The sequence below is a fragment of the Cibotium barometz genome, chromosome 10 (assembly GCF_041138505.1).
Source record: "Cibotium barometz isolate CiBa-2024 chromosome 10, ASM4113850v1, whole genome shotgun sequence".
In the NCBI taxonomy this organism is placed as follows: Eukaryota; Viridiplantae; Streptophyta; class Polypodiopsida; order Cyatheales; family Cibotiaceae; genus Cibotium; species Cibotium barometz.
In genome coordinates, this window is record NC_141055.1 from 28,795,522 (window position 1) to 29,047,296 (window position 251,775).

Genomic DNA, 251,775 nt, shown 5'->3' on the forward strand with positions numbered 1-251,775 from the left:
ATCCTTTGTGCGAAGGATGGGTGGCAAAACCACCTTACCATAAACAATCTCAAAGGATCCCTTTCCCGTAGGTGCATGCACCGTGTTGTTGCAACACGGCTGACTTTGCAGCCTCACTTTGCCCATCCGTTTGAGGGTGATAAGCTGATGACATGTCTAATTTGGTGCCCATATTATCAAATAAGGCCCGCCAAAAGAGACTAGTTGTCTTGGGATCTCTATCCCCCACAATGGACTTCAGCATTCCATGATGCTTGAACACTCGTGCAAGATATATTTTAACCATATGCTCAGCTTTGATGTCTTTTTGACAGGCAAGAAATGAGCTTGCTTGCAAAGCCTGTCCACAATTTTCCAAATTGCATCATTACCCTGTTGGGTCCGTGGTAAGTCCATAATGAAATCGATTGTAATACTTTCCCATGGCTGCGTGGGAATAGGCAATGGCTGAAGCAAACCTGGTGCCTTTTGCCTATCAAATTTCACCTTTCGACAAGTGATACATGCACGTACATGTGCCTCTATGTCCTTCCGCATACTTAGCCAAAAGAAATACCGCTCAATCATGTGCGTAGTAGGCATTATGCCTCTATGACAAGCATATGGAGAAGCATGGCACTCATCCAAAACCTTTTGCCTCAAGTCAAATACCACACATAGGTAATTATCTCTCATGAGATAACCCTCTTGGATCACATATGAGGCATGTGCATGACCGGCCATCAAATCAGCCCAAATAGTGGCAAAATCAACATCCGTATGATACATATCACGCATGGCAGACCAGTCCCCATGAGAGGCAACCGAGATAGCTGCTACATACCGCTTTTGTGACAATGCATCTGCTACTACATTCTTCTTTCCTGGGGTGTGCAAGATCTGAAAATGAAACATAGAGAGGAAATTGGCCATCCTCATATGCTTCTCTGACGACTTAGTCTGTATTAGAAAATACCTCAAACTCTAGTCATCTGTTTTCACAGTGAAATCAGCCCCAAGAAGGTAATGTTTCCATATAGTAAGTGCATGAATTACAACCAAGAGCTCTTTCTCATAAATGCCAAGAGATAGCTCTGCATCGTGCAATCTACGGCTCTCATAAGCCACGTCTTGATTTAGGACAGCTCCTATGCAATTTCCAGATGCATCACATTCCACACTAAAAGGCTTTTGCAAATCCGGAATGATCAACACTGGACCATCAGTAGTTACATCTTTCAATTTGAGGAATGCATCCCTCTCTACATTAGTCCATTTGAATGCGGCCTTCTTCTTTGTCAAATCATGCAAAGAAGAAGCAGTCTATGCAAAGTGCCGAATGAACCTGCGGTAGTAAGAGCATAATCCAAGAAAACTACGAAAATCATGCACCGAACTCAATTCGGGCCAATTCCGAATTGCTTCAATCTTTGCAATATCCATATGCACTCCATCTTTGGACACAATATGCCCAAGATAATGTATCTCTGACAAGAAGAATTCACTCTTCTTTGCATTTATAAAGAGTTTATGCTTACGGAGTTCTTAAAAAACAATGGCCAAATGAGCTCTATGCTCTTCTTCGGTCTTCGAGAAGACTAGGATGTCATCAAAGAAGACACCTGTAAATTTCATGTATCCACGGAATATGCGATCCATCATTCTATTGAATGTAGCTGGGGCATTTGTAAGACCAAAAGGCATAACAAGATACTCATAAAGTTGCCTTGAAATGAGGGTTTAGCCTTATTGGATCGACTCAATTTGAGTTCCAATTGCTCCGTGGGCAGTGACGGCTGTGATTAATTGGTGTAAGGTATGACTAGGATACATTTGTAGTCCCGCTTTATACACGGGTTGCAATCCCGATTGAAACCTTCTCTTCCTTTCCGGCTCGGTGACATGCATAAATGGAGATACCTCCAAAAGCACTTCCCAAAACTTTTGTACATATGCATTTACCGATTCCCCCTCATTTTGCTTTACCCAATCCCACTTCATTGTTATCTCATTCAATGCATTGGGAGGCAAGAATTGAGCATAGAACCTCTCCTTGAACTCTTTCCATGACCTAACAGGATTCGGTGAGAGCTTCTCCGTGAGCCACCAATGGGCAGCAGTGCCTTTCATGAACCTCTCCTTGAACTCTTTCCATGATCTAACAGGATTCGGTGAGAGCTTCTCCGTGAGCCACCAATGGGCAGCAGTGCCTTTCATGAACATGCTTACATGCCGGATCATGGATTTCTGAGTGAAATCGTCATCACTTAAAGCAAAATTAAACTAGGCAATAAAAGCAAGTGCCTTTGATGCATCATATTCCCCATGATATGCATCAAACTTCACAGATTTGTCTCCGTCTTTGAAGTCACGAGACTTTGATGCATGTGCCTGCATCTCAACATGTTTTGACCCATGTTTGTCCATTGGGACAGCCCCTGTGATTGGCATCATTTTAGGACCAAAAGAAGATGCATAAGGCATAGATACATGTTCCCTGTAAGCATGAGGCATGGCTGGCTCCTCAACATGCATTGGTGCATTTTCAGCCATAGCTTCTCCCTCACAAGCACACTCGAAGGCATGAGTGGCATGAGAGAGATGCAGAATACCTGCACCAACAAAAAATTGCAGCCCATATTGCATGTGTTGTGCATTCACATTTTTAGCGGGCAATGGCATTTGACATACATTTTGACCACTACCATAAACATTGGATCCTTCACGGCTACATAAGGTATTCCTGCATGGCGTGAAGTCACTGGTTGTTCCTCTCTCATAGCATGGAGATTCATCCTCTTAGACATAAGTCCTTGTTCGGGCACCTGTGGGGATTCCTACCAATGGATCCTCGCGGCGGTAGAGATTCAATTCTTCTTGTTGTGCATGGAGAAGAGCCTGCATACGAGTAAGTTCAGCCCTCAAACTATGGACTTTTCTTCCTGCATCTTCTCTTTGCCACAAGACGGCTGTCCCACATATTCATGTTCCCTATTGTGCACCACATGAGTTTGCTCATCCTGTAAAGCATTGGAGGCATGCATTTCATTGTCTCTACCTCTTCTATTAGCATCTCCAACATTCACTGTATGGCTGTCCATAATGTTCTAAGTGTAGAGATAGGTAGTGTTCACGCTGATCGTGTCTCACGATAGAAGTGGAAGAGAACCTAGCTTTGATACCAACGTGATTTGGTTGAACACAATGCTAATCAATACACTTAAATACACTAAAGATGTGATGGACACATGCTCAATACAAGAAGAAATTTACTAAATTGACAAGAGACACAATGAGCCGGAACGGCCAGCCTCTCCCTCAAATAGAGTTTATTGATCTTGGGAGAATCAATACATAGTGGCATGGGCATTTCTAACCAGATTTCCATACCAATGCATATGAATACAGTATTGCAAACAAGTGGTTGTCGATGTAGACTTACAACTCACACTACCTTCTCAAGTGCCCATGTTCCTACCATCTGCTCTCTATTGTTCCACCAACACATGGTAGCAACAATTTGCAACAGAGCACGTAGGACAAGAGAACACTACACACGGTATGCGATCTTGTAATACGGTTCCTACCTCCTGCTACTTGCTTCCATATTTAAGCATAAAAGCTTACCAATTGCAAGTAGAGTCCATGACAGCGGAAGTCTTCACGATGGAAGTCCTTGGAGTGATGAGATCTTCGATTTGTCGCATTTCTTCACGACAAAAGTCTTAAAGAGGATGAAGGGAACCTTGGGAAGCTTCCCCTATGGTTCAACTTGAGAAAGGAGAGCTGAAATTAGGGTTTTCAGCAAAAAGACCAGAAATTACAGCAATAAAGAGAGCTGTTTTACTGAATTTCAGTCATTGGGAGTGTGTAGGAGAGTGATTAGCACCTGGAAACACTCTTGGAAGCTTGGGAAACACCTTAGCGAGCTTGGATATGGAGTGAGGAAGGAGAAAGTGCAAAAATTACAACCCAAATGCCCTCATGAAGGAGGCACCAATCTCTAGAGAGAGTAGGAGTGAGGTGGTGAGTTGTCCAGTGTAGGTGGCAGGCAGGTGCTTTGTGGAGCAAGCTACAGTGGACACATGGCTGGTTACACCCTTTGTACAAAGGGGATAAGGTCTAGGCGGTGGACATTGGGTTTTGTCCACCTCGAGACATAAGTGTGTATGAACACCGGGCTGGTCATAATTTATAAGTGAGTTTTGGTCGCCCAAAACTTAATGAAGTGTGTACACACTCACTTATAAATTAGTACTAACTCCTAAGGCTAGGTTTATGACCAATACTTACCACCTGTCACATGCCACATAACCATGTCAGCAGACAGTTTCACACGCACGGTTCGCAGGCAAGCGTCCCCTTACCCGGAACTACACATTGGTCAAGCAAGCATGAAAACAGCATGCAATTTCAATTGCAAGCAAGCACATAAAGATGCTATGCAATACAGCATTGGTATGGACAATCCCCTTTCATGAGACTATACCAAAATAGACATGCTCCACGCAAGTATACGAGGTACCAGACCCAATGGAACACCAATCCACCAGGCATTTCCGGGCACGTACACAAAGGCACAAGTCCCAACGGAAAGCCAAGTCCACAGTATCACATGAGTGGCATGAATCCCCGGCATATACAATTGCCATGGACACCAGTCCAATGTACATACATGATGAGAAAGCACGGGTGGACCAATTGGGTGGCCAAATGGTGACATTGTACCATGGGTTATACCAGCTTCATAGGTTTGACAAGAGAAAGCATGGTGCTCATGCGGTTACCACTCTAACACCTGCCATGCAAGAGGCATAATTGTGGCATGCCAAGTTTGGGCATGTGAATTATGGCAGTCTGATGCTATTGCAAAGGCATCAAATGGTGAAGATGTCTAACTCCATCCAGCGCCATAAGAGGGATATAAGATATCATACATCGCCGATGCTGAGGCTGTGAATGGCGTGAACATGTCCCCAGAGTCTGAATGAAAGCGAGCTAGCCTCTCCTGTGTCTCCATCTGGTGTCTCATCCGGATAGCTGCTATCTCTCGGTGATGGAGTCGGGGTGCTCTATGTCCAGTCTGTCTAGGTCTCCTCCTGGCTCTCAATTCCTCTGCTCTCTGTGCGGTCACCCCACGTGGTACATCAGCTGGCACTGGCATAGCTCTCTGGAAGAAATCTCTGAGCTGGGACTCTCCCACCCCTAGTGGGAGCGGGTGTCTGGAGGAGTCTCTCTCGAGAACTATGAAGCTCTAGTAGTAGTCTGCCAAGCTGTCGTTGGTCCGAGGCCTCCATCAACTGATGTAGTGAAGAGTGCTCCTCAAACAATCCTGCATATCTATCTCTGACCCCCTAGTGGGCTCTACATCTACATACAAAGTGATCCTCAGTCTCCACCTCCTCGCGGCACAATCTGCATATCTGCTCGGCTCTGGGAACCCCTGCCGCTCTCCTAGCCTCTATCTCTAGCTGATGTGATGAGACTCGTAGCTGTCCAATAGCAACGCGAGAGCTGTGTGGCATGTATACATCCATATACCGCGGTCGCCGTATAAACCCATCCCCTGAGATGCTCATAAAGTGGTCTCTGTAATACAGCATCTTCGGTGGTAGTGGGCTCTCTCGTGCTGTCCATGTCTCCTGTATGTAGCGCTGCCATATGTCCTGTCTCATCACTCTGTTCCTCTCATTGAGAGAGAGGTAACCCCGTGGAGCAAACTGATCATACTGAAAAGGTGGCAACCGCTCAAATTACCCACTGAAGAGTGTAGAAAATATGAAAGCAAGAGCAAAACTAGAAATGAAACAAGAACAAATGAAAGACAAAGAGTTACCTTGAGATGAGTGTAGACAAGACACAAGATTGATACATTCATTGATGTGACACCTACAATTTATAGGTGAGAAGTACAAGATTGAGTAGACTCACTTATGGGATAAATGTAGAGGTGCCACATGGCACTAGACTCAAGACACAAAGACTGAAACTAGACTAGAGAAATAGTACACCTAGTGTGCACTTATTTCCAACAAAGAGCCCCCTATCCCGTTACCGGAATAGTATTTGCTTTATTACTTTGAAGAGACTAACTTTGGACTGACGATAAGCCAAATGCAAGATCTCTCAGGACCAAGAGTCAGGCTGAACTGTACACGGCTGTAGAAACACCAATGATGACCAATCTCGAGCCTATGCACTCTTCCCAATGGAATGAGGGAAGGCTGCAAATCTGAGGCTGAGGTAGGGACTGTTTGGGACTGTTCTAGGCTATGTATGAATGTCGAAAATGACTATGAATGCTGAGTTTTACCTTCACCAAAGTGGCTGAAGCAAAACGATGAGTTGTATGCGGGCCGAATGCTGTTAGATGAAGAAAACACAATGAAGATGATGCACAGATGCTGGGCGGCTGCTGTGTATGCTGAAAACGCAAGGCTGATGGAGCTCTAGGGCTGGCCGGCTGCAAGAAATGTTGCGTTTTGCTGAATGAAGGCTGAAACTGTCAAGCAATGATGCTCTAGGGCTGAGGACTGCAACGCTTGAGCTTTGATGGATGAATTATGATATCTATGGCTGAATGTCCAATCGCTTATGCTCCTTGTGCTGAAGGCTCACACGCTTGACGATAGATGAATGGAGTGATGCAATTGCAAGGCTATTTATACGCTCATGGGCTGGTCAGTTGGCTCCCTAGGGCAACACAACTGGATCTTATGGCTAATAAATGATATTGATGGTATTTAAATGCTATAATAATGCTGGAAAATATGGAAAAAATGCCTAATAAATACTAATAAATACTACATGTTATTTGAAGGCTTCTGCAATGGTCTATATGCAATGGATGAATGATATGCAATATGCACAGTGCTTTCTAATGCAAACCCTAAGCTATCTGTCTGCTATAAGCTTCCTGTGCTTTGGTCAAGCGGTCCTTAATTGACTCAATGATTTCGGAAAATGCTTCCGTCGTTTTATTAGCCTCCAATCTCGTCAAAAGAGAAGAGAAACGGCAACCTATATAGAACCCATTATCTCGCAAAAGTTGCAAAACTTTCTCCACATCTTTCTCATGCTGCTCCGCTGTGGCTGAGAATACAAGTATGTCATCAAGAAAGATGAAGACACACTTACCAATGAGGACTGAGAAAATCCTGGACATCATTCTATTGAAAGTTGCGGGTGCATTTGTAAGCCCGAAAGGCATGACTAGTGACCACGCTCTGTCCGAAAAGCTGTTTTTGGAATTGCAGCTTTGAAAATGCGGACTTGATGGTAACCAGTCTTGAGGTCGATCTTAGTGAAAAATTTTGCACCGTCTAAACGCTCCAAAATGTACTCAATCCTTGGCATAGGAAACTTATTCTTAATGGTGAGTTTATTCAATGCCCTGCAGTCTACACAAAGGCATGCAGACTTGTCCTTCTTTTGGACAAATAGGATGGGTGCAGCAAATGGTGAGGAAGAAGGTCGAACGAGTCCGGCTCGGAGGAGCTCATATAACTGTCTTTCTAGCTCGCCCTCTAAAGTCTTGGACAGACGATAGGGAAACCTGCTAGGAGGTTCTGATCCAGGGACCAAATCGATATGATGGTCCTCAGGACGTGCTAGAGGGAGATTGGGCGGAGAAGATCGTCCCTAAGCATAATGTCCTGATGTCTGGACAGGAGGTGTGCTAATTGTGGGACTGAAGATGAGATAGGTGCTACCGATGAGGTAGAGGCTGTCTGATCACGAACATAAAGTAGTGCCCCTTCCACTCTCTTGCGGATAGCTCATTGGGCCTGGAGGTGCGAAATCAATGGGATGCCAAGAATGCTTCTATCCCCACGAATCATGACAGGCTCAAGAAAACCTTTACAGATAGTAAAAGTGTCATGTCCCCAGTCTACAGATAGTAAAAGTGTCATGTCCCCAGTCGGAAATAGGCTCATATTGACGAAACCACTGGATTCCTAAGATCATGTCACACCCCAGAAGAGGCGAGACAATGAAATCTCGTTGGAATGAGGCCTTTTGAACTTGAAAGGCAAACTGTTGTGCCTTCTAAGATATGTGGGTGCAGAGTATTTGCAGGCTTCAGGAGTTCTACTATGATGGCTGAGTACCCAGCCTTATTGTAATCAAAGCTCTTATAATCAATTAAAGAAATACCGCAAGGGGCGCCACTGCGTTTTGGGGCCAATCGATGTCCGTGTACTGTTTGCAGGAGCACTCTAGCTCCCCCTGTTTGTTTTCCTTTTCTAGGTCCTCAATGGCGTTGAAGTGTTTTATGTGCGAGTGTTTGTTTCACCGCCCGTCAAATTTCTGAAGGCCGGTTTCAAGGTTCCGTTTGCCGGGACACATCGTCGACTTTCTCAAGGAGGCGAGCCCGTGGTTGTCACATCAAAAGCTTCAACATGAGGAAAGTGAAAAGGAAGTGTTTGAGACAGTGCAGGATTGTGTGTCTTTGCCTATATGAGGTGAAGAGCAAAAGCTGAAGATGAAGCTCAGGAGAAAAGACACCAAGGACAAGAAGTAGTCGGCCAGGAACAAGGAGTTGAAGTGTTATGGTGCAAAACATGGGTTGACGGCTATAGCTTTCGACAGTTTGTCACCGGTCGTATCTTCGTAGAGGCTTCATGGGTTCGGAAGACAGTTTCTTTCTATGTTTAGTAGTGGTGATCTACTATGCTTCATTGAGGACTTGTGCTTACCACTTAGGTGGAGTGCAAGCAGGTTTTGGGTGCCTGAGGATGTATCAGATGAGGCTCAGCCGGAAGTTGAGGAACTTGATGAGGTTCTTATTCCAGAGCAGATACTGGCACATAAGGAAAGAAAGGTACAAGGTAAAGTTTCCCGTCGCTATCTTGTGAAGTTCAAGAACTGTTCACTGATGGATGCGAAGGGGATGGAGGAGAGTGACTTAGCAGATTCACCTCAGGATTTGCAGCTTTATCTTGATGCCTTTGAGTTGGAGTCGACTCTTGTTACGGCTCATTCAGGTTCAGCAGAGCATAGGTCTTGAGCATTGCCTGATGCTCAAGAGGGGGGTAGCACCTCCGCTCCCTTGTTACAGACAGGCTCAGTTGTTATCTAGGAGTCGCTTGGTGACATCTTTTATTCACCCGAAGGTACCGAGGCTGGCAGTACATCTGCTTATGGGACTTCTATGATATTGTGTACTAGTCACATGAGATGGTAAAGTTGGGTATGGTTCACAGTCACGCGCACCTTGAACTATAGATGCAACTATGGATAACTCTATGGAGGGCATAAGTCTTGCGAGCAGTCCCAGAGTTGGTTTGGTTCATATATGGATTGAACTCTATTTGTGCATGTATGCATACACTTTTTGTGGTATTATTGTATTCTGGTGCCATTGGATCCTGGTACAATTGAGAATACATTGGGTAATACTCTGGATTGTGTCGTGTGCTGCATGTGTATTGGTATGATACATCAAGTGCTTTATTATGTTCATGGATGCACCACTGGGTGTGACTCCTGCGGGATGGCCATGAGACATATGTGGGAAGTACTTAGTGGACGTAGTGTTTGGATGCATTGAGTGCTTTCATATGCTCATGTTGTACAATCAGTCGTGGGTCCTACGGGATACCCATGGGCGTAAGGCTTGCGACTAGCCCTTAGACAGTTACATTAGAGTAGGTAGAGCAACTTGAGGAGCATATTGTTTGCGAATGCATATATGTGTGTCATGCATATGTGTGCCATATGTAGAATGATGCATGGTTTTGTTTTTGGCTAACACAATTAACATGTTTCCATTTGGTTTTAGACTTTTGTTGTAGGTTCTGAAGGAACAAGCAAGAGTGGTTTGTCACTTTGATGTGATAGTGTGGCCTATTGTGCAAGATGATTGTTTTATCACCCAGATGCATTGGAGGGCCATTGTTTTTGCCATATGGAGCGTCTTTGCTCATAAGATGCCTTACTATGCCATTGAGTGCGCTTGCTATTTTTCAAGAGAGGGGTATGTCACGACCCTGTGTTTTTCTCTGGACAGTATGCAGGTGTGCACGGGGACATGGTGGACAGTGTGAATGGCATCAGATTAGAGTTAAAAAGGAAGCCCATGTGTGGACAACCCCAAGTGTGAAGGGGGCAAAGAGACTTTAATTAAAAAGGTTTTATAACCTTTGGTGGCCCAAAAAAGGCTAATTTGGGGAGGCTACTCTACTCTTGGAGGATGCGCCTTTTTCTCTTTCTTGCTTTTTGGAAAAGGCTGCTGGCGGGCTGCGCTGGAACACATGCAGGCGCCTATTTTCTGAAAAAGCTGTGCTTCAAGGTGTGCTTCAGGACTGCAGCAGAGGAGGTTGTGCGCTTTTCTCTCTTTGGAAAGAGGGTGCGCTGCAGTACATACAGGGCCGACTGAATCTCTCTCTCTCTCTCTCTCTCTCTCTCTCTCTCTCTCTCTGTGGTGGCGACCGTCAGCTTGGATTGCACGTGGCTGGACTGCACGTGGACTGAACAGAGAGTCGAACATCAGGTTGTCGGGCTGTTTGCAGGTGAGGCACAGAAACTGAACTGCACGTGGGGTTTCTCCCTTACTTGCTACTAGTTGGGCTGAGTGCTGAAGGGGCACACGTGCTTATGGAGGGGCTGGCGGCCTATTTTTGGGCGCTTTTCTGTGTGCGCAAAAGTTGAGGGCTGAATAGTAGGAGGGGGAGCTGAAGCTGCGGCACATGCTCTTTTCTCTCTCTCTCGCTTGGTGCACAGGAGGGCTGGACTGCAGGCGCTCAGGGCTGCATGCTTTTCTCCTAGGTGGCCAAGGGCTGGTTTCTCTGGACATAAAGGCGGACAGGGGCTGGTTTTTCATGAACATAGACATCATGTCGATGGCGTTCAACTGATGGAACTTTCAGCTTCTCTTTGCTTTGGTTCGGGACTGTTATGGAAAGGGTTTATGGACTGTTTCGTAGCAGTGCATGTGGCTATGAACATGAGCAATGCTCGGGATTGTTTTGAGATCAGTTTGAGGACTGTTTATGGGCTGTTTTTGTTTGGCTGCAAATTCAGCTATGTACTTGGGTTTCCGGCTGCAAGTACAGGTCACTTGAATGTGTTTCTTGGCATGGGAGTGAAGCAAGCTCGCATGGCTGCATGCTCATGGAGCAGATTGTTTTCTTCTTGCTAGAAAGGAGCAGAGGGATCTACAGTTATGGGCATCTCTATGTTGCCAGATGTTTCATAAGGGAACAGGTAACTAGATGACCCTGACACATCCAGTGCTTCTGCATCACAACACATACTCCCAAACTGTCTCTCAAAAGAGAACTCGTATCACAGCACAACATACCATACAATCGACACACCTGTACCAACCCTCTCTACCTTCCAAGGGTACTATCCATCTCTGTCATGGATTCCCTGTCCCCTGCCCAATCAGTAGCAAGGCTGTACCAAACATGTGTCCATTCCTGTACCTTCTGCCTGCATGTGACCTATCTCCTGGAGAAACCCAAAAACATGTTTCCTCGAGAAACCTACGACCTGTTTCCACATGAAACCCTTAAGACTGTTTCCCTTTGAAACTTCTGTCCTGTTTCCATACAGAACCATTCATGGCACCATTCAACAACAGTGCCAACAACAACATAGTGATGCTGTTCATAGGGTGAGAGGCTATGGATGGTTGTGGCAGCCCTAATCATGGGAGAAAGCTTCTGTATGCAGGACTCAATGTGTGAGAGTCTTTTGAGGTGAACAATGGCTGGACTTGTTTGTGGATGCCGAGTGGATATGAAGCCATGATGCAGGGTATTTGCAGGCTTCACGAGTTCTACTATGACGGCTGAGTACCCAGCCTTATTGTAATCAAAGCTCTTATAATCAATTAAAGAAATACCGCAAGGGGCGCCACTGCGTTTTGGGGCCAATCGGTGTCCGTGTACTGTTTGCAGGAGCACTCGAGCTCCCCCTGTTTGTTTTCCTTTTCTAGGTTCTCAATGGCGTTGAAGTGTTTTATGTGCGAGTGTTTGTTTCACCGCCCGTCAGATTTCTGAAGGCCGGTTTCAACAACTGTGTTTGGGTGACTACTAGTCTACCGCACTTTGGTTTCTACCAGAGGCCGGTTTCAGGTGGAAATGGCTAGATGTATGGTCAAAGGCAAAGGCTTGCCTCAAATTCTGGACGGAGGCAATCATGTGTGCTACACATGTTTTGAATAGATGCCCTACCAAAGCATTGAAAACCACAATGCCATATGAGGCCTCGCACGAGAGAAAACCTAAAGTTTAACACTTTAGAGTTTTCGGATGTATTGCTTATGCACATGTACCTCATCAATTGTGAGGTAAGCTTGCTGACAAAGCTACTAAGTGCATATTTCTGGGTTATAGCAGTGGCAGTAAAGGATACTGTCTCTATAACCCTTCCACACAAAGGATTTTGGACAGCAGAGACAACGTGTTTCTGAAAATTCAAACCAGCCATTGGCTGAATTTTATGGACAGCCACCTACAGGCCCACATAACATGTTTGAAGGGCTTCTCCCATTGGGAATTGATGGCACAACAAATCAGCCATCAACTTTGCCTAATGGACACCATCTGAGTGCTCAAAATCAGCCCATAATTGAGCTCATTACACCTCAAAACATAGTGGAAGAAATGGAGGAAGAGCAGACAGCAACGGAAGAGGCTAAAGTTGTGCCTCATTGGCTTCTCCGTACCTTATAGGAGAGCAAGCTTTCAGCTCTACTTGGTAGCAGGACATGGGCTGGTTCACATAATGCAAGAGAACATGCAAATGTTGCTTGCATGAGTACTCTTTGTGCTCCAAATGAGCCAGATTGGATGATCATTGGATGCAAGCCATGCAAAATGAGATCGATTCTATCCAAATGAGCCAGATTGGCTGCCCATCATGGATGGAAAGCGTATCAGTTGGACATTAAATCAGCTTTTCTCAATGGGGATTTGCAAGAAGTGGTTTATGTAAATTAGCAAATTGGTTTTGAGATGCCTAGTCAAGAAAACAAGGTATGCAAGCTTCGAAAAGTACTTTATGGTCTCAAACAAGCTCCCCGAGCTTGGTATGAGAAGATATATACTAATTTGACTAGCCAAGGATTTCAAAATAGTCCAACAAAGAGCGCCCTCTATGTGAAAGAGGACATGGTACTTTAATCATGCTCATTCTATATGTGGATGTCATGTTGCTAACTGGGAACGATGAAGAACAAATTTCAACCTTCAAAAACCTCATTTGAGATGACAGATTTCGGGATGTTGCATTACTATTTGGGCATACAATTTGTGCAGACAGATGTTGGGATATATGTGCAACAATCAAACTACATTTAGAAGCTGTTGCACAAGTTTGGGTTTCAGGATTGTAAGCCCATCTTTACTCCAATGGAACTAGGGTTCAAGTTGAGTATGTATGATGTTGGAGAGCCTTTTGATATGAATGTTTACAGCCAAGCAGTAGGTTGCTTAATATACTTTCTTTCTTTTTTCGAATGGCCAGATCCTCCTGTAGTTACTGATTTTTCACCGCCTGTAGCACCTACCCCTAGGCAATACCACCGAGAAAGCACCGAGAGGGGTTTTGTGTTAGCAATCACAGGTTCAACCATGGAGCTATGGAAGATGAAATCTCTCCATGGTTGAGGAGAAAGAAGAAGAGAGAGCAAGAGAGAGCAAGAGAGGGCAAGTTGGGCACAACACAAGGTCATTGTATTATGAATGAATGAGAATGAGATGAATGAACCACCGAGTACAATACCCTTGTATAGGCATTAAACGCTATCTTTTGACTCTAACTAAGAGGTTGCTTACACCTAGAGTGTTCACACCAAGTTGGCTATAAGCCTAAAGACCGGATGCCCGTATTCCAATGTCACATGGTATTTTGGTGTATTTCTAACACCCTCCCTCAACAAAATATCCATGGCTACTATGATGTCAATGCTAGCTCTAGTTACTGTTTACAATGCTAGTTATGATGACCATCCAAGTGCCCGTAGGTCTTACTCATGGTAGCTTACAATGCCGGTCAATGATAACAGATGCTAGACATCTAGTTATGATTACATTTCACTTAGGATAGAGGAGTGACCACAAGTGGGCTGGCCTTGGCTGGTTTAGGAAGCCACGTCTGCCTTTTATAACATCAAGGCTATATAACAAATCCAAAAAGTCCAAAAGATTCAGATTTTGGGGAACGACCCGGGCAGAGAGCCCTTGACTCAACATAAAATAGGAATTAGAAATAAAGGGAGAGTCCCTCCTTGACGACCAATATGCCGACTTGATGTAGCTCGTAATGTCGATGTAGCTCGTAATGTCGATGTAGCTCTTGATCTTCTTTATGTGTCGATGTAGATCTTGATGTTGATGTAGCCCTTGGTCTTCGTTATCCTTAATTTCATTGTGTATTGAAATCCATGTAGGCAAAGATGGATCATATTCTCAATGTGCTCACAAAGCCTGACATGATAATGATGCATGTCCCTTTTAGATGATAATGCGTTGAATCTGCATAAGAGAGTCTTAGCCTTATCGATGGCCAATGTCTTGCCCTTATACAACTGATTTATGAGCATGATAGATAAGGTACATGAAGCATATAAGCTCAGAAATCCCATTGTCCCAAACAATGCTGATACACATTTATACCCATTTTTGGATTAACAAATTGACCACTCAAATCAAGGGGCATATCTGATTTGATGATTTACAGAGGTTTAGCAACAATTGAATGTGAGATATGAACCATTAATGGCCCAAAAAACCTCAGAAGATTAGCACTAATCAAGGTAATAGTGAATGTAATATTCTGTTAATTGATCAAAAAATACCCTCATTCAGAGTGTACCGTCGGAGGGACAAATCAAGGGGCTTTCTCAATATGAACCTTTGGCAAGCTGTAGCAAGTCCCAAATGGTATGACTAAACCCTCAATGGTCCAAGAAAATGAGGATTAGTGCCGATTAATCACTGATGCAATTTACTGTTTGTAGTGCAAAAGAAGGGGTGATTTGGAGTGTAAAATTGAAGCCCTTTCACAAATATTCTTCAAAAAACCTTCAAGAGAAACTTAGCACTAGTAGCAACATGTCTAGTTAAGATTGAAGCCCATAATCATGAGATTAACCAAAATATTCATACCTAAATCTCTCCTTGTGGAGCACAGAGTGTTGTACCGGTTGCATCAAGCGTTTTTTTTGCAAATCCGATGCTACAGGAAGATTCACCACCATCAAAAACGCTGCATTTTGTTAATCAGCTGCACCAGCGTTAGCGTGCACGATTCTACTCGATTGAAGTGGCTGCCGTGTGCGTCCTTGTGTTGGGAAGAGCCTCCAATCAACGGTTTGCTCAATGGTTGAGGCTTTTAGGAGCAATCAAGACTCCAATGGAAGGGGTAGAAGAGGGAGATGACTAAACATGAGAATAAAGGGTGAGAAATGATAAAATGGATACTTACTCACTAATCATGATTAGTGTTTGATGATGAGCAAGGATTAAGCATGAATGACTGGGAAGCATGGCTTTGATACCATGTTAGCAAGTTGGCTATAAACCTAAAGACCGGTGTATTTCTAACCTAGGACCTCTTGGTCCTAGGCAAACACCTTCACCACTTGAGCTATCACCTCATTGGCGCGGCCTCATATACTTATGCAACACACACCCGGATATTCAGTTTTGGTGTTTCCCATTGTAGCAAATTTATGCACCGCGCAGGTACAAAGTATTGGCAAGCAGTGAAGTGGATCTTCCACTATCTTCAGGGCACCTTGGATCTTGCTTTGGTATATCCCAGAGGGGGGAGCTTGCAGTTACATGCTTGCAGTGATTCAAACTGGACTAGTGACTATGATACACGGCAATCCACTAGTGGGAATTGTTTCTTTTTGGGACATTCATGCATATCATGGTTGAACAAAAAGCAACTCATTATTGCCACATCTACTTGTGAGGCTGAGTACAGGGCAGCCTTTACAGCCACATAGATTGTGTATAGCTAAGGAGACTGATAGAAGCTGATCTTCGTGAGTGTCAACAAACACCCACTACCATCCTCACTGACAGTCAGAGTGCTATAGCCGTGGCACAAAACCCAATGTTTCATGCACGTACTAAGCACATCGAGATTCATTCTCATTATGTCAAGGAGAGGATACATGCAAGGGAGATCACATTATCTTACTACTCTACACAGGGCAATGTTGCAGATATGTCCACGAAGGCATTGCCTCAAGAGAAGCTTGAAGCTTTCCGCAAAGCTTTGGGCTTGCTCTCCTGCAAAGAGTGATCTACTACCGACCTTTTACACGTTCACATTACCACTACAAGGGAAATTTATTGCCATATATGATATGAGCAATACCACATGTGAACATGGGCTAACCAAGGGCACTTTGTTTTTCCCCTTGGAGATCTGGTGTGAAAGGACACCATTCACTTTATTTGTATTATAATTTATGATATTATGGAGTTAGACCTACATGCTCACACATTCCAATGCAATCTACACATTTGCATCTCCATCTCTCACTATCTCCTTGATCTATGCGCTGTGTACTTATCTGTGCTGCTGTGCAGCTGCCCTCCTTGGCCAACACATACACATATACATACATGGTGCACACAATGCGCACACACACACACACACACACACATATGAATATGTGTATGTACATACATACATGTGTGTGTGTGTGTGTGTGTGTGTGTGTGTGTGCGTGCGTCATTGGGTGCCGTAATTAAGACGACAACAAGGGACAAGCACTATTTTTGAGTTTCAGAAAGCTACAAGCAGTAGAGGCATCCCCTAAATTATCCTTTGTGGGAAAGGCATTCAAAGATATTTATAAAGAATGCAAGCCTAAATAGAAAACTTCAAACTTATTGCTTCCCCGTAAACTCAGTAAAAGCATAATTGTGGAGAGAAAAACTCACAGTATCTGCAGGGAATCCTGAAGACTGCATCTCATTAAATAGACTCCTTGATTTTTCCACTTGACCACCATAAGAATATGCCTTGATCAGTGAATTGAATATATGCTGTACATAATTAAGAAAAATTTGGCTCAGCTGTAGGACTTCAATCATCAACGCATTTGCAGAGCTATTCTAGCATTGTTGTGATCAGCTTCTAGAAAAAGAATTGAGTTGAGAGAGAAAATTTAACAGTAAATTAGTGGTATGCTTATCTTAAGAGGAGATTAGGAAATGGAAAACAGGATACTAGGGAAACAACATGTCCGCCTTTTTGGCTAGAAAATAGCCACTTCCTGTTACTATGCTCCATCTGCAGATCTAAAGTAACTAGTGCTAAGTGGTGACTGTAAGCAGCACATTGAAGAGACCTGAGTTAATGGCAATCCTTCTTCTTTCAGCTGTTGTAACACTGTCTCTGCTTCATCGGGCTTTCCTTTTACTGCATAAATGTCCAGCAGTGATGAATAATGCAAACTATTTGGAGAGATATTGTCTATCTTCATCTTCTCAAAGTAAGATTTTGCTTCATCTTCCAATGCGAGACTTGCACATATCTTAAGGAGTGACTCATAGACAAGAGAATCCGGCTTCAGACCCTGTGTTGAAAATTCTTCCATTAAACCCTCTGCTTTTGAAAATGCACTCGGGTGCTTCGCACAGCCTGCAATCAGCTTTCACACAGCACAAGCAACAATCACATCTCAGATAAAGAACTAAAAAACTTACTAGTATCGTTCACAAACAACAAAAGAATTCTGTCATCTTACTGTAGTAAATGCATACAAGTCTGGAGTATACAAATCTTACTATATTAAATGTATATAAGTCTGGAGTAAAGCTATCCACTTTGACCTCATCAAACAAAGCAAATGCCTTGTCCACATGCCCAGATTCTATAAGTGTTTTGAACAGTGCATTGCAAACAAACTTGTTTTGCCTTATCTCCAAATCTGTGAGCCCTCTGTAAGCACGCAATGCTTTCTCCGAAAGTCCTGCTTTCCCCATCATCGATATAAAACTTGCCACACTTGGTGCTCTAAGCTTCTTATTGACCTTCATCCAATCAAAGACCTGAAATCCCAAAATGCTTCAGAGCTCTCTCTCTCTCTCTCTCTCTCTCTCTCTCTCTCTCAGCTCTAGTTGGATTTTCTAATGGTCTCTACAAGATTCAATCACTTCTTGGACCTATTGTAACACTTTTGGTCTTATAGACCCTTGGGTCTTTTCTACACATTAATAGAACTCGCTCTCTGTTTATGAGCCTGGACACATGTGGTTCTTCTGCTGCCTACTTTATTGTACATGCAGGATCTATGTAGTACGTTGACCCTGTCTATCCTTTCCGCAGCTAGTCTTTTACTTTTTTCATGTTGTCTTGACATCCAGCGTACTCGTAACAACTTTTGGTCTCATAGACCCTTCGGGATTTTCATGATGTTAATAACAAGCGGACAGAGATCATCAAAAAACAGAAGCCACCAGCAGCCAATACCCAAGAGATAATGAATGCCACCTTGGATGAGGAACAAAGGAGGGAGGCTAGAGCATTACATATCAGGGTAGTAGGGGTCCCGGAGGGCACATCAGATAAGGATGCTGGTCTGGTGGTATGCAAACATCTCAAGATCAAGGGGAAGTCCTTCAAAGACGTATGGAGAGTAGGGAAAGAGAGGAATAGGGAATGTCCACTAATTCTAAAATTCCAAGAGGTGGCAATCAGGAAGCTTTTCTGAGGAAGAGACCTCTTCTGCAAGGAACAAATATCTATATAGGAGATGACTTAACCCCCCTACAAGTAGCACATAGGAACCAGCACATGGCTGAGGTCCAAAAATCACAAGCTTAAGGTGTCATGTGCACAGTGTGTATGTACCGTGTGCTACACGCACACAAGACTAGCTTCGAGGTTTGGGGAAGCTTGGAGCTAGGCAGGTTGATTGACGAGCTGAGTTAGGGATAGACTAACGAGCGGGCACCCAAGTATGGACGGGCGGGCGCCCAAGTGTGGACGCCCGATGACCGGCTAAGAGCCTATAAAAGGGTGGCCAAGGTTAGTCATTGGTCATATAGAGTCTCGCGTGATTTGTGAGAACTCTATGGTCTCGAGCCTGGATCTAGTGCAGACGTGCACCTGCTTTATGCAACCGAGGCCGACAGCAGTCTCGAGGCCCACGAGGGTAGCTTCGTGGCGGTATGGGACGTCGCGAGGTCGAGATTGGTCGGTACGTCAACCTAGTTAGCTCAGCTCGTGGCTCGGTGGGGACAGCCAAGTCTGTGGGCTTGCCCACGGCTGTCGTGGTTGGGAGGTGAGTCAGGCCTGCATCCCCTTCTTGTTTATTTATTTGTTTGTTTGCAGGTTTCGAGTCTCGAACCAGGAGCGTTCTACAAGGAGATCCTTTGGGGATTTGACAGTGGTATCAGAGCGTGCCTCGTGAACGAGCAAGTCAGTAGGTAGAGAAGATGAGGTCGAAGAAAGGTATGTGTTCAAGAAGCTTGCTGTTTTGTTTATGCATGCTGCTGTTTTTTTCAGATAGTATGTGCTTTTAAATCAAAGAACCCGTGATGAGGGTGTAGGTGGTTTGGTAGGGTTGTTTTGCTTTGCAAGAAGAAGGCTGAAGATGTTTGTGCAGTCGCATGAACAAGTCGTGAGAGAAAACAGAAAAAAGTATGTTCGCTTTTGGTTGAACAAGAGAGAGAGAGAGAGCGCGAGATGGGGAACATTGGCGGTGCTGGTCGAGTATTGCTGGCCGGGTACAGTTGTACTGCCGGCTGTTGGAGGCACACGCATGAAGTCGGCCAAGCCTACGTAGGCAATCGGCCAAGCCTACGCAAGCAGGCGCCCAGGCCTATGTAGGCAGGCACCTAGGCCAGGCTAGCAGGCGCCCAGGCCTACGCCGGCTTGTGGCTAGGCCTACGCAGGGCCACGTTCAGAGCCGGGAAGCTCATACGGACACCCAGAGAGGAGAGGATGAGGTTTCACTGTCTATTTCGTGAGGGATTCGGTCCACTCTCCAGGATCATTGACTTCCAGGACCAGCGTTGCCTAGGTCTCTTCCTACTTGAGCTCCGCAAACACAGGGATACCTTCTTGAGACACAGGCCCCAGCCACCCCGCCCCCTCCCTCGGCAACCATCACCAGTTTCTTCCGGACCCACGAGGTGGAGGACACCGACATAGTGGATCTTGTGGACCCTCCACGAGCTGCTCTGGACCTACCTCGCCCGAGAGGAGTTACCTCGGACCGAGCCTCTGCACTCCCCCCAGCATGCCGGACGCCCTCAACCCCCACGCCGGCCACGGCTCCAGGACATGCTCCACCGCCATTGAGCTACCTTTCCACGTGACATAGCTGAGGGAGACCTCTCGGCCATACTCGTCAGCCCCATGCTTGACATTTTGGAGAGTGGTATACCATCTACTCGGAGCTGATGTTGCTCCCATGTTTTTATGTTCTTAGTATTCCATGATGAGTTTCCACATGGACATTATTGTATCACTTTGGTCTCATAGGCCCATTGGGTCTTTAGTAGACACTCTCTCTCTCTCTCTCTCTCTCTCTCTCTCTCCACATGATTCCAGCGGAGTTTGCAACGCACCAGCTCCACACATGCAATCCCTTGGATGTATGGGTTGTGACAAATGAATTTGAGGTTGACGTCAGTGAAGCTCTATGCGAATATGGCCCTGACCCTTCTCCCACCACCGGATATGTGTCATTGGCACTGATGATTGAGATAGTTGATGTTAATGAATCTTCATGCAATTTGTACTGGAAGCTCAAGCGAATATGGCCCTGACCCTTCTCCCACCACTGGATATGTAATTTGTACTGAAAGCTGAGCTTCCAGTAACACCTACGAAAGCGGCCTCTCTTCATGACATTAATACGTGGTGGGTTTGAAGCTTCAAAAGCTAAATGTTGCTGAGATTGGAGTTTTTATGAGTACCAAGCTATTGAAAATAAAAGGCAGGCTTGCAGGAGAGCGTACCAGGCTTGCTTGTTGCCACTTTTGCAGCTCTCCAAAACGTCTAAGGATGGCATAGAAGTCGGAATGGCTGAGCTTGAACCGGACTCTGTGTTAAAAGCCCTGAAATCAGATAAAACTTCTACGTGGGGTTAACTGGCCTTAGTTGCAGACCAGCGAGATTTTATAAGACGCTTGGACGTGTGTGTGTGCGCGCGCATGTGTGTGTGTGTGTGTGTGTGTGTGCGGGGGGGGGAGAGACGGTTGTACCTGTCAAGGGCAGGGAGCAAACTATTGGAGGCCACTACAGAGTCCACGGCATCTTGACGCTCCTGCGGGTTGAGCAGAGATTTCTCTCTTCTACGGGGTTCTGGCCGGAGGAATCGAGAAAGTGCACCGTCCAGCTGCTGGACAGAAACGGGGCTTTTCTCCAAAAAACCTTTCCTCCTGCTGCAAGAAACCGACCTGAAGGAGGTTGAAGCCCTTTGACCACTGATGCTGTGGTTGATGGTATTGCTGGCGATTTGTAGAGAATATGGACCCTGCGGGAGGACGCAGCACCTGTGGTGTGAGAGCAACGGCACATGTGGACGATTGCTGCATGAGTGCATGAGCAAGGTAGAGCTGGCCATAGCCAACCCCTTAGACTTTTCCTCTACTGTTTTCTGTATTCCTAGCAGCAATGGTAGGGTGGAAGACGGGGAGCCAACGCTAGCCGGCGACACCCTTTTCCAGAAAGGTCGAGCTTTTCCTCTACTGTTTTCTGTATTCCTAGCAGCAATGGTAGGGTGGAAGACGGGGGAGCCAACGCTAGCCGACGACACCCTTTTCCAGAAAGGTCGAGCGATGGCCTTTCTCGGTCGTCATGGCCGCCGGGAGAAGAGGTAGCGGCAAGCGATGGACACGTGAGCAGTCAGAAAGAACAATAGCGAAAATCTAGCTTTTCATGCACCTACGTCAGCATTTTCTTCCCAAGGCTTAAGTGGCATCATCTCGTCCTCCTGATTGTATGGCTAAGATTCACCCTCTACTGACCGGTGGCCATGACGTGCCTAAATGGTAAGGGAGGTCTTTCACATGTGAAAATGGGTTCAAATTTCCAACTAATTTGAAAATGGGATTCAAACCCTTTACCTCCATTTTAGAGGGCTAGGCTCTAACCATTACACCGACATACCCATGCTGCTTAACCTTTTGGGAAAATTAGTAAACTAGGGAAGTCTTTCACATGTGGAAATGGGATTCAAACATCTGACCTCCATTTCAAAGAGCTAGGCTCTAACCATTACACCAAACATACCCATGCTGCTAAACCTCTTTTTGTTGTTTTACAAATCCTAAACGCCTTTTTATTCCTAGTTTACGAATCCTCTACTCCTAGTTTATTGGAACGCCAGCACTTGAGTTTACCCCCTTCCCTAGTTTACCACCAGGCACCCTTTTTACCCATTTCCCTAATTTACATTGAAATCCTAGCACCATAGTTCACTCCTTTCCTTAGTTTAAAACTTTCCCAAGTTAACTAATTTTCTTAGTTTACTTTTGCATCTCCAATGGCACAAAAAAGGCAACCCACCACGTTAGATTATGGACCGTAGATCCCACATCGAGGGGGTCTTTAATGATCCCGTGTTACTTAGTGCCAAGTACAGCCAACTCAACAAAAGACCATTCACACTCACCACAATGACATTAACAAATTTCCTACACCCAGTGTATTACCCACCCATGGTGTGATCTCAAAATAAGCCTATATTTTGTTCCATTTTCAAAAAAGGCTTCTTGATTGATGGGAGAAGGACAAATACCTCCTTAAAATTCATTAAAGTGTGACGAAAATGCTTGTTACAACAATTACCTCTTCAATCCATGGGAGAGGAGTGATGTAAGGCTTTGTAAAAATAATTTCTTGAACACTGGGTCTAATTTAAATGGAGAAGGATGGTTAGCATAGGAAAAAGAAGTTAGCCAATCAAGGAGACTAGTTTCGAATTGATATCAAGCCTTGATGACACCTTTGGTTGGACCTATATAATATGTGGAAAGGGACAAGGAAATTTAAGATCTATAGATTCCCAAAAATGATGTAGGTTGATCGGTAGCATGGATAGTGTTTCCTTCAACCCTAAACCTTGATGAGGCCTTATTATGCACACCATTAATTTTCATTTGAAAATGCCCTTGATCAACCATTGAAATAAAGGGGTTTTCTTGACCGATTAATGATGCCAAAATTGTTAATAAATGGCAAACTACATTCCGTCAAGTCACGATAACCTATTATTTGCATGTGTATGCGCACAAGCGTGTGTGTGTGTGTGTGTGTGTGTGTGTGTGTGTGTGTGTGTGTGTGTGATATATATATATATATATATATATATCTATCTATAGATATAGATACATATATATATATATATATATATATATATATATATATATATATATATATCTATATCTATATATATATATATATATATATATATATATCTATATCTATATATATATATCTATATATATATATATATATATATATATATATATATCTATATATATATATAGATATAGATAGATATATATATATATAGATATATATATATATATATATCTATATATATATATATATATATATAAATGTATATATATATATATACATTTATATAGATATATATATATATATATATCTATATATATATATATATATATAAATGTATATATATATATATACATTTATATATATATATATATATATATATATATATATATAGATATAGATATAGATATAGATATCTATATATCTATATAGATATAGATATCTATATATCTATATAGATATTTATATATCTATATATATAGATATATATATCTATATATATATCTATATATATATATATAGAGAGAGAGAGAGAGAGAGAGAGGTGATACACTCTCTCTCTCTCTCTCTCTCTCTATATATATATATATATATATAGAGAGAGAGAGAGAGAGAGAGAGAGAGGTGATACAATAAAAGGGGAAAGATAAAACACAAGCATGAGAATGAGATACAAAGAATAAAAGAAAGAAAGTTAAACGTCCCTAAAGACCCAATGGCTCTATGAAACAAAAGTGATACAATGATATCCATGGTATTTCTCATCATGGAAACTCAAGTAGGGCCAAAGCTGCATATCCGTGTGTCACTCTAGTGTGCGGTGCTATGGTTATGGTAAAGAAGGGGCTGCTAAAGTAGCTATGAGGTACACATATGATGGAACAATCTTCATCGAGGCTCCCCTATACGTGAAACACAATCTTGGTTAACCTTCGTTTTACCAAGATTAATTGTGAGATCTTGTTGTGTGCAAAAAAGTTGTAGAGCATCTAGGTGTCTTTGAAGCCCCTTGATTGAATATGATATAAGCACCATAATGTCATCTATATGGAGTAGGAGGGGGATGAGTATGCCGACAAGTGGAGTGCTTGGCCCACCTAATTTGTCAAATGAAACTTGAGATTTCATCAATGTAAAGGCCAAAGAGAGTGGGTGATAAAGAGCAGCCTTGGTTCACCCCAATAGTACAAATCACCTGTGGCATCCCTCTTGGGGCTCTTCCCCATTGTGTGACCAACTCAAAAAGAGTGATGATGCTCCAAATCATGTCGGATGGAACCCCGATGTCCTGTAGGCATTAGAGTAGCCAAACCTGGGGAATATTGTGAAAGTCCACAGAATAGCAATCTAATGGTGTGCTTTGCCCTCCTCGGTGGTGGTTTGAAGGGTGAAGATACGGTGCGCCTCAGGAAGCCTGCATGTCTTGGGACCCTACATCCATGTCTCTTTGAAAAGGAATTGAGCTCTATCTCTAGCATCAATCCAAATAGCTTGGCCAATATGTGGTCACAATATCATCCCAATAGTAATTGGGGTCAAGTGGATCTCTAGTTTTGAGGATGGGGGTGATGTTGCTAGTGGACCAAGAAGGTGGGAATCCCTCGCAAATGGCTCTATTGAACATGTAGCCTAGTAAGGATGCAAGTGTGTCATCAACATGGGAGATGTACTCGATAATGAATCCCTTATAATCCGGTGCTCGCCCATTACGTAGTCTACGAATGGCTGTGAGAGTACCATGCCCAATGTGAAGAAAGTGGAGATGGTAGGGTGGGGGAGGGGGGAGAGGTGGTTGGTCAGGGATGTGATAGAGAGAGTGTACATATAAGAACCAAGTGTCTAGGCATGCGATGGGTGTGGGGTGGTGGTGCTCACGGAGTTCTCTCCAAGTGTCCTTGCAGTTAGGCCCCAAGAAGAGTCGATATAATTCATCCTCTTTCCTAGTGTAGAACTCTCATTTCTTACGTTTGGTAATGCGTCTCGCAAAATCTGTTGCACTAAAGCGCCTCGAGATTTCCCCAGCACATGCCTCATGAGACAGGAGCGGGTGGCCCGGCATTCATGGTAGATGTGTGAAGGATGGTGGTGAGCTGGGATGTGAGGGTGGTAAGGGGGGCAAGAGGGTCAACATGCTCGAGGTGGCGATAAATGTGTTATCAGTAAACACCATCAATTTGGGTGTGGTGAGAGTTGGGGGGGGGGGAATAGTGTGCACATGAGGGTGAAGTGGAGATAGGTGTGGTCGGCATCGACAGGGGTAATGGGGTGGAGAAGTCAGGGATGAGGCATGCTAAAGTCGAAGATCCTAGTAGGTAATCCATGGTGCTGGAGCCTCCTCGTTGTGGAAAGTAGGTGACGATGCTTGAGGAGGGCCAGCACGGGGGGGCATCTCGTTAGGTTATAACAAACAAGACTGTGTGCAGCTCCAAGATCGAGGAGGTATCTTCAAGATGTTATCACCTTCCTGTCCTGTGATGATCTCATGTGGCCCGTCACTCATGTCCATCTCTTACAGTTTGATGGGGTCATCTAAATCAAGTAGAGGAACCTGGGAGTTCTGGTCTTGGTGTTGAAGTCTCCCAATAGGTGACGATGCTTGAGGAGGGCCAATGGGGCATCCGGTTATAACTAACGAGACTATGTGGAGCTCCAAGATCGAGGAGGTATCTTCGAGATGCTAGCACACCTTCATGTCGTGTGATGATCTCATGTGGCCTGTGTCACTAATGTTCACCTCTTACAGTTTGATGGGGCCATCCAAATCAAATAGAGGAAACTGGTGGCTTTCGGTCTTGGCGTTGAAGAGAGAGAGAGAGAGAGAGAGAGAGAGAGAGAGAGAGAGAGAGAGAGAGAGAGAGAGAGAGAGAGAGAGAGAGAGAGAGAGAGAGAGAGAGAGAAAGATTTTATTAATGTCTTCCAAAAGACCGAACTTGGCCTATGAGACAAATCAATGTACCTGTGGGGGTATCCTCTGTCATCCCAACAAAATGAAAAAGTATTGAACTAAAAAGCTAAATCTGGGTGTGTGTAATAAGTACAATGAGTGGGGGAGGGGATGGAGCTCTACTACTAGGAGAATGCAAAGCTATATGCATGGCTATATGCATGGAGTATACAATCATGATATGCAACCTAGCTAGCTCCATCCTGTACCATACCGGGGGTATAAAATGGTATACATCAATGAAGGGGGTGTCCACGGCTCCCTGAAGAACATGCCTGGGTCTGCTCTTAAGCGAGCCAATCGCTCCGCACCCTCTCTGTGAAATTGAGCTCTGATCTTTGTCATCTCTCTCTGGTGTAGGCATGGTGTCCGAAAGCTAGGTGTCCTCTGACTCCTGCGGGCTCTGAGTGTCTCTGCTCTCTAGAGAGTAATTCCCTGTTGTGTGTAGGGGCTGGGAGTGGGATGGATCTCTGAAAAAATGTAGTGATCTGTGTCTGTCGTCCCCCCTTCTGGAGCTATCTGAGCCTGTAACGATGTCTCTCTGTGACGCTGTATGTCTAGAATGAATCTCCCTAGTATGCGTTGGTCTGCTGCCTCAAAGATTTGGCGTAGGGAATGTGGCTCTTTGAATAAAATGGGATATCTCTCTCTCTCTCTGATGGTTGTATATGCTCTGCATCTACATACATAATGCTCCTCACTCTCCACCTCCTCTCTGCACAATCTGCATACCCTCCTCTCCTCTCGGGGGATCCATGCTGCTCTGCCAGTCTCGATCTCCAATCGATGTGATGAGACTCTAAGCTGACATAGCTACTCGGGAGCCGTGTGGTAAAAAGCCCTCCATGTATCTAGGCCTCTCCATGTATCCATCATCAATGATACTCACATGAAGTGATCTCTGTAGTATATCATCTTCGATGGAAGAGGCTGTGTAGGCGATATCCATGTCTCTCGTGTGTAGAGCTACCATAGGTCCTATCTCAATACTCTGTTCCTCTCACTATGAGAGAGATGGATATGTGGTGCATCCCTGTCATACTGGAATGGTGGTAGATGGATGATCTATGTCTAGGCCATGCTGTGAGAACCAATGTGTGACCTGTCCATACCATGATCCTCTGTCTCCTACCTTAGCCAGCTATCTAGATGCCTCAAAAGCTTTGTATAACAATCTGTCCCGTGGCATCTCTCTGAATCTATCTAGCAAGCATATAGTCTAGAATATGGCCTCTACCATCATAGGAGGCGGCGCAACAAACTCTGCTTGGATAATGTCACGAGGTACCGACGGTTTGCTGCGTATCATGCGTGCCATCATGAGGGCCTGTGGTCTCTCTATCTGTGTGTCCACCGATGGGTAGCAAGGCCTGGCGCCCATACCGCTGCTCCATACATCAATGCCGGTGTGACTAATGTGTCAAATAGCCACCCCTTCGTCCGGGGCTTCTGAAAATGCGCCTGGTGGCACTGTCTCTCTAGCATAGCCAATGCTACATATCCCCGTGTCAATCTAGCTCTGGCTGCTGAACCCATGATGAAGCACGTGGCCCCTAGGTACACGTATGATGTCACCACATCCACCTGGCATCCTACGAGAGTGAATGTCAGCTGACTCCTGCCCTATCTCGATGTATGAAAGACCATAACGTTGGTTTTCCCAAGGTTCACAGTAAGACCCCTCTATGTGCAGAAATCATCGAGTGCCTGTAGATGCTGCTGTAGACCTCCTGGAGACTCAAACACTAATAAAATATCATCAGCATAAAGCATAACATTATGTACTGAGGTACCTGCTGCTAGATCAACTCCATCTCCGCCTCCCTGTGTAATGAAGTCAGCCACCTCATCAATGTATAACCCAAATAGCGTGGGGGAAAGTGGGCATCCTTGCTTCACACCAATGGTGCTAGCAATAGTCTTGGACATACCTCCTCGGCATCTCTGACCTGCCCCAAAAACCTGCTCATATAATGCATAGATGCCCCATGTCATATCTGCTGGTATGCCAAGAGACTGCAGGCGCTGAAAGAGCCTCTCTCGTGGTACTGTGTCAAATGCCTTGTGGAAATCCACAAAGCAGCAATAGAGCTTTCTCTTCCTCACACTCTGGGGCCTGATCAATCATACATCTCAAAGTGAATACATGGTCAATGGTAGAGAAAGCTCTCCTGAAGCATGCTACCTGCCCTGATGAGCGTAAACCTGCTCGCTCAGCATATAAGCTAAGCTCTTGCTCCAACACTGCACCATAGAGTTTGGCCAACACGTGGCCAACCATAACCATCCTGTAGTTGCTCGGATCGAGCATATCCCCTGTTTTGTGGATCGGCACAATGGTGTGCATCGTCCACTCCGCAAACCCTTTGCTAGTGCCTTGTTAAACAGGTGTGCAAGAAACGGAGCCAAAGAATTAACTGCATATATGAGATGCTCACCTTGTAGGCCCATATGGTCGGCGGCCCGTCCATGCTGTATAGGCGGCAAATAGCTTCCTTTACCATATCAAGTGGGTAAAGAAACTAGTTGTGGTAGGTTGAGGCTCCTATGGGGCTGAGGTATAGGTGGCTGATGTGGGGTGTGGTATAGGCCCTCTGCATATGTGTGCCATGTGTCTGTGGGTCTGCAATGGGTGTCGGTGTCCGGGCCCCTTTGAAGTGCCGCCATAAGATAGGGCTATCTCTACTCATGAAGAAATGGAAGATCTCTAGCTCCTGTATCTCTGCGAAGGCCCGCCTTTTGCGGCGAGTAAGTCTCCTCATCTCTCTCCTGAACTCCTGCTCTATGATGGCTCCCAAGGCTCTCTGTATGTAGAGCCGTGAGTATAGGGCTCTGCACTCATCATACCATCTGTTATGGGGCATAGTCCCAGATCTCGCAGGGTCTCCTGAGTGGACACGATGTGGGAAGCTCTGTAATACAGCCGTGTGTAGGAGTGATGCTAGCTGGGTTGTAATGGTATCCATAGGTGCCATGGGATCCATGAGTAGGAGCCCATCCTGTACTCTGCCACCAGTGTATATATCTGCCATGTCATGTGTGAAGTAAATGGTAGTGTGTGGCGTCGGTATGTGGGGGGCTGGTGATACTGGTGATCCGACTAGTGAAAATGCCAAGTATGTATGATCTACCCCAATAGGACGAGGTGGGATGGAGAATGAGGTGACAAGCTGTGATGCCTCCAAAGACCCCATAATGTAGTCTACCACCGTGCCTCTGTGGTCCGTGTTGTATGACCCCCATGTGGGAAGCATGTCAGCCCTCCTGATCCCGGCTCCACTGTAGCATCCCGTTATAAATAACGAGACGATGCCTGGCTCCCAACTCTAGTAAGTGGTCCCCATAATGTCCTCTGTCTGGTCCAGTGTCCTCTGATGCCCGACTAGCCCCTATCTCCTCTGGATCCACAGGGTGGAGTATCTCCATGTCATCATAGTCATACACCTCACACTGTCTGATGTGTGTGGGCATTGAAGTCACTCGTAAGAAATACTTCCCCTAGTGTAGAATAATGCATAATCTCCTCTGAGGACAGACAAGTGTATGGCAAGGCTCATGTCTGCTCCTCCTCTGACATGTCCTCTGTAATGACATAGGAGGATCCTTATGGAGGAAAGTAACATAAGGCTATGTATATAACCTTGTCCTGTGAGAGCTGTAAGCTGATCCACATGTATCTGGCCTCTGGATCTTGTGCTACCACTCTCAGTCTCCCCTATAGCTCTCGTCTGAATAGAACTGCTACTCCCCTCGACCCTCTCGAGGTACCCTGGCATGTGGTCTTCTTGTATGCTGACTCCCACTGGAATCCCTCTACTCGAGGTAGCCCTCTCTCTGGGCTCTGATGTGTCTTTGTCAAAAGTATGATGTCTCTCCCCACCATAACATGCTCCAGTCGTCCAGGCTGCACCCATAGTGAACCATTACAGTTCCATAGGACTAGCAAGGTCAATCAACCAGATCCATGCCCGAATTCAGAAAACAACTCTTACTCCTTGTTCCAATATCTTCCTCGACGCACTTGTGGGTATCGTCGGTGACCCAGAGCCCAAGCACCATATGGTGGTTAGCACCCTCTAGGATCCTTTCGTCGCAGGTGACCTAGCGCTTCACTCATAGGCCACTTCCTTGTTCCCTCATCCACCATACCGGAAGCTCACCATTTTAATTGAACCGAGGCTGGTCAAGACCTCGGCCGACCTTGCTACGTGAGACGTCCTCCATTGACTCTCCGTCAGCTGTTGCAACTTTATCAGATTAGGTCTCCACGACCTCATTCACAAGACGATCAAAATGCTTCTCCAGCATTCTTGACATAAAACAGTCATTTAAAAACAATTCAAAAATACAGTTTCTATAACGAATTGCCATGTCTATCTCTGTCAGTGGCCTGGTCTATGTCCCGTAGGCCCCAAACCGCTAATTCATGGGCCAGCCATCAAGCATGACCCGACCATCTCGATATAAAAGGCCTTCTTGCCTTCTCTCCTAGCGTGTAAGACTCGTGGCATGCAAGCCCTCCTATGCTCTAGTTGCATCCTCGTGAGATCATCATCCAAGAAAATAGGAGCTCCCTCTAAGCCTCGTACTATGACCCGTCCAGACCACCTAATTGGCTTTGGAGGAGACGTGACTCTAATGCAATTGTGCCCAATGCGATAAGCTAATGCTAATGTGCTACACTGTCGTTCTACCTAGGCTAAGGGAGTCAATCATGCAGCACAGAGGTCAGTTCTTGTATCTGATAGGCATCTTGACGTGGCTCCTCATCCTATTTTGAGATAGGAGTCATGTCTAGATATGAGTGACTCTGGATACAAACCCTAGTGAGAAGACATATCCAGACGACAAGAAAGTGCTTAACACAGACTAAGAATCAAATAGACTTTTTATACAGTATAGAAAATGGAGAATTGCACAGAGAAATCACTTGTATCACTAGAGCAAAGGCTTAGCCCAAAGTACAATGCCGTATCACACCCAATTGTCATCTCTCCTTCGATAGTTCCCCTTTTCCCCTTTACATCTGCCCGGGTACTACCTGTTTGGCAAGATTCAATTACAAGGTTGTTATAAGAAAGAAGATTCATGTCCCAAGAGTTTGTTGCCCAATGGATATACTAGGCAGTGAAGCTAGCGGCAAGGATGGGTGGCGACCGACAGCGGTTGGATGGCCCCCACAACACCTGGCAATTGCAGTGGACGCTACGCCAGCAGCATAGCCCACTTGATTCATTGTCGTTGCTGTCTAGTACCACCTCAGTTCTGAAAAAATCAAAACAAAAATTTTTATCTTTGGAATCTAGGTCTGAACTTTAAGGCCTATTCTAGCCCCCTTCATCCGGTCCTCCCTCCATGGGCAATGCCTTTTGGGACAAACTTTATGGGCTTGTCATGGGCATACGTGGGCTTGTAAGCCCTCTTCCTACTACTCACCCCTGCATGCCCAACTCCAATCCTTTCATGAGCCCGTTGGAACTACATGTCAATGGGCTTGGCATACGGGTACTTTTTCCTAGCCCTTTTTATTACATCAATGGCCATCCCTCCATGTGGCTCTGCCTGCTCTAGGATGATGGCAGCATTTTTGAACATGGTCTGCTTGGTCTCTCTTGGTCTCTTCCTTCCCCCTTGACTCCACTTCTACCCATATGGTGGTCTTCCTATTGGTTCTGATCTAGAGTGTGGCTTCTCTTCTTCTGCCAGGTAATTCTGTTGACGAGGGGCACTGGCCATCCTGCCTTGTGCATGGGATATGGTCTCCTCACTCGGTCCTTGCGTCATAAGATCCGGTCACTTCCTCGCATTGCTTGCGATCCGAATGAGGAGATTTTTCCTAGTGCTGACTCTACTACCTTGGAGCTACTTTGCCCTTGTTTTATTGTTAGTTACATCTAACCGGTTCATAAATTTAGCAATCTCATCCCAGTTAGACGGTTGCACAGCTCCTGCCTACTTAGCAGCCTGAATCAAGCTCCTTATGTGAGCATGGCTTCTCTCTTTCTAGACAGTTGTGTTCCCATGTGCCCTCTCTTCTTAGATCCTGCAGGGCTTTGTTTTCCTTCTTCTCCCTTTTGGCCCACCCTTGGAAATCTTCAACCATCTTGTCTTTACTTTGCATTTTAGCAGCATGGGATTTCCTCATGGTCTCCACTTGCTCTTGTCTTTTACTAAGTTTAGCTCTGGATGCCTTTAGCTCTTCTGCATGCATTTTCCTTGTGGCATCCACCAGTTGATCCTATATGTTCTTAAGATCGACATGGGCTATTGTTAGAGTGATGTTTAGCTCATTGACCATCATTTTACCTCCTCTTCCTCTTCTATTCTTTGCAGGGTTGTGGATCCTACTTCCTTCTTGAGGGCTTTTATTGTCAACCCGTCCTGCCGTTGTTGTTCCTTGAACTCCTCCACCAGGCCCTCTAGTTCTTCAATTTGGGCCCTTAGTGCGGCCTCATCGCTTGCCCTCTCTCTTCCAACTTCTTTGTGGCCGCCCAAGCATGCTCTTGAAGCTCATCATCGGGGATTATATCCATTGATGATCCTTGGTATAATACCAGATCCTTCCCCTCAGGCCGCTCTTGCACCTTCTTCCCATCACTTTGAGCAGGGTGAATCTTTTCTTCCATGTCTCTAGTTCCATTCTCAGCTGCTCATTTTGAACTTGCAGCTCCTTTTCTTTATTGGCACCTGCTTTGTTGGGTCCTGCGTCCTTGCCCCCTTGGCTATGTTCTGCAATTCTCAGGGCTTGTATAGGATTGGATCCTATTAATTTCTCTATGTCTGGATTTTCGGATCCTTCATCCGGATTCCTATCTCGATCATGGAAGGGAACCATCTGGCTATAGGTAGGTGTAGGGCCTTGCATTGCTGCTGTCAGCTTCTTTAGATACTCACCCCACACCTCCTTTAAGTCTTCCACTATGTGGCTTTCCCATTGTTCCATAAATTTTGCTTCCAGTTCGTACACCTTCGGGAACTCCTTAGTGTCCAAAACTACCCGTCTTGTTTCTTCCTTGACTAGCTCCACTTTGTCTTTGTCTGCTTTGGCCTGCACCTCTCTTATAATTTTGATTAAGATGATCTGACCCTCAACCCTTGCTTGGCTTCCTTGGCCCTGTCCATTTCTTCTTTTAGTTGTTGTTTGCTTGCCTCCTTATTCCTAGCCAGAGCCCATTTTATCATTACCATTTCTCTTTTTGTCTCTTCATTCTCCTTCTGAAGTCCTAGCAAGCTGGCTTTGCATCTCCTCCATAATGTTTGTTTGCCTCCTCATTCTTGGCAAGAGCCCCTTTTATCACTACCATTTCTCTTTTTGTCTCTTCATTCATATCTTATGCAGTCCCAGCAAGCTGGCTTTGCATCTCCTCCATCTTGCTTGCTTCCCTCCTTCTTCTGCCCAACTCCTCCTCTAGGGGGTTCCTACTGGCTCCTCCTCTAGGGGGTTCCTACTGGCTCCTCATGGCCTTGATGATGCCATCTTGTTCTCTGACCACAGCCTATAGGTTAGTTATCTCCTTTAGCCCATCTTCCATACACCTTTGTAAATAATTGAGGCATCCTTGAACCTAGGCTATGTCAAAGGAGTCTGGAAAATTTGCAGGACAGGGTGCAGGGAGCTCAGCTTATGCTTCTAGTTGTTTCAGGGGTTTAGTGACCATGATTTCCTATTGTGTCTGCCCCCCCAAGTGCAGGCATTCTATGTTTTGCGGCCTCTTGCTGTGCTTGTTCAAGATGTAGGCATTTTGAGGTTGGTGTGTCCTGCTCTGTTGCTCTTCTAGCTTTTGTGTAAGAATTGACTTGTTGATATCAGCAAAGTCCTCCTTTAACTTCTTGTTGCTTTTCTCTTCTATTGTCTTTCCTTTCTTTCCCTTCTTCTTTTCCTTGAACTCAAAAATTCTCTTCCTTCCCGGACATCGACTATCCGAAACTCCCTTCCTGCTAGGGTTTTGCCTCTGTCTCCTCCGTGCGCCCCGCATCCTCTTTGTTTCTTACTTCCTCCTTCTGGCTCTCCTCCTCTTTTTTAGCTCTTGATTGTGTTGTTAGGTAGTAGGGACCGACCTTTGTCTTGGTGTTTGGGCGGGTGACCTTCCCAATCTGGTCTTTAAGGTTGTTGTAGAGTAACTTCGCCCAAGCCACCTTTGTCCCTGCCTTCATTAGACCAAAGGCTCTTCTTGACATGTAGTATGGCTTGTGGGTGAGATTGATCATCTCAACCACAAAGCGCATACACTTCTATGTATTCTCGTCCGAAGTTCTCGTGATTTTAATTTCTTTGGCCTTTCCTTCCAAAGGGTCTAACTCCTTGATCAAATCTTCGTCAGTTGGTTTGACTTCTCCTTCCCCTTCAGCTCTGGTAGCTTGAAGACCTCAACCACATAGAGGGGGTTGAACACCCTCTTCTTGCCCGACAAAAGCGTGATTGTGTTGGACTTTTGTAGCTGCTCCAGGTATTCCGCCTCTTTGTAATTTTGTTGTAGCTCCTCTGAGGGCAGCTCAGTAAACTCTTTTAGCCCCATCCTCTCCAACCATTTGGAATGCTTGTCCACCTCCTTGTATACAGTGGAGGATAGAGGCTCGAATTCTAGAACCATGGTTCTTGTTTTGGGTATGCAAGTGCTGAGCGTGAGAAGGCAAGGAAAGCAGAGTTTAGTAGAGAGGGAATCAAGCGCGTGCAGAGACTTTTTGAAAGGCGACTTGGAAACTAGGATTTCGATGGAGAAGCATTCAGTTGTTGTCTGCAACTTCCCCAAGGGCGGCCATAACTGTTTCATATTTTTATGATTTCCCTAGATCCTTGCTATTAGACCATTAAAGCTATGCACACTATTTACACGTCTCATTAATGGTCCCGCATATGCCATGCTGGTTGCCACTTGGCTCCTCGGCATCTGTACATGCCATTATCATATTTACACATCGGGAGTCTAATTTTGGGCTATTTTCTTAACCATTTTTAAATTTTTAGGAGTCTAGTCCTTCTTCTTGCTCCTGGTGGCTAGACTCAGATTCTGGTTCTTGAATCATCTCCAGATTAGGATTTTGTTACCCTTATGGGCACACTTTTCCTTTATCTGGCATCTTTCTATAATAGGGCTTCATCTTGTACCCATTTACCAACTTCTTGAGTTTTTCACTTTCCAAACTCTCTAGCTCAAAAGTTCATGTCCCTAGTTTCTTGACAATCATGTATAGGCATGTCCATCTCATTTCAAATTTACCCAGGTGGGGTCCCATTCTTGATGTGAACAACATGACATCATCTCCTTCCTCAAAGATCTTGAACTTTGCGTTCTTGTCCACTTGCAGCTTTCTTCTCCTCTTTACACAATTTTCAGGTGTTTTGTAGTCTCTTTTCATCTAGCTTCAGGAGTTGTTCGATCCTATGTAACTCTAATTCTTTCGGAGAGAGCCTTTTAGCCCCATTGCTATCCTGAGACTTTGTGTCAGGAACTTCATGGGCACTACTGCTTCCAGTCCATACACCATGCTAAAGGGTGTAAGTCTTGTTGCATTCTTATGAGCCATTCGTAGAATGCCCATAATGCTGAATGCAGCTTCGTTTCCTAGTTGTTCCTATTCTCATTTATTGTCTTGATTATGATTCCCTTGAGGATCTTATTGGTGGGCTCTGCTTGCCCACCATTGGCTTCTGGGTAGTAGACTGCTGACTTCTTGTGTATTATCATATGTTGCTTCGTCGGTTTCTTGATCTCTTCATTGACAAAGTGGCTGACTGTCTCTATAGGGCATCCAAATCTTGTCATTTTGGTTTTATAAAGAAACTTTGCTACTACGGAAGGGCCTTGGCCTCTACTCATTTTGTGCAATAATCAATGGCCACCAAGATGTATTGGTTTTCTATCCTTTGAGCAGCTGGTTTGAATGGGTTGCAGACCCCCCACTTTTAGAATGGCTTGAGTGGCACGACTAGGTTATGAGGCATTTTTTCGCATCACTTGGTTGCCCCAGCCTCTGGCACATGTTGTACTCATTTGCAGGCTCGTGTACATCTTTTAATGCAGTTGGCCACCATAGACTTGCTTGGAACACCTTTTGCCCTGTGACCTCTCTGGAAAAATGCCCACTACTTCTACCTTGATGCGCTTCTACTAGCATAGCCTGTTGCTCGTACTCGGGGACACATCTCCTCAGAATCTGGCCGATGTCCATCTTGTAGAGCTGCCTAGCCACCACCATGAATGATTTGCTTCGGAGAGTTAGCTTCTTTCTCTGATCTCTGGACATGTACTCCGGAAAGTGTATGACAAGAATTGCAGCATTTCGTCATACCAGTTGGGTCTCTCTCCTTCTATGAGGAAAAGTTGTGTATATGGGAAATTGTCTTCCACCCCCTCTGGTTCTTCTCCTGTTTCCAGTCTTGGCAAGAAGTTTGCCCACTGCATGCTTGTTCCTGGGGGGTGTGCCTTATGTTGAACTCAAATTCTTGTAACAAGAGCATCCATCTGGCCAACTTTCTTGCCAGGTATGGTTTGTTTATTAGGTACAGGAGAGCTTTGTGATCTACATGAAATTCAAACATCTTACCGAACAAGTAGTGCTTGAACTTCTTGATGGAGTAGATCATTCCCATTGACTCCTTCTCTATGGTGGAGTAGTTCTTTTCCAGCTTGGACAACCTTCTACTTGCATTGTAGACTGGTTTGTACCACCCCTCTTGTGCTTTCTACATTAGAGTGCTACCAATAGCTACATGAGAGGCATCGACAAATACATGGAATACCATGTCATAATTGGGCTGCTGGAGGGATCCACTAGTTATAGTGAAACCACATTTGGTTGGATTTAGGCTCAATCTGACCCTTCTGAACTTTTCTAGGCACATTGTGAGGTGTGTAATGTGTTCTTCTTTCTTCTCAAACACACTAACATCATCCCATAAACACCCTTATGAAGGTGGTCAGATATTCATAGAAGATTTCATGAACCATCCTTTGGAACAACATTTGTTTAGCCTGAATGTCATCACATCGGAGGTAAATGCGCCCTATTGTGTCACAAAAGTAGTCTTTTCTTTATCTTCTTGGGCCATTCACACTTGATTGTACCCACTCATTCCATCCAAAAGAGAGTATGTTTCATGTCCAGCTACTGCATCCAGTAAGGAATCAATGAAGGCAATGGGAATGGGTCGAATATAGTGGAAGCATTCAACTTGCGGGTCTATACACACCCTCAGCTTCCCGTTCTTTTTTGGAACAATGATGACAACAATTCCACCCTATCCATAGGATAGATGAACCGTACCTTTAGTAATTTGTCAATCTCTTCCTTCACCTGTTTGGCATAGTTTGGGTTCATTATGTATTTGCTCTGGGCCTGATTGGGGTTGCATCCTCTTTAAGGTTAATTTTATGCTAGTAGAAACTGGGATCAATTCCCTTCATGTTAGAATAGTTCCAGCCAAATACATCCTTGTAGGAATTAAACAATTCCAGGAGTCTCCCTCTGAATTCCTAATTCATCTTGGCACTAATTCTGATTGTCTTGGACTGTTGATCATCCCCTAGATTCACCTCTTCGAGCTCATCTTCTTGGACTTTGATATTCCTTTTCGTGAGCTTGGCTTCCTCCTGCTTTAGGGCCACCATGGCTTTTTCCTATTCTGCTTGCAATTCTTCCATATTATCCTGAGTGTCCCCTTCCTCTTTATGAGTGCTTTCTTCATTCAATATCACTTAAGCATGAGCTACCAGAACCTCTAGATCATGCTTTTGCACAATTCTCTCTATGTCCACTTCAAACAGTGATAGGAGATTCGGATTCTCCTTCAAGATCTGCTCTTCTTCGTCATCTTCTACCCCTCCTCGGTAGTTTAGGCCCTCTGCGTGCATTGGTTAGCTTGCCGGGTTTAGCTTGTCTTTTCCTGCAACTGAAATATAGACTTTCTTTTTTCCTCTCCTAATTGTGATGTTGTCCATCTCCCGATTGTGCTTTATCCTTCTGCTCCTGAGCCATGGCCTTCCTAGGAGCATGGGATATGCACCTGCTATTTTAGTCATCTTGAGAACAATGAACACAACGATGAAGATACATCCTGCTGCTTCTATCTGTTCTCCTCTTATTATCTCGATAGGTTGGACCCTTCTCTGGTCTGCCGCCATGCAAATCTGGAACGGAGCAGGTTGCATGTCAGTAACCCCTAGCTTTTTAGCCAGGCTATTTGATATTATATTTACCCCTGACCCTCCATCCAGAGTGACTCTTGTCACTATCTTACCTCTGATCCTGATGGTTACTTTTGGAACATACGTATCACAGTCCTGGACTATCTCCACATTTCTACATTCAGTTGCATGGTGTTCTATATCCTGCAATGACATCTATATTAGATTCTCATTTGGCACTATAGCTTGAAGCAATTTTTTCCTATAACTGGGAACTAAATTTAGCATTTGATCTAATGTGATGTTCAATTTCATCTTACTAAGATCCTCCCACAAGTCATATTCCTTGTTGCTTTTATTCTCATAATAAGCACCTGGCATGCCTTGACTTCTATACATCCTTCTTTCTTTCTCTTTCCCATTTCTGACTTTCTCTTGTTAGTATTCCTATTTGGATTCCCTCCACATTTCCTTTCTTTATCTTCACATAAGCACCTGGCATGCCTTGACTTCTATACATCCTTCTTTCTTTCTCTTTCCCATTTTTGACTTTCTCTTATTAGTATTCCTATTTGGATTCCCTTCGCATTTCCTTTCTTTTCTTCTCTCAGGACGCTTCTGCTGCTCTAGGTTGTACTTGGCCCCAGTTTTGGCGGTTCAGCATTGGCTTCTTTCATGCACCAATCTCTTCTTTTTTCTTGATCAAGTTTTTCTTGTTGGAGTTTTTGCAAGATACTCTCCCATGGGCGGGCTTTCCTGCATTGTCCTCACCATTCCTTGTGCACTCTGCACTAACTTGGCGATTTGTTCTCGGACCTTTTTCTACCCTGCTCAACATTCCTGCTTGTCTGCATTTTGACAAGTCCTTGAGATCTTGTTAGGGCCATAAATTTTGATGGATCCTCTTGTTATTTCCTTGCCTCATGGTCCACTTTTACCATATTGACAGCCGCATCATTTCTTGCTGGGTTTTCCTCCCTTTTGTGGCCTTGCCTATTGTAGTTCCTGGGCTGCTAACAGTGCTGAAATATGGGGCAATCATTCTGACTGTGCCCTAGACCATTGCAGTAGAAGAAAGCTCCCCTTGGACCAAATCTTCCACCTCCTCTTCCATATGGTTTGTTGATTTGTGGTCCTATGGTGACCTGGTTGATAGCTGGGGCTTGCTGCTGTGTTGCCTTTTCACCACCCTTGGGTTGCGGTTCCAAGTGTTAAAGTAACATATGTAACTAGAGAGTGATTTTCCCTTCCACAGATAGTGCATACTTGTTGTGTGACTCTTAACTTACATTACTCTTTTGTGTGTCCTTGATTGTTACACCTTGTGCACCAAACATTTGGTTTGAGTCCGGATCCTACATGGCCTTCGATAATCTTAAGTAGGGTGGCCCTTAGTTCTTCCTGAAATTTCTCTGCCTGCTTCCTCCTTTATTTTTCTAGGGCTTTCGCTCTTCGGAATTTGAATCTTGATTGGATTCTAACTTTGAGGTATCTTCTCCAGATTGTGATTCTCAGGTTTCTTCCTCTTGTCCTTCTTCTTCTTCTTGGAGTCTTTGTTTGTTTGCTTCAGGACTCCTTCAGCTCTGGCAGCTCCTACCACCACTTATTCAAATGTCAGGGCTTCCAAGTCATATGAAGCTACTGTCGTGGAGCTTTTCCCTCAGTCATCTCACAAACCATAGGCTCAATGTGGCTGGAGTGGGACGGTTGGGCTGGTCTAGGCACATTAGCATTGCTTTCAATTCAGCTATGTAGTCTTCTATTGGCCTCTTTTTCTATGTCATCCTTTGTAACTTTTCCAACACCTTCATTATGGTCTTGTCTTTCCTGAATCTTTTCAAGAAAGCTTTCTTCAGCTCTTCAAATGTCTAAAAGTGCTCCAGACCATATTGGGCGTACCAGTTGGTGGCTTTGCCACCCAACGTTATCGCAAAGTATTATGTCTTTTGCGGCAATGGGGCTCTGGTGGGCCAGGAAGGTGGTTTCAAAGGCAAAGATGTGTGCGTTTGGATCCTCCTCACTCTTACCTTGGAATTTTGGGTACTTGAGGGACATCCTACCTATAGCTACTAGTTCTTCTCCTTCCTGAGCTTCTTGCTTCCAATTTGGTGGTTCCTGGTAATCTTCTTCCTGATTCCTTATTCCTTCGTGGTTTTGGAATCTGTCCTTCCAACTATCGTGGAATCCCATCTACTAATCTTCTTGGATGGTGCAGTGGTGCTTCTTGTTCTACAGCTTCAACCTGTCTCTACTATGGTGGTACCGCTTTGCCCTATTTGAGCTCCTTTTATTCTCCATGCCTGCTCTATTGTGCTCTTATGACTCTCTAGCTAGCATTCCTGACACTAGTTAGTGTGTGCTTTCTTTCTGGGCTTCTTTTGACTAGCTTACACTAATGACGGTGCAGGACTTAACCTAGAACTGGCCTCTATCTCTCTACTCCCTCACCTGGCGTACCAATCCCTAGCAGGATTGCTAAAAGTATCGGTGTCTGGTTGAGACCCAGCACTTGCGTGGTTCCACACTACCTAGTCGTCTCTGAAGGTGAAGGAGACATGACTAATGCAACTATGCCTAATGCGATAAGTTAATGCTAATGCACTGCGCTATTGATCCGCCTAGACTAAGGGAGTCAATCATGCTATCACAGAGGTCATTTCCTGCATTCGACAGGATTCCTAACATGGCTCTTGATCCTATTTCTAGATAGGAGTCACGTCTATATATGAATGACTCTAAAAATACAGACCCCAGTGGTGGTGGGAAGACATATCCAGACAAGAAAGCGCTTAACACATACTAGGAATTAAATAGACTTATATAATATAGAAAATGGAGAATTGCACAAAGAAATCACTTGTATCACTAGAGTAAAGGCTTAGCTCAAAGTACAATGCTGTACCACAACCAATTGTCCTCTCTACTCCTTTATTTTATGTCTCTCATCTTTTGATAGTTACCCTTTTCCCCTTTACATCTGCCCGGGTACTACCTGTTGGAAAGATTCAGTTACAAGGTTATTACAAGAAAGAAGATTCATGTCCCAAGAGTTTGTTACTGGGGGCGACGAGGCTAGGCGATGGCCCCTAAAATACTCTCTCTCTTTCTCTCTCTCTCTCTCTCTCTCTCTCTCTCTCTCCCCCCCAACCTTGCCCCCATCTCACTCACTCACTCTCTCTTTCTCTCTCTGTCTCTCTCTGTCTCTCTCTCTCTGTCTCTCTCTCTCTCTCACACACACACACACACACACACACACACACACACACACACACACATGCATTGATGCAAATGCACACTCTTTCCCCCCACGTACTCTCTGACATATAGAAATTCTCTCTCTTTGTCCCTCCCCCCTCTCTCTCTTTGTCCCTCCCCCCCTCTCTCTCTTTGTCCCTCCCCCCTCTCTCTCTCTCTCTCTCTCTCTCTCTCTCTCTCTCTCTCACACACACACACACACACACACACACACATACACACACATACCCTCTCTCTTCTCACATACACTCTCCCACACATTGGAAACTCTCTCTATCTTTCTCTCTTACACATGCGCGTATACACACACACACACTCTCTCTCTCTCTGTATGTTTGTTTGTCTGTCTGTCTGTCTCTCTGTTCACACACACACACACACACTCTGTCGCTGTTATGAAAATGGAAATCATTACAATTATTGAAATGGTATTTTTGTGATGTATTTCATTTATCATGGATATTTATTTTTGATTATTTTCTCTGCATGGTTAGTGACTTACCGCAATGTGCTAGTCGCACCATGTTAGGTAGATAGTCACTGGATATAATATTTGCCATGTGTTTTTGCAGATTAGTGGCAAGGCTAGTGTAGGTGACTTGATGAGGGTTGCACATGTATGCACATTTTTGGTGACATTATATTTATGTGAGATTATACTTTTGTATATAGCAGATTTTGGATTTATGGTCATCATTATTTGTAACCAAATGGTGACCAAGTACATTTGGATATATGGCCATAAATTTTGTAACCAAATGGTGACCAAGTACATTTGGATTTATGGCCATCATTATTTTGTAACCAAATGGTTGACTAAGTAAATTTGTTCATATGGTTATAGTAGGTTCATGGACCAATTTATTTAAAGTTATAGCAAGGTTCATGCATAAAAGTTTAGACCTTTCTATTTTTAAGAGCAAGGCCTAAAGTGGAGTGTAAAAACTATTTTTGGCTCACAAGTAATGTAAAAAGCTTAGACTTTTCTATTTTTAAGAGCAAGGCCCAAAGTGGAGTGTAGAAGCTATTTTTGGCTCACAAGTAATGCAAAAAGATATCGAAATACACTTGCTTGAAAGCATGAGGCACTAAGCAAGTAGGGGAGATTCGACTCATTTTGGTGTCATGCATGTTCTTCTTCTTTATGTATTCTAGCAAGTTGGATATATTTATTATGCTGTGGTTTTGAATAAGTAATTAGAGAGAGAGAGAGAGAGAGAGAGAGAGAGAGAGAGAGAGAGAGAGAGAGAGAGAGAGAGATGAAATGTTATATTAATGTCTTCAAAAGGCCAAAGTGACCTATGAGACCAAAGTTACAACCGTGTGACATCTGATACACTTTCTAGAAAAGAAAAGAAAGAACTGAAGGTAAGTATCTAGCCCTACAATACATCAGTAGGGAGCATTCGAAAGCAGTAACTAGGGAGAGTGGGTATCAGAGCCAAGGACAAGTCCAAATCTTGAAGCAATGAAGGATTGGTGTAAGAGGACCATCATCAAATTTTTTAATCAAGCCTTGAAAGCTACATGTTATTTTATACATTAGTTATTGTCCAAAGGTCCATAGGAGGTGGAAAACCATTTATGGTTTTACAAATCCACTCAAAAATCCAAAACCATCTTTCTCTACAATAATCATCTTCTTAATGGGCACCATAGATGTGTTTTACAAGCATAGGAGGCTTCAAATCCGCTCAAACATGATCAAAAGCTTCAATTTCACTCTCTCCAACAATCACTGGGCTGTATGCGACTAGAGGTTTAATCTTGAAGACTGTAAACCTGTGGCTACACCTATGGAGATAGGTACTCGACTTAGTCTTCAAGATGTAGGAGACTATTTTGATGCTTGTTTGTATCAGCAAAAGCTGTTGGATCCCTTCTTTATGTGTGCAACATGAGGCCAGATATACAGTATGCGGTCTCACAGTTGAGCAATTTATGCATAGCCCAGGTACAAAGCATTGGCAGGCTATTCAGCTGGTTTTTTGCTATTTACAGGGCACTGAGTATTTTGGATTATTTTATCCAAAGGGAGGTGAGTCACAGTTGCATGCTTTCCAGTGATTCAGATTGGGCTGGATGTTATGACACACGAGTGTCCACTAGTGCGTTTTGTTTTCACCTTGGTGATTCATGTATATCATGGCTCATCAAGAAGCAGCCTACAATGGCCACTTCCAGTTATGAAGCTGAGTACATGGTAGCTTTTACAGCTACAGTTGAGTGTGTATGGCTTAGATGTCTTATGACTAATTTAGGTGTTGGACAGTCATCTAGCACTAGGATTTTCACTGACAACAAGAGTGCATTAGCAGTTGCAAGGAACCCAGTGTTTCATGCTCGCACATGCACATTAAGGTGCATTACCACTATGTCAGGGAAATATTTTCTGCAGTAGAGATCAGCTTGGTCTATATGCCTACACATGACATGGCAGATTTATTCACAAAGGCTCTTCCTCATCGTAAAAATTTTGAAGCTTTTCGTAAAGCTTTGGGCTTACTACCTTTTCAGGATTGATCAGCCATACCTTGTACATGTTCACAACATCATCACTCCAGGGGGGATTTGTAGCATTATATGGTAGTGATATGTGTGAACATACTTAGGATTGCCAGGGCACTTTTTCCCTCACTAGGAGGTTTTTTCCCCCGTACGTATGTGCACCCTCTTATCTACTCATTTTGGGGTGTGTACTTATCTTTTATATCTGGCACGCATTTGTTTATTCTAATATAGTGAGTTTATGTGCTCTTAAGCTTCTCTATCTTGTGTGTGTGTATTGTTGCAACCCTAACCCTAATTCCAACAACTTCCATGGTGTCATTATTCACATCCTACCAAACCATTTGATGAATACATAGTTACTAGATGCTCCATTATGTGCAAAGTGCAAAAAGAGTAGTCGGTACTTGGATGTGCTAGGGATTATTTTGGGTAAGAGGGGTGTGATTTGGGATTGAGATGGGGGTGGTATTGGGAGTGGGATTTGGTGCTTAAGGGCTACTTTGGCTACTTTGGGATGTGCCTATGGGGGGTTTTATTGAGATTATAGGATATTGGGTTTCCTTAAGAGGGGTAAGAGGGGAGGTATTTATAGTTCCATGGAGCCATGGGGTAGGGCTTGGGTTTAGCTCCTAATGATGGTTGGGGGGGTTATGAAGAGGGCCATAGAAGTGGACTTTAGGATGAGTACAAGTGCCCCCACCAAAGCCCTCATGATAGAGCTAAGGGTGGTGAAGAAGAAGCTAGAGAGAAGGAGTGAAATGTTTTTTACAAAGGTGATGCCATAGGCATATAATTGGCTAGACATGAAATTTATACAGGTGGATTTGCAAGGCTCTCAAGAGGGGAAAAGTTGATGCTAGGATACCATGCCATCTTCTGCTACCAAGAGCTCCTATATGGAAGAGACTCTTAGTTTGTCATTGTGATGCTACTTCACTTTCTTTTGCTATTGGAGAGTATTTATTCACCAACCATGACCTTACCGTGCACTAGAGCACATTATCATTTTATGCATGGGTGGATGGATGACGACTCAAATGCATAGGAGTAGTATACATCATAGATTATATAAACAACTATGGATTGTATGAGAACAATGTTACTCTTAGCATAGTTAACACTTAACATCATATGCACATGCTATAGAATTGGTGGCCATGCATACATGGGTATTCATCTTTTTCCAACATCCCTCAATATTTTTTTTCATCCATATTATAGAAGATGGTTACTTTATATACATAAATGCATTCATGTAAAATATATATACATATATGTTTTTTTTTTTTTGGTGGGAGTTTGCTTCACGTTGGCCATGGGAGAGAAGATTTGTTGTCTCGCCGAGAATGATAGAGGAGTGGTGGGAGGTGGGTAGTAGCATGGTGGCCCTCTCTCTATGCACCAAGGCCATAGGGTGGCCCTCGCCTCTAGATGGGGAGGGGGCACGAGGTAGGTAGCCTCTTCTATACACCATGGCCCACTGTTGTCAAGAGAAGAGGGGATTTAAGGCACCGTAAAAAAGTAGAGGTGATGGGGGTCGCTTTAGAGTCGGTCAGCGAGGAGGGGATGAGAGGTGCCTTATTGCTGTCGAGAGGAGATGTGGAGAGGTTGATCGTCGAGAGGAGGAGAATGACTAGGGGGCGCCTTAGAGGAGCGTTAGTAGAGAGGAGGAGAATGACTAGGGGGCGCCTTAGAGGAGCGTTAGTAGAGAGGAGGTCACTATGAAGCAGCTGAGAGGAGGTCACCACCATGAAGCAACTGAGAGGAGGTGGGGGTGGTGATTTAACAAATTTTTACATGTTTCAAAGCATTTTGGGTGTGTTTCGAGGTTCATTCACATGCTAAGAAGGTTTTTGTAGGAAACCTGGGGGGGAGTGTGAGTTTAAACTATTTTTGTTTGATTTTGGGTTTTCTAAAGTTTGTTGTGTGGACAGGGCATCGAGTTCATCTTCAACAACTTCAATAACATCATCAATATTATCATTGATTTTTACATTCCTTCTAAGTATCATTTCCACACTCTATACTTTATAATTTTTCATATACTTTGTAGGTTTCCATTGTCATAGTGATCTATTGGCATCCATTTTGGTCGCATTCTCATTGGGCATTACTAGTACTTGTTGTAGGTAGTTGGGATATTTTCATTCTATGTAAAAGATTAGTTATTTGTAGGAAGAATGGCAAGCCGTGATGTACTTAGGATGCTTTTGGTTGAGGATAAGCTTGATAGGACCAACTATCCATTGTGGTCCTATATGATGTGCCTGAAGAGAAGAATCTATCAGATGTGCTCTATGTACCTCAAATAAAGAGAAACGTGCTGGTCAATTGGTTGTGCAGATCATGGCCTTGTATTATACTTAAAGAAAACTGAAGTAGAAATTTTAGATGCTATTGGAAAGTTAGTCGACAAAGGAGTAAGGTGCAACAATCTGTATGAGCTATGTCCTTAAAGTGAGACTATAAATAAGAGTACAAACATACTTTGATATGACTGATTTGGTCACATCGAATTTGCAGTGCTAAAGGAGATGTAGAAAAAGGGAATAGTAGCTAATTTAACTCCATTTTTAGAATTACAAGAACCATTTGAGGCTTGCATGATGGGCAAGCAACGGTGCAAGGTATTTCTAAGGCATTTCCACCACAGGAGAGCAGCACAATAGGACAATGACTCCTCTAGAGCTAGTACATGTTGATTCTATGGTAAGATGTCTATTTATAGCATTAGGGAAAACTTCTTACTTTATTCTATTAGTCAATTATAGTAGGAAGATGTGGGTTTAGTTCCTCTGGGATAAGGCTGAAGCTTTTTGCAAGTTTAAATATAGTGGCATCAGCTTTTGGAGAATGAGACATGAGGCAAAAAAGTTCCATATAGATCGAGGAGGAGATTCCTTTCAATGGAATTTGATAGCTACTACTACAAGGATAATGGCATCAAGAACCAACTCCCAACACCTCAACAAAATGGTGTTGTAGAATGTCGTAATTAGTTTATCATGAAGATGGCTCAATGCAAGCTTAAAGGGAAAGGGTTACTAGAAACTTTCTGCTGGGCTGAAGCAATAAGCATAACAATTTACATCCACAATCGGAGCTACACAAAGGTGTCCAAGGGTATCGCACCACAAGAGCCCTACTCTGGTAAGAAACCTTCAATGTCTCATTTCATACATTTGGCTGTGAATGTTCTATGCATATACCAAATGCATCCAGGAAGAAGGTAGTTGTCGCCAAAAGCAAGAAGTGTATCTTTCTTGGATATAATTAAGAGTCAAAGGTTTATCAAATCTATGATCTAGAGGTGAAGAAATTAGTCACCAATAGTAGCTGAGATGTGGTGTTTATTGTGTGGAGAAGCCACACTTAATGGTGGAGGAGACAAGTCCATCCACTCTATCATCAGCAGGCTGGAGAAATAACCCACCGTGAACCTAACCCAAACCACTAGAAAAATTTCATATTAAGGAGGAGGATTTTTGAGAGGACAAAGGCTCTCACACACCACACCAGCTTACTCTGTTGCACCACACACAAAAGCCACTTCCAAAGTGGGCACATCAACTCTTTGATGATTGCAACTCTTTGATGATCACAACCTAGTACCTGAGATGCCAAAATCTTCAGGGAATGGACCTCTCAGATCAAGGAGAATAGAGTAGCAAAGAGAAGATTATCTGATCTCATGCTGTCAACATGGCCCTGATGGCTAAGAGAATGGAAACAGTGAAGGAGCCAACCACCTTGGACAAAGCCTTAGCACATCCAAAGTGGAAAGCCGTGATGCAATCTGAGTATGACAACATCATAAAGAACAACACCTGTTGGGAGCTAGTTGACTAACCACACCAAAAAGAAAAATAATTGGTACCAAATGGGTTTGGAAAGCTAAGGTTGATGGCTCACTTGAAAAATACAAAGCTAGGTCAGTTGTATAGGGATTTTCACCTGTTAGTTTTTCACATGGATGTCAAATCAACATTTTTGAATGGACATCTCAAGGAGGAGGTATATGTAGCTCAACCACCAGGTTTTGAGATGCCTAGATCAGAAAACAAAATTTACAAGTTGAAGAAGGCATTATACAAGTTGAAATAGGCCCCCAAGCGTATGGTATCACATGATAGACCAATTTTTCAAAAAGATTAGGTTTACTAGAAGTACTTATGATGCTAGCTTATATGTTCCAAAAAGGTATGGCAAGATTGCTTTAGTTGTCCTAGTATGTATATGACTTAAACATCACACGTAACCATGAAGAAATGATCCAATTGGTAATGGATATGCTGAGTCGTGAGTTCGAGATGACAGACTTTCCTAAATGCTATAAGAATCTCAAGAATACTTCTGTTGCTGCGATATGAAGATCTTACGTGACTTTTGCCAGACCTCAATTCCCAAATAGAAATGCATACGACCCTAAGTTACTCATTTCTTGAAATCACCCCCTTTTATATGAGGTTAGTACATGTTGGCTTTGTTAGCTCCTTTGGGATTACTCTTGCTTGCTCATGTGGCTGTTTGCTAGATGCTTATCACTTCTACTCACTCCCTAACTTCCTTGTGTCTCAGTTCAAATCTCTCTCTCCCTCTTTATCTCTAGTGTGCTAAGGAGCTCTCTCTCTTACATTCCTATCTCATGTTTGCTTACACATCTAGGTCCGTTCTTGCATGGATGTTAACACACACACTCTCTCTCTCTCTTTCTCTCTATGTCTATTTGTTCTCTTTCGCTTTTTGTCTTTCTCGTTTGTTTGCCCTACATACATGTTTGCTACTCTTAAATGTTGTTTCTCTTAACAAATCATATTTTTCCATGAGAAATATGATTTTGTCTCTGTTTGTTTATCTTAGCAATGAGATAATGATTTTTTATTGTCTTCTTTAGGATTAAGATGGCCTCACCAATACGTGATGCTCGAACTTGCAAATAAGGGTTATGCATTTAAAACAATTAAAAAATATGAGTCCATTTAAACACCCCCCCTTACAAAAGTCTCTTTACACTAATTAAGGTTTTTGGAAGTAGCACCTTATCTCAAGTTTGGATGGCTCCACGTGCTTTTAGTGTTGGAAGGCGGCAGGCTACTTTCATCTCTCATGAGCACTAAACCAAGTAGCTATGTGGTGCTACAATGATTGAAGATATTATCTCTTCTTCCTTCTCTCTTTGCTTTGTTTGATTTTAAACTTGCAATATTGATGCTTGTTAGATGCTTGGAATAATGAAGCTCATGGTGTAGCCACTCACAGAGGTTTACACATACTACGGTGTCATTTCTACTCCAAGTGGTGATGGATAATAAGCAAGTTGTCGGGCTATATTGGTAGCTCCAAGTGGTGGTGGATAGTAAGAACGTTGTCGAGCTATAGAAGTAGCACCATGTGGGACATATGCATCATGCCCTGGCAACCATTGGGGTTGTCCATTCCAAGGTTCCTCCAAGCTGCTCATTTGAGGTTGTGTGCTTTCTTGAATTTTCTTGGATTATTTTCCTTAAAACCACGTGGAACCTAGGTCTATGGGCACATCTTGAAAATGAGCCAACTCTTGATTATAGCACAGCCAACCATTTTCTATGCTTGTACAATGTCGGCAAAGCTCCTTGCATGCCTTAGTCATGACACTAGTCCCTCTGCAAAGCAATCAAGGACTAGTTCCACCTCCATTGTGAAAGTACCACAAGGAGACACCTGCCAAAATGAAGAAAAACTTAAGATCAATATATGATTGTATTGAATCATTACCAACAACAAAAAAGGGTGTACTTTTTATTCTATACCTTGCAGGCTCAACGGGTCGCTCAGCTGCACCCTGTAGGGATGATTATCTATCTCCCTAATATGAATGGCACAGTTTCCTTTTAGGTGGAGTGACTCACTCAAAAGGTTAGTGAAGTGTGAAAACTCACAATTTGTAGCTAATGCATCATTACCGTTCGCTCTCACATATGTTGGGACATCGGATGCTTGGTGGGTGCCGGACAAACACCCCAACAATCAATATTATTACTTGCACACTCATGAAATATACCTTGTTTGTTTAAAAAATGATGTAGCGTTTTCTTTTAATTTCATAAATATTGGAAGAAAATAAAGTGGTGATTCATACTTCTTCAAAATCTATCTCATCAAAGGTGCGGTAACTCTCTTGCAACTCAAGATATAAAGTGCATAGCTGTCTCCACCACTACGTCACCAAAATGATCTCTGATGCAAGTGGTTACAAAGGTTCCATCCTCTCTTAAGAACTCATTTACAAGCATACATGCAGCCTCAACAAGCTCTTTCTTCCAAATGTTCCAGTGAGGGACTAGTGGAGTGTCCTTATCTATAGGCAACCCTGTTGGAAAATTTACCCACACCATTGAACATCCTCCTAAAGATGAGGATTGACTTTCTATATTTCTGGGCTTGTTCAAGCCCCCAACAAACTTTGCCAACCTAGTGGGAGCCAAGTTAATATTAGAACCTTGTTGGAATTAGATATATTTATGTTCAAAATACAAGTTGGGGTTTTCATGCACTTAATATGAGATGTATCTCCCAACTATATTGTCAGCTATATCAATGATGGTTCCCAAAATAGCCATGTGCTTTGGTGATATATTTTGAAACACTTGTATATAAAAACAAAACATGGTTATACAAAAAACAAAACATGGTTACACAATTAAACACGTGCTTTAAAGGAAACAATTACAACAACTATAAAAGAGGATTGTCAGTAAAAACCATTACTAGTTGGAGGATTGTCTGAACTAGCTGTGTCATTATCTTCATCCTCCTCCACCTCCACATCTTCCTTGTCATCATCCTCCTCATCTTCACTTATAACCTTTCTTTTTTTGGTGACTTTCTTCCTTTTTGGGGGACCAATTCTCTCCATAGTTGACTTGCCACCTTTTTTTTCGTGTGCCAAGATGTTAAAATCCCATAGATCTCTCTAGGTAATCACTTTGCATAAACATGCATAATCCATGCATGGACTCATCCACCCAACCACCCCCAAGCCCAAGGGTGCACACATGAAAATAATGAAGAACCACATATGTGACCTTGGTGTCCCATACCACCAAGAGGTATGCCTACAATCTAGCATCATGTAGCTTTAGTGTGAAATGGCAAGAGAGTAGATACCATGCTCTACACAAGAGAACCCCCCTTGAGAGTGTCCCATGCCCCTATTATATAGGAGAGCACTCAAGTGACTCTTGACCTTCCATTTCTAGAGTGGCTCTTGACCTTCCGTTTCCAGAGTGACTCTTGGCCTTCCATTTCCATGTGTGACCCTTGGTTGCATGACCCTAACCTTAACCCAAGGTTAGGCCTAATCCTTGTCCCACTAAAGCATGTTTCTAGGGTGGGTTAGCCTCCTAGTATATGCACATAATATGATGTGCACATAACATACTTCCCGGCTCTCAAAACATTGCACTCTTGCAATGAAAAGAAGAAAACCTGCGCTGAATGTTCTCAACTGACTCCCAAGTCAAATCCTCGATTTCCCTATCTTTCCACCTAATTTTAATCTTAGGGATTAAGCGATTAGTACGAAGTTTCCGTTTCTTGAATTCAAGTACCTTTTCAGGTTCATGTGGAACATAGGATAAATCCCCGATTTCAACGAGTTCGCAGAGTAATTGTGTTATCCTCACCTCTCCCAGCTTCTCTTTCAGTTTACTAACATGAAAGAATGGATGAACTCTGACATGTGGAGGTAGTTTTAGCTCATACACAATCGTGCCAATCAGACGTATAACTCGGAATGGACCATAATATCTAGGGGATAATTTTGAGCACTTTCCTGTTGACAAAGTCTGAGAATCTTTAGGACATTCAAATAAACCAAAACTCCTGGATTAAAAGACCGAGGTGAGTGTTTCCTATCAGCATACAATCGTGCTCTATCCTGAGCACTCTTGATAGAATCCTGAGCTTAGGTCAACATTTTCTACATATCACACAAGAAATCCCTCGATGCATCAAGCTCAATGTCCTTAAATCTGATATCAACAGGTGCCCTGGCCTGATACCCATACATAAGCATGAATGGACTATAACCAGTAGCCATATGCTTAGAACTGTTATAGGCAAATTCCATCATTGGAAGATACTTTTTCAAACTCGATGGTTTTCGAGAGATATATGCAAGAAGCATATCCTCTAAAATCTGATTTACATGCTCTGTGTTTGCCCATCAGACACTGCAGGTGATCAGAGGAACTCATACTCAAAGTAGTTTTCAATTTCTTGAAAACTTTTTATAAACCATTCGGAATAAAGTAGGAAGACATGGCATTATAACCGTAAGAACCAGGGATCCATCATCGGCCCAACGTATCCACATCTACACAGGGAATTATCAACGTCCTGAGTTACCTATATCAACGTAGGGAATTTTCAATGTCTCGATGAGTCACATATGTACATTCGTAAACCATCAAGTGAACTATATAAATCACCTAAAGAAAGAAATGCCAACAAAGGAAGACTCCAAAATTTCTTAATCTGAACACAACAATATAAACTCGTTGAACTCTAAAGAAAGATATTTCAATAAGTGAAAATTTTGATGAGAATACACCCATCAAAATATGCAGGCTATAGATAAAGAAGTTTATCTAGAGAACGCCTACACTACAACTTCAAGTGAAGTCAAAAAATGAGATTATCTTTGAATGTTGGGGTCAACATGCCAAGTGATGTAAGAAAGGCAACAATTATGAGCCCAAATTATCCGATAAGATAATATATGTGAGGGATCACTAGCATCCCCATACCACCATGATACCACCCATACATACCTTACCAATTTGGAACTCCTTAGTATGCCGTCTCAGAAATATGAATAAAATCCTGCATAAAAAGAATGAGATGGTCTTATCCTAAACTTTCACATACTAAAACTTGTCTCGATATACTTGAGATCACATCAAGGAATAACTCTTTCCGAGTACATCATTGGAAATTTTTTTGACTTACTAGCGCCTTTCTAATGATAACTACCCAATAAACACAATAAAGCTAGGGTAGAAAAATAACAATACACCTAGATACATAAGCAACTAGGTATCTAAGTTGGAATACATATAGAGTATAAGGAACATACTCCAAAATTACGTGCAAAAACGAAGGCAAACTCTACCTTCAAAGCACATGATATTATCCAAAAGATCAAAAGATCCTCAAAAAACCATGGATAGAAGTACAGGAGCACCTCGAATCCATGAAAACCATAGTTGATTATAAAAATCAATGCATGCCATCTAATAGTCATTGATCATGCCAAAAGAAGCATTAAAACCGCTGACTAACTCATCGATCTAGAGTATATGAACGTGGTGTCATTCAAGCAGAACTCCCAAGTAAGCAAGTGAAACACATGTGTGTAGCACTCATTAAAAACCCCCAAATGCAAGTAATCTAGGCAGAAGAAGCTGATGAGTCCATATAAAACTTAGAAACCATCCAATAAAATCCACCAAAACAACTAGGTCAACTAACCCATGATATAATTTGTCTTAAAGGCTTAGGAGACTCACACTTAAACAAGTGCAAAATAAACTATCATGGACAAGTGTCAAAGGTGAGACACACTTAGAACGCAGATTCCAACCATCATCAAAGAAAGCAAGGAACATGTCCAATAAGAAAGAATTCCACACGAGATAAACTTGAAAAAAAATCATGGAAAAATGGAATCAAACAAAGGTTGAACCATAACACCATCCCATTCACCAACCGTGAATGCGTGTGCCAAAATAAAATTTGTGTACAAAGACACACATATATGTGGCACAAAAACAATTTAACTTTGCTACCAAGGAGCCTTAAAACCACTCGCCAACGCAATGCTTGAAAAATCAAATAATAAATCCTTTCCCGATAATAAATAATGACACCATAAACAAAGTCCTTCTTATGCATTGAAATGCATAATAAACTTCAAAATTGCCCGCATGGATAGACCATCATTAATGTGCCCAAAAAAAATGGACACAAGGTGGAACAACCACCTCTGCCTATAGCAAGGTCTGGCCAAAGATGGTTAATAATGTGCGTTTATGCCATCAAAATATTTCAACATGCCCACCTTTCAAGAAGATAAGAATAATCTTGACTTCATGTGCAAATACATCTCTACATGTAAAACATATAGTGGACACTTAATCACCATTGCCTTGGTAGAATGACGAAGGTGAGAAACACCTCAAACTATCCACCAAAGAAGGCTGTGTCATTCAGAAAAATAAAGGTGGTCTCTTTTGGCAAAATATAAGCAAAGTAAAATGTTGTTTTAAAACGGTTGGCCTTTTAGCAAAGTAAGATGGTTTGTGAGAGCCGTTATTTTACTTCCAGAGGATCACTCAGCACAAAATGTAGCAGACAAATCATGGTTAAATGAGGAGCGTTACGGGCTACTCACCACGTCGACATACTCAAGGAAGTGGAAGCGCTGAAACAGCGCTAGCAAAAGCTACATGTGGAATGTCTCTTTGAGGCTGCGACTCCAGCTACGAGACAACAACGTGCTCTTGGAGGGCCGTATAAATCACCTCCCGGCACTGCCAAGAAGATAGAGATGCGGGTGGTGCATGGCTACACGACGAGGTGAGCAGAGGCAGCAGGATGGGTGACAAAACGAAGGCTTCGCAGCCAGTGGGAGGGCCGGCGGCGCGGTCCTGAGAGTTGGCCGGCCCTACAACAATCGACATAGACGTCCACCAAGGCCTTCTGTCTGGGGTGGTGCTTCACCGCACTCCAGGTGCTAGCTATGGAACCTTTCGACAGCACTGCTGAGGAGGAGTAGGAGCGGCTGGCAGGTGCATAGGCGCATAGCAAAGAGGTTGACCGAAGCTTAGCAGAGGTGAAAGTCGGGTTGACCCCTCCTAACGGCTAGAGGAGGCTTGGATGGCCTGCACAGGGTGCCCTCTTCCGGCAGCGCTTTTTTCACTCCGTAAAAAACAGAGAAAAAGCCCCCCTCTCTCTCTCTCTCTTTACCACACTGCAGTATTCCACCCCTTTGCTGCTTGCTGCATTACCCTTCCCTCCCTCTCTACACACCTTCTTGACTAGGTGTTCCCCTCGTGTTGCACAGATACTCATCGGTGATTGATGCAAGTTGTTTAACAAGTCAACACGCATGCAGGATTTCGCAAAAACAAAAAAAAGTTAAAAAAAACATATAAATTACTAATTCTATGGTCAAAGAATGTCAAAAATTTAAGGAAAAAATTCCTTAATTTTCATGAGATGTAAGGGGAACCTTTCTACCAAAATTATCCACAATATCATGTGCAAAACTCTGATAAAAAAAAATATACAAAATGCTTATTTTACCCATGAAAAAGAGAAAAAAAAAGCATTTATATTCATGAAATTCCCTCGCATCGTCGATATGTCCATCCAAGTCAAGAAGCACGTTCCCAACACGTTAGACACCAAAATAAACCAAAACATCACATTTTTTGCTTAGTTAATGCTAAAAATTTGGTATAATGAGAGAATTAACAAGAGAAAAAACATCCAAAATTAACTAGAGACCACTTTGGTACCACTATTAAAATCCCATAGATCTCTCACATTTATACTCACGAAATTCTCTCGCATCGTCAATACGTCCATCCAAGTCAAGAAGCATGTTCCCAACACGTTAGACACCAAAATAAACCAAAAAAGCACATTTTTTGCTTAGTAAATGCTAAAAATTTGGTATAATGAGAGAATTAACAAGAGAAAAAACATCCAAAATTAACTAAAGACCACTCTGATACCACTATTAAAATCTCATAGATCTCTCTAGCTAATCACTATGCATAAACATGCATAATCCAGGCATATACTCATCCACCCGACCACCCCCAAGCCTAAGGGTGCACACATAAAAATAATGAAGTTCACCACATACCTAACCTTGGTGTCACATACCACCAAGAGGTATGCCTTCAATCTAGCAGCACGTAGCTCTAATGTGAAATGGCAAGAGAGTAGATACCAGATACCATGCTATACACAAGAGAACCCCCCTCAAGAGTGCTAGAGCACTCAAGTGACTCTTGACCTTCCATTTCCATGTGTGACCCTTGGTTCCCTGACCCTAACCGTAACCCAAGGTTAGGCCTAACCCTTGACCCACTAGAGCATGTTCCCATGCTCCCATGCTCACATGCCTAAGGTGGGTTAGCCTCCTAGTATATGCACATAATACAATGTGTATATAACATAAGATTTGTTGCACCTTTGCCTTGTCCACTTGCTTCTTTTGTGACATTTGTAGGCAATGCTTCTCTCCACAGTTGACTTGCCACCTTTTTTTTTTGTGCCAAGATTTGTTGCACCTTTGTCTTGCCCACCTACTTCTTTTGTGACATTGGTAGGCAATGCTTTCCCATTTCCTACCCTTGTTACACCTTTCTTGCCACATCATGTAGGTTGTTTTAATCCCTTAACTCCATACTGCTTAGGGGGTGATGTAGATCTTCTTCACAAAATTACGTCAAACAAATGGATAACATGGAGCAAGGCATGGGACTATACCTTTCCACAAAATTACGTCAAACAAATGGATAACATGGAGCAAGGCATGGGACTATACCTTTCCACAAGGCCTCTTCATTAGGGGGGTATGTCCCATTGGCATAATCTAACCACCATGGGAACAAACTCCAAACCTCTTTTCCACTAAGTTCTTCTATCTATATTTCTAGATATATGTCATATCCTCAACCTCACTCAACACCCACTCATCTGTATGGAATGACCAAGCTCAAGGAAAGAAACTATGTCTTTCATCAAAACCCACCACCTGGTAATAAATATGACAATTTAGAAGTAGTCTTTTAGGCATACCTATACCTGGTGCACAAGCTCATGGAATGAAGTATTTTGTTCTAAGCATACCTATATATGGTGCGTCTTGCTGTACACATGAGGTGTGGCTGAGCCGATGCTGCGATCAAAGACTGCATTACTTTTTGCTAAGATGACACAAATGCGATGTTGAAGTGCTTTGCTTTGCAATCGCTCAAATAATCTTTTAAGGACATTATTCCCTTTGATTCTCCTTCCTGGTGAACCTCCCGCAACAAGATTGGCTTCTCTTCTTCCATTTTGCACTTCATATCAAGTGATGTGGTTATTAAGTGATGCCAATATACGTGCTTGTTGTGAAGAACACACGGAATCCAAGTTCTCTGCATTGTACACGTGTAGCCTTCATGGCATTCTCTCCTTTAGTGATTATGTGAGCTAACTTGCTCTTTCTACACAAATAGAGTAGCCATACGTTACACTCTTACATTATTTGAACCAACTTGCTGTTTTTACACCGCAAACTCGACTTACTCATTTAGAGGCAAGCTAGAGTAGGCTATGAGTTGTAGCTTCTCTATTGTGAATTGTTGTTGCTTCTCATGCTAATCTTGGTACTTAAATACAACATCAAAGAAATCCTTTCCATTTGTAGGATTTGCGATGGCTATGAATGTGTACCCCTTTTCGTTGAAAATCAACTTTGTTTCCTTCGAGTAATTCTGGTACACTTCCTTCTCATCTTCTGTGCATTCTCCTTCCTTAGGAAATCCTCTTGTTTTCATTTGAATTATCTTCTTGAAGTCATCCTGTAATTACAAATCAAGATGGAAAATTTTAAGAAAATTGGGGCTACATAAGTAATGTTATTGACACAAATATTAGAGTTATGCACAAATATTACTTGAAAAATAAATTGGGACAATAGTGCCATTGGGACACTAAACCAACTTGGTTTGCCCACTTTTTTATTATGCGAGCAACTATTGTGGTCGCCCACTTCCGTTCATTCTCTGTTAGCTTCTGTAGCAGAATATTTGGATTTGCAAGACCAAAACATTGCATAAGAAAAATATCATGGCTTGGTGTGCATGGAACATGCACCCGAGTCACCTTGTGATGAAAAAAAAACAATTAACAGCTTACATACAAGACATTGAACCTCTTGTCTAACTTGTGAAATATTTGTATACTTATTGAGGTTTGCAAGGTTCATTAATAACTCTACCTCTTCTTCCTTTGTGAAGGAAATGGTGCGACACCGAATGTGAGGATACATATCCTTCGAATGTAACCATTCTATGTATCTAAGAAAATAAAGAAAATTATATTGGAGCTTTCAAACAAATTATATTGGAGCTTTCAAGAAAAATAGAAAACATTTCAAAGAAAGAAGTGTGGATTTAACTTGTTTGCATGCATTGAAGCCATGACACAAGTCTAGAAACTCTAAACATAAAACAAAAAGCTGATGTAGAAACTAGAGGATTGGAAAAAGAAGTTCACAAATTTGCAAGTAGAAGGAAAGAAGGTGGTGACACAATGTGAACCAATAAAGTATGGAAAAGAAATAGTGATATGGACCAGCATAACCATGGAAAACATACCACTAAACGAGCTCATGGAGCACATATTCGCTCTACCACCAAGTAGCTTGATAAAACAAAAAGTGAATCTGCACTCAAGGTGCAAGTAGGAGCTGGAAGGCCAACTTTTAAGAGTTCAAAGAATAGCAAAAGATAAAAAGAATGAAAATATACACTCTAGCTGTAAGTAGAGGAGCTAGAAGTGCTAGTTTTGAGAGTTCAAAGAACAACACGAGAGCAAGATAGAAAAACAATACAAGCATTGAAGAAGAAGCTGTAAGAAAGCATGACTTCAAGGAAGACACAAAAGGGCTCACAAATGGTGACAATGGAAGAGCTAGATATGGCATTGAGACCATTGCCCAAGTGGAACTAACAAAGAGAAATGAAGTCTTTCAATATGTCGAGAAATCACATAAAATAGTGAAGACATGGCACAAGGACAAAATGAATGAAGGCTTCTAGAATTGGGCCAAGTGGGATGGCAAGGAGTCAAAGAAGAACTACAAGAAAAAAAGAAGTAAACTTTAGAAAGCTCAATGGAATCACCCTGGCCTAAGAAGTCAAAAAAATCAGGAAAGAGCTAGCCAGTGTATAGAGTGCAACAACACACAAAAAAAGGCTTGCTAAGGCAAGCACAATAGTACCTACAACACATAGCCACCCATGTAATGCGTGCAAGATACTCACAACCATCAAGCTGGGTGGATATAAAGAGGTTCATGATGGAACATGCAGAGGAGCAATCCCCCAAACCTAGGAGTATGAATTGGCCGAAGTAGGACTAGTAGAGAGTCCTTAGTAGACCTACTAGTAGGTACCAACCACAACTAGACCCACCCATGTCTCTTGGTGGAAGCCGCACCACCCAATCCAAAGCCATGCAGAGGTAGAAAATCATGCACATGGAGACAATGCCAATGCTCCTCACCAAAACAACCGACTAGGCTAGTAGAGAGCCACCCCAATAGGAGGAATTCGGATGCCATTTCTCCAAAATTTACGTTGCTGTCAAGATGGACGTCTCCACCATGAACAGGGCAAGGCTGAATATTTCAAATGCCAAAGTGATTCAAGTAGAGCACAACAGACCAGGAGAGAAGAAAGAGGGAGCTCTAGTCTCAGCAGGCATCGAAGAGAGTAGGAGCCCAGAAGATAGCTCATAAATAAAGATTGAATTTGTATTTGGTGGGGTAACTGAGACCCGAGTGAGAAAGGATAGAACTAAACATAGTTATAATTTTTGTTGAAGTCTTAAAAATCAAGAGAATGGTTCGATTGCTAGTGTGGTGTCCACACTGAGCATGCCACGTGTTAGCATCAGGTGAATAGTTCCGTGGTTCACTACTGATGGACTTGTAGTTATCTCACCTATAAGAATCACATCATGAGCCAATAGTATTTCATGGATGGTAATGACCTTTTGTAATGGGTAGTACCCAAATGAGCAGAGATGAACAACATGGTAGTGTGTAGGATAGAAGAGGAGAGAGGTAGGAAAGAGAGAACTATATTGAGTAGTGTTGCATGTTTCCATGTTATTAATGATAAGTCAAGTCTTGGAAAGAGGATGTCTTATATTAGGTCAATAACTGGTCACTGCTGCTAATGAAGCTAAGAGCCTGATGTTGCTTAAGTAGAGAAGAGGAAGCTAGATTGTATATCATCTTGGAATTGACTATTGTCTTTTACTTAATGGATTATGTCTTTTTTATGTATCGTATTTTATCTGTGATGTCTAAAGTACCAGCCAATAGTGCTTTATGATAATGACCTTTCATAATGGGTTGTACCTAGATGGTAGAGATGGATACCATGGTAGTGCATAGGATAGAAGAGGAGAGGGGTAGAAAGAGAGAGCATTATATTGAGTAGTGTTTCATATTGCCATGTTATTAATGATAAGTCAAGTCTTGTAAAGAGGATGTCTTCTAGTGATGAAGCCAAGAACCTTATGTTACTTACGTGGAGAAGAGGAAGCTAGATTGTATGAGGATTATAGATTTGAGATTTCCAATCCAATTTCCGTTTTGGTTGGAGCTGACTGTTATCTTTTACTTAATGTATTTTGTCTATTTTCTGCATTGTATTTTATCTACGATGTCTAAAGTCTCACTATGCATATCATGACGTACAAATGTGATTTACTTTAGTGTTGTAATCATTCATTTTGAAATATTACAAGCATGTAGATGAGTCCTCTAGTTCACACAATAATCGTCCCCTAGGCTCATTTCATACAATAGTCTAACTCATATGAACTAATTTTTTGCCCCCTTAGGGTGTTGGGCACAACCATACCGCTCAGCTAAGGAGAGCTAGCTCGGTGGTTTGAAACCACTAAAGTGTTGGGTCTTGACTAGACACTTTAGTGGTTTCAAACCACCTAGGTATTAGCAGTGACAAGCTCCATAGTTTACCACCAATGGACTTGTATAGTTGTCTTTGTAAGTAGAGCTAGCTAGGTGGTTTGAAACCACTAAAGTGTTGGGTCTTGACCAAACACTATAGTGGTTTCGTACCACCTAGGTATTAGCAGTGAGAAGCATAGTTTACCACCAATGAGCTAGTAGCCTTTCATGGTAATGGCCTTTTGTAATGGGTAGTATCTAGATGAGTGGTGGAGATGGACAACAAAGTACTGTATAGGATAGAAGAGGAGAGAGGAATCAGGGGGAGAGAGAGGATTGTATTGAGCAATGTTGCATGTTGCCATCTTATTAATGTCTTGGGCCTTGTAAGGAGGATGTCTTGTCTTATGGAAATAACTAGTCATTGGTGATGAATCTAAGAGTTTAATGTTGCTTAAGTGAGAAGAGAAAGCTAGACAATGTGTATCTTGGAAGAGGAGTGGGCTATTGTGTAATGTAGGAAATTATGTGCTTAGATGTATTGCACACACACATGGAATGAGGTCGCAGAAACATGATTTAGGACATAAGACTTGGACTTACGTGTAGCCCATGTGTGAATAGTCCTAGGAGTAACCGACTATATAAGCCACTTTTGGGATAGCTTTTGTACCTTCTGACATCTTTTGATATACAATCTTCTCGTGAAGCTTATTGCTCAAGGATCCAAGGTGGTTTGTCTACCCTAGTGTGCATTCTATGTAATGAGTACTAGGATGTATGTACTCTATCCCTATTGAGTGTAATCCCCTTTCTTACATTGGTATTAGGGCTATTAGCTTCGATCCTAGTAAATTTGAGTATTTTTTAGATTGTCTCTCAAGCTCTTGCACATCTCGGACAAGTTGGTCTAACACCAACAACTAATCTTCCATTGGCTGGTGGCAAGACCACCACGTAGAGAACACCAAATAAAAGATGGGAACAAAGCAATGATAGACTGTCTCTAAAGCTCTTGCACATATTACACAAGCTAGGCTAGCACCAACGACTAATCTGCACTGGAAGACCACCATGTAGAGAAAGCCAAATAAAAGAGGAAATCTTTGTTTCCTTGTACAACCTCCTCCACCAAAAAACTCTCTAAATGTCAAGGGTGATCCTTTAAGCCTCCCAACCAAGTCTAAGAGTATGGACTCTCTGGATATGGCTCACAACCAAATATATGCTAGCAGTCTGCACAATGTAGCTAAAGAAGGACATGCTTTTCATGGGTTTGCTATCTTTTCAAGCCTAGGAACATTCTAGAATTCATGCACAAAGTAAACATGGGCCAAATTACAAGGAGTGGGAAGAGTTGCATAATGAGATATTTTTAGACTCGCCAAGGCTATCCAACATTGCTCATGCCATCATGGGCTGCAAGAAGAAGAGTGTAAAGAGTTATTTAGTGAGCTTTCTCACTACATGGCAAAAATATCTTCAAATAGAGTCTAGAGCACACATCCCAATACATGATGCACTGCACCGTTGGCTCTATGTCATGCTTGGCGCAATGGCGGAGAAGCTAAACCAAGAGTACACAGGCAAGGTGATTGGACTCATCATCAAATTTCTGATACAATCTTCCAATCAGTGGAAGATGCAATGGTCCGAGTTAACAACTCCCTTGATGTGGTGGGGGATCTAAGGGTTTTACTAGAAACCTAGCCAACATTGGAGAATGGTTAAAGCTCTTACAGGAATAGAGTATCTTTTAGATAATAGTTATGATAATGGAGGCTATGTACAGGCTGCTACTTGTGTCCAGGTGTAAGGATCTATTTTTCTTATGTATTATTCATGCCCTTTTCTTCTTAGTGACATTGAACCTTGTGCCTTGGGTAGATTCAGTTGGATAAATCCTCCTGCAATAACTTGGCTTGGGTACTCTACCTCACCTTTGGTGAAAATTAGTTATAAAGATGTTACTTTAAAAAATAATATAAAATAGTGGTTGCCTTTCTTTAAATAGCGTGCTAGTAAAGACAATTCATACTAAACTCTTAGAAAAGATGAAAATTTTGGAAGTCATTACTCAATACTTACTTTGATACTGATTGATTCACATATCAATCTTACAGAGCAAAACATGAGACAAAAAATATTCAAAAGGTTTTCAAAAACCTTCTCACTCTTGTTGTGATTATTTACATTGTGGTCCTCGGGTACATAAAATTGGACTTCACAATCACTCTAAAAGACCTTTCCTTTTCGGTAAAAAGAGCTTCTCCTATCAGCCATTTGTAAGGCAGCCTCGTTGCTCGACATAATTGGTAGATGTGATGTGCACAGACCACCGAGAACACTAATGAATACTGTCAATGCAATTTGGTCAGGAAATATATGCACACCCTTTGAGGGAGTCGGGGAAGGATCAAGGGTGGTCTGCAACTCCCACATGAGTGTCAAATGCCTTCTCGTCATGCATTGGCACTAAAGTCCACAAGCATGAAAGGTCAGATCACTTCTTCTGTAGTGGCCTCCTGCATGGGCAAGTCGACAGGTCACATGTTAACCCTTTGACACATCACAACATAACTCTAGTTGTGACACAATCTAACACTTTAATAAGGTATTAATATACCTTAGAGTGACTATGGTGCATTACATTCCATGGATGAGACGTGATTTGCAACAACTAAATTAAGCATGTTCATATGCTGTTGGTGTAACTTTCTAGTCCTCCGAATCAAGCTTCTTCCCAAGACATGTGCTACTTCTTTGTAACCTCCATTCCATATGATCTGCAAAATGATTAAAGCAATAGAGCTGAATATCACACAAACTCAAGAGCATGGAAAATCATCAATCGAATTCTTTTCTGTATAGGCTGAGGAGCAATGTAAAATTTCAGGTGCATTTTCCGAATGTTCAAACTAAGCCAGCGACCATGTATAGAGCACCCTTTTTGGGTGGTTGACCTCACACCACTAGATTGGTATCTCCTTAAGATGCCTCAACCCAACCCCTGATTAACTTATGTGCATGACGTAATCCTATTAACGAACCTCGAGCTTGAGATGTAACAATGATCCTTTGCCTACATTCCTTGAAATGGGTAGGTGTGTTGCACCATGTTGGGCTATTTATCAATGAGAAACCTCATCTTCTTGTCAAGTCAATGTGATCCAACTCTTACTTAATCCAAGTGAGTTGTATGCCATCCATACTTTGCACTACCTACGCAGACGAGTTGAGAGTTGGTCTGAATTCAGGTCCTATGTTGTTATATCCTGAACTAAGTTGAGGCCAGTATTACGCAAGGGTTGATGACCTAGGGTTAAGGAGATGAGCTAAACCAGGATTAAGGTCAGGGCTTAGCTGGGCTTAGGGGGTTGAGGCCAGTATTAACCATGGGTTGATGACCTAGGGTTAAGGGATAAGCTAAACCAAGATTAAGGTTAGCGCTTAGCCGGGATGATTGGACCTACCTAAGAGGCTAGGGCTAGCAATGAGGGGGTCAGGGCTGGCCTTAGGTCGCATTAAAGGCACACTAGTGACTAAAAATGGCAAAAAGCCTGATTTGGGAGCTAAGTGTTAAAAATAGCCAGGGTTGGTCTATAGAGGTGTACCTTGGGCTCAGTTGTGGGGATTATGGATGAACAGCAGCGTGGACCTCTGTGCAAGGAGTAGCTCCAAGCACGCGTACATCTTGGAAGTTGGTGCTATGGGATGCCAATGCTTACTGTCTAGGCGGGGCTGGCTCACAACAATTTAAACCTCAAGCTCGAGGATGGTGTTTGGAAGAAACCTACGGCTGTGAGGTGAGTCACTAGCCAGATTCTATCATGGTCATGAACATTAAATGCAATGCATATTATCTTAGCCCTTAGCGGCTTCCAGGTTCGGCTGAGTGCTTTCAAAGCACGGTTGCTGCCAGGGGAAGTGCTTTTGCTAGCATGTGCTTTCTACCAACGTTGCAGGATCATGTCCAGGAGCTTCAACAGGAGCTGAATCTGCATATGTGAAGATTCAGGGGGAACGGAGGAGATCATAACTAGGAGAGGAAACCAGAAGGCTTTTTTTTTCAGAAAAACGGGCTGTTTTTGTAAAAGCCGGTGCTCCCAGACAAAACATGTGCTGTACATGGCAGCACGACCTCTGTCTGTACAGGTTGTACAACTCTATGGACATGTACGCTGTCCATGCAATTGTGGGGACATCCATACAGGTGGCCATTCGGACACCCGTACAAGTGGCCATTAATGAATAGGTGGCATTTCAGGGGCTGAATGGGCGTTGGGGCATAGATTGAGCATGGGAGGCTGTTCAAAAAGCGGTTGAAATACGGCAAGCCTGTTTTGTGGGAAAATTTTGCCATTTTTGGGCAACATATGCACAAATAGTGTGCATATTTCTTTGCAAGAATACAGTGTGTGAATTCTTTTTTGGCTAAGTACACTGTAAATGTTCAAGAAAACTTTGAGCAATGGTTGACCAGGGGTGTGTACACATGTAGCCAAGCAAAAAGAAAGAGGCACCTCTAAACTTGAAAACTCGAGTACCCAAATCTGCTTCCACCAGCTTTCCTCCATGTGCCTAAACTCAAACCTTCCAAAAGCCTTGTGAGGATCTGAATCCTATTTGTTGGGTGGATCTTCGTGGCTTAAGGGCTTATTTTTAGTTGATTCTACATGCCCCATCTCCCTCACATTTGTTATTCATGTAAACTGTTTGGGTTCCCGCCTGCAGCATCTATGGCATCACGGTATTTCAAGCCATGGCTTGCCATTTTTCCAAATGGAATGGTCCTACCAATGACTAGCTAATCCTGTGCTTCAAGTTAGACACATCTGGATTTTGCTGTCCTTTGCCAACTTGTTACTGAAGAATAAGTTGTTAATCAACTTTCTCCTAAATAATTAGTATTCTTCCAAGCTGTATTCTGGCCCAAAGGTCAGACTCCCCAAGTTTTCGTGCATCCACAGATTAATCCATACTGAAGGCTATTAGCTCTTCTAGATTCTACTCTCTTCTCTTGCAAGGCATACTATCCAAAACTAGGTTTTACAACACACACAAAGGGATCATACTCCTCACGGCGGGTACCTTTTATAAAAAGACCTAAGGGTAGGGTACATCACAAGGTGTGCATGACCAATGGCTACCAAGTATTGTCCACTAGATCATCATCTCACAGTGACAAGGTACTTGATTGGTTCTCTGTATGAAAAAACTTTTATGCACCAATCCATAACTGTGGAAGTTACTAATTCAATTAAAGGATTACCTTCAAAAGTCAAAACCATTTTGTTTACTGGAACTAAAAGCAGTTCACCAGCTTTACCAACTCTGGTTACTAGAATTGTTGGTCTTCACCAACTAAAACCTTGTAACTAGTGGCTCCTCAATAGCCGAAAAACCTAAGTGTTGTACCACAAAGACAACTCCCCAATTGAAACCAACTATCGCAGTCAATTGGTTTAGTTACTTTCCTTCATCAAATCAGGTCTTTCCTTGTTGCGGTAAGCTTCTTATAATTACATGAGTCAAACTTAGCTTCTCGTATGTCAATGTTTACTGGTATCTCAACAAGACATGGAGATTTCCAAAGACAAAACAGGTTCCTCGAACACAAGCCATTGATTAGAGAGGTCGTATCAATTAGTTTCATCACCGTCCCAAAGGATGCAACAATTGATTGAAACTCTCTATTCAACTTATTTCATGCACAAAGGATTTCCTGATATAGGTCCTAAAGTTCAAGCAAGTTCATGACTTTAGCCAACTATGTATTAGCTTGGCTATCAGTCTGATCCTAGTGCCAAGTGATGCGATTAACACCCAGAGTGTTGTGTATCTAGCGCCATTGTCCTCTTACGTCACTGAGGACCTAAGTACACAACCTCCACATCAGGTTACTTCCACTCAAGTGGGAAGTTAATACCTCACCTATTCCCTGTCCATGGTGTGCATTCCATAAGATATAGGTGGAATCCCCTTTGGTTTACCAAAATCAGGGACTCAAATGTCTTCATGGAACCTTTTCCACACTGGAACGGATGTTGCCTATGATGGAAGTTTCTGTCTTGGGCTAGTTCCTGGTTAAAGGAATCTCTTCAAAATCATCTACTAAACGAACCAATAATACAACTCTTCAACTTTGAGAAAGTAGGAACAGTTTTCTGGGTGGCTAGTAGTCGTCTTGCTTTTTAGATGGAAGTCAACGTGTTGTAGCATTATATTGTAGTGATGTGTGTGAACACACTTAGGACCGCCGGGGCACTTTTTCCCTCACTAGGAGTTTTTTTCCCCCGTGCGTATGTACACCCTCTTATCTACTCATTTTGGGGTGTGTACTTATCTTTTGTATCTGGCACACATTTGTTCATTCTAATCTAGTGAGTTTGTGTGCTCTCAAGCTTCTCTATCTTGTGTGTGTGAATTGTTGCAACCCTAACCCTAATTCCAACACGTGTTGTCCTCATTAAATTGGTGGCCAGAAATTTTAGAGCCAATGAAGCCACCTGGATACCTTGGACTCAACTCCACCTTTTTGTTTGTGGGAGGGCAATCGCAAAAGCATTATCCAAAATCCCAAGGGATTGGACATGGGTGGACCGCTTTCTATGCAGTTGCCGAGATTTTCAAGAAATCACACGTTCCTAGGGCAATAGTTGTTTTTCTTGAGGATTTATGGTGAGCCATGCAGTTTACTCAAAAACAAGCCACATAGCAAGCCAATTTTGACTCTTGCAAGGCACTGGGAAGATTTTTACGCAAGTTAAGGCGATGGTGGATTGGAGGGGCCAAGCAATGATGGCTGCAAGCATTAGCTCGTGGATAAAAAGCATGAATTGGCCAAAAATCTACAAGCGTATGAGAGCATCCCTGTGGTCATCCCTATAAAGCATGTACACCTTAAACTTAGCCTACATTCCTTCTTACAAAAAAAATTGGGTTACCCTTCCTTTTTCTCAGTCCAACTTAGCATCACATGCCAGGCCCAAGCCCAACAGTCTTGCCAACCCCCATATGGTCACCTGTATATCTGTCAGTACACTGTACGGACTGTATGACCAGACATTGGACTCCTTGCTATGCTGATCAGTACAGCCCGGAGGCATCTGGAGATGCCATGAAAAGCAATCAACTGTTCTTTCATGACGTTATCTGCTTCGACTGAACATACTAGCCTCTCATGACCTCTTTAAGAAAATATGGGCTGTCCAATTACGTGGAGCTAAACCGGGGGCTGATGTACTTACTCACCCCCTTGCATTCTATAACCCATGGAATGTGGGTATCCAGTAAGATTTTATATGATAGCAAAGCTCTCTAGCATACATGTCTGTAAGGAGAGGAGGACGTCTCGCCTAGGAGTAGCTCCAGACGGCCGCATGTCTTGGTGGTGTGGGGTGCCAAGGGGGAAATTTCGACCTCTGGCTCAAGGATGCTTCTGGAAGGGAACCTATGGCTAGGTGGTGAGTAGCTAGCCAGATAGTATCGTGGTCATCTGTGCCAGATGCTATGTGGGTTATCTTAGTCCTTAGAGGCTTCCAGGTATGTGTGATCCTAACATATATCCTCTCGAGTTAGGTAATTGTTTGAAATGTTGCATTACCTCTTGTAAACAGGCAGCAAATGCTGTCGAATTCAGGTGATGTACTACTGCATGGCTTGCTTCTGATAAGAACATCATAAATTTGTAACCACTATTATCATGCCCCAAAATTTCCCCATTCAGTGTGTCATCTGCACCTGGGGATCATGAAAGCATACCTCAAAGAACCTTTAACTTTGTAAGGCAGGTGTGACGTTTATTAAGTCCCCTATTTGCACCCCCAATCTTCGCTGTGGTTACAATCTAAGCAATATTATGATAATGATGACTAATATGATTTTAAAAAGCACGCATGATAATAATTAAGCCACAAATATGGAGCTTTAATCTTAAAAGTGGAAAAAACAGATGAGTTGCAGATAACACACCGCATGATGAAGATCCCATCTGCGAGCTTTCCATAATAGCTTTTGCTGTGGCATCACCTTTAAGCCATTGTGGTTAGCTAGAGAAGATTTATAGCTAGTGTTATGTGCTGGCTTCTCCACCGCAACTTGTTTTGTGACAAGGTTCTCAAAATAAGTAATACCTAGAAATATAACATGCAAACAACATATGCAGACACAAACACATTTAGAACAAGCCCAACTGATGAGCCAGGATCTCTCTGCTTCTGCTAGTTTTAATTTGTAAATGATGCCAGAGTGATCTGACAGCACCTTTTGTGATATGTCCCTTTCCTTTCTTTAAAACATATAAATATCTCTATCCCAGGAAAGAAAAAACATTTAGAAAGAGCCCTTGCCAAGCCTCTGATTTCCAACCACCCATGCATGTGAGCTGCAGACGTGAGCACACTACTAGCACCTCAAATTGATGCAAAACGGGAGTATTATGAAAAAACGATGCAAGTACTGAGCAAGCATGTAGCAAGCGATTTCATGATATTAAAGAACAGTAAGAGGCACGTACCAGTTTCCTTGTGAACCTGCTTTACCCAGCTTTCCAACAAAAAGCACTCTATTTCAAAATCAAGCTTTTCCAGATCATCCCTATCACATGCAAAAAGGAGGAAAATTTATGACTAGGTAAATTTGCACTTGCATGAATGAACAACACTACTCATCCCAGGCCATATGCATTATTGATTAAGCATCGAGCTGGAGCTCCCCCTGCGCACGCTCGTCCCCCTACCCCCCCCTCCCCTTATCCCCCCCTCTCCCTGCACGTTTCTGCACCAGTCCCCCTGTCTCCCTCTCGCACCCCTCTGCCCTGCGCGTAGCCTTAACTCCGCCTCTGCCCTGTCTTCATTTGCGCCGCCACCCTGCTTTCCTCCGCCTGCCGCCCTCTGAGCCCACCTCCCTCCTCCCTCGATTCTTCGCCGCCCTCTGTTCTCTGGCTCACCGAAGCCTGCTGCCCCTGCTCCTGTGAGCCCTAACCACCTCTTCATCCAGCTTGCCCTGCTCTGCAGCCATTCCTCACCGCCTTCTCCCGCTTCAGAGTCGCCTCCCTCTCCCTCCTGTGAGCACCCACCCCCTTCTTTTTTAACCCTTGCCTCCTCTGCACGCCTCTGCCCCGCTTCCCCCTTTCAGCATTTTTCACATCAGGTTTTAGCATTTGGACTGCTTTATTTTGGCAGTTGAGCCCCGTTGCGATACGCACGGCCCAGGCGTTCTTCGCACGTTTGTAGCCTGCCTCCAACCCTCTGGCTGGAGTAATTGGATTCCCACTCACAGTCTGTTCTCCAAGCCTCAAGGAGTTCTCCCCATCATTGGGGAAATGATAGGGCAAGTGTTGGAATCGCCCAGGGCAGCTGCCTTGATGCTGGTGCCGATGGCTGGGATTCCTTCATTCTGCCTCAGCATTTCCTCTCTGGAGACGGTTCCACATGTCATCTTTCTTGATGCCTCCAGGGGGACCCCATTCTTCAGCGGAGTACTCAGGCCTTCTTGTCGGTGCTTCATTTGTCGTCAGATGGGTCACCTCGCCAAAGCTTGCCCTTGTCACCAGGCTAGGCGAGCTCCACACACTGGTCCAGGCCCCCCCAAGCCCCCACAGAGTGGTGAGAGCGGACTGAGCAGTGAGTGCCTCAGCGCCACCTCCTCCCTCTGGTGAGACAGAGCCCCAGCACCCTACCCCTGACGAACCGCAAACAACTAGGTGGAGGCAGCATAGACGCCTAATCAGAGAAGCGTGACGTCGCCCGCCAGGCGAGTTAGCCCAAAGGGGCCCAGGTAGAAACGGCGGTTCAGAGAACCGTTTCCAGCATATATCACAGGAACATCTGTCTGGAGCGAAAGCCCCACCACCCTCGAGTGTCGGGTACCATCTGGAGACTCCTCCCACGGAGTAGTTCAATGCCAATCTCCCCCCCACCCCCTTGTATCCTCTCCTAAGCACTCCCGCCGACCGCCAAAAGCCCTGACCCTCAGAGGAGCCACCAGGCAGGCTCCGTCACTAGACTGATTCATCACTTCTCGGAGCCTGTAGCAATGACGGTCGCTGCTTCCCCAGTGAGAGCCCTCCCCCCAGAGTCTCCATGTGGCCTTCCTCGAGTCAGCCCGTTGACTACGTTTTCTTCAAATGTCTTCCAGTGGATGCCAGCGCTTTTGCAAACTTCGGCTCCTCTCCAAGTCTCTCATTTTTCACCAATCCTGACCGGCCACTCTGAGCAGCAGAGCATGAGTGGAATCCGGAGTCTGTCTCCTCCACTATTCATGGATAGGTGATGGAGCTCTCTCACCACCTGGGAGACCTGCACCTCACAAACATTGTCTCCCACTTTTGGCCGTTGACCCGCATGGAGCTCGGAGGATCAAGCCAGAGCAACCAGGATGGTGAGCTCATGAGCTCGAGCTGAAGGTGATCCTCTTCATCTACCTTCATGTATCACTAGCGGTCCCCCTTCCACGTCCTACAAATACCTTTACTGTGATAGCTGGGGCCTAGTTTATGCATACAGTTGAGCCAGAGCATAATGGGCCTACATGGAGCTTAGGATCGGGGAACACTTTGGTGGTCTGCCCACCAGGATAAACTGTGACTTCTTGCCATCCAACCCTCCCCCAAGTCTCACAAGGTGGAGGGCAGCACAGAGAGATCTCACCCCACTAGACCCATATGATGTGGATATCTATTGTTGGGTATTTCGGAGCTTATGTCTCTGTTCATCTTGTGTGCGTAACCATTCTATGTGTGTAATCTTATTCATATGTATGTGTGTGTGTGTGAATACCCCTTATATGTGGACAGCAAGGTGGTTCCAAATGTAGTGAACGATACATTTAGTACGTTTGGAAAGCGTGCTGAAAAGATTCCAAACATAGTGAACGCTACCCCCAATTTATATATAAAAAATTTATAGTTTACTTATAAAATTTTGAAATATGAAGTTTGAAGATTCATCAATGAACATTAAAGCACTTACTAATACTATCAACCTTTAGTTTCAATTTTGCGGGACGGAGAGAAATGAAATGAAATGTTATATTAACGTCTTCAAAAGGCCAAAGTGACCTATGAAATGGGCGAGAGAGAGAGAGAGAGAGAGAGAGAGAGAGAGTTGAGCGCCACACAGACGCCGCATAGAGGTTGCTACATGCACGTACGGAAAAGCGGGAAAAAAAAAAGACGTTGACTTGCGTCCATTTTTTTAATCTATAGAATCAAAAGTGCACGTTCACTACGTTTCCAAACGTTAGTGAACGTTCCAAACGTTTGGAACATTTGGACGTAGTTTGGATGCAACTATGGTGGATAGCATAAGTGCCACATGTCATTAGTGTGTGTGTGTGTGTGCTGACATGTGTCCTGTGAATGTGTCGAAAGGTCCTACTCTAAAGCCTACAAAAAGCATTGTACTTGGTGAAATTCAAAAGCATATCAATAGAACCATCATTGAGTCGTGCATATACTCTCTCTCTCAGTATTATCTTTCTCTCTCCCTGCACACACACACACACACACACACACCATGGAGCGATTTCATCCACCTTAGCTCCAAACTTTAGCTTCAGCTTGAGATCCTGTAGCTCTAATATCTTTAATTGGTATCAGAGCGAGTCCCACTCGCCACCTCGGCTGCTCACCACTGCCACTGCCGACTTGCTGATCTGAGCGTTGCTCCACGCCTACCACACAAGCACGAGTGTCTCTACTCTTCTGAGCCGCCAAATATCAAATTACCCCCCCCCAAGTACACCATCACACTAACCCTTGTTCACACTCTTAAGAGGCAATTTCTTCATACTAGCCCAAATTCTCATTCGCCCCAAAAGCAAATACCCCACATACTTGTCTTGCCTTTGTTCATGTGCAAAAAACTCCGCCATAGGTTTATGGTCACATACAAAGCGAGGCAACTACATCCCAATACCCATACCTCAATATCACATACTCAAGATCCATGGTGTGTGCTAGCACAAAATCAACACCCATACCAAGTAATATACATGTTACCCTTTGAGACTATCAAGTACTCTCCCAATAACAAAGCCTGAGACCATTAAGTGCCTCTTCCATTGTCAGTTGTGAACACCTCTAAGCCATTGTTGCTGCCAAGACCTTGTATTAGGATATGCAAGCCACATCAAGAAAATCCTGGAAGAACTGTCATCATGGCCTGAGCTCAAATACACATACCACTCATGCAAGCAGACAATGCTATAAGGATACAAATTGTAACGATGTAAAACCAAAACACACCCAGCACACCTACTCTAGATACAAGCCAACTGTCATTGTGTGGAACAAAAACACCAAGACACTACACATATATACATGTTTTTTTGGTTTGATTTCTCAGCCTCATACACTTTGCCCTCCCCCCAAACTGCTGGAGCATTCATGCTCAACAGCAGCGAATAAAACACATATGCCAAAGTTCTCTTCTTCTTCTTGTCGTAAGATCTTCATTTGCAAGTTGTGCCCAATACATTTCATCTTTCATTATGGTCATGAGATGGGCTACGTATTTCTTCAATCTAAAACCATTCACTCTCTTTTTGTGCCACTTCCCATGTACATCCTAAAGCTGATACGTTCCATTTTGAATCTCTCCATCACATAAAATGGTTCTTCCTGCTTGATCTGAAACTTTGGTTGAAAAGCGTTATCGAGCCTGTTGTTGTTTCTGAGTACAAGATCACCTCTCCCAATGCCCTTGTCTTTGACTTCCTTGTTGAACCTCTCCTGGTTCTTTAGCAAAACTTGAGCATAATGCTCAGAGGCTTGTATCCTGGCAAGTCGTAATTCCTGCAAATACAAAAGTCTTTGTTGTAAAGCAGTAGCACAATTTTCTTCATGCTTCATTAGTACTTTCACAGCTGGTATCTCAACTTCTATAGGTAGCAAAGCTTCCTTCCCAAATACCAAATGGAAAGGACTTTAATAGCAACCCTGTAAGTCCATAAGGCACCACGCAACTCTAAATTCCAAGTTTTGTCACATCCTTCCATCATCTTGGTCAACATCTTAATAAGCTCACCATTGAATATTTCATTCATTCCATTACACTGAGAATAGGAGGGGGTAGTGTACTTATGTTGAATTTTCAGCTTAGCACACATGAGATCTCCTCTAAACTCTGGTTCATTATCTGACAGAAGCTCCAAAGGTACACCAAACTTACAGCAGATGTCTTTATACACAAACTTAGCTACATCTTTGGCTTCAATCTGCTTCACAACTCGAGCTTACGCCCACTTTGAAAGATAATCCACAGTGGTAAGAACATAACACTGTCCTCTAGATGTCATGGGCAAAGGCCCCACTGCATCAATACCCCACCTTTCAAAAACATCATAAGACAAAAATGTATGCCTAAGCTCATATTTCAACACTCTCTTGCCTAGCTGTTAACATTGTATGCAAGACCTACACCAATGTGATATATCTTTCTAAATGCTAGGCCAAGGAAAGCCTTCCAAAAATACTTTATGCAAGGTTATTTTCATAGCATAATGACCACCACATGCTCCCTCATGGTTGGTTTCAAGGATCTTGTAAATTTCCTCTCTCCATGGTACCCTTCTAAGTACCAAATTCGCACCTTTCATATATAAGACATCATTAATCAAGATGAATTTTATTGCTTTCTTGACAAAAGTATACCTCTTGGATTTCTCCAAGCCCTCTGGAAAATGACCTGTCAACAAAAAATGTTTCTCATGTTCTAAGCTTTCTCTTCCTAAATACGAAGGAGAATTAGCTTTTACAATAAACACTTTTGAAATACTTTGCTGAGCTACCGCATGAGCTTCCTCATTCTTTTTCCTCTCAACATGCCTTAGAGACCATTCTTCAAACTTGTTTAATAGTCTTTTTATTTGTTGACACATCTTTTTCAAAGCTATATTTTTACTTTGCCACACATCTAAGACTTGTTTACAGCAAGTAAAGCATCACCTTTGATCTTCAACCTATTAATTTCCATATCAAGTGCAAGGAGCAAACCCTTTTCTAAAGTTGCATATTCAGCTTCATTATGACTTGTTACCTACAACTTCACAGTTAATTGTTTCACTTTGTTGCCTCCAAGATCATACATAACAATCCCTCCTAAAACTTCATTGTGAGCTTTCCTATAAGAACCATAAAAAAACATGGTAAAAGTACCTTCCATCTTTGCATCTTCAACTTCTTCTATTTTTGGTTGTACCTGTTTACAATAAATAGGGCCCTCCTTATAAGTGAGTATATCTGCAAGGGTAGCTCTAGTTGACTCCTCAACTAGAAAAGAGTATTGGAATTCTTGCAACTTTATCATTTTTTTTGACAAAATTACATTGTTTATAAGCTGAGGAAGTAAAGCATAGCTAGTCAAGAACACAAAAGGCTTTGGAAGGAGATACTGTCGAAATCTCCTACAAGCAAAGATAACACTAACCATCACCTACTCTGCTTCATTGTAGTTTTCTTTCCACCTCAGCTTTCACCCTGCTCGCATAGTAGATGGACCTCATGTAGAGACTCCCCTTTCCTTGTTGAAGCAAAATTGCACCTACGTCATCAGTACCTATTGAAGAGTTTACATAAAATTCTTTGTCCCAATCAGGAGCTTGCACAGATGAAAGACTACAAAGCACTTCCTTAACTTTGTTGAAGACCTCTTCACAATCATGGGTCCACATAAGAGGATCATGCTTGACAACTTGTTGGAGAGGATACAAGACTTGAGAAGCCAGAGGAATATAACCTACCCATATATTTGACCTTGTGAATAAAAATCATTAATTGCTTTGTGTCCTTGGGAGGAGGTAAAAGCACCAAAGCTTTTATCTTGTCATCATCTGCTTCAATACCATTCTCTGAAAGACTACAAAGCACTTCCTAAACTTTGTTGAAGACCTCTTCACAATCATGGGTCCACAAAAGAGGATCATGCTTGACAACTTGTTGGAGAGGATACAAGACTTGAGAAGCCAGAGGAATATAACCTACCCATATATTTGACCTTGTGAATAAAAATCATTAATTGCTTTGTGTCCTTGGGAGTAGGTAAAAGCACCAAAGCTTTTACCTTGTCATCATCTGCTTCAATACCATTCTATGAAATGACATGTCCAAGCAATTTGACTTTACATTGAGTAAGGAAACACTTTTTCGGGTTAAGTTGACCACCACTCCTATCTAATCTTACAACTGCAAGCTTTAATCTTTCACAATGCAAAAAGTCTACTACTATAAATGCAGATGTCATCAATGAAGACCTTAATGAACTTTCCAAGATAAGATGCAAACACAATATTAATCCTCCTTTGAAAAGAAGAAGACCCATCGGTCAAGCCGAAAGGTAAGACTTTGTAGCAAAAGTAACCCCAAGGTAGTGTAATTGTCTTTTCTCAATCTTGAATTACACCCACTAACCTAAGCCATGGCCTTCCTAAAATCAAAGGAAAAGCACCCAACCTTGTAGGCATAATGTGACAATTCACTTTTACATTAACACCAAATACTTTTACATCAAGATCCTTGAGAATACCTAAGCACCCTAATTTAGCATGATTTGCAAGTCGAATCCTAAAGCTTGAAACCCCACTGGTCTCTAACCCAAGCCTCTTCACACAAGATTGTATAATAACACATATTTATGCACCCCCATCAATGTATGCTTCTCCCATACCTTGATCTTTGTGCCAAGCGTCAATAACTCGACATATATCAGGCACATAGTTACCAAGAGTTTTAGAAATGCCTAATTTAAAACGGGTTTCGAAAAGGTTTCAGAAGTTTCATATTTTTTTGAAACATCCAAAAAAAGTTTCATACAAAAAATACAAATATATATATATTTTTCAATATAGAATATACATGAAAATATGTATTTAGGCCATGACCAAGGCTCAAGCGTCCTTGTTGAGATGGTCAACTAGTCACTACCAAGCAAAAAAGGAATGTCAAAAAAAAGTTTCATTAAAAAATGCAAAAAATTTAAGTTTAGAATATACGTGAAAATGTGTGTTTAGACCATGACCAAGGCTGAAGCGTCCTTCTCAAGATGGTCGACCAGTCATCGGCAGGCAGGAAAGGATGTGCACGTGTAAGTCGAGTAGCAAGCAACAAGAAAAAATGCGCTTCGGAAATGCATATATATGAAACTGGCATATAAGGTTTTTGGGCCTCAAAAATCTTAGGTGAATAAAAAACGAGTTTCATATTCTGAAACGTTTCGTAAAAGTTTTGGTTGGTTTCATATGATTTGAAACGGGTTTCGTTGCTACTATGATCAGGAAGCTCCTCTACACCACAATTAAAACAGTTGTGGGATTCAAATCTCCTTCTAAGCATTCTCCTACCTCTACCTCCACCATTTCATTCACTGCGACCTTCACTATATGCTTCATACCTTAGACTAGGCAGCTTATATCCTCTACCTTTTCCTCTTCCACCCGCTAACAAGTTCAAACTAAGGTTCTTGAAGAGGCTGACTTCTTCATGGATTTCCTTTTTCGATTTATCATCATTTTGATTCTTTACTAACAATTGGGATGAGGTTTACACTAAATTCTTCACTTCTTCTTTGACCCCTTCTATTTGGTCTCCACACCATGGCTTACTTCCTTCCCAAGCCACCCCAACCTAATCATCTTCCATACTTTCTCCCTAGCTAACTCCACAACTTCTCAAAAGTTTGAATACTTTTTAATTCCACTTTCAATCTTAAATTCCCTCTTATACTAGCAACAAATCTATCTTTTTTTAACATGGCAGGAGGGGTTTCACTTCCTAAACCAACACACCACCTATCCCATAATTTTGTGAAGTGTTGCACATAGATATCCACTCTGTGTTTCTGAGTTAACCCCAAAATTTCATGCCACACCCGATTAGGATCTTCAGTCTTCTGATAATGTTGCAGGAACTCTTGCTTTGTAGCTTCATAGGTGAGCTCTTGTGGAGGATCTCTTGATTGTAGAGAAGCTCATAGCCCTTCAACCATTGTCAGGTCTCATTCTGTAAGTAGTAACAAAAAATCCGTAGCATAAAGATAGGCTCTTGTTTGTTTTTGATCAAGCAAGTGATCTCCAACTGCTCCACGAATTTTTTGGCATCTTCATGCGGCAACCCATGGAAAAGTGGGAAATCTTGAGTCATATCAATACGATTGGCAAAACCAAAGGTGCCTAAAATGGGCTCCTCGGTGGGGTCACCAAAAGGATGTGAGGTGACGAGCAGCAATCAATCGTTGCCTCTATAGCTATCCTCTGTCAAACTCCCAGTCCTTAAAATATATTCGAGAAGCACTCAACGACTCTTTGCTAAACTCCAATCACAATCATGACAATCCTAGGCTGAACAACCATACACTCCCGAAGAATCTTCCAAAGCATAAAGCTCTTGTAGTATCATAATATGCACAACGTGTAGGCAACTGCACCAAAGGTACTTGAACACCTGTCCTCGGTGGCAGCACCAAAACATGGGAAGATCAAACAGAATCTGCCTCTATAGCATCTAAATCACTGAAAACACCCAGCTCAAGGCACCCAGCAGCCCTGCAGCTATCCTCTGACTCTCCGCTGATACAGTGATGAGAAACCTGAACCCTCTCAGTTTGAATCAGGTAACCCACAAAAGTATCCGCCTAGGTCAATCCCGACTATGAGCAACCCTGATCTTCAGCCCTAACAGCTTAACTCACCTCCTCTGATATGCTGTTGCTGACCTTATCCGATCCCAGCTGACTCAAGTGATTCCTATCTGATTCAACTGACTGCTCCTAACCTCACCAAACTTTCCAACAACTTCTTGTCCTCTAGACTCAGATTTTCCTCTAGAACCAACAACCCTCACACCCCTTGCTCTAGAATCTTATTGATCTGGTTATCTCCCCTCCACTGACTCAGTCCTGACTCAAGTGACTGCTACCCGAGTCAGCTGACTCTCAAGTGACTGCTACTGACCTTTGTCTGTTTCTCAACAGATGATGTCTGATTCAACTCTGACTCAGCAGTAACTCAGACATCCCTCACAATTGATCTTCTCAAGAATCTCAATAAAAACAACACAGCCAAAACACCATAGCACAAAAACTCAACCATCCATTCACAACATGTTCAAACCCAAGCTCTCTGTTTTCTACATATAGATAAAATTAAAACCAGTCTCAACAACCCTAAGATCTTGGGCTCAAACAAGAGAAAAAAACATAAAAAATGAGAGATCCTCCACAGCTTCAAACCTCTTTGATGGATTCTGTAGCCACCGTCTGCAGTTCTTCTTCAAACACAAACTCTCTCTGTCTTCTTCTTCAAACACCAATTGCAGTTGAGCATGTCCTGGGTAGCACCAAGTTCAAACATAGGTCCACTTAGGGATCTTGGGCTTGCCTCTACAACCTTCAGCTGATCCTCTGACTCACACAGACTCTCTCTGCTCTGGTCCAACCCTCATCTACTCGCACTGCTTCTTTCTCTCTGCGTCCCTCTCTCTCTCACCGAAAAGCCTCTGCTCTCTCATGTCCTTCCTCTCTAATGGGATCTCCCAAAGCCTCCTAAATCCTACAACCCCCCATGTCCTTAAATAGAGATCAGTCTTCAATTCCCTCAGAGATGACCGATTCCACTTCTCACGTCAGTCCATGTGGTTCCTATTCGACGCCCGCTTGCAACAATCGAGACCCTTCTGAGGCAGCTGTGACCTCTTGCTATTCTCATCGTCGGCTGCCCTAGCCTCCACATGCCCATGCCATGCTGTCCTTTTCCTATCTCTGGCTCACTGTCACCCTCTGCCCATGTGATTTTTTATTTGATACCTTCTGGCCGCTTCCCAACAGTTGAGACCTCTCTCCGAAATGACTGCGTCCAGTGCTCACGTCAGTCCACCCTTTCACACCATGCCGTTCTGATCCTCCACCTTCACTATGAGCTACCTTAGTCTCTTTATTTTAAAAAAATCAAATTACCCCCCAAGCACACCATCACACTAACCTTTGGTCACACTCTTAAGAGGCAATTTCTCCATACTAGCCCAAATTCTCATTCGCCCCAAAAGAAAATACCCCACATACTTGTCTTGCCTTTGTTCATGTGCAAAAAACTCCAGCATAGGTTTATGGTCACATGCAAAGCGGGGCAACAACATCCCAATACCCATACCTCAACATCACATACTCAAGATCCATGGTGTGTGCTAGCACAAAATCAACACCCATACCAAGTAGTATACATGTTACCCTTTGAGACTACCGAGTACTCTCCCAACAACAATGCCTGAGACCATCAAGTGCCTCTTCCATTGTCAGTTGTGAACACCTCCAAGCCATTGCTGCTACCAAGGCCTTGTATTAGGATATATAGGCCACATAAGGAAGCTCCTGGAAGAACTGTCATCATGGCCTGAGGTGAAACACACGTACCACTCATGCAAGCAGACAATGCTATAAGGATACAAATGTAATGATGCAAAACCAAAACACACCCAACACACTGACAAAGGAAACATGCTATAACACCTACTCTAGATAAAAGCCAACTGTAATTGCTTGGAACAAAAACACAGGACACTACACATGTAAAACCAAAACACACACCAACACACTAACAAAGGAAACATGCCATAACACCTACTCTAGATACAAGCCAACTGTCATTGCTTGGAACAAAAACACCAGGACACTACATGCTTTTTTGGTTCGATTTCTCAACCTCACAGCGTGTTGGGTCTCACCTCCATCGCTCCGAAGGGGGTTTTGTTGGGTATTTCCGACCTTCATGTCTATGTCCATCTTGTGTGTGTAACCATTCTATGTGTGTAACCTTATTCATCTGTATGTGTGAACACCCCCTTATATGTGGCTAGGATAAGTGTGACACGTGTCATTAGTGTGTGTGTGTGTGTGTGTGTGTGTTGACATGTGTCCTATGTATGTGTCAAAAGATAAGGCTACTCTAAAGCCTACAAAAAGCATTGTACTTAGTGAAATTCAAAACATACCAATAGAATCATCATTCAGTCGTGCATATACTCTCTCTTTGAGTATTGTCTTTCTCTCTCTTTCTCTCTCTCTCTCTCTCTCCCCCTGCACACGCACACCATGGAGCGATTTCATCCGCTTTAGCTCCAGCCTGTGAACCTGTAGCACTAACACCTTTATCTCTGTTAGTACTGAGTAGCTTCTTTTGGCGGTGGTGGATTCCGGCACCATAGCTCCAAGGAGGGCACAGTGGGTGATTATCAGACTTGGGGAGGACCAGATGGGCCTCCTCAACATTTACGCCCCTAACTCCATGGCAGGTCGAGCAGACTTCTGGAGCACACTTAGGCAGGGCCTCCCTCACGCTGACTTCTGGTGTATGAGGGGAGACTTCAATATGCTCGACACCATGGAGGAAAAACTCGGTGGTAGGCACGATACCGTCTCTGGGGCAGGACTTGCAGCTTGGGAGAAGCTTGTCTTCACCATCACAGGACAGGACCCCTTGCATCTTCCAGGGTTTGGGCGTAGTCAGGGGAGTCTGAGATTCTCCAGATCCAATAGGCAGAGCACAGGCCACAACCTCTCCCCATTAAACCATTCCTGCATTGGACGGGGCGGTTCGGTTGGCATTGTGGTCAGCACTACCTTTTCTGATCATTCGCCCATCATCCTCTCTCAAGAGGACTGCTGGCGACAAGATGGTCAGCAGAGCCTCCGCATACCCTAGAGCTTGATACAGGACCCAGAGATTTGTGGAAGGATTGACAAGCTATGGGAGAGCTTCACCTTTCATGAGGGCACAGCAGGTGACTTTGGATATGGGCTCAATGAGATCAGTGCCATTCTCCAGAATGGTAGCTCAGTCCCAGTTAGCAGAGTTTAGAGAGCATGAAAGGAGTCTCTGCCGGAGCCTTGCCTCGCTCAAGCGCCTGCAGGAGCTCACCCCGGACAGCCCGTGGATTAAGATCGCCACCGCCCGCACTGAGATCAGCTTCCTAAAGGAGAGGAGAGTGGAGTAAAGATTCCATGCCTACGCGTCTTTGTGGGCTCAGGTTGCACAGGGGACTTATTCAAGCGGACAAGGCCTCACCACCGGAGTGATGGCATCAGAGGCTGAGAGGATCGGACAAGAAAATTGTTTCCGAACTGCCCCAGGTTCGAGCCGTAGCCCCACTGCCTTCTTTAATTCCCTCCTCACTGCAAGCCCCACTCCCTGTTGGTACACGATGCGAGAGAGAGGGTCTGGTAGCACACGTGGGAGGTGGTCCCATTGACTCACGCCCTTCTCCTCTGAGGAGATTGCAGAGGCTTTGCAGGTGCTCCCTAGGGGCAAGTGCCTAGGTGAGGATGGTTCCCTTGTTTCTTCGTCGCTGGGAGCTCATGGAGGGCGGCTTCCATGCAGCCTTGAGTGAGATTATCAGCTCCGGATCTATGCCAGAGAGACTAGCGGAGGATTTGATTCACTTGATCCCCAAGGAGGGAGGTGACAGATTGGAGATTCGCCAGTGGAGACCTATTACCCTCTTGGGGACAGCCTACAAAATCCTAGCCAAAACCATCAGTCGTCAACTGCAGCCCCACCTAGATTTTATCCAAAGCACCCATGCACGTTTTATCCAAGATAGGAGCATCCTGGACAACATCTTCACCATTTGGGAGGCGTCCGCCCACCCCCGTCTACAACAGTAGAACTTGGCCATTCTTTTGGTTGTATTTCAAGAAAGCCAAAAACACAGTGGATTGGGGATTTCTGGAGGGGACTATGGCCAGGATAGGTTTCCCCACCACCTGGATCCGGGTGTCTCCGCCCTCTACTCGGCCTCTCACAGCCAGGTCCTAATCCAGGGCACTCGGGGCAACAGGTTTCCACTTTCTAGGTCCTCTACTCTGCTCTCTGCTTGGCCTCTCCTCTACTTCGCCCTCTACTCGACCTCTCACAGCCATGTCTTGATCTAGGGTGCTCCGGTTGACACGTTTCCAGTTTCTCATTTAGTTCGCCAAGGATGTCCGCTTGCGCACTTCCTCTTCCTTTTTGTGGTGCAGGCAATGAAGCAGTTTTTTAGCCTCCCAAGAAACCAGACTACAGGGCCTAAGGCCACCTATCCGATCTCAAGAAGAGCTCCTCGATTCAGAGTTTCCACAGGACCACATGACACAGAAACCTACCTCTCTGGAGATGTGGAGAACCTCCAGAGGTTTGCGGATGTAGCTAAGTTCTTTTGTCCGGCATCCGGAGATCAGATCAACTGGCACAAGTCATGTGGATTTTGGGTTAGCTCATCCCCTACATTGGCTCGGCGCTCAGTTGAGTCCTTCCAGTGGATTCTGCAGGGTACCCTAGTGTGTTACCTTGGCTTCCATGTCGAGATCCACATCACCTCAGAGCAGCAATTAGGCCCCCTCCTTTTGAGCATTCGGAAGAAGCTCTATATTGGAGTACTACTAGGCTCTCTGTTGCCGGTAGGTAGTGGTAGCGAACCAGGTCCTCCTCGCAACCATGTGGTACATCACCTCCTGTTGGGCCTTTTCCAGAGCGTGTATTGGGCAGGCCACGATGGCATGCCGGTATGGGCCAAGGCTGCTTGGAGAGTCATCATTCGAGCAACTGAGGCACTCGAGCATTATTGATCCTTCTATGCAGAGTAAATCCTTGGTGAGCCCTGGAAGGACTTTCTCATGGCCCATATCCCAGTTCTTTCCAGTCCCTAGCCCCCGAGCCCGAGATGGATCTTCACAAAGATGAGGACCCGCGGCCTAAGACCAGCCTTTAAGGATTGCTTTGTGGTCAACCTCTTTCGAGCCTAGGACTACATTCGTTTTGCTCTTCACTAGTCTCCTCTAGCCCTGGATGAGGAGAGACTTCGTCAGCCACCACTCGTCTAAAACCCCTTGATTACCCTCCCTAGTGGCCACATGCTAGGCTCTCGTGTTTCTCGGGGGACATTGAGCAGGGGACCGGCCCGGTCTCTTGGAGTGTGGTTCACCTTCACGCAGCTCCCACCAGAGGGCTCAAGCGGAGCCTCACTAGGATCCGAGGTAGATACAGGCTCACACTGGACATCAACTCTTCCATCCCTTTGGAGTGGCTCGCATCGGTCCACGACCCACCTCCCGTTGAGTGGAGGTAGGGGCTTTTACCAAACATGATATCCCGATAGCAGTCCATGGTGCATATGGAGGAACCCTCATGACTTTTTCTATTGGGCCATAGGGTAGATTTAGCCGTTCCCCCCCTCGGCAGAGGACCTTAGCAACACTTTATAGAGAGTGAGAGTGATCGGGTTTCATGACCACAGATGGCACGTAGACCCCACCCCGGTCAAAGTGACCAAAGGGAGATTGTGGAGATTATGGATATGGGAGGGCCAACCTCTGAATCCTGATGATGCAACTGGAGTGGGATCCAAGCAAGTGGCAATAGCACGATCCTTCGCCCTGGGGATGCCCCTGACATCCCCTTTTTTGAGTAAACAGTCCATCTTGACCACAGGATTCAGCTACTAGGGGTTGTACACCAGTGGTGACAGCAGAACATTGGCAAACTCGGGACATCCTTGCGTGTTTCCTCTATGATTTTTGGAAACGGTTGTGGGATAGCTTCCAACCACAAAATATTACTTTTTTCTTTTGGCAAATAGCTCACAGGAGCTTGGTAGTTCCTGGTTGGCGATTGGAGGTCAGCTGCCCTCTATCCTAGGTGTGGCCAACCACAAGAGTCACAGCATCATTGCCTTTGGGCTTGTCCCAAGGCACAGCAGGCGGATCCTGCATATCTTCACCATGGACCAAGCATCTACCCACACCATTAACTGGGAGGCGGTAGCCTGTGCCTCTAAGTCAGCACCGGCCCTAGCATATGAGGAGACAGGACAGGACCTCGCTCTTCTCCTCTCTCACCACAGCATCATGACAGCCCCATTCTTCAGAAGCCCCAGAAGGGAGGAGTACCACGGAGGCGGGAGATTATTGGTAGTATTGCAGCATGGCACATTTGGCATGCTTGCTGCGAGGCTACCACACCACCCACCCAGTCCATCCAAAGCATATGGATGGACATCATACACACCCTCAGTGGCCAGTGGGAAAAGTTGCGAGGTGGCTCTGAGCGTATGCGGAAACGCAGAGAGGTTTTTTTGCGTATCTAGAGCAGCGGTCCTTTCCTCAAGGTCAAAGATAGCAACGTTACTTGGTTTTACATGCCACCAGTTTGGTTGTTCTCCCCCCCCCCCCCCCCCCCCCCCCCCCCCCCCAAATTGTATGAGATAGCGTTCCTCTGAGAGCAGCCAACCAATGAGGAAAAGACCCTCTCTATCCCCTATTGTTTTCCTTGTCTCCCATAATTGAGACTAGGTAATATACTTAACCGATTCGGCAGCAATTTTGGTAACTAATGGAAGGATCTTTTCTTCTTCTTCTTCTTCTTTTTTTTGTTTTCTTTTTTTTGGGGGGGGGAGGACAATACTACTCATGCTTTTGAAATAGCAAGCTGGAAGAAGATATTACACCGAGATTCAATGTAGTTTGCATGGCATCACACATTATACATAGTGGAACTTTCCTCTGGATTGTCCTTCCACTTAACTAGAAATTAATGTGTTTGCACGGATCCCTTTAGCCCCTTGTCTCTTCTTTTGGCACTCCGAAGCTCCTAGTTCCCTTATTATGAACTCAAGCCCCATACTGTAGCAATAATGAAAACCCTAATCAGCTTGCTAATCAGCGATTTAGGTAATTGGATATTAATCTTCGGTAGAGGGCTTTCTTCTCTATTTTCCACCTATCACATGCTAGGCCACATCCTCTTGCCCAGCACTTTCCATGTAGCCAATAAATCCTCTTAAGGCTTAAACCCTTTTTGGGTCTTTGACCTTAACTCTTCAAACAATGCCTTTTAGCACTTTCCATGTAGCCAATAAATCCTCTTAAGTCTTAAACCCCTTTTGGGTCTTTGACCTTCCCTCTTCACATTGGCCACCTCAGTTGCAAGTTTAGCCCTCTAGACTCCCTAATTAGTTGGCCCTAAAACAGGCCGCACAGCATTGGAACACCTCCCAGTTATAGTAGGGCAGACATCTGGAGTGGCACAAATCATAAAAGAGACAGAAACCAATACCAACAGCTAAGTTGAGTAGAGTGCAAGATGCATAATCAAGGAGTATTTTCAGAATTTGGCATGTGCAAGAGGAGAGAAGGGGACGTCAATGTTCCCGTGCATGCCCATGCCTGTTGCACATGGATTTACGGTTTTACCACTTGTCAGCTAACTAATGAGAGCTGCCCACACACTCACACACAGAAAAATATTGGGATACGCCATCACTTCAGTAATGTAGGTACACCCAATTTATAAGTTGTCTACCCTTTGATTAATTGTCCTCGGGTTTCAATGATGTGTGAACCAATACCATTCACATTAGTTATAAAAATTTAACAGGCGTTATGGAAAAATCCACAAAACCATCCATTGTAATCATGGTTGTCATGGTACGAACATACGATACCCTACGGGAATTTTTGGTACGATATGAAATTTTCGGATACCGTACGATAAAATACGGTTTTTATTTTTTACACTTACAACCTATGGAGCTTCAAGCTTGAATGTGAGGGAAGGTTGGGAGGGGAGGAGTCTACAGTGCTTGAGGAACCAGAACATGGATATGTGTCTCTCCCGGTTGGATCTCCCGATTGTCTCCAAAAAAGAACCTGGATGGGTAATGCAATACCAAAGGTCACCCAGAAGGCTATGGAGTCTTTAGTGTCAACAAGGAGAAGCTGCCAAGGAGATTTGTGAAGGTATTCTTGGTGATTGTGCCTCTAATTTGGTATTTGAGCATGGAAGAATGTTCATGTTTGTGAAGGGCTGCTATGTATGGGATTTGTGTATCCCATGAATCTTGTGTGGAGGTGCGTGCTTGTCAAATGGTGGCAAGCAAAATGTGAACTCAAGGGGAAGTTCATGTGTGTGAGTTGAGAAGAAGATGTGCATGCTCATGGAAGATGGGCATGTTTGGGTGGAAGCCTTGAGATCTTTCACACATATTTATGACTAAGGGACCGTCCTTGCACAAATATGAGGAGTGCATCTAGGGTGATAAGTTTAGGGACTCCTCTCTAGATCAAAATGGCCATGTCCAAATCTTCTCCCTCGTACATAACTTGAGAATCTAATTGTCTAGCCTACCTATACCATGTTGGGGTAAAGGCATTATGCCCACCCTTGTAGTGTGTACAAGCCCATAAGTTATAGTACATAGTACACTTAGTACTTTTAATGTACTAAGTGCACTATGTGTACTAGTGCAATATACATGTGTGATAGGGGAGTCACACACTCATCTCATGAGTTGACTTATCCCCACATATGTCTCTCTCTCTCTCTCTCTCCCTTCTTCTCTGTGTATGTCTCCCACATGAAACCCTAATTCTCACATTCAACTAGTATCAGAGCCCTGGTTTTAGGGTTTTGTTCTCAAGTGTGCAGAGCTGGAAATCAACTGGTTGTAGGCAACGTGAGCAGTGGTGGCAGCAAGGTGTTGGGCACTGCAAGACAGTGGAAGTCGCCTGTGTGCGTTGGTGGCCACAAGGCGTTAGGCAGCGTGAGCAGTTGCAGCAAAGCATTGGTGGCCACAAGGCGTAACCCCACACCGGCAGTGATGAAACAAACAGGCTGGCGGAGCTTCTCTCGAACTGCTTGTGAATAGGCGAAGTCGGCGCAACATTAAGCGACGACGGCGATCTCTCCGTCGCACACGTGGGAGATCGTAGGCCTTTTTCATCAGCGCGCGCAGCTGGAGGAGTCAGGCGCCGTGCAGCCGAGGAGTCGGGCGTCCATACTCAGGCGAACACACCTATGAGCGAGCTCCTAAAGCCGCCAGCTTCGGTGAGAGCAGGCTCCCCTGGCGCCGGGTGGTGGTCCGCGTGAGTAGGCGAGGTGGAGAAAGACAACATACGCATTCTCTGCAGGCCTGCGCTTCGACGCCTCTTACGTGTTCATGCGCTGCTGAGCGTCCCTCGATAGCTGAGTCGTGGACAGAACCAACCTGGACAGCGGCCTTTAGGCCCATGGAGTGAGCGAAGCCTCCAGTGGGCAGAATCGAATCCAGCAGCAGCAACATCAATACAGCAGCATCAGATTTCTGCAGCAGCACCTCATCAGAGCAAATTCGACGCCTCCCCTTTTCCTGCAATCAGAAATTACGAGGTATTTGCTTCAATTTCTTTTGGGATTTGCAATTGAGCAGGTACAATCATCAATTGAGTAGGTACAGGTGCCAAATTGCTCAGATTTTGAGCAAAATTGGCAAAATTGGGTGACATTGGTCACAATCAGAGTTAATTTGCAGGAAATTGGATGTCGAAATTTGGGGCTTTTGATGTAATTGTGCAATTAAGCATTCACACATGCTGTATGATGTGAGAAATTTCACATTCGGGCAAAATTGCAGGAAATTGCAGTGCAGATCAAAGGGCTTTTGTGCCGATTGGGTTGATTTGCATGCAAGCACTCGCATTTGATGCTTTGGGCAATGTATTGATGCCTGTCAAGCACTCAATGTGCCTGTAAATCAAGGGGCTTTTATGTATTGGATGTATATGTGGCCAGGGGGAAGCACTGTGAAGACTCTGGATGCCTTCATGTGCGTTAATGTACCATGCATGATCAGAAATTGATCTTAAATCAAGGGGCTTTTCAAGATTTTATGCTTGTTGAGCTTGGCAAAGCAGCAGGCAAGACTTTTATGCCTTGAATCCTCAGAAATCCACTTGCAGTCAAGGGACTTTTGCCCAATTTCTGTTCGGGACTGTTGTATGCAGTGGTGGGGACTGTAAAAGTCTGATTTTCACTCATTTGGACAGCCAGGAGAGCATTTATTGCTGCTGTACTTGCTGGTATAGATTTGGTACAACTTTGTACAAGTTTTGGCATGGCTGTACATTGATTTGAGTGAGGAAAAGGCTCATTTTCAGCTGCTGTACTTGCCGGTACAGGTTTGCATACTTTGGGAGAACAACTGTGAGCACTTTGTGTGCTTTTGGTGCAGTGTTTGCACATTTTGCAGGGAGTCAGGCATTGACAGGTTGCATATTGCTATGGCAACCACAGGTGAGAGCTCTTCATTGCTTCACATCAAGAAGCTTGAAGGCTCACATAACTATGACATTTGGCAAACCCAGTGCTATAATGTGTTGCTCCAGAAGAAGCAGCACAAGCCCATCAAAAAAAGGGATGTAATGCCCGCTTCTCTTACTGCTGAAGAGTGGGAAGATATGGATGAGCTGGCAAGATCTACTATCATGTTGTCTGTGTCAGACTCTTTACTTTTCAGCATTCGTGAAGAGAAGACAGCTTGGGGAATGTGGCAGAGATTGCAGGACTTGTATGCCCAGCAAAGTGCCTCAAGCAAAGTGTATTGGTTGAAGAAACTCATAGGTCTTCAGATGAAGGAAGGGGCGTCTATGGCAGCCCATCTAAATGAGTTTAATGGTATTGTCAGCCAGGTAATCAATCAAAAGTTGGCAATGGACGATGAGTTCAAAGCCACCTTTCTCTTATGCACTTTGCCAGAGAGTTGGGACACATTCAGGACAGCCACTAGCAATTCAAATGCTATGCTGTCATATGCAGACGTTGAGGGTGCTCTTCTTCAAGAAGAGATGAACAGGAAGAACAATTCTGTTGGAAAGTCCAATGCAATGAATGCACGTGGGAGATCCCAGCAAAGGGGTAAAAGCCAAGAACGGGGAAGGAGCAAGTCCCGCTCCAAAAAGGACTTGGAATGCCATTATTGTGGCAAGAAGGGACATATCAAAAAGCAATGCTACAAATGGAAAAATGATCAAAAGGAGAAGGGCAAAGGAAAAGACAAAGACAAAGATGAAGCCAAAGATGTAAAGTCAAAGGGCAAAAGTGGAGTCAAGATTGAAGAAGTCAATGTGTCACATGCAGGTGACAGTGAGGATGAGGTCCTATTCACGTCTTCACTTGATGCCCATTCACTTCTTGCAGGAGATGGTCATGGTATGCACTCATGGATCATTGATTCAGGTGCCTCCTTTCATGTCACAGGTTGCAGAGACTTGTTTGTCAGGTATACTGCTAGCAATGAAGGAGTAGTTTATTTGGGTGATAACCATGCATGCAAGATTCTTGGCAGAGGTGATGTGAGGCTTGTGTTTTCAGATGGCTCACAGCTTATGCTCCATGATGTCAGGCATGTGCCTGAGATCAAGAAGAACCTGCTTTCTACTGGACAGCTTGATGATGCTGATTATGTTACCACATTTGGTCGTGGAAAGTGGAAGATTAGTAAGGGCTCACTGGTTGTTACCAGAGGCTCTAAGGTGGACACTCTTTACTTCATGCATGCAGGTGTTTGTCACCATGCTAATGTAAATGCAACCGAGTTGCCGGAAATCTCTATGTGGCATAGCCGGTTGGGACACAGGAGTGTCAAAGGAATGGAGCAATTGTCTCATTTTGGTTACTTGCCTTCTCTAAAGTTCTCAAGTTTTCAGTTTGTGAGCATTGTATATATGGCAGGCAACTCCAGTGCCCCCACAAGAAAGCTCTTGGACAGAAAGATGCTCAGTTAGAGCTTGTGCATACAGATGTATGTGAGATGACTCAGCTTTCTTTGGGAGGGGCAAAATATTTTGTGTCTTTTATTGATGATGCCACACGCAAGGTGTGGGTTTATCCTCTTCGTTTGAAGAGTGATACATTCTCAGTGTTTCAGAAGTTTGTTGCTCATGTTGAGAATCAAACTGGCAAAACACTGAAGGCTTTGCGTTCCGACAATGGTGGAGAGTATATGTCCAAACAGTTTCAGGACTTTTGTGATGCTAAAGGCATCAAGAGGGAGCTCTCTACTCCTTATGATCCTCCACAAAACGGGACAGCAGAGAGGATGAACAGGACCATTCAGGAGAAGGTCCGTTCTATGTTGTCACATGCTGCGTTACCTCATGGTTTTTGGGCTGAAGCTGTTATGACAGCCGTTCATCTTATAAACAGGTCACCTAACACGAGGCTTGGTGGGAAAGTGCCAGAGGAAGTATGGACAGGGAAGCCTCCGTCATACAAGCACTTGAGAGTGTTTGGTTGCGTTGCGTACGTGCACATACGCAGGGAAATGCGCACCAAACTTGATCCTAAGTCTCACAAATGCATATTCCTAGGATATGGTGACAGAGGTGAAATGGGGTATAGACTTTGGGATCCAGTCAATAGAAAGATTATACGCAGCAATGATGTCATTTTTGATAAAACATGCATGTATAAGGAGCCTGCAAGGCAACAGGAGCCTGACAGAGTCATCTTTGATGATGATGGACATCATGGACAACAACCAAGGGCTGTAAATCAGCCATTACAGCAACAAAACTAGCCCTTAAATGGTGCTGAAAATGGTCCAAATGGACAGCTAGAGATGGCAGAAGATATCCCTATGGATATCCCACAGTTAGAGGAGATACCGGGCATGATATTTCAGCCTTATGGCATGGAACAGGAGCCACCAATAGGTGATATGCAGGCTGGACAGCAACCTGCAAATGATGGTCATTGGGTACGGAGGTCCACAAGACCCTCCAGAGCCCCTGACAGGTCTGTTCCAGGGGTTGACTACTTGATGCTTACTGACTGTGGGGAGCCCTCATGTTATAAGGAGGCTTTACAAAGGGAAGACAAGGCTCTTTGGGAGCGTGCCATGAAGTCAGAGATGGATTCTCTGCACAAGAATGGAACATGGAAGTTGGTGCATTTGCCTACAGGCAAGAAGGTTTTGCCTTGCAAGTGGGTTTACAAGCTCAAAGTTGCACCAGATGCAAAGCCAAGATACAAAGCCAGGTTAGTGGCTAAGGGCTTCAAGCAAGAATATGGTGTGGACTTTGATGAGATCTTCTCTCCAGTGGTCAAAATGACCACACTTAGAGCTGTATTAGCTTTGGTTGCTCATGATGATCTGCATTTGATTCAGATGGATGTGAAGACTGCTTTTCTTCACGGTAATCTCCATGAGGAGATATATATGCAACAGCCAGAGGGTTATGCAGTGAATGGAAAGGAGAAGCTTGTATGCAAGCTGAAAAAGAGTCTTTATGGGCTCAAACAGGCACCAAGGGAATGGTATCATAAATTTGATACATTCATGAAATCCCAGGATTTCAGGAGAAGTGACATAGATCATTGCTTATACACCAAGAAAGCTTTGGATGGCAGTCTATTGATCCTCATCTTGTATGTTGATGATATGTTGATTGCCGGGAAATCTCGTAAAGAGATGGATGCCTTGAAAAAGAGGCTGTATCAAACCTTTGATATGAAGGATTTGGGTGATGCAAATCACATTTTGGATATGTGGATACTTCGGGACAAAAATCAGCATGTGTTGTATTTGTCTCAGAAGGAATACATTGGCAAAGTTTTGCAGAGGTTCAATATGGACGGGGGGAAGAAGACTAGTACTCCTTTGCCTCCATATGTGAAACTCAGTGCTATGGACAGCCCACAGTCGGATAGTGACAGGGCTCATATGGCCAAGATTCTGTATGCTTCAGCTTGTGGCAGTCTCATGTATGCCATGGTTGCTACTAGGCCGGACATTGCATTTGCAGTGGGAGTGGTTTCTAGATACATGGCCAACCCTGGCAAGAAGCATTGGGAAGCAGTGAAAGGTGTCATGAGATACCTCAAGGGCACACAGGATATGTGCATATGCTTTGGCAAACAGGATGCATTAGTGCATGGTTACACGGATTTGGATTATGCCGGTCATCCAGATAACCGGAAGTCTACTACCGGTTATGTATTTACATTCACAGGAGGTGCTGTGTCATGGATATCCAGGATGCAGAAGTGCACTGCCTTATCTACTACAGAGGCCGAGTATATTGCAGCCACAGAGGCTTGCAAGGAGGCATTATGGCTATCTCGGTTAGTGGTTGATTTGGGTTATACAGGGGATATTCCATTGTTGCATTGTGACAGTCAGAGTGCCATCCAGTTGGCAAAGAACCCTGTCTTTCATGCAAAGACGAAGCATGTGGATGTGAAGTATCACTTCATTAGAGAGGTGATAGAGAACAAGCAAATTCAACTTGTTAAGATTCATACGGATGACAACCCGGCTGATCTGTTGACAAAGAGTTTGCCTCCGGAGCAGTTTGCTCATTGCAGACACTTGATGGGCATTGGATGAGGCCAGTTTCAGCCTTGATATGGCCTTGTATATTATCATGTACATGCTGATTTTTTTTTTTTTCCTTTACTTAAGGGCACATTGCCTTTAAGTGGGAGGTTGTTGGGGTAAAGGCATTATGCCCACCCTTGTAGTGTGTACAAGCCCATAAGTTATAGTACATAGTACACTTAGTACTTTTAATGTACTAAGTGCACTATGTGTACTAGTGCAATATACATGTGTTATAGGGGAGTCACACACTCATCTCATGAGTTGACTTATCCCCACATATGTCTCTCTCTCTCTCTCTCTCCCTTCTTCTCTGTGTATGTCTCCCACATGAAACCCTAATTCTCACATTCATACCACGGATCCCCAAGTGATGTAGCAAGATTCTCTCATCCTACCAATCAAGTGTACACTACCAGTCTACCTCGCCAGATTTTTTAGGTCTCTCAACAACCCCATATAGAATACTGAGTGGACACAAAAGTTGCGAAGTATTGCGAGCATTTGGGATCTTCGTAAAGCAGGGTTTCTATATTTTTTTTAAGCATTTGGAAAATTGTTTTTCAAGGAAAAATGATTTTTTGGAAAATAAAAATTAAAAAAAAATAATTAAAAAAATCGTACCGTATGATATCGTACGGTATCGTACCATACGAACCGTACCGTACGAACCCATTCGTACCAGTACGAGAAACACAACAAAAATTGCAGCTACGTAAGGTCTATTGGATAATGTATCACCTACTACATTCTTCTTTTTAGGGGTGTGTAGAATCTTAAAAGAAAACGTTGGGAGAAAATTTGTCCATCACATGTTTCTCAAATAGCTTTGTTGCATGAGAAAGTACGAAAAGCTTTGATGATTGGTTTTAGATATAAATTCAACTTCGAGATGGATCGGTGTGGTTCCTCCATGCCTGAGACACCAGAACATCAACCCGTGAACGAGGAGTAGCATAGAACGGGGAAGAATTGTTCTTACGAGGCTATGGACATTTCCAAGTATGAAAGGGGTTTGGTGGACTCCAGGACATCTGAAGTATACTGGCTGTTGGGGACTGTTTTGGAGGCTTCCATCGCTAAGAAATATTGAAGGCAAGGTTATTTAATCATTTTATTATGATTTCTAGCCATTATGCTTGTTGTACCAACCATTGTACCTGCTGTACCAACCATTGTACCTGCTGTTCCAGCCCTTGTACTTGCTATGCCTGCTGAATGGAGAGCTGAACATGTTGTACCAGCTCTATTGCATGAAGGCCCGTGGTTTTTTGGGGAAGAATCAGTACCCACACGGAGGTATATGGATTATATTGTTGGCTCGGCATTTCTACAACCTGTGTACTGGCTGAGTTTTATGGTTGCCTCGTGTTGAGCTGCGTTATGGCATTTGTATATGGATAATCCGGCATCTCTCGTGGGGAGAGAAAGGCCCTCAAATTATTTTCTCTTTGGGTAATAAAATACTCCAAGGGGGGGGGGGGGGGTGTTGGCCTATTCCGGCCTCTATGTGGTGTCAGGTGTGCACACATCTCTTTTACAGTTTTGTGTATTAAGTGGCATATGTTTAAGGTTGTGGCCCATTTAAGTCTTTAATTGCATTAATGGTCAATTGTTTTGCAAAACCCCTACGCGCCGCGCCCATGTAGTTACAGGCTACAACTCCAGTCCAGAAGGCACACCAAAGGGAAAGGTGCACCTTCTAGGTAGAGAACAATCCCCTAGCCCGCTTCTCTGTGTCACCATTTGGTCCTTTCACCAGTCTTGACCACTTCTCACACACTAAGCGGATCCACGGTGTGAACGAGGATTTTCCGCAGAAGAAAGCTGAAGCCTTTACTGGCAAAGTTTGGCCTGAAAGATGGCTATAGAGCATGAGCAAGATGGGATTTTCATCATTAAAGTGACTTATAAGGTTTATAAGTCAGTGTGTTCACACGTTTTCTTAGATTCTCAGATCGGTTTCAAGGATGATGCTATCAGACAATAGAATAATAGGTGGCATTGCCTGATCAGGTTCTGCAAAAACAAAGTTCAAACCTTGCTGTTAGGATACATAAAGAAACCTATCGTCTTTCCTCATTAATAAATGATTCAAACTCAAAGTTATTCAGATGTAGCATACAATAGCGGAGCCTGGAAACCAATGTGTATTCGAGTGAGGGACCGGTAACCGTAGATATGCGGATATGGGTCACTATTATAGTCGTCATTAAGGAAGCGGTACCCAATATGTCTTTGAAAAGATCAGAAGTGGTTAGAGTAGTGGCAACGTGCACCCGTAAAGAGAAGAAACAAGGGAAAGAAAGAAAGAAAGTTGTACTAACGTATTCTGCAAAAGGCTAAAATGACCTATGAGACCACAAGGTTACATCATGTCCATGAAATACATCATCATAGGTACTAAAACTAAAAATCAAAGAAAGTAATAAGAGCTAAAATGTTAGATCTGATCCCAAAACAAAAAGTGTCCAACTCTCATATCACCCTAAAATATTCCACATAGGACGCTGCAACATGGCACCCAATGTAGTAAAGTTGGGTCAACGGGAGAAAGTCCTGTGTGGTGGTGGGAGACGATGGCAGACATTAGATGATGTCTGCCATCATCTCCCACCACCACAGGACTATTGCGGTGGCCTCATCCATCTCAAGGTCGTCCTCCTTGGGCAGAAAAAATTGGTGATCATAGACTGAGATGGGTGCCGTGATCGAGGATCTCTGAATAGTAACTTTGTGTCGTCAAATCTCCAACAGGAAGAGTCCGAGACAACGCTGATTTGGATACTCCATAACTTGAGATAATGGCCCAAACCGCCCAAACCTCTCTCTGAATAGGCAGTGGATCTCCCCCTGGTCTCATAATACACCGGGCACTCACAAATATAATGCCTCTTACTCTGTACTCCATGGCACAATCTACAGAGTCTACTCTCTCTAGGGATCCCTCCTGCTCTGCCAACCTCAATCTCGAGCCTATGAGATGAGACTCTAAGCTCATCAAGTGCTTTCCTCATGGCATGTGACATGAAAACATCCAGGTACCCTGGCCTCTATATGAATCCATCCTCTGTAAGCCTTAGAAAATGGTCACTATAGTACTGCATCTTGGGTGGTACGGGCTCCCCTAGGGTAATCCATGTATCTGGAATGTGTAACTGTAGCAAGTCATTGAATTACCCAGCTCCTATCCACATGTGCGAGCCTCGTGTAGGGGGAGTTGGGTCATATTGAAATGGGGGTAGTCGGCTCATCTGTAGCCCGTGTGTGGTGAACCACGTATCACCCGAGAAGGCTGTAGTGCCAGGTATGGTAACCATGATGAATCCATCGCGAGTATCCTCTATATGTATGTGACAGTTTGGAATAAAGCCTCTACCACTATAGGTGCTACAGCAAACTCTACTCGAATGATATGGTGAGGTATAGATGGTTTGCCTACGTATCAATCTGGATAGCATCAAAATCTATGGACGCTCTATGCGCTGCCAATCTGCTGTTGATAAGCCTTGTGCCCAGAATGGGGATGCATGACTCAATGATTACTTGATTGATTGATGTGTTAAGTACAATGCTTTTCTAGGCATATAGCCTTATCTTTTGACCCAGAAAAATCACACACACACACACATTGGATGAGTGCACACACACACACACACACACTAATAGGGAGTGTTCACATGCATAAGGCTCCGAATTGCAACAAACCCCCCTTCAGAGCAAACGTGGAGATGCTTGACAAAACCTTCAATAGTCATAATTGTTTGGACTCTAGACTGCACCATGTGCTCAAAGGAGACACAATGGCACCAACACCTAAACTCTCATGTCAGGACTCGTATAAGAGCTCAACCATCTAATGACAGCCTACATCCGCTTTCTACGCCCCCATCCCCCCCCACCCCCGTGGTTCTAAGGAGGGATATGAAATAGGAATGAAGCCTTTAATAACATTAAGGCATTACAAAATGAAAGATTATTTAATTCAGTTTTTGGGAGACTTCTCGGACAGAGAACCCTTGACTCACACACACAGGCTTTTACAAAACCCAATCATAATCTTCCGCGTTAAGAGAAAGAATTTCCACAGCTATAAATGCTTGCTCTGTGGCTGTGGATATCTCAACTTCGGGGACATCTTCTTCTTCAGCTTCTTGTACAAGGTTGTCATGCATCTTCTCCTGCTCTTTGGCCAGCATTTTCCCTCCTTGTGTCCAAGCTTTTTGCTGTAGTTGCATCGAATGTCCTTGTTCCCCTTCTTCTACTTGGTTACCATAGCTCTCTCAGAACTGGCCCCTTTCTCAAATTGACTTCTGAGATGAAGGTCTTCCTCAATCACAATTGTATGACATCTCTCGAGCTATCCTCAGAAATGTTAGAATCCCTGGGTTTGCGTCTATGAATGATCAGCCCTCTACTTCAAAGTATTCTTTTCAACCATTAAAAACCAAAAGCATTACGGTGGAAGAGCAAGCAAATGCAAATCCATTGCTTTATGGAAAATAAAGTGCAGCACAAGTCAAATGGGAAAAATCTCAATGGAAGAATTGTACATGTGAGACAAACATACCAAAAGCCATTTGGACGACGAGTTGATTTCAAACCTAATGCATGGGCTACGTACAAGAAACCCCCTGCAGCCTGAAAAAGCACAAAATAACAACCATTTGGACAAAAATATATATTTTAGAATGAGTAGTAGTACCATAGTTCCATATTAGAAAGAAAGAACCCCAAATTTCCCTGGTATACACGTGGACACCCTTTTTCATAAAGAAGCCTTGTGCATCATTTTTTTAGTAGCTTTTCTGGGCAACCCCCTGTGTGTTCTATGCATTTCTAAGGAAGTATCTTTTAGTTCTTAGCACTGCCATCTTATGCTTGTTGACTAGCATTTGCATTATATGTCTACAATATTGAACCAAAAGCACTTTGAGATCTTATAATTTTCTCCTAGAGGCAGTGCTTGAGACCAACCAATGAGTTACATGCATATCGATTGTATCCACAAGGCCTTTGAGCAACAAAGACACAGAAGCGACAAGTATCCAGTACATTCTGTAGAAAAATATGACATCTTGTGGGCATGATTGAAAAGAAGGTAATAATCAGCAATGAGAATAAAAATCTTGAAGGTAGTGGCTGTAGATCTGATTCATAAGTAGTTTTGTAGAGACGTAATTGTGTTCTTCGTGAAGGTTAATAATCCCAGCTATCCTCATGGGCAGCTTGGGGCAACTTTGTAAGCCATTGCATTCACTTGGCATAGCTAAGATGAATTGAGATATCACAGTCAATGGCAGTCCAGCTTCTGAATCCTTTTTGAGATCTAAACCCTAGTGCTTAGTAACAGGAATGACTGTTTCATGCATTAGAAACACAAAAAAACTCTGGTTCTGCCATGCAAGGTTGGAGAAACAGTTGGAGACGCCTAGAAACTGGTCATGTGGTAAAACAGCAAGGAAAGAGCAATGGCTGTTGCATGTTGCAATGCACTTTTGAAACGGCACCCTATTCTATCACACGTTAATTCACTTTCTACACATGCTGCCCGAATATACACATTTTCATCCTTTACATTTGTGCATCCAAAATTTGAACATGAACTAGATTACAAAAGCAAACTCACATCTAATGTTTCTCAAAATTAGAATAATAATAGCAACTTCATTATGCCAGAAATTAGGAAGGCCAACACTTGGTTTAAGAATGTTGTAAGGTGTTTCAATGGAGAGGGCATGTAAAACTATACCTATATTACAATGTCTTCAGGTTTAAATTTTACAATATGTGTTGTTGCTAACATGCCAAATTTCTTATATTATTTTGCCTTCACATTTCCGATTCCCAAGTAGCGACTGTTTCCATCCCCTTAAACTATGCCCTTGTGGCATGAAAATGCATTGTTAAGGTTTCAACAAAACCATGTGCACACACTCACATCTCAAAGTTTCCTTTGCGATGTTGCTCATTACAAAGCCTTTTGGAATGATGAACAGTACCAAAAAAAGGCCTTCAACTTTCCTAGTTTTCTTCCGTTTCCTTTTCCCAAAGACCGACCGTACCCATCTCATTCAACTATGCCCTTGTATCATGAAAATGCAATGTGAAGGTTTCAACAAAGCCTTGTGCACACAGTCACACCTCGAAGTTTCATTTATGATGTTGTTCATTAGATTACAGAGCTTTTGAATGATGAACAGTATAAAGAAATGCCTTGAGCTTAAGCACTTAACATATAAGAAACTCACCCTAATACGGCGCACCAGATCTGATCTTCCGACTGCTAGTAACTGGTCACGTGTGGGCATATACAGATGCACAATTTCTTGCAAGTCTATACTACCATTGTGTCGTATCTTCTTGTTTCCTGGAGCCAAAAAAAGAAAAGAACAAAGCTGTTGATTGCATCACACTTGTCTCAAAACATAAGCCCTTAAGGACTACCCTAAATACATACATGTACTCACAGATTGGGCGTAGTTTAACACATCATAAACTTGTTAGTTTAAAAGTTGATGATGACTCAACACTCCACGGTTTGATGTTGAACCAAATTTACAAAGCAAAAACATTCCTTTTAACTGGCTCTAGGGAACATTGTTTGCTGTTTCTATGGATAAAAGAGTTTTCATGTTACAATCTGGGCATCTCCCATTGTATATCAACGATTTGTTTTTGAGAAGTCTGCATCTAATCAAGCAAGCAATCATATAAGAAACAATTGTACTGAAATACACAGGCCGAAGCATCCAATCTCACCAGAAAACCTCTCTTGCAAGAAACTAGCATATCGACGGCAGAATAGTTGTATTTCCGGGTGCAGTCTCTTGATGGCTTCGGGCCTTGTAGCAAGCTCAAGAAGCCCAGCAGGAGGCTAAAATACAAAAATGCATTAGAAATCTCTCTCTCTCTCTCTCTCTCTCTCTCTCTCTCTCTCTCTCTCTCTCTCTATTTTGGAGAGTGGTATACCATCTACTCGGAGCTGATGCTGCTCTCATGTTTCTATGTTCTTAGTATTTCCATGATGAGTTTCCATGGACAGTTTTGTAACACCCAAGTGAGATAGCTATGTTTATGCTTTCTTTCTGTTTTATTTTCCATTCCATGATGAGATATGCCATGGACATTATTGTATCACTTGGTCTCATATGCCCATTGGGTCTTTAGTAGACGCTTAATATATCTTTCTTTCTTTCTTTCTTTTCTCACACACATGCACGCACGCCATCTAAAACCCAAGAAATCATCACCAAGATGAGAGATGAGATGAAGGTAGACTTCCAAGAGACGGTCACTAGTGGTCAAGGACAATTTGAAAGAACACAGTCAAAAGTCACAAACATTTGCCTTAAGACCTTCATGGTCTTTGTATTGTGTATTTGGTCTCATAGTCCATTTTGGCCTTCCGTAGACGTTTTTTTTTTCCCCGGAAAAAAGATCCTTCAATTAGTTAAAGAGAAAACAGCCACAAAGGGCTAAGTACAACCCCGAAGGGCTAAATACAAACTCGCCTTATATAAGGGCGGGAAACAAGTGTTTATACGGGGGAGAGATGCTTCTCTTCCGGCTGGCTGCTCTATGAGGAGAAGGCTTTCTCATACACAGGGGGGGGGGGGGGGGGGGGGGGGGGGAACAACCATACAAGTGGTCTGTAGTGCCAAATGGGGTCACCGCCTCTATCTGTGAGGAAAGGGCCAAACCTCCAAAGTCTCAAGAAGGCTTCTCGCCGTTGCTTCCGCATGCGGTTAGAACCTCCCTGCAACTTCCCCCACTGACCATGGAGGGTGTGAATGATGTCGAGCCATATGCTCCTAATGGTCTCAGCCGGCAGAGTGTGGGTACCCTCGATGGCCTTGCTACATCTAGCATGCCAGATGTGCCAGGCTGCTATGCTACTGCAAATCTCCCAGCGCTCTGGCATGAGCCTGGTCGCCAGACACCTATTGGTGGAGTTGTGACTGGTACTATTGCAATACGAAGGTAGGAGACCTGAAGGGCATGGCCTCCCCCATCCTCCTCGTAAGTCCTGACCACTCTAGCCTTGATGGCCCAAGCGACAGTACCCCAAGCGATAATCATGGTCGATGCCCTGTCCATAGCAAAGATGCGGAGAATCCACTGCCGAATCTGTTGAGCCTTCGGGCAATCCCAAAGGCAATGTCGCTGAGACTCCTGGGGGTGGCCGCACCTCGAGCAAGCTGCTGACCGACCTCTGACTGCCAGCCAAGTACCCACTACCAGACTCCTGTGTGCCGTCAACCAGAGGAAGAGAGTGATCTTCCTCGGCCGAAAGTTGTCCCAAAACCTCTTCTAGAAATCTGAAAGGAAGCACTGTGATAGACCCTGAGACTGCTAGTGTGCTGTTGTTGCCGGTGTGCCATCTATCTCCGACATCTGGATCCTACGGCCGAGCTGCGCTGTATATGCAAAGAAAGGGGCATCCAGAGTCTCCACTCGATTGTGGGATCATGCCACGTCCACTCTCCAAGGTCCCACTGCAACCGCGTGAAAAGTCAGCACTCCCAAATCCATAACCGCTAAAATCTCTCACTGGCCACCTTGGCCGGTGCTGGATCTATGTGCCATGCACGTGCCCAAAAACCAATGACCCTGCAGCCTCTAAAATCCTCCAAGGGGTGCTCTGATCTCTCTAATCTGCCATGTAATCCAATAGAAAAAGTGAGCAGACCACTGTCCTCATCTGCTCCATAGACCTCCACGAGGATATCGTGTCTGGTGAACACGCCTAGCCACATTGGGGGGATCGGGTCTGGAATAGGAGTCTGCCACTCCGAAGGAATAGCTGAGTCAATGTCGATGTTGAGCCTGGCTTTACCCCGGATGCCTGTAAAGATTGCCTGAGAAGCCGGCTCTAAGCCACAAAAAACACATAAGAACAAATTGCTTTCCTCTAGCTGGGTGCAAGACCTGTGAAACTAGTTTGCACGTTAAGGGATGGAGAATTGCCTCGACCTACCACTCAGTGAAATGCAGTTAGTTCCTGTGCAATAGAAGCAGCCTTCATCATAAGTGGAAAACAGGAGAAAAGCGCTCTAAGTTTGAATATTATTGCACACACAAACTCGAGATATTGGCTTGTGTATGCTCAACCACAAGCAAAGGCTCAGCCTCACATCAATTTTCCTGCCAAGAAATGCCAGGAGAGCCATTACTTTATTACGCACTAGATGCCACCCCCTCGACATTGAGGTAAGTGCATGGACAGGTCACTCCACAGAAAGTCGACTATGTAGACAATGTTCCATGCATGCCATTGAGACGGAGGAACATTTCACGTTGAAGTGCCCAGCTTATTCACAATTAGAGAGAACTTCAAGCAGCTTCTAGATGGATGTGAAGATACACAACAGCTTTTGCGGGCAAGTTTCTTTTCTCCCACCATGCTAGGCACATTTCTCAACCAACTTTTGGATCATAGCCAACACCTTGTAAGTAGTCAAGCTGACACCTCCTAAAACCCTTTCGTTTGAAGGAGAATTATCTATGCTTTGTAACGAAATTCGGTCCCATGGGTCATATATGGCCCCCAGTGGACGGTAATACCTAATCTAATCTCACAATTTTGATAGTGATAGCACAGTTTTAATTTAGCTCTTGTTTCACTTTCAGTTTGTTATTCTATGATTCAGTTAGTCATGGATTCATTGTAACTTTGGGTCTCATAGACCCTTGTGGTCTTTTGCAAACACTAATATATCTTTCTTTCTCTCTCTCTCCCCCCCATGCTAGATATCCTGGATGGGCTGCTCCCAGTACCACAAGAGTGAGTTATTCAGCTAATGTGAAGACAGGCTCATGGATATTGATACATTGATGCTTTAAATCAGGATGGATATACATGCTAGCGTCTCTGGGCATCTTTTTTTTGGGGTTGTGTTTTCTTTCTCTTTTTCCCTATGATGATGAGATTCCATGGACATTATTCTACACTTTTTGGTCTCATAGACCCTTTGGGTCTTTCATAGACAATTTTTATAACTCTCTCTCTCTCTCTCTCTCTCTCTCTCTCAAGCAAACAATCTTTAACTTACCTTTATTAGCAAACGTCTTCTTTTGGCATCAACGTGTTGCATAAACTCATCAACAATGGGTAAAAGTATCTTTACTCCACACGATGCCTCATAGATGTCAGTGCTTGCAAATTGTTCAAACACAGTGGCCATGCTTGCTTCACTTGAAACGTCGAATTTATTCTTGCTAGATGGTGGTTGAACTACCTTCAAAATGTACTCATACGGCGTGTCTATGCCAACTTCAGCACCTGCTCTTCCAATGTGTACAATCTCACTTACTTTGCCCACTTCACCTTTCCCGTCAACTTCCACACTCCATCCAAAAACATCAATCAATCCCAAGGCAACGTCTCTGGCTGTGTAAACTCTGTCACCCATGTATCTCGCCCCTTCTCCTGCATATACAAACAGTTATGCATAAAATATGGAGAGAGAGAGAGAGAGAGAGAGAGAGAGAGATGCCGACTTACATACAAATAGAAAGATATATAAATACACACATATATATACATACATACATATATATATATATATATACATATACCTTTTTACATGTGTGTGTGTGTGTGTGTGTAGAGAGAGAGAGAGAGAGAGAGAGAGAGAGATGCCCCCATATATCTTTTTACATGTGTGTGTGTGTAGAGAGAGAGAGAGAGAGAGAGAGAGATGCCCCCATATACAGAAAACGCCAGATAGATTCATTTGTCTTTTTATTTATATTTAGTTTTAGTTTTGATTTTCAGCATGGATGGGGCAAAGTTAACATGCTGAGTTGACATGCATAAGCAGACCATTTGCGAAAACTTAGCATCAGTTTCGTGGAAGAAGAAGGCAGGACTTACTGATTGCATGTGTGGCCCTCGCTGAGAACTCCTGAGTGACGAGGGTCGAAGGATTCTTGTCTATTGCTGGAACAGCTGGGGAAATAACAGGTGGCGAGTATGACACCGACTTGTGATCAAATGAAGCAGAGCCCTGAGACTCGGGATTTAGATGTTCATTATTCCCCCCTCATATGCCCACTTGAATATAACGTCTTGGAAAGCTCTTTATTGAGGCACAAATGCTCATAGTAGCCGTTTGATTTAGAGACTCCATTCCAGGCTTGTGCAATGGAGAAGAGGGGTGTATGTGCACCTTTGATTTAGGTATAACTGTATGTAGCTTGTGAAATCTCTCATACGAATGAATCTAAAGGAATACGGGTCCATACAAAAGCGAGAAGTATGAGCACAAGCTCAACCCCACCCCTTAAGCCTAAACTAAGGAAGTGCAAGTGTGAAAAAAGCGAAGATGCGATTAGACCAAGAGATGGTGGTGGTGGTGGGTGCCAAGCCAACACTATAATCCATATACCTCCGTGTGGGTGCTGATTCTTCCCCAAAAACCACGGGTCTTCATGCAATAGAGTTGGTCCAGTAGGTATAGTGGATGATACAGCAAGTACAAGGGCTGGTACAGCACGTACAGTGGCTGGTACGGCAAGTACAAGCGTTGGTATAGCAAGTACAGTGGCTGGAAATCATAACACAATGATTAAATACCCTTGCCTTCGGTATTTCTTCGCAATAGAGGCCTTCAAAACAATCCCCAACAGCCGGTATACTTCATGGGCAGCCTTCAGGACAGAGAAAAAGAATGTCACCATTTGGCTCCCTAAACAACAAGCCATCCTTAAATAGATGCAAAGATAGATTCTCACTGGATTTTCCTATGCATTTGGAAACCAGTTTGACTAGTGAATCACCCTTGGATGTCCAATGTTTGGGCTTTGCTGATATGATCAGTAGTCCTATGACATGGACTGGTATTTCTAGAGGGATGGGAGCTTTGCTGGTATGATCAAATGGCACTTCTGTGTAGGCATATGCTCACTTATGGTAGTGCTATGTGTGAACAGGGCTTAACCAAGGGCACTTTTTCCCATGTGGTTTTTCCCCTTGGATATCAAGTGTCAAAGGACACTCTACATATAATATTTTGTACTTCTATATTATATGGATGTGGCACACATGCAAGGGTTGACTTGCATTTTGTGGCTACCACACTTTTGGCTCTCTCTCTCCCTCCCTCTCATTTTCTGTGTGAGCTTCTCTTTCCTGCACCTAACCCTAATGTGCAGGTTTGTGTGTGTGAGAGTGTGTGAGTCCAACACCAACAATTGGTATCACAGCTTCAGTCCAGGGCTTGCAGCTGACTGTGGAATTCCGTCCAAAACTCAGGTTTCGTCCGTTTCCTGGCTTTCGCCGCCGCCGTTGCTCAGCTTGGCCGGCTTCGTTAGTGGCCAGCTCTCCACCGCCGGCGGCTCCGCCCAGCTCTCCCGGCGGCGCAAGTGCGCAGCCAGACACCTCCGCCCAGGTCTCTCGGCAACGCGAGTGCGCAGTCAGCCACCACCGCCCAGCTCCGCCGGCGGCGCGAGTGCGCAGCCAACCGCCTCCGCCTAGCTTGTCGGCTCTGTGCACCGCCGCCTGCCCCTCCGTCGTCTCTGTGCTACAGCTCCGGCAGCTCCCTGCCACGACAAACGCCTGGTTGCTGGTACTCAAACGCCTCTGCACGACTATGCCATTCTTCTCCACGTCTATGTGCTCCCCGATTGACGCCTGCAATACAAGCCTATGCCATCCGTACTGCACTGCAGGTACTTTTCATCTGAGAAAAAAAAATGCATTAAAAGATACAAATTTTGCAGACACTTCTGTGCAGACACTTCTGTGCAGGCCAGATTCAAAGAAAAATTGCAGGTGGTACAGGGTTCAAGCAATTTGGGGGATTTCTCAATTTGAGGCCAAATTGAAATATTGGACATGTTGCTTTGCTTGCAATTTGGGGGTTTTCCAAATTGAGGTCAAAATCAGCAAATTGAGCCTCTTTCAGTTGCAAAAATTTGGGGCTTTTGTGAAAATTGGCCAATTAAATGCACATTGAAGCGATTGAAGTGCATAAAAATTGGGGCTTTTCATATTGGAGCATGTAATTGGGCATTACAGCTGTGATTTGTCGCGTATGTATACACATTGTGTGTAATTGGACAATTTGGTGCAGGTTTACACTTGCTTCAGTTTGCAGCCAAACATTTGCACAGGACATTTGGTTGCCTGGCAGTGCACATTGGTGCTTGGTTTGCTTGCAGGTATATTTTGTTGGCATGGCTCAAAATGCTACAGATGTATTTGGTGTGCTCACCCAGGAGGACAAGTTGGATGGATCTAACTACTCCCTCTAGAGTTTCATGATCCGTAATTTGCTGGTAGCCAAAGGGCTTTGGGGCATCGTGTGTGGTGATGACACACGCCCACTTACCATACAGCCAACCACGCCTCAAAGGGAAGGTACTCAAAGAGCTCCTGATGTAGAACCTGCTCCCACACAAGAGCAGAAGAGATGGGACTCTAGAGATGCACAGGCCATGTTATTGATGGCCCTTTCAGTGAAAAGGACTATTATTCTGCACATTCGTTCTTGCAAGACATCGAAGCTTGCATGGAACACACATTGGAAGCAATGTATCAGGTACGCAACGAGGCAAGAGTTACCTACTTGAAGAGGCAATTGGATCTTCTTTCTATGGATGAGGGTGACTCCATGGCAGATCATCTCACCAAAGTGAAAGATTTGCAGGAACAATTGCTCAACATTGATGAGGTTATCCCAGACAGACAGATGGTCACCAATTCTCTTCATTCTTTACCACCTTCCTACTTGGGCTTTCACACCTCTCTCAACCTCTCAATGAGAGGAGGTAGTGATCCCGTCACTTTTGAAGAGCTAGTGGGTTTACTCTTGCAGGAAGAGCAAACAAGAGCAAACTTATCGAGCAACCGTGGTGGAGACAAGGCATTTACAGCCAAGGATAAGGGTAAAGCAAAGAGCTTTAAGCATGGAGGACAACAGTCTAGCAAGGCTGGTCATGGACAGCCCTCTTCTGGTGGTGAAAAGTTTGACAAAGGGGATGCAAACAAGCCCAAAAAGAAGGGCAAATGTCACTACTGCCATAAGCCTGGACACTACATCAGTGAATGTAGGAAGCAGATTGCAAAAGAGAAAAGGAAAGAAGCAGGCAATGCAACAGCAAACTCTTCTGATGACAAAGCACAGCAATCAGCTAATGTAATCCAGGAAGAGTACACTTTTTTGGTCACATGCACTAGTGGCACACCAAGTGCTTCCAGACAGTGATATGTCTTGCATTGCATCTGACAGACAAAATGTATCATGGTATTTTGATAGTGGTGCTTTGAGCCACATCACTTCATGCAAAGATGTATTTCAGCACTTGGTTTATGCTTCAAATGGCCGCACTGTATCATGTGCAGATCATACCACATATCCAGTAAAGGGAATTGGCAATGTCGTACTTATTGCAGCCAATGGTGCCAATATATGTATGAAAAATGTATTGTATGTTCCAGGGATAAAGAAAAATCGCCTCTCCATCTCAGCCATAAACGACCAAGGTTTAAAGGTTGAATTTGAAGATGGGAAGTGTTTGGTAAAAGACCCATCAAAGGGTTATGAAATAGTCACTTCTAGAACACGATACAAAGACTTGTATAAGCTGGACAGCTATGACAAGCGTACTTATGATGCAAATACAGTGGCTGCCCAGAGTAGATTATGGAGGATGAGCCCAAGGAGCAGACACTACCAAGCTTGGAGGTAATCCAAAAAGATGGAGAACAACCCATCCCAGAGTCCGTTCCCATTTCCGAGGACAAAGAGGAGTCAATAAGTGAACTTTAGATTTTTCTCTCCAAATCCTTTGAGGAGGATGAGCTGAGGGATTCCACAGTGGTCTCTACCATGGTAGTTGAGCAGCCACAAGCAAGGAGCTAGTTCCAATGTCCACAGTTCCCGAGGAGGCAGTGGCGGAAACATCATTAGAGTGAGTAGGTCTAGCAGCCATGCTATTGAGTTCAGACCCGCGTGTGGAGCAGAGCGCGGCTCACCAGAAGATCCATACTGAGGTGGAGCATCAGTTGCACCCGCGTTCCAAGTTAAGCAAAAGGGGATGTCACCTCACACTCGGGAGAGTGTGACGTGGACATGCTTCTACCCATTGGCCAGCTCAGAGGTCGAGTACGAGACTAGATTTGTGTGTTTGTAAGGGCTATTGTGCCCAATGAGCACTCCAGTGTGGACAGAGTTATTGGGTTATCGTGTGACCACACCTAGTTGAACATTATTATTAGGGTTGGTAGAGTTGGTAGCCAGCTCACCAACATCAAACACTATAAATAGGAGTCTAGGGCCTAGGCTTTAGCCATAGTCATTCATTGATCATCATTGAGTCATTGAGAACTCATGCGTAGTGCTACCATTGAGTATCTCTATTCAACATTGTATACATTTCATGTTAGTGATACATGGTAGATTAGCTCATCTCTCTCTACTGTGTATGGAGCATGAAGATGCAACAGTTTGAACATGGGTTCCTCTTTTTCCTTCTTCTCCATCTTATGTCCTCTTTTTCTTCTTCATCTCTCTTCTTCTATTCCTTCTTCTCCTATAGCTTTATCTCTAGGCATCAAGATACACTAGAAAGCATCATTATCGATACTGTAGAGATGAGGGTAGAGTAGAAGGGATAGCGTTGATCACGATGACTCGGGCTTGTTATTCATTGAAGATCAGTCAAGTTACTAGCATTAGGTTTAAGCTGTGGAACAAGGCCATGTTGCTCACAAAATGTCCCCAAAAAAATTCTCCAATATCTCCAAAACATGTTTAACATTAATAACATGTGAACTAAGGTCTCCTCTAACATTTCTATCAATAAAAAACTCAAGGACCGTGAAGAAAAAATGAGGCATCAAAGAGGGGGAGAAATAGAAGGAGAAGACGATTCTTCTTTTTCTAAACTTCTTCTTCTTCCTCTACATTCTTCTTCTACTAGAACCTTTAGGTTTAAAATAATAAGAAGAAGAAGAAGAAGAATAAGTAAGGAGATTAATGCCAGTATTTAATATATTGTCCATATTTATTGTTTGTTGCAACATCACTGGTTTGACCTCTCTACTCTCTATACTCACTGGTTTGACATCTCTACTCTGTATACTCACTAATTGATGCAATCCTCACTCGTGGTAAAAGTCTTGCTGCAGCATGCATTTTCTACAAACCCGCACACAGATCCCCTCCTAGAGTGCTGAATAGTTATCTTGTAGTGTTTAAGAAGCTATTCTATGAAACACGAATGATGAACATGTTGGGTATTTCGGAGTTAGTATGCAGTCTAGTCAAGTGTCCTTAGTGGTGTGAACACCCTCTTATTTAGGGTCAAAAGATAAGGCCTCGGTGCCTATAAAAGCATCTTGGGTCCTTCATTCACACATTATGAGTACCATTCAAGTTGTGCAATCTCTCTCTCATACTTGAGCTCTACTCTTCTCTTTCTTTCTCTCTTACTCCACACACTCCACCATGATGATGATATTTCATCCTCCATAGCTCCATGAGTGATCTCTTGTGATATCCAATATGGTATTAGAGCTTGGGTCGCCATCGCCATCATCATCTTGCATATTTTCTACATGTGAAGGTTGCCATTGCCATCGCCATCATCAGCCTTGCGTTATTCAAGCTGCTGCATTTTTATCTTCAGATCGTTCTTCTCCCAAAGCCCTTGCTGTGATCTCTTCCAAAGTGGCCTACTGCTCCACGACCAGCAGCATCATGCAGCGCTTCTATCTCTGCGTTTTCTCTGCATCTATGTGATTGTTGCGACTGCTTTCCTGGTTGCACAACCATTCGCCCATAGGCTTCCTCTCCTACCAGCATTTTTGGGCTTGTGGTTTGTGAACTTCCCTTGCGCATGCTACGCCCGCCTGGCTGCTCTGCACCTTGCTACTGCCTGCCTGCCTCAGCCGACGTCCACTTCACATTCACTCTCCTCCAGCTATACCGCCCTCCACAAACAGCCTTGGCTGTGTTTTGAGGCGCTTCTCCTCAGCTGGCTCTCCTCTGCCTGCTGTTCTCCAACGGCCGCTCCAACCTTCTAACCGTGTACTGGGCTACACCTTCTAGCCTCGCCATCCTCGTTATGTTTTCTCTTGCCATCCACAGCTCAAACCTTATGACTCTAAGGCTTCAAAACTTGCTAGTCTTCTTAGGTTTCAAACCTTCATGTTTAAGCAATACAAGGAGCATCAAATTCATGTTATATACATTGAGACCTCTCTGTTATGCTCCTCTGCTCCACCGGCTTCTGCAACAGTCAGCGCATGTGCCACAAGGTAAACATTAATCATATCCTTTATCCTGTGGAATAAAGTATCATGGAGGAGGTCAACCTTTTCCTCGGGGCCTCAGCCTTGGCAACCATCATGCCAAAAAGGTTTTTAAGCATCTGTACTACAACTGTCATCATGATGCTTCTACTCCTTACAAGTACTCGTCCCACACTTGCCCATAAGTGTCGAAATCTTGGAAACGACACCGAAGAAGGAACTTCATCAGCATCAAGGAGGGAATCTTCCTCAATTTAAAGTTTCTATTTTATGTTGAGTCTTGGGTTCTGTTACACAGAAAAATAGCAACTCTCCTAAATTTTAGGAGTGTGATCCTTTGTATACGAGGACTCCCCCATTCCCAAAGCTTGTACTTTCCAAATATTTAGACGTCCTAGAGTCCACCATACCCCTTTCGTATTGGGAAATGTCCAGGCTGGTGACACAAGCTCTCTCTCTCAACTTTCGAGCTCCCATGGCGATTGGCATGGTATCATCTACCATGAGATGTGCACCACCGTGCTTGATGACGAGAGGCAAAGGATCAACGACAAACTCACACCCGTGCGTGAGCATATACTTCTTACGCGCCGTGGATACCGGAAAGGCAAGGCAAAGAACATCGGGTAACTTTATCTATCGTCATATCCGGCAAGCCATCATAGAGGTGAAATTTGAATGACGAGTCTATGTGCATTGTGATCTAAGTTTTAACTCTCGATTCTCTAGTATCTATGTTCAAGCTTCTAAAGAATGTCATGACTCATTGCATTTGCCATTGTGTTACATGTAGATCGGCCACGAAAACATCATTCAAGTCATCATGGAATTGCCGCAAAATGGGACGCTTAGTAGAGGCAGAGTTCCCATCCATTGTATGGACTCCTTGTGCCTCCCATTGTCTAGACCTACTCGTGGAGGACGTGGTGAAGCTAGAGTGGGTGAAGAGGGTGGTCACACAAGGCATATCAATTGTGAATTTCTTCACAAAGAAGGTGAAGGTGCTCGCTATGTTTCGCGAGCAAAGCAACTTGGAGCTTAAGAAGCCCTCTTCCACGTGGTTTGCCTACATGTGGCTTCTCTTGGAGCGGCTATATGATGTGCAGCCGAAGCTCCAGATGACCATGGACTCCCCAAATTTCGTCACATGGCTAAGAGAAGAGATGGGGACTAGTGCGAACAAGTCCCAAGCTGTTCAACAGCTATGCATGATAGGGTCCTTTTGGCGCGATGTGTGTGTCATTGTCATTGCGGTGACTCCCTTGTATAGGGTTTTGCGCATGGCCGACGTGTAGGTCCCCACATTGGGACTACTCGCCCACTTCATGCGCAAGGCCCTAGCCGTGCGACCATCATGCTTAATGAGAACCCTGACATTCCTATGGAGGGGATTACGTAAACCCAGGTCCTATGGACCATCTTGATTCTAATTCTTGCTCTTTCTTTTTTCCTATTTTCAAATCTCTTTCTTTTTTCCTTAATACTTATTAACCTTAAAGTGGCCTTTTTGCATTCTAGGAATCCCACCAATCCTCCATCCACAACGCAATTACCTTGTGGTGCTTGTGGAGAGGTGGCGGCGGTAGATGCATAGACCTATCCATGGTCTTACGGCCTTGTTGCATCCCACCTACAAAGTACCAAGACTCTTTGCCAATGAGAAGCTACTTTCCGATCCGGAAGCCTACTCGCCAAAGATACTTCCTGTCCACAAGCAAAGAGAGTTCCTCCAAGAGCTCATTCGGTACAATGATCAAAGAGGAGCGACTTTCACGAACCCACTTTCCTCGAGTAGGAAGTCGATGGTCCGCCGACCACTTTTTTAGTGGGAGTCATTTGGTTATCAAATGGCTCACGTACAAAAAGTGGCTTTGAGAATCTTGTCACACGTGACTATTCAATATTCAAGAGTCAACTTTCAAGACTTTTAACTTTATACTTTAGAGTAGTAACTAGTTCTTACATTCTAACTCTCTTATTTTCTCATGGGATTACTCTTGGGGGGCATGTGAGAAGAAATGGAGTTCCTACTCACTCATACACACAAAGATACACAATCGTCCAAGCACCCTACAGTTAAAGTGGCTTGTATATTGCCGCACTACTATGCACATGGTGGAGAAGATGCATGACATAGAGATCTCCACAGATCAAAGTTCGATTCATGATTCATAGCATGTCATGAGTGATGAGTCGGACTAATAATTTATAAAGGTTTACTTTCAAGCGAATGTCAACAAGTTCAAGTTGACAATGGACACTCTTAAGAGTGTCCACAAGGAGCAAGATCCAGATGAGGAGGCTATATCTGAGCACTATGGTTTAGATTTCTCAATTCATCCTAGGCTTTAGCTATGCAAAGTGAATGTAATGGCTTACAAACCCCAAGCTGCCCAGGAGGATAGCTGGGATTATTAGCCTTCACAGAAAACATAATTACGTCTCTACATAACTTGTTGTGAATCAGATCTACAGCCACTACCTTCAAGATTATTATTCTCATGGCTGATTATTATCTTCTTTTTAATCAAGCCCACAAGATGTTAGATTTTGCTACAGAATGTACTAGATACTTGTCGCTTCTGTGTCTTTGATGCTCAAAGGCCTTGTGGATGCAATTGATATGCACGTAACTCGTTGGTTAGCCTCACGCACTGCCTCTATGAGAAAATCATAAGATCTTAAAGTGCTTTTGGTTCACTACTATAGACTTATAATGCATGTGGTACAAATGCTAGTCAACACGCATGGACAAGATTCAAAGATGATGACTCAAAGAAGGTGGTGCTAAAAACTAAAAGATAGTTCCTTAAAAATGCACATAACACATGGTAGTTGCCCAGAAAAGCTACTAAAAAATGTTGCACAAGGCTTCTTTATGAAAAAGGGTGTCCACACATATACCAGCGAAATTAGGGGTGCTTTCTTTCTAATATGGAATTATGGTACATTTGCCCTATCAACTACTTATTTGTTGTATTAATTCTTTCTATTTGCTACTTCCCTTAGTGCTAAGCTTCATTATGGCCGAGTCTGCCTTGCATCTCCAAAGGTTTGACAAAAACTCATTACGAAGGCCTGTGTGAATATATGCTCTTATGTGTGTGTGTGTGTGTGTGTGTGTGGAGTGCGTGTGTGAGAGCATATCTTGATACATAGTTCTACACCCACTATTGGGCACTGATGACGTTAGTGGGAATGTCGTAGTATCTAGTCCATACTATGCATAATGGAGTTGATAGTTATATAGTCTTGTGGGTTGACATGCACGTTCCTAAAAGGTGAATTTGGACATGTTCTTGGATTCATCTAGGCATATATATATATATATATATGTATGTATGTATGTATGTATGTATATGTATGTATATGTATGTATATATATATATATATGTATGTATATGTATGTATGTATATATATGTATATATATATATATGTATATATATATGTATATATATGTATATATATACATATATATATGTGGTACTTAACCTAAATTCCTCCTTACAACAAATTTGGAATCATGAAGAACCTCTTTACCCTTGCTTTTCCTCACTAAAACTTAGCACCACACGACAAGCCTAAGCCCACCAGTCTCGTCAACCCCCATATGATCACCTGTATATCTGTCGCTACACTGTACGGACTATATGACCAGACATTGGACTATATATATATATATATATATATATATATATATATATATATATATATATATGTGTGTGTGTGTGTGTGTGTGTGTGTATATATACATGTATATATATATATAATACATATATATATACATGTATATATATATATAATACATATATATATACATGTATATATATACATGTATATATATATATAATACATATATATATATATATATACATATATACATATATATATACATATATACATATATATATACATATATATATACATATATATATATATATGTATATATATACATATATACATACATACATATATATACATATATATATATATATGTATATATATACATATATACATACATATATATATATATATATATATATATATATGTGCTTCCCTCTGATAAGCAAGACCATTCAGCAGGACAGCCTTGAGCATACATCTGGCATATCTCATGCACATGATTCCACAACTCAGCACAAACATACATTCACTGTCCAATCTCTGTTTCCACCCTTTTCAATCTGCCATACCCCTCCTCTCACAAGGGGCCAGATAGTACAAATCTGCAGCAGACATAAGCCAATGGAAAGAAAGACAGATGAACAAGTTCAGAGCTTACCAAGTCAGTGCGTGGTTCTGCACCCATGGAACAGTTCGTACCAGTCTGCACTTGACAACGACTGTCTGTACTCTTTCCCCTGCAACCACTTGACTATTGCACCAACCAAGCTCTGGAAAAGCTCTGCCTGCAACTGGAAGTGCTGTACCTGTCTGTACAGACCAGAAATTCAGCATTGTACCTGTCCGTACAGCCTGTACCAGCAGTCCACGTGGCACTATACCTGCCTGCGCTGCCTGAAACCAGCCTCTGTACCCGACTGTACCAGATGGTACAGTTCTGTACTTGCAGCACAGCCGCCAGAACTTGCAGCACAGCCGCCTGTCAGCAGTCGTACAGAAACTTGTACCTGCTGTCCGTACGATTGTACCTGCAGTACAGCCTCTGTCAGATCCCACAGCTCCGCCTGTACCTGCTCAGCCTGTCAGCGCCGCCTGTATCAGTAGATGAACCTGCAGAGCAGAGAAAACAGCCGCCTGACCTGTAGCAATAGTACACGGTACCTGCTGTCCGTACAGAGCTGTACGGCTGGACTGTACGGCCTGTTTTGCACAGAAAACTCCAACAAAAACACAGCAGCCAGCAGTCCCACGTTTCTTCTCCTCTCCTCCACGCTTGAGCTTGCACGATTCCCAAGAGGCAAAGAGAGAGAGAGAAGTGACAGAGGCATGCAACTCCAAAAGTGGAGTGGCCTCTCTCCAAACTTATCCTAGGGCCCCAACTTTAATAATCATTAAAGTTCCCTAGAGGCCACTAAGGCCTAGGGGCAACCATCAATAAAACATTAAAAACATTAATGTCTTGGTCCCCCCTTTCACATCTGAAGTGTCCACACATCCTTTCATTTGTCCAGGCACCCCAAATGTGAATCTTTTAATATTTTTGCTCAGCAACCACCATGCCCACACTTGTGCTGTTCCATTTTCACAGGGCCATGACAGCTAGCTTTCGGACACCACGCCTATACCAGAGAGAGATGACAGAGATCAGAGCTCAGTTCCACAGGGAGGGTGCGGAGCGACTGGCTTGCTTCAGAGCACGCCCAGGCATGTTCTTCAGGGAGCTGTGGACACCCCCTTCATTGATGTATACCATTTTATACCCCCAGTATGGTACAGGATGGAGCTAGCTAGGTTGCATATCATGATTGTATACTCCATGCATATAGCTTTGCATTCTCCTAGTAGTAGAGCTCCATCCCCTCCCCCACTCATTGTACTTATTGCACACCCAGATTCAGCTTTTTTAGTTCAGTACTTTTTCATTTTGTTGGGATGACAGAGGATACCCCATACACGTACACCGATTTGTCTCATAGGCCGAGTTCGGTCTTTTGGAAGACGTTAATAAAATCTTTCTTTCTTTCTTTCTTTCTCTCTCTCTCTCTCGGCAGGAGTCAGCTGACATTCACTCTCGCACGACGCCAGGTGGAGGTGGTGACATCATACGTGTACCTAGGGGTTACCTTCTCTGTAGCAGCCACGCGCTTCACCATGGGTTCAGCAGCCAGAGCTAGATTGACACGGGGATATGCAGCATTGGCTATGCTAGAGAGACAGTGCCACCAGGCGCATTTTCACGAGCCCCGGACGAAGGGGTGGCTATTTGACACATTAGTCACACCGGCACTGATGTATGGAGTAGCGGTATGGATGCCAAGCCTTGCTACCCATTGGTGGACACAAATAGAGAGACCACACGCCCTCATGATGGCACACATGATACGCAGCAAACCGTCAGTACCTCATGCCATTATCCGAGCAGAGTTTGCTGCGCCTCCTATGATGGTAGAGGCCATATTCCAGACCATATTTGTTGCGCCTCCTATGATGGTAGAGGCCAGATTCAGAGAGATGCCACAGGACAGATTGTCATACATAGCTTTTGAGGCATCTAGATAGCTGGCTAAGGCAGGAGACAGAGGATCATGGTATGCACAGGTCACACATTGGTTCTCACAGCATGGCCTAGACATGGATCATCTACCACCATTCCAGTATGACAAGGATGCACCACATATCCGTCTCTCATAGTGAGAGGAACAGAGTATTGAGACAAGACCTATGGCAGCTCTATACACGAGAGACATGGATATCGCCTACACAGCCTCTTCCACCGAAGATGCTATACTACAGAGATCACTTCCTGAGTATAACTGATGATGGATTTATACATGGAGGGCTTTTTACCACACGGCTTCCGAGTAGCTATTGGTCAGCTTAGAGTCTCATCACATCGATTGGAGATCGAGACTGGCAGAGCAGCATGGATCCCCCGAGAGGAGAGAGTATGCAGATTGTGCAGAGAGGAGGTGGAGAGTGAGAAGCATTATGTATGCAGATGCAGAGCATATACAGCCATCAGAGAGAGATATCCCATTTTATTCAAAGAGCCACATTCCCTACGCCAGATCTTTGAGGCAGCAAACCAGCGCATACTGGGGAGATTCATTCTAGACATACAGCGTCACAGAGAGACATCATTACAGGCTCAAACAACTCTAGAGGGGGGACGACAAACACAGATTACTACATTTTTTCAGAGATCCATCCCACTCCCAACCCCTACACAACAGGGAATTACTCTCCAAAGAGCAGAGACACTCAGAGCCCGCAGGAGACAAAGGACACCTGGCTTTCGGACACCACGCCTATACCAAAGAGAGATGACAGAGATCAAAGCTCACTTTCATAAAGAGGGTGCGGAGTGACTGGCTCGCTTCAGAGCAGACCCAGGCATGTTCTTCAGGGAGCTGTGGACACCTCCTTCATTGATGTATACCATTTTATACCCCCAGTATGGTACAGGATGGAGCTAGCTAGGTTGCATATCATGATTGTATACTCCATGCATATAGCTTTGCATTCTCCTAGTGATAGAGCTCCATCACCTCCCCCACTCACTGTACTTATTGCACACCCAGATTCAACTTTCTTAGTTCAGTACTTTTTCATTTGGTTGGGATGACAGAGGATACCCCACACAGGTACACTGATTTGTCTCATAGGCCGAGTTCGGTCTTTTGGAAGACGTTAATAAAATCTCTCTCTCTCTCTCTCTCTCTCTCTCTCTCTCTCTCTCTCTCTCTCTCTCTCTCTCTCTCTCTCTCTCTCTCTCTCTCTCTCTCTCTCTCTCTCTCTCTCTCTCTCTCTCTCTCTCTCTCTCTCTCTCTCTCTCTCTCTCTCTCTCTCTCTCTCTCTCTCTCTCTCTCTCTCTCTCTCTCAGGAGGTATTGCAGTGCTTTTCAGACAAGGGTTACATGAGCATGTTGGAGTCGTAGCACGAGACTCGAAGGCGAGATACATGTGGATTAGCTTACGCCTCTCGGAGACCAGATGGATTTATATCGCCCTTTGCTACTTTCCTCCAAAGGGGTCGCGGTTTGCCACCACCGAGGAGCCGGGTGGAGGAGAGGCTAGTGAGTCTCCATACTCTGTCTTATCTGAGGAGATCTTACACTATTCGACACTGGGAGAAGTCTTCTTGATGGGGGACTTCAATGCACGGACTCAGAGCAGACAGTGCAAGATCTATGACTTTGAGGATCCCTTGAGACTAGAGCCGCTAGCTACAGAGGATACAGGAACCACTCGGATCTCCGCTGACGGAGGAGCTGACAGCACTGGATATGGGCAACATTTGCTGGAGCTTGGGGCCCAACACCATCGCGTTATTTATAACGGGATGACTCAGTGGCCAGATTCAAGTGGGTTGACTTGCTTTCCAGTGGGGGGCGGCAGCAGTACAGTGGACTATGTGATGGGATCCCGGGAGGTAGCAGATATGGTGTCTCACTTTACCGTACCACCATGCCCGATTGGGGTGGATCATACATATCTATCCCTCACTTTCAGGAGCTTACTGGAGACCCACCCACCCATCATACAGCCACCACGCACTATTTTCCACTTCACTCAGGACCTAGCCGATGTGTATGACTATCATGTTCATGATCAGCTATTTGCCTTAGACCCATCGGCACCCATGGTTATGCTCACCTCCCAACTCTCACATGTACTGCACTCCGCAGCCGCGAGGAGTTTCCCATACCACATACAGACAGGACAGCCACCTACATCTAGGAGCATGCCCCAGAACCGATGGTATGATGATGAGTGCAGAAACCTTTACCGCAGTCTCCGAGTGCAGAGGGCTCGCGGGGAGATCACCCAGAGACAGGCAGGCAGGAGGATGCATACTCTCACCCGCCGTAAGCGGCGAGCTTATGAGGAGGCTCAGTACTGGGACACATATCACATGCTCATGAGCAGAGATGTTGCTGCTGCTTGGAGGAGACTCACAGAGCCCCGTCCTCCCACACCTATTACCGATCCTCAGACCTGGCAGACATATGCAGAGAGACTCTATGATGTGCCTCCACAGCCCCCTATACCACAGCCCATAGAGCCATGCTCCACAGTCTCCACCTTCTTCACCCCACCTATGGTTAGGAGGGCCATATGCCGACTCCAACATGAACGGGCGACAGATCATACAAGATTACAGGGAGAGCATCTCATATATGCTATTGATACATTGGCACCATTTCTTGCTCATCTCTTCAACAGAGCTCTGTCAGAGGGGTTTCCGGCTGAGTGGACGATGCACACTATTGTGCCGATCCATAAGGCGGGAGATGTACTAGACCCCAGGAACTACAGGACCATCATGATTGGCCATATATTGGCCAAACTATACGGGGTAGTTTTGGATGCAGAGCTGAGCACTCATGCACAGGATGGGGGATTGAGGGCAGCAGGCCAGGCAGGCTTCCGACGAGCCTTCTCGACCATCGACCACATTTTTACATTGAGGTGCCTGATTGATCGGGCCAAGGCACGGAGGCAACGGCTCTATTGTTGCTTTGTGGATTTCCGCAAGTCATTTGATATTGTGCCTAGAGAGCGCCTCTTTCGGCGACTACAGACACTAGGCATACCCTCAGACATGATGCGGGGCATATACAGGCTATATGAGCAGGTCTTTGGGAGAGTCCGATGCCCAGGAGGCTTATCCGACACAGTTGCTAGCACCATTGGTGTGAAGCAGGGGTGCCCACTCTCCCCACGCTCTTTGGGCTCTATATTGATGAGGTGATCGATTACATCACACAGCGAGGAGGCTCTGGGTTGAGCTATCAGGTATTACTGTCCATGTTATGCTTTATGCTGATGACATCGTCTTGGTATTCGACACGCTGTTGGGCTTCAAAGACACCTTGTGGCTCTTGATGACTTCTGCACACAGCAGGGTCTCACAGTGAACCTTGGGAAAACAAAGGTTATGATCTTCCACACCTCACCCGCAGTCAGGAGCCACACTACTCTCACATTAGTAGGAGGGCGGGTCGAGGTGGTGAGCTCTTATGTGGGGGTATGCAGCTCTTGCTGGCCTTGAGCGTCAGTGTCATCAGGCACATTTTCAGGAACCCCGCACGAAGGGGTGGCTCTTTGATACATTAGTGACACCAGCCTTGATGTATGCAGCAGCGGTTGGGGCACCAGGGCTTGCAACCTCCACATGGGTACAGCTGGAGAGACCACAGATCTTGATGCTCTCGAGGATGATACGCAGCAAACCATCCGTCCCGCACGACATTGTTCGAGCTGAGTTTGCTGCACCACCTATGGCGGTGGAGGCATTGTTCCAGACGATCTCCTTTATATACAGGATGCGGGGGATGCCCACGGAGAGATTATCCCGCCGAGCTTTTGAGGCATCCAGACAGTTGGCCGAGGCTGGACCCACGGGATCTTGGTATGCACAGATGCTACAGTGGTTCTCACATCATGGGATAGACATTGAGCGGTTGCCACCTTTTCAGTATGATCAGTCTGCTCCACGGGGTTACCTCTCTCTCAATGAGAGGAACAAAGTGATGAGACAGGACATATGGCAACGCTACATACAGGAGACATGGACAGCACCAGAGAGCCCACTACCACCGAAGATGCTGTATTACAGAGACCACTTTATGAGCATCTCAGGGGATGGGTTTATACAGCGACCGTGGTATATGGATGTATACATGCCACACAGCTCTCGCGTTGCTACTGGACAGCTACGAGTCTCATCACATCAGCTAGAGATAGAGGCTGGGAGAGCGGCACGGGTTCCCAGAGCCGAGCGGATATGCAGATTGTGCGGCGAGGAGGTGGAGACTGAGGATCACTTTGTATGTAGATGTAGAGCCCACCAGGGGGTCAGAGATAGTTATGCAGGATTGTTTGAGGAGCACTCTTCACTACATCAGTTGATGGAGGCCTCGGACCAGCGACAGCTTAGCAGACTACTACTAGAGCTTCATAGTTCTCGAGAGAGACTCCTCCAGACACCCGCTCCCACTAGGGGTGGGAGACAGTCCCAGCTCAGATTTCTTCTAGAGAGCTATGCCAATGCCAGCTGATGTACCACGTGGGGTGACCGCACAGAGAGCAGAGGAATTCAGAGCCAGGAGGAGACCTAGACAGACTGGACACAGAGCACCCCGACTCCGTCACCGAGAGATAGCAGCTATCCGGATGAGACACCAGATGGAGACACAGGAGAGGCTAGCTCGCTTTCATTCAGACTCAGGGTACATGTTCACGCCACTCGCAGCCTCACCATCGGCGATAGAGTTAGACATAGATCTGCATAGCATGCTTGTACTACCCCTTCAGCATATAGAGATGCATCTTGCCTTAGCACTCCATCCACATCGCCACCCCCCTTTATATTGTTTGTCTATGGGCTCCACCGATCCATGATGATTCACAGTTGTATCCAGACACGTGCACACTTTTTCTTTTCTTTCCTTTCCTTTTCTTCCGATGACCAGAAGAACACAGTTGTATTATTTTTTGTCTCATAGGCCGACTTTGGCCTTTCGTAGAAGTTAATATATCTTTCTTTCTTTCTTTCTTTCTCCGGGATGTCCCGATGGCCCTCCTCCAACGCCCTCACCTCCTTCCCTCGCTAAGGAGGCGCTAAGGAGGTACTGGCACTGTAGATCTCCGGCTTTGGCACACCTTATCCCTGTCTCCATTCCGCCACCCCCTTTTGAAGCTGACCATGCCTACCTCTCTTTCACCTCTTACCGCATACCACCCGTCCCTCCACCACCTCCCCCCATCTCACATTACACTCAGGTCCTCTTTGATCACGAGCTTGACCTTGTGTACTCCAACCACATTTCCCGCCAATTCCAGGATGTGGAACCTACTGTCCCCCTATCAACCCTCACAACACAACTCACCACCATACTCCACACATCCGCCACAACTTCTTTTATGTGCATGCGGCGGTCTACGGCCAAGCCACCTTGCGGTTCCATGCCCCAGAACTGTTGGTATGATGACGAATGTCGGGCCACACGCTCCTGTCTTAAGCATTAGGTACGGATTGGGCAAATCACGAAGAGCCAAGTGCAACGGATTTCTCAATGCCTCACCCGACGCAAGAAACGGAAGTTCTATGCTCGGAAAGAGGATGAGTTATACTGACTTTTCTTAGGGCCGAACTGCAAAGAGGCATGGAAGAAACTCCGAGAACATCGCCCTCCCACACCTATCCCCTGCCCAGACACATGGCACTCCTATGCACGCTCCCTCTATCATATCCCCCATCAGCCACCACTATCCCCACCACCAAACCCCCACCCCACCACCTCCACCTTCTTCACAAAGGGCATGGTCTTCATTCGTAGACTACGCAATGGGCGAGCCCGAGATCATGAGGGACTCACTGCTGAGTACATCTCGCATGCCCATGATACCCTAGCGCCCCTACCAGCCTACATGTTCAATACAGCCCTTTGTGAAGGATTTCCACCCTCTTGGTCCACCAACACCATCACCCCCATCCTCAAAGCCGAACATCCACTTGATTCTAATAACTACAGGACGATCATGATTGGCCACACATTGGCCAAGCTCTATGGGTCAGTGCTAGAGGCGGAGCTCAGTTCATTTGCAGAGAGCCAGTGATTCAGAGCCTCAGGACAGGCTGGCTTTCGGAGGTGCTACTCTACCCTTGACAACATCTTCACCCTCCGTGCCACATCGAGGAGGGTAGAGCACGACACCAGAGGGTTTACTGCTGCTTTGTGGATTTCCGCAAAGCTTTTGATACTGTACCCCGAGCCCGCCTCTTACACCGTCTACAGGAGATCGGAGTCCCATCTGACACGGTTTGGAGCATCATCGCCCTCTATAAGTCCGTCACCGGACGAGTGAGAGCCCCAGGAGGTACATCACAGGAGCTTTCCCACACCATTGGGGTGAAACAGGTCTGCCCTCTATCACCCACTCTTTTCGGCCTCTACATTGACGAGATCTCGAGCTTCATTGATGGATTAGGCAGGGCTGGTCCCACACTAGTAGGCATATTGATCCCCATACTACTTTATGCAGATGACATCATCCTCCTCTCAAACTCGGCTGAAGGGATAAAGAGACAGTTGGATGCCTTACATGACTTTTGCACTCAGCGGGACCTCTCTGTTAACCTTGGTAAAACCAAGGTAATGGTCTTCAATACCTCCCGCCCCGTCACATCCAGATTTAGCTTCACATATAGAGGGGATCCTGTGGAGATTCTCTCATCCTATGTCTACCTTGGTGTCACTTTCAGTGGCCCACACTTTACCATGCCCCCGCAGCACATGCTAGAGTGACGCAGGGATATGCAGCCTTGAGCTTACTTGAGCGGCAGTGCTTTGAGGCACATTTCCAGGAGCCCAGGACGAAGGGCTGGCTTTTTGACACCCTCGTGACACTAGCCTTGATGTATGGAGCAGCTTTCTGGGGGCCAGATTTATCCGATGAGGATTGGCAGCGAATTGAGAGGCCCCAGGTCATGACGTTCTCCCATATGATCCGCAGCAAACCATCAGTCCCACACCAAATTATCCAGGCAGAGTTTGCTATAGCCCCGATGGTAGTGGAGGCACTCTTCCAGATAGTCACGTACCTTCATCGCATCAGTCACATGGATCCCCACAGGTACCCGAGGCTTGCCCTGGAGTCCTCTAGACAGCTAGCACTTGAGGGGCACTCTGGAGTATGGTATGCACTGGTTTCCACTTGGTTCTCAGTATACGGGCTCTGCATGGACCGCCTACCCCCCCTTAAGTACAGTTTGGACTCCCCTCTTTTCGGCTGTCTCACGAGGATACCAACCGGGTTATCCGGTCAGATCTTCTTAGCCTCTACACACATTGCACATGGATCACACCCCCGGAGCTCCCCACGAAGATGCACTTTTACAGAGACCACTTCCTCACACTCACTGAGGATGGATTCATCCAACAGCTGGGCTACTTGAGTGTTCACATGTCCCATGCCATGCGGATTGCGATTGGCCAGATACGGGTTTCTTCCCACCGCCTCAGAGTGGAGACAAGTAGAGCTGAGCGCATCTTCAAAGCCGGGAAGCTCGTACGGACACCCAGAGAGGAGAGGATCTGCCGACTATAACACACAAAGGTTGAGACGGAGGAGCATTACATATTCCGCTGCCCAGTATACTATGAGATCCGCGGGAGGTTTCACTGTCTATTTCGTGAGGGATTCGGTCCACTCTCCAGGATCATTGACTTCCAGGACCAGCGTTGCATGGGCCTCTTCCTGCTTGAGCTCCGCAGACGCAGGGACACCTTCTTGAGACACAGGCCCCAACCACCCCGCCCCCCTCCCTCGGCAGCCAACCATCACTAGTTTCTTTCGGACCCAGGAGGTGGAGGAAACCGATAGTGGATCTTGTCGACCCTCCACGAGCTACTCTAGACCTAGTACCTACCACCTCCCCCGAGAAGAGGAGACTCAGACCGAGCCTCTGCACTCCAGCGTGCCATATGCCCTCGACCCCCCCATCGGCCACGATCACCTACACAGCAGGGAATTACTCTCCAAAGAGCAGAGACACTCAGAGCCCGCAGGAGACAGAGGACACCTGGCTTTCGGACACCACGCCTATACCAGAGAGAGATGACAGAGATCAGAGCTCAGTTTCACAAAGAGGGTGCGGAGCGACTGGCTCGCTTCAGAGCAGACCCAGGCATGTTCTTCAGGGAGCTGTGGACACCCCCTTCATTGATGTATACCATTTTATAGCCCCAATATGGTACAGGATGGAGCTAGCTAGGTTGCATATCATGATTGTATACTCCATGCATATAGCTTTGCATTCTCCTAGTAGTAGACCTCCATCCCCTCCCCCACTCATTGTACTTATTGCACATCCAGATTCAGCTTTTTAGTTCAGTACTTTTTCATTTTGTTGGGATGACAGAGGATACCCCGCACAGGTACACTGATTTGTCTCATAGGCCGAGTTCGGTCTTTTGGAAGACGTTAATAAAAGCAGATGAAGGAATGGAAGGCGGAGATGGAGGGATGGTGGAAGGAGAAAGCCAACTTTCTCCAAATGGTATTCAATGAGGGTAAGCGGTGGAAAGAGGAGGAGGAGGACCTCATAGCAGAAGTCAAAGATCTTCACGGGGAAGTCAACACGCTCAAAGGCGTAATTTCAGCTCTTCAGAGGGAGCTTGCAGAGGCTAAGGCAAATGGTGGACTTGAAGAAGGTGAAATTCAGCCATCCATGATAGAAGAGCTCAAGGTTATCAAGGAACAAGTACGGGCAATTAAGGAAGAAGAGAAGCAACACGAAGCAAAGACTTCCTCATGGGTGGAAGTCATCACCAAGACTCAAAGAAAGATGGATGAAGCGGAGAAGTGGATAGAGGTCGCCAAGAAGTGTACAGGTAAGGAGATAACAACCCCTACACCTACAATCATTAACATGACTTTGGAAGAGAAAACAACGAAGACGTACACATGCTTTGCATGTCAGGATTACCGGCCTTAAAGACAGGGATAAAGTTGAAGAGGAGGTGAAAGAGCTTATGGTGTTGATGGGGATTGACAATCCGGCACACGCAAAAGCCTGGAGAGTGGGCAAAAAAAGCGGAGGCAACGGGGAAACATCAAAGGAAAGAGCTCTCATACTTCGCTTCCCCTCTATTGAGGCGAAGAAGGAGTTCTTGAAGAGGCGACCCACTTTAAAGAATACAGGCATTTTTCTTGGTGACGATCTTACTCTTTCACAGCTTGCACATATGAAGGAAGTCATGCCAGAGATTAGGGCGGCAAGAGAAAAGGGAAAGATAGCATTTTATAGAGAAGGGAGGGTGGTCATCGTGGAGCGACGCTCTACATGACGGTGCGAGACCTATGGCACCAAATTAAAGCTGGCAGCCTGGAACTGCAATGGATCCCTCAGACTTGATGTAGGTGCCTTTGAGGACAGCTTTAGAGATAGAGATATAGTCTTCTACTCGGAGACTCACCAGGCCCCTGGTCAAATGATGCCACAGGTGACAGGATACAGATGGGAGACAGCTTGCAGAGTAGGGACGAGATCGGTACACAGTAGTAGAGGATCAGGGGGGTGGCAGTTCTTTTCAGGGAGGAGCTGCAACCGCTTCTACACATCGTTCGGAGAGATGATCAGGCCAGATATATGTGGGTGAGACTGAGGGCCGACACAGGCAGATTCCTGTGTATTGCCATATGCTATTTTGCTCCTAGTACATCGACATATGCAGCACCTAGAGGGCAGTCTCCTTTCTCTGTGCTAGATGATGATATATGGGAGTTCTCTAGGGATGGAGACATCATCCTGTTAGGGGACTTTAATGCCCGGACGGGCAACCGCCAGACGGCCTTTTATGATACCTCAAAGGAGATGCTGAGAGAGCTGGACACTCTGGATATGGGATTAGACAGATGCTCACAGGATGTGGAGTGCACAGAGTATGGGAGATATTTGGTAGATATGGGGACTGCACATGGGTTGGCCATACTTAATGGCTTGCAGAGGTTTCCGTCAGCAGTTGGATTTACTTGCTTTCCACATAGACATGGTGCTAGCACAGTGGATTATGTTATGGCTATGCCGAGCTTTGTTTCATGCATTGAGGACTTCACAGTTGGATCTCGGCCCATTGGGGTAGTAGTGGATCATGCATTGTTGACATTGACCATCTCTTTTCACTTTACCACAGCTCAGAGGACACAAGGGGCAGATCACACTCGATATACTTTTACTTCAGAGACTGATGATGTCTACACAGATGGGATTTATAGACGTCTGTACACAGAGGAGCCAGGGAGACCTTTGGAGGAGCTGACCCATATACTGACAGAGACTTTACAGGATGCAGCGAGAGAGGCATATCCACATACTCAGCCTGGACAGAGACAATGTTCTGGGTGTATGTCCCTGAACAGCTGGTATGATGAGGAGTGCAGAGAGACGAGAGCCCGACTGCAGCAGGAGGTTGCTTTGGGAGTCACTACTCACCGACAGTCATGTATTGCCTTCCGATGCCTTGTGCGAAGGAAGAAGCGGGCCTTCCTTGCTCAGCTAGAGCAGGAATTATACCAGCTGTTCTTGAGCCAGGATTCGAGGGAGGCTTGGCATTTGTTTCATGAGTCCTCCCCTGCTTTGGCCATCACTTCTATAGAGGTATGGGGTAGTTATTCAGCATCTCTATATACAGTTCCTGGACAGACACCTTTTCCGGACCCGCCAGTACCATGCCCACAGACATGTACTTTCTTTACCGCAGAGATGGTAAGGAAGGCCATTGATAGGATGAAGACTGGGAGAGCATATGATCATGATGGATTGGCCGCTGAGCACTTTATTCATGCGAGGGACATGCTGGCAGAGCTTCTAGCAGTGATGTTCAATCGTGCTATGTGTGAAGGCTTACCCGAGACTTGGAGTATGTCCACCATCGTGCCTATCTTCAAGTCAGGGGACCCCATGGAGCCAGGGAATTATCGCACTATTATGATTGGTCACACACTAGCACGATTGTATGCATCCATTCTTGAGCAGCAGTTTAGTAGATGGGCAGAGAGAGAGGGCATTCGAGCAGAGGGACAGGCAGGGTTCAGGAGAGGTTTCTCTACTCTTGACCACATCTTGACTCTGCGGGCCATTATTGAGGAGGGCAGGTCGCATGGGCGACGGATTTATTGTAGCTTTGTGGACTTCCGCAAAGCATTTGATACAGTGCCCAGAGCCAGATTGATGAGGCGATTACAGGAGATGGGGGTACCCACAAAGCTCATATGGGGGATTATGGCTTTATATAGATCAGTTGTTGCAGGACAGGTACGCACCCCAGAGGGGGTCTCTACTTTGGTTCACTCCACTATAGGAGTGAAGCAAGGTTGCCCGTTATCTCCTTCATTGTTTGGTATGTATGTGCATGAGGCTTCTGACTACATTGAGAGATTGGGGGACATAGGAGCCCAGCTAGCAGGTACATGGATCCCACTATTGTTATATGCTGATGATATTGTGTTGATCTCTGACTCCCCTGAGGGTATGCAGCGTCATCTGGATGCTTTACATGAGTTTGCACATGATAGTGGATTGTCTGTCAACCTTGGCAAAACCAAGGTTATGGTGTTTAACACCACGCCACAGTGGGTTAGGCGATCAGCTCCCACATTTACATATGGGCAGGAGATTGTGGAGTATACAGATGCATATACATATCTTGGGGTAGTATTCAGTGGGCCAGTGTTTTCGATGAGGAGAGCAGCAGAGACTAGATTGACTAGAGCACATGCAACACTGGGTGGTTTGGAGAGGATGTGTTCGCAGGTTCAGTTTCAGGAACCTCAAATGAAACTTTGGCTTTTTGACACTCTAGTGACATCAGCTATGCTTTATGGAGTGCAGATATGGGGACCTTGAGTGGGCCATCACAGCGCAGGCGGGTGGAGAGGTATGGAGAGGCCTTTGGTATCTATGATTGCTAGGATTATTAGAGCCAAGGCCGTGATACCTCATGAGATTATTCGAGCAAAGCTGGCGGCTGCCCCTCTGGTGATTGAGGCTCTTGCGAGATCAGTCTCCTACATACATGGCTTGTGGGATCTCCCCCGAGACAGATATGCACGCCTCGCCCTTGAGTCCTCCCGACAGTTAGCTTTACAGGGAGACACGGCTTGTTGGTATGGACAGATGACATCTTGGTTCCAGGCACATGGTTTTAACATGGACAGATTGCCTCCCTTACAGTATTCTCTAGAGGCACCCTCTCTCACTCTCACACGGACAGAGATTACCAGACTCATTCGTCAGGATTTAGTTCAGCTGGACATTAGAAGGACATGGATACAGCCGACTGAGGAGCTGGGCACGAAGATGGCTTTCTACAGAGAGCATTTTCTTCAGCTCACAGCAGATGGTTTTGTGATCAGGCCCAGTTACATGGATGTACACTTGTCTCATGCAGTACGATGTGCTATTGGTCAGATTCGCACATCCTCACACCAGCTTGAGATTGAGATTGGCCGATATAGAGGTATACCAGCTGAGGCCAGGATATGCCGAGTATGCCATGGGGAGCCAGAGACAGAGCTGCATTATATATGCCATTGTACTGCATACTATGAGATACATGGTCGTTTCCACTGTTTATTCAGAGAGGGTGTTGGACCACTTTCCAAAGTCATGGGGTACCAGGACCAGAGGTGTTTGGGATTGTTCTTGCTTGAGCTGCGGAGATATAGAGATAGCCTGCTTAGGCGCACAGAGAGCCAGACTCAGAGGCACATTACAGACTTCTTTAGTCCAGCCATCACTGCGCCAGATGGACCACAGCAGCAGCAGGACATGGATACCGCCCACACCAGCGGTACACTGATTGATCGTGCGATTGAGCTTGGGTGGTCCAGACGCCCACAACTATGGAGGAGGGCATCCCAGCATAGACGGAGGTTGCAGCGGCGGATTCGGATTATTCTTGCGAGACATGCGGGACACCCAGTCAGGGTGCTGACCACAGAGGATATTGAGGAGATCCGCCAGCGTCCGATGCGGCACATATTATGTGTCATGTAGGTTGTAATGCCTGTGACCGACGGCAGACCGGATGGCCATGTCCGGGGTTCAGTGGGAGAGGACGCCCATGCGGAGTCATGGGCGGCCAGGCTAGTGTGGACGGCAGGCCACACACTATATAGCCTGGGGGGTGAGGGGCAATCCTCACCCCCCAGGTCAATAAACATGAACGTCTTAAGGTTGGAGGACTACTCCATCCGCTCGATATTCCTCAAGGGGAATGGGAAAGCATTTCCATGGATTTCATTACCGATTTACCCAAGACGAGTCGAGGGAATGACTCGGTGTGGGTGGTAGTGGACAGGTTAACTAAAATGGCAAAGTTTATCGCCACGAAGAAAACTGTAAAAACGCCAGAGTTAGCAAAACTCTTTATTGAACATCTCTACAAGCTATATGGCTTGCCCGCAGATATAGTGTCGGATAGAGATAGAAAGTTCAACAGTCATTTTTGGAGGGAAATCTTCAAAAAGTTGGATACTACTCTGAGTATGAGTACGGCAGATCATCCGGAGTCTGATGGTCAAACTGAAAGAGTTAACCAAATTCTAGAGGATATGTTGCATTCTTATGTTAGTAAGAAGCAATCTAATTGGGAAGAGTACTTGCCCTTATTGGAGTTTGCCTATAACAGCTCCAAACACTCAGCGACTGGATTTACACCATTCATGTTAATGTATGGATTCCAGCCGAGATCTCCGATGGCTGTAGGCCTAGAAAAGGAGAAGATTCAATCTGTCAAGGATTTCCTTGAAGATATGAATGATATGCTCAGAGCCGCACGTGAGAGCATTCGTAGCGCTCAGGATCGCGCTAAAACTTATGCGGATAAAGGACGAAGAAAGGTGACCTTTGCAGAAGGTGACTTTGTATTCCTCAAGGTTCCTGCGCAGTCAGAAACCATGAAAACGGGAAAGTGTAATAAACTTTCTCCGAGATATTGTGGTCCTTTTAAAATCCTTAAGAAGATTGGGGACGTAGCATATAAACTTGAGTTACCAGAGAGTTCTCAAGTCCATCCTGTCTTCCATGTCAGTAAACTGAAGAAATCAGTTCACGGGTTAGAGAACGCAGTTTCTCCAGAGATTTTGGTGGACTTGATAGAGCCACCAAAGATACCACATGAACCTGAAAAGATTCTACAGTATCGTGATAGACAAACCCGACATAAAGTGTACCAGGCGGTACTTGTTAAATGGACAGATAGGGATGAGGAGGTAGCAACCTGGGAAATTTCCAAAAGGTTTCCCCAGTTTGTTTTCGCGGACGAAAACTCTTCTTAAGGGGGGGGGGTAATGTCATGTAGGCTGTAATGCCTGTGAGTGACGGCAGACCGGATGGCCATATCCGGGGTTCAGTGGGAGAGGACGCCCGTGGGGAGTCATGGGCGGCCAGGCTAGTGTGGACGGCAGGCCACACACTATATAGCCTGGGGGATGAGGGGCAATCCTCATTCTTCCTCTATGGCTGGGTGGTGAGCCAGAGGCCGTCCCCTTTCGTGGTAACGCCCGTAGTGGCGTTACGGATATCTAACATTATGAGATGGAGGCACCTCCATAGTGTACCCCCCCGTCCCACAGTTTCATTTTCTAGGTGCCAGTAGTATCATCTTTATTTTTCTTTTTCATTTTCTGGTTTTTTATCCAGACATTGTATCAGATCCACCATGATGTAAACTTTTTGGTCTCATAGGTCATTATGGCCTTTTGAAGACGTTAATATAACATTTCATTTCTCTCTCTCTCCTTCTCTCTCTCTCTCTCTCTCTCTCTCTCTCGATGGTAGAGAGAGCTATCCGCCGATTACAGCATGGGAGATCGGCTGACCACACAGGTATACAGAGTGAGCATCTTATTTGTGCAGCTGACACACTGGGACCCCTTTGTTGCTCACCTCTTTAATAGGGCACTAGTGGAGGACCTACCAGCAGAGTGAACTATGCACACCATCGTGCCTCTCCACAAAGCCGGAGACATGCTAGACCCCAACAACTACAAGACTATCATGATTGGTCATACATTGGCCAAACTTTATGGTGTAGTGCTCGAGGCAGAGTTGAGCTCATATGCAGAGAAGGAGGGACTGCGAGCACCAGGGCAAGCTGGATTCCGACGAGCTTTCTCCACTATTGACCATATATTCACGCTGAGATGTCTGATTGACCAGGCTAGGGCGCGGGAGAAGAGATTATACTGCTGCTTTGTGGATTTCCGCAAAGCATTTGACACGATGCCACGAGAGAGACTCTTCCAGCGCCTACAATCACTGGGGATCCCATCAGAGATGGTTTGGGGCATCTATGCTTTATATGAGCAGGTCCTCGGGCGCATACGATGCCCTGGGAGGCTATCTGATGTTATTGCTAGCACCATAGGTGTGAAGCAAGGATGCCCACTCTCTCCTACACTATTTGGGCTATACATCGATGAGGTGGCTGACTTCATTGGTCACGGTGGTGGGGACGGGGTAGACATCTCAGGTACCACAGTCCACATTATGCTATATGCAGATGATATTATTATGGTCTCTCAGTCGCGGATGGGACTACACCATCTCCATGCACTCGATGACTTCTGCACATAGAGGGGGCTTACAGTGAACCTTGGGAAAACCAAGGCCATGATTTTCCATTTACGACTCCGCCAAGAAGATTTACTATGGCACAGGCAGCCAGGGATAGACTCACACGAGGGTATGCAGCTCTGGCTATGCTAGAGAGACAGTGTCACTAGGCACACTTCCAGGAGCCCCGCACGAAGGGGTGGTTGTTTGACACACTAGTCACCCCTGCTTTGATGTATGCCGCAGCAGTATGGGCACCTGGGCTCGCCACCTCCACATGGTCTCAGATAGAGAGGCCTCAGATTCTCATGCTCTCACGGATGATCCACAACAAACCCTCCGTCCCACATGACATTGTCCGGACGGAGTTTGCTGCACCTCCTATGCTAGTAGAGGCCCTCTTCCAAACGAACTGCTTCATACAGAGGATCAGAGATATGCCATGAGATCGACTCTCACATAGAGCTTTTGAGGCGTCCAAGCAGCTCGCAGAGAGTGGAGATAGGAGATCATGGTATTCACAGATGATACAGTGGCTCACTCAGCATGGTCTCGACATAGATCACCTACCACCTTTCCAGTATGATATACATGCACCACACATCCAGCTCTCTCACAGTGAGAGGAACATAGTCCTTCGGCAGGATGTATGGCAGTGATATACTCAAGAGACTTGGATTACACCCAGCCAGCCTGTACCGCCGAAGATGCTATACTACAGAGATCAGTTTATGCGTATCTCAACGATTCATATAGAGACCTGGATACATGGATGTGTACATGCCTCATAGTGCCCGAGTGGCGATTGGCCAGCTCAAAGTGTCATCACACCAGCTTGAGATTGAGGCAAGTAGGGCAGCATGGATCCCCAGAGCAGAGAGGATATGCAGACTATGCCAGGAGGAGGTTGAGAGTGAGGAACATTATGTATGCAGATGCAGAGCATATAGTGTCATTAGAGAGAAATACACCACCATCTTCAGTGGACATCCCTCACTCCGCCAGATCATGGAGTCTGCAGACCAGCGCAGATTTGGCCAGTTCTTGCTAGAGACATAGCGCCATAGAGAGACATGGATATGGACTCATACCACAGGGAGAGGTGGGCGACAGCTCCAGCTCACTGATTTCTTCCAGAGATCTATCCCAGTGCCTACCCTGACACAGGAGGGGGTTACACTTCAGCGCGCTGCGGACCTCCAAGCCAGACAAAGACCGAGAGCACCAGGCTACCAGAGTCCCAGACTACATCAAGGGGAGATCACAGAGATACGGGCTCGACATCAGCACGATATCCAAGAGCGGCTAGCTCACTTACACTCACACACAGAGATCATGCTCCAAGGTATTTTTGCCTCGCCATCGCCTATGTATCACATATTACACCCCCATTATGGTACTGGTTCGAGCTAGACAGATCTGCATTGCATTCTTGTATACCCTACACATATAGGTTGCATACTGAGCCTCTAGCAGTAGTGCTCCATCCATCACACCCCCCCACTAGCTCAGTACTTTCATAGTTTATTTCATGTTCATTTTGTCCTTTTTTTTCTCGACATCCAGAAGACATTGACAGTTGTACATTGATTTGTCTCATAGGTTGAGTTCGGCCTCTAGTAGACGTTAATATAGATTTCTTTCTTTCTTTCTTCTCTCTCTCTGCCTCTCTCTCTCTCTCTCTACTTACTACTTAGTACTTACTACTTAGAATTTAGTACCTGTAGACTCTCTCTCTCTCATGAATCATGAATGATCATTGGTGACACACAGACTCTATTGTCAGCCTATTTTCAGCCCTCTATTAATTTTGTATTTTTTCCAATCATTCCCTCTATTTTCAGAAATTCAGCCCCTTGAACAATCCCTTTTTAATGTATTATTTCCAATCTTCATTCCCGAATTCCTCTATTTTCAGAAATTCAGCCACTAATGTGGCTTCTAATGTTGATTTTTTTAAATTGCAGCTTCTCCAAGATGCCAAAGGCACCAAATCCTTACTTGGCTGCACACACCATCATACTTAATAGCACATCATCAGCACGTTCAGGCACTCATCATTGGAAGTGCCGTTATTGTAACTTGCAGCAGTCTAGCTCGATCACGCGGGTCATTCACCACATGTCAAAGTTGGGGGGCAAGGGAATTGGTGGGTGCCCAAGTATTGCACAGGAGATGGCTGATGCTATTATAAGGGAGTATCCCAAGAAGTTTCCACATGGCAGAGAGATTCGTAGCACTATCGTTGATGACGATGTGTTGTTGAATCCTTTGCCAACAGCTGCAGCACCTAGCAAAAAGAGGGCTAGGATTTCTGAGGATGAGGAAGTGCCTGCTTCTTCTGCACCTATTGGGCAGCCTTCTACGCAACGCAACATTAATTCCTCCTTGCACTCCATGTCATGTATCAAGGAGAGACAACATAGGGCTAAGATTTAGATAGAGCGCACTCTCATTGAGTGTAATATCTCGTTCAATGTGCTACGCACAAACCAATGGAAAAGGATGATTGCCGTTGTTGCAACTGTAGGCAATGTGGATGGGTGGACAAGTTTAGAGTACAATAAGATGAGAACCACCATGTTGGAGGAAGAGAAGGAGAGGATTGAGACTTCTCTCTAACCTATCAAAGAAGGTTGGAAGAAGTTTGGTTGCACCATCATTTCAAATCGTTGGAGTGACACGAGGCGGCGCCACATAATAAATATCTTGGTCTCTTCATGTCTTGACACCTACTTTTTGCGTGCAGTTGATGGAGGCAAGGCAGGGGAGCGGATCACAGCTGATTATTGATAAATTATTCAGCTTTGGAGTCTTTAAGGACCCAGGCTTTAAGATTTGTTATAACTAAGACTCAAATCTTCGTGGATTTAAGGATTGTTCCTCTAAAGCCTGTGAGAGGAACTGGAGTTCTTACTCTCTTATTCACACGAAGATCCGAAACCGCTTGAGCACAGCTCAACTAGAGAGGTTGGTGTTTTGCAGAGCCAACCTTTGACTAATTTGGAATCTTCGAAAGATGGATAGACCAAAACAGGTATGTGATTTACGACATACTAATGCACTTCAAAGTTCATAGTAAGCTTAAAGTGATTAGTCACTAATAACTACTAGTGAATACATGCTCCATAGGTTGATGTTGAGGAGTTCAAGTGCCGCAGCCAGCAACATGCCGAGGAGAGCGACATAGTACATGATAAGCAGGATAAGATATATAGACAGCTTCACAGAGAGCTCGAGACTATTGATAGACGAGTCACTCGAGCTCTCACTACCAGCTCCCTTACTTCTTCAGCTCAGCAGAGTCGTCCTTCCACCTCTAGAGGCACCAGGGTGTAAACTCGTGGTGCACATGCCAGAGGGAGAGCAACCAGAGCGATCAGTAGAGGTGGTCCAGAGCACCAAATGCAGACTCTTCCAGAGGAGATACCTGGTGATGTGGGGGAGCGGAAGCCACTATATGATTCTCATGGGAATCTCCTCACAAATGGAGACTACTCATCATCCTCATCTTCAGGCTTGGATGATGATGAGTGAGGGCCGGCCATATGGCTATTGGCGTTTGTACTTTGTAGTATGTAGTATGTAGTATGTACTAGGATTTCAGCTTCAACAGGACAATCCTTCATGTTGTATGCACTGCAGCTCATTTGACAGCTCATTGACATTTATATAGCATACATGTTTGCACTTTAATTGTTTTTTGTGCATCTTCGTGTACCAATGTTGCTAAATTATGATGATTTATAGTATGTGTTTTTTTTTATATACACATTTTTTTATAAAAAGTGAACGTAAAAAGTACTCATCCCGATGTGTACTTTGCGTACTCATACGCATACCGTACCGTACCACACCGTACCTAAAGTACTCAACCACTATGCAAAGGTCTGTGTACTGAGTTTCTGTCAGCTCCGGAGATACAAGGCAGACTCGGCCATAATGAAGCCTAGCACTAAGGATTATAACAAATAGAAAGAATTATTACAACAAAAAGGTAATTGATAGGGCATATGCACCACTAAAGATAGAAAGAATTACCACAATATCAATTGGGCTCCTTGCTATGCTAATCAATATGGCCCTTAGCCTATACAGACAGCCATGGGACATTTGGAGACACCATGAAAAGCAATCAACTGTTCTTTCGTATAGTGATCTGCTTCGGCCCAAAAGTAATGAAAATACTAGCCTCTCATGGCCTGTTTGAGCAAATATGGGCTGTACAATTACTTGGGGCAGGGAGCTGATTTACTGGCTCACCCCCTTGCATTCTATAACCCATGGAATGTGGGTATCCAGATTCCCAAGGAATCTCCCGTTCGTGTGGTTGCAACTACCAATTTCCATGGGAATTCAAGGCGAACAGCACGAACATCCATGAAATAGAATCACAAGGCTCTTGGATGATTTATGAATTTAAAAAAAGGAGTTTAGGCACATGGAGGAAACTGCTGGAAGCAGATTTGGGTACTCAAGTTTGCAAGTTTAGAGGTGCCTGTTGGTTTTTGCTTGGCTACATATGTACACACACCTGGTCAACTATTGCTCCACGTTTTCTTGAACATTTGCAGAGTACTTAGCCAAAAAGGCATGCACACACCGTATTCTTGCAAAAAAGCAATGCACAGTTCTTTCTTTTTACGATTCGTAGTTACTGATTTTTTAACGCCCCATAGGTGCCTGCCCGTAGGCGCTTAATTATCCACCGAGGAAGCACCAAGGGGGTTTTGGAACCCAGGCTTGGTCCTAGGTTCACCACTTGAGCTATCACCTCATTGGCAGAAATGCACACTATTTGTGCATTTGTTGCACAAAAAAGGCAAATTTTCCCCGCAAAACAGGGCACCCATGGCTTCCCTATTTCAACCACTTTTTTCTCAGCTTAAAACAACCTCCCATGCTCCATCTATCATAGTCACAAGGGAACGGGAACGTTTTGGGGAACGGATGACTGTTTGGAACGGGAACGAAAAGCTTGAATAAAAGGGAACGGAGTCGGGAACGCCACATCATTGCATAAATGTGTTTATAAATTTACTTTATATATCTGTAAATGCTTTGGAAAGAGGCATAGTAAAGAAAGAACCTCAAACCATCTCAGTAGTGGCCATGATAATACATAGATGTGTTCTACATGATACATAGTTCACTTATATTTCTTACATGGTCTGCGGTGCCATTTTGGAACGGGAACAGGAACGGCTATCTCTATGGAACGCGTTCCCCCGTTCCAAGAGCTTGGAACGACGTTCCCTTGTGACTATGCCATCTATGACCCAATGCCCGTCCAGCCCCTGAAATGCCACCTATGCATGAATGGCCACTTGTACAGTTGTTCGAATGGCCACCTGTATGGATGTCCATATAATCGCATGGAAACCATACATTAGTTGTGCAACCTGTACAGAAAGAGGTCATGCTGCCATGTACAGCACATGTTTTGTCTGGGAGCACCGGATTTTGCAAAAAAAAAAACCATTTTTCTGAAAAAAACAACCATCTGCTTTCCTCTCCTAGTCACGATCTCCTCCCTTTCCCCTGAATCTACACATATGCAGATCCAGCTCCTGTTGAGGCTCCTGGACATGATCCTCCAACGTCAATAGAAAGCACATCATAGTAAAAGCACTACCCTTGGCAGCAACCGTGCATCGAAAGCACTCAGCGAAACAGCCTGACTGTGATACCACTGTAAGGATAACACATATCTGGAAGCCGCTAAGGGCAAAGATAACCCACATTGCATTTAACGTTGATGACCATGATAGAATCTGACTAGTGACTCATCTGGCTAAGATAACCCGCATTGCAGTTACCCTTGATGACCATGATAGAATCTGGCTGGTGACTCACCACACAGCGGGTCCTATCATCCTGGCAAAGCCCTGACCTTAATCTTGGTTTAGCTCATCCCCTTGACCCTAGGTCATCAGCCCCTGGTTAATACTGGCCTCAACCCCCTAAGCCCGGCTAAGCCCTGACCTTAATCCTAGGTTAGCGCATCTCCTTTACCCTAGGTCATCAACCCTTGCTTAATACTGGCCTCAACCTAGTTCAGGATGTAAGAATGTAGGACCTGAATTCAAACCAATTCTCAACTGGTCTGTGTAGCTAGCTTGGTGCAAGGTATGGATGGCATACAAGAACTCGTAAGGTGTGTAAGTATCACTAGGGTTCATTGACTTGACAAGGAGATAGAGATTTCTCATTGATAAATAGTCAAACATGCAACAACACACCTACCCATTTCAAGGAATGTAGGCAAAGGATCATTGTTATGTCTCAAGCTAGAGGTTGGTTAAGAGGATTACCTCACGCGCGTAAGTTACTCAGGGATTGGATTGAGGCAACTTAAGGAAATTCCAATCTAGTGGTGTCAGGTAAACCGCCCAAAAAGGTGCTCACCCTGCTCAACTCAGTCTGCCTCTCCCATCGCTAGCACAGTCACCGGGGGGTATATGACGGGCAAGCGGGGGTGAGGGTGTGGGGGGGAGTTAGTGAAGGCAGTCGGGCATGACTCCACGGGATGGACGTATGACGGCACGAAGCCAGGTTCGGGGCCGCGGGGGGGGGGGGGGGGGGGGGGGGTGGTGGGGGTTGTGGGGGGGGGGATCGCTTCAACACTTCATTGGGCCCCAGCACTTGTGACTCACAAATGTTCACATCAAAAAGATCTTTCATCATCTCTCTTCCTTGATGCACAAAAGCCTTAAGACTTTGTGGCTGCTCCTCTTCAACTTCAACGATCTTCCAACAAAACTAATTTTGTATAATTATTCACCTCTCTAGCTTTTAACCCAAAAAGCACTACAGCTTTCTCTACCAAAAAAAAAAAAGCTTGATTATAATAGTTTTGTATTATCCTTAGGGACAACCAATGAACCCTATACAGAATTCTCTTCTTCACAAACAAACTCAACTCCACTGATTGTCCGAAAGCTACAGATCGCCCGTGCCCTTGTCTATCCCATGAGATCAAGACGCAAGTGTCAAGCAATAAAATATGACAAAAATCTCCAAAAGAACAGTATCATATGCAGACCTACAGTCAAACCTTGGCAATTTAGCCTTGTTGTTTCTTAGGCGTGATACATCTTCAAATATCTTGAAGGTTCTAGTCACAGGCATATCTTTGAGACACCAATTATCAAACATTGCATGCGTTATGCATCAAAATCCTCATAAAGGCCTACTTCAAGAAATTGTTTACATTCGCTTAGTTCACTAAACAGATAAACAATACACAAGCTCAAATAAAATCACTTACTTGTCATTTTATCTGACTTTTTAGAATCGTCCTTGGATCCTGCATTATTCTTTTTCCTCAACAAAGCATCTGCGTGCGCTGTTTTGACACGCTCGATCTCCCTTAAGAGCTTGTCTTCCCATAAAGTATTATAGATCTTCCCATGACCAAAAACCACAGGCTTATTGTGTAACTCCTCTGTAGAAACACTATCCTTATCATCAAAATCATCTGTTTGGAGAACTTGACCACACTTTTTGCTAGAGACAGCATGCAATGTGGTAAGACCTCTACCTGCAAAAAAAACATTCCACATGAGCCAAATTATCCACAAGGATAAGTTGAGTATTTTCTTTCTTTACAAAACACAAATTAAAACCGTTGCATGCCTAATGCATTTGTCACCATTTCAAACCCTTTTTTCCCAAGAAAAGATCCATTACTTAGAAAAGAAGAAATCCATTCATAAGCAAATCACAACCCTTCCAAAAGGTAGAACGTGCCAAAAAGAGCCACACAAGGGACCTACAGTGCCAAACTCTTACCATTTTCACCCCTAGAAAGAAAGGGCCCCAGATTCTAAGTGCAGAGGAAAGCTGTGCAATGCTCCTACATAATCTAATCGTCCTATGGGCATTCCCATTGGCCCCGGAGTGTGTGAGTGATAACTTTCAAAATAAAGCAGATAGTCTCCACAGAGGGGGTGACTCTGCCCTCTATAGTCTCACTCTAGCACACTCATCATATATGCCAAGCAGCTATGTTGCTGAGAACTGGGGCAGTTGGATCTCAGCAGCAACTGCTGGCAGTTATCCAGGAGTGTGAAAGTCTCATCACATGGCCCATGAACCTATTTAATAAGTATATGGTATAAATCAAGGTTAGATCATTAGGGGAAACTTTAACCTCTCCAAGAGAAGCATTGACCCAACCTCCATGGGACAGACCATGGTGCCCCAAGTAACAAAGCCCCTCTGTCCATGGTGAAAAGGCAAAGAAACCACTGCCAAGCCTACTATGCCTTTGGGCAGTCCCAGAGACAATGTTGTTGGAACCCTTGGAGGGCCACAGGATGCGAGGGGGTCAGCTATTTGCAAGCCAGTTTCCCACTGCAAAGAACCATGAGACTCCCGTGGGCAACCACCCAAAAAAAATGATCATCCCCAATGTTATGTTGAGTCAAAGGGACTTTTGGGGGTTAAGTGGACCTATGAGCTCACCAAGGGTTGAATCACAAAGACACCTTTGGAGTCATGTGCACTTACGTGAAAGTTTATCTCTAGAACAGTTGTTTAAAGCACAGGACCTCCTAAAACGAGCTGGAGCAACCACCCCCCCCCCCCCCCCCTACGCACCTGCCCTCCCTCGCCATCCCCCTCCCCCAAGTTATGTATACCTTGGTGTCACTTTCAGTGGCCCACGCTTTACCATGCTTCCTGCAGCACATGCCAGTGTGACGCGGGGATATGCAGCCTTGAGCTTACTTGAGTGGCAGTGCTTCCAAGCACATTTCCAGGAGCCCAGGACGAAGGGCTGGCTTTTTGACACCCTCGTCACACCAGCCTTGATGTATGGAGCAGCTTTATGGGGGCCAGATTTATCCGATGAGGATTGGCAGCGAGTTGAGAGGCCCCAAGTCATGATGTTCTCCCGTATGATCCGCAGCAAACCATCAGTCCCACACCAGATTATCCAGGCAGAGTTTTGCTGTAGCCCCGATGGTAGTGGAGGCACTCTTCCAGACAGTCACGTACCTTCATCGCATCAGTCACATGGATCCCCACAGGTACCCGAGGCTTGCCCTGGAGTCCTCCAGACAACTAGCACTTGAGGGGCACTCTAGAGTATGGTATGCACTAGTTTCCACTTGGTTCTCAGTATACGGGCTCTGCATGGACCTCCTACCCCCCCTTCAGTACAGTTTGGACTCCCCTTTTTTCCAGCTGTCTCGCGAGGATACCAACCGAGTTATCCGATCAGATCTTCTTAGCCTCTACACATTGCACATGGATCACACCCCTGGAGCTCCCCACGAAGATGCACTTTTACAGAGACCACTTCCGCACAGTGGTATCAGAGCATACCTTGTGAACGAGCAAGTCGGTAGGTGGAGAAGATGAGGTCGAAGAAAGGTATGTGTTAAAAAAACTTGCTGTTTTTTCTGTGCATACTGCTGTTTTGAGAATAGCATGTGTTTTTTCTTCATCAAAGAAACCCACGTTGATGGGAGATGGTAGGTTTAGAAGGGTCGCTTGCTTTGCAAGGAAGAGGAGTCTTGTTTGTGCAGTCGCATGAACTGCAGGGGGAGAAATAGAAAAAGCACGTTTGCTTTTCATGAACAATAGAGAGAGGAGCGAGAGACGTGCTGATCGCCTATTCACTGGCAGGTTGTGCGCTGGCGGGTGATCCTTGTTGACGTGTCGTAGGCGACACTGCAGGAGGCGGCCAAGCCTGCCAAGCCAGGCGGCTTGCGCAGCCAGCCCAGGCAGCGCAGGAGCGCCTACGCCAGGCATGCGGCTAGGCCTGCGTAGCCAGCCAGGCAGCGCCCAGGCCATGCAGCGTAGCCAACCAGGCAGCGCCCAGGCCAGTCCTGCATAGCCAGCCCAGGCCACGTGGCCCTGTGGCCAGGCGTACTCGAGGGTGGCGCAGCCTACCTATGCGCACTCAGGCGCCGGCAGGAAGGGCAGCGCAGGTTGACGTCAGCGCCAGCAGCACACGCCAAAATGGACCAAAATAACTATCAGTCTTGCAAAGCCCTCTCAATGACTGAAATAAGTCAATAGAAATCTCGGTGAACGACAAAGTATTCATCTCTCGAATTTGACGACGCGCATCTGCAATACTATTCAGGGACCCTTTCCGATAACGGATCTCAAAATCAAAATCTTGCATTAACTCTGCCCAACGAGCTTTCCTGCCTCTCAAATCATCCGCATCATACACATACTTGATTAACTGATGATCAGTCAATACCACAAACTTGGAGCCATATAAATAATGTCTCCAAACCTTGAGAGCATGAATCACAGCATAAAGCTCCTTCTCAAGGGTTGGCCAACGAGATTGAGTGTCGTCTAGCTTTTTACTTTCAAAAGCAACCGGTCTACCATCTTGAAATAAAGCAGCCCCAATAGCATAGTCACTGGCATCAGTTTCAAGAACATAAGGCCGACTAGGATCGGGTAATGCTAAGATAGGTGCTTCCTTGACTTTATCTTTCAAAAGTCTGAAGGTCATATCCAAATCGTTATTCCAAGTGATAGGCTGATTTGACTTACGTCCACCACCTTTCAATAAGTCGGTCATTGTCGGTAGTGTGAGCTGAGAGTACTCTCGTACAGATTTCCGAAGAAAAACAACAAAACCGAGAAAAGAACGAAGTTGTTTCACTGTTCGTGGTATAGGCCAGTCCAAAACCTTCTGAACTCGGTCATAGTCAATGCTCAATCCATCTCTAGTGATCTTGTGTCCCAAGTAAATGATGCCAGTCATAAAGAACTCACATGTACTTAACTTAGCATATAGTCGATTCTATCTTAAAATAGATAAGACAATCGTGAGGTGTCTGACATGATCCTCAAGAGTACGACTATAAATCAAAATATCATCCAGGAACACCACCACAAATTTTCCCAAATGTTCACGAAAAAGATCGTTCATCATTTGCTGGAAAGTGGCTGGAGCATTGGTTAACCCAAAAGGTAATACGAGAAACTCGTAATGGCCATACCTAGTCCGAAAGGCGGTTCTTTCGACATGCCTATCATGAATACGTATCTGGTGATAGCCAGTACGTAAATCTATCTTCGTGAAATATTTCGCTCCTGCTAACCGGTCAATCAGGTCATCTGATCTAGGGAGAGGATAACGGTTCTTAATGGTCAGCTTGTTCAATCTCTTGTAATCTATACACATTCTCCAGGTATTGTCCTTCTTTCTCCTAAGCAACAAAGGTGCACCCCAAGGTGATTTACTCGGACGGATCTGGCCCATCCTCAAATAATCTTCGAGTTGTTTAGCCAACTCATCTTCCTCGGCTTGGCTCATCCTATAAGGTGGAATACTCACAGGATGAGCACCAGGGATCAAGTCAATACGATGATCTACTACCCGTTCAGGTGGTAAACCCGATGGCAGTTCCTTAGGAAATACATCTTGAAACGAATCAAGTATCTTCTGTAATTCTTTGCTTTCAAACACACTTAATTCATTTACATCCATGGAAGGGATGAGAAAAGAAGAAAGTGGAATCAATACACAATGGAAAGCGGTATACAAAGAAGAATCCATTATATTTCCAAAATCAATTGTATTTACAAGAGGTCCCTGAGAGGGATGAATACAATCACCTAAAATACTATACTGGATGTCCCTATGCTGAAAAGAAAAAATATGACTAGACCAATCTATCTGGACTTGAAGAGTCTTAAACCACTTAATCCCTAATAACAAGTCTACATTTTCCAGATGCATTACATAGCATTCCAGAGTGTCTTTGTAGTCCTGAATCTGGATTGGAAGCATCTCGACCTTGCGATCCCAAACTTGCCTTCCCGCAGGTAGACGTACCTCATAGGTATGGTCGCTAAGTGTTGTATCAAGACTCAAATTCTGCACAAGTTTGTAGTTAACAAAGTTATGCGAACTGCCAGGGTCTAAAAGAATGTGAATCTTATGGCCATTCACTTCTCCATAAACTCGGAGAAGATCATGCAAGCCAAATACTTTAGAATTGAACAGACAATCAAAACAAGTACTAGAGCGAGAAAGTACAGTAATTGACGTACCTGTCAAAGACAACTGGTTAGCTGCCTTTGGCTTGGGTCCTGCGTTTGTCTTGGTACCCTTTTGCTTTGGGCACTCGTTACGCATGTGTCCTTTTTCTTGGCAAATAAAACGTCGTCCTTCCTTCTAAGCCCTAAGGAGTCGTTTCTTCTTCGCTGGTGTCGAACTTGAATTCTTCGAAGGTTGGTCCGAAGACTTTCCTTCTGTCGTGTTAGCCATAGGTGCGGAGAACTTTCTTTTATGCTTGTTCCCCTGCTCGGTAAACGGGTTTCGACTTGGAAGAGACCATCGTATCATCATAGATACGAGCTGAATGAATGGCCTCGTCCAAAGTTTTACATTTGTTATTTTTTACCTGTAAACGGTACGAGTCTGGTAAACCAGCTACGAAAAACCCCAAAAGAGTAGTGGGATCTATCTTTGTAGCTTTCATCTGCAAGTCATGAACTTCTGGAGGTAGACCTCATAAGTGAGGTGCTGCGAGGTCATGGTCAAAGCTGAAAACCGGGCAACAACATCATAGTCATCCTCTTTCTTGAGGAATTCTTTCTTGAAGACGTCTTCGAATTGTGCCCAAGTCATTGGCTTAGGGTTGAGTTCCTTCCACCAAAGCAAAGCTTTGCCGGACAGGAAACCTGCTGCTAACTGGATCCTCTTTCCGTCATCATATGGATGAAACTGAAAGTGAACTTGCCACTTGTGTAGCCACGTGTCCACGATCTCCTTGGTGCGCTGCTTTTGCTCGCCCCCAAACGGTTCCGGAGTAATATTGGGGCCTAAAGCTGAAGCCAAGGTATCCATACCCGAGAAAGTAGAGAGGGTAGTGGTCAACAGAGCGATGGAGTTCTGCAAAGCTTGCATCTGGGCTGCGATTTGTGCCTGACGTTCCGTCGAAGAAGCTTCGAGAGCTACTTTGAACTCTTGGAAATCTGATTTTGACACAAAATCGTCAAAAAGATCAACATTGGTACCTTTCGTAGCCGGCAAGCCTTCGCGTTCCACAAGGGGCTCCAACTCCGATTCTTGGGTCGACATCGTAAAGAGGGTACGTGGAGAGAAAATTCGATCTTTGCACAACAAAAGTGCGAGGGAACTTGAGAGCTTGAGAGCTTGAAACTTAAGAGAGGTGTGGCAAGAAGCCCACTAGAGGGGGTTTATAAAGGTTTCCCAAAAGCTAAAAATCTCCAAAAGCTAGGCTCAGCTTTTGCTTTGCTTTTGTGTTTGTTTGTTTGTTTTTTTTTCTTGAATAAATAAATAAATATATATATATATATGGATATATATATTCTATACTCTTAAAAAAAAAATAAACACTTTGAAACCTTGGAGGAGGGGTCTTTTAAAACTTTTTAAAAAAAAATTTAAACTAAAAAAAAACGAAAGCTCTAAAAAAACGTGGCTTTCCTTGTTTTTTTTTTCTCCTCCTGGATTAAAGAGGCCAGTGGATGATTCGGAATGGTTTACTATTCCGTAATGACAAAATTTGTGTACCACAGATCCCGGACATTAGGTCCAAGATTCTTAAGGAGTGTCACGACTCCCCTTCTGCTGGACACCCTGGGGTACACAGGACGCTATCTTTAGTGAGACACACTTTTTATTGGCCCAAGATGAAAGGGTATGTAGAAGATTATGTTCTCAAGTGTCAGATTTGTCAGGCAAATAAAGCTGAACGCTTTAGACAGGCTGGGTTGTTGCATCCTTTGCAAATCCCAGGTAATAAATGGGAAAGTATTTCCATGGATTTTATTACCAGATTGCCAAGAACACATCAAGGCCACGATTCTATTTGGGTGTGGTAGATCGCTTGACAAAAATGGCTAGATTTTTACCGACCCGGAAGACTATTACAGCTACGCAATTAGCACGGCAGTTTATCGAGCAATCGTTTAGACTGTACGGGTTACCGCAAGACATAGTCAGTGAAAGGGACTCTAAGTTTACGAGTGATTTTTGAAAACTTGTTTTTGAAAAGTTGGAAACAACTTTGAATTTGAGTTCCTGAGATCATCCTCAATCTAATGGCCAGACTGAAAGAGTGAATCAGATTTTGGAGGATATGCTTCGAGCATATGTATCCAAAAGACAGAGTTCATGGGAGGATTATCTTCCTATGTTAGAATTTGCATATAACAATACTAAGCATACGAGTACAGGGTTTAGTCCTTTCATGCTTATGTATGGTTTTCAACCTAGATCACCTGTTACAGTAGGATTCTCAGGACTTCAGCATGATGCAGCACGTAATTTTTTTGCAAGATATGCAAGAAATGTTACAAGTTGCAAAGGAATCTATTAGAAGCGCTCAAGACCGAGACAGGTTTTATTCTAATAGACATCGTTCACCCAGAGAGTTCTCTGAAGGAACGATGGTGTATTTGTGAGTTCCGAAAGATTCCGAGACTTCACGGACAGGTTGATCTCCGAAATTATCCCCTAGATACTGTGGACCATTTCGTGTTACACGACGGATTGGTTCAGTTGCATATGAATTGGATTTGCCTTCTCATGTGAAAGTTCATCCTGTATTTCATGTCAGTAGACTTAAGGAAGTACTGGGTGCAGCAGATCAGTTAGTTACTCCTCAAGAAATTATAGATGTCGAGGACATGACATTTGTTCCGCACGAACTTAAAAAGATTCTTGGATTTCGTGAACGAAGATTGCGTAATACGCTTATCACGGAATACAAGATCAAGTGGAAGGATCGTGTTGAGGAGGACGCTACATGGGAGACATTGACTACTCTTCAGAGAGATTACCCTGGCTTTTTAGTGAGCTCAGGAGTGAGCTCTTAGAGGAAGGGGAGTATGTCATGTACACAGTGTGTATCTACCGTGTGCTACACGCACGCAAGACTAGTTTCGAGGCTTGGGGAAGCTTGGAACTAGGCAGGCTGATTGACGAGCTGAGTTAGGGAAATACTAACGGGCGGGCACCCAAGTATGGACGGGCGGGTGCCCAAGTGTGGACGCCCGACGACCGGCCAAGAGCCTATAAAAGGGTAGCCAAGGTTAGTTATTGGGATATAGAGAGTCTCGCGAGTTTGTGAGAGCTCTATGGTCTTGGAGCCTGGATCTAGTGCAAACGTGCACCTGCTTTACGCAGCCGAGACCGGCAGCAGTCTCAAGGCCCGCGAGGGCAGCTTCATGGCAGTATGGGACGTCGCGAGGAGAAGATTGGTCGGTACGTCATCCTAGTTAGCTCAGCTCGTGGCTCCGTGGGGACAGCCAAGATTGTGGGCTTGCCCACGGCTGTCATGGTTGGGTGGTGAGTCAGGCCTGCACCCCCTTGCTTGTTTGTTTGTTCGTTTGTTTGCAGGTTTCGAGTCTCGAACCAAGATCGATCACGAGGGGATCCGTGGGGATTTGACAAGGTGAGCTCACTCCGAGAGCAATTTGCAAAGGAAGAAGGCGAAATCCGCGAAGTAGAGAAGAAAAACATCAAAGAGGAGATAACCAAAGAGGTTACATAATCCCTTGAGGCACACATAGAGGCGGCCAAAGACGGATGGGTTGAGGTGGCAAAGAAAAGCATCAAGGAGGAGGTCAAGGAGAAGCCCATCTGAGTACATGCCACACTTGAAGAAGAGAAGATGAGACACGCCCGCCGGCTTAATGTATGAGTATCCGGCCTACCTGCATCCAAAGATACACCCGAGCGAGAAGGTAAAGCTCTATGTACCACACTCGGGTATTCCGAAGACACTCCATTGCCCTTCACAAAGACTTGGAGAGTGGGGAAAGAGGAGAAGAGGAGGGTTCTTGTCCTCCAATTTCACAATGAAGAGGACAAGATAACATTCATGAAGAATAGGATCATCTTGAGGAGTCTACCGGGCAGCCCCATATATATTGATGAGGATCTCACGAAGATGCAAGTGGAGCACCGCAAAGCTTGCCTACCCAAGGTGATTCAAGCAAGAAAGGAGGGGAAGAAGGCCTTTTACAGAGATGGCCGGGTCTTCATTGATGGCCGGCCGATTGCATAGGGACTCGCGGCCTATGAGACATCGACGGAGGACATCACTTGGAGGATACAGATTACCATATGGAATTGTGACGGTTCCTTGTGGACACACCCAAGGAGATTGGAGGAGGTGATGGAGGGCCGAGACATCATCATGATCACAGAGACGCATCAGAGCCTGGAGAGGGGACTACCACAAGTACAGGGCTATCAATGGGAGTCTGCATACAGGAGGACTAGACGACAGGGTACTTCCAGGGGGTCTGGAGGAGTAGCAGTACTTGTGAGGAGTGGCTTACAGCACTTGGTGAGGGTGGAGCAGGTGGATGAGGAGGCTAGATACATGTGGATACGGATACAGCTCTCAGATACGAGGGCGGCTTTCTTCACATTATGCTATTTTCCACCCAAGGGGTCCACATACACACCTGCCAGACAGAGGAGGACTCAGAGACAGGCTGAGGAGGACACAGATGATGCTGGTGAGATGGGGGAGGAGTTGGACAGCAGATATGAGGAGGTGGTGGAGGAGAGTTCCTTGACGGAGCAGTCACCCTACTCAATCTTATCTGAGGACATCATTCATTTCTCACAGCAAGGTAAAGTCTCCCTTGTGGGGGACTTCAATGCCCGAACCCAGAGCCGGCAGTGTGAGATTTTTGACTTTGCAGATCCTATACTACTAGATGCTCTTGATATGGATGCAGTCAGGTTGGGGAGAGTATCATCTGACCGAGGTGCTGACAACACAAGTTATGGATCACACCTACTGGCCGTGGGTGCAGCACACCAGCTCCTTATCTATAATGGTATGATGCGCTGGTCGGACTCTGGAGGGTTACATGCTTCCAGAAGGGAGGAGCGGGTGGAGGCAGCACAGTCGATTATGTCATGGGGTCCATAGGAGGCATGGATCTTGTTCAGGACTTTACTATCCCCCCATGCCCTATTGGAGCTGACCACTCACATCTTGTGCTATCACTAGCAACCAGCCACACACCATTAGAACCACCCTCACGACCCACCTCGCACCATCATCCATTTTTCACTAAAGAGTTGGAGGATATATACACAAACCATGTCTATGAGGGGATACTACATCTAGATCCATCAGCACCTCTATCGGCACTCACGGATGGACTTACGTCAGTATTGCATTCAGCAGCCATGGAGAGCAACCGTTCTAGGACTATGCCCCGGAACTGCTGGTATGATGATGAGTGCCGCCAGTTACCCAGACAGCCGAGAGTACAGAGAGAGCTGGGCCAGATTACACTACGCCACGCTGGACGACAGATGTCCGCCCTTACTAGACGTAAGAGACGGGCATATGAGGAGGCACAGTATTGGGACATCCACCACTTGCTGATGAGCCGGGATGCAGATGTGGCCTGGCGCCAGCTCAGGGAGCCTTCCCCACCCACACCGATAGAGGACCCTGCTACATGGCATGCTTACGCGGAGAGACTATACCAGATCCCAGCCCAGCCACCTATCCCTCAGCCATCAGAGCAGTGCCCCACAGCCCCTACTTTCTTCACCAGCAAGATGGTCACTAGAGCTATACGGAGATTACAACATGGGAGAGCCGCGGATCACACAGGCCTCCAGGGAGAGCACCTTATATATGCAGCAGACTCTGTCACCTTCATTGCCTGGCTCTTTAATAGAGCTCTAGCAGAGGGTTTGCCTGAGACATGGACTATGCATACTGTAGTGCCTTTACATAAGGCTGGGGACCGTATACAGGACTATCATGGTTGGTCATACATTGGCCAAATTATATGGGGCAGTATTGGAGGCAGAGCTTAGTCACTATGCACAGGCCCACAGTCTCCGAGCCCCTGGACAGGTAGGTTTTCGGCGAGGCTTCTCCACCATTGACCATGTCTTCACTATTAGGATACTGATTGAGCAGGCCAGGAGCTGGGGCAGGTGCTTACATTGCTGCTTTGTGGATTTCCGCAAAGCGTTCGATACGGTTCCTCGAGAGCGGCTCTTTCAGAGACTCGTGACACTGGGAGTACCTGCAGAGATGATGTGGGGAATTTATGCTCTTTATGAGCATGTGGCAGCCAGGGTCAGATGCCCAGGAGGTATGTCTGCAGACTTTGCTAGCACCATTGGTGTGAAGCAAGGATGCCCACTATCTCCCACCCTCTTCGGGCTATACATTGACGAGGTAGCAGACTATATTCAGTGAGGAGGTGGAGTCGGCGGGCAGATCTCGGACACACAGGTACATATTATGCTATATGCTGATGACATTATTCTGATTTCAGAGACACAGGAGGGACTACAGCAGCATCTAGAGGCTCTAGAGCTTTTCTGCAGAGACAGAGGCCTCACAGTGAACCTTGGGAAAACCAAGGTTATGATCTTCCATACATCGCCAGCAATGAGGAGGAGATTTGTTTTTGTGTTTGAGGGCAGCCAAGTAGAGGTCTCTACATCTTATGTATATTTGGGGATTACATTCACCAGCAAAGCCGGGCTATTCTCTATGACGCAGGCAGCCCATGATCGACTCACCCGAGCCTATGCAGCCTTGGCTATACTAGAGAGACAGAGCCATCAAGCACATTCCCACGAGCCCCGTACAAAAGGGTGGCTTTTTGACACTTTAGTCGCCCCATCCCTGATGTATGCAGCCCCAGCTTGGACAACAGGCTTGGCAGCCTCCACATGCAGCCAGATAGAGCGCCCACAGGTCATACTGCTATCCCGGATGGTTCGTAGCAAGCCATCCGTTCCCCATGACATTGTGAGAGCAGAGTTTGCTGCACCACCGATGCTAGTGGAGGCACTCTTTCAGATAGTATGTTTCTTGCACAAACTTAGTGACATGCCGGTGGACCGACTCCCGCGCATTGCTTTTGAGGCATCCAGGCAGCTTGCAGAGTCAGGGGACAGTCGCTCATGGTATACACAGGTAGTCAAGTGGCTCTAGAGTTTTGGGTATGATATGGACCGAAGGTAATGATGGAATCTGTTTTCGAGTCTTACGACCTTGCTGATTTCATTGTTGTTGGGGTTCCACGGCCGGAGTTAGAGGAAGGGAAGTTACCCTCGATTCGGAAGGAACACGAGGCACAAGCACAGTTGTGGGATCGTGTCAACGCCAGGGTCCGTTCTTTCATTTTCCTCAATTGCACACCGCAGGTAATCAATCATATCAAGCATATGACGCTGGCCAGAGGTATATGGCAGCATTTGGCTTCTCTCTATAACAGGGTATCGCCCATGAAGAGGATCTCCTTGGAAGTACAGATGCGGGTGATGAATCCTGCAAAGTCGTCGGCGATGCGGGAGCACATCAACAAGCTGCAGCTGGGAAAGAGATATCATCAGAGGATATGGCCATCACGTTGCTGTCGCATTTACCCTCTCAGTACTCAGCATTTTACTCTTCTTTGATTACCAGTGGTGGCAGGCTCAGCACCATCACATGGAAGGAGCTTGTGCCCATGGTCTTGGACCAAGAGGAAAGATTCACGAACCCTCCACAGGGCGGAGGTTCGGAGGCCTTAATTGGCCAACGGTCAAAAGGCCGTAACAAGGGCAAAGGAAAGGCTTCCTCGGAAAAGTCTTCTGAGAAGATGTCCGACTCAGACCGCGAGAAACTCAAGGCAGAGAGGACCTATAATGATTGTGGCGAGAAAAGCCACTATTGGAGGCAATGTCCCAAGCGGAGCACTGAGAAGGGTGCCGAATCCTCAGCAGCAACCGTGAAGACTCCAGCTTTTGTGCACATGGAGGTTATGGACACCGGTGTTTCATTTTCTTCGTGTGCAGGGAGGAGGTTGGAGGACTCTCCGCTACGGATACGTTTGGGAAGGCGGAGTGGAGAATGGAGTTTACAAACTTTCAGCACTCTCTCTCCCAGGTCCTCAGTTTTGTGATGAGTGGCAGTCTGGTAATGGCCACTTAAGTGTGGATACGATATAGGTGCAGGCTTCCCGGGACCAGATGGTAGATAGCTTGCCAGATGATGGCAGCAGTTGGCAGGAACTTTCCAGTACATATGTTGGTAGTTCTTGTGTTCGTCAGTCAGAGGAAACTTTACGGGTAACCTATGCTCTGATGTCTCGCAGCATTCGGGACAAAGAAACTCCTATAGATGAGGAAGTTCTTTCCACGGGAACCTATTGGAAGGCCAGGCAGGTGGCAGTTAATTACTTGCAAGTGGAGGTGGATGTTGCACATTCTCTAGGCTTTGTGGTTCCGGATTCAGAGGGGCTTGGTTACAGGTTTCCGAAGGCCTTGAGTGATCTTCAACAGGTTTCTAGGACTTGGCATCCCACCGTAATAGGTGTTGATCCTTGTGAGCAATATGATGCCTCTTTGACTCAAAAGCAGAATGGTTCATTGATCTGGTTGCTGGATACCAGATTAGACGGGAGCTTTCTGATGAGGCTCTTGAGCTCATGTTTGCAGAGGACTCTTTGGGAGGAAAGATTGCGTATCTTGTGGTTTCTGCATCATGTGAAGGATCTTGGACTCTTTTACACAAGAGAGGGATTGATGGATGGAGTCAGACTCCACGGTCGGAGTTACTCAGATTGGGGAGGAGAGCCAGACATGAGGACCTTGACATCACGCTACAGTTTTTCCGCAGTTTTATGGAGCAGTAAAAGGCAACCATCTATTGCCTTGTCGACGACAGAGGTAGAGTACTGGGCTGCTTGTGGTGCTGCTTGCGAGGTGGTGAGGTTGCAGAGGTTACTTGGCAGGATTGGGTTTCCATTGGAGGAACCCATGGTCATCCAGAGGCATTTTGTTCGTGAAAAGATCGTTGCTGATGACATCTTGCTAGAGTTTTGTTCAACGGAGGACAGTGTGGTGGACCTCTTCACGAAGTCTCTATCTCAGGCTTTGCTCCGGCGGCACTCCAGCTCACTGGGGTTGGTTCCACATCCAAGAGCTGAGAGGGGGTGTTAGCAGTCATCTACTGTCTGTATGTTTACACCAGGGCCTCTGTTGTGGGTGTGCCCGTCCGATTTAGGTGTTTTCTCATTTTTCCCCACTCTCCATATTTTTTCCCTATTTTTACCAGGTGTGGGAGGCTGTCCTGTGGTTCTGGGATTGATCTAGGTGATGGCCAACTACTCTTGCTGCTCCCCGTCTCTCTCTGTATAGCTGGCCAACTGCACACGTGTGCTGGCCGACTGACACGAGCTGGCCGACTGGGATTTCTGCAGGTCGGGTGTCTTTTGATGCTGTCGGCTGTCCTTGCTACTGGCCGACTGGATCATAGGGGCCATATATGGCCCCTTGCCCCCACACATGTTGTCAGTTTCCGGGATTTTCTTGTGTAAATATAGCAGAGTTACACGCCTCTCTCTCTCCTTCTCTATTGCTGTGTTTTTCTGCAGTGCACTTGCTCTTGAGTTTTCAGATTTTGTCATCATCTCCGCTGCATATTCTGACAATTATGGCAATATAAAATGTGATCCTCCGACTCAATGAGGCCCTGGACGATTACCCATTTAGTGGGGAGAGGTAATCCCGCGACCAACGACAAATCCATGACAAAGGCCTGAATACAGCGAGACATCGATCACAACAGGATGGCCAAAACTGTTGGCAGATATCCAACACAGTAAGATTCACATATTTATCAAACAAACAAATACACAAGTCAATTATCATCATCATACAATGAACAAGACAATGAACAGAAAGATCATACAGGTTGTTGAACATCCATTTCTCTGTATATCCATATAATATATGTTTTGTGCTTTTCATTTACAAGATATCCCAAGTGATACAAAACGTCATGACTTATTCGGTTACGACTGTTGATAGCTAAAACTGTAATAAGAATCCCATGACTAAGTATAAACTGAAAAGTGTAAATTACTATCATGGGTTTTATTATGCGCTAACATCTTGCAGAGTATGCCCCTGTCATCTGGAGAGACCTTATTAATGCTTTCCATGGCAGATGGAAATGCCTCCATATGGAAATGGCTCCAGAGCAAGGGCAGCTTTCTTGCTCATCTAGAGTCAAAAACATTTGTTATCTGGAGACGCCAATCATATCTCAATAGATCATATCCATTTTTGCAATCGTACATAGAAGACCTTTTCTTGCATCGAAGAGGGGGGGATGTGGTTCAAAAGAGAAGTTCTATTACCAAAGGCAGACTCCAATTTCCTCAAACTCCATCCCCTCTCCATACTTGAACTCAGGTGAACTCATGTGATTGTTTCAAGACACTGTGTTTCTTTTCACAAACTCTCAATAATTCTTAGCCAGGATTGTTACATTGGCACACCCAGAGAACAACATCAAGAATGGCTACAAGTGAGAATATGGACATCAATGCCTTAATGACTCAGACTGATTGTTTGACTCAGTCAGAGCAGCTGCTGTTCTAGTGGAGAGAATGACATTAAACACCATCATCAAAGTTTCAGGTAGATTTTGGAAGGCAAGAGGTCCAGGCCACCCACAAGAGAAGCTGCCCGCGGTTCTGGGCAGCCAAACAGGCCAAACAAGTGCCTATGAGTGGAAACAACCTGCCCGCGCCCTACCCCACGTTTGAAGACATTAGGGCAAAAGGAAAAAAAAAGTGTTAGCCTGGTTGGATGCAGGCCATTTACTCCAGCAATAGTTTGCAAGTCTTCTGTTCTCTCAAAAATTTAAGTGTAAAGATCTTTACAGCTGATCACATGAACAATGTTGACTTACAGGCAAGCACACGTGCACGCACCCAAAAAGAAAAAACTAGACACCTGATGCTTTGTGCAATCAACAAAGTTCTAGCATACATAGTCACTACAAGATTTCTATACACACATCATCCATAAAATCCATCACTGTGCAAAACCATCATTGATGAGTTTAAGAGATAGCAGAAGGTACTTGTGATGAAAGGACTCCTTACTAAACCCATGTCTATGTTTTGTTCAAAGCCATGAGGGGCAACCTCATAGATTGGTACTCTGTCTTCCAGCCTACAAACCACGACACCCAGCGGCCTTTGCTGCCAATTATAAAACTTATCCAACCTAATTCCACAAAACAAGATCACTAACAGTTGTGAGGTAGAATCACCAATAACTAGAACTTGAGAAGCAAGCAGAAAAAGAACCAAAAAGTAACTGTCTTACCCTTCTAGCTTTTTATGCCAAAACATGTAAAGAGTCCATTCACAGAACTCATTTAGGCTTTGTCAAAAACAGTCAAAGACTCTGACCACCTCCATTGCAAAAGGAGCACCACAATTTTTGTATGCTCTTGCTTTTTCCACTTGGATTTTGCTTTTTTCTATTGGTGTGGTGGTTGACTAATTGACGGAGCATAGATTACTTGTATATTTGTCTACATGACTAATTTGACATTGCAGTAATGCCACAAGGTAGTCATCCTATGCTTATGCAAATGAAAGATTCTCTATTGAACTTTGAAGAGTATACAGGTATGTGGGAATCATCATGCTATCATGGATACATTTCTTTTGGATATCTATATCAAGCACATACAGATATCGTTATTTGTCTACATGATTGACTTGGTTTGAAAGTCAAATCCCAAGATTATCATCTGGTCTTTATGCAAAGGAAAGCTAGAGTGTACAAGTGTGTGGACATCATTATGCTATCATGAATATTTGGACTTTCGTATTATTATTTTAGGGTTGGCAGGGAAACCCTAAAGGCCAGCGAACTAGCCCATAGGACATTATAAATAGAGGGCAAGAGACTGAGAGTCTCACTCGTGTAGAGTTTAGGCATGTGCTCGGAAACAGTGGACAGCCAGCAGACTTAAGGGCTCCCCGACATACTGTGACTACAAGCATCCACATCATCATCAAGAAAACACCCCATTCTAGGGTTTGCTTTTCCATTCATTGTAATTTGCATTCTAATCAATGCAGAGTGGAGTAGGTCAAATCTCTCTCTTGTCGGTCGAGCATCTTTGCATTCATCTGTGATTAATTGCATTAATCTCATCTTATGTCTTTCGTTGTTAGCTGCATGTTAAATTTTTAGCACCTTTCTAGCCACCACCCTTCATCACATAAAGCGGCTGGTCTCTCTTGAACCAGCCAGTATGTCCAACACTTAAACTTCCATTGCACAGTCTCTGTAGACCCCATAAGCTAAAGATGCAAACCCCTAAAGTATCTTAATGTTCTTAAAGTAGAAAAATGAATTATCTACTTATGTATGGTTCCAGACACAAACTGGGTAGTACCTTTGCAAGGATTGGTCAGGTCCTCTTGGGATGTCAAAATCCAATGAGCCACAAACATGGCCAAACACTGTCGCATCCAACTTTGAAAATATCATCATCTCAAACCAGCACTGCAAAGACCACAAAGGGAAAAAGATGTTAGATACATGATTATGGCTACACTCTGATGCAGTACTCCATTTTCGTAATACAATACAACTTGCTATGTACAATGCAACACACAAGAAGCATATTAGATACATGATTATGGCTACACTCTAATGCAGTACTCCATCATTTTTGCAAAACAATACTCCTTGCTCTATACAATGCAACACACAAGAAGCATGATCTATCCACACGCACCAAGTCTATGCTTAAACTACCCAATAGAGCAGTTACATGTCCTGTATTGACGGAATTTCCCTTAGGACAGGTGCATATTTAGAGAGTCTAGTGGGCTTAACCAAAGCTTAAGGTAGCCAATGTGAGGTAGATAAGCCTAAGGGGACACCCAAAGGCATCAATTGAAGGATAAAGGTGAAAGGCTCAAAAGGGTTTATACCTTAGAGAAGTAATTAGCCACATGGCAAGCATTGGGAAAGGGGGTGTGTGGCCTAGCATGTGAAAGGTGCCACAAATTAAGGAAATTCCAATGGGGGCTTCTAAGAAAGTGTCACGCATCAAGAATGGGCTACACTATGGTCGGATGGGAAAGCAAGTGAAGAAGCCCTTTGCTGATTTAGGGTTATTCCATGATTAAGCTAATATGTTGCTAATCTCGGGTTTCATGACCACAAATGGCACGTCGCCCCACCTCCGGCCACTTTGGCCAGAGAGAGCTCTTGGAGATTATGGTTTTGAGAGGGCTGGCCACTGATGCGTCTTCGGTGGGATTCTGGGTGAGTGTGGCAGTGGCACAATCCCTTCACCCCCAAGGACGCCCCCGACATCCCTTTCTTTGAGTACACAGTCCGTCTGGGCCCGAGATCCACATGCCAAAGGTTCATACTACATCAGCGGGGAATCAGCACACTGGCGGACACAAGGCATCCCCACATGCTTCCTCCATGATTTTTGGAAGCGGTTGTGGGGCAGCTTTCAACCGCAGAAGATTACTCTTTTTCCTGGGCAGATAGCACACATGATTTTGGCAATGAGCACGTGGCTGGCAATTGGAGGTTGATCAGCTCTCTGGTCTAGATGTGGGCACCCTCTCGAGTCACGGTGGTATTGCCTTTGGGATTGTCCCAAGGCGCAGCAGGTTTGGCTGCAAATCCTCCACATTTTCACCATGGCCCAGGCACCAGCCCGCACCATCACATGGGGGGACGGGTAGCATGGGCTTTCGAGACAACACCGGCCTTAGCATGTGAGGAGATAGGACAAGACCTCTCCCTTATCCTCTCTCATCACAAAATCATGATAGTCCCGTTAGCTGCAGCCCCAGTTGGGAGGAGGCCCACAAGCCCCCATCAGAAGTGGGAGATCATCAGCAGGGTGTAGGCTCATTGTGCTTTAGCAATCTGTTTTGAATCATGAAGAAGTGCCTGTCTTTTCTCCCTTACAAGTTACAACACATAGCGGATGCCATGCCGCTTTGCCAAATGATAGGAGTGGATGGGATCGCCACCTCACCACACCCCCCCCCCTTCTTTCTAGATACATGGAGGGCAGGCAAGGATATGACATGAGAACGGCCCTTCATCATCAGATTCCTTGATTCCACCAGTAGACAGGCTTTCTTAGATAGGCGGGCTGCCCTCAAGGGCACACACGTGTACATGGGAGATGATCTCACCCCAGCACAGCTGGCACACTAGCGTGAGGCGATGGTGACAGTTCTTGAGGCCCGCAGAGCGGGCAAGTGGGCTATCTACAGAGATGGTAGGGTCATTATGACTGAGCGTTGTCCGAAATAGGGACACAGGGTCTATGAGACCAAACACTTGAGATTAGCAGTATGGAACTGCAACGGCACCCTGTGGTCAATCTAGGAGGTTTGAGCGAGATTCTCACATGCAGAGATGTCATTTTCTATAGAGAGAGACTCATCAGAGCCCTGAGAGGGGCTTACCATACATAGCCGGGTATGAGTGGGACTCAGTTTTCCAAGGCGAGACCGGCACATCAAGAGGAGTACGTGACTCAGGAGGGATAGTTGTCCTTTTTAGATCCCTAGTTGTCCTTTTTAGCACAGTATCTTTGGATGCGGCTGTAGCTTAGCGGTGAGACAGAGCTGGTCCACATTACTGTGTGTTATGGGCCATCTCCATAATGGTCCTATTCTTCCTCTCTCCAACTCCATTCTGTGATGGAGTATATGCTGTAGTAAGCTGTCTCCGAATGCCATGGGTCCTGCAATATTGCAGAAACTCCTGGGATGTAAACTCACCCCCTCCGTCAGTCCTGAGAGCCTTGACCGAGCGACTGGACTCTTTTTCCACCTCAACTCTCCAATCACAAAAGTGTTGAAAAGCCTCATCCTTGGTCTTCAAAAAGAAAACCCAAGTATATCTGGAGAAGTCATCCACCATCACGAGCATGTACAACGCCTTACTCAAAGACACGGTACTCATAAGACTGTTAGAAGTCATCTCCTGTCCAGTTTTATACACCAGGGCCTTCGTTGTGGGTGTGCCCGCCCTTATCAGGTGTTTTATCATTTTTCCTCACTCCCCGCATTTTTCCCCTATTTTTTCCCATTTTTCCAGTGGTTGGGAGGGCTGCCAGAGGATGCCAGGAGCACTCCAGTGCTGGCTGACTGCATGTTTCTCAGTCGTGGGCTACTAGACTGCTGGCCGACTGCAGTTTATCAGTCGTGGGCACTTTTTTGCTGGCCGACTTCCTATGCTGGCCGACTGCTCTCCCAGGGGCATATATATAGGCCCCCAGCCCCATACCACTATTTGTATCATTTCTCGGGATCTTCTTGTGTATATAGAGCAGAGTTACACGCCTACATCTCTCTCTCTCTCTTGTGCTGTTTTTTCTGCCTGTGTTTTTGCTCTTGTGTTCCCAGATCTGGTCATCATCTCCGCTGCGTATTCTGACATGGTATCAGAGCCCTAGGCTCTAGATAGGTCTTGGGATTTGTGTGAGCAAGAGGGGGACTGTTTTGTGGCTGATTGGTGGACTGTTTTGGGCTGATCGGGAAGAGAAGAAGCAAGAGGAAGGCAGGCTGATTTGCTGGACAGCCACTTGCAGGTTTTATTTCTTCTTTGTTCCCACCCACCCACCCTTTTCAGTGTACATCCCCGCTATGGCAGATCTGTTTGAGATGGCCGAGAGACATGTGAAGATCCCGACACTCCCCACGTTCCCGGTGGACCGTCAGTTGGACGGGAGTAACTACGGCATATGGAAGGTGATGATGGAATCTGTTCTGGAGTCTTACAACCTCGCCGATTTCGTCGTTGTTGGTGTTCCACGGCCGGAAGTAGAGGAAAGGGAGTTACCGTCAACCCGAAAGGACCGGGAGGCTCAGACGCAGATGTGGGATCGTGTCAACGCCAGGGTCCGTTCGTTTATTTTCCTCAACTGCACACCACAGGTAATCAATCATGTAAAGCACATGACGCTGGCCAGAGGTATATGGCAGCATTTGGCCTCACTTTACAACAGGGTATCGCCCATGAAGAGGATTTCCTTGGAAGTACATATGCGGGTTATGAGCCCTGCAAAGTCGTCGACGATGCGGGAGCATATTAACAAGCTGCAGGCTCTTCAGCAGGAAGTTCTTCAGGCTGGGAAGGAGATATCGTCAGAGGACATGGCTATCACGTTGCTGTCACATTTGCCCTCTTCGTACTCAGCATTGTACTCGTCGTTGATTACCAGTTGGCAGGCTCAGCACCATCACGTGGGAGGAGCTTGTGCCCATGGTCCTGGACCAGGAGGAACGATTCACGAACCCTCCTCAGGGTGGAGGTTCGGAGGCCTTTACTGGCCAACGGTCGAAAGGCCGTAACTCGGGCAAAGGGAAGGCTTCATCGGAGAAGTCTTCTGAGAAGAAGTCCGACTCTGACCGCGAGAAACTGAAGGCAGAGAGGACCTGTACTGATTGTTGCGAGAAAGGCCACTACTGGAGGCAGTGTCCCAAGCGGAAGACCGAGAAGGGTGAAGACTCCTCAGCAGCAATCATGAAGACTCCGGCCTTTGTGCACCTGGAGGTGATGGACACCGATGTTTCATTTTCTTCAGGCAGGGAGGAGATTGGAGGACTCTCCGCAACGGATACTCGGGAGTGGATTCTCGATAGTGGTGCTTCCAGGCACATGACTCCTTCCCGTTTCGGTTTACAGGATCTCTGCAGGCTTTCTGGTCATATTCTTACTGGGGATACATCCACTATCCTAGTTCACAGTGAGGGCAGGATGGAGATAGTTCCCGATGGCAGAGGGGGGAAGCATGGTGTTGTATGTTCCGGCACTTGGTTTTCATCTGTTGTCAGTGCATCAGGTTTGCAAGACTGGCATACGGGTGGAGTTTGATGAGCATTTTGTTGCTCTCTGGGACAAAGCAACAGGCCAAGTGGTTTGGGAAGGCGGAGTGGAGAATGGAGTTTACAGGCTTTCAGCACTCTCTCTCCCAGGTCCTCAGGTTTGTGATGAGTGGCAGTCTGGTAATGGCCACTTAAGTGTGGATACGCTGCAGGTGCGGGCTTTCCGGGACCAGATGGTGGATAGCTTACCAGTAGATGGCAGCAGTTGGCAGGAACTTTCCAGTACTGATGTTGGTAGTTCTTGTGTTCGTGAGTCAGAGGAAGCTGAACAGGTCACTTATGCTCTGATGTCTCGTAGTATTCGGGACATAGAACTTCCAGCTGTTGAGGATGTTCTTTCCACGGGGACCTTTCGGAAAGCCAGGCAGGTGGCAGGTGCTTACTTGCAAAAGAAGGTGGTTTCTCCAGGCTTTGTGGTTCCGGATTCAGAGGGGGTGGTTGACAGGTTTCATCAGGTTTCCAGGACTTGTTTGTGCACCGTAACAGGTGCTGATCCTTGTGAGCAGTGTGATGTCTCTATGACTCAGAAGCTGTATGGTTCATTGATCTGGTTGATGGACACCAGATTGGACGGGAGCTTCCTGATGAGGCGGTTGAGCTCATGGTTGTAGATAACTCTTTGGGAGGCAGGATTGCGTTTCCTGTGGTTTCTGCGGCATGCGAAGGATCATGGACTCTTGTACACAAGAGGGGGATTGTTGGATGGAGTCCGACTCCGCGTCTGGAGTGACTCAGTTTGGGGAGGAGATCCGGACACGAGGAGATCTACTTATGGCCCAGGAGCAGTTTCACGGAGCAGCAGGAGGTTACATTTGTTAGAAGTCATCTCCTGTCTATTTGTATACACCAGGGCCTCTGTTGTGGGTGTGCCCGCCCGTATATCATTTTTCCACACTCCCCGTATTTTTTCCCTATTTTTCCCATTTTTTCCTAGTGGCTAGAGGGCTGCCAGTTGATGCCAGGAGCACTCTGAAGCTGGCCGACTGCATCTGTATCAGTCGTGGGCTGTAGGAGTGCTGGCCGACTTGTTCTGTCCAGGCGTGGGGCATCAGATGCTGGCCGACTGCTATATTCAGCAGTCGTCTGATTTTGTCCAGTCGTGGGCCTCTTCTAGAGCTGGCCGACTGCCCTCATGGGCTTGTATATATTGCCCCCCATCCTCCTCCACTTTCTCATTCAGTATCTTCGGGATCTTGTGTATAGAGAAGAGTTTACACACATCTCTCTGTGTTTCTTGTGCTGATTATTTTCTGCAGTCTACTTGCTCTTGTCTACCCAAGTTTGGATATCATTTCCGCTGCATATTCTGACATGGTATCAGAGCCCTAGGCTCTAGGAGATCTTGGGCGTTTTTCTGAGCAAGAGGGGGAGCAACAGGTTGCTGATCGGTGGACTGTTTCGGGCTGAACGGGAAGTGAAGGTGCAAGAGGAAGGCGGGCAGAGGGGCTGGACACCCACTTGCATATATTCTGATTTTCAGATTTTTCCCACCCACCCACCCTTTCAGGTTACTCTCCGAGATGGCGGATTTACTCGAGATGGCAGAGAAGCACGTGAAGATTCCGACTCTTCCCACGTTCCCAGTGGATCGGCAGTTGGACGGGTCCAATTATGGCATCTGGAAGGTCATGATGGAGTCAGTTCTGGAGTCATATGATCTTGCTGATTTTATTATCAAAGGGGTGCCAAGGCCGGAAGCTGAGGAAGGGGAGGTTTTATCGACGAGGAAGGACCGAGAGGCACAGGCACAAATGTGGGACCGTGTCAACGCCAGGGTCCGGTCATTTATATTCCTCAATTGCACACCACAGGTGATCAACCATGTGAAGCACATGACGCTGGCGAGAGGCATATGGGAGCACTTGGCTTCTTTGTACAACAGGGTGTCACCCATGAAGCGGATATCCTTGGAAGTGCAGATGCGGGTTATGAACCCTGCAAAGTCTTCGACGATGCGGGAACACATTAACAAGCTGCAGGCCCTTCAGCAGGAAGTCCTTCAAGCTGGGAAAGAGATATCGTCCGAAGATATGGCCATCACGTTACTTTCCCACTTGCCTGGTCAGTATTCTGCTTTCTATTCCTCGTTGATCACTAGTGGCAGGCTCAGCACCATTACTTGGGAGGAGCTTGTGCCAATGGTCCTGGACCAGGAGGAACGTTTCACGAACCCTCCTCACGGCGGAGGTTCGGAGGCCTTAACTGGCCAACGGTCGAAAGGCCGTAATACCAACAAGGGCAAAGGGAAGGCTTCACCAGATAAGTCTTCCGAGAAGAAGCCTGATCCAGAACGAGAGAAGCTGAAGGCCGAAAGATCGTGTAATGATTGTGGCGAGAAAGGCCACTACTGGAGGAAGTGCCCTAAGCGGACAGGGAAGAGTGCTGAGTCCTCAGCCTCAGCTGCGAAGACTCCGGCATTTGTGCACTTGGAGATGGTGGACTCCGATGATTCATCGTCTTCGAGCGAGGAGGCAGTTGGCTTCACCGCAAAGGATACTCGGGAATGGATTCTCGACAGTGGTGCTTCCAGGCACATGACTCCATCCCGTGACTTCTTCCTGGATCTGAAACGGCAGTCAGGTCGTATCTTTATTGGCGATAACTCCACTATTCCGATTCATAGTGAGGGCCGGATGGAGATCATTCCCGACGGCAAGGGGGGCAAGCATGCTTCCCGTGTTCTTTATGTCCCTGCTCTGGGCTTTCATCTTTTGTCAGTGCATGAGGTATGCAAGACTGGCTTTCGGGTGGAATTTGAGGAGCATTCAGTTGCTCTAAGGGACCGTGAGACAGGCAAAGTTGTTTGGGAAGGCGGTGTGGAGAACGGCATCTACAAGCTCTCTGCACTCTCCTCACTGACAGGCTCTCAGGTCGGAGATTTGTGGCACTTTCGTTTTGGCCACTTAAATGTGGATGCTTTGCGGTGCGCCTTCCGGGACCAGATGGTGGTTGGCTTGCCAGATGTTGGTAGTAGGCAAGGACGCTGCAGTTCTTGCATACGTGGTAAGCAGCACAGGGAATCCTTTCCGAAGCAGGCTTCCAGGCGGGCTTCGAAACCTTTGGAGTTGATTCACACTGACTTGTGTGGACCACAGCAGATACCATCCTTGGGAGGATCTCTCTACTTCATGCTGCTTGTTGATGATTGTACCAGATTCACGTGGGTCTACTTTCTTTCACAGAAGGACCAGGCTTTTGCTCGGTTCAAGGATTGGCACGTGATGGTGGAGAAAGAGTCTGGATTTCAGGTCAAGACTCTCAGGGCTGACAAAGGAGGGGAATTCTCCTCGACTGTATTCTTTCGGTTTTGTGCAGATCATGGCATCAAGAGGGAATTGGCCAATACCGGATCGCCTTCGGAGAATGGAGTTGTTGAACGTAAGAACAGGACTGTGGTGGAGATGGCGAGGACCATGCTAGAGCATCGAGATCTTCCTCGTCCACTTTGGGGTGAGGCTGTGGCGACAGCTGTCCATACCATTAACCGCTCTCCGACGACTTCTGTACCCCATATGACTCCATTTGAGGCATATTTTGGCAGAAAACCCGATGTCTCGCACTTCCGTGTCTTTGGGAGTGACGTGTATGTACATATTCCGAAGAAGCAGAGGGGGAAGCTTGACTCCAAGTCCCACAAGCTGGTATTTGTGGGGTATAACTCTCTTTCCAAGGGATACAGGTTGTATGATCCAGAGAGGAACGAGATTGTTGTCAGCCGGGATGTGGTCTTTGACGAGCATGTTCCAGCATCCACTCTCGAGGAGCCGCCACTTCTTGGAGATCCAGAGTCTGATGATGATTCCCAGTCTACCACTCCAGTTGATCCACCTCAGTCATCACAGGAGGTTGAGCCCGCAGCTGGAGTTGAGCCCCCGCGACCACAGGAGGCTCCACGATCTGTTCGAGTACCTAGGTGGTTGATGGACACCCTTCGGGAGTCAGGTGTCACGGAGCTACCCTCCGAGTGGACCACAGAGGACGGCCCTCGAAGATCACATCGAGTTCGAGATAAAAGCAACACGACGGAGCTTCTTCAGGTGAACTATGCTCTTATGTCTCGTATCATGCGGGATAAAGAGCCCACTTCCGTAAAGGAAGCCCTTTCACAGGATACTTGGAGGGAAGCCATGCAGGTGGAACTTGACGCCATCGAGAAGAACAACACTTGGGAGTTGGTACCGAGGCCGTCGAAGCGGTCAGTCATTGGTGTCAAATGGGTCTTTAAGACCAAGTACGCGGCTGATGGGTCGGTGGACAAACACAAAGCCAGGCTCGTGGCTAAGGGTTATGCTCAGCGGCCAGGCATCGACTACGAGGATACCTTTGCACCGACAGCGCGGATGACCACGATTCGGACCGTTCTTGCCCTTGCTTCTTCTCAGAGGTGGCCCGTGTACCAGATGGATGTAAAATCGGCGTTCCTTAATGGTGACCTGCAGGAGGAGGTGTACGTTGAGCAGCCTCCAGGCTTCATTGTTCCAGGATCGGAAGGGATGGTTTACAGGTTACGTAAGGCCTTGTATGGTCTTAAGCAGGCTCCGCGGGCTTGGAATCAGAAGATTGATTCCTTCTTTATTCGGACTGGATTCCAGAGATCGGTTGCAGATCCGAACCTGTATCTCTTTCGGGAACGCGGCATGGTCACACTCATCATCCTTTATGTGGATGATCTCATTCTCACCAGCGGTCATGTGGAGCACATTGGAGTGACGAAGGCTGCCTTGTCAAAGGAGTTTGAGATGACCGACTTAGGCTTACTCCACTTCTTCTTGGGATTGGAGATCTGGCAGACCCAGAGGGGTTTTTTCGTCTCTCAGCAGCGGTATGTTCATGAGTTGCTTGAGGCCTTTGGGATGGAGAACTGCAAGCCTATTACTTCGCCGATGGACCCGAACACAAAGTTAACCGTTACAGATCCTTGTGAGCCAGTTGATGCCTCGCAGTACCGGAAGTTGGTTGGTTCATTGATCTGGTTGCTGAACATCAGATTGGACTTGAGCTTCTCCGTGGGGCTGTTGAGCTCTTTTATGCAGACGCCATTGAAGACTCATTGGGACGCAGGATTGCGGATCTTGCGGTATCTGCAGAGTACGAAGGATCTGGGACTCTTTTACACAGAAGGGAATGGAGTCAAGCTCCAAGGATGGAGTGACTCAGATTGGGGAGGAGATCCAGACACGAGGAGATCTACTTCAGGATACACTTTTACCCTCGGCTCAGGAGCGGTTTCTTGGAGCAGCAGGAAGCAGCCAACTATTGCCCTTTCTTCGACAGAGGCAGAGTATCGGGCTGCTTGTGGTGCTGCTTGTGAGGTTGTATGGCTGCGGAGGCTGCTTGGCGAGATGGGGTTTCCACAGAGGGAGCCCACAGTCATCCAGTGTGATAACCAGAGTTGTATAGCTATTGCTCGGAACCCGGTTTTCCATGCCCGGACCAAGCATATAGAGATACAGTATCACTTTGTTCGTGAGAAGATCTTGGCGGGTGACATCTTGCTACTTTATTGTTCGACGGAGGACAATGCGGCGGACCTCTTCACGAAGTCTCTACCTCAGGCTACGCTCAGGCGGCACTCCAGCTCCCTGGGGTTGGTTACACAGCCAGGAGCTGAGAGGGGGTGTTAGAAGTCATCTCCTGTCTATTTGTATACACCAGGGCCTCTGTTGTGGGTGTGCCCGCCCGTATATCATTTTTCCACACTCCCCGTATTTTTTCCCTATTTTTCCCTATTTTTTCCATTTTTTCCTAGTGGCTGGAGGGCTGCCAGTTGATGCCAGGAGCACTCTGAAGCTGGCCGACTGCATCTGTATCAGTCGTGGGCTGTAGGAGTGCTGGCCGACTTGTTCTGTCCAGGCGTGGGGCATCAGATGCTGGCCGACTGCTATATTCAGCAGTCGTGTGATTGTGCAGTTATGCTGGCAAATTTTCTCCCAGAATTTGTAAAACTCAGCTGGTGCAAGTAGAGTGCTCTGTTGCACTCGTGCTTTGTATTTTTCAACTTTTTAACAATAAAGAAATATCGTAAGGGGCGCCGGACTTCGGGGCCAATGTGCTGTTGAGCGAGGGAGCGAGGATTCTGTGATTGTGTGTCTGAGTAAGTCCAGGTTATTTATTGGTTGCTGAACATCAGATTGGACTTGAGCTTCTCCGTGGGGCTGTTGAGCTCTTTTATGCAGACGCCATTGAAGACTCATTGGGACGCAGGATTGCGGATCTTGCGGTATCTGCAGAGTACGAAGGATCTGGGACTCTTTTACACAGAAGGGAATGGAGTCAAGCTCCAAGGATGGAGTGACTCAGATTGGGGAGGAGATCCAGACACGAGGAGATCTACTTCAGGATACACTTTTACCCTCGGCTCAGGAGCGGTTTCTTGGAGCAGCAGGAAGCAGCCAACTATTGCCCTTTCTTCGACAGAGGCAGAGTATCGGGCTGCTTGTGGTGCTGCTTGTGAGGTTGTATGGCTGCGGAGGCTGCTTGGCGAGATGGGGTTTCCACAGAGGGAGCCCACAGTCATCCAGTGTGATAACCAGAGTTGTATAGCTATTGCTCGGAACCCGGTTTTCCATGCCCGGACCAAGCATATAGAGATACAGTATCACTTTGTTCGTGAGAAGATCTTGGCGGGTGACATCTTGCTACTTTATTGTTCGACGGAGGACAATGCGGCGGACCTCTTCACGAAGTCTCTACCTCAGGCTACGCTCAGGCGGCACTCCAGCTCCCTGGGGTTGGTTACACAGCCAGGAGCTGAGAGGGGGTGTTAGAAGTCATCTCCTGTCTATTTGTATACACCAGGGCCTCTGTTGTGGGTGTGCCCGCCCGTATATCATTTTTCCACACTCCCCGTATTTTTTCCCTATTTTTCCCTATTTTTTCCATTTTTTCCTAGTGGCTGGAGGGCTGCCAGTTGATGCCAGGAGCACTCTGAAGCTGGCCGACTGCATCTGTATCAGTCGTGGGCTGTAGGAGTGCTGGCCGACTTGTTCTGTCCAGGCGTGGGGCATCAGATGCTGGCCGACTGCTATATTCAGCAGTCGTGTGATTGTGCAGTTATGCTGGCAAATTTTCTCCCAGAATTTGTAAAACTCAGCTGGTGCAAGTAGAGTGCTCTGTTGCACTCGTGCTTTGTATTTTTCAACTTTTTAACAATAAAGAAATATCGTAAGGGGCGCCGGACTTCGGGGCCAATGTGCTGTTGAGCGAGGGAGCGAGGATTCTGTGATTGTGTGTCTGAGTAAGTCCAGGTTATTTATGAATGAATTACGGCTTTATGTGTCCATAGACCGGTTTTAATAGGTACCTCTAGAACCTGGCCAAAGGATGCCCCTATGGAAGCTAAAAGCTTCCAATAGGACCAAGGAAGAGCAGGGAACCATAGTGAGACCGAGGTAAGGCGCTGATCCTCCCACCACTGGATCAAAGCCCACCTGGTACTGAAAGAAGAAAATCTTCCTAGGACCAAGAGGAAAGGGGCTGCCAGCCAAAGCCTGAGAAGTAGCTTCTGAAGAATGAAAGTCCACCTGAAGACGCCGTCCAGTCGTGGGCCTCTTCTAGAGCTGGCCGACTGCCCTCATGGGCTTGTATATATTGCCCCCCATCCTCCTCCACTTTCTCATTCAGTATCTTCGGGATCTTGTGTATAGAGAAGAGTTTACACACATCTCTCTGTGTTTCTTGTGCTGATTATTTTCTGCAGTCTACTTGCTCTTGTCTACCCAAGTTTGGATATCATTTCCGCTGCATATTCTGACAACATTGCAGGTTTGGGCTTCCACTGGAGGAACCCATGGTCATCCAGAGGCACTTTGTTCGTGAACAGATCGTTGCTGATGACATCTTGCTAGAGTTCTGTTCGACGGAGGACAGTACGGTGGACCTCTTCACGAAGTCGCTCTCTCAGGACTTGCTCGGGCGGCACCCCAGCTCCCAGTGGTTGGTTTCACAGCCAAGAGCTGAGAGGGGGTGTTAGAAGTCATCTCCTGTCCAGTTTTATACACCAGGGCCTTTGTTGTGGGTGTGCCCGCCCTTATCAGGTGTTTTATCATTTTTCCTCACTCCCCGCATTTTTCCCCTATTTTTTCCCATTTTTCCAATGGTTGGGAGGGCTGCCAGAGGATGCCAGGAGCACTCCAGTGCTGGCCGACTGCATGTTTCTCAGTCGTGGGCTACTGGGCCAACTGCAGTTTATCAGTCGTGGGCACTTTTCTGCTGGCCGACTGCATTTATGCAGTCGTGGACATTTTTCAGCAGTCGTGGGCACTTCCTATGCTGCCCGACTACTCTCCTAGGGGCATATATATAGGCCCCCAGCCCCATACCACTATTTGTATCATTTCTCGGGATCTTCTTGTGTATATAGAGCAGAGTTACACAGCGTTTTTGCTCTCGTGTTCACAAATCTGGTCATCATCTCCGCTGCGTATTCTGACAAAGACCACATAAGTCTGCATGAACAAGAGCAAGTGATGTCAAATCTGTGTGTCACTTCCTTCGGAAAGGCGGCTCGGTGTTGCTTCCCTTGTAAACAAGAGGAACAAGCAGAAGATGGAGCCTTGATGGTCGGTAAACCCTCAACCAACCCATCCTTCGAAGCTCGTTGTAGAAGCTGATAGCTCAAATGGCCAAACTGAGCATGCCAAAGAGCAAAAGAACTAGAAGAAAGCAAAGCGGTCAACTTGTACAGACCACTATCTTTAACTCCCTGAGCCAAGATGCTACAGGTCTCCTTATCACGAATGGTAATCTCATAACGAGAGAAGATCACCACCGCACCCTGAGCTGTAAGAGCACTCATTGACAAAAGGTTAAAAGCCAAATCTAGAATGTACATAACGTCAGAGAAGTACCTCTTGTCCTCGAAAGAGCGGAAGATGGGGATGGTGCCATGTCCATGCACTTGCACGGAAGAAGAATCACCCAAAGTGATCTCGCCTGACCTGGCAGTGAAGTCCTCGAACCAATCTCAATGGGGTGTCATGTGAGCAGTAGCACCGCTATCCACTACCACGACTAAGAAGTCACAAGAGCAAGTATACGACGAGTACCTGCTAATAGAAGAATGCCATCATCCTTCTTGGTCTGAGACAACGCTGTAGAGGAAGAGTTCTTTGCTTCATCCCGCTTCTTCTTGTGACATTGGGGCGACTTATGACCCTTCTTGCCACAATAGTGGCATTCAATGTCCTTGTTTTTAGAAGATTTGCTTTTGTCTTTATCCTTGTCGTTATCCTTGGAGTTCTTGTCAGAACCCTCTTTCCCTTTCTTCTGTTGATTCTTCCCTTTATCTCGCACTGCCAAAGCTCCATCAGGACCACCAGAGGTGTCAATCCACTCCTCAAAGAGAGACTCAATCTGCATAATGGAGGGAAGAACTTCCTCTCCCAAGTAACTGGAACATGACGAGGAGAAGAAACAAGAGACTGAAAATAAGCATCAAACCTCTCTAGAAGCTTGGAGAGAAGTCGAATAGCCATATCCTCTGTAGAGATATCCTTGCCACAAACAGCAAGCTCGTCCCGGAGATCTTTCATCTTCGAGATGAAAGCACATAAAGATGGAAAGGCGGAAGCTGATAAGTTCATAAGCTGCTTTTCCAACGCCAAAATTCAACCCGGAGACTTAATCTCGTAGAGATCTGCAAAAGCCTTCCAAACTTCATGTGTAGCATCTGTTGTACGCACATGAGAGAGAACAGAATCCTGACATTTCAACATCAGAAAAGGAGAAAACACGACGATCATTTGCCTGCCAAATATCAATCTGTGCCTGAGTCACACCACCGGAAGCAAGGGTGGGAGGAGTGGCATTGGCAGGTGTAACAAGCCAATCCCAAAGATCCACGCAACGCAAGGCTGATTTCACCTTCACCTTCCACAAGGTGGAGTTGGAACCATCCAACTTTGCAGACTCATAAGAAGAAAAATTTTCCTCCACATGTACCAAGGGTGCCACCAAAGCCCGAACTACCACAATCCCCCTTTGCAAAAGGGAATGTCCACCGGAGAGGAAAACGCAGCCAAAGAGGGGCTGCTGTCCTGAAAAAACAGACTGCCTAGATCCAAACTCCAAGTAGAAGTAAAACGCTGATGAGAAAATTACCTTCTCGCTGCAAGCGATGAAGCCAAACTGAAGGGAAAGCAATCAGCAGAAGATGTCCAGAAAACACAGCAACAAGAGGGCTGCAAATCTGAGAAAAACGCAGAGGTTAAGGGGCTGTAAATAGGGCTGAATCTGGGGCTGCAGAGGGAATCGCTGAACCGGGAGCAATGATACCATGAAAGAGTGCACAGAGCGGAAGCAAATAAGCACTAGAGTGTGCTAAGTAGAGAGTGCAAGAGAGAGAGAGAGATATGGAGCAACTATGCTGAATATACTGAAGCAATACAGTCCCAAGCAAGAGATAGAAGTAGTCTCACAAGTGGGAGCAAAAGATAGACAAGGCAAGATGAAAAAGTGAGAGGCCATGCAAAAGGGACCAAAAGGACACCAGACATGGACAGAAATTAGGGATGAATGTGCTAACAATTGTGGCATAACTCTGTCCACAGATCAAACAAGCATTGTAACCCGAAACTTCTCTGAAGACATGACCTTCTAAGTCATCTAGGGTGGGAAAAGTCCTTCTGCTCAGGGACTTCAACGCTAGGATGGGGAGCCAAAAAGTCCCACTACTCGATCTGGAAGACCCTATCAGACTACAGGAGCTAGACATCACTGACACGAGGCTGCAGAGATCATCACAGGACCGTGAGGAGGTCACGGTGTATGGAAGATATTTCTTAGAGCTAGGAGCTGCACATGGTCTTGTTATCTATGCACCTGGTCTTGTTGTCTATAATGGGATGTCCCGCCCTCCTCCGATGCCCTCACCTCCTTCCCTCACTTAGGAGGGACTAGCACCGTGGACTACCTTATGGGATCTCCAGCTTTGGCACACCTTCTCCCCAACTTCTCCATCCCGCCACCCCCCTTTGAAATTGACCATGCCTACCTCTCTTTCACTCTTACCTACACACCACCCGTCTCTCCACCACCACCCCCCATCTCACATTACACCCAGGTCCATTTTGATCACAAGCTTGACCTTGTTTACTCCAACCACATCTACCGCCAACCCCAGGATGTGGAACCTATTGTCTCCCTACCCACCCTCACATCACAACTCACCACCCTACTTCACACATCCGCCACCACTTCTTTCATATGCACGAGGCGGTCTACCGCCAAGCCACCTTGCGGTTCAATGCTGGTATGATGATGAATGCCGAGCCACACGCTCATGTCTTAAGCATGAAATAAGGACTAGGCAAATCACAAAGCGCCAAGCGCAACAGATTTCACAACGGCTTACCCAACGCAAGAAACGAGAGTTCTACGCTTGAAAAGAGAATGAGTTTACCAAGTTTTCTTAGGGCCAATCTTAAAAGACGCCTAGAGGAAACTCCAAGGACGTCGGCCCCCCACACCTATCACCTGCCCGGACACATGGCACTCCTATACATGCTCCCTCTATCATATCTCCCATCAACCACCTCTACCCCCACCACCAGATCCCCGCCCCACCACCGCCACCTTCTTCACAAAGGGCATGGTCCTCAAGGCCATTCGTAGACTATGTAATGGGCGAGCCCAAGATCACGAGGGACTCACTGCTGCCGAGTACGTCTCACAATACCCTGGCACCCCTACCAGCCTACATGTTCAATAGAGCCCTTTGTGAAGGATTTCCACCCTCTTGGTCCACTAACACCATCATCCCCATCCTCAAAGCCGTATATCCACTTGATCCTAATAATTACAGGACGATCATGATTGGCCACAAATTGGCCAAACTCTAGTAATCGGTGCTAGAGGCGGAGCTAAGTTTATTTGCAGCAAAGAGACATGGATGGAGAGCCTCGCGACATGCAGGCTTTCGAAGGAGCTACGCTACCCTTGACCACATCTTCACCCTCCGTGCCATCATCAAGGAGGGTAGAGCATGACATCCAAGGATTTACTGCTACTTTGTGGATTTCCACAAAGCTTATGATATTGTACCCCGAGTTCGCCTCCTACACCATCTACAGGAGATAGGAGTCCCATCTGACATGTTTTGGAGCATCATCGCCCTCTATGAGTCCATCACCGGACGAGTGAGAGCCCCAAGAGGTACATCACAACAAGAGATTTCCAGCACTATTGGGGTGAATCAAGGCTGCCCTCTATCACCCACTCTATTTGGCCTCTACATTGATGAGATCTCGAGGTTCATTAACGAATTAGGCGGGGCTGGTCCCACACTGGCAAGCATATTGATCCCCATACTACTTTATGTAGATGACATCGTCGTCCTCTCAGATTCAGCGAAGGGGCTTCAGAGATAGTTGGATGCCTTACAACACTTTTGCACTCAACGGGACCTCTCTGTTAACTTTGGTAAAACCAAGGTAACGGTCTTCAATACTTCATGTCCCTTCACATCCAAATGGAGCTTCATATACAGAGGGGATCCTGCGGAGATTGTCTCATCCTATGTCTACCTTGGTGTCACTTTCAGTGGCCCACACTTCACCATGCTTCTCGTAGCACATTCTAGAGTGACACGGGGATATGCAACCTTCCGCTTACTTGAGTGGCAATGCTTCCAGGAACATTTCCAGGAGCCCAAGACGAAGGATTGGCTTTTTGACACCCTCCTCACACTAGCCTTGATGTATGGAGCAGCCTTCTGGGGGCCATATTTATCCAATGAGGATTGGCGGCGAGTTAAGAGGCCCCAGGTCATGATGTTCTCCCATATGATCTACAACAAACCATCAATCCCACACCAGATTATCCAGGCAAAGTTTGCTCCAACCTCGATGGTAGTGGATGCACTCTTCCAAACAGTCACATACCTTCATCGCATCAGTCACATGGATCCCCACAGGTACCCGAGGCTTGCCCTGGAGTCCTCAAGACTGCTAGCACTTGAGGGCCACTCTGAAGTATGGTATGCCTTAGTTATCACTTGGTTCTCAGTATATGGACTTCGCATGGACTGCCTACCGCCCCTTGAGTACAGTTTGGACTCCCCTTTTCTCCATCTCCCTCATGAGGATACCAACCGGGTTATCCACTTAGATCTTCTCAACCTCTACACCCATTGCACATGGATCACACCTTCGGAGCTCCCAACGAAGATGCACTTCTACAAAGATTGCTTCCTCATGCTCACTAAGGATGGATGAATGTCCACATGTCCCATGCCATGCGGATTGCGATTGGCCAGCTACGGCTTTCATCCCACCGCCTCAGAGTGGACATAGGTACAGCTAAGCACATCTTCAGAGCCGGGGAGTTCATATGGAGACCCAAAGTGGAGAGTCGAGCAACTAAAGCGCACGATTTTGGCCCCACTACTGATCGGGGGCCCCGCTTCCTTAGATCTCGATATCCAACCATAAAAGTTGGGGGATGAGGTAGCTCCAAGGGTTATACACCCTTTATACTAAGGTTTAAACACCCACTATTTGTATATGGGATTTGCTCCTCCACGTGGCGCACACATGGCCAATCTATCCAACAACACCCCTTGATTTAGAGAGGCGCTAATAATACGAGGCTCAGAGGCTTCTTGCTTAGGTGATGATGTCAAGATTGGTACCCTTAGGTTTTACCCACACAACCTTTAATTTAGGCCCTTGATTACACCCAGTGGGACAGTAAGCATGTCCTCTATTTATACAGGGGTATGACCACCACCACTAGCTCCACCACCATGAAGATCCCTGCCGATTATGCCACACAAAAGTTGAGACACAGAAGAGCATTACATATGCTACTGCCCAGTGTACTATGAGATCCATGGGAGGTTTCACTGTCTGTTTTGTGAGAGGTTTGGTCCACTCTCCAAGATCATTGACTTCTCAGACCAGCATTGCCTAGGCCTCTTCCTACTTAAGCTCCGCAAACACAGGGACACTTTCTTGAGAAAGCTTCGGCCCCAACCACCCCAACACCTCCCTCGCCAGCCAACCATCACCAGTTTCTTCAAGACCCAGGAGGTGGAGGACACCCATACAGTGGATCTTGTGGACCCACCTCGGGTTGATCCGGACCTACCTCCCCAAGAGGAGTTACCTCGGACTGTGCCTCCGCATTCCAGCATGCCCGACGCCCCCGGCCCCTCGGACACCGACCATGATCCCCTCATCAGCTCCAGATCCAGGATATTCTCCACCACCATCGAGCTACCTTTCCACGTGAGAGGAGATCTCTCGCCCATACTCATTAGCCCCATGCTTGATATTTTGGAGTGTAGTATACCATCTACTGGGGCTGATGCTCCTCTCATGTTTCTATGTTCCTAGTATTTCATGATGAGTTTCCATGGTCTCATAGGCCCATTGGGTCTTACTTTGGTCTCTCTCTCTCTCTCTCTCTCTCTCTCTCTCTCTCTCTCAACATAACTCCAGCACACATAAAATCACAACATAACTCGACCCAAACATCAATTTGTCGATTTCACTTGTGGGGAACACGTCTCGTACGAATCCTAAAACCCTTGGCCCCTTTTTTTTTGGGCTGAGAGAGATGTTTTCTTCTTTTACTGACAAAGATGTTTCCTTCTTTTACTGACGGTCTTTAAGTATGCTTTTGGGTCGCAACCCTTCGGCAGACATTAATAGAACTTTCTTTCTTTCTTTCTCTGAACACAACATAACTCGAGCACACTTAAAACCACACAAATAGGTAACCACGCACCTTCACAGCTTCTTAATCCTCCACGTTCAGCAGCATTAGAGAAATAGCAACACTGTAGAAGCAAGCAGGTATTATTTCAAGAAATAAGCTGGAAAAACGGCCCAATATTATTTTTATACATTATCACTCTCTGTAAGAATATAACCGTCCTTAATAGGTATTAAATCAATACCATGGGCAGGCAACAACTACTAGGAGAGTGTAGCTACTTGTACTTCACATTTCAAATTTAATAATGTTTTAATTTTAATAAAATTAATTTTATTAAAAGTAAAAGTAAAATTAATTTTAATAAGTTATTTTAATTTTGATTTTTTTTTAAATAATTTTAATTTTAATTTTAAGAGAAGAATTTGTGGACAATTGGAGGAGAACAATTTCTCTGTAAAAGCTTAACATTTATTTAGTCAAATCTCTCTAATAAACTTGAAAAGAAGGAGAGAGCCTTATTATCAAATCTCTAATTTCTATATATTTATAAATGTTAAATCACTTAAAAATGTATTATATTGTACTACATAATTTTGACTGATGTTAATATCTTCAATTAACATTCTGATATTGTTAGTTAGATAAGAGCTATAATGTAATGTAGATTATAAATCCATGTAATATATATTATATAGTTTACAATATTATTCATGCTATTGTTTTACTAATTAGGAAATTAATCCCTTTAATTTTACTTCTGTGTGTGTGCACGCTCGCGCCCATGCGTGCGTACATGTGTGTGTGTGTGTGTGTGTGTGTGTGTGTGTGTGTGTGTGTGTGTTGATCTGAAAACAAAGAGTCCCAACATAACCACATTGAAATTAGAAACATTTCAATTGATAAAGAACAAGTATTCAATAAATAATTAAGAGACCCAAGGTGGCAATATTAATAAATTGAGAGTAGAAGGTCTTAGAATGTACTTGGATAGCTCCATAATGTTAAAGGAGAGCACATACTTTGAAGGAGAACCACTAATACTGATTTCTTGATTTTACCATGTTTTAAGCCTTTTCCACTCATGTAGAGCATTTATGCACCTTAAATGTCCATTTTCTCCACATTTCTAGTGGCGTGAATTTGCAGGTTGAAGAATCACGATTGTGATTTTTGAAGAATCACTGCGTGGAAAATTCTTAATGGTTAGAAATATACTTGCTTATATTTGAGAGTAAAATTGTAGCATTTGTTGATCTCTTGTAGGTTGTTGAGCACTCTTATTTGTGGGAGGCTCTTGTGAAATTTTTCCTTTGTAGGCAATGGTTCTTGTGGCTCCGCGATTGTGATTTTGCACTCTTGTGTGAGTAGTGGGTTCTTATGTTTACCCCCTTTTTGGGAGTATAGGTGCTTGTGTCTGCCCATTCAACTTTTGCACTCTCAGTTTTGCTGGTTTAAAGAGTGGTTTCATGTAGATGATGTATGGAGATATCTCCAATTGTATCCCTTTGTTGGATGAAGTGATGGTAGTCGTCTTGGAGTGGGTAAGAGGAGTCCTCCATGTGCTTAGGCTATTTTTACTTTGGTCTCCACACCATAAACTTACTTAGGGATCCTTGAGTTAAAGTTTAATGTGATGAAACATGATTAATCTTGACAGCTTTAGGCACCCATATAATGGTATTTCCTTTATAATGTCCCTGAGCCTGAAGTAGGTTTATGTGTACCCATCGTTGATGAATTCTTAGGTATCGAGCATGGTACCTTGGTTGCTAGGTTATCTGTTTTGGTGCAAACTTCTTCTTGGGATCATACCCCTTCTTCTTTCGGAGTATGGTTTGCCTTTTTGGGATCCAAACTTGGGTTGAACTAGTATGAAGTAGTCGCTTCTCCATCCACCTCTTGATGCTTTGGAAATATCTTGACGGTCTTTGTGGTAGTGGCCGGAGAGACATGCTTTCCTTACTGAAAATGAAGCTTTTGTACCTATTTTGATATGAGTTGGTGAGGTTTTAGTTATGGGTTGTAAAATAGCATTAATGGCAAGGTTGGGGTCTTCAACAGAGGGTGTTGCCGATGTTAAGACTATGTCTTGAATTTTACTAGATCCAATTGGGAATTTGATCTCTTCTGTTATTGTTGTAGGCTTAGGGAATTTAGCAAGAGGGTTTGTTGTTGATGAGGTCATGTGATGATAGCTTTTCCTTTGTTTTTGCTCTACAGGATAACCTTGGTTGTTATGGTCAAGGGTTGTGGAGTTAGTACTTGAGGGACTATTAATGATGATAAGGATCCCTTGGTGTGAGAATTTTCTTTTGTCGGTGATATCAATCAAGGAGTTTTCCTTGTAGGATTTTCATTCTTTGTTAAACACAGATTCAACCATTGGTTCCACCATTAGTGATTGGGAATTGTTTCCAGGAGTGGCTATTATATTATAGACAGGTTTTGTGGTTGAGATATTGTTGGTTCCTTGGTGACACTTGTAGAAGAGGTTCTTGAGACACAGTGGTTGTATCCTAGGCAGCTCTTCCTTTAAAATATGTGGCATTTACTATGAGCCTTAGATAAATGGAATGGTCACCTTTATGGAGATTTGCAGTTTGAGGACTTTGAATATGTAGATTTGGGAGTGGTTTCTTCTTTGGGGTTATAGCTGATTTAAAGAGTTTATCACAAAGGATCTTTGATGGAGAAGGTAGGTCTTCATCAAAAATGGTTTTTATGATGTAGAGACTAATCGCCACTTTCGGAAAAGGTCATAAAGAGCATTAAGTGTTATTTCATCCTTGTCTCACAGAATGGCACCACCACCACTTCTTTGTTGAAAATCTTCATAGCACACATCACCGGTTAATAAAGTTTGGTATAGCCTGCACGAAGGTAGCCTAATCCCTCCTAGGATAAAATCTACTTCCAGCACATAGTCTACCACACACATCTTACATTTCAAGGGGTTAAATTCTACGTAAATTGTGTATTCAAAAGATCCTAGACATGGCATATTTTGAGTGTCAGTCCACAGAATCCATTCATAAACGTGCAAGCTTGGCTTGCCAATACAACGTCATAGCTCATATTTCATGAGATTGTTTTACCTGTAAGGATAGACTCGAGATTGGATGCTTTTGACTCCCATGCTCATTTTAAAGCCAATTTCTATGTAGGAATCCATTGGAAAGGTTTAAGTTCTGGAATCTTAGGCTCTAAAGCTGCAAGTTGTTGAGCTTTCAACTGTTTTTGACTCTGGCAAGAGGTGTTCAGACTCTACAATCTCCCTTTTAGGTAAGGGCTCCTTATGTTGGAGTAATGTGAAAGATGTTTTACGAGCTTCTAAGAAGATGATTTTCTTGCTTTCATCAATGGAGTACCAAGTGTAGCACCAACAACCTCTTTTAGTTCCTCAGGGATAACTTGAAATTCACATTTGATGTTATCATCCTAAGTAAGAATTGTGTTTGAGTAATAACCCCAGACTTTGAGGTCTTGGGCATCGACATAGCACATTCATTTGTCTAGGAGTGAGCATGGGTTGGCCTAAAAATGCCCAAATTTTTTCAGTATTATGAGTAGTGTTGAGTCTTATCATTGCTTGTTTTTGTTGAATGCTTTTGCCCACTCAAAAAATCTAGCCAAATATTGATTGTATCCTCAACAGGTGGAATAGATGTTTCAATTATTGACTCCCATTCACTTTTAAATTCATTCATTTGATTTTTAGCCCTCAACTCATATTCTCCTATGGCACTTTCAAGTCTACTTTTAATTTTTAGCCCTTGGCTCATATTCTCCTATGGAACTTTGAAGTCTATATTTATGCATCGAGAATTGATCAAGGATTTAAAGGTCATTACGAGGGTCCACAATACTAATTGTATACAAAGATGCATATTGTTTACTCCTTCCCATAACATTTGACTCATTTACGTAAACACTTTCGGTTTCATTTTCTTTTAGCTTATCGTTTGCAATAAGCTAATGACATTATTCCGCCTCCATATACAACACATTGAGTTCTCTCTAGTTAGCTTGTCTCAGAGATTGAGTTTTATTTGGCAAATCTGGCTCATTTTGAAAGGGAAATCTATAATCCTCCGGTTGGTCTTTTTTCAACATTTGGGAAGTCAATGGAGAGGAGTCAACGGGAGACTCGATTCGCTATTGAACCATTCTACCATTCTCTCCCACATTTCATTTTTGGAATTATCAATTGTGATCAATTCTTCTTCATTTGGTTGGAAAGGGTTTGTTTTCCCATGTGGTGGCACATGACAAAGTTTTGTTTTGGAAACTTTTTTGTGTCCCTCCATGTAGCAGTTGCCTCCTAGTGTCTTTGTTTTCTAGTAGCAAAAAATGAATTTTCTTTTTGCCATCAACATCCATAGTTTCACACGCAAGTTTTGATGTTACTTGTGTAGCGGATATTCCTGCATTGAGAGTTGACTTAAGTTCCCTTGGTGAGACTCTTTTGATTTTCTTTCCTCATTTAAGCTTATCGTGGGTTTTGTTGGGTTTCTCAGGTTCCAAATCCCTTTTTTGTGGTTGACCTGGTTAGTTCAAAGCTTGTTTGTCTCGAATTAGTTTCTATTTTGACTTTTGGGATTCATCCTTCAACTTTGGATCCTCGTTAGTCTTATGTGTCATAGCAAGTTATTCCACCCATTTTAAAGTTTCAGCATTAGTAGATTTTGTTTTGGTTTACAACTTGGCTTGTAGGAATGTTAATACATTTAATGGTATAGTGGTTATAACCGTTCATTATGCACATTAACAATGTTGAGTGGTGTTGATACTGTTGTGTTTGGCATTACAGTGTTTAGTTTTGGACAGTCTTTGAACAAGTGGTGTAATGCACATTGCTCACCTAGGGGTTTTAAAGTGTTGGCTAGCCTACTAGTGGAGACAGGATGTTCCCGACCGGGCAATCTACTATCTTGTGTGGTCCATAATAGTTAAAGCATTGGAGTGACGATCTTGTCACATCCTTAACAATTTCTATCCCTTGTTCGGTCTCATTCAGGGCCAAGGGCACCAGGTTTTCTAATACAAGTTCTTGGATTTGTAGGGTTTAAGGGTTTTGAGGGTTTGAGGGTTTTGTGTCTCATGTTGATTTATGTGTACAATATTTTGCTAAGTTAAAGATGATGTACCAATCAAAGAAGGTTGGTGCACAACTTATGTTTGTGATTGATTTGGTTTGGTTGCATAAACTTTAGGACAAAGTGTGATTTCATGGCCTTATATGCAATGATTACAATATAAAGCATTGGCTTAACAGCCCTAGGTAGAAGAGGTTTATTCATCCCGAATTTCTCTCCCAATCAAAGTAGTGTAGAGTTGTTGAGTGGTGAGCTCTAAACTCAATTTGTTTTTAACCCCTTGTTTAGTTGAGGGATTCTCTACTTCTAGGACATCATCCAGCATGTTGTCATCTAATTGGACACCCTCTTTGCAACATTGGTCAAAGGTCTCAAGATTTGATACAAGGATCAAATTATGTAAGCCATTTTTCTTAAGCCCCATCATAAAACATCATTTGAATTGGGCGTCATTTAGTTTTTCCAATGGTTCACACAATGAATCCATATTTTTTATCGAAAGGATAAATTCTCCTATGGTTTCATCGATTTTCTGCTCAACTGAGTAAAGTTCATATGATACACACCACCAGTGGCCTTGCCTCAAGAACTCGTAGACAAAAGTTACCTTCAAAGTTCTGAAATTCACTTTGATTTTGGGCCGTAGTGTGGTAAACCATCAAGACTAGCTTTACCCATTAAGCATACTGTGAAAGCTTGAACCTTAGATGAGTAGTTAATAGCTCTAAAAGTATCACAACAATGTTTAGACACTTGCATGAACTCATATGGGTCTATGGAATCATCAAATTTATTCATATATTTGGATATTTCCAAGACAACAGGTTCAAGGGCATCTTTTGAGCTATGTGCAGCTCCTTCTTAGCCGAGGACATCTTTCAACCCATGTGCAACCCCCTTCTAGCATCATGCAAAGAGTTTTTTCACTAAAGGATAAAGGGGGTTGAGTTCTACTTGATGTACTCTCATGTGCCCTTTTGATTGGGTTGAAATTAGTATTATGCAAGGGACTTGAGATAGGCAAAATTGGGGTTACTATAGGTTTGGTGAAACCTAGTAGAGCACTAATGTGTACAATGTTGGTCCGATCAGGGTATGAAGTCCCTAACAAGTGTGAGGCCTCAATGTGTGGCATAGGTCTCACTAGCTGCCTAAGACTAGCTTCAAGGTCTAAATTAGACATCTGCATGTATAGGGGTAAGCTTTGACCTCCTAGACTAACCATTTTTTCTCTTCAATCTTGCTCTTATACTTTGATTTGGCAAGTTTTCACAACAATGATTGTGTAGGTTTGCTCGTACACACCGTGATTCTGGTCATACACCGTGAATTTTTACCATGGACTATAGAATCACATTAATTTTACCATGAATGTAGAATCACGTCGCTCATACACAGTGATTTGTTTATACACACTAAACTACGTTAAAAAAAATTCCCCGTGATCACGCTAATTTTCTCTATGATCACGAGCAAAAATCAAGAGTTTGTTTTGTTTTTAATGAATTTTTTTGGTTGATCAAGCTACCTAGGTATGAATGCAAACATACTAATATAATCAACTATAATAAAAAACCTAGGTATCATGTAAAAATTAAGCATAGACTCTATGTTAACACATAAAAAGAGAAAAATAAAGCAAAAACCACACCATTTCCACACAAATCTCCATCAAATCCCACTCTCGCTCATGGCACTCCACTATTCAAGAGTGTGAGCAATGGGTAAACCATAGATTAGAGAAAAACTAATGATAAAGCAAAGGGATTACTTGACAACGACACCAAAAATGTTAAGGCTCACAGATAGCAGAGGAAACCACTATTTTTAAAAGTGTGAGCAATGGGTAAACCATAGATTAGAGAAAAATAAATGATAAATCCAAGGGATTGCTCAATAGCGGTGCCAAAACTATTAAGACTTAGAGATAGCAAAGAGGGAACCACTCACCTTCACTCACCTAAACGTGTCGTGAGAGGACCTTTCTGATGGCCGAGCTTGTTACCCTTGAGGTCTCCAAGATTTTTATCCTTGAGGTCTCCAAGCTTAACACTCCCATGGGTAGCTTACCATTCACCTTCTTCCACGTGAGCGGTGTCACATCTATGGGCACTACTCCCTCCTCTCACCTTATTTTACTCACACACACTCACTAGAATGCATTAAATATAATATTAGAGGGAGATTTAGCTAGGGAAAGCTCAATTACATAATGGGAGAGTGTACTTGCATTATGAGAGAAGTTGCCTTATATACGTGGCCATAAGTGTGTTCACACACACTTAAACTATGGTCAAGTAGGTGCCTAAAGCTTCTATTTGGCCTATTGCTTATACATTATTGCATCTCATAATAAATTTATGCATTTACAAAACTAGGTAGAACATCCTAGTTCACTACCACATGCTCTTGGAGCGGGAAATGCCATTAATTATCCATCAGACCTTTATAGGCGCACCCGTCTAAGTTTGAGATTTGGACACCATTGCTTCATGGCTTGTTTATACATGCGTTTGGTGTGTCTTCCTTGACATTTGATGCAGATTACTCATGCTTTGGCATATAAATTGGGTGTGGAAAACCTTGTTAACCCTAAAATGGGTTAACACTAAGGTATAAATAATTAACAAGACTAAGGGTTATTTTCTAAGCTAACGGAGGGTGTCAGGAAGCATTCCAAAATTTGAAGAAAATGATGGATTCTAGACTCATACTTCAATAGCCCAAATTTTACCTAATATTCCATATCTTTTTGGATACTTTAAATATGGTAATAGGAAGTCCCTGATGTAGGAGGCACAAGAAGGATGGTTTTGACATGTGTACAAATGCAAGCAAAAGGTTGTCCAAAGCAAAAAGGAATCACCCCACCATAGGAAAAGAATCACTGGGAATGATCTAATCCATTAAAAAGTTTAGGAGCACTATCTATTGGCAAAGCCTAAAGGATAAGTAAAGAGATGCCCCTACCACCACAGCCACCACAAGACCATCCACGGCCTAGACCATCTCAGAGCTGGAAGCACCCAACAAAACACATACAACAAGATACTTAATGGAGGCTTCTTATTATAACAAGAGAGAAATAGAGCCAAGTGCAAGCATGGAGTGGAGGCATAAATCTTGAAGTATAAGTATTAGATGCCGCTGCCCTAGCCACACTGAGACCATCCACACCTTTCACAAACCGGACAGTCTAAGTCGTAGAGCAAAGTTTTTGGAAATTATTGACATAGACTGGGCCCAAGGAGCCATAAGATATTTATAAAAGTGAATGGAAGAGGGGCCAAGATATAGAGGTCGAGGAGTTAAGAGGCATTGTGTCTAGGCAAGAGCAGGAAAGACCACATATGAAACATGATCTAGACACATCCCTCCTCTGACTTGAAAGCATAGATGCCAAAACAAATCAGATAATGAAAATGCATCGAAATTTATCAGAACTATACACTAAAGAGCAAACAGAGAGACAAGGTGGAATTAGTGAAAGTCGAAGCATGATAAAGCACAATGACTGGCGATACTAAGTGTAGATGACAAGGTGAAATTAGTGAAAACCAAAGCACGACGACTAGTGGTACTAGATACAGTCTTATAGCTTGATGTTGAAAAGATGGAGGAATGTAAGGAGCATGCCATCAATGAGCTTAACGGGGTGTGGGAGGAATATTTACAGAAGTTGAAAGCTACCATGGTGGTGGCTCCCACGCCCACCTCTGTAGCCAAATAATCCCCATGTGGGAAAGAGGACTAGAACAAGACTAGAACCTAGATGGGGGGAAAGAACAACAAGGTAGGATTGTATGAGAATAGGATTGGGATCCAAAAAGCTAATTAAAGGGTAGAAAAGGAAGGAAGTGGGACTAGAAGGAGGTAGTGGAAGTGGCAGCAAAGACATGGAGGAATTCTAAATACAGAATGTAAAGATGATGCAACAGCTATCATTTTAGAAAAAGAATTTCAAAATTTTGAAAGCGAAAGGGAAGAAGGTGGGATGATATAAGAAGAACCTATAAAGAGCTGAAAGGAAATAGTGACATGGACTAGCACATCCATAGACAATATACCATTGAACAAGCTCTAGGAGCATAGCTTAAAGAGAACCAAAACAAGTGTGTTAGTTGTGAGTTTCTCAAGTATGGGCCATAGATTCTCTAATAAATCAAGTTACCATAAGAAATAGTTTTTGTGGTACATCAAGAGCGAGCATGCATGGGTGTTTTTATTTTGCACTATTTTTACCTAAAGAATGTCGTAAATAAAAGTGAAAGTTTAAGTACTAACCTATTCAGTTTTTATGAAGCCAAAAATGACGCATTTCTTTTTTAAAATTCTTTAGTATTTTTATGCTTTTTTCAAGTAGCTGAATTCTCGAGTGGCCAACTTGAATTCTCAACCTTATCTTCAATATATATTAAAAACAAGATCCAAATTTCATTTAAATTTTTATGTAAATCTTGCTTTGCGTTGAATTTTTATGTGATGGTCCCTCAAGCTCACAAAACCCTCACTTAAAAAACTCAAAAAATCATTCAAAAATAGTAATTCTTAATTTTTTCAATGTATTAAGTAGTAAGGTGTTTATGTTGGATAATCAAGTTGAATATCATTTATCATCATGGTTTCCTTTAAATTTAAATGTAATGCAAGTTTTCAAGTATGTAATTAGGACTTTAACTCTTCATCATTCATGAAGTTGATCATGTGTAAATGATATACATGTGTAGCATTACATATGGGCTCAATACTTGTGGTATTGCATGATGGATCACATGGTTGAATGTCTATAAAATAGAGTTTTTACCACCATGGAAATGCTTCTACTATTTATTGGAAAGTCACATGGTTGGAACTCTATAAAATAGAGTTTTTGGCCATCATGGAGATGCTTCTACTATTTATTGGAAAGTTACAACATATGTTTTTAAGGATATATCCAACTAATGCCGGTATCTTATAGATTTAGCACCAAGCTTGAAACATTTAATATACTAAGTTGATGGGATAAAATACATACTTTATACTAAGTTGATGAGTATTTAAGATACTAAGTTAATGGTAAAAAAGATACTAAGTTTGATGGGAAAAAATACACTAAGTTAATGGGAAAAAATACATAAAATCAAGATTGCAAAATGGCCAAAAGATTTTTTTGTAAAGTTTCTAACACTTTAATTTTTATTATTATAAAACTAAGAACATGTGAAGTATGGTCTTCTATCATTTCTATAAAAAACAACACAACGAACATGCAGATAAAAAGAGGCGTTACAACATTTCTGATAAAAATTTTCCTGCACTAAGTTCTTCATGATAAAATGGTTATCTTGGCTCAAATGGCATAAATCTATGAGCCATAACCATCTTGTAATTAGTAGCTTTGGACCATGGGCACCCTAGACACATAGTCTTGGGTGGCTATATGGGTGACAAGATGGGTGATTACATATAAAAACATGGACATATGGGCACCCTAGACACATAGTCTTGGGTGGCTATATGGGTGACAAGATGGGTGATTACATATAAAAACATGGACATATGGGTGATCACATGTAAAAATATGGTCATGCATATAATACACTATTGCTAATGAGAAAGGATACAGTGTGGATAAGTAGTTTTTGGGGAGAAATACCATTATTTATATGTCTTGTTATAATATTTCATTAGAACAACTATGTCCATGGTTTATTAACTTGCAGTTGTTGATGGAGTTATTTTTATTGTTTTTTATGAATTTATGTGTTGTAGAACAACTATGTCCATGGTTTATTAACTTGCAGTTGTTGATGGAGTTGTTTTTATTGATTTTTATTGAGTTTATGTGTTGTTTTTGTTATTGTTATTGTTTTTGTGACCTTGTTAAGCTAAATTCATAGGGCTTAGGGATAAGCTAAACCATTGTACATATAGAGAAACCTATCAAAACCAAAACTAGTGAGAATGCTTACTTGTTTATCATGGTGGAGATAAAGGTGACTTTTTAGAGCTTCCCAAGGGAGGCTCTCCAACCACTTGTTAAAGTTAGCTAACAAATATTGCAACTTCCCAATGGAGGCTCTCCGGCCACTTGTTGAAGTAGCTACCTAGAATTGCAGCTTTCACCATTTGTGACCCACGGTGTTTCTTGTAACTCTCCAAGGACGAACCCCACACAGCAAGAACCTACAAGCTCTCATACTCTCACACTCACTATCACCACACACACACACTCAAGAGATAATGTAGAGTAGAGACGCTAGTGCTCTTAATTTCACACAAGGGAAGTGTCCATTCTCATTAGATGAGTTATCTTTCATACAACTTACTAAGTACCCACCCAGATTTGGGTGATCGGCCTTAGTCTAAATTATGCATATGTGTATCCTAGGCTACCTAATGTACACCCCTTTGATGCTGACATTACACTTAGCTTAGTCACTCCTTGTTTACATTGTTTGTGGCTCATTAGAGTGAAAAAATTATGTGAAGTGCCCAAAAACCGCTCGGGCATGCAAATTACAAAGTGACCTAAATGAATAGATCTATTGATACCGATCACTCATAAAATGACTCTAGCTTCATTGAAAATGTGTTGAAGAAACCTGTTGAAGCCATCCGCCTCATGTCCACCTTGGTCAAACATTATTACAAAGCATCGAACATTTGTATCTCTTGAAACTTGGACACTTTATCCATAACTTTGGCAATCAAAATAAAATTTTATGGGGCTTGTCAAAGTCATCCACCTAGTTAACTACCAAAAATGGGGTTAACATCTCCCCTTATATTGTAGGTCCATCCTCAGACCTATGCAATGAAGAGCAAGGTTGAGAGATTGGTTCATGTGTTGATATAGAAGAAGCTAGAGATTTGAAGATGTAGTCGCACTAGTATTGATGAAGCGCCTCATGTCCACCTTGGTATTACAAAGCATCGAACATTTGTATCTCTTTAAACTTGGACACTTTATCCATAACTTTGGCAATCAAATTAAAATTTTATGGGGCTTGCCAAAGTCATCCACCTAGTTAACTACCAAAAATGGGGTTAACATCTCCCCTTATATTGTAGGTCCATCCTCAGACCTATGCAATGAAGAGCAAGGTTGAGAGATTGGTTCATGTGTTGATATAGAAGAAGCTAGAGATTTGAAGATGTAGTCACACCAGTATTGATGAAGCGCTTTGTGAACCATTAATGTAGCCATATATGTTGTATATTAATAGTCAGCTACGAGGGTGTTATTATTGTGAGATTTGGCTTTTGTTGATGAGGTTGCAAATGTCAAGTGCAATGCATGTACATAGGTAAAAACAATGAAAAGAGTGCCTAATGCAAGCACTTTTTGTGAAAGGTGCAAATGCCTATATACTTCACAAAAAAGAACGGCATGCTATCCAAGAAAAGCATATAACAACATTATCTAGGCAATGGGTCGTACCTTGGGCGAGTGTTGTCACCATCTTCAACACCCTCCCATCTAGTTATATACTTGGATGGCTTGTTGAGGCTTCTATTAGATTTATGTGTAGTGCACGTGTGGAGAAGCCATTGGTGATACAACGTTATATCTAGACGATGGGTCATACTTTGGGCGAGTGTTGCCACCACCATCAAAGTCCCCCCATCTAGTTATATACTTGGATGGCTTGTTGAGGCTTCTATTAGATGTGTGTGTAGTGCGATTGTGGAGAAGCCATTGGTGATACAAGTTTTCTTCCTTCTTCTTTTTAGGATCTTCAAAAATGTATAAGAAACATCAATGCTTATGCAAGACTCAATGGAGGACTATGCGGTTGACCAAAAAATCTTAGGTGACTTTAGACTATTATGCCAATATGTAGATTGGTGACTTTTCACATGCTTATGCAAAAAATAGGGCTATGCCAATGGTCAAAAAACCAATTGGTGACTCTATGTATGATATATATATATATATATATATATATGGTATTTTTGATTGATTGTGCAAGAAAAAGACTATGCCTTTAGTCCAATAAGACTGATGAGCTGACTAAGACTTTTAAAATATATTGGGGATTACACTTAGATTTACTTTTAAAAAATTATTTGTGAAGACTTGTCAATGTAAGTGTTAAAGCTCCAAGGAGTATTGAGCTCTCTTAAATGTTTTGTAGGAAGGCCAAAACTCTATATATCCACCTTGGTTTCAAAGTCACAAAGCATATGACCTAGAATCATAGACAATGGACGTAGTAAGCTGTATGATCTAAAATTTGCCCTTAATTTAGATCAAAGAGAAGTTCCATGTCTCCCTAGTTTGTGCCTCTTTGTAGTACATCTATTAGAGTCATGAACATCATAAGAAGCGTGTAGTGGCATAGTAACAAACTATCAACTCTTGGTGCATTTCTTAGAGGGCTTGGGATAGTTGAAGACTCAATGTGGGTTCTTTTCCCTCTTTTCATCTATCTCCTAGGGTAAGGCATGCAATACACGTTCACTGTAAGGATTCTTAGAGAATGGAAGACTCAATGTGGGTTCTTTTCCCTCTTTTCATCTATCTCCTAGGGTAAGGCATGCAATACACGTTCACTGTAAGGATTCTTAGAGAATGGAAGTAAGCATAAGCATATTGTTGTACCTTTAGATAGGGCATCCTCCATTTAGACTATTCACCTTGCCATCCTTCGGGCCTATCCTTGTAGCTTTGTGGCATCCTCCTTTGTCTTTCACTGGTTGATCCCTCTTCCACCTTCTTTCAAAAGAATATGCTATCAAGAATGCTACCACCTGAACATCTAATAAATCTTCAAGGTGGGGGTTTTTTAATTGATTATTTTGAGCTAGAGGCAACCACAAGTCCCTGGCTTTACACCTATGCTTCTCCACAAACCTTCATGTTACCCACTAGTGGATAGGCTAAATATTTGGTAGTTGGTTTCAAGACACCTAGAGTAGAATCATAAATGACAAGTTGGATCAAAAGCGATTACTTGAATTAGGGCTCAAAAAGTAACTGAGGTTGTAATCATAGGTTCCCTTCCTTGATCACTTCCAAGTACTCCCTATGTGGAATTTGTTCCATTATAGCTTCTCCTGTAAACAACATTGCATCACTACCTGTTGCACTTGGATGATCCTTTATACCTTGTAAGTAGGTTCCTCCTTTAGCATTTTGTTAGTTGTATTCAACCTCTCAACACATATGGTACAATTTCAAGACCTCCTATGTGACTCTCGAGGGAGCAAGGGCTTCCAAGCTTTTATGTTCAGATTGACAGGGGTATGTAAGGTTTTCAAGTCTTTTTACATTCCCTTGTAATCTTGATTGATCCCACAAAGTGTGGTAGTTATCCTAAAATTTTTGAACTCTTGAGTACTACACCTGAGGGTAGTTGACCAAGTCTTTATTAATTATTTAGTCATCCATCCCAAAAACTATTATGCCCAGAGATGGTTATAGGACGAAGTGTTAGAGTGAAGGTACCTAGCCTGGGCCTATGCTAGGGGCCACAGAATTAGATTTTCTCTAATTCTCACGTAGAAAATGATGAGAGGAAATTCAGCCTAGATGGCTTGTCAGATTCTATTATGGGCTCAAGATACACTAATTTTACTATTTTAAAGCAAAAAACTATGTAAAAGCCTATATAGCTTCTGAAAATGTTGCTAAACTTGTCCAAAATAGGTGAGACCTTGTAGGACTATGAATAGGCCATGTCAGTCTCATTAGAAAATTTTAGCAGAATTTCGGCACTAATTTGGGTTTTAAAAATTATACTCAAAAAGCAGAGTTTTTAAAATTTTGAAAAACACCTCCCCTTGCCTATTCTAGAGTGGATGTAGGTAGCGATATGGATTTGGAAAGGGCAATGGGAATATAAATTTTTGGAACGCTAGTTTTTAGCACAAAAACTAGTAACTAACTATTTTATGCTTAGTTTACAGGTCTCGTAAAAGATTATTTATGCCAAAAATGTTTTTTAAAGATAAAATTGAACTAAAAACATGCAAACAATAGATTTTGGAAATAAATTTGGAATTTTGATTTTTTGTCATGCTTTTTGGGTTGAAAATAAAAAAACAAATAAAAATCAGGTTTTCGGATGAGGAAAAGAGCAAAAATGTCCGAATTGATGAAGTAATTTTGATTTTAAGCCATGATTTTTGGGTTGAAAATTAATTATTTTGTTAATTTGTAGCCAAAAATCAAAGATGCAAACATGCAAACAATAGATTTTAGAAAGAAATTTAGAATTTTAATTTTTTGTCATGCTTTTTGGGTTGAAAAAAAAACAAAATATGCATGAAAAACATTTTTTCGGATGAGGAAAAGAGGGAAAAAAATGTCCAAATTGATGGAGTAATTGGTGTAATCGCATATTTTGTTGCATCTAAACATGCTCAAAAACATCAATTTTTCCTACCCATATGATCAATTTAGACATGAAAACCCATTTTTCTAAAAATTTTAATTCCTTAAAATTGTTAATCACTCGCTTGATTAAAAAAACTAGCCCATTAAGGAAAAATCACGAAAATCAAGGGTTTAGTGCTTTTTAGTTTTTTTTGATGGATTAAGCTACATAAGATCTATGCTAACACTTTAATTCACCAACATACAACAAAAAACTCATCTAAGGAGCCAAAATTAAACAAACTAGCGCTGTGTTAAACTTTTAAAGAGATAAAAAATCAACTAATATACATTCTAATGTGTATTTTAATGCAAATTATGCAATCTAAACCTAGCATATAAACACTAAAAACTACTCCACAAGCAATCAAAATAACAAATCAAACAAAAGATTAAGCTACCAAGCATTCTTTTATGCACAAAAGAGAGCAAAAAATCACCAAAACTCACACAAATCTCCATTAAGAAAAACGACTTCTTTTTGTGGAAATCCACTACATAAGAGAATGGGCAATGGGTTATGCGTAGATTTGGAGAAAAAATAACCAAAAAAGAAACAAGATTTCTCCTCGGCACAATGCTACCAAAAATGTTATTGCCCACTTCAACCTCTCTTAGAATCACATTCACAACTTAGAAATTTACAATTGTCTCGGGGGATCTTTCCAACAGCTGAGCTTGAGCACACTACTTCAAGAGCTCCACACCGCCTTGGGTAGCGGTTTCTATCACCATCTCCCATGAGCATTTTCACATCGTCATGTTGGACTACGGGTCCTTGTTCCTTCTCTCATCTCAAATCTCTTAGACACACTCACTACCATGCATTAGAGTAGGTAATTAGTAGGAGCGAGACTCAATTGCACAATGGGAGAGTATACTACATTATGAGATAAAAATGACTTATATTTAAGGCTATAAGTGTTCACACACCCTTAAACTATAGTTAACCAGATGCCCAAGGCTCATAAGTGGCCTATTTTTTATATAATGCTTAATCTCATAATACATGCATGAAGTACATTCATAGGGAATCCATTCTAGCTTGTTGCCACATGTAATTACCATAAGTGTCCCTCATTTCATTTTTGGGCACCCGTCCAAGCTGTAGATTTGGACATCATTGATTCATAGTTTGATCATACATGTTGTGGTGTCTCTGTCTTTGCTACTTGGTGTAGAATTATAGTGGCAACTCTTGTTAACCCCAAAATGGGTTAACACTAAACATTTCATAGTTTTTCTCCCTCAAAAAATAGTTGATCAAGAATAGTTTGATTTTCTATTCTTCTTGGAACCAAAAGAACGATACCTCCATTGATATATCAGATAAAACCATCCACAAAATATGCCTCTACCAATTCAACAAGTACCTTGCTCTGACCATGATTTTGGATAGATTGGGAACTATAAGAGAAGGAGTGCCTTTTGGATGTATAATCCATGGTTTATCCTGGTACTAAAGAGTGTACCAAGTCTTCACTTACTTTTTACCTAGTCACAAGGTTACTTTACCCCTGTATCCTACAAGTACTTGAGAGCTATTGCTTGGTTTTTCCAAGTGAAGGATCAACAATTCCTAACAATCATCTCCCTAGAGTTCTAGTTGGCCGGGTTAAGCTTATCAAATAACTATCTTTAAAGAAAACGTTATAAAAAATAAGAGTCCTTAAGTGGTAGTGGGGCTCACGGGTAAAGGTGATCATGCGACTTCTTATTCCGTCAATTGCGGCCTCGAATCTTGACTCCCTTAGTACTTGAAAATCTAGGAGAACCCTATCAAGAAAATATAAGTTATGAGTACTGGGATAATTATTAAACATATTACCGCAGAAAAGAATTGTTTTGACTTGTTTGGAAAAGGATTGTTTTTAGTTGTCTGAAAAAGGAATGGCTGATATGACTACTTGGAAGCATTATGGCCCACGAGCCGTTTATGTGATACATTGTGGGGGGATCCTGGAATATTATCGACTAGTACACAAGTGTGGAAAAAGCCATGTTAATTTCCATCATGTGGGTTCATCCTAAGTGTGGGGGGATCCTGGCATAATATTGACCAGTGCATTGGTGTGGCAAAAGCCATGTGATCATGTGGGTTTATCCTGAGTGGTGCTCTTGTGAGAGCACGCCAACTTCCAAGGTTGTGACACTCCTTGGTAAGGGTGTAAGGGTGTGCTCTTGGCATGTAGCTAAGTGAGGGGCATCGAAGAAGCCTTGTGGGTGTAATATGCTCCCTATATCAAGCATGGCTTGGAGAAGCAACTATGGGAAAAACTAGCTCTCGGACTAGTTGTTGTAGAGTCTAGTGACCTCGGACTTGTGTTTAGAGGGAGAAATTCTGATAAGGGATTCTTTGGAGTCTAAAGTAACTGACTTGGATGTTGGATGTAAAGTAACTAGTCCCAAGCATAATGTATTTGCATATGGAAATAATGGTATTCATGATGATATTAGTAAAGTTGAAGTGATCCTCAATGATAATTTTTGAAAGTAAATGGTTATCGATGTGTCTATTTTCCAAGGTATGAATGTGTCCTCAAACAAATCGTGTAAGCTAGGGGGGCTCAGGAGTGATCTCCCTTGTACCTAGGCACAAACCTGCCAACTAAAAGACACATTGGATTTTCTACCTAAGTGGTTGGGTGGATTGAGGAACCATTGGGATGATCGGAAGGGGTTAGGCTTAGAAGTTGGATCTAGTAAATTTAAGAAATAAACTTTAAGTAAGTAGGAATTTATCAAAATATCTTGGAGGACTTGTCTACATTTCCACATGATAGAAGTTGGATCTAGTAAATTTAAGAAATGAACTTTAAGTAAGTAGGAATTTATCAAAATATCTGGGAGGACCTGTCTACATTTCCACATGATAGGATTTTCCCTAAACAAGTCTAGGAGGGAGAATTATAGGGATAGCCCACCACCATCAAGATAGTGTAGATAAAGCCTCAAGTAAGTCACCTTGCCCTCATGAGTCTAGACCTTACATTGTTGACTTTGACCATTGTCTGGAGTAAGGGAATGGTGGCCGGGTCTACAAACTCTCTAACAACCTCTTTAGATGATGTAGGGGGGTCTTTGGGCAAAAATAAGCAAAGCAGTAGCAAGAATCTAGTAAAAATAGAGAAATCAACTCTCTAAAGCTATCAACTTCTTGTATGCTCTCTATTTTTTAGTTTTTCAACAATAATAAAATTTAAATTTGGGCTTAAAATGCTTATAAAATCCCTTAAAATCATAAAAATAGACTAAATTTTCTTTTAAAAAACTAAAAAAATCCCTGAAATTCCAAAAAGTGTGGAGTTGTTGCCAGATATCCTGGGGACTTGGGATTAAGCATTGAATTAATAATTAATCTCATTAATCATGATTAATTTATGCATCACCCAACTGGTCCAATTGGCTGTGCTAAATTAGGCTTTCAGTCAACTAGTGTCCGATTGGAGTGAAACCTAGCTTGCTCGTAAACCTTGATGAGGAGAATGTCTATGCAAAATCTTAGTGGCATTAGACTTTATTATCCCTTGAAGCTATCCACTTCATATGAATAGGACTGTATGAGTGTCGGCAACCTATTTTAAAGAAATGGATAAGTATTCTATTCATGTGGAAATGTGATGTGAAGTTGCCAACCCATATTAGAGTGGATTGGGAACCACCAAGCCAAATATACAAGCATTATGAATCCATAGTAGAGTGGATTGGGAACCACCAAACCAAATATATGAGCATTATGAATCCATTTGACTCTTTTGATGGCTAGGTAGGAAAAGTGAAAAATCATTTTGTGGACAATTTTCTTACTAGTTAGCATCAGAGCAAGAAAATAGTGTTTTTTCTCAGGCGTGAAAATTTGGAAGCAAGGGGTGGCATCTGGTTATCTCAGAATTTAGCCATAATGCATATACGTGCTGACCTATCATAGGTGGTGTTTGGTCATCTTATCATGTGTAAATGAGTATCTAACTCACACATGCACATGCATGAAGTAATAATTAGTGATTCTTTTTACGTGCATGCACCTGCATGTAAAGATATGATATTTTTAGAGAAATTAAGAGCACAATTTTAGAGAGATAAGGTTTCAAAATAAAAAATTGAGTGGTTTTTAGGACTTTATTGTTTAGTTCATTTCCAAGCACTTAATATATCCCTACTTAATGCCCTATCACTTAAAAACTTTTCGTTAATATGTGCTAATTCTTTACCTTCCTTTGTATAAAATCTTGCTTGGCTCCATGTACACTTGATGAACTTCATGTACACTTGACTTCATAAATTTAAGTTTCATAATCAAATCTTTGTGCTAATTCTTTACCTTACTTTGTACAATCCATGTACACTTGATAAACTTTACAACCAGAGAATTGTATGCATAACCTACAATTCCCACTCATAATGTATATGTTCAACAGCAGTTGGTTGCTGTGATTTTAAAGTCATGTTGATCAAAGCTCAATAAACAGTTAAAGGATGATGTTAACGATGAAGCATAAGAATCAAGCAGTGGTGGTGCAAAAGACCATCAACATCACCAAATATCAACTTTGATCGCCGTGATTCTGTAGTCACGCCCAATAGGAATCACACCGTGATTTGCAAACATGGCTATGATCGTGATAATCTAGCTCAATCATTTGCACACAACATAAGGATGTTGCACATGTAATATACATCATCAAAATAAAGAAAAATATAAGGCTAGGTTGCCATGATTTTCAAATCACCCCTATGCCACCTGTAGAAACACGGTCGTGATTCCCCGAATCACATCCACCACAAATGCATCAAAGGTCACACATTCCTCATGAATGCCTACAACTTTGACAAAAAAGCAACACATTTGGTGATTCAAAAGTTTCAGTTACTGTGATTTTTGCCACATCATTAAAATCATGCCAATTTTGCTGTGATTGGTTAATTACACTACAAATCATGGTCATGGTCATGAACATGTGTCTAATTCCTCTCATGCCAATTGCTTTCAAATTGCACTCCACATGTATATTATATAATCATTTGTTGTGTTTCATTAATTCTTATTGTTGTTATTTTTCTAAAAATCATGCCCGTGACTCCTTAAATCATGTCAAAAAATCTTTTTCCAAATACACATTCGTGGTATTTTGGCATTCTCTCATCGTGTCTGAACTACTAAAGTCCTATCCCATCAGTAAACATGCAATATTATCACCATGATTCTTCCAAGAAGAATCACACCTGTGATTCTTATCTCTGAGTAATCACGCTAACTTGATTATCTCAATTTCCATTAAAACCATCTCTAACATGTGTTTCTCCTCGTTCTAAATGCATATCAATTATTATCTAGTATGTAAACATAGTTTTTTTAATCACCATGATTCTTTAACAATCACGGCTGTGATTCTTCAACTTGTAAAATCACGGAGGCTAATACTCACTCAACTATTAACCACATGGCCATAATGTTTTCTCATCATGTTTTCCAATCTAAGAAACCATTCTTCTAGAATTTCATGAAGTTTCACCACTGTGATTCTCCTAATCATGTTTATGGTTCATTCTTAAACTCTCTAATCATCCTTGTCTACTATAATCAAAGGAAGCAGGTGCTTAGTGTGACTATACTTTTACTCATACACTAGAAGAAACCTTGTCATTCGACACCATTCAGGTACATCTTTGGGTGGGGGAACCATGGTGGGTGTATGTCTAACCCATGATAAGACCCATCGTGCCTAGGATTTCTCAAAGTTTAGCCTTGCCCCCACTAGTAGCCAATGATCTCATTTAAATAGCCTCTAACCCTTTGCAATAAATATCTTCACAACACAAGTCAACTAACGCCTTTCAATCCTCTCCAAATCTTTCAACTATAACAGCTTTAATAAGAGTTTTTAAGGACTCACCCCTTTTGTTCTACATTATGTATCAACTTAACCAATGATTAAAGAGCACCTAATTGTTCTCAATAGATAAAAAATCACATAGGAAGTAAAGTAGGTTAGGTCAGTATATAAAATCCTATGACAATCTATAAAGGGAGATATTAAACCAAAAATATGTGCTCATAAAGGATTGCTTGTTATCAATACTCCATCGGATCTCTACCTCTCTTCTTCCATTGCTAATTGCCATAGAATCCCCGTTAACCTCAAAGACATCAAGACATGTAACATCTACTTATCAGCACCAAGCAAACATCTACCCCTCGACAAAGTCTTTGATTTGATCATGACATGATCGATATCAAGAGGGGGGGCATTTTAGGGTTAACAAGGTTTGACCTAACCAATTATATGCCAAAGCATGAGTAATCTACATCAAATGTCAAGGATGGCACACCAAACTCATGTAAAAACAAGCCATGAGGTAATGGTGTCCAAATCTCAAACTTAGATGGGCACTCGTAAAGGTCCGATGGATAACTAATGGGATTTCTTGCTCCAAGAGCGTGTGGTAGTGCTAGGATGTGCTCCCTAGTGTTGTAATGCATCAATGTATTATGAGATGAAGCAATGTATAAGAAATAGGCTAAATAGAAGCTTTGGATGCCTATGCCTACTCGGTCAGTTAAAGTGTGTGTGAACACACTTATGGCCATGTATATAAGGCAATTTCTCTCATAATACAAGTACACTCTCCCATTGTGCAATTGAACTTTCCCTCTATCTCTAAACCTCCCTCTAATCTTTTCTCTAATGCATGTGCTAGTGAGTGTGTGTAAGTGATATGAGGTGAGAGGAGAGAGTAATGTGTGTAGTGCAATACGTTGGTGTGACAATGCTTGTAGGAGAAGGTGGATGGTAAGCTACCCATGGCAGTGTTGAGCTTGGAGACCTCAAGGGTTACAAGCTCAGCCATCAGAAATATTCCGATGACACATTGAGGTGAGTGCAGGTGAATGGTTACCTCTTTGCTATCTCTTAGCCTTAAAATTTTTATGTTAACCCATTTTAGGGTTAACACTTAGCTTAGGGATATCTTAGGAATATGAATAAAATAGTCAAATGTCAGATCAAATATAATGCTTTGTTCCTTGATTCATACCATTATGTAATGCACTAAGCACTCATATATAAATAAGAAAGAAAGGAATATATAGAAATATAGAGTCATATGTGTAATTTAGTTTTGCAATTATGTGCAACTTTGTATTTATAAGTGTTGTAATGTTCTGTAAATCTATGTATTGACATAACCTTGAATGTTTGAATGATGGTTTATATTACAATCTTAAATTCATCAGTGTTATAATGTTCAATAAATCAATGTATCGATCTTGAATACCTGAATGATGGTTTATATTGCAATTATGTTTAATATTTGATTGTTAATCTTTGTGTTGGTTTATCCACCAACACTTTTGGTGATTCTATCAATTACATGCTGGGTTGATGTTCTGAGAATCATGTAGTCCTCCACATGGATCTGGCTCGGGTGGATCATCTTCCCTTGCCAGTTAAGTTATAGATTATTCACTATCTCCTAGGTTATCCTTCAGTTTGTCTTGCCAATTAGACCCTGATGGCAATCCATCTTACACATCAATGTGTTTTCCTTGTGTGATGTTGTTTCACTTATTCTGTATGTATTTGTCTTGTTAGCCTGTTGAAATCTCTAGTTGATTGAGTTGAAGTGGTCACATTTCGTGGGTGTTCATATTTGGGTCACCTAGGATGACTTGATGACTTTCATTTTTTGTGCTCAAACCTTTTTTCGCACTCCTATGCCGCTCACTATCTGGTGGTGCTTCTAGTTAGTGCTAAATATCTAACATGGAGGACTTGCTTCTTTTGGAGGCGAAGTAGTACGATAATGACTTCCATTAATTTACTATTCATCTATGATCGATTGAGAATAGTGTTGTGACACTTGCCATTGCCAAAGAGTGTCGATGTTGTCCTTTTAGAACCTCTTTAGGAAAGCACTCTTGAGCTCATTAAATGTATGAAATTGGTTTAGACCATACTATGCATGAGAGTTGGTTGCCTTACCACCCAGTGTTGTTTACAAAGAACTCTACCTTTTGAGCTACTAGATCTCTAATGTGGCAAAAAATGTGGTTTCAAATGAGAAAACATGGACATCCAAATCTTCATCACTGTTCCCATTAATATTTGGGTGCTTTAGTGCCATTAAGGTTGTCTAGCTTCTCTTTGGTCTTCTTGCCTTTTTTGTCTTGTAGCTCTTGCTTTTCTTCACCATTGTGTTGTCCTCCTTGAATTTCTTGACCTTAATATTCTTGAATTTCTTGAATTTCTTGAATTTCTTGAATTTCTTGACCTTGATCTTCTTGATCTTGGAGCTCAGCTTCCCTCATTTTGGCCCTGGCTACCTGCATTGGTAATGCATTGATTTGGATAAGTGTCCATCATTTTCTATGTAGCCTCTACGTGCATATCTTTGGACTTGCATGTGAGTTTCCTCTTGATTCCCTGCATTCTTAAGAAATCACTGAACTCATTGGGATATTTTCCCCCACCATTTGATTTGATCTACATACCTTTTTCATTCTTAACCAAGGCTTTAAATCTTTGAAAGTGAGAAAATACCTCACTTTTCTCCTTCATGAAGTAAATCCACACTTTCCTAGTGTGAGCATTAATGAATGCAACATAGTACTTGTAACAATTATTATAGTCTTAGTCGATCCCCATACATCAAAATATATAACATTCAATGGCCTTGAATTAATATGCTTTTCATGTGGGAAAACATGTTTATCCTGCTTAACTGAGCTAGCATGCTTCGCATACTTTGTGTATACCATCAACCTTAAACTTTGAGCTTGCATAAAGTTTAGCCTGCTATATATTCACATGACCAATGTGCTTGTGCCATATGTTAATATCTATAAAATAAAACCTTTCCCATGCGCAAACATGGCTACCTTCATCTTAGGAATGTTTTCATCCAAAGTAAATATCCTGCCATTTCTGTTACCCTTTGTAACTAAGTGGCAATGATTTTTGAAGTCTTCCACAAAGCACCCTTAAAAGGATTGAACCTCACTTACAGACCTTGATCCGCCATTTGTCCAACAAAAATCAAATTTTTAATATGATTTTTGCTTCTAAAATGATTTGTTTGTACATAAGATTCTTATTGCTGCCCATGACTCTTGCTTCCAAAATGGCTTGTACCTCAGTCTCTAGATGCTGATCTACCTCTACCTCTACCTGTATCTAAGTAGAAGGCTTGCATTTTGAGAGGATGCACCTGTTGGATTATATCATCTCTAGAGGGTCTACATAACCATTTTCATGCTTGTATTGGCCATTTATGAGGTCTTGCATTGGCATATCTTAGCAGATATTATTTGACATTTATAGCATTTTATGTTATTGTCCTATTGTCCACTTGCCAGCTAGGGCCAACCAGCACTTTGAGGGATATATAAGGGTTCTCACCCTTTCCCTCATTCTTTAGCATTCTCTTGAGGTCATTAGCAGCTGCTTCTACTTCTGATCATAGTACAACACCTACTACGAGCTTCCCTCATGCTTAGTTTTTAGCAATCAATTCCTAGCATTTACAAGTCTTGTACCCGGGCCTACATCTATGTTTTGTATTTGCATCACTTTCTTTCATGGTATTAGAAAAAAACGATGACCTGTAAAGTTTAAAAGAGCTGCGTTTTCTATTTCGGAGCAAAGGCTTCGACAGTTTGCTGTGTTTTCTACATATTTCAGCGTAGAAGGTGTTACATTTTCTTTCGGGAGCAGAGGCTTCCTCAAGATTGCTGCATTTTCTTCATCTAACACTTGGGACTGTTGTATTTTTGAATTTCCAGCAAAGATTGCTGATTTTTATGTTGATTAGATTGCTGAAGCCCTCTTCTAGGTGCTGAGGACATGGATCTACGTCTTGGAGAGATCTTCCTTCTTTCTCTCCTTTCAGTTTCCGAACCTCCCTCCCTTTTCTTCTTGCTGTGCACAGCCCGAGGGGAGGACTTTATGAAATTTTTTTTCAGCCCCTTTCTTCAGAGAAGGTTTCTTGTTAGAGGACATGGCTTCACGAGGTTTCTCTACTGCTACTCCTTCTCTTGTTAATTCTCCAGCACCACACATCATGGATCCCCTACTCCCGCCGCTCCACAAGTGGTTCCCATTCCCAATCTTTCCTCTCTAAGTTTCTCTCATCTAGGTCTTGCTCCCACCCCTACCCATATACCATCCTACAATCCTCCCCAAGTCACTCCATGAAGTTTATAGCAACCAACTATCATACTTGGTCTTTCTACACTCAGTTGTTGCTGGAAGGAGCCGGTGTGTGGATGGCTATCTCCACACCTCACTTGGTGGATCCTGCTTTGAGAATCATATTGGATGCTCGGGCTCGTTTTATCATCATCCATTGCATGACTCCATCTATACTACAAGCACAATTTGTCTCTACTCAGTGTAATGCTCATTAGATGTGGACAGAGATCCCCAGAGGAGGTATGGTAGAGTTTTGACAGTGAAGATTGCCAAATTGGAGTCAGATCTGGAGAAGCTTACAATCAATGAGTCAGATAACTTGATTGAGAAAATTGGAGAGTTCACCCATATCAAGCTATAGCTTGAGGAGCATGGGAGCACTATCAACAATCCCATCCATAAATGTCTTGGTAAGGTGCCTGCTTACTTTGATTCTTTCAGGGGATAATATTTACTTCCGTGATCCTCTCCCCCCTTTTGAGGAAGTCGTGAGTTATCTCCAATGACAAGTGCATGCTTTGCAAATAAGGCAAGTCAGAGTCTGCCTTTGTTGCCTCTGACAAGGGCAAAGGCAAAGGTGGAAAAGGGAACTCCAACAACAACAACAACAACAACAAAAATAAAGGCAAAGGCAAGGGTAAACATGAATCTAAGGAATCCAAGGACAAAAGCAATGAATGTGATTATTATGGCAGGTCAGGTCATACTGAGGCTCACTGCTTTGCTTTCATCGTGATGATTCTCGAGCAGCCAAAGCCAAGTATAAAACCCAGGATGCTTCTAAAGCATATGTGTTAGATCGCTGTAACACCACTACAGGCGTTACCACAGGGAGGGGACGGCCTCTGGCTCACCACCCAGCCATAGAGGAAGAATGAGGATTGCCCCTCATCCCCCAGGCTATATAGTGTGTGGCCTGCTGTCCACACTAGCCTGGCCGCCCATGACTCCGCATGGGCGTCCTCTCCCACTGAACCTCGGATGGCCACGTCCTTGGCCATCCGGTCTGCCGCCGTCGATCACAGCGTTACAGCCTACGTGACATTACCCCCCCTTAAGAAGAGTTTTCGTCCTCGAAAACAAACTGGGGAAACCTCTTGGAAATTGCACTACGGCGTTCCCAGGTAGCTACCTCCTCATCCCTATCTATCCATTTAACAAGTACCTCCTAGTACACTTTATGTCGGGTTTGTCTGTCATGATACTCTAGAATCTTTTCAGGTTCATGTGGTATCTTTGGTGGTTCTGTCAAGTCCACCAAAATCTCTGGAGAAACTACGTTCTCTAACCCGTGAACTGATTTCTTCAGTTTACTGACATGGAAGACAGGATGGACTTGAGAACTCTCCGGTAACTCAAGTTTATATGCTACGTCCCCAATCTTCTTAAGGATTTTAAAAGGACCACAATATCTCGGAGAAAGTTTATCACACTTTCCCGTTTTCATGGTTTCCGACTGCGCAGGAACCTTGAGGAATACAAAGTCACCTTCTGCAAAGGTCACTTTTCTACGTCCTTTATCCGCATAAGTTTTAGCGCGGTCCTGAGCGCTACGAATGCTCTCACGTGCGGCTCTGAGCATATCATTCATATCTTCAAGGAAATCCTTGACAGATTGAATCTTCTCCTTTTCTAGGCCTACAGCCATCGGAGATCTCGGGTGGAATCCATACATTAACATGAATGGTGTAAATCAAGTCGGTCGTCGCTGAGTGTTTGGAGCTGTTATAGGCAAACTCCAATAAGGGCAAGTACTCTTCCCAATTAGATTGCTTCTTACTAACATAAGAACACAACATATCCTCTAGAATTTGGTTAACTCTTTCAGTTTGACCATCAGACGGATGATCTGCCGTACTCATACTCAGAGTAGTATCCAACTTTTTGAAGACTTCCCTCCAAAAATGACTGTTGAACTTTCTATCTCTATCCGACACTATATATGCGGGCAGGCCATATAGCTTGTAGAGATGTTCAATAAAGAGTTTTGCCAACTCTGGCATTTTAACAGTTTTCTTCGTGGGTGGCGATAAACTTTGCCATTTTAGTTAACCTGTCCACTACCACCCACACCGAGTCATTCCCTCGACTCGTCTTGGGTAAATCGATAATGAAATCCATGGAAATGCTTTCCCGTTTTCCTTGAGGAATCTCCAGCGCGACGAATGGAGTAGTCCTCCAACCTTAAGACGTTCATGTTTATTGACCTGGCACTTACTGCATTTCAGCACATAAGTCTGGACGTCCTTAAACAAACTAGGCCAATAAAACTGTCTTTTTACTAGTGCATAGGTCTTTTGAATCCCAGGATGACCCGCACTTGGACTATCATGACTTTCTTTAAGAATTTGGGCCCGAAAGTCACCAATAGGTTGTACACATACTCTACCCTTGTAGAGTAAGTACCTGTCGTCAATGGAGTAATTAGCATATTTCTCCCCCCGACAAAGTTTATCACTCCCCTTTGAAGCCGTGGCAGTCAAAGGTGATGAAGGGCCTACATCTATCAGAGCTCTCCGGCTCCAAACTATACCCTGAAGACACGGCTAGTCTCTCCGGACTAACTCTCGCTTCCCTTCCTGTTGCACCTTCGGCCAGTCTCTCCGGACTAGCAATACGTGTCAACGAGGGAGGTGGTCGCGTCTGTGAAGAAGTGCGTATGCATACAGCGTGCCAGACCTCTGTAAACCACGTAGTGACTCCAAGAAATCATTCTTGAAGACTGTGAAACTAAGTTCATTAATCTGTGGCATGCTACTAAGTGCATCTGCCACCACATTATACTTACCTTTTTGGTAACGTATCTGAAGGTCAAACTCCTGTAGAATCTTCGCCCACCGAGCTTTTCTACCCTTCAGTTCATTTTGACTTGAAAGCCATTTCAGACTTTCATGGTCCGTCCGAACCTCAAAAGTAGCACCATATAAATAGTGTCTCCACTTTTTCAGTGCATGAACTATCGCTAGTAACTCTCGCTCGTAAGCCGAGTAGTTACGCTGCGCACGATCTAACTTTTTACTCTCAAATGCAATTGGGCGTCCCCTTTGCATAAGTACGGCCCCAATGGCCTCATTACTAGCGTGTGTTTCCAAAACAAACGGCTCATTTGGATCGACAATAGTCAAAACAGGTGTAGCTGCTACGGTCACCTTGAGCTTATCAAAGCTCTTCTGTTGGGCTTCCCCCTAACTAATGTTTTTAGTTTTTGACCGTAAGTGGTCAGTCATCAACGGGACTGCGATCTTCGCGTAGTCCTTTACATACTGTCGGTAGAACCCCGACATGCCAAGAAAAATCTGCAGTTCCTCGAGATTCTTCGGCGCTGGCCATTTAAGAATAGCCTCTACTTTTTCTGGCTCCATCCGCGTACCATCGGCGGATATAATATGGCCAAGGTAGTGAATTTCTGTTTCAAAAAAATTCACATTTGCTCTTCTTTGCAAATAGTTTGTGCTCTCGCAACAACTCGAACACTAGACGCAAATGCTCTATGTGTTCTTTCTGTGTCTTACTGTACACAAGAATATCATCTAGGAAAACTACTACGAATTTTCCCAGATATGGACGTCAAATGCTGTCCATCAACATCATAAACGTCGCTGGCGCATTGGTTAGTCCAAATGGCATAACCAAAAACTCAAAATGCCCGAAACGGGTCCTAAATGCTGTCTTCGCAACATCTTCTTGTTTAATTCTAACCTGATGATATCCTGATCTCAGGTCTGTTTTTGTAAAGTATCTCGACCCATAGAGTTGATCAAACAACTCATCCATGCGTGGCATCGGATACTTGTTCTTAATCGTTATCTGATTAAGAGCCCTAAAGTCTATGCACATCCGCATAGATCCGTCTTTCTTCTTTACCAGAAGAATAGGCGATGCCCACGGACTTGAACTAGGCCGAATAAAGCCTTTGTTCAAATATTCCGTCAATTGTTTTTCCACCTCCTGTGCCTCGGAGTGGCTTAATCTATAAGCAGGTTTGCTTATAGGTTTTGATCCTGGCATAACTTCAATGCCATGGTCTACTTCTCTAGATGGTGGTAAACCATCTGGTAAATCATCAGGAAAAACATCTTGAAATTCCTCTAATAAATTCATTAAAGTATCTACGTACTTTTTCTTTAATGTCTCTTTCACCTTGGATTTTGTCTTGTTTGAATCACATGCATGCCAAACAGGGTTTTCAAACAGTGGGTCTCATCCAAGGCTATTTTGTTTTCCTTGTTTGTTTACGCAAACATCATTTACAGTTTCATCTACGGAAACAGAATTTAAAAGAGGGTAACAAGCATATACCTCTGCTATCTGGTCTCTGCTCTGCGGACCGCTGTACACAGCTCCATGGAGGAAATAAGTGGTGTGGCGGGGATAGTACGGTCGCCCTGCAGGGTAACGACTCTACCTCCGTGCTCAAAATATAGCGTATTATGTAAGTAATTCCGAGCTAGACTAGGACCCAAGCCATATAGCCACTCCCTTGCTAGATATACGTCTGCTCTGGCTAAGTGCATGACCTGAAAGTCAAGCGGAGCCTCGTAGTCCTGCATAGATAATGGGACCCCCAATACTACGGTATTCCATACCGTTTTGTCATACCCGTTGGCTAGGCCAACAGTATATTCATGATCGCTCCGGGTCTAAGTCAACCCCAATTTCTTGACTAACGAGTAGTTCAAGAAGTTGTGGCTAGCTCCATCATCGATAAAAACTGACTCTACGACCACCTATGGTGCCATACATGCGCACCATGTCATGCAAACCTACAGTAGGCTGCCACATTGTTGGTGTCACTAAACAAGCGTGATGCTCATCACAATGACACACAGTCACCTCTCTGAACTCTGCGGAACTGAGAGAGAGTCTCTGCACTGTATGCAACTGCCTAGAGGATTTACTATCTTTTTTGGGCTCGTTGCCACTCGTGCTGGCTTTAGGCTTTGGACACTCAGCCTTCGTGTGCCCTACATCATTGCAATTAAAGCAGCGATTTTCCTTTCGCGCTTTAATATACTGCTCTTTCTTTTGGATTTCGATGTCTCTTTTCTTCTTGGATGGTCGCGGTTTTTTAGACCAATGACCACCCTGTCCTTCCTGGTCCGTCCTATCCCCTTGTTTATCACTGCGGAACCCTTTTCTTTTAAGACCTGACCTCCTCTTTTCACTACCCTCGGCCCTGCTCGAACCACCACGTGCACTACGACGCTTAATGTCATCAAATATCTGCGCATACTTAATAGCCTTTGCTAAGTCTTTAGGCTGTAGGGACTCTACGTACTCAAGGTAATCATCTTTGAGGCCTCTTTTAAAGCCTTTGCTAAGTCTTTAGGCTGTAGGGACTCTACGTACTCAAGGTAATCATCTTTGAGGCCTCTTTTAAAGCCTCGCAATGTCTGGAATGCGTCGATCCCCTTTAGCTTGAGTACTATTTCCCTATAGTCTGAGATGTATTGAGTCAGGGATTTGTTCTCCATCGAGCACTTGTCCCATAACTCCTAGCTTCTCTCCACCTCATTAACAGGCAAAAACTCTTTTCGAAACATCATTTCAAACTCCATCCAAGTGGCAAGACGAGTTGTCAAACTCATCCACCGCTTGTACGCTTTGTTGGTTAATGAGAGGCTAGCCTCTACAAGGCTGTATCCGGCTAGGCTGCTGTTGCAGCGCGTGCAAATCTGACCACTTCGCTAGAAACATGTTGACCGAGTCCTTGTTTCTCTCCTTCTCCTCGCCACCAAAACTAGGCGGCTTTAAGTCTTTTAATAACGACGAAGCTGTTGCTACGGACGGCCCCGCAGGCACATCGGCCTGTACTCCTACAACCACAAACGAGGCTACGCTCACCTGTGCCGCACGAGCTCAGCTACCACGAGGAGTCGAAGTACTAGTCGAGGCGGCTGTCACTCATCAGTGCATCTAACCGTGTGGAGATGCTCTGTAGCATCGTGACTAAATCAGCCTGGACTTTACTCATATTGTTCAGTTTGGCATTAAGATATTTTAAAAGTCCACTAGAGAGCTCTGTCTCTGGTCAAGACGTCAACAGGGTCCAATAGGTCATAATCATCGTCGTCATATTCTAAGAGGTCCTCCTCGGTCCCCTCGGTGTTCATGTCATCTGGCTCATTGGCCAGAAAGGGGTCATCTACTAATGCGGCCGCTGTGCGGGCTCGCTGGGTCCTAAGGCGAGGTCAATAGACGAGGAGGGCGCTGGCGGATCATGCGTGATCGATGAGCGCACTCCGGACCGGACAACAGTCGGGCGTATACAGCCTGACAATTCGGTCGGGGTTAAACCCACGACCGAGGACAAGAGACCTGAAAACCCTAGAGAAGTAGAAGGCGGTGGGGACACACTACGCCTAGACATCTTTAATTCTTGCACAAAGAAAAATGCGAGAACTCGGGAATTACAAAAAAAAAACGCTAATAAAATGAGCAGTGATGGAGAGAGAATAGTCACCCCCCTTACGGTCGCCTGCTCCGTCGACTGTCGATTTGTGTTGCGCTGCGAGCCTCTACAAGCGTCGCTACTCCGGGATGCTCCGATCCGAGAGAAAAGTGCCTGCGACTCATTAAAAAAATGATTTCCTCGGGAAGCTGTGCCTGAAACACCTCGTCACCGCCGGGATTATCCCTCCACTGCCGGGAGAGAGGTGTTCGTTTGATTTACAAAAAATTAAAAATAAAAAATTACAGGCAAATTTTATCCCTCCACTTAAAATAGAATCGTTCGTTTTATTTTATTTCTCAGCGGGAAAGTGATAAAATTATAAAAAAAAACTGCCTGTAGGCCGCTGGGCAAGCCGCCCGTCAAGGCTGGCCGCCGACTGTGGGCTAGGCAGGCCGCCCGTGGAATGGCCGTCGAATGTGGGCCGGGCAGGCCGCTTGTGGTTGGCCGCCCGTGGTATGGCCGCCGCCTGGTGGCTGTGCCTGGCGGCCTGGGCTTAACTTCGCCCGCCCAGGTGGTATTCGCCCCCCCTCTACACAACAGCCGTCTACGTGTGGTCGTCACCCCCCCTCTGCACAATAGTAGTAGGTGGGTCGTGTTTAGGCCGGTGGCCTGTGGGCTGGCCGCCGCCGGCAACACCAAGCAGTTGCTTATTATTTTTCAAAACCACCCGATGCAATGCTCTACACCAAGCGACCTCTCTCTCACGACCCAAACGAAAATGTGTTTTCGCAGACAAGCTTCAACGAAAATAAAAATAAAAAATGCTTACCTGCAGATTCGCTTTGGTGTGTGCGACGGAGGGAGAGAGAGAGAGAGAGAGAGAGAGAGAGAGAGAGAGAGAGAGAGAGAGAATTCTTCCTTTCAATTCTGGCCGCCTCCCTCCACACACTCCATTGTGGAGATAAGGATGAGATTTTGAATGGTTGAAAACCATTGAGTGGGCTCCGGTCACGCACAGACCCTGACGACCCAATCGAACCGACGCTCTGATACCAGTGTTAGATCGATGTAACACCACTACAGGCGTTACCACAGGAGGGGACGGCCTCTGGCTCACCACCCAGCCATAGAGGAAGAATGAGGATTGCCCCTCATCCCCCAGGCTATATAGTGTGTGGCCTGTCGTCCACACTAGCCTGGCCGCCCATGACTCCGTATGGGCATCCTCTCCCACTGAACCCCGGATGGCCACGTCCTTGGCCATCCAGTCTGCCCCCGTCGGTCACAGGCGTTACAGCCTACGTGACAATATGACAAGGACAACACCAAAGATAAAGGCAAAGTTTCAGAGGAGGGATATGCTAAAGTTGCATACATGACAGTCATCACAGATTCTACCACTTCTTCACAAGATTCATTCCTCGTGATCATAGATATGACTTCTCTTGAAGAGGTTAGTGACACACCTAAAGCAATGGAATGGGTTGGTGATAGTGGTGCTGTAACGTCTCCACGCCTAGGCTATGGCGGCTTGAGGAAGACGCAGCCGCTCGTAAAGATTCTAACAATTCGCTTTTCAACTCTGTGAATAGCAGCGAATTAATCTCCGGCATACGACTCAAAGCATCAGCTACAATATTGTAACGTCCTTTGCGATAGCGTAGCTTGCAATCATACTCCTGAAGGATCTCAGCCCATCTGGCCTTTCGACCCTGCAAATCTGTTTGGTTCATAAACCACTTTATGCTTTCGTGATCAAAAACAAGCTCGAATTGCGCACCATATAAGTAATGTCGCCATTTTCGTAAGGCATATATGATGGCAAAGAGCTCACGCTCATAAGCTGAGTAGTTTTGTTGAGCACGATTGAGCTTCTTGCTCTCATAGGCAACAGGATGACCATCTTGAATGAGAACCGCACCCACTGCCTTAGCACTGGCATCCGTTTCAATCACAAATGGTTTTTGAGGATCCACAATTGCCAAGATGGGAGCTGTAGCCAAAGCAACTTTAAGCTTATCAAAGCTACGTTGTTGCTCCTCACGCCATTGAAAGGTAATGGCCGCACCTTTCAATTGATCAGTCATGGGAGCGGCAATCTTTGCATAACCGTTCACATATTTGCGATAAAATCCTGCCATTCCCAAGAAGATTTGAAGTTCTTCCTTACTTCGAGGTGTTGGCCATCGCATAATAGCATCAACCTTACTAGAATCCATAGCAATTCCGTCTGCAGAAATTACATGACCTAGGTATTGTATGCTATCCTTGAGAAATTCACACTTACTTTCTTTCGCGTAAAGTGCATTCTCGCGTAATAACTGAAAAACTTTTCGTAAGTGTTCCAAATGCTCTTCTAAAGTCGAACTATAGACCAAAATGTCATCAAGAAAGACAATGACAAATTTGCCTAAGTACGGCCTTAGTACGCTATCCATAAGCGTCATAAACGTTGCCGGGGCATTAGTAAGCCCAAACGGCATAACCAAAAACTCATAGTGTCCAAAGCGAGTTCGGAACGCAGTCTTGGTTATATCATCAGCGTTAATACGCACTTGATGATATCCTGAACGTAAATCAATTTTAGAAAAATACTTCGCACCGTTGAGTTGATCAAACAACTCATCTATCTTAGGTAGCGGGTATTTGTTCTTAATGGTTACCGCATTCAAGGAGCGATAATCCACACACATGCGCATGGATCCATCCTTTTTCTTCACCAAAAGAATGGGCGATGCCCATGGTGAAGCACTATGGCGAATGAAGCCCTTACTAAGGTAGTCAGCAAGCTGACGTTCCACCTCAGCTGCTTCAGTCGCACTAAGCCTGTACGATGGCTTACTAATTGGTTTGGTGCCCGGAACGACATCAATGCGATGAGGCAAAGCTCGTTCGGGTGGCAAACCCTCTGGTAATTCATTAGGAAAAATATCTTTAAATTCTTGTAACAGTTGTTGCAAAGACAAAGCATTAACTGGTTGCTTAAGATTATTTAAAGAGATTTTAGAAGAAGGTAAAGAGAAAGAAGGCATCGCTGAGGAAGATTCATTTGAAGAAGAAACATCATGCACATCAAACCCACTAGTTTGAGACACACAATAACAAAAATAGACTTCTTCTATTTGATTACTATGCTCCAAAAAAGAGAGTTCGGCATTACATATGAGTGGTGTTGGGGGTACATCACGTTCCCCAATAAGTAAAACATGCTTACCATTGGCCTCAAACGTAAACGTATTATGTTCATAACTCCTTTTGAGGGATGACCCTAACCCATACAACCACTCCCGTCCTAAGATGACATCCGCACGAGACATATTCATCACTTGGAAGTCAAGAACCATAGTGTGTTCTTGCACAAACACAGGCACTTGCCGTACTAGAGTATCCCACACATCGTGATCATCCCCCTGAATGGTGGACACCACATAACGATGAGAACTCTTTGTCTCCGGCAACTTTAATTTCTTAACTAATGCATAGTTCAAGAAATTGTGCGTGGCACCATCATCAATGAGAATACGTACTCGATGACCATAAATGGAGCCATGCATACGGACCAAATCATGTGGTCCAACTGTCTCTTGCCACATAGATGCAGTGAGATTACACTCATGCATCTCGGCAGTGTGCGAAACCTCTACCGCAGAATACTTAGGATCAGCATCCAAGGGAAGTGTTTGCACCATGTGTACAGCCTTCTCCTTGACCTTCTCCTTATCCTTATTCTTGCGAGGCAACTGTGGACAATTTTTCTTCTCATGATCACTACCTAAGCAATGATAACATAGTTTCTCCTTCTTGGCCCGTTCAAAGTCTTGTGAAGACAACGGACCACTTGACCCTTTAGACTTCTTTGTGTTTTCAGTAGAATTGCTGGCAAGTTTACGCTTATTAGCATTAAATTGCGAGCCATTGAATTTGGCCGGTCTATCCATGCCCTTCTTATCCATGGTGTCATCAAAGATAAGGGCACTTTGGATAGCCGCTTCCAAAGTTTTAGGATATTGGGTTTTAACCTTTGCCTGATATTCTTTATCAAGGCCTCTAACAAACCCACGAACCTTTTGAAAGTCGTCCAAACCATCTAGCTTGAGAATGACTTCACGGTATTTGGACACATACTGATTAAGTGTAAGACCTTCCATCTTGCACTTGTCCCAGGCTGTCCAACTCCGATCTTTCTCGTTTTGTGGTAAGAACTCCTTTTTAAATGCTGTCGCAAACTCCTCCCAAGTCTTAGGGCGAGTTTCAATAGGTAGACTCATCCACCACTTGTAGGCTTTACCTTCAAGGGTGAGACTCGTCTCAGTGACCATAACAGCAGCGGGAGTGCGGCGTAAGCGATGCAAGTCCGTCCACTTGTGTAAAAATGTATGGACCGCATCCTTGTTACGATCGCGCTCCTCTCCCTTAAACACAGGCGGCTTCACATTTTTCAACATAGCCCCGTCCTGCGTTGCAGATGGTGCAATAGATTCTACTATAGGATTTGGAACAAGAGGAGGCATAACTATCGGAATAGGCCCTCCACTTGCCGCCGATCCACTTGCAAAACGTGCCATAAATTCAGTAAAAAGCGTGCTCATGTTTGTGAGATTGGTATTGACATTTGTTATAGTGCGCTCAAGTGCAACTACCCTTGAAGTGAGACGCCCAAACTCTACCGTGTCTACCAAACCATAATCATCTATTGGACTCGCACCCCCTTCGGCATCGGTCATGTTGTCATCCCGATCAGGCGCAACGGCCTGTCGCGAATCACCCACACCACCACCCAAAGGGTGTGCCTCACTAACATCATGCATATCATTCTCAAAATCGAAGTGAACATGAGACGGTTCCGCTGAGGCCATGGTATGCACGTGCTTACAAATAGAGAACGGATTACCTTCAAAAGCGAACTCCAATTGAAGCGTCGTAGAAGAATTCCTCTTGCATGCACGGAAATCGAGAAGAAATCACCACTTGAGTCGTCAATCAACACATGCATGCAAAAAAGTGTGTTGCATGTAGCATGTCGTTGAAGATCCGTCCACCAAAAACTTCCAAACTTGGAGCATAGAAAACTCCTCTCACAAATTGAAAGAAGGAAAGTTGAAGAAGGTGAAAAGGTCACTTTCCTTGTAGTTTGTGTCACTTTCCTTGTAGTTTGTGTCCTCCCTTGAAAGAATAAGTAGAGCTCTTTTGAAGAGAAGAACAACACAAGTGAAAAGGTGAAGTGGCTAGCACACTTGCCTTGGAGCTTGAGGTTGTGGGTTCAAAACCCCACTCCTTGGATGGTGAAGCCTCCCCCTTGTGCCACTCAAGTAAGGGAGAATTCTCGCGCGCTCGCCAACGGCGCGCCAACGATCGCTCACCGATCGCCTTCGAGGACTGCCGGTCTGCCTTGGTCGCCGCCTTGGGCGTCCGCTGTGGTGGCCGTCTGCTAAGGCCGTACGGACGACGGGTAGGTGGCGACGCTCGCTGTGGGCTGTTCACGCGGACGCGTGTAGGCTGCGCTCGTGCAGGTCACCGTACGGGCGGCGGCGCTCGTTTCTTTTGCTGCAGCGTTGAGCTCTTTTTCTCGTGCAGGTCACGCCGGTCGCCGCTAGCTCTGATACCAGTGTAACGCCTCCGCTACGGCTGCGTCTTCCTCAAGCCGCCATAGCCTAGGCGTGGAGAAGAAGAGAGGGTGGAAGTCGGTTCACCTCCCAACCATATAATGACGAGTTAGGGTTTCTCGTTGGGTTTTATACCAAAACCCTGGCCTGTGTCCACACCTCCTAGCCCGGCCGCCCATCTTACTTAAGAGCCGTGCTAACTTAGATGTGTACACACATGGACCAAACCCTAACGCCCATTAACCCCTGAACCCCGCTAGCACTAATAATACTCTCGAGACTCCGAAAGCTATTAACTTATGCTAGGGTTCGACTTCCGTAGGACCATAGTCCTGACAGGTGCTTTTGCCCACATGACCAATCACGCCCATATCTTGGAGGACTACCAGACTCTCTCTTCTTCAATTCGTGTATCAGCGAGACAACTCTTTGCTTTCTGTCATCATCGGAGTTGGTAATGTTTCTTTGGATTCCTCTGCCACCTTACATGATTTTCTACATGTACCACGGATTCCCAAAAATCTATTTTTAGTATACAAAGCTTCTCAAAAGGGACTTGGTATGTATTTTGATGATGAGGTCATTGAAGTAATCGACATGAAGACTCTCTTAGTTGTTGCCAATGGATTCCATGATGGGGGTCTCTACAAGATCACCAATTTTTCCTCCCATATCTCCCTCACACTGATTCCCATATTCATCAACTTTTCTCCCCCTTGATGGCTTTGGTTTCTAATGCGCAGATACTTCTCCGTGGCATTCTCGCTTCGGTCATGTACCTATTATTGCCTTACAAAAGTTTCATTCTAAGCAGGCTGTTAGCAGGCTACCTCAGCTCAGGTCTCTCTCACACATCTGCGCATCTTGCATGATGGGAAAGCTTCATCGAGATGCATTTCCAAAGGAGGCCACTCATCGAGCAACCCAAAGACTGGAGCTTATACATGGAGATCTTGCAAGACCTATATGTTGAGTCTCTTGGCGGGGCTCAATATTTTCTTCTTCTTGTGGATGATTTCACTCGCAAAGTCTGGGCAAGCTTCATCGAGATGCATTTCCAAAGGAGGCCACTCATCGAGCAACCCAAAGAGTGGAGCTTATACATGGAGATCTTGTAGGACCTATATGTTGAGTCTCTTGGCGGGGCTCAATATTTTCTTCTTCTTGTGGATGATTTCACTCACAAAGTCTGGGTATGTTTTCTAGCTCACAAGTCAGATGCTTTTGCTAGTTTCAAGACTTGGATCACAATGGTGGAAAATTAGTATGGGGGTAGAGTTTCAATCCTCTGGACTGATAATGGTGGCGAGTTTATACCATTTGATGACTTCCTTTCTTCGAAGGGCATTCACTGACAAACTACAGTTCCTTACACTCCTCAGCAGAATGGAGTTGTGGAATGAAAGAACCGGACCATCAAAGAGATAGCTCGTGCTTTTTTGCATCATACAGCTCCTGCTTTCTAGGGTGAAGCTATGGCTACCTCAGTTTATCTCATTAACCGGTGGATGCCGCACGGTGCACTTGGCCATGGACCACACCTCAAGACGCTAATTGGCAGTGAAGACAGTGCTCTGCGATACCTTAGCGTGGAGATCGAGGTGGCCTGCTCTCATCCCAACCCCAACTGTCCATCGTGGGTGAGCACAAATGCCTATAGAAGACTGCCATTCGTTGAGGCTCTGCACAAAGAAGCAACTATTGTTGGTCAAGGCAAGCAAAAGAAACAAATAGTTTTTACCTTAGACAAGGATGGGAGGTGCTTGTTGTGACAACTGCCTATCGTGGGTGGGCGCAAACCCATGCAGAAGCAGCAGAATTGCTTCAAAATCAACATCACAGCCATGGACTATAATATGAAGAGCTACCATCAATGCACCATGGGAGTATAGCATCGAGGAGTTCGATGGTGGGGCGAGGTGCCTTTTCCTTCCATGTTGGTATGCCCCTAGTCTTTCTTCCCCGCCAAAGAGCGAGGACATAGCGGAGCTCCTCCTTCACTGTGGAGAGTTGTTCTACAACTATGCCATGGAACAGCCCTTCCGCTTCATGCACATTGAGGGGTCGCTTAACTACTACAAGTGGAACATCCAAGGCTGCTTGCAGCTGAGGAGGAGAAACGCCGATGCGTGGGTGATAGTGAATCTGCTCAGCTTAACTACTACAAGTGGAACATCCAAGGCTGCTTGCTTGCAGCTGAGGAGGAGAAACGCTGATGGGTGGGTGATAGTGGATCTACTCAGCTTAACTACTACAAGTGGAACATCCAAGGTTGCTTGCAACTGAGGAGGAGAAATGCCGATGGGTGGGTGATAGTGGATCTGCTCAGCTTTGCCAAGACGACTGGCTCTTGGGGAACGTGCAACCGCCATCTGAGCAATTGTGTGGTGTAGAGAATGTGGAAGAGAAGGAGGAGACAAGGAAGAAGAAGCCTCCCTAGGACAAGCTCAAGTGGACGCCTATGATCATGTATGGGTTCTCTTTGAACCTAAAGCAGTGGGGATGTTTCGATGTTGGGGGTTTGCGGGGGATCGCCTTTGACGACCAAGCCTACCCCACCAGTTTGTGATGAAGAGCCAAAAGCAAAAAGAGATGGTGTGGAGAATTGTCACCACGCACCTGTAGGAGACTGGTCAGGGCAAGAGTGTGGACATGATCGCAAAGAAGGGAGAAGTTTACATTGTGCTGTGCTATGGCCCACCCGGCACCGATAAGACGCTGACGGGAGGTGGTGGAGTCACTGGCTGAGACCCTGCACCACCTGCTTTGGTGGGCCATCAACAGGTGCTCAACACGGCGTTGAGGTGGCGCGCCGTGTTGCTGCTGGACGAAGCCACCGTCGGTGAGGCTCTACACAAAGAAACAAACTGTTTTTTTACCTTTGACCCATTGATTTTTATACTAGCGTGTTGCGTGCTTTGCTTTATTTAGCGCTAAGCTTTTTAAGACACAACAAACTACCAAAATTCAAGTGACCACTAGGCCTGCTCTAGCAATGACAAAGACTAACAATAGCAAGTTCTTTTTGGTGCCTAGAATAAACAAGACTTCAGAGAGACTGATTGTCCCACCATTTGCAGTAGTAAGCACAACCTTACCAACTCCTTTCACTTGATATAAGGAGTTGTTTGGATATGTGACTGTACCTCCTTCTTGAGGAGTAGACCTAAGAGAGAAAAAATAAATCACGCTGAGAAGTAATGTACTTGCTAGAACCACTATTAAAGTACCAAACATGCTGATCTGTCATACTGGCATAGACAGAGTGATCATAACTACAATTTCCCAATTATCTTGTATATAAGTTTGCAATCATCATGTATATAGCTTGTTGACTCCTTCTTTTCAGCACTAGGTGCTGATCAACCATAGCCATGCATGTCTCTTTCTTCCTCTCCTTCTCCAGCCATGCTTGACTCCTTCTTTTTAGCACTAGGTTTTGATGCATCAACCATAACCATTCCTATCTCTTTCTTCTTTTCCTTCTCCAGCCGTTTTCTACATTCATTCATATAACGGCATGGCTTTCGATAGCAGTTGCATTTGTGTTTCTTCTTAGGCTTATCAACCCCTTCTCGACATCCTTTCCAAAAGACTGAGTCAATTTTGTCTTTAGCTTATAGCTACCTTGAGAAAAGGTTTTTGCGTAGCAAATGCTTGATCAGTTTGGTTTTATTGAGATTGCTCTTCTTACAAGAGCATTGCAACCAACTCATCAAAAGTAAGGGCATCGGGGTTACCCGTGCCTCATTATGCAACTAGTAGTCTCATCAACCCGATAAGTGAAAACCTACCCTTGATCTGATAAAAGCTTTAGTACAAATAGTCTCAAGCCTTTAATTACATGTAACTAGCCAAGCTTAAATGCATGCCCTGCATTTACTTAACTAAACTCCTAATGCTTATCCAAGATGAGACACGGTTGAGTTGCAAGCATTATCTACCTCCCAATGTATTTAATACTTTTGAACCTTAGTTTTTCCCAAGGGCCATTTCTTGTAACCAAGCATAAAGTGTGCAAATAAGCCATGTGAGAGCCAATAGGCCTACTGGAACTTGTAAACACAATATAAGAGGCCTACAGTGTGTAAACGAGCCCCAAATTGTGAGCCGATAGGCCCATTGAACTTGTGAATACAATATGCACATGCAACTGCATGAACCATGTAATCTAGAGATGCCTAATATTGTCAACTCCTTCCAAAGCGTACGAACACCCACATGGCTACAAGCTTCTCTACCCATCTAGATGCAAAATGAGTAAACAAATAATTGATAACATAATTCGCAATTAGCTAACTATAACCTTACAAAATATCATCCCCTCCCTCCCCCCCACTCCCAAATCCCCCCATATTGTATACAAACTCATTTAAGACCCTCCTTGTAAAACTTTACCCTACATCTTACAACCTTACATCCTCGTGACACCTTGAACCTATTGTTCTTCCTTTACAAAGATAAAATATTCTTTTTATTATCAACTCATATTCCACATCACTAATACCATCCCTATGCCATCTATCCCCATGACCTATACTTAATTACAAGTAACACTAACGTCTAAGGGCTTTTACGCATATATCATGGCAACAAGGGAGTGAATTGTGTGAAACACAGACTGTCAGTGTGAAAAATGGGTGAAGCAAGCGTGTTTGGGTAGTTGGGGAGGAGGGAGACTCCTTATCCATGAGAGAGCGGAGAAAATCTCACACTTTAACGAAAAATGCTTGGCTTTTTTAAATTTGCATCCGGAAAAGGGGAGGGCTTACCAGCAACAAACACAGATTTCAAAGCATGAAACACGAATTTCTCAATGTGGAACAACATGGATTTCTAGTTTCTTCTTCCCATATGTTTAAAGGCCCTAATAAAGAGAAATCGAGAGAGGCCATTCACAACGTTTTGTTTTTTCTCTACTTCCTGAGCAGTCTTAGATTTGATGTGCATATATCATTTAGACTACTTTGTCTCTTGAAGCACTAGAAGACCTTTGTAACGTAGTTAGCTTTGAATCACACGGATGGTTTTCTTAGAGCATATTCACGTGATTGGAAATCTAGCAGTAGTCTTAGATTTGTACATATATCATTTAGACTACTTTCTCTCTTGAAGCACTTGAAGTTTCATGAATGAGAATCACTGATAGAAGTCTTTGTATTCTAATTAGCTTTGAATCACACGGATGGCTTTCTTAGAGAGTGTTCACGCGATTGGAAATCTCGGGCATTCACTTGCCTTCAAAGTTGGTGTAGAGGGCGTTGGAGCTTGGAGGCAATGGTTTTCAAATTTGGTGCGTGGTTTCGAGGCATCCTGTGTGAACAGGGGCTTTAGGAGTCAGGAACATCACTTTGTGTGAGGCCCTCGAAGTAGGGCCTAGGCCACGTGTACAGTAGGTTTAACGAGCCGGACATGCAAAAAGTGATGGTGGATGACGCTAGGCGGCTTTTTAGAGTGGCGGCTTTTTAGAGCGCCTAAAGACATGGTGGCGCCCGGGCGGACGGCGATGGCCACGGCGCGTCTGGGCCCACGGCGGCTAGTGACCGACGGGAGAAAAAGTGGTCGGCATGACTAAAAAAAGCTGTGGGCCGCCAGCCAGCCTGCCTGCCACGCCGATCCATCGTCGGGAAGAAAGAACCAGGAGAGAGAAACGTTCTCCGTTTCTCGACATGGCTCCGCAGCCCCCCCTTCCCCCCTTTGCCATGCCCGCCGACGGCCCGCTACGGCACCGCGGCAGCACTAGCAGCGATAGCAGCGGCGCCAGCAGTAGCGGCGCCGGCAGCTCATCTCCTTCGCATGCTCCCACCGTTGTTGCGTCGTCCACTGCCGTAGCTGCCCTTCCTCTCCAACAACAGCAGCAGCAGATCCTCCACCACTACCAGCACCAACTCCAGCAGCAACAGCGCCTCCTCTCTCTACACCTCTCCACCTCTTCCCCACATTCCGCTCCGGCCACCCTCCTCCCACCCCCCATCTCAGCCAACGTAAAGCCGCACATCGCAGACCCTGCTCCCACCGATCGCCACTTCCGCGACGATTGCTGGAGCGAAGGCGCCACCCTCACCCTCATCCAAGCCTGGGGTGACCGTTATCTCGACCTTAACCGCGGTAACCTTAAACAGAAGCACTGGAAGGACGTAGCGGAGTCCGTCAACAGCCGCACCCACGCCTCCAAGGCGCAGAAAACGGATGTCCAGTGCAAGAACCGCCTAGACACGCTCAAAAAGAAATACAAGATTGAGAAGAGCAAAATGGTAACGGGCGGAGCTCCCAGCAAATGGGCCTTTTTCGAGCGCCTGGACGAGCTCATCGGCCCTTCCAAGAAGCCCAAGGCGCCTGTGGGAAAGGTTCGCCCGATCGGAGTGGAAGGTCAAGGTCCGCCCAGTGCTGCCAGCAAGCGTCCACCGGAGGAGGACGAAAAACCTCCTCCCCTCTTGAGCCTGCCCCCGCCTGTTGCCGCACCTCCTCCGCCCATCAACAATCATGCGGGCGGAAGCAGTGCGGACACGGCATCCAAATCGAAGGGAGGGCCGGACATGTCTCAAAGCTGGCCGCCCGATGGCATGCCAGATGATGGCAGAAGGCACAAAAGGAAGAGGGTTGGACAGAGGTTCGAAGAAGGTGATTCTTTCAAAGATTTGGCAAGGGCTATACTCAAGTTTGGTGAAGTGTATGAGAGGATGGAGATTGCAAAGCAGCAGCAGATGGTGGAGCTTGAGAAGCAGAGAATGGAGTTTACCAAGGACCTGGAGCTCCAGCGCTTGCAGCTCTTCATGCAGACACAGGTGGAGCTTGCCAAGATGAAGCACGGCAGCAGCAGCAGCAAGCATGGCAACACTGGTACGCTCTGTTTCATGGTGATTCTGGCAGATGTCCTTTTGCATCCGATTAAGGTCTTGGTTTTTTTCCTCAGGTTTCCTTTCTGTTTCTTCTTGTTATGTTACCGTGTAGTAGAGTATGGGATTTGGGTAGTTTGGCTGGTTATAGAGCAATCCGCACCCATGGGACTGATGGGGAGTTTTACTGGCAAGATAGCTCAGCGATCCCTGATGCATCAGGCATGATGGACCCTCCTGATGCTCTGTAACCAGCCTTAGGGATTTGGGCATTTCTGTATCTCATCCTCTTATGAGTTTGCCTCTCTTGGTTGCAGAACATTACCTTTGAGCCCAGCCTGGTCACTACCTCTGGCATTGTGCGTCATCCTGGAGTGCGACCCCATCTGCACCCTTTGCCATCCCACCTCAAGGTGGAGATGGATCAAGAAATCTCAAGGTTGGCTGTGATTGATGGTTTGGAGGTTTGCAAGTGTCAAGCAAGCGCATGTTGTGAATACTGCTGCTTCAAAGTTTTCCAATACATAGCGGGATACCGAATGGTGCTGGTGGAGTATTCAGAGCTTTCAATCTAGTGGAGTTTAACCTTGTTTCACCTACATGTAACATGATAACATTGTCAGGGCTTCTCTTATTGAGCTGCAAAGTTTTTTTTTTCCTGGGAAAAAAGACATTAAGTATGAAAAAATAAACAAAAGGAAGATTTCAAACCAAACAAGGGGAAGATCTCAACCAATCAGGTGCCTTGTGCTGCCAACAAGGTTCCATATGAAAGGTAGTGAAAAAGATGCCATAATCCCACTCTCATAAATTGGTTGTGCTTCTCTCCACAGCCCTCGAAGATCCTTGGATTTTGGCCCAAGTGGCCATGAGGGTGTGGATGATATTACTCCAAATCTGAAAATCTGAAAATGCACTTTGACTCATAAACCAAAGTGCCCTCGATGGCCTCAATGCATCTGCCCTTCCAAATGTGCCAAGCGGCATTGCCAAGTTGTAGTGCTACCAATAATCTCCCATGCACTAACCAACCTCTATGGAGGTGGGACATATTTTGACTTTGGCTTGTCCCAAAGACGGCACCGCCATCCTTCCTCATCCTTCCAAGGAGATGTGCTATCGCAATCCAAATCCTATGTGCTTCCTTGCACTCCCATAAGCAATGGTAGACTGTCTTTGAAGCTCTTGCACATCTCGGGCATGTTGGGCTAACACCGACGACCGATCTCCAATGGTTGGTGGTGAGACCACCAAGTAGAGAAAGCCAAATAAAGGAGATATTTGTGTTCTCTTGTAAGAGTGTCACAATCTCCTCCCACGGAGGTCTAAGAGTAGGGACTTTCTGAATGTGTCCCAAGATAAGATGCCTGACGTTCCGCATAATATAACTAAAGAAAGGAATGCTTTTCATTGGGTAGGTAGCATCCCTTCACTCCCACTCATTGGGGTCTCACTGCAAATACCTGAGAGGGCATTTGCCGTACAACCAAAGGCTCCAAGCATTTGTGATCATCCCTAGGATAGGATCAATATAAAAGTGCTTCCGTGCTTTGCCAATCTAGGTTTAGTGTTTACAAGACCAATGTGAGGGCAAAAGGATGAAAGAACCTGATGTGTGAGAGATCAGACCAAATCAACATAGGTACCCATACTCGGAGTGTGAAGGGTTAGGTGGTACTCTGAAAAAACCACCAATACTTGGCACGGGTGGAGGACCTCCATAAGATGGGAAATAAGGTTGGGCACTTGGCGCCTAATTCTTTGCTTTATAACTATTTATTTGCTCTACTAATTCTTTCTATTTGCTACTTCCCTTAGTGCTAGGCTTCATTATGGCTGAGTCTTGCCTTGCATCTCTGGAGGTTTGACAGAAGCTCAGTACGAAGGCCTTTGTGTGAATATATGCTCTTATGTGTGTGTGTGTGTGAGAGAGCATATCTTGATACAGAGTTCTACACCCACTATTGGGCACTGATGACGTTAGTGGGGATGTTGTAGTATCTAGTCCATACTATGCATAATGGAGTTGATAGTTATAGAGTCTTGTGGGTTGACTACCATGAGTATATAACATGCACGTTCCTAAAAGGTGAATTTGGGCATGTTCCTGGATTCATCTAGGTATATATATAGTCTTGTGGGTTGACTACCATGAGTATATAACATGCATGTTCCTAAAAGGTGAATTTGGGCATGTTCCTGGATTCATCTAGGTATATATACATAAGCACTCAAACTTCAAAGGTACATACGAACCTGACACGGTCTCCGGCTGAGTTGATGACGATGTATCTCCGAACGACCATGGTGGTACCTCTCCTCCTTGAGAGAGAACCAAACCGAAGTCCAGGCTGTCGGCTAGACTGTGCAACAGGGCTCTAGTACTGGCACACTGGCTGTAGGCATATATCCCCCTATGGAAGTGAAGTCTGATAAACTCGGAGAGGAAGGACGAGATGCCAAAGGTGTAGAGGGTGAGTAGGTGTAGACAGGCTGGTTGTCTCCCAATGTAAGACCTTGAACGGGGCTCTCCAATGAGTAAGAAGTCCCATCCTCCCCGTGGTCTAGATCTGAGTAAGGAGAATCAACTTCTGGTGACAAAGGTTGGTTCTTTGGAATCATGGGTAGTTGATCCATGCTATGTGCTCTCAAGGTCTTCAATCCCTTTGCTCACAATAGCTCTGATACCATGTGAGGGCAAAAGGATGAAAGAACCTGATGTGTGAGAGATCACAGAGCAAATCAATACAGCATGAAATGAATGAATGAATGTATGTATAATGATGAATGTAATCCAGTACAAGAGGCCCTTTGATGTGAGGTGACTGAGTAGTAGACCAGCGAAGGAGCAAAGAGGAAGTCGGTGCAAGAGGCTTGGTTGGTGACGAAGGCTTGCGTCGAGGACAACGGTGACACTCCATGAGGATGTCGAAGGCTGCAAAACGCTTTACTGAGAAAAATGCAGGTTTGCTGGTGAAGCAAGGTGCTGCGCTGATCACAAGGCGGCTGCTGTGTGCGGGGTAGAGCCGACGACGAAGATGTGTTGGTAGATGATGTGCACATAGATCAGCTGGGCTGCTGAACGAAGGTAGAGTTGGGTGACGTGCAGGAGGCCTTGTGTTGATCAGCCAGGCTGTGTAGTTGTGCAGGGAGTGGAGTGCTGAGTTGATGGAGTATTAGTTGATGTTCGCTGAGTTAGCCGGGCTGCTGCTGTCGTGTGATGCGCAGGAGGTACGCTGGCTGGTATGCGATTGAGCTGGCTGACGCCGAATGACGACAACGAGGACGTGTATTGATCAATGTGTGATGCCGTTGGTGAATAATGAAGCGCTTCTTTTATATGATGAGGGGCTGCTGGTTGGTCCAGAGGAAGGTTGTCGGCCAGTAGCAAAAGACACAAAAAATGCTAATAAAATGCCTTTTGGGCTGGTTGTCACACAACTAGGGCTATGGTGGGTGGGAAATGTCCATGGTGTGTCTCGACCCTGTGTATTTTTGGCAATTTGTCACTCTGAACATTGGGCATGGCAGTCACTGTGCAGGACTTTTATTAAATGTGCATACTTGGGGTCAAAAGTGACTCTAGGTATTAATAAGGTCCTTTTTCATGAATCATAACCCCAAGGGGGGGGGGGTGGTTTACGCTATTATTGGTGGGGGCTCCACTTTGGGAGGGCTACACGCTTAGGTGCTTTTTCTCTCTTTTTTTGGAAGGCTGGCGGGGAAGGCTGCAGCACACACACTAGATCTCTCTCCCTCTTTGCAACAGGCCGGCGGGCTGAATTGCTCTCTCTCTCTCTCTCTCTCTCTCTCTCTCTCTCTCTCTCGTGGAAGCAGGCACTAGGCTGCAGGAAGCGAACTGCAGGACCAGAGGACTGAACAGGGCGTGAGATGCTCTCTTGGAAAGGGGAGGACTGCAGGAAAGACCGGGGGGGGGGGGGGGGGGGGCGCCCACATGTGGGGACAGCCGGCCTATGTTCTCTCTCTCTCTCTCTCATCGCTAGTAGTGGAAGATGGCGATGAAGGCTATGGAGACTCGAAACGTCTTGGGTGAAAGAGTGCACAGAGCGGAAGCAAAAGGGCACTAGAGTGTGCTGAATAGAGAGTGCAAGAGAGAGAGAGATATGGAGCAACTATGCTGAATATACTGAAGCAATACAGTCCCAAGCAAGAGACACAAGTAGTTTTATAAGTGATGGCTCAGGGAGCAAAAGATATACAAGACAAGATACAAGACTGAGAGGCCAGCTGTAACATGCGGAAGCTTTGGAGAAGATCGGTAACTTCAATGCTCAGAAATCAGCACACTTTTCACGACGGAATTAACGCACAAAACTGAATGAAGATGTGCAGAAAATAGAGAGAGAGAGAGAGAGAGGGAGAGATGGAGAGGACACAGTATTGGGTACCAAATACCCTCGGGATGGTGTATTTGCTTTATTAGAATGATGTGAATTTGAAAAGAAAATACAGAAATCTTGACCTTTCTTGGCTGAGAAATCTCTGCCCTTGACCTGCAGTCCTTCACCCCTTTGCTTTAGCAACTTCTTGGCTTGTCTAGCCCTTGTTTGCCTTGGCTCTTGGTGAAATATGAGATACCACAAATGAATTGTGGCTCTCCTATTTATACTACTCCAGGATGACCAGTCGGCCAGCTACACTGCAGTCGGCTGTCTTAAATTCTGCCCACGACTGAATATTCAGTATTAATGCTGAATAAAATACTATAAATGCTGTGCATCTCTTCCTGGCTGGCTGGGCATCAGGCACATGATTCAATAAAGGGCTGGGCACAGTTTGTAGACTGTTTGGGGACTGGGCAGCCCGTATGAGCTGCCCCATACATGTCCTTACAACCATAACTAGGCTATACAGTCTGTAGGCTTCCCCTAGCCGGCCCTTAGGGCTGTCCTATAGCCCCTCCATGGCTGGTGGGTTCAGCCAGGGCCTTCCTGGCCCTCATGGGGGTGGTTTCACACCATCCCCATGCCCACACTAAGACTTGCGGGTAGCCCTATGGGTTGGCCCCTTGTTCTAAAAGCAAACCCTAACTAACTACACAGTGATCTGGAATCCGGTACCATACCAGATACACAGAATCATTGACATCATTCCAGAGGGAGACTCACAGCGTGGACTGGCACTGTTTCATGTGCAGGAGTGCACACCTGACCTTGGACTCCTGTGCAGGACAATGCACATCTGACCTCGGACGACTGAGATGGATCCCTGGCTGACTCGTCCCGGATTGGGCTCACATGGGACCAGTTTTCCATCCCAGGTCCTGCACCTTTTGTACAGATATGTCTATGTGGCATCCAAGTGCGGGATGCACGTGACATCCCCTTCTTTCTGCTTAACTTGACGGAAGCTGCATAGCCTCCAAATAATCTGTCAATAACGTTGGATAGTCTTCGAAAAACTTTGTCAAGCCATACCGCTTTGTGGGTCCCTCGGTCTTGAAACTTTGTGAGGAACTGTCTTAGGCTTCGGCCTGAGTCATGCTTGAAACGGTACAGAAGGATCTGTTTTGGAACCATAACTTCTGCTTCATCAACAATATCTGGTTCCGCTTCGTCTTTGACTTCTAAAGGGATAGGACCTGCATATGGCTTTAACCAACTGACGTGAAACACATCGTGCATAGTCCAACTCGGAGGCTTGTCCACTTGTTTCAACCTTTGCTTCATAATCCAAAGATAAATCCAATTTCCTTCTGAAAACTTCATATCCCTTCGGTCTTTATTGGCTTGTCGAGTGTAGGCCTCTTGCACTTTAGCCAACCTGTCTTTAACTGACTCCAAAATCTCTTGGTAAGACTCCGTCACTCTGTTCGCTTCAGGTAGTGAAGACGAGGTCCTAGTCAACAACGATTGGAAAGGTCTTCCAAATGCTGCCTCATATGGAGTCCTGCCAATAGCTGAAGAAAAAGAATCATTCAAAACAGCTTGAACTAAAGGCAAATAAGATTCTCACTTACCTTTCTGATCGCGGACATTACACTTTAGCACATCAAAGGCCAATTGGTTGTATATCTCTGTCTGGCCGTCCGTCTGTGGGTGGAATGCACTGGAAAAATTTAACTTAGTACCAAAGCTATCAAACAATGCCCTCTAAAAATGACTGGTAAACTTGGCATCGCGGTCTGACACTATGGTCCTAGGAATCCCGCCAATCGGGTACCAATGCCGAATGAACAACTAGGCAACATCCTCGGCGGTCACATTGGTCCCACAAGGAATAAGCATAACAAATTTGCTAAATCTATCAACAATAGTTAAGCACTCCGTATTATGCTTACTCGGACTGGGAGGCAGATTCGTGACAAAGTCCATCGAAATATCTTGCAAAGGACCCTCACGAATTGGCAAGGGCTGTAACAACCCTATCTTCTTTCCATGAGGAGCTTTCACCTTTTGACAAATATCACAGTGTTGTACATATGTAAACACATCTCGCCTCATCTTTGGCCAATAATATTGCCGTTCCAATTTCTCCAGAGTCGAATTCATGCCCCTATGACCACATGTAATGGCGTCATGGGCATCATGGAGAAGAGCTGCCCTGAACGACTTCATGACACATAGTCGGCCTTTGTAGAAAAGCCAACCATCGCATATCAGAAAGTGGCATGGTCCTGGGGCATCCAATGCCTGTTCCCACTGTGTACCGAATTCCTCGGAATCCGCGTACGTGTGCTTCATGTCATCTAGTCCTGTACCAACAAGATTGAGTCTAGTGGTTTGAATCGTAGTCACTTGTCCCTTCTTGCTCAAAGCATCGGCCACTGGATTGGCCTTTCGTGGAAGGTACTCAATCATACCACCGAATTGCTGGAATATCTGACTCCAGCGGTGTTGTCGATCACTCCACTGTGCACTTGGCATTGTCTGAATCCAGGGTAATGCCTGATGGTTAGTGCGAACCTCAAAGTCACGGCCATAAAGAAAATGTTTTCAATGTTTCAAGACATGTATAACTACTAGGAGTTCACGATCATAGACTGAGTAATTTTTTTCTGCGGGCAGTAACTTACGAGACATGTAAGCTACTGGATGACCATTTTGTTGTAACACACCGCCAATTGTGATGTTACTCGCATTGGTGATCACCTGAAATGGTTCGTCCCACGAGGTAAGTGCTAAACAAGGCGCTTTTGATAAAGCCACCTTGAGGTTCTTGAATGCCTCCAACGCTCGTGGAGTCATTCGAATCTTTTGCCTTCTTGTCTTCACACCCTTTAGCAGATCGGTGAGATCCGCCGAGAGACTAGAAAACTTGTCTATGTGGGTGGAGTATGCTTGGCATATACCCACAAAGGATCTGATGTCATAGGCTGTCTGAGGTACTTCCCAGTTCACAGTCTCGGCCACTTTAGCCGGATCAAGTCGAATGCCTTTTGCACTAATTATGTATCCCAAGTAATGCACCTGGAACAAATAAAATTCCAACTTCTTTTCATTGACGTAGAGCTCATTGCTGTCCAGCAACTTAAGAACTTTCTCCACATCAATGTCATGCTGCTCAACCGTAGCTGAAAATACCAGTATGTCGTCTAGAAATATGAACACACACTTTCCAATCAAATCCTGAAAAACACGCATCATCATGCGGTTAAATGTAGTTGGGACGTTCGGCAGGCCAAATGGCATGACCACAAATTCATAGTGGGCCCGTTCCGTACGGAAGGTTGTCTTGGGGATGTCCCCCTCCACAATCCACACCTGGTGGTACCCACTCTTTAAATCAAGTTTGGAGAACACCTTTGCTCCATTCAGCCTCTCGAGAATATAATCTATTCGAGGCACCGAGAATCTGCTCTTGCTTGTTGAGTGCACGATAATCGACACACAAACGGGAAGACCCATCTTTCTTCTTGACAAATAAGATTGGTGCTGCAAATGGCGACACGTTCGGGCGGATGAAGCCAGATTGCAACAATTCTTGGAGTTGGCTAATTGCTCCAATTGAAGCACCGGGGTTTGAAGAACTAGGGGCAGCCACTGGGGTCTGTGTGGGAGCTGTGCACACCACGGAAGCTGTGGAGGCAGCAGCGGCGGGCTTTGGAGGCTTCTTAGGACACTCCCGAGAAGTATGTCCTTTTGTATGACAAAAGAAACATCTACCCTCCTCCAGAGGCTCCCGGGCTCTGTCCTGGGGAAGACCCCGTCTGGTTTTGGCCTTTGCCCCCCGAGGCGGTAGGATTGGGAGAAGCCGGCTGGGAAGTCTTGGGCTTGCCACCATTATGCTTCATTTCTGCACTCTGCTCAAGCGAGAGTGCGTCTTCGAAGGTGGCTGGCCTAAACATACGCACCTCCCATTGGATTTGCGTGTCAAGGCCATACAAAAACTGCCCTTTCTTGTCCAAATGAGATAAGCCTAATTGCAAACATAAGGTCGAAATTCTATTGGCAAACTGAAGGACTGGTTGCGCGTTCTGACGCGCTCCCCTGAACTCATCTTCGAGTTGCTCAAGGTAGTGGGGCGGTAAACCGCTGCTTAAGGTCGCGGACAAACTGGTTACATACATAAGCTGCCATACCTAATCTGGTATGGGCATGACTGAGTCCACTAAGGAATGGCCTCACCTTCCAAGTACCAACTGGCTAAGATCACTCTGCCAGTATCTGTCTTTCTAATTGCGGCAAAGTAAGCTTTAAACTGATGTAACCATGAATAAAGAGTTGTGGGATCGAGTTTACCATTATACTTACTGAAATTCATTTTCTCGGGAAAATGATTCGAGGGTGCCGCCGGTGTCAATTTGGCGTCCAAAGCTGCTAGGTAACGCTCGTGTTCCACGCGTCGCATGGCTTCGTCTTCACGTTGTCGGATCTCCAATGCACGCATCTGCAACTCAAGCAAAGAGCTGAGTTGCAAAGAGCTCGGCTGTGGTGGTCGTGACCCCGCGAGAGGGTCCCTGTGTCGTGGATCTGGAAGGAGCATAGATGAAGTGTTGAAGAACCGAATCCTGACAATTCAGGAGGAGAAAGCCATAGATCTGTCCGTCAGTCTTCCTCCACCAACACACATCCTCCGCAAGTCCAGCAAGCACCGATTCTTGTACGAGAGAAACTCCATCAAACCATAATCCCTGAGAATAAAAGTAACCTGCAACTTCCATGACTGAAAGTTACCACCATCCAATTTGTCTTCCTCATCTAGGAAATAACAAGAAAGTGGTACGGGAGCCAAATCTGAAGCTGTCATCATTGATCCAACCAATAGGACCAAACCTCATAAGATAAAAAGCTGTCCAAATCAGAAAACGCTGATGTAGGTCTCTTCCTCCCACCAAAACACAGCCCTAAGAGGTTGGACAACACCCGAAAATCCTATTGTAGCAAAAAACGCAGAAGCTTCTATCGACTGTACCTCCAACCTTGAGGCCATCAGAAGAGGGAAGCAAAAAATGCAGATTTGATATAGAGAGAAAAGGCAGCCACACAGGGCCTGGGAATATGCTGTAAGAGGGTGCAAGATGGAAAGGCATCAACTAGGACTGTAGCTTGGGCTCTCCTCAAGAAAAAAACCGCACAATCTCAGAAGTAGTGTCCACCGCAGGCACCAAGGTTGCCACCAAAGCCCGAACCACCACAAACCCCCTCTGCAAAAGGGAATGTCCACCGGAGAGGAAAACGCAGCCAAAGAGGGGCTGCTGTCCTGAAAAAAACAGGCCGCCTAGATCCAAACTCCAAGTAGAAGTAAAACGCTGATGAGAAAATTACCTTCTGGTTGTAAGTGATGAAGCCAAACTGAAGGGAAAGCAATCAACAGAAACTGTCCAGAAAACGCAGCAACCAGAGGGCTGCAAATCTGAGAAAAAGGCAGAGGTGAAGGGGCTGTAAATAGGGCTGAATCTGGGGCAGCTGTCATGGCCCTGTGAAAATGGAGCAGGACAAGTGTGGGCATGGTGGTTGCAGAGTCAGAATATTTTATGATTCACATGGGGGGTGCCCGAACAGTGTTTAAGATGTGTGGACATCCCTAGGTGTGAAGGGGGGAACTAGAAACATTAATTTTTAATGTTTATTGGAGTTTGCCCCTAGGCCTTAGTGGCCCTAGGAACTTATTAAAGTTGGGGCCCTAGGGATTAAATTGGGGAGGAGTTTTCTCTCTCTTCTCTCTCTCTCTTCCCTTTTTGGGGAGTCGTGTAGCAAAAGTGGAGAAGCCCTCATGCGCTTGAATCCTAGCGTGGAAAAGCTCAAGAGAAAGGAGGAGGCGACTGATTTGCTGTGTGCTGTAGCTGTTTTTCTGAGTAGAATCAGCCGTACAGCACTGTACGGCCAGAACTGGGCACACTCTCTCTCTCTCTTTCTCCTCTGTTGCTGGCGGCGCACAGAACTGCTGCTGGTTTGGCTGCGCAGAAGCCCTGTACAGGCTGTACAGTCTATTTTCCAGCAAGTACACATTGTACAGCTGCCGTACAGTGTACGGGCAGCAAGGTACAACAAGTACAGTCGCTGCAGAGGTGCTGACAGGTGGCTGGACAGACCTGAATACACAGATTCAGGCAGGTACAGAAGTGGACAGCAGGCTGTTTATGCTAGTACAACTCCTGGCACGTATCCCGAGGCGGTACAGACGGGTACAGTGCTGATTTTCAGATCTGTATTTTCAAGGACAGCATAGGAGTGAGCATCAGGAGGAGGATACAGGCAAGAGCAAGCACACGTGTGAAGCAGGATTGTGGATTCAAGTGCCTGCAAGCACAGATTGGTGCTGTTGCTTCCTCCAGTGTTGTTTCACGAGCTGAACTTGGTAAGCTCTGTTTCTGTTCATCCATCTCTCTTCCTACTGCTTGATGTCTGCTGCAGGTATGTGTTATCTGGCTCCTTGTGAGAGGAGGGGTATGGCAGATTGACAAGGGATTAAGACAGAGACTGGACAGCACATGTATGTTTGAGCTGAGAAGATGTATCATGCTCTTGAGTTATGCCAGATGTATGCCCATGGTTGGCCTGCTTTGTGATCTTGGCTGATCAGAGGGAGGCACAGTGTGTTGCTTGAGGACACAGATCTGTGTGCATAGATCCTCTGTGCTGAGAAGGATTTGTGGGCCGTCAGATTGGACTTACAGGTGTAAACTCTTGGCTGGTCTTTGTGTTGTACTCAGCCATACATATTATTTTAATTGAATAAAGAAATACCGCAAGGGGCGCCAAGCTTTGGGGCCAACAGGTGTCGCCGTGTTTTCAGATTTGGGCACTCTAGCTCCAATCTGTGTTTTGTTTTTCATCTAGACTACAAGTGGACGGGTGATTGCTCCTACCGCACTCTGGTTTTCTATCAGAGGCCGGTTTCAAGGTTCCGTCCCCGGGACCAATCATCAACTTTCTGAAGGGGGTGAGCTCGTGGTTGCTTTGAAGAAAGCCATCGCTGAAAATTCAGCAATCATGTCTGATACAGAGGAAGAGTACTTCTATCATGAAGAAGAAGAGCAAGAGACTTCTCCTGAAAGAGATGTATCTGAGGATATTTTTGCAGGAGAACAGGCTGCAGATGTTGAGCCTTATGAGGATGTAACACAGCCAGAAGATGTGCATGGTAAAGAGGATGATGATGCTCGGTTCAAAGATCGCTTGGCTAGTGTTATGGATACTTTTATGCAGCTCACACAGAGCGAGAGATTTGCTGAATTTTTGAGATCTCGCTCAGAGCCCTGCACAGAGCCCCAGAAAAAGAAGAAGAAGGTTCGTTCAAAGAATCTTTCTCAGGGTCATAGTGGTACCACTCCACAGGATCCATCTCCTGCCCAGTTTCCGAACATGCAGCATGCTTTTGGTGCTAACCCACAGAGTTCCTTCTATGGACAGCCACCTATTCCTCAGCAGAACATGCATCCAGGGTACTTTGGTGGTGGCTCGGTGTTCCAATCCATGACTGGGGGTTATCCTCAGGGAGGCATGGGTATGTATGGGCCTTTTGGAGTCAATTTTCAGCCTGGCATGCAAGGGAATATGTATGGTGGTATGCAGTCCGGTATGCAAGGAAATGTGTTTGGAAGCATGCAACCTGGGATGCAAGGCAATATGTTTGGTGGCATGCAGCCAGGTATGCATAGTGGACTGTATGGAAACATGGCTGGAATGTATGGTATACCTGGCATGGGAATGGGAAATGTTGACCCAATGATGGGTATGAATGTTGGGGGCAGCAATCTTACAAAACCACTTCCATATGATAATCTAACGCCTATGGGAAAGGCGAAGGATTACAAGGAAGGGGGAGCTGCAGTGAAGTTTGACACTTTCAGTGGGGCCAAGGATAAATTGAAGGCACTTACCTTTTTACAGCAGTTTGATGCTGCTTTTTCTGGTGGGAATTACACAGAGTCCTCGAAGGTGAGGAAAGCTGCCACTTTTCTCAAGGGCAATGCTTTGCAGTGGTGGTCTACTCTTCTTTTGCAGGGCATAGCACCCACCACATGGGTCCAATTCAAACAGGTTTTCTCTTCCGTATGGCTCACATCTACATTTGAGGGATGTTATGACCGCATGGCACAAGCTGGATGCTTCAAAGTGTGATAGTTTGGAGGATTATAACAAGAAGTTTTGGGAAGCTCTACTCCCAGTGACTTCTTATCGTGCCGTGCCATTATCTGAGCAGGTTGAGAAATATTGTTGTGGGCTGCCCAAGGAGGTACGAGATTACTGTATAAAGACAAGAGTAACGAACATGTCACAGATGATTGAAAATGCTATGACAGCTAATGCGTTACTCACAGGTGGTTCATCTGGATTTAAAGGCAGTAAGAAATTGGGCAAGAAAGCTGAAAAATTTGGGCATGCTTCTCGTGATGCTAAAGGGTCTTCAGAGACAAAGTATAAGAAGTTGCCAATGCCCAAAAGGACTTCTGAGGAAAGACAGGCTTTGAGAGATGCTCAAAAGTGTTTTTACTGTACTGAAGAGAGGCATATGTCATTCAATTGTCCCAAAAGAACGTCCAAGAAGGATCCTGACAATAAAGGAGAGCCCAAGCCAAAGAAACCAAAGCCTTCTGCAGGCTTAGTTCCTGATCTTGTGGGGGAGCAGCTAAGTGGTGAAGCTACAGAGTTGTGCAGGGCATGGGGCAAAGTGAGAGATCAGAATGCTTTGATCTTCTTTGACACAGGTGCTAGAGCCAACTTCATTTCACCAGATTTGGCTGGCCGATTGGGGATTCGCGCAGAGGAGATGGGGCCGTTACATGAGGCTAATATGGCTTGTCCAGGGTATGCAGAACCCGTTACTCCTATCATTGGGAAGCTTCGGCTTCATTTGCAGGGTTATGTGGACAGCGAGGAGTTCTTCATCATGCCTTTGGATGGCTGTGATGTTTTGTTGGGGATGCCATGGTGCCACAGGGTACATGCGATGGTGGATACTTACAATAGGAAAATTACTCTGACTCATAGAGGGAAAGAGCATGTATTGGATGTAAAACTCAAAGGGGAATCTGTTCCTATTGTATCCGCTTCGGCGATTTCATCAGTAATGAAAAAGCATCTTTCCGCGTACTTGATTTATGTAAAGGATGCACAGGATGATGAGTCTAAGTCTAATTTGTCAATGTTAGATAAGAACAGGGCTGATTTCTTAAGTGGGTTTCAAGACTGTTTTTCCGAGTCATTGCCAGGAGAATTACCTCCTGAGAGGCCAGAAGATCATGCCATAGATCTGATTCCTGGTAGTACTCCACCGAATAGACCGCCGTATCGTGTTAGTGCAGCCCAACAGGAAGAGATTATGAGTCAGGTGCAGGAGCTTCTAAATAAGGGGTTGATTCAGCCTAGCTCATCACCCTTTTGCTCACCTGTGCTCTTAGTGCAGAAGAAGGATAGTTCTTGGCGCATGTGTATTGATTACAGGGCGCTGAACAAGAATACCATCAAGAATCGATTCCCCATACCGAGGATCGATGACATCTTGGACCGCTTACAGGGCTCCACAGTTTTTAGTCGTATTGACTTGAAAAGCGGGTATCATCAGATACGCATTAGACCCGAGGATGTGCATAAGACAGCATTCCGAACCACATTTGGGTTGTATGAGTTCTTGGTTATGCCCTTTGGTTTGACGAATGCGCCTGCCACATTTAACAGAATGATGGACAGGATTTTCAGGCCTCATAGAGAGTTTGTGGGCACATTCTTTGATGATATGATTGTGCATTCACAAACTGAGGAAGAGCATAGAAGGCATTTGGCCATTGTGTTTGCAGAACTCAGAAATCATAGATTGGTGGTTAATGGCAAGAAGAGTGAGTTTTTCTTGCAGGAGATACATTTCTTGGGGCATATTGTGTCTGGTCATGGAGTCCGTATGGATCCAGCAAAGGTGGAAGCAATACTTAATTGGCCAGCTTTGAGGACCGTGCATGATGTACGCAGCTTTCTAGGATTGTGTTCCTATTACAGGCGTTACATACGGCACTTTGCTGAAATTGCTTCGCCTCTTCATGCTTTGACGAAGAAAGCAACTCCGTTTAGATGGGCTGATCGGGAAATTACAGCATTCAAAAAGCTCAAAGAAAAGCTTACTTCGGACCCAGTATTGGTGTTACCGGACCTCCGAAAGGCTTTTGTTGTCCAGTGTGATGCATGTGGAAGTAGCATTGGTGCAGTTCTCATGCAAGAGGGACATGTGATAGCCTATGAGAGTAGAGTTTTGCAAGATGCTGAGAAGCATTTACAGGTGTATGAGAAAGAGATGTTGGCTGTAATTCACGCTCTTTCTACATGGAAACACTACTTGCTTGGGGCTGATTTCACTGTGCAGACAGATCATCAGACCTTGCGATATTTCCTCACGCAGACTAAGCTTTCAGAGAAGCATATGCGTTGGGCAAACTTTTTGTCAATGTTTCACTTCCAGATTGTGCATGTGGAAGGCAAAAAGAATGTAGTGGCAGATGCTTTGTCACGCAAGCCACAGGTCTCCGCAGTTTCACTTGCTTTTCATCATGAGCTTGATGAAATGAAAGAGCAGTATGCCCATGATGAGGATTTTGAAAGGTTGTATGATCAGATGTCTGAGGGTCAGCGGCATGAGCATTACACTCTCAGAGATGGGTTTTTATTGATACATGGCAGACTGTGTGTTACCAGGCCATTGCGACTCAAGGTTATGATTGAAAGTCATGCTCCACCGTATGCAGGTCATAGAGGTATTGACGCCACGGTCAAAGCAGTGGAGACTTTCTTTTATTGGCCAACCTTGAGAAGAGATGTTGATGCCTTTGTGAGGCAATGCATCGTATGTCAGAAGGTAAAGTTTGACCGTCAGAAGACACCTGGGTTATTACAGCCTTTAGCTATTCCGGATAGACCTTGGGAGAGCATTGCCATGGATTTTGTATTTGATCTTCCACGGACACAAACGGGAAATGATGGCATCTGGACTATCATATGCAGGTTCAGTAAGCAGGCTCATTTCATTCCCGTGAGGAAGACAATTAAAGTGGATCATATGGTGAAGTTGTTCATGGCGAACATCTTCAAGTATCATGGCTTGCCTACGTCTATCATTAGTGACCGTGATCCACGGATGACGAGTTTGTTTTGGAGGGGGTTGTTTGACAACATGGGTACAACTCTCAAGTTTTCATCGTCATTTCATCCACAGACAGATGGTCAGTCAGAAGAGGCTAACTCTACAGTGTTGGATCTTCTCAAGTGTTATGTGTCAGAGCACAAGCAACAATGGGAAAAGTATCTTCCTTTGGTGGAGTTTGCATATAACAACACTGTACATAGCTCGACAGGCAAGGCGCCTTTTGAGATTGTAGAAGGAGGGAAGAAAGTACCACCCATTTTGCATACAAAGGATAAGATCTTTGAGGCTGATCAGTATGTGGAGAGCTTGGATGAAGCTTATCGGAGAGTTAAGTTGGCCCTCCAGAAAACTCAGCAGAAGCAAAAGAAAGCCGCAGACCGTCACAGACGTGATTTACAGTTTGCATTGGGTGATTGGGTTCTTTTGCGCTTTGAAAAGGCTAGACTCAAGAAGATGAAGGGTAAAGAGCGCTTATTTCCTAAATTGAGCATGCGATATTATGGGCCTTTTCAGGTTTTGGAAAAGATTGGTGAGGTAACCTATCGTTTGAAGTTACCAGATCACTGGAGGATTCACAATGCTTTTCACGTGAGTCTTCTTAGACCTTTCTGTGGGGATGTGCCTGAGGATGTATCAGATGAGGCTCAGCCGGAAGTTGAGGAACTTGATGAGGTTCTGATTCCAGAGCAGATACTGGCACATAAAGAAAGGAAGGTACGAGGTAAAGTTTCCCGTCGCTATCTTGTGAAGTTCAAGAACTATTCACCGATGGATGCGAAGTGGATGGAGGAAGGTGACTTAACAGATTCACCTCAGGTTTTGCAGCTTTATCTCGATGCCTTTGAGTTAGAGCCGACTCTTATTGTGGCTCATTCAGGTTCAGCAGAGCATGGGTCTGGAGCATTACCTGATGCTCAAGAGGGGGGTAGCACCTCCACTCCCTTGATACAGACAGGCTCAGATGACATCTAGAGGTCGCTTGGTGCAGATTTTATCCCACCCGAAGGTACTGTGGCTGACAGTACATCTGTTTATGGGACTTCTATGATATATGTGTACTAGTCACATGGAGATTTTTCTGGATATGTATGGTTCACAGTGGTATACAACTTGGACTATTACTATGCCATTGGTTTGCAGTGAATGTTGATACATGTGTATGGCTCAGAGAGATTGGGACGCTGATCTTGCCATATTGTATATTTCACTTTGGATATTTTGATGCATCACCAGAATGCAATCGAGGACGCTTGCCATCTTTCAAGAGGGGGGTATGTCATGGCCCTGTGAAAATGGAGCAGGACAAGTGTGGGCATGGTGGTTGCAGAGTCAGAATATTTTATGATTCACATGGGGGGTGCCCGGACAGTGTTTAAGATGTGTGGACATCCCTAGGTGTGAAGGGGGGAACTAGAAACATTAATTTTTAATGTTTATTGGAGTTTGCCCCTAGGCCTTAGTGGCCCTAGGAACTTATTAAAGTTGGGGCCCTAGGGATTAAATTGGGGAGGAGTTTTCTCTCTCTTCTCTCTCTCTCTTCCCTTTTTGGGGAGTCGTGTAGCAAAAGTGGAGAAGCCCTCATGCGCTTGAATCCTAGCGTGGAAAAGCTCAAGAGAAAGGAGGAGGCGACTGATTTGCTGTGTGCTGTAGCTGTTTTTCTGAGTAGAATCAGCCGTACAGCACTGTACGGCCAGAACTGGGCACACTCTCTCTCTCTCTTTCTCCTCTGTTGCTGGCGGCGCACAGAACTGCTGCTGGTTTGGCTGCGCAGAAGCCCTGTACAGGCTGTACAATCTGTTTTCCAGCAAGTACACATTGTACAGCTGCCGTACAGTGTACGGGCAGCAAGGTACAACAAGTACAGTCGCTGCAGAGGTGCTGACAGGTGGCTGGACAGACCTGAATACACAGATTCAGGCAGGTACAGAAGTGGACAGCAGGCTGTTTATGCTAGTACAACTCCTGGCACGTATCCCGAGGCGGTACAGACGGGTACAGTGCTGATTTTCAGATCTGTATTTTCAAGGACAGCATAGGAGTGAGCATCAGGAGGAGGATACAGGCAAGAGCAAGCACACGTGTGAAGCAGGATTGTGGATTCAAGTGCCTGCAAGCACAGATTGGTGCTGTTGCTTCCTCCAGTGTTGTTTCACGAGCTGAACTTGGTAAGCTCTGTTTCTGTTCATCCATCTCTCTTCCTACTGCTTGATGTCTGCTGCAGGTATGTGTTATCTGGCTCCTTGTGAGAGGAGGGGTATGGCAGATTGACAAGGGATTAAGACAGAGACTGGACAGCACATGTATGTTTGAGCTGAGAAGATGTATCATGCTCTTGAGTTATGCCAGATGTATGCCCATGGCTGGCCTGCTTTGTGATCTTGGCTGATCAGAGGGAGGCACAGTGTGTTGCTTGAGGACACAGATCTGTGTGCATAGATCCTCTGTGCTGAGAAGGATTTGTGGGCCGTCAGATTGGACTTACAGGTGTAAACTCTTGGCTGGTCTTTGTGTTGTACTCAGCCATACATATTATTTTAATTGAATAAAGAAATACCGCAAGGGGCACCAAGCTTTGGGGCCAACAGGTGTCGCTGTGTTTTCAGATTTGGGCACTCTAGCTCCAATCTGTGTTTTGTTTTTCATCTAGACTACAAGTGGACGGGTGATTGCTCCTACCGCACTCTGGTTTTCTATCAGAGGCCGGTTTCAGCAGCAGAGGGAATCGCTGAACCGGGAGCGATGACACCATGAAAGAGTGCACAGAGCGGAAGCAAAAGAGCACTAGAGTGTGCTGAATAGAGAGTGCAAGAGAGAGAGAGAGAGAGAGAGATATGGAGCAACTATGCTGAATATACTGAAGCAATACAGTCCCAAGCAAGAGACAAGTAGTCTCATAAGTGAGGGAGCAAAAGATATACAAGACAAGATACAAGACTGAGAGGCCAGCCCACCTATTTATAGGTGGGGAGTGTTGGCCGATTGGAGACATTGAAGCTGGCCGACTGGAGGACTAGAAAAAAACCATACGGGATGGGAAATATCCCAGAAAAATATATAAAATAGGGGTGGCCAGCTCACAATCAAGGGCCATGCAAAAGGGACCAAAAGGACACCAGAAATGGGCAGAAATTGGGGATGAATGTGCTAACATTGGGCTCACAGCTTCTCTTTCTTCCGGCTCATGGGCTGTTCGGGATGTTAGCAGTCAATTTACACCAGGGCCTCTGTTGTGGGTGTGCCCGCCCGGATTAGGTGTTTTCTCATTTTTCCCCACTCTCCATATTTTTCCCTATTTTTTTTTTCAGTGGGAGGGTGTCCCATGCATGTCGGCTACCTCTATATGCTGGCCGACTGCAAGACTGTGTATTTTGACACTGGCCGATTGCTCCCTGCTTCTCTCTACTGCTAGCCGACTTCACACGTGTGAAGGCCGACTATTTGATGTTGGCCGACTTGAGATGCAGCAGTCGGGTGTCTATATGGGTGCTGTCGGCTATCCTACTACTGGCCAACCCCACATGTGGGGCCATATAAAATGGCCCCATGGCCCCCCACTTGTATTATTCGGTATTCGAGATTTTCTTGTGTATATAGAGCAGAGTTACACGCCTCTCTCTCTCTCCTTCTCCATTGCTGTATTTTCTGCAGTGCACTTGCTCTTGTGTTCTTAGATTTTGTCATCATCTCCGCTGCATATTCTGACACGGGAGTGCTTCTCTCTGTCCTTTGTGAGAGGAAGGATTTGCAGCTCAAGAGGGCAGAAATAGGGCAACCCGAGAGAGTTTTGGACAAGTTTGTGGGCTGATGTGTGGCTGTGTTTTTGGCTGCAAGTAAGGGCAATTTGGCTATGTTGTTCGAGGCCTCATGAATGTATTTTCTTGGCATAAAGGGATGTAGGTTTGTGTATCGGAATCAGCACAAGACTGTGCGGGACTTCTATGCTGAGAGGATTAGAGGTGTGAACATCTTGGGCATGCTATTACTTTCAGCCATGTTGGGCCATGTTGTACTTAGTTGAACTCTTCCTTGAATGTAAATAAAGAAATACTAAAAGGGGTGCCAAGGTTTGGGGCCAACAGGTGTCGTTGTTTTCTTGTAGGAGTGCGCTAGCTCCCTTTTGTTTGTTTTCTTTGTTGATTTACAGCTGTGTTAGTGCGACAGTTAGTCTACCGCACTTTGGTTTCTACTGAAGGCCGGTTCCATGGTTTCTTTGTTGGGACCATCACCAACGTTCCCAAGAGGGTGAGCTCGTGGTTGTCTCGAGGAAAGTCGCTGTTGTAAATTTCAGTAAAATGTCTGATCAAGAGGAAGACTATGACTATGAGGAGTAAACTACTCCTGAGAGAGGACCAAATCTGAGGATATACATGTAGAAGAACAGGCTGTAGTAGATGCACGTTATGAGGACGTAATGCAGCCAAAGAGATGCCAAGTAAAGAGGAAGAGGATGCCCAATTCAAAGCCCGATTGGCAGGTGTAGTGTATGTGCTCATGCAGCTCATGCAGAGTGAGAAGTTTGCTGAATTTATGAGGGCCCCTTCTGAGCTTAGAAGAAGAAGTGTTCTAAGAACCCACCTCAGGTCAATAGTAGTGCTATCCCACAGGATCCTACTTTTGGACAGTTTTCCAACATGCAGAACACTTACGGTGCTAACCTACAGAATTCCTTTTTTTTTGGGTAGCCACCTATTCCGCAACAATCTTTGCATCTAGGCTATTTTGGCGGAGGTTCCGTATTCCAATCTATGACTGTGGGTTATCCTCAAGGAGGCATGGGAATGCAAGGGAATTTTGGTGCTAGTTTTCAGCTTCGAATGTAAGGCAGTATGTATGGTGGTGTGCAGCCTGGAATGCAAGGAAACATGTATGGTGGTATGCAGCCCGGAATGCAAGGAAATATGTATGGGGGCATGCAACCCGGAATGCATAGTGGCGTGTTTGGAAACATGGGAGGGTGAGCAGGACTGCATGTGTAACTCGCGGGTGCCCGGGGGACTAGGGCCTTTGACACACTTGTTGATACCATCAATGCATACTAAAACATTTAAACATGGCCACAACCTTAACACATATCCATCATCACTTTGCATAAAACATAAAAGCTGGACAAAACATCCACAAATGTTGAAAATATAGTTGGGTTCGCACTATGGACCGACCATTGTATACTATAGTAGAAGAGTACTTTCCCTTGTAGTATGTACTTTTATCTCTTTAGTATATGGTTATAGAGAAGAGAAGAATTTAGAAGAAAATTTGGCCATCTATCTCTCTCGTGTCTTGCTCTTTCTTGTATATGTGTACTTGTTGTTTGCAAGGAACTCAAGCTCTCCCTCTCCTCCACGTTCTCTTTAAAGTCCATTACTCTTAAGCCTCATGGTCAAGCTTGCTCTCACGGAAACATAGCTAAATCTTTGGGCATCCTTCAAGATGCAAAGATTAAGACTTTGTGAAAAATGTGCATTGGATATCTAAAATAATCCAATGGTGGTTACAAGATACTCCCTAATCTTGTTTCACCATGCTCTTGGTACCTGCTTCAGGCTATACAAGGATTTACGTAACATGCATACAAATATAGGTGTACGTCACTTTCATAACTTGGTGGCTGCATTAAGTATACTTCTTGTAAATCACCATGCAAGAAAGCATCCTTTACATCTATTTGATGTAAAGACCAACCCTTCGTTGTGGTAGCCGTAGCAGTGATAGCTCTCACGCTTGGAGCTTTAACTCCTATATTACTTTAACCATGTAATAAGCATAATGGTGGGTTGTATATCCATCATATCTCAACTTGTTGTCAGCAAGGTATCTAACCCTTGTAGACCTCCATACACCAGGATCACTACCAAGAAGTGTCCTCAAAATAGCCCTATTAGGAGTAACAACCCTAATAGAATGCCAAGCTCCTCATTAAGGCTCTGCTCAGAGCCACTACCATCAACATACGAGTGACCTACTGACAGATCAAGCACAAAAGGTTGATCTACATTTTCCTTCTCTTTACATGATACATATGCTCGTATATCTGTCCTCAATCTACCTCACCATGGACTAACATTGGATCGACTACTAGAGGACCCTCCAAGTCCACTAAGATCCTTGCTCTACATGTGGGGCAACATCATTACTTCTTACACCTACATCTTTTATTGCCTTCACTTCTACTAATCATCTCGTCAAAGAACATCTCTGCTTACTTGCATCTCACGAGTGGTAGGGTTATAACATCTATAATCTTTCTGCTTCAAAGCATAATCAATGAAGATACATTTCTACGTCTTTAGATCCAACTTTGTTCTCACTTTGTCGGTAACATGCACATATGTAATACATCTAAACACTTTCAAGTGAGAAACATCTAGTTTTATACCTTTAAACTTTTGTTCAATTGTCTTACCATGAACAGCTGTGGTGGGGGGGAATCTGGCATATTTTTTCAAATATCAAGGCACATGCCACTTTTGTAATGTGCATATTTTTCCTTTTTGTAATACTATTATTTTGTGCAATTTATCTACATGTGAACTATCTCTTGATTCCATGCTTTTTAAAGAAATCATCAAACTCATTGGAGAAATATCCCATAGAAAATGGCACTTTACCAATGTGCATAATGGGATGCGTAAGATGATCACTTGTTTTAATATATCTTGGTTTTTTTCATTTTTAATATATCTGTAAACCTCTAACCACATGACTAGTCATGTGGTTAGAGATACCATAATCCATATACCAAATGTCTTTTGATCCTAATACACCTTCTATCATGGAGTTGAGCATGTGCTGCATCAGAAACAGCTGCTCACTTCTGCATCACCCTGTTTGCCTGATGATGCATAGATGCCTTGTTGTAACTTTTCACTTTTGGTATCATTCTACTTTTTATAGAAATCCTTTACCATGTGCCCTGGTTTGCCATAGTAATAGTACTCTATGCTATTTACATTTTTATTTTTTTACCAATCATCTCTCTGTCCCCTCTCCATCTAGAGTGGCGCCTTCCACCTGTCTATACATTTGATTCCTGTTGTTGTTGGTGGCTACCCATGATTTCTATTTCCAAATCGGCCTCCACCTCGGCCTCTAGATGATGATCTACCTCTACCTCTACCTGTATCTGAGTAGAAGGTTTTCTTTTTAAATTTTTAGAGGATGAACCTTCTCTAATATTTATCTCCTCTCACGGATGAGAAGAGCAATAGTTTCTAAAAAATAGGAAAGTTCTCTCTCGAACTCCAAGGGATGTCTAAAATTGGTTATACTTCTTGCTATCATTCAAGGTCACCAAAACCATATCATTATCACCTACAGCTGGTGATCCAATAGAAGCAAGGGTATCTATAAGCCCTTTAACCTTCATTTATACTAAGATTTTCTTTGGTCACATTATGCAGCTCCTACTCTTTAGCTACATCTTTCGAGCCTAGGTGTTTGTGTTATAGATATCTAAGGTGTCGCAAGCCTTCTTAGGTATTTGTGCATCCTGTGTACAATCATAGAGTATATCACACTGATAGACAACTAGTACAACACTTTCATACCATGTTTTGCTAGTTTCAGATGATCTTGAGCCTCCTCCTCTCTTCAAGAAATCATCATTATATACAAAAACTTGGAAGCAATGTAATACGTTTAATCAACAAAATACACATAAAACGAATACTGATAGCTTTAAAAAAAATCGGTACTGTTACCTGTTGATTTTCATCACCCTCTAGCATGGTTCTTATCCACAAAGGGATCCTAGACTTATTGTCTTCATGTATGGTAGGTGCTATATATTTGCCCATATCTGCCAAACCAAGACGGTCTGCAGTTAGTACAGCCTCCTCCTCGGAAGGCAATTGGGTTTCATATGTCCTGGCTTCATTGAACATGTCCTTTAATATCTCCTTGCGAGGCAGATACTCAGAATCCTAGATTGTAGAATCAACTAGGAGGTGTTTGTCAACTCCTTGCTCTACCCACCCCATGTTTGCTTTACTATTATTTGCTAAAGTAGCCAAGCAATAGTCTTCATGAATATTAAAATGATACAAAATGTCTGTTATTTAGCCTTCCTTCCCTATTACACCTCGTACCTCAATTTAGCAATGATAATGGAATAAATGGGATCTCATAAAAGAGTATAGGATTTGTGGCTATGGTTTAATCACTTTAGACGTGTATTTGGCTAGGTTGAATCATCTTGGTTTACATCTCCCTAGTTGCTAATTCATAATCGTAGGGGCGATACATATCTTTTCGCTTTGTTGGACTCAAGAATTAGAATTACTATCAATGATGTAATAAGACTTCAATTAATAAATAAAAGTCTCTATCTTGAGTAATATTTCCTTGAGTAAAGAATCTTTGATTAAAAATTCAAGTGATTTTTGAATAATAAACAAGTGTGTTTTCCTAGATGCCTCATAATTGCAATAAAGTTATCACCAAATCATCCATGGTAGAGCTCGATAATGACATAAGAGATGCACTGTCTGGAGAGACCATTCAGAGGAGAGGGCCAAAACCTATCCAATGTATTGGGAGGCTCAATTGAATCACTAGATGCATATTTTGACATTACATGAGTAGAGTAAGATGGCCCTTGCTACACTTTTTATTGGAAATACCAAGATCAATTGGAAGAGATATTATGATTCCAACCATCTAGATCAGAATCGGTTATCATGGGATGATATGAAAGATCATCTGTACAAGAGATTTTATTCTCCTAGATTTCAGAAAAACAAGATGAAAAAGTCCTTGGAGTTGACTCTCAATAAGGGAGGACACCAGAGGAATATCACATGGGATAATATGAAAGATCATCTACACGAGAGATTTTATCCTCCCTAGGTTTTAGAAAAACAAGATGAATGAGTCCTTGGAGAGCTGACTCTCGCACAAGGAAGAATAGTAGAGGAATATCACCAAGCCTTTACAAGACTCCTTAGATTTTCCCTAACAATGAATGAAGAGGCCCTTCTTAACAGATTTATTCAAAATCTTAACCCACCCTTAGATCGCTTTTAGTGAATAATGCAAAGCTAGCATCCACATCTGAAGCTCTTTTCATGGTAAAAGATTTTGGTTTTTTGAGATGATGGTGCTTTGAAGAATATACAACCTCCCCTCCCACGCAAAAGAAACCAAGCTTTTAAAGGAGAAATGGTAAATTCTCCCAATTTGAAAAGAAACTTTGGCAAGCATTGGGAAAAAGAAGATGTATTAAAAATGTCCAATTCAGGAGGAAAAATGGTTTCCTAGCCAGTTAAGACTGAAGGGAGACCCTTCTCGCAAGCACCTTCTATAAGAGTGATCATTGACATTAGTTGTTTCATGATAATAAGTGTTTTAGGTGCCACCAATTAGGTCCCCAAAGGATTGCCTAGTAGACTTGCTATTTCCATGCAGCAATCAAGTACCTCCAAATTGGGAAAACCCAAGGATTACAGCCCTAGCCCAATTCGTCACTACCAACGTTATTAATATTTCTAAAGTGGTGGATCAAGATAGAGGTCGCATCCATGCACAACAGTTAAGCACTAGGGTCTGATTCATCAATTTTTGGTCATTCAAGCCCCATTAAGTTATCATGGGTAAAAATTTCAAGATTTTGATTGATTTTGGAATACATATTCATTTTTATTGCCTGGATGCCTACAAAAAATAGTCTTAGAATTAAGGCAGTGTAAACCAATGCAAGTCGAGACCAGTGGAAAGTTTCTTTTCACCCACCATGAGATAGATCTGACTTCTCCTTGATGGGAATTTAATCGAGTGGTAATTCAAGGTGTTGCCATTAGGAATTTATGATGGAATACTCAGTATGGAGTGGCTCACCTAGAACCAAGATGATATTCACTATCATAAGGGGTTTATTTTATTCCTCGGCCTTGGTGGAACTAGAGTACATGGGATCAAAGAAATAGGTTACCTGTAGTTACTTGGTATGGAGTGAGTGGCTCACCTAGAACCAAGCTGATATTCACTATCATAAGGGGTTTATTTTATTCCTCAGCCTTGGTGGAACTAGAGTACATGGGATCAAAGAAACAAGTTACTCGTAGTTATGTTAGTCAAAGCAAGCAAGTTATTAAAATTCCTTAAAAAGAAATAAGAAATTTATATGATTAAGCTAAACCTTATTTTGATAAAGAATTATTAGTCAAGGAACCAAAGTGTCTAAGTGAATATGCAAATTCCCAAAGAATTAACCAAAATGTTGCATGTCTATGATGTGGATCATGAGATTGAGCTAGTACTTGGAGCCCAACCTTTGGCTAAAAGAGCCTATAAGATAATAATACTTGAGGCTATAAAACTCAAGGAATGGAATGTTGCATGTTTGTGATGTGGATCATGAGATTGAGCTAGTACCTGGGCCCAACCTATGGCTAAAAGAGCCTATAAGATGGCAGTACTTGAAGTTATAAAACACAAGGAATAGAGCAAAAGTTTGTTCAACCAAGTGTTTCACCATGGGCAGTGCCAGTTCTATTTCAAAAGAAAAATCATGGAACACTTAGGTTATACATCGATTTATAGAGGTTTAAATCAATTAACAATCAAGAACAAATATCTCATTCCCCGTATTGATGAGCTTCTTGATTATTGCATGGTGCTAAATGTTTATAAAGATAGATCTTAAGTCAAGGTATTATGGATGAAGCAGGAAGATATTCTAAATACAACATTTAATACCCACTATGGATACTTTGAATTTATAGTGATGCCTTTTTTATTAAAAAAATCCCTAGCTACTTTCAACATTTTGGTTTACACTAAGGATGTAGAAGATCATGAGAAGCATGTATGTAAAGTCTTACAAATTCTGAGGAAGACATTTTGGTTCTCATGATCCCATGTACTCTAGTGTTCTTTGATGACATTCTGGTTTACTCCAGGGATGCATCAGATCATGAGAAGCATGTATGTAAAGTCTTAGATATTCTCATGAAGCATAAGTTATATGTAAAGAAGAGAAAGTGCACCTTCTTCATTGATTGCATTAAGTATTTTATTATATCTGAGGATGGAATCTCAATAGATCTAGCTAAGGTGCAAGAAATGATAGATTAGCCTAAACCCAAATTGGTTGCACAAGGACATTACCAAGGTGCTACTTAGATATGGATCTTTAGAAGGATACAAAAGTGGCAAGAGGAGAAGACTAAAGATACACCTTTGGTAGTGGACCGGGAGCATTGGCAAAAATTATAAGAGTAATTGCTGATAAAAATCCTCAAGAACCTTAGATGATCTCGAGAAAGAAAATCCAAGTGCTAATCAGTCAACCAAGCCATTGAAGATAAATGAAGCAAACAAGCATGATGAGGTGCCATCTACAGTAACCAGAGTCAAGTATGGGCTATACAAATTTCAAGGAATGAAATCCAATAGCTCCTATTGTTATACCATTAAAATTAGAGGAGGGTGATCACTATGTGCACTAAGGAAATGGACCAGAGGAGGTTGCCAATGATGAAAATCTTGGAAAATGGATGAAAGATGTACAACATCAGTAACCCTGTTAAGGGAGAAGCTACCTAGACATATCTAGAAAGCGAGTTCAAGTGAGAATCAAGAATTATGTCAAAGCCCATAGGACTCCACCTCTGGAGCTTCAAGAAGGAGATTAAATGTTTTTTAGGAGCTACAAATACTGGAGGGAACCGAAGCAAACGGGTTGTGTATTTGTTTTATAGCCGAGCAGAGAGGATGGTATGATATGGTTGAGAACAAGAAACAAATGCCATTAGGAAATTGGTCATTCTGAACTTCCAGGCATGGAAGTTATTCTTATCCAGCTTCTCACTAACAATCTGATTAATTCTCTCAGACATGCTTTCCTGCAGCAATCAAATAACCTGCAAACAGACAACTTATGTATGCAACCTGTAATACAACAATATCTCCTGTAACTACTGTAGAGCAGTGGTACTTCAGCACAGTTTGTAGCTTTTGACATCCAGTAAGTTGGACTAGTCTTTCTGTCTAAACTGGTCTTTGTAGAATGGGGTAGTTGACGACAAGTTTTCCTTAGCTCCACTACATTTTCCTTCTTTATTGACTTACATTTGGGTATCCACACATCTCTTGTGCTCCGTCATATTGTTTTGTCTCATAGGACCCTCAGGACCACAAGAAACTTTTAGGAACCCGTCTCATGTGTCTTGGTTGGTTGCTTCCAACCTTGTAGGATCTCGTCATCCTTGCTTGTTGTGCCTTTGTTTTATTTTCATTAGGAATCATAACCTGCTCTTCTTGTTTAGTTGTTGGGCTCAGAGGTAATAGGCGACTTGCAAGGTTAGTGAAAGTAATTTCTCCTCCTTGGGTGAAACCTAAAGTAGTATTATCACCTTCTGACTATCTTTCTATAATTGTGATATTCCTTCTATCCATTGGATGGTGCAGTTGGTTGCACTAATCCACATGATTGTCCTTACAGAAGTGTTGCTCTTCCATCATTCATGTAGGCCTGACATACACCTTTCTAGCCACATGGTTATTTGTAACATTGATAATGACCCTTCATCTTTTACCTTATATAGTGAAAACTATGGATCTAATGTCCAGTTTAGGTCTACCTAGAGTTTTCCATGTTTTGTACAATAGCAAGTTGTGACTTGCACCTATATCTAATAAGATAATGCTTGAGGTATCGTCACCTTCAGTAGAAATCACTTTAACTTTTATCCTTATACATGCTCAATGTCCAAGTCATCGCCATCCTTAAGAGTAGCCATATTTGTGTTTAAAATTTTCCCTTAAAAGCACAATTTTTCTTTCTCTATGCACTATCTTGTTTCTTTTTGGGCTTCTTTTTTCATCGTTTCTTTGTTCTTTTTCTCTAGATTCTTTTTATTGGCTTGCACTAACATTCCTAAGTCAATGGTCCGTAGTATTTATTTAATTTGCTACCATTGATATACCCTTGGGTCTCCACATCATTGATGGTGTACTTTATCTTATTACTTCTTGGCCACATCAGGCTTCTTCTCTATTGTGGGATGTAAGGTTCTTGTGCTGGCCTTGGTGGTATTCTATTTAATCCTTATAGAACCTTATAAAGTGATCTTGAATGGTCTCAGTCCATCTATTGTAGCTAGTTTTCTTGTTGGATCTCCATGATCCCGAATGGTCCCATTCCTCCCTATTGTAGCTAGCCTTCTTGTTGCTTCCCATTGCTACACAAAGAAGAACTAGATTCATTTCCTTAAGCTGCTTGTTTTTGAAATTTTGGTCAAACCACTTTTTTCGTTTGGAACTTCTCCACCATTAGGCCATGCATGGCCATCAACCTAGTTTCCTCTAGTTTTTCTAAGTCAATTAGCCATTCAGCCATGGCCTTCTCACTGTGATCTCTATGATAGTGATCTTTAAGCTAGGTACTAATAAGCAGTTCATCAATAGCATAGCATCAACACCATGTGTCACAATTGAATCCCATTGCAACTTTTTTACGATGTGTGGGTGGTAGGCCCAGAGTGCAATTGTCCTAATCATTTTGGCTGGATTCTAATATTTTTTTCCCTAATCAGTTTGGCTGGATCCTACTATTTTTGTCAATATAACATATAATGTTTATTGTACTCCCGAGTGGCTATTCGCTTTTGTAGGTACTAAAGTGAGGATTTTCAATGTACTATATCAAAAAGCCTTTCAAACAATGTTAAAGGACCTCATTGATGAAGTGTGACCCTTGTTAACTCATAGTCTCCAACGGGCAACCAAATCTAGAATACTTGCTCTCATATAAGAATTCAATAGTGGTACGAGCCTTGAGTGAGCCTCGGCTTTTCTAGTGGGTCCAGCTTTTTCCCACTTTGTGAAGTAATATATAGCCACTATGGTATATCGTGATTGGGTATATAACGGTGGTCTATAGTGGGGTGCCAAGACTTATGAGTCCCATAAAGTCAATTTCCCATTTCTCAAAAGGTTATTGCACTATGATAGGAGTGAGTGGCATTTTCAGTGACATTTTATCTTTTTGATGTGGAGGAATAGAAAATCTTTAACACATTTATTGCAACCTTTGATAACCTCTATGGTGTCACCAAACAAGGTTGGCTAGCATAAGCCTACTTTTGTAGAACTTTGTATGTTATAACCTCTCTGACAAAATGTCCTCTAGTAATTCTAGAGTGTGTTCTCCAAAACATGTATAAATTCATCTTCATGCGCACATCTCCTTTGGAAATCATCTTTTCCAAGCTTATATAGTCGTTTCATAATCAATTAATAAGGCATAACCAGCTTAATAAGCTATTGCATCTTATCTTTGTTTAGTGGGAAATATTTTGGAAAACCATAAGTGAGGTAATGTGATAATTCATCACTCTAATCAGGCACCATGTTAATTTTCAATAAGCATGCATCCAAAAGTTTTGATAAGGTGTCAAGGTCAACACCAGCTGTGCTGACACTTATGACGTGCCTGGGTGAGACTGTTCCACTAGCACATTTGGTACACGATGGATCTTCACTAATGATTCTATAGCTGGACTACACCTACCTAATCTAGCACAGTTATGGCATACTTATCTTGCTAGCTCACCTACTTATTAGCATGTACACATTATGAACCACTTGTACATAGTACTCTAGTGCTTATGTTGGTTTTCACTTATCTTTTGTAGACCTCTTTTGAGAGCAATAAGTAGAAGACGATTTTAGCCTTCCATCTCTGTGTGTGTCTTCTCCATTTTTATGAGAGTGCATGTGTGCTTACAAGAGATCAAGCTCTCTCTCCTCCCCCAATCTTTTCATGGTATCAGAGCCTAGTTCAAGCTAAGGAGCTGAGTGTCAAGTAAAGGAAGCTATGAAGGCAAAAAAAGTAGTACATGCGTAAGAGTATCATCATCTCTTTCCCTTCTTATTTTGGTACGACACCCCCTTGGATAGCTCTAGGAGCTACACATCTCTAATTGAAAACTTGCCTTTATAAGTGCAGCAGTACATGTATTATATTCAATACTTTGTACTGAAAATATTATGATTTGTGCTTTGAGAGCGAGCCACTACAAGGTGTTTTTGAGCACTTATGTGAAGTTTCGGTTTGGAATTGTCTCTATCTAAACTTTGGTTATTACAGTTTAGCATTTTGGGTGTGCAAAGAGTGCTTGCACATGTTTTGCCAATTGTGGGTGTATAAACATATACTATGGTCAAATGTGTGACATACAGATTTTATGCAGGAGTATCACTATAGGAGTTATAAAATAGATGCTGCTATGTTTCAAGTTACATACAAAAATTATCTATTTGCATATTTTTGGTTGTTGTTTTGAAAGCAAAGATGTTAGACAACATCAATGAAATTATCAGAGTGAGAATCTTGACAAGAATAACTTCCATGCATGGGAGTTTAGAATGACCAATTTCCTGATGGGAAAAGGATTTGGGGACTGTGTTGAAGGAGGAGACAATGAGGAGTCTTAGGAATTGCTTAAAGAGAGTGCTACTCCAACAGAGAAAAAGAGATTCAAAGACTAGAACTAGGGTGCAAGGAAAGTCATGTATTAGCTTTCAATCAATTTGACAAGACACTATGATAAAGCATATATAAGATGCCAACATCTAATAGTAGTTGCATGGCAGAACCTGGTGAAGATATCCTATAGAAACACAAAGACAAGGAAGTTGCAAAAGCTAATCAAGAGCTGCATATAGTGGAGAAGAAGAACATGTCCATTAATGAGTATGCATTGAATAAGATCAAGGGTATTGTTAAATCCCTTGGATTTATAATGTCTCAGTGGAAGACAATGACTTGGTGAGCATCTGTTTGAATGGGCTTAATAAATAATACATGCCATTCAAGACCTTTATTATTATAAGAGAGAATGTTCCCAGCTTTTGAGATTAGGTGTCTATATTAATCATAGAAGAGAAGTCTTTGAGATTAGGTGTCTATATTAATCATAGAAGAGAAGTCTTTGAGTGAAGACTCTTCCTCCCAAAGTAAGAACACTTCAGAATAGGCCTTCTACTCAAATTTAGGTAGAGGTAGAGGTAAAGATAGAGGTCATAGTTAAGGCCAAGGTGGTGGCCATCAAAATTATAGACAGCAGTCCAATGATTCATAGTATAGTACAAAACACACATAAGTGGAAAAGGCTAATCTTAAGGCAGGGGGAGCCAGAGAGGCCAAGGCAATTGGCAAAGATAACAAAATCAAGGTTAAGTTTAAAGGATGTCTTTTATTGAAACCAGATCACTTTTTAGAGCATAATGTTGTAAGCAAAGTGACATAATAATTATGCATCTTCAAGTAAGTAGGCTAAAGATAGATATGAGAATTTGTTTATTACACAACACATGTTAAATTCAATGATTGCAAATGTATCCCACAAAC

General features: G+C 44.2%; 3 protein-coding genes across 8 annotated transcripts in view; 1 reads left to right on the forward strand and 2 right to left on the reverse strand.

Moving 5' to 3' along the window:
- LOC147634753 (uncharacterized) overlaps nt 1-21,855 on the reverse strand; it is a 64,166-nt gene extending 42,311 nt beyond the window's left edge. Inside the window, exons 1-5 of one of the 3 annotated variants that reach the window (XM_086803922.1) lie at nt 21,177-21,855; nt 20,931-21,015; nt 17,748-18,011; nt 17,309-17,611; nt 16,899-17,003 (exon numbers count right to left, since the gene is read on the reverse strand). In XM_086803922.1, coding sequence (XP_086660048.1) covers nt 16,899-17,003; nt 17,309-17,611; nt 17,748-18,011; nt 20,931-21,015; nt 21,177-21,538 — 1,119 coding nt within the window. In that variant the 5' untranslated portion in view covers nt 21,539-21,855. Of the gene's footprint in view, nt 1-16,898; nt 17,004-17,308; nt 17,612-17,747; nt 18,012-20,537; nt 20,657-20,930; nt 21,030-21,176 lie in introns of those variants that run through there. The other 2 variants (XM_086803924.1, XM_086803923.1) reach the window with 2 other exon arrangements.
- Nucleotides 21,856-62,915: 41,060 nt separating this feature from the next.
- Nucleotides 62,916-175,651, reverse strand: LOC147634754 (uncharacterized). Of its 4 annotated transcripts, XM_086803925.1 has the most exons (12): nt 175,469-175,651; nt 156,256-156,365; nt 154,921-155,066; nt 139,314-139,586; nt 103,082-103,458; nt 99,789-99,903; nt 99,278-99,396; nt 97,597-97,667; nt 69,387-69,466; nt 68,843-69,003; nt 63,495-63,654; nt 62,916-63,393 (listed from the first exon to the last, which is right to left on the reverse strand). In XM_086803925.1, exons 2-11 carry the CDS (start codon nt 156,351-156,353, stop codon nt 63,505-63,507), a joined length of 1,590 nt encoding a protein of 529 aa, XP_086660051.1. In that variant the 5' UTR covers nt 156,354-156,365; nt 175,469-175,651; the 3' UTR covers nt 62,916-63,393; nt 63,495-63,504. The 4 variants fall into 4 exon arrangements, 3 of the variants coding, with proteins under 3 accessions (XP_086660051.1, XP_086660052.1, XP_086660054.1); XR_015266790.1 differs by lacking the exon at nt 68,843-69,003; XM_086803926.1 differs by lacking the exons at nt 154,921-155,066; nt 175,469-175,651 and having other exon boundaries at nt 156,256-156,346.
- A 42,988-nt stretch (nt 175,652-218,639) lies between these two features.
- On the forward strand, nt 218,640-220,599 carry LOC147634755 (trihelix transcription factor ASIL1-like). The gene is made up of 2 exons (XM_086803929.1): nt 218,640-219,888; nt 220,202-220,599. The coding sequence occupies exons 1-2, from the start codon at nt 218,718-218,720 to the stop codon at nt 220,213-220,215; spliced, it is 1,185 nt and encodes a 394-aa protein (XP_086660055.1). The 5' UTR covers nt 218,640-218,717; the 3' UTR covers nt 220,216-220,599.
- The last annotated feature ends 31,176 nt before the right edge of the window (nt 220,600-251,775 follow it).

Excerpts from the sequence above, each read along its gene's own strand:
- LOC147634755 (XM_086803929.1), top strand. The coding sequence starts at position 218,718 with ATGGCTCCGCAGCCCCCCCTTCCCCCCTTTGCCATGCCCGCCGACGGC.
- LOC147634754 (XM_086803925.1), bottom strand. The coding sequence starts at position 156,353 with ATGATGATATTTTCAAAGTTGGATGCGACAGTGTTTGGCCATGTTTGT. Across the intron at positions 139,587-154,920 it reads AAGGAGTCCTTTCATCACAA|GTAGAGGTCTTACCACATTG; the intron begins GTACCTTCTGCT and ends TTTTTTTTGCAG. Across the intron at positions 103,459-139,313 it reads AAAGTCAGATAAAATGACAA|GAGAAGGGGCGAGATACATG; the intron begins GTAAGTGATTTT and ends TTGTATATGCAG.